General features: G+C 38.7%; 9 protein-coding genes across 18 annotated transcripts in view; 4 read left to right on the forward strand and 5 right to left on the reverse strand.

The window, feature by feature from the left end:
* Positions 1-1,516: 1,516 nt before the first annotated feature.
* On the forward strand, positions 1,517-13,845 carry slc26a10 (solute carrier family 26 member 10). Its single transcript, XM_028453450.1, has 18 exons — positions 1,517-1,799; positions 2,995-3,105; positions 3,241-3,398; positions 5,752-5,916; positions 8,117-8,269; positions 8,349-8,431; positions 10,127-10,274; positions 10,358-10,471; positions 10,570-10,647; positions 10,728-10,823; positions 11,621-11,727; positions 11,865-11,934; positions 12,110-12,292; positions 12,379-12,433; positions 12,599-12,687; positions 13,103-13,157; positions 13,246-13,352; positions 13,442-13,845. The coding sequence occupies exons 1-18, from the start codon at positions 1,517-1,519 to the stop codon at positions 13,472-13,474; spliced, it is 2,088 nt and encodes a 695-aa protein (XP_028309251.1). The 3' UTR covers positions 13,475-13,845.
* Positions 13,846-19,214: 5,369 nt separating this feature from the next.
* b4galnt1a (beta-1,4-N-acetyl-galactosaminyl transferase 1a) lies at positions 19,215-38,523 on the reverse strand. Its single transcript, XM_028453350.1, has 11 exons — positions 38,455-38,523; positions 26,679-26,892; positions 26,401-26,583; positions 25,384-25,490; positions 25,259-25,296; positions 24,971-25,151; positions 22,005-22,097; positions 21,751-21,938; positions 21,540-21,680; positions 20,108-20,345; positions 19,215-20,025 (listed from the first exon to the last, which is right to left on the reverse strand). Exons 2-11 carry the CDS (start codon positions 26,888-26,890, stop codon positions 19,814-19,816), a joined length of 1,593 nt encoding a protein of 530 aa, XP_028309151.1. The 5' UTR covers positions 26,891-26,892; positions 38,455-38,523; the 3' UTR covers positions 19,215-19,813.
* A 4,435-nt stretch (positions 38,524-42,958) lies between these two features.
* Positions 42,959-61,697, forward strand: c1galt1la (core 1 synthase, glycoprotein-N-acetylgalactosamine 3-beta-galactosyltransferase 1, like a). 2 transcript variants are annotated; one of them, XM_028454135.1, is made up of 4 exons: positions 42,959-43,097; positions 56,120-56,363; positions 58,012-58,676; positions 60,934-61,697. In XM_028454135.1, the coding sequence occupies exons 2-4, from the start codon at positions 56,153-56,155 to the stop codon at positions 61,264-61,266; spliced, it is 1,209 nt and encodes a 402-aa protein (XP_028309936.1). In that variant the 5' UTR covers positions 42,959-43,097; positions 56,120-56,152; the 3' UTR covers positions 61,267-61,697. The 2 variants fall into 2 exon arrangements, with proteins under 2 accessions (XP_028309936.1, XP_028309935.1); XM_028454134.1 differs by lacking the exon at positions 42,959-43,097 and adding an exon at positions 48,210-48,462.
* A 198-nt stretch (positions 61,698-61,895) lies between these two features.
* tac3a (tachykinin precursor 3a) lies at positions 61,896-63,889 on the reverse strand. 2 transcript variants are annotated; one of them, XM_028453541.1, is made up of 7 exons: positions 63,688-63,889; positions 63,208-63,323; positions 63,006-63,102; positions 62,728-62,763; positions 62,599-62,652; positions 62,411-62,477; positions 61,896-62,247 (listed from the first exon to the last, which is right to left on the reverse strand). In XM_028453541.1, exons 2-7 carry the CDS (start codon positions 63,307-63,309, stop codon positions 62,229-62,231), a joined length of 375 nt encoding a protein of 124 aa, XP_028309342.1. In that variant the 5' UTR covers positions 63,310-63,323; positions 63,688-63,889; the 3' UTR covers positions 61,896-62,228. The 2 variants fall into 2 exon arrangements, with proteins under 2 accessions (XP_028309342.1, XP_028309341.1); XM_028453540.1 differs by having other exon boundaries at positions 63,006-63,105.
* Positions 63,890-95,766: 31,877 nt separating this feature from the next.
* Positions 95,767-198,638, reverse strand: znf385a (zinc finger protein 385A). Of its 7 annotated transcripts, none has more exons than XM_028452037.1 (8): positions 198,542-198,638; positions 141,287-141,438; positions 128,466-128,576; positions 116,448-116,622; positions 108,002-108,349; positions 101,985-102,169; positions 100,788-100,880; positions 95,767-99,662 (listed from the first exon to the last, which is right to left on the reverse strand). In XM_028452037.1, the coding sequence occupies exons 1-8, from the start codon at positions 198,615-198,617 to the stop codon at positions 99,435-99,437; spliced, it is 1,368 nt and encodes a 455-aa protein (XP_028307838.1). In that variant the 5' UTR covers positions 198,618-198,638; the 3' UTR covers positions 95,767-99,434. The 7 variants fall into 7 exon arrangements, with proteins under 7 accessions (XP_028307838.1, XP_028307837.1, XP_028307842.1 ...); XM_028452036.1 differs by having other exon boundaries at positions 95,767-99,683; XM_028452041.1 differs by lacking the exon at positions 198,542-198,638 and adding an exon at positions 198,487-198,505 and having other exon boundaries at positions 95,767-99,683.
* Positions 198,639-202,840: 4,202 nt separating this feature from the next.
* On the forward strand, positions 202,841-208,121 carry birc5b (baculoviral IAP repeat containing 5b). Its single transcript, XM_028452804.1, has 4 exons — positions 202,841-202,966; positions 204,732-204,841; positions 207,828-207,945; positions 208,032-208,121. Exons 1-4 carry the CDS (start codon positions 202,841-202,843, stop codon positions 208,119-208,121), a joined length of 444 nt encoding a protein of 147 aa, XP_028308605.1.
* An 11,165-nt stretch (positions 208,122-219,286) lies between these two features.
* neurod4 (neuronal differentiation 4) lies at positions 219,287-220,345 on the reverse strand. The gene has a single exon (XM_028452053.1). The coding sequence runs from the start codon at positions 220,343-220,345 to the stop codon at positions 219,287-219,289; it is 1,059 nt and encodes a 352-aa protein (XP_028307854.1).
* A 49,207-nt stretch (positions 220,346-269,552) lies between these two features.
* LOC114466544 (myosin light polypeptide 6) lies at positions 269,553-279,076 on the forward strand. Of its 2 annotated transcripts, XM_028452064.1 has the most exons (7): positions 269,553-269,646; positions 270,043-270,070; positions 275,283-275,426; positions 275,502-275,675; positions 275,803-275,880; positions 276,797-276,832; positions 278,648-279,076. In XM_028452064.1, the coding sequence occupies exons 1-6, from the start codon at positions 269,644-269,646 to the stop codon at positions 276,823-276,825; spliced, it is 456 nt and encodes a 151-aa protein (XP_028307865.1). In that variant the 5' UTR covers positions 269,553-269,643; the 3' UTR covers positions 276,826-276,832; positions 278,648-279,076. The 2 variants fall into 2 exon arrangements, with proteins under 2 accessions (XP_028307865.1, XP_028307864.1); XM_028452063.1 differs by lacking the exon at positions 276,797-276,832.
* A 2,656-nt stretch (positions 279,077-281,732) lies between these two features.
* Positions 281,733-288,358, reverse strand: part of c1ql4a (complement component 1, q subcomponent-like 4) — a 17,873-nt gene continuing 11,247 nt past the window's right edge. The window contains exon 3 of the mRNA XM_028452055.1: positions 281,733-282,403. Within this exon, the coding sequence (XP_028307856.1) occupies positions 282,224-282,403 (180 nt within the window). The 3' untranslated portion in view covers positions 281,733-282,223. The remainder of the gene's footprint in view (positions 282,404-288,358) is intronic.

Consider the following 288,358-nt stretch of genomic DNA (forward strand, 5'->3'; position numbering starts at 1 on the left):
TATTATTATTAAACAGAAATAATAATAAAAATATTTGGGGGGTGCAATTTGGCACCCCTCCAACAGATGACGCCCTCAGCGGCCGCCTGTGTTGCCTGTCGGGAAGACCGGCCCTGCGTGATTTCATTTTAATATTACAAATTTTTGGCAATACCAGATAAAACATTTTTCTTCTGAATTCGTTTTTGATTAATCATATCTGTTATACTGTGTTATGAGTAGTCAGAATTAGTGCACAAAGCGACAAGATGCACCAGCTCAGATATTTATATAGTGCATTTCCTTTAGCTAGATTTACGTTTGAGAAAGTGAAAGTATAGAATACAGTTTTGATTTTGTAAGGTTTTTTACTTTAACAATTTTTTAAATCTAATTTTAATCAGTCATTTAAGTTTTTCTTTTTTTTTAATCAATTAGTAAACATTTCAGGCTACCTCATTCCAATTCTAGGGGACCTCACATGGGGTCACGACCCTAAGGTTGAAAAACACAGCCCTACAGTGAACTGTCTTTTTTTTTATTTATTTTATTGTTCTTATTTATTTGTATTTATTTGTATTGATTTGTATTGATTTGTATTTCTTCTTCTTCTTCTTCTTCTTCTTCTTCTTCTTCTTCTTCTTCTTCTTCTTCTTCTTCTTCTTCTTCTTCTTCTTCTTCTTCTTCTTCTTCTTCTTCTTCTTCTTCTTCTTCTTCATCTTCTTCTTCTTCTTCTTCTTATTATTATTATTAAGTTTATACACAAGATGTTTACTGTATGCAAGGGAACCGTGGCAAGATTTATTACCAAAAAAAAAAAAAAAATGTGGTGGGTGAAAATAACTAGTAACTTTTACTTTGAGTACTATTTAAAGGCACACACTGGATTTAAGAGTTGACCCATATTTCGTATTATTATTATCAATTGATTTTTTAAATCAGTTTTATTTCTATTTATTGTTTTTTTGTTTTTTTAATGTGTTTTTTTATTTTTATTAATTGTTTTATACTCATTTAGTGGTGTAGCTCATTTGCATTGTTTTGGTTTTATTGTTTTTGTGATCTCATGTGCAGCACTTTGGAAAGGTTTTGTTGTTTAAATGTGCTGTATAAATAAAGTGGATTGGATTGGACATACGTTTTTCAAATTCTAAATTGTGAGTTTCCCCCTAAATAAAGTCTTCAAAATGTCGAGAAGTTGAATTAAAGAGACATTATTTTGTCTGGTGATCAGGGGGAAGCCTTAGGCATTAGGACCCTGAGGGTTTCCTCTGAGTAGCACACCTTAGGCTGGACATAGATAAGAACAAAGTAGTTTGATACTGTAACAAAAAGGTCAGGCAGGGAGAGATGTCATTGGCTGAGAGGAGGCTGACAGGAAAGTGCCCTGGCCTCAGAGGTCAGGCCGCAGCCTGCCTTATATATATCTATAAACATAGATATGTATATATATATGTGTGTTGTAATGGGCTGCTGTCTGTTTAAACAGCTGCTCCTGTAGGTTTCCATCGGCGTCAGTCATCTTTAAGTGACCGAGATGAGCGCGTCGGTGGCGGTGTACAGGAACATCTACACCGAGGACCGTTTCAAGCAGGCGTTCGGCTCAGAGGACGGTAGCACCAGTAACAGCAGTGGTGGCACTGGTGTGAGGCTGAGGGAGAAGCTGGTGCTGAGGTGTAGCTGCTCACGGAGAGCCTGTGTCCACCTGTTGAAGGAGAAAGTCCCTGTTCTGAGCTGGCTGCCCACATACAGGCTCAAGAAATGGATCCTCGGAGACACCGTGGCTGGACTCACCGTAGGAATCCTTCACATCCCACAGGGTGAGCCACCACTGGTGATGATAGAACATCTGATTTACTTTCCAGGATTCAAACTCACAAAAGGTTTAATACATATGAGATGGAGTTACTACTTAGTAAAGTTAATTACTGCTGATAAAGTTTTTGTATTAATGCTTATTTTCACTGAAACATTGTGACAAATGTGTTTAAGTGTTGCACATTGGGTGTATGGTTTTTGGTATATAATATAATATAATATAATATAATATAATATAATATAATATAATATAACATAATATAATGAAACAATTGCATAAATCAGTGTTGCATGTACATCTCAGATGGAAAATAACCATAAAAAGTGACGACTAAATGCCTAAATTATTTGTCAAAAGTTTTTCATTCTTTAAAATAAATAAATAAATAAATAAATAAATGAGTTAAATAGCATTTAACAAACACTTCTTACCCACAGTTGGTAAAAAGATAAAGACTTCGTAAAAAAACAAAACAGAATATATATGTTGCCTATATACATAAATAGTTTTTGTTACACTGACTCTTGTTGACTTCTTTTATTACTGATTAAACTACCAGTATTTAAAAACAGAATTTATTGTAATCAGTGTTAGTATGTCTTTATTAAGTAAAATTGCTATTGAATACTGATATATAGAAATTAATTATTATTATTGTTATTATTTATTATAATTAATAGAAATAATAATATTAATGATAAATTACTATTTATCAGCATTAACTGGCAATGTTTACTTAATAACTGCACACTAACACTGATAACAATAAATTCTGTTTTATGTACTAGTGTTTTAATCAAAAAGAAGTATCAACAAATATGTATACTATTAACACTGCTCCATGAGATGGATGGATGAGATGGATTACATTTTTGATAGTGAAAAACATTATCATTAGTATAAATTTAATCTAAAAATAAAAACCAAAAATGTAAACTTTTACCTCTGCATTTCCTTTTGCTGTGTTAAATGCCTTGCTCAAGAGCCCATAGTGAGAATGATGACACTCTCCAGCATAATTTCTGTAATCTCAAGGAAAAAAATGTCTCTTTTCACTAAATTATTTTTATCTTGTTGTGTTTAGTTTTACTACAGATTATATAAAGCCTATATTGTCCCTTTATTCCCATTCAAACTTCTGTGAAATAACTCAATACATATTTTATGTTCTAATATATATTTCATCTGTTAAACAGGGATGGCATTTGCCCTTCTTACATCTGTGGCTCCTATATTTGGCCTGTACACCTCCTTCTTCCCTGTTGTCCTCTACATGATTTTTGGCACAGGTCGCCATGTGTCTACAGGTAAGAAAAGACTGCATTCACTCAGATTTACCACGAAGATGGAGAAAAAAAAGTTTGCCACCTATATACAATAAATCAGGGAAATGATTATGCAGCTTGATTTGTGCCATCATTAATACGTCGTGTAATCCTCAGGTACCTTTGCTGTGGTGAGTCTGATGACTGGCTCTGTGGTGGAGCAGTTGGTTCCAGTTCCTCTGGAGCTGAACTCCAGTTCATCTGAAGCTGCTGACTTTGAGGCACAGAGAATAGGGGTGGCCTCTGCTGTAGCACTTCTCTCTGGACTTATTATGGTAAAGAGTTTTGATATATCATACTCAAGTAGAAGTACTGCTACTTGATTGAAATTGTACTCAAATACAAGTTTAAGTAAGTCATACATAAAATACTCAAGTATAAGTAAAAAGTAGCTCAATTAAAGGCACACTGTGTAACTTTTGGCCCAGTGTGTGCGGGGCGTTGTCCGACACCGGGCGGAAGGCGGGTCAGCGGAGGGGGCCGAGTTTCGGTAGCATCTTTTAGCCTCCGGAGAAGCAGTTTTAAACTTTTTGCTTGCCTCGGTCATGACCAGGAGTCGAACAGGCGCAAAAATACTAGCAAAAGCCTTACCCCAATGAGTATATCCGAGCCTGTGGTCACGTGACTGCCTTAAAGTGATACTTTTCTCCAGGCATTCTCCAGGTCACATGACCTGGCCAAAGACGGTCCGTCTCTCCAAACTTACATAGGCGGTATATCAAGAGGGAAGCCTCGCTCAGATCATTGATACTGTCAAGCGCTGCATATTAGCCTGAGGATTCATTTAAAATAACTCGTATGGGTCAACTCTTTAGGTCACAAAGTCCAGTGTGTGCCTTTGAATAGTATTCAAAGTAAAAGTTACTAGTTATTTTCAACCACCACATAATAAATCTTGCCATGGTTCCCTTGCATACAGTAAACTTCTTGTGTATAAACCTAACAATAATAATAATAATAATTATTATTATTATATAGCATTTTATTATAGACACTCATAGGAAGAGACAAGATTTTGCACAATTAGAACTTAATTTATTTTCTACAAAGGCATTGGTATAAAATAAAAAGTTTGTCAAAATGTACAATTCAAAATACAATGAGACCAATGAATTAAATTCAAAATAAAAAGAATGCTTAGGCAAGATAAATAATGATACAAATACAGAAATGTGCAAATATAATACAGATATATAAAGCTTTGATTGTTGTATATGTCTGTATTATATGTGCACATTTTTATTATTTTTATTAACACTTTATAATAATTATCCGTTATAAGTAGTTGATAGATCATTAATAAAGTGTTAGTTAATGAGTTATAATTTGCTATTGCAAACTATTGTGCATGTAAAAATTGAGTTAATATATATTAAGTTATTAGCTTATACATGTTATTAGGACATTATTTTAAAGTTGCAACTATTCCTCAATTATTAACTGTTAATAAATGAGGAATAGTTGCAACTTTAGAATAACATCCCAATAACGTATATAAAGCTTTAACTGATAGTTAACAAGTCAATATTATTATTAATAGCTTATTCATCATCCATTACTAATTTATAAGGCACAGTTATAAATCATTAGCAATCTGTTAGCAAATGTATAACGAACAGTTTATTAATGATCTATTGACTACTTATAACAGATAGTTATTATAAAGTGTTAACATTCTTTTTTTTAAATAAAATAACACCAATTAATTCATTTCAAAATTTAAGAAGTAATCTAAGTATAGTTACATGTATGAACTCTAAAACAGTGCCTTGCCAAACGTGCCTGGTAGAAACCCCAACCTTAACATAGAATGTGCCTTAGACTTGAATGGCACGACTAAGAACACATGAATTATGTTCATTGTGCCTTCATAAACGTTTATGAGGAAACCATGAAATAAAAAAAAATATTACAAAAATAGTAATTGACTCAGTAACGGTTGGGTGTAGAAATGTAACAAATTACTTTACTTCTTTTAAAACATACTTAAAGCTGCTATTTGGAGTTTCTGAGAAAGGTCTCGATGTCCCGCCCTAAACAGCTTCACTTCCTCCCACTGCCTCTCCCAATCTACCAGAAGCCACGACTCCACTTTTCTGCACGCACATCGTGGAACATAATAAGGTTGCATTGATATAGATCTATGGGTCAGATAAGAGCCAAAATCATATTTACCTGTTTGCTGTTGTGACGCGTGGCCTTGTTTCCGTCCACAGTTCCACTTTCACTTTGATTGACAGTCTCAAAAACACAAAGTCGAAGCCTATTGGCTGTGTGATCATTTTCATTTGTATAGGGGTCTATAGGACGAAGGAGGGACTTATATACATTAATGTGTATGAATGACCACCGGCAGTAGACCATTGTAAAAGACTAGTTAAGTATTTTTTCGCATTTCAGAAGAATCATACACAAATATAGATTTATCAGTAACTCTGCGGATATCAGCTTTAAGTACAAGTAAAATGACTGATTTAGAAAGTACACATAAAAGCAACTCAATTACAGTAATGTGAGTACTTGTATTCCATTACTTTCACCTCTGTTTTCACAATGTAACATCCTCTTCTTATGTGGTTGATGATCTTATAATCATACTTTAATATTGTTGCTCATGTGACTCTGCAGCTCTGCATGTTTGGGCTTCAGCTGGGCTTCCTCTCCACGTATCTCTCTGAGCCCATTGTGAAGGCTTTCACCAGTGCTGCAGCCTTCCATGTCACAGTCTCACAGCTGCAAAGCATGCTGGGACTCAGGCTCCCTCGCCACACTGGGACATTTTCTCTCTTCAAGGTAAGCAGTGTGATAAGTATTTTTTTTTTAAAAAAAAGCATCATATATTGTGTCACATTTCAGTTATGTTCAGATATACCAAACAGGGTTGGGGTCAATTATAATTGTAATTGTAAAATATCTTGCTGTTGTAATCATAATTGAATTCAAATTGAGTTCAGATAATTGACTGTGATTGTAATTGGTGTGGAAATTTCATTAAACGCAAAACTGGGAACCATGTTACAGTTCTATGGTTTACACATACGTAGTTAACAGTAAGACTTTTCACACTCTGGAACTGCACATGCGTGACCTGGGAGGTCACAGGTCGAGAGGGATATAAACGTAAACAAGCTCGTTCACTCTGTTGATATTTACAACCTAAGAGCGTTTGTAATTTTATTCCAGAGATCTTTAGTGTTTTAATAGTGTTTATATTATCAATATTACACATATTCAGACTCGAGGAGGGACCAGCGCTTTCCGCTAAAGCCACTTTACGCCGATCCTAGCACTTTTAAAAAAACGATGGGAGCAGCTGCAGCAGTATGGAAGCTAGGGCAGTCCCCTCGCTTCCACACAGGTGACCCCGGGTGCACTAAAACACCAACTACCTGGGTCTCCTGCGGGTGGAATTCAGACTCACACTTTTGATTGTAATGGGTTTTTTTCTGTTTACCTTTATTATTGTTAGTTTATTTTATTTTTTTTGTTTTAACAACTGTAAAGTGTCTTTGAGATTTTTATCTTTTAGCTTATGAATAAAATATATAATTTTTATTGATGGGACAAGCAAGATTTCCGAGTGTGAAAAGCACTATATGAGTTCTTATTTTGAATGGGTTAATTTACGAGGTACACCATTCACTAACCAGGTCCATGATTATTTTTTTAAACTATTATTTTAGTTCAATTTACAAATTTGAGAAAAATCACCTCAATCTCTGTCAGACTCGTTGTCAGCCAAGGAGAGTTTATGTCTCTTGACCATTGAACTCACGCGCAAGAACGGAACGAGAGCGAGTGTTCTTAGAGTGTGAAAAGGCTTAATAATAAAATATGTTCCATATCAACTTTTCCCACTACCTGTGCGTTCTCTTGAGGTTAATTTTACCATTTAAAGAAAACATTTAAATGGAGCGGTATACTGACAAAAAAAAAGGCTCAGACACCCTCACCAAAGACATTAATACCAATATTTTCATGGGTAAGGAAGCCTAGCAAGGTAACCAAGCAATGAAAAACAAATTAGACGATAGATAAGATATTTAGTGTATTTTACAGCTGATTTTAGACATGGATGAAAACTGACCTGTTGTCATAAGAGATGCTAACAGCAAGCTAACACACGAGGGGGCAGGGTTCCCGCAGATCCTTAAAAAGTCTTAGAAGGCATTAAATTCATGAATCTAAAAATAAGGGCTTAATTGTCATTAAAATGAATTTGCAATTAGTCTCATGTTTCAAAATAAATGGTAACATTTGTTTTTTTTCTTTTATATACATATTATTTACGGTAACATCATGCATTCAGGACAGTGGAAACAACTACAAAACAGTGACTCTGTTGCAGCGGGACGTCCTGCTTTTAGCGACTGTTAACAACATGGGGAAATGTAAATTTATACAAAATTGTCTGTCCAACGAAGATTTTACTTAATAGCTCTTCTTAATAGTTTTTATTCTTTTTATAATTTTGTTCTTTCATAGATTTCTGGCTATTTTTGTAGTCCTCTTGTGTATTTTGAGTGATTCTGATGATTTGCGTCTGTTTTTCTTGTGTATTTTACTGTCATTTTGTGTGTTTACTTTGGGGGCCGCCAGTTGCACGTCTGCACTAGACACTGTAAAAAATGTACCCTAACCCTATGTAATATATGTGGCATTTTTTGTCCCTAAATGTTGTATTACTGTGAAGTCGGTCTTAATTATGATTTCAAATGGCATTGAAAAGTCTTCAAAAACCCTGTCAGGAACCCTGGGCGGTCATGTTTTATGGGTTCATTTATTTCAGGCTCAATAATTGTGATTAATTGAATTTGAACTTTAGTAATTGACAATGTAATTGTAATCGACTTCTATGGGAAAAATTATAATTGGAAAAAATGTCAGTCATTGTAATCGTAATTGAGTTGTAATTGAACATGGACAATTGAGGAAGGTAATTGTAATTGAAAAATGTAATTGACCCCTGATACCAAATGATTTCTGTACTCAGACTTTAGCTTCGGTCATGGAGAACTTGCCTCACACCAACATGGCTGAGCTGCTGATGTCTTTGGTGTGTTTGGCGGTCCTGGTCCCGGTTAAGGAGATCAACATGAGGTACCGACATCGCCTACGGACGCCAATTCCTGTGGAGATCCTGACAGTAAGTCAGAGAGGTTTTATTAATGTTAAATGTATTAATTCCACTCTTGTTAATGTCCATTTTTGATTCATCTCTCCAGGTGATCATTGCTACAGTTGTAGCTTACGCAACCTCGCTGAACTCTGCTTACGACATTGAGATAGTTGGTCATATTCCTGCTGGGTAATTTTTTTTATTTACTGATAGAAAAATAAATCGTTGTGTACGGCCCGAGGTCAGTGTATGTTTCTGTTCAGAAAAGGAAATCAAAAAACAAAGAATGATTGTTGATTTGATTTTAGTTTATAAATTCAAGGCATATTTCTTTATTTGAATCAAGAAGGGATAAACAAACATTTAAAAATCATTTGACTCAAAATTTTTGTTTCAAAAACCAAAAACAGAAATACCAGAGGACAAAAACAAAAAAAAAAAACGCCCGTTTTTCATTATGGTGAGACCGGAAGTCATTCCTTTCAAAATAAGAGCACATATGAAGATGCTGCTGTTTTTCTGGTGATTTCTGCAGATGACAAGCCCTGTTTTGCCAATTCAAAAAATGATTTTGGAGTACAGTTTCAAAGCAGGGAAAATATAGAGATAATTCATTTATTTTGGCACCAGAAAAACAGCATAATGCTAATTTTTGTTTTTGTCCTCTGGTTTTTAAGTTTTTTTTGATTTTCGAAACGAAAATGAATTGTTTATCCCTTCTTGACCCTGATAGAGAAAATACTGTGTACCCTTTGTTTTTTGGTTATTCCGTATTAAAACCAAATCAAAATAACAAATAAACAGTGTGGTTATTTTGTTTTACTGACTTAAAACCAAAACAGAAATACAGAAATATCAAAAACCAGACAAGTAGCGTTTTTTTGTTTTAAAATTAAATCTTCTGTTTGTGTGATATTTGGATATTTGGGGGAAACTAGGGTGAGAGCTTCTTGTTTTAAGGTCACCACACAGAGCGACCCACAGACGGACTTTTACTCTGCTGCATTTGATAAAAATGATCTTGTCTCATGTTGTCCACCTCACACCGATGGCAAAGAGGCGTAATTTGTGTGTCGATGACGTTTCGTTTAAGAGTTATTGATGCTGGGAGTCCGAGTCTGTGAATATCTGCCAAATAAATTGGTGATTATCGACTGACGCTGGTGTGAGGAACAATGGATGTTAAAACTTCTACGAATTGACACTTTTTCAAAAAGAATTACAGCTTTTTTAAGGACAGTAAAGATATATTTTTTGCACGTTATAATACCGTAAGCCACTAACGGCAGCCATCAACACAGACGGAAGTTGATCACAAGAAATGAGGAGCAACAGTCGATTCATTACACCACCTCTGGTTCCTTTAATCACATATCATGTGCATGTTTTACGTAACATCCATTTTTTGTTTTGATTTATTTATGTATTAAGAACGTTTGAATTCACCAGTTCATCAGTCATGTGATTTATGCGTTGCTCCTTTTTTTGTCCAGGAGTAAAAGTCTGCCCCCGTCTGTGGGTCCCCTCTGTGTGGTGAGCTTAAAACATGAAGCGCTCGTCCATAGTTTCCCGACACAACAAGATTTAATTTTAAAACAAAAAAAAAACAAAAATGCTGCTCTTCTGGATTTTGATTTTTCTGTTTTGGTTTTAAGTCAGTAAAACAAAATAACCACACTGTTTATTTGTTATTTTGCTTTGGTTTTAAAATGGAATAACCAAAGAACGAAGGGTACACGAATTAAGACATTTGAAATCAAAAATGTTTTTTTAGTTTTTTGCTTTCCTTTTCTGAATGGGAAATTCAATGACCAAATCATACACTGACCGGCCCGACCAGTTTATTGACCAATTGCTTCTCTTTTTTTCCTCTTCCATTCTCAGATTTCCAAAGCCAAAGATGCCTGCCATTCACACATTCCCTGACATCGCTGGAGACACAATTGCCATAACATTTGTTGGTTATGCCGTGTCAGTCTCACTGGCAATGATTTACGCTGATAAACATGGTTATTCCATACACCCCAATCAGGTAAACACAGTAAGATAATAGTCGCTTTTCTGTTGAATGGATGTGTGCGTTTACTTTTTCCTTTTAAATGTATCCCATTCCAGGAGCTGCTTGCTCATGGAATCTCCAACACAGTTTCCTCCTTTTTTACATGTTTTCCCAGTTCAGCCACTCTCGCCACCACTAACATACTGGAGAGTGCTGGAGGATACACTCAGGTAAGAAAGTACAAGCGTATATATTCTCCCAAAAATGATTTATTTTTTTTTCTCTATCCATCGGCTCACGGCTGTGCATTGTTTGTGTATTCCTGTAGCTTTCTGGTTTGTTCACCACTTTGGTTGTCCTGATTGTCCTGCTGCTCATTGGTCCACTGTTCTACTTCCTGCCAAAGGTACGCACATAAACTTGTATGCTACTTAGTGCTTAAAAAAAAAAGACAAAGTACATTTTTTTATTTTTATTTTTTTTCAGGCAGTCCTGGCGTGCATCAATGTCACCAGCCTGCGACAAATGTTCCTGCAGTTTAAGGATTTACCTGAGCTGTGGAGAATCAGCAGGATAGACTTTGTAAGGCCATTTGATTCTAATGTCTCATATGAATAAGATTATAGACTGAATTGAACTATTTTTCAACATGTAAACACACCAAACACACAAAAATATAAATAAACAATAAAATCAGTTTTCTCTTCATGATTCTGGGATTTTTACATGTCAAGTAAGTTTAGGATAGCATAGATGGGTCAAGGATTTCATTGCATGATATTTCATAAAATGGGCATCATCTGGCAAGGTTTGCATGAATATTATGATGGAAATTAAAATACAAATACATACACTGGACTATAACTAAAATAGGGCAGAAAATAAATACATTTAAATAGATAGTTAGATAGTAACTTATTTTCTTACTAAATTACAAAATTAATTCAGTAACATTTAAAAAAAAGAAAATGTTATTCTGTTATTCAAAGTGAGTGCATATATATTAAGTTACTACATAATTGGTATCATTTTATGCATTTAAAACCTTTTTTAACTTAAAGAAATACGGTAGTCAACCATTCAAGTTCACTTGTTATTTTTTACTGTCAGTATATGGTGGGAACCACTGAGAGTGGGGACAAAAACAACAAAAACTTATCGGAGCGCTTATATTGGAGTTTTTAGGTGCAGTCCGATAAAATCCGATATTCGTTTTCTGGCTGATATTGGACCGATATCAATATCGGATCGGGAAACCCTTTAAAAGAAATGCAGTTAGACGGAATAATTACATGTAGGTGTCACGACATTGATCCAAATACAAGATAAACAGAATATGATTCTTTTATCTTACAGCATCTTTTTCTGTGTGTGTGTAGTTGGTTTGGATGGTAACATGGCTGTCTGTGGTCGTACTTAACGTGGACCTCGGCCTGGCCATCGGGGTGGTTTTTTCCATGATGACCGTCATCTGCCGCACACAAAGGTACACCTCATATTTACTCTGCTCAAATATTAGTGGAAGCAGTAAGATAATTCAATATTGCTTGTAGAAGATATAACTTTAAAGTCATAATATTTATAGTGTGTACATCATGTATCATACTTTGCTCTCATCCACAGGGCTGGCTGTTCAGTCCTGGGCCAAGCCAACAATACAGAAATTTACAGGCCGGTGGAGAAGCACAGCAAGGTGATCTATAGTCACTGTATATATATATATATATATATATATACACATATTTAACATAAATAGAAACTGTTTTGTATCTTCGGCCTCATTTACAATGCGCCTCGGGGTTTTTTCCCATCCTATTAATTTCGGAGATTTCCTAGATTAAAGAGACATCCGTCTGGATTTATTTCAGTGCTATGAAGTGCCAGGAGTGAAGATTCTGACTTACAACGGGCCAATTTATTACGGAAACCGTAGCTTCTTCAGGGAGGAAATGAGCAGGCTGTTGGGCCTGACACCAGAAAATATACGAAGCAGAGAGAAGGCCAGGAAAGCTCTGGAGAAACGGGAAAGAGAGACCACCGTCAACACTGTGGTATGTGTTGATAATTTTGGAAACAAACAAATCAGATGTTAATTTAACCCAGTATGAATAAAATCTCACACTATTGTGTTTTCTAGGAAAGAGGCATTGCCAACACATCCTTTTCTTCTGAACATGAAATCTTTAAATCAGGCGAGTAAAGGTGTATAAAGCCAGCATTGATTGTTCATTGTTACCATGTACAGCTTTGTGTACTACAGTGTCATTCAAAAAAATAGACTTTTTTCCTTTTTAAATGCTATTGCAGTGCAAATAATTTTGAGTAAAGTGGGGATTTTTCTTTTTTTCCATCTGCAGAAACATCTGAGAGTGACATCCAGGCAGTGTTAATCGATTGCAGCAGTGTGATCTTTGTGGATGTTGCCGGAGCAAGACTTTTTATAAAAGTAAAATCACTTGAACAAAAAACAAAAACAAGTTTTGTTTTGTTCTGCCGCTACAAATATATATATATATATATATATATATATATATATATATTTGTATCAATCAAACAAAAATGTATTCAAACATAAATCACAATTTAAAAATATATTCCAAGACTGAAACAGGCAGAAGTATATGCCCAACATAAATTACAACATTCAAGTTACCTTTTCCAGTAATACACTCAAAAGAAATGCAAGCATTCGACAAGTACATTAGAGTTGCCTTTTTTCAAATAATGCAATTTTTTTTAATATATTTATACATGTTTCTTTTTCTTTTCTTTTCTATACTAATTTTAACAAAAAACAAATGTATTTCTACTGCTTCACATAACTTTTCATATTTTGACATTTTCTTTTTTTTCTCTCACAGATTTGCACTGAATGCCAGAAAATCGGAGTTCATGTTTATTTATCAAACTGTAACGGTGAGATCTGTGTGTTTAAATAGCTTCTAATTACAATTGTTTTCAATGCAGATTTGTTTTGGGTAAACTCTCGTCCTGCTTCTTACAGAGAACGTCCTAAAGATCCTCACATCTAGTGGTCTAATGAACTACATGAACCCTCAACATATTTTTGTCACTGTCCATGATGCTGTGGTGTTTATTCAACAGCAGAAGGTAAAAGTCTGTCTTTCATTACAATTGTTTATGGGATTGTTTGGAATAAAGATGCTCTCATTTTGTTTTGTGGCTTTTTTTTTTTTTAGGAAAAACCTCCAGAAAACACAGTTTGGGTTTGAGCCGCGACGACACTGGCGAGCCATGGTGCATTCAACCTTCAGGTCTACACTGTGCCTTATAGCTATTCATTTATAAATGTTATCTCTGTTTTCTTTGTCCTTTTCGACTCAGTGCTGCACTTAAAGCTGCAGGAGATAATATTTTTTTAATCCGATAAAGACATTGGCCTCATTGATCATTTAGTTAAAAAAATATGCAAAAAGTTGAAATTGCTGCTTGAAAGTTTGTTTTGAGCTCCACTATAAACACTCGATTTATTAACATACTTTAAAAAGGTCTGTGCATTGCATTGTGGGACTTGGAATCCCATAGACGGATGCATAGAAGTTGTTACTTTGTTCTTCCTCTGCCAAAGTGACTTCCCAACATATTTCAGGTGTTTTCACAGACTGAAAACTAGAGATGTCCTGCTCCAGCACTTCTATCCATAGGTGACTGTGGTTCACACTCCAACAAAGTAACCTACTGATGCTGACTATGGTTCTCTGTTTGAGTAACATCACCTGATCAAGCCTTTTCCAACAATCCACATTACAAAATAAGTTATAAAAGTGTGTATGATTCATGCTGATATTGTATCGGATCGATATCGGTATCGGTGGATACGTAAGGATGCAATATCGGTATCATATCATCGGGACATCCCTATTTTAAAACAATGGTGGATGTTTTTTTTTAGGATTTACACGGAAACATCTGAATCCAGTCGAAATTGAATGTATCGTAGATTAGTGAAGAAACGCGTATGAGTACAATACTATGCAAAACAGATGAACAGTAACAATGTCAATATATTTAGATTTTTTTTTTTTAAACACTAATATTTATTTAGTTACCATCTGCCAAAAATATTCCGTTTTGAGAAACTCCCATAGAGATGGTTGCTCTCGTCTTTTTTGTTGTATATAAGTCTCATTTTGTTGTGTATATATATATAAAATGGTATTTGCTTGAAATATTTACTTCTGTTATATATATATATATTATGAAAATCTGCAACACTGTAAAATCCTTCCTTTTGTGTAGGAATTTTTAACATTCTACAGATCAATTGTGTTTGTATTTGGTATTTTGTACAACCTGTGGCGGCTTTGGCAATAAATAAAATCAGAGCTACAATAAGCAAATGTAAAAATTCACTTTTAGAGGCATTTGTGTAAGATTTATAATACAACATGAACTCATAGTTGTTAAATGTGGCTCGTAAAGAATGTGTCAATGTCATGATCTGAACAGGGAAGAAGAAAAGTCTTTGTATTTGGGTAATTGTAAGGTTTTAACATATAATATGCACACATTTAAAGTAATCTATTATCACTGGTTTATTTAATAATCTTAACACTGAAAAACAAATTATTTATTGGTACGATTTATATTTCAAGTACCATGACCTGATAAAACAGTAGCGTGAGTTCAAAAACAGGACACACACAAAAAAAATCTGTAATTATTGCCTTTCTTGATGTTAGATGGCCAGGTTATTATTTTTACTCTGCATATTTCAAAGAGGCCTCTAGACACCGTGCCCTTTGGGTTTTCTCTTTTAAAGCTCAAGGAGTGTTTCGCTAATTGGAAAGAAGTAGTCCACTTCAATTAGAACATTATACACACGGCTCTGGCCAAATGTTTATTATGCCAGATTATTACCACCAAGTGGACTAACATAAGCAACAAACACACACAACTTATTCAAAACGTGTCTATTATTAAAGTGTTGAGTTACAAAATGAAGCCTAAACTAAATGGTGGTGATGAAAGAAAAAAAATGAAGGGATAAAAAGTAGGGTTTCTGAACATGTTGAGTGTTATACATGCTTTAAAAAAAAAAAAGTAGGCCTCATTATCAATGCTCTTCTAATATGGCCTGCAGACTAAATATAGTAACATCTTTTGGAAGTTAATAAAATCAATAAAATTCTATTTTGGTGTATAATAATTTTAATGAATGCCTGAATTTAGCCTTTTCTTCCAGAAGATGTGAGGCACAGACAGACGTAATTAATCATCTCAAATTCCCAAGTGGTTATAATAGATTTTGTAAGACAAATTTACAAAACCAATAATGTCAATATTATTTTTTTTAGTCAACAATTCATTTATATATTTAAACATGATCATACAGGACTCAAAAAGATAATAAATTGATCATAATTGAGCTAATTTTGTAGCAAAGTTAGCAAATATGTTTGGAGTTGTAGTTATAGAGTTTGCAGTATTTCGGATTTGTGTAAAGTTAGTAGTTGGTGATTTTTCTCCATCTTTAAAAACACAACGTGTTTGTGGTTTAGAGTCTCCCTCCTGTGGTCATAGTGAGGATGTACACGTGGCCGGAAGCTGCGTCACGAAGACCTGGACAGGATCAAAGGACTCGTGCTAAAAAAAAAAAAAAAAAACTCGTGCCTCGTGCTAATACCTTATTTCTTAAAACAAATAAAAAAGTGACATTCCTGCAATTTCATGTTAGGAAAAATCATCATAGGAGGCCAATTGAAATGAGTTTGAAAATAAAATATCTAGAGCAAAATATTAAGTGATATTGTTACAATCCTCTGATCCCAGTAATTATACTGAAAACTAATTCATTCATTCATTGTGGCTAACGGAAAAAAAAAAATATGAAGGCAAAAATTAGCTTTATAGCCTAAAAAAAGGCATGTGTTTAAAAAATAAAAAATACATGCCTTTGTTTTATATCTTTTGTTTAAAATACAGTAAATCACAGTTTATAAATCACTCCTACCTCTGAGTATCTCTGTGCTTCCAGCTGTTTTTATTCCCAATTATTTACACTAAAGATGCTACCTTGTGTCTATTGTTTTTATTTTTGATGAATAAGGAGTAAAATGATTTTTTAAAGCAAAAAGCTGGTAGTAATATGTATTATATACATAGCCCTCTGTTTTTAAATGTCTTTAGACCTAAATATCTTCAAAGCAATTGAATTCAAGTTAACAAATTCATATGATCACACAGGCTGAGGTAAAAACTAAAGGAAACAGAGAACCTTTGTTGAAGTAAGTTAACTACATGAACATCTTTTTGAAATTGTGCCTCAAATATGAACATTTAACATATTGTCACATATTTCTGCTTCCTCATTCAACAAACAATAAACAGACATGTCTTAGTTGCCTTTACAGGGGGGTTATTGGTCAGTTACCAGATTTTGTGAACTCAAGCTAAAAAACAAAATCCTGGTTTGCGTTCCATCCAACAGTACATCTGATGATATCAGTGAGAAACTGATCAAAGCATGTATCAAGACAAAGTGTATCATTTTTACTCCAAAAGCTTCCCTTCGAGAAGAATTCCCTCAACAACAAATGTGGCTTTATTCATTTCTATACATTCAACAGAATGATTCTCCGAGGATATATTTTCCTGGGCTTGTGAGCTTGAGTACTTTCTATTTCAAATTTGTTGCGATATGTCGAAGCCGGGCCTGGCTGTACATCAACTTCCCCTTCTGGTAACACACCCTGATTAAACAACAACAAAACGTGCGGCGTCTGCAGTGATGCAGAGTCTGCACCAGTCCGTCATTGTAAAGAGGGAGCTGAGCCAAAAAGCAAAGCTCTCGATTTACAGGTCGGTCTACGTTCCAACCCTCACCTATGGTCATGAACTTTGGGTCATGACCGAAAGAACAAGATCACGGGTACAAGCGGCCGAAATGAGTTTCCTCCGTAGGGTGGCTGGGCTCTCCCTTAGAGATAGGGTGAGAAGCTCAGTCATTCGGGAGGGGCTCAAAGTAGAGTCGCTGCTCCTCCGCATCGAGAAGAGCCAGATGAGGTGGCTCGGGCACCTAATTAGGATGCCCCCTGAACGCCTCCCTAGTGAGGCGTTCAGGGCACGTCCCTCCGGAAGGAGGCCCCCGGGGAAGACCCAGGACACGCTGGAGAGACTATGTCTCTCGGCTGGCCTGGGAACGTCTCGGGGTCCCCCCGGAAGAGCTGGAGGAAGTGGCCGGGGAGAGGGAAGTCTGGGCCTCCCTACTGAGGATGCTGCCCCCGCGACCCGGAAACGGCTAAGCGGGAGAAGATGGATGGATGGAAAACGGTTTTTCCAATGTCCCTTTTACAGCTATTACCAGTAACAAGAATGCTATAGTGGTCAGCTATTTTCTTTAGGTCCTCTTTCTTACATGAGTTGATGAACCCTGCGCTGGGTGTTTTAAAAAACTCTGATAAGGAAGCCAGCATTAAATCACTAAAACCACAACAGAACTACTAACCTTTACTGCTTTAAATGCACTTGGGCTAGTGTTTCCTATGACAGAGAGCCTCCCTCTGACAGGAGAACTAGTTAACTCAACCCTCTCTTCGTGTGGGGTACTTATGTACTTTAGCCCATCAGCTCGGGAAAGCAACCGGGGGGTGGGGTGTCAGGGCCATGACAGGGTTAACCCAATGGGAATGGGCACTGGGGGTGTGCTGTGCATTGCCATGTATCTGACGATAAGATACGATTCACGATTTCCATGTCACAATACAATATATCCCGATACTAAACACTACGATGTAGATTGCGATATACATTTTTAAATGAAATAAATAATAGAAACATATATTTGACCTTTTTGTCTGCTTTTAATATCATTCCATCTTTTGTTGACTTTGCCATCACATTGTGTCCCTCCTCCTTATATTCCCATTTGTTTGTGTTGAAATGACCAGACTTTGTTTGCTGTTTGGAAACCTTTATTTTCTCCAGTTTTTAGTTGGAGGTACTTCACAAAGGAAAACTATCTCAATAAACAGATTTAAAAAAAATATAAAAAGCACAGATTTATAAAAACTTTACCTTAACAATGACAACATTTTAAATCCCTGATGTTATTAAAAAGTAACTACACACCAAACCAACTTTTTTCTGCTGAATACCTTATGTATTTGGGTATTAAGTAGTGCTGTTGATTGATCCTAGTCCTACTCTTTACATTCTCATAAAAGTATTTTAATTTTGCGTATTTAGCTGTGAAATGTTTGTTATATGGCCACGAAGGGTTGAACACCGGCTATTACAACTGAATTTTGCCATAGGCTGAAACAGATTCTTTAAGGTTCCCCTGCGTCATCACTTTCACTGTTGGTCCCGCCCCTCCTATAAAAGCTGAGAGAAGGGAGGAGGGTTTCCTCCAATCACAGCCCTGTGAAGTGTAATGGTGCCTGTGTCCCTGCGGTGATGTTTTTCACTTTTATAAAGACAAGATTCTGGTCTAATCAAGTCTGTCTCTGCGTGTGCGCGGATGTGTGTGTTTATCGCTGTGAGTGTGAGACGGTGGGAGAGAGCAGACCTACAGGCGCATGCGCACTAATAGCGTAGTAAATATTTACACGTATACGTACAGTTTTTGCTACCTTATATTTTCCTATTATGATAAACCGTTATTCTGACCCTAACCGGAAACCTGACCCTAACCCTGACCTTTTTTCAACATGACGGACACGCATGCGCAGTTTGCCAGGTACGCGTGCCCATTGTCTACTGTAGGAAACTTTCATGGTGGGTTTATTCTATACACCGGCCCTGGTATTACCATCTTTTCCTGTGCACAGCACTGTGGGTAGCCAGAGTGGGCGTGTCTTACTGCTGCAGCAGTAACTCTCATAATCAAGGCATTTTTTGAATTTCCCTCCGAGTGTCTGGTCAGCAGAAGGCAGGGGTGTACTTGTTCTTTAAGCACACTAGTGCAAAGTTGCGTGCCGGTTCACATTTTCATCTCAAATGTTTGAAAGCAATATGAATGGATATTTCCATTAATTATTTGCTATATTGCTGTATTGATGTATAAGGCCTGCTTACAATAATTGAAACACAAGTTTCACCTGCACATTGCTCATTCAAATATTTATAAATAAGTCGACAAATTTTTCTTTTCTTAATTTATTTTTTACAATAAATAAAAACAATATGTTTGAGGAGACATTTATGGTCATTTAATGTTAAATAGAACAGATTGGCCCCACAGTCCTAAAAAAGAGGGTGGAAAATGGATGGTTGGATAATCCAGACCGGTCACTCTTTATTTGCTAAATCTATGATGAATGCTCACTTGCCATATTATGGTCATATGCGACCCTAACTAGAGTATGTTTAGTTTTATCATGTGTCATCATTATTGTAGATCAAATTATGTTTTTTTTGAACAAACTTGTAATTTGTTCACCATGTCCCTACTATTCAAACATGTCTGCTGATCTATTTAAATCCCTTTTTAAGTATTTTTTAGGAAGTGCCAGTTTTTAAACACATGATGTCACACAAACATTCAGAACAAAGCATTCTAATCTGTAAACAACAAGGCCAATTTTACTTCATAAGTTAGAGTCTCAGTTTTAATTACTGGTCATACACTTAAATCTGTTCTTGAAGTAGAAGATCTCGTTAAATATGTTGCTGTCTGTTTTGGAAGATGTGTAGCGGAATTTCTCGTAGTTCTTCTGCATGTCTGTTTTAGTCCAGGGAAGTTGGATCTTTGAGGCGTGACTTACAATGACATCACTGCAGGAGCCAATGTGGAGGGATCCCAAAGCATCAATAAAAAACTCTGTATCATCAAAGAGAAAAGAACATTTAGGTTTTTCTGATTTGTTCTTCAGACAATCAGTGGTGAGTAATTAATGACTGACCCAAATGGCCTTTCCGTGCCAGGCGGGGGTCAAAGCCGATCTGTTGGACTTTGTCTGTGCGAACCATGAAGAAGTTGATGACAGCATCAGCCACCACACAGTTGGGATAATCCTTGATTACATGGTGATATCCTAGCCTGATGTTTAAACAGTCGCCATCATCGCCTCCTTCCTCCACGGAAATGGTGTGACGAAAGGTTGCAGTGTAGCCAGTCACCTCTCTCACTGCGCCACCAACCTTAGAGTCACCAAGGAAAATAATGCACATTCCATTGATAAACCTATGGTCACAGTATATACTGTAAAAGCACAATGGAACACATTTATCAACCTTAGGTGAAAACAGGTGCAAATCTGAGTGCACATTGTGTCGTACGACAGGACCAACGTGTGATTTATGAAATATTCCTATTTGACCAATCCCAGTGTACCAATGACTGAACGTTCTTGCCTATTTGCAAATACTGATGTTTGCGTGTATTTCGTCAAACGCACGTCATATGTTTAGATCAACGTACAAACAATTGATTGATGAGGGCCATTGAGTGTATATCTCATAATAGAATGTGGAAGAGAAGAGCTTTAAAGTAATTAAATAATACATGTACAATAGGTGGCGATATACACCTATTCAAGTTGGTTGTAATACCCAATAACCAAGAAAGAAGAAAGATAAATCTATGAATGTTAATGTGGTTCCTTTCTCAGGGAATCAGATACAAGAAGGATTCTGTGAATGTTTTGGGGAAACATCAGCATTTTTTGTGAGTGCAGTCATGAAGGCCTTGATATGCTGAACCATTAATAATGCTTTATACTGTAACAAAGACCCTCCACCTAACTTTATATACTTAACACAATGTAGCCGGTCAATAACCAGTGGCCACTACCAGAATCTGAGTACTTCTCTTAACCACCAGAGAAACCATAACTCTTCTGCTGTAGACTCCATTCAGTAATGGGCGTATGCATCTTATCCAATATAATGATATAAAAACATATACTAAAATATTCCTACACACCCTGTTACTTACTGAGTAACTAAATCCCAAACCCACTTTTTTCTGCTGAATACATATGTATTTGGATATTAAGTAGTGCTGTTTATTAATCCTAATCCCACTCTTGACATTTTAGTAAAAGCATTTTAATTTTGCACATTAGTTGTATAATGTCCGAGTCACTGGCCACTAAGGGTTGAATGCCGGCTATTACAATTTAATTTTCCTTGCGTCATCACTTTCACTGTTGGCCCCGCCCCTCCTATAAGAGGAGGGAGGAGGGTTTCCTCCAATCACAGCCCTCAGTGAGCATTGAAGTCACTGTAGCGGTGATGATTTTGACTCTGTGCTCCTATAAAGAACAGATTCGGGTCTAACCTGACGGTTCATCAAGCTCTGTGTTGTACTGCCTTCTAAAAATGACATCCTACCAGATCCAGAGTTGTCTTCTCTAAAATGTCAACCATCTTCTCCAACTTTGTGTTGGAGGTGAAGATGAAATCATCATCCACCCACAGCACATACTTGGTGGTCACTTGAGAAACTGCCAGGTTTCTCCCTGCAAACCAACCCTAAGGGAAAGAAAAAGAAAACATTTAGAAAAAGGATTAGAGAATGCATATATACAAGTTTTAGGACCACCTTTCCAAATGGCATGATGTAATGTTCAATGTAGGGTCCAGTCACAGGCTGGGGGTGTTCGTTATCATCAGCTATCACGATGGTGACAGTAGGGTAGAACTGACGGACACTGTCAATAAGATCTTTGAGCTTGTCATAGCGCAGGAAGGTTTTTGTGGCGATGGTAACCAGAGCAGTGATATTGTACTCTAAGAAGAGACGGGAGGTATTTAGACACAGTAACTATCTACAGATTACAAAGAAATCTCACAGACCTTGTTGGGGTCCAGAGTTGTGAAGTTTTGGAATCATTTTATGTCCAACGTTGATGATGAAAAAAGATGTGTGACCTTTGGTTGCAAACTCAACTGCAGATGGAGATAAACACAGTAAAGGTTTTGGGATGAGAACACATACAGTATGTCTAAGGTGGCTTAACACCGAATGCGACTCCAGCTATTCTGGCGACTGTAGATTACATTCAAAATCAATGTAAATGACGCAATGTCAAGTGAACTCCCTGCAAGCGACACGACTCACACAATTACAGCAACTCAATTACAAAACTCAATTTTAAGTTTTTGAATTGACTTTCGAGTGACGTGTCGCAAAATTCAACTGGCAATGAGTTTCTCCCTACGTCACTGGACAAACATGGAGGAAAGAGCAAAGGTGAAACTAATGGATTGTAAGTACTCACGTTACTGTAATTGAGTTGCTTTTATGAGTATTTGTACTTTTTTGAGTATATTTCTGAATCAGTAATTTTTCGATTTGATTAGCAATTTTTGTATTTAATACATTTAATACATTACATTGCCCCACATTAGGACAAAACACATTCATCTACTTTCAGAAATATTTGGTTTTATGTGGACAGCGCCTTCTGCAGGAATCACAAAGCGTCTGTATAAACACATTAGGATCTGCTTTATGGAAACTCAGACCTTTTATCTGTTCCAGCTGAACCTGAGATCGCTAGGCACCACCATTCTGATTGGTGAACGTCACTCAAACGCCAGAGACAGAAGAAAAAAACCTCGCCTCTTGAGGTTGCGTTATTGCAGTATTCAAAACCTAGATTGAGATTCGATATCGATAATCCACAGTGAAGATGGAAGAAAGAGGGAGAAGCTATGCTTGACTGCTGGACTAAGTTGAGCAGGGACGGTGCTACACTGGGGCTAGGCGGTGCTGTAGCCACGTCAAGAATTTGTGTGGCCCCAGTTATTTAATGTTTAAAAATGTTATTATTAATTTATTGAGTTCAACAATGTTAAAAAGTTTCAGAGTAGCCGTTCTGTTCCAATCCAATCCCTACTTGTACCCCATTCAATGGGAAACTACAATGTGTGTGTGTGTGTGTGTGTGCGCGTGCGCGGAGGAGTCTTTTTCGCGCATCATTTTAGGGTTCACTAGCAGTCCAATGCAATGAATCATTTTGGAATTAAGAAAAGAAGGGAAGACCAAGAGCCCATCTCCCAGGGAGCCTCTACAAACTTTTAAGCATTTTTTTCACGCTGCCCGTCACCCCGCGCTTCATGTGAGCAGTTTTTCCTGCATGCGGCGTTAAAACATGCCTGAGAAACTGAAAGCTATACCCTCGACTCAGCAATCTTTCCTGCCTGTCCAAACACGCAGAAACAACAACAGACACATCATTCTCCTACTATATAAAGCAACTAGGATGAGTAAGTTTTGCATTTTGGATTTATTGTCTGATTATTGGCAGGCGCAAGAGTAACTGTCAGGTGTTGAATAGGTCACTTTTGCACGTTAACTTTTTTCATTGCCATTGCCTTGTGGTCACTTGCATTATGCTAAACTAATTTGTGAAATATTCTTTGACCAAATTTAGTTAAAACTACATTTATATCTAACATGCTGTGTTGCACAGTTTCTTTCATTGAAGAGAAAATGAGATACTCCTTATAAAAGTAATAGTATTAAAACATATACATTTTAAGAAACCCCACATATCAATCCTGCACCCCCTTCGCACCAAGAGAGAGAGAAAATCCTGGCGCCGTGCCTGGGGTTGAGTGAGCTCCCAATGCAGCTGCAGGTACACCTGTGTTCTCCACACACCTGTCAGCAATTATCCCTCCTTGGGAGATGTACCAATGTTGACCACCAGATGCCGCCATTTGAGCAACATGGTAGAATTCTCAACATTATTATTTTTTGTTTTAAAATGATCAACGGAAATTGTGAAACGACAAAAAAAAAAATGAAATGAACAGACAACAATCGAATGTATCACACCATAGCCGACCAATCAGATGAAACGTAATGCACCATGACAAAACAGCATTGGATGCCAGTTATTTTCTCAGTTTTAGAGTTCATAAATTTAGCTACACTATATAACAGAACCTTTTGAATTCAATTCATTTGTGTTGAATTTTGTGTTATTTTCAGTAAAAAAAAAAAAAAAAAAAGTTGTACATTTTGACAAACCTTTTATTTTATACAGATGCCTTTGTGGAATAAAAATTAAGTTCCAATCGTGCAAGATTTCTTCATTGCTTTTTAAGTTTATACATGAGATGTTTACTGTATGCAAGGGAACCGTGGCAAGATTTATTACCAAAAATAAACATGAGGGAATGAAAGCTAGTAACTTTAAGTAGTTACCAGTTGCTTTCATTTACTAGAGTACTATATAATTGAGCTACTTTTTACTTGTACTTGAGTATTTTATGTATGACTCACTTGTACTTGAGTACAATTTAAATCAAGTAAAAGTACTTCTTAAGAAGGATATATCAGTACTCTTTACACCTCTATAGTGAAAGAGTCATTGTGGCTGTATGCGCCTGTGCACCTTTTAACCGGGATAGCAAAAATATTAAATAAAATGTTTCTGGATTTTGTACAACAAGTATAGTGCTGAAAATGTGGATCAGATATGTTTTATGTGAAAATGAAATTTGAGATGGGAAAGGGCTTTGAAATTGGCAGGGTAGATGAAGTAATGAAGTGGGCAAAAAGCGCACCACAGGCGATTTAAGCAACGATAGTCACTGAAGTCGGGTTCAGTGGGAACGCACCTTAGCTACAGTGCCAGGACTCTGCTTGAATTGATCATCTATGTGTTTTAATTAGGTTTGCATCACTTTTTAGTCTTTTTACTAAAGGATTTTTGACATGAATGTATTTTACAGCAAATTAAATACGTTAAATGATCCCTTTTTCAAGCTACTATACCTTTCAATAAGTTTGAATAATAAAACTGCACCTGTATCAGCCGTCTTTGGATGAAACACGGTGTTGGTGTAGGTGACGAACTGCAGCTGCCTGTTCAGTGCAGACAGAGAAGGACTTGACAGTATCATGTGCTGCTTTCCTGCTCCTGTGAGAGTGACTCTGCTCACTGTCGCAGCAACATCAAACACTCCGAGTGTTGCCTTCAAAAAAACCTATTTCACATTTTTGGGAAGAAAAACACCCCAAAGAATTTGGGGTAATTTGTAAGGTGTGAAAACTGCAATGCATTAAAACTGCAATGCATTAAAAAAGTTATTACTGTATGATCTGGTTTTGCTTCCTCTTTGAGACCCAAACCTTTAAAAAGACGATACATATATATACTAAATATTATTGTGTAAAGCTATAAAACATGGGGCGTTAATGAAAGAATGTTGGTGTTACCTGGAATGAGGATGGTTTTCAAAGGTTGTACTTTCACTCCCTGAGTGGGATACTGAAGAGGACTCATGGCCTCAGCTACCAAAAGCACATCCGCAGCACTGTAGGACCTTTGCAAATACATTAACCACATTACAGAGACAAATAGAACAAACACTTGTATGATTCAAATTCTTAGACCAAAAGAAACATATTATAATACTTTCTACATGATTTCCTATGACTTGCCTGAAGTTAAAGTTTATTTTCCTGTAGGAACAGGAATGAAAAAATAATTTTATTATATTTAATAATTCATTTTAATATGAAGCTTGTACAGAACCCCTGATGTAAGAATATTTGTTTTCTTATTTGATGAGTTTTAAATGCTCACGCTAAAGTTCTACGTCTTGAGCGCGTAAATACATAAAGTAAGTTACCTGGAAGTGATGCCGGTGTTGCACCAAAACTTGTAACCAATCAGATTTATTGACCACAAGGAGCAAATTTTCACCAAGTTAATATAATATGCACATTTTCAACATCAGTTCTGAACAAAACCAGCATGGATTCTGTGTAACTTACTCATATGAGTATTTAGGGGCTCAGATAATACTATAATAATCAAAGTAAAGCTTTTTCCTCCCAAGGTTGTGTTCATTTAATATGATTTTACGTTGCACAACATGTGCTCCTAAAGGTTAAAAGAACCTCCAATTGTGACAAAGGTCAAGGACAGCAGCATCAACACACAGGCTTATTTAATTGAAGCTTTTCAATACATTCTGCTGTCAGTTCAAAGTAATGTCACGCTCTTAATGTGTTAGGTTAGCTGTTTGAACGACATTTGACCAAACAAGCTGCTGATTTTTTTTTCCATCACCAAACCGCTAGTGTCAAAGGCCGGTCATTACTTCTCACATCTCTCTGATAACCTTAACATACAGTAATCATTCAAACACTCCTATCCTATGTCTCTTTCACTCTTTCAACACAGGGATGTTAAACGTATGTCACTGATTGGATTTTTTTTTTTTTTACCTCTGCTGAAACTTGCTGTACTCTTGAGCTCTGTGATGCTTTACGCCTTCAGGGTCAGATTGAAACTCTAAGAAAGCCTGATCAAGGTTGTGAGCCCAAACACGTGGGAAGAGCAAGTTGGAGAACGGTAGCTGAATTTTTTTCTCGTCCGCGTGACACACGCATGTTGGTTGATCCAAGCGACTGCAGCAGAATCAACACAGTGTGAGCAGATGAGAATGAAAAATATACATTTTGATCAGATTTTGACAAAACGCTTTGATTGATAAATTACAAACCTTGCAACATCCTCCTTTATGTTATATGGAATCTTTTCAACAGAGTTATTAGCGCCAGTGCTCCTGATCAGAAGCTTCTTGATGGGATTGCTCAGTCTTGCACGCACGTCTACTGGTTTGCTTGTTCCAGGGCTCCAAGAGTGAAATATGCAGGCCAGCAAAATTCCAAAGACCAAAATCAATCCAAAAATTTTCCTCCCGGCTCTATGCATCTCTAGAAAAGGAAAATTACAGCAATGTCAACACAAGAGACAATGAAATGGCTCGAGGGCCAATCAAGAAAGGTAAGGCAAATTTATTTGTATAGCGCATTTTATACACAAGGCAACTCAATGTGCTTTAAATGATCAGAAAGTGCAACAGAAAACATTCAACAGCTTAAAATGTATAAGAATCCATCTTTGCGACACTCACCATACCAAAAAAATAAAAAATAACAATATTGGTGAATTGGAAACATAAACCATTGGCAAAATTTCATCTGAGAATTTCTTTCCATGGAAACGATGTCTGCTCTCAGAAAATGCTTTGAGGAGTATTGGACTCCTTTTTGCATTAAATCTAAATGTTTTAGTCTGATGATCTTACCTGCAAGCGACTGCCAGCACCACTCTTTAGACTAGAGAATAATATATATATATATATATATATATAAAATAAAATTCATAAGAACATCATTTAAAATAATCAGTAAAATCATTTAAAATCATCAACGACATGACCAAAAATCTCCCTTTCAATAATACGCGGTAGAGAAAGAAAGAGAAAATTCATTATATAATCCCTCTTTCTCCCTCCAAACATCCGTCTTACTCACTAAACCTGTCAAAACACAGTTAAAATCCCGGCTGTTTACACAAGCATTCAACTACATCATCTCCTCCACTCTTACTGCTTCCTGTAAAAACTGGCTTATTATCGTTATATCAAATATTAAAAAAAAGATTAGATTTGTAAATCTTAATATACTATAGGTCTTAAGATTTTTTAAGATAAAGAGGCTGGAGGCACTGACTACAATCTCCTGGCCATTGACCTCAGAGCTCCAGTTTGGATGAAGATGGCTTTGCCCTAAGGTTGAGTCAAACCTAGAGGGGAGACGGTATCCCTTCTTCTTTCTTGTTTCTAAATAAATGCAGTGGTCTAAAATAATTTCAATTCTTCCCTGTCACGGGTCCACTGGTGTTTCTATATCACAGTTTCACTTCTCTTGTTATCCCTTTAGACCTGGAGGTGTTCCAGAAAGGTGGTTCAACAAACTCTAAGTCTATCCATAAACTCTGAGATAATAAACGGGAAAATTCTGAGTAACCGGTTCCATTACAGCTCGTATGAAGTGGGTTAATCAACTCTCTGAGTATGTAAACTTGAGTTACTCACAAGAGGAAAAAGTAACACTGTCAAAGCTGCCAAGGTGTTAATCATACGTAAGATCCTATCAAATATGTTCCAATAAATGGTTAAAAATGTTGTTCATTTAGGGTCAATCCGACAGGAGAAAAGCACCCTTGGCGGCAGCTAAAATGAAATATAAAAACATCATTCAGAAATGTAATGCATATTTAAGTCATCATCTCACCACAATTGGATTTTGATTTGACTTGTTAAATTGTTGTATCATATTGAAAAATAATAATAAAGATAAGTCCTTAATGCGTCCCACAAGGGGAAATTAGCATTTCAGTTACAACCCCGTCCAAGAAACATGAAAAAAGACAATCACACATCCACAATCATACAGTATAACATGGGGGGACAGGAGCGAAGAGAACTGTGGGTTGCCACTAAGACTTATCTTAAAAGAGAAGTGGGAAAAATATGAGGCAAGAAGAGCGAAATAGGCAGATCCAACACTGTGCTTGATTTGGGAAAAAAACCTCGGCACAAACAGTGGTCAGGGAGAAGGGAACTCGACAGGTGGAGGATTGCAGTGGGGAGGGAGAGGGGATGGGGGTCAAGAAGGTAAAACGTGATCCCTTTCACTTTATTCTGTACTGATTCAGCCCAGGCGTAGATGACATGAGATGACCTTGGTAGATTAGAGTTCAGAAACAAAGGTGGTGGTGTGGGGGGACGGAGCTTCAGTCAACACAACATCGTGGTGAATAGATAACCTAGCCTTGACGGCTGACTGTGAGGGAGCCGAATGTAAATAGGGATTTGTTTTTTGGCCGGCAGCACAATTTTTCCATGCAGCCTTTAGTTTGTCTCTCAGCAGTAAATCTAATATGGTGGCCTTGACCCAAGTGCTGGGCAATCAACTTCTCCAAGCTAGATTCCAACCCACGTAGACAACTCAAAGTAGCATCCTGCTTACTTCTGAGTAGAGTGTATATGTGTATTCCTTTAAAATGACATCATTTTTTAAAAAAAAGTAGAGCATTCTAATTATCTGAGCCTCAACATTGATCGGATTTGGAATGAACGGACAATCCATAACTGACTGGTGTTCAAGTGGGCGGAGCCAGTTGGAAACACAGGATTTCTTGTTTGAACATAAACCACTTTCTGGAATACTTCCTGGTGCTTTCTTTTGCAGTTCACCATGTTGCCGAAACAATCAAGGCAGTTTTGAGAAAACCACAAGATTTATTTTATTAGACAGATTAACACTAGAAGTCCCAGGGATTTCTATATCCCCCCAGAAGTCCCAGAGCAGGGTCAAATGAACTCTAGGACCAAACTGACGACTCTGATGGCTACAATTTGCATCTATTCATTTGTAAATGAATCACCTGAGAAATCAGCAGGGGGGAGAGCCTGACTCTAACAATGGAAGTCTGGAATGTTAGGGGGAAGTGCCCTGGAAGCTAAAGTCACAATGCCCCGTTTATTAACTCGTTCTGCTTGATGCTGGGGGAGAACAAACACAGACTACAAACATTGAAAGAAACAGAGTCACCTCTTCCAACACACCTGATTCAAATGATTATCAGGCTTCTGCAGAGCTGGATGATCATTTGAATAAGGTGTGCTGATTAGTGGCCCTCGAGGACCGGAATTGGACACCCCTGGAATACCCTGTTGTCATGCAGCCTTTTGTGCTGTGGGGAATAAATAGCTGGCTGCTTCCACCTGCTGACACTCCACACTTATTCTACTCAAAATGCAGAGAAGATTTACCACTCAAGAAGCGTTGGAATTGATCCTGAACAACGCAAACCCTTGTGACTCAGATGGAGAGGACATAAACCTTCAGCCAAATTTGGATTCGGACTCTGAGCTGTCTTCAGGTTAGATTTCCCAAACATCCTATTTTCATTTCCTGACTTTATTTTTATTTATAACCGAAGAAAAGAATAATTTGAATTTGTTCACATTGCAGATGACGAGACTGCTCCACATCTGGAAAAGAGAGCTCGGTTGGAGAGTGAGCCCACAGAGACGGCGAAAGAGGGCACAGTGTGGCATGAAGAACATGTGGGTACAATTCTCCGTTTCACTCCAATGGAACCGTACGCTGCAGATGGAGAGCCAACAGCAAAGGCCAGAAGAAGAATCAGGAGTCGCCTTCAGAGCTTCCTCTGTTACATTACTGTTGGCATGCTCCGTCCCATTCAAGAATGGACTATTCAGCATGCACGGCAAACGGAGCAGACGGACTGGTTCATGATCCTCCATGAACTAATGGCATTTATTTCTGTTATTATTTTGAGGGGGGTGACCAAGGTTCCATCTCTGCGTGACAGCTGGTCAGCATGCCTGGGAAACCCACTTATCACTGGAATTATGTCACGAAACCGTTTCCAAGACATCATGCGTCACCTACGATTTGATGACATGTTTACGCGCAGTGAGCGAGTGCAGACAGATAAGTTTGCTGCAATTTCGGATGTGTGGGGATCGTTTGTTACCAACTGCATCACATGCTACAACCCTGGTCGACACATCACAATTGATGAACAGCTTTTCCCATCGAAGACTCGCTGCTGTTTCCTGCAGTACATTGCAACAAAACCCGACAAATTTGGCATAAAGTTTTGGGTGGCTTGTGATTTGAAAACAAAGTACATCTGCAATGTCCTCCCATATCTTGGAAAGGACCCCAGTCGTCCCAGTGAGGAGAGACTTTCTGAGAGTGTGGTGATGAAGCTGATGGAACCATTTATGGACAAAGGCAGGACTGTCACCACGGACAATTTCTTTACATCACTGACACTTGCACGACGACTGCTCAGCCGGAAAACCACCATCCTCGGGACAGTCAACAAGATTCGCCGGGAAATTCCTCAGTCAACTAGAAAGATGGACCACAAGGAATTCACCACTCAGGTATGTTGTTGGTCTTTTTATTCCATCAACACCTCTGAGTGTGTCATTGTGTTTAAAACCGCTATAATAACAACAATTTCTTCTTTTATAGGTGTTTTCCACCACTGGTGCCACGCTGACGGTGTATGCGCCCAAACGAAAAAAGACCGTCTACATTCTCAGCAGCATGCACAGCGTGGTTGAGACTGAGGAAACCATCAAAAGGAAGCCAAACACCATCACCCAATACAACACCACAAAGTGCGGAGTGGATGTGATGGACCAGATGGTGCGGGAGTACAGTGTGCGCACAGGAACACGGCGATGGCCAGTCGCCGTGTTCTACAACATGATCGACATGGCGGCACTCAATGCACATCTGCTTTATCAAGCATGCACCGGGGTGCAGGAGAGACGGGTGGACTTCCTGGTTCAGCTAGCAAGAGAGTTGGCTAACTCTCATGTGAGTGAAAAGAAGGCACTCAAAGAGCAACTGCGCCAACAACAACCGCCTACACCTGGCCCTGGGAAAAGGGCTAAGTGTCAGATCAACCATTGCTGCAAGAGCAATCGCGCAACTGTGCGATGTGTTCATTGCCACAAATACACATGTGGCAAATGTAGGAGAGAGATACCGTGGCAGTGCCAAGTATGTCACGAGTCTCAATAAGAGGATGAAGGAGATTCTTCTAAATATGTGCACAGTTGCTTTGTTATTATCATTATTTTTTTTTTTTTACACAAATAAAAACCATTGAAAACAAATCACAGTTGTTCTTTTGCACATTTCTCACACCACACTGTCATTAAAAATAAATAATTTTTGTGTTCTCTTTGGGTCAAATGACACCTCTCTGGGTTTTATAGGTAAAAAGTTCATTTGACACCTCTGTGGGACTTCTAGTGTTAATGGTGCTTTTACAATACACTAACCCTGCATCACATTACCAGGGTTGGGTGAACCAAGACACACGAAGAGACATGTTTAAACAGGTTTGGAATTTAGCCAGCATTCATAATTAAAACAGCCACGCTCTAGGTTTAGGAAGGTTAGGTGGAGGGCGTTGGAAGTAGAGGAAGTTAAAAACTGCAAACAATGTAAGCTATGCTGAAGAGGTTAAGAAAGTCCACGGACAAAGAGGAGAGGAAAAAAGTAAGAAAAGTGAAAACCAACCAGAGAAAGAAAAAGTTACATTGACAAAAAGCTTATATAATCTGTCTTAATTTGTATGAATCAGGTTAAAGTTTAAACAAAAGATGAAAAAATTAAGATAATTGTGAAAGGTGCCATAAACCCTTACAAAAAAGAAGTCTATTTAAGTGTGTTTAGAGTATACTTGTTTTAAACTAACAATTAAAAAGTATACTTTCAGTTTACATTTTATGTACTTATCAGAGATACACTTAAAAGTGCATCACTTTAGTATATACAAGTATATTTACTTCACACTTGACTTCAAGCTTTTGATATACTTAGTACAAGTATTTAAATTACCTTTAAGTATATTCAGCTTTTTTGTATGTGATTTTTTACCTTTAGTAAAAAAAAACCCAAAAAGCACAGGTCTATTAGTATGATAGTTAAGTCTACGTGAAATAAAGTCAAAAGTATATTGCAGTGTATATTATAATAAAAAGTATTCATATAAATGAAAGTGGGTTAGATTCTATTATACTGATTCAAGTATAGTATTAATATATCTATAAGTTTACTTGCAGTATGAAATAAAGCTTTTGGTAAACTAAAATTGGGCCAATTTAGTCCCAAGACGTAAGGATGCACCAATCGATCGATGCCGATTTCCCTTATTTTGGGGGATCGGTGATCAGCCGATCCTTGCATATGAAACCAATCTTTTCTACCTCCGCAAAGGTCATAAAGTCGGTCATAAAGTCAGCCACTGTCCTCTTTTGCTGTGAGATGATTGACAGACACGCCCACCAGCATGTGTGCATGTGCCTGCATGCGCATGCCTCTGCTACACAGAATAACAACAACAGTCACGGAGGCACGGTTAGCTTAGCATGTTGGCTGTAATACACAAAAAAAGAGAGCAAAGGATTGCAATTTGTTATCCTTGTAACGTGGAAACAAGTCCTGGTGGAGCTGCAAACATAACGTTACCTTATTCATCATAATAAACCACCACACCATTGAGTACGCAGCATTTGAAGCTAGAAATCAAGCTAATGCTAAAGCTAAGCTAACGGAGTTTGACGTATGAAAATGTTACACATGACACACTTTACTGTTTTTGTAGAATAATTTGACCTTTAGGCGCTTTTATCTTTTTTCACATTTAAATATCCGCAAAGCTGCTGCATTTCAACATTTTTTATTTTTGCTCGACAAGGAAAACCTAAAACTTAGGACACTTTATTGGTGGTTAAAAATGTTTTGTTAGTTGGTCCTGTAGATTATAATTTTATCATCAACCCCAAACCCTGTGATTTTCTTTATTTGTAAAACAAAATACTGCTGTACACTTGATTTTTGGCAAAGAGCTGAAAACAGGTCAGCAATTGGACCCGTTGGACACGTTTAATTTGTTTTTAAAATGTGAAGAATAAAAGACTAAAGGAAGTGATGTAATTTAGTATTTTGGACAGCAATGTTCTAAACTTTTAATTTATATTTGAGATAACTACCTCATGTGCAGTCAAAACAACACGTTTGTATCGTTTCCCTGGTATTGTTCAATGTTTTACAATAAAATAAGATTGGAATATTCAAGGTGTATGAATATCGGCCCAAATCAGAATCAGCAAGTCAGGCTTTTAAAAAAATCAGTGATCGGCCAGAAAATTGCACTCGGTGCACCCCTACCAAGAAGTATTGAAATAGTACATTTTTAAGTATACTTGGTACCTAAAAGTGTCATCAGCAAAATATACTTAAACTTTACTTAAGTATACTTAGTCACTTTTGGGTAAGGGACATTTTTGAGCATGAAAGAAATATCATAGGAAAAGGTGAATAAAAAGTTAGATGTGGGCAGCAAAACTGACAGCCCAGTAGAGAGGACATGGCTTTGGCAAACTTAGTGAATACAAAAAAAAATGACTTAGGAAAGCAAAACTGTAAAAGAGCTACAGAAACATAAAAGTTCACTCGTGACAAATCTATTGCTAAACAGGAAGAGAAGCTAAAATGTGCACGTGTGGTGGAAGAGAACAATGAATTGTGTCTGTTCTATAAACCACCGGAGCATGACACTGTGCCAAAGTACTTACCCCAGAACATCTCATTTCTACTTAATCTAAATCTCACAACAAAACCACGTGCGTAAGCAGAAAGACAAAACTGACATAATCCAGACAGTAAGATTAACACTAAAAAGACAGTTTGAGCAAAATACATGAATCTAAATTGTTAACAAATAAAAATAATTATATTTTAAATAGTAAACTTAATACACATTTAACAACTCATATACACCTAATGAGTCAAATAAAGCAGACACAATAAATCCCTAAATGATATATATTTGTAATAATAATAACATTTCTACCTAAATAAATGCAATTTGCTGTTCTATACATTACGTGTTGCTCAAGTTAAGTGCTTGACAATGTCATAGTCTTCTCCTTTTTCTATTGAAGTGTAATATTGCTAGGCGATCAGCCTGCGAGCTAAACATTGGATAGATACTCTCTGGGTACTAGATACAGTAAAATCAACACATGCACTGTGAGCATTTAAACACACTGCCAGACTGAAATCCACTTTTTTGACTCAAATTATAGGCTGTGATTAACTTACATACATTTTCTGGCAGGCACAGTGAGGCAGGCTGAAATAATTTGTATCCCCCTGATAACATGTTCTGGTCGACAGTTTTGTATCACCATTTGTCTGTGTTGAGCATTTCTGAATAAATGCTATGAATTTATGATGATCAACAGAGGATGAATTAAAAAAAATACACCAATGTCTAAAGATAAGATACCCTGTGGAAAGGAAAGTGAGTTACAGCAACATCTATTGTGCTGCAGTAAGTTCAGTAAGTTATTTATTTAGGTCGAAATGTTATTATTATTATTATTATTATTATTATTATTATTATTATTATTATTATTATTATTATTATTATTAATATTATATCATTTAGGGGTCTATTGTGTCTGCTTTATTTGATTTTTTTTTAGGTATATATGAGTTGTTTAATGTGTATTAAGTTTAATATTTAAAATATCATTATTTTTATTTGTTAACAATTTAGATTTTGTGTATTTTGCTCAAACCGTCTTTTTATCTTACAGTCTGGATAATATCAGTTTTGTCTCTCTGCTTACGTACATGGTTTTGTTGTTAGATTTAGATTAAGTTGAAATGAGATGTTCTGAAAATAACGTTTAATTATTGTATGTTAAAAAAGAAACCATAAATAATAATCCATCTTTGACAATCAAAGCATGATCTTAACAATCCACATTTAGTTTTAATAATAAGCTAAACTGATAGCTAAAGGGGTCCAACGGGTCCAAACACGGAATTGTAGCTCCGCCCTTCGTGCACACTCACGCTGCAGGGGTTACAGATTCTGTCGGGTGTATAAATACTTTGGCATGACGCCGACACCCAAAAAGCAACAATGCTTGCACAAGTATTTGCTAAATTAAACAGTTCAAGCACCATCAGTAAAAAGTGTGAGAAACCACTATCAAATAAAAGGAGGAAATATTGGAGAGCTATGAAGTAAATAATATCAACTTACCCCACTAAGGAAACACGACAGCTCAGGTAAAATATGCAACACACCTGTCTGGAATCAGCGCTGATGACCTGCAACAGGTTTGTCTACCTGAGTAGTATTTCCTGTTGTCTCTCTCTCTAGCCATCGAGCATACCTCAACTAACCGGTATATCTTTCTCTTTCCTTCCAGAGCTTCTCAAACTCCTGCACCTCACTGCCAGCCACTGCACCTCAGCTCCAGCTTCCCAAGGATTTTCTACACTGCTTCACCTGGGATCTTCATCTGTGCTCTCCTGCCATAAACTGGCCTATTTGTACGGTCGCTGTACGGACAACCCCCGGTGCTAGCGAAGTACACGTACGTAGCGTCTTTGGGTTAGGGTTAGGGTTAGATTTAGCCTTAGGTTTAGAGTTAGGGTTAGGTTATAACCCAATATCGCAACAATTTTTGGGGGTTAGGGTTAGGTTTTGGGTAAGATTTAGTCTTAGTCACATGACCTAAACTGACCAATGACTGACATATCTCGTGAGCTAAACTGGCCAAATAGGGGCGCTGCGTACGGATAGAATGTCAGTATATTGATACGGCAACCGTACGGATAGCCACTGCCTTATAAAAACTAGCACCTAGGTAGTTAGCATAGATCAGGGGTCACCAACACGGTGCCCGTGGGCACCAGGTAGCCCTCATGGACCATGTGAGGTTCCTTCAGGAGCTCTACTCACCAATGAGCTCCATCTAAAATCCAATTTACTTTCTTGGATTCAAACTCACAAAGATAAATGCATATGAGAGATGCAGTTTGTAGTTAATAAAGTTAAATACTGTTAATAAATGTTTATTTTCACTGAAACATTGTGACAAATGTTTTGAAGTCTTCCAGATTTGGTGTATGGGTTGTGGTGTGTTATATATAATATGATATATTTTAAAAATAAACGCAAGGTGGATTTTTGTAAAATCTGACATATTTGTTACATTTTACAATATTGTTATGTTATACAATTAGTTCAAAGTTGTTTGTTAGTGGCTTGGAAAAAAGGAAGATGATAATTTTCTATGAAATGTAATGAAAATAAAACACTTGCATAAATTAGGAGAAATAAAGTGTTGCATGTTGAAACTCAAACATTCCCTACCTTTTTAACGTTACTGCTATAGCCTTCCTTATTACCTTTCCCTAAAATTCAAGTGAACATATGGCATTTAATAAGTGCTTTTCTACCTGGTAGCCCTTCGGACTATACAGTACTTACGAAGTAGCTCACAGTTTCAGAAAGGTTGGTGGCCCCTGGCATAGATAGATTTTATAGTATAGACTGGGCATGTCTTAACGGCTGCAGGAGCTTGACAGCTAAGTAGGGCATTTAAAAAAATTCCTCCCTTATTGGCACTTTAGTAAAAACAGGTTTAGTTAGTCTTTATGTCTGGAAAGAGAAGTTAGAAAGGCACAGGCCTAACCTAATTTGGTCGCAGTCATTTTTTTTTAACATAGAAAAGGCTTATGAGAAAGAGTGTTTTGATTGAGTTAAAGAAGATGGAGATTATTTGATGTGTGAATAATACATTTTTATCAGAACTCAAGTCAGAAAGAGGAAGAGTGCATCTGAAAAGAGGGAAGAAGAGAATGGTACGACACAAGGATCACCCTATGCCCGTTTCATATTCTATTCTACTGATGTGTTAGTCAGTTAGAGTCAGGGTTGGGCTTATCTTTGTACGATGATGATAGGGCAAAATGGGAAATGGGCCATAATCTTGAACATGTTATGATTAAAATGCAAGACAGTATAAATAAGAAATGGGGGTTTACAGATTCTGTAGATAAAGAGAAAAGAAGAGAGAAAAAGCTGAAATCACTTGCTCACTTTTATAGTATGCTTGTAAATTGTAATGAGTTACAGAGTCCATTGCTAAATCCCTCACACACTACAGTAACATGCATGGCTAACTGTAGTCCCGGGGCCTATGGGTATGTTTAACACATCTCTAGACACTTTTATAAAGTTTTACCCTAAAGGGGTTTTTATCATCAACTTCAAATAATATTTATAACATAGAAACTAGGAGGTAAAGCCACTTTCTGCACAATCTTCATTTGCATGTCCACTACGTTTTTGCATATATTTGTTTATTATCTTTGAGCACAATGACGGTTGAGGCAGCAGATTCCACATATATGTTTTTGCAAAAAAAAGAGCAAAAAACTAACCTTCTTATCAGCAGATTGATGCCTGTACTGTGAGTCATATGCTATGTGCTGGTCCTGACCTGCACTGATACTGAACAACATAAAGTAGAGCAAACTGTTGCATTTTGTGGGTCTGATTTCCGTGAACATGAAATTCAGGAAGTGTCATGTTAAGATGTGATTAAATTGGTTAAACTGAATGCATTGGCACTGCATTAGGGTTTGCAAAAAATGTAAAGTATGCTACACACACTTAAATTCCTAATGCTAAAATAAAGGTACAAATATTTCACTAGTCCTTCATTGAACAATTTCTCACATTTAGTAACTTAGGGGGGAAAAAATTTTCTCTTATCACATTTAGGTAGGTTATCTTAAATTATTCTTCAAACAAAAATAGTCTATTTCAAGTGTATTTTAGTCCAATAAAAACTTCACTTAAGGTGTTTGCACATGCCTTAGTTGCAAAACAGCTCTCTTGAGCAAATATTTGTCAAGAAGAACCAGGACCAAGAAACAAGTGGCGTCAGTTGCCAAATTATCTCTGTAAAAGACGGAAGTGAGACTAATGACCGTGTTACTTACTGTGGATGTTTCCTTTCAAAGTATCTCCGGAAATCTGTGTTTGAGTCTCACCTGCAGCACAGTGTGAGCTCAGGCTGCCAGCAGCAGCAGCAGCAGCAGCAGCAGCAGCCTTCTCATTGAACCCACACACAGCAGTGAGCTTTACACTGGCAGCACACAGGCGGGGGTGGACTTTAGAATAAAAGGCAAGGCTCAAAGATGTAATCATTTTTTATCTATTTTTTTCACCTCGAGCCTTTCAGGCCTAAAACAAACAAACCATTGGGTGAGAAAGTAAACAAAATCCTGACAGCTGACTAACTAACAGACAAATGAACGTATATTTTCAGGTACTTTATAATAAAAAAAGATCCATTAATGGCAACAAACGCCTGGCACTTCCTCAATACGCAGCAAATGTATTTGTATAGAGCATTGGTCACCAACCTTTCTGAAACTGTGAGCTACTTCTATAGGTACTGTATAGTCTGAAGGGACACCAGTTAGAAAAACACTTCTTAAATACTACATTTTCACTGCATGTTTCACGGTAAGATCATAAGGAAGGCTAGCAGTAACTTAAAAAGATAAGAAATGTTGAGGTTTCCTTGCATTTTTTTCAAAAAAAAAAATATCATATTCAGTATAACATAGCACTGACCAGAGACCAGATCTGCCACACTTAAAAAAAAAATAGCATAATGTTTCTCCAGATAAATTCAAACAAAACAGAAACTCTGATCATTGCTCCTGATAAAAACATCCCTCTAATTAAACCAGCCTCAGAAACCTTGGGGTTGTTTTTGATCAGTCCATGTCTTTGGAGGGACATTGTCGTCAATTGACTAAAAACTGTTTTTACCACCTGAGAAATATCTCTAAAGTGAGGCATCTTTTATCAAAATCAGGACTGGAACTGGTCATACACGCATTTATATCATCTCGTATTGACTATTGTAATTCTGTTTTTACTTGTTTTAATAAGTCTTGACTTGGACTTGACTTGATTTTATATAGCGCTTTATCACCACACTGAAGCAGTCTCAAAGCGCTTTACATATCAGCTCATTCACCCATTCACTCTCACATTCACACACCAGTAGGACAGGACTGCCTTGCAAGGCGCTAGTCGACCACTGGGAGCAACTTAGGGTTCAGTGTCTTGCCCAAGGACACTTCGACACATAGTCAGGTACTGGGATCGAACCCCCAACCTCTCGATCAGAAGACGACCCACTACCACCTGAGCCACGGTTGACCCTAAACAGACTCCAGATCGTTCAGAACGCTGCTGCCAGACTTTTAACTGGTGCTTCTAGAACATCCCACATCACCCCCATTCTTGCTACTCTGCACTGGCTTCCAGTTAAGTTTCGCATAGAATATAAAATATTAGTTCTCACGTTCCGAGCATTACATGGTCAGGCCCCTAAATATATCTCGGACTTGTTGTGCTCCTACTCATCAGGGCGATGCCTTCGGTCTTCAGGTCAGGGACTCCTAAAGACCCCAAAAACTAAATTTAAAACCAGAGGAGACCTGGCGTTCCAGGCTGTAGCTCCCAGACTCTGGAATAACCTGCACCAGTCTCTCAGGGAGCACAACTGTGTGGACACTTTTAAAAAACTGCTGAAGACTACACTTTACAGAAAAGCTTTTAGTTACTGGATTTTAATTTTTAATCGTCCTTTAATGTTGCTGTTCTTATGATATTTATGCACTGTTGTTTTATTATTCTATTGTGTTGCACTTGTACTCTTACCACAACTCTGTACAGCACTTTGTGATTTTATCTGCAAAAAGCGCTTTATAAATAAACTACTTACTTACTTACTTACTTACTTACTTTCAGTGAAATTAAACATTTAAAGATGGTTAATTTAATACTAACACTTAATCACGAGCAGCAATATTTAACACTAGTATGTAACTACATCTGTCATATGTATTTATCACATGGTCCATGCGGGCTACCTGGGGTCCGTGGGCACAGTGTTGTTGACGCCTGGCATAGAGCATTTCATATACAAGGCAATTCAATGTGTTACGGTGAAATTTACGGTTACCTCGTCTTTGACTTGAAAACACACTCTGTGGTGATAAATGATGAAGACCAGACAGGAGAGATGATGAAGTAATAAAAAATGATTTAATCTAAACTAAATAAAAAGGTACAAAGCGGGATAGACAAAGAAGTGGTCTCCTCTGGCCAGAGGAGAGGCGCGAAGAAGGGCCCAAATGTTCCTTTCACACACATTTATACCCCACTGTCCCACCTCCCCCCTTCCACAGACAGCAAAGAAGAGACCAGGGGGGGGGGGGGGTCAGTCTGCCGGAGGTGACACCTCCGATGTCGGGGTGAAAGTTAGATGTGTGTGTGTGTGTGTGTGGGTGTGTGAGTGAGTGTGTGTGTATGTGATGTCTGGGGTGGGTTTGGACGTGCTCTGGCCTTCGAGATTAAACTGAGGCCAACTGACATTCCTTTAGAGAAGCTGTATTATGGGAGTATGGGCCCACTGACTTTGCAGGAAGAGGAAAAGACATCAGACAGGCGTGGAAAGTTACAAATTGGGGTATTAAGTTGAATGAGTTCAAAAAACAAATATATGAGTATACATAATTAATCAATTTTGCCACCACAAATGCACTTCACATGATTAAAAAGGGCAGCAGAAAACATTAACTAAACAATAATGTGCTAAAAAATCTCCCTCTCAGTCATACACAATAGAGAAAAATAGTGCCTTTAATTTGGATATTAAAACGGTTGACAAGGGATGCTGACTTCAGCTCTTCTGGCACTTTGTTCCTCTTCTTTGCAGCATAACAACTAAAAGAAGCATCACCATGTTTGCTGTGAACGCTGGGCTCCACTATCTGACCTGTGTCTATAGTCTATTCTGAGGCTGACTGGGAGCCAGTGTAAAGATTTTAAAACATGGAGTAAAGAGATCTGACCTCTTTGTTCTGGTTAAGACCTGAGCTGCAGCCAACGATTATTTACTCACAAGTGTTTCATCTATCTATAATGCAAGAAAGGTCAGTGTGTGTGTGTGTGTTCGTGGAGCGAATATCTCCCCAACGCAGTGTCTGATCGACCTGAAATTTTTTTCAACGGCTTGGGCATACCTCGAGTGTGAACTACCGTTATTTTTTGGAGTAATTTGGACAGAGCTGAGAGGGCATGGGGGTGGGTTCTCCAGTGATTGGATAACAACATTGGGACATAGGGATGACTGTAAAGATGATTGTAAAGATGTTAATGAAGAACTAGGTCCTGAACAGATGACTGTCTTTATTGGTTTGATTACTTCTACCCATTACAGTGCAATTAACAATGCTGTCATTTTCTCTGTATACACTGAAACTCCCTCACTGATCCTTTTTGCTGTGTTGTAACTAAATTCCAGAATGACTAATGCTTCTCCTACTCTACCTGCTGTGCTTTTTGATGCATCTGTGTATATCTGTGTATAACTGTACATAACTTAGATAATTATCCATATATTATCCAAGGTGTTTTTGTTGTTTCTTTGGTTTAATAATGTCCAGTCTACCTTGCCCTCTGGCAATAGCCAAGAGGGATTTGGAGATAAGGGAACTATTGGGCTCACTTTTAGTTGATCTAATTTGAACCTAATGTCTGCTCAATTGCGCACGTGTTTATGTTTGTTGTAATAATAATAATAATAATAATACATAAGTTTTATATACTGCTTTTTAAAAAAAACTCAAAGACGCTTTACAATATTGAAACAAACAAAAAATGGGAGTGCTATTGTAGGTTGTAGGCGAGCTGAAACATGTGAGTTTTGAGCAGTTTTTTGTAGATGGTCAGCGAGTCCGAGTTTCTAATGGGGATGGGGAGTGAGTTCCAGAGGGTTGGGGCAGCAATGCTGAAGGCTCGGTCCCCCTGTGTTCGATGCTTTGATTTAGTGATGGGTTTCAGAAGGTTTAAGTCGGCAGAGTGGAGGGGCGGTGGTGCTGTAGGTAGGGTCGGAGGTCTGTGAGGTACGTAGGGGCTAGGTTATTGAGGGCTTTGTAGATGGTGAGCAGGACTTTGTAATGAATGTGCTAGTGTATGGGGAGCCAGTGTAACTGTTGGAGGACTGGGGTGATGTGGTGTCTGGAGCGGGTGTGGGTGAAGTGACGGGCAGCGGAGTTTTGAACATATTGCAGTTTTTGTAAATCAAAGGAAGGGAGACCATACAGGAGGCTATTGCAGTAGTCGAGTCTTGATGTAATAAATGTATGGATGAGAGTTTTAGCTGCAGATGTGGAGAGGGTGGGCGGAGTCCAGCAATGTTACGGAGGTGGAAAAATGCAGTTTGGGTAATATGACGGATGTGGGGCTTAAATATGAGTGTGGGGTCAAAAAAAGAAACCAATATTATGGATCTGGGAAGAGGTGGTAACTGTATGGCCATTTACAGAGAGTGTGAAATCCTGAGAGGAGGGATTTAGTACCAATGACAATGATTTCCAATTTACTGCAGTTGAGTTTAAGGAAGTTGGCGTTCATCCAAGATTTTATTGCAGAAAGGCAGTTTGTGATGGTGGATACTGTGGGAGGAGTGATGGATCCGGGTAGAGTTGTGTGTCGCCTGTGTAACTGTGGAATTGTAGTGTTTATGAATGATAAGTCCAAGGGGAAGCATGTACAGAGGAAACAGAAGGGGACCAAGTATCGAGCCTTGAGGGACTCTGGTTGACAGGTATGTTGTGAGAAGTGCAGTTGTTGATGGATAGGAATTGGGATCTATTAGTGAAGTAGCAGGTGAACGAGGAGAGAGCTGAGACAGAGATGCCAAGGTGCTGTAGGAGTTGGAGAAGGATGGAGTGGTCGATGGTGTCAAAGGCGGCTGAGAGGTCGAGTAGGAGGAGAATGGAGAGGGAACCAGAGTCGGAGGCAAGCAGGAGGTTGTTTGTTACTTTGAGTAGTGTGGTTTCAGTGGAGTGATGAGTCCGGAATCCAGACTTCGTAGAGCTGATTGGAGAGGAGGTGATGTTGTAGTTGAGAGAAGACCGAGCGTTCCAAGATTTTCGACAGGAGAGGAAGATTGGAGATGGGGCGAAAGCTGTTGGGGTTGTCAGGATCCAGGCCAGGTTTTTTGAGTATTGGTGTGATGGCGGAAACTTTGAAGGAGGAGGGAACTGTTCCAGAGGTGAGAGAGGAGTTGATGATGTCCATGATGAGTGGGCTGAGGCAGGGCTTGACCAGTGCAGATGGAATGGGGTCGAGTGGGCAGGTTGTGAGGTGGATTTTGTTGAAGTGGTTGGTGAGATCAGTTTCTGTAATGACTGATAGGGAGGGGAGGGTGGTGTGGAATGGAAGGGATGAGTCGGATTCACTTTGTTAGTTTTGGGAGTGTCACTGGGCGGGCACAATTACTTAGAGGTGATTTTATTCAGGTGGCTAGCAACAGGTGGTGGTTGAACATTGGAGTGGATGGGCCAGATGTCCCTTTGTTGCCACACCCTGGTGACTGCACTGGGACCACATTGGAAAGCACACGGTGGCACGTCAGGAGATGTTGTTAAGTGTTTATCTTCTGTCGAAAGATTACAAGCTCAGTCCCACATGTTAATCAGTTGTTTGTGAGCCTAATCAATCATGCTATCGACCTTAGTCCACAGTTGTCACAACTACTGCATTCAGAAGTTAGCAATTTACTTTAATTTTTGACTCCATCCTAGTTTATATTATATCTGCACAGATTAATAGGTGGATGGACGCAAGCATGAACTCAGACACGATTATTCCTTTGTGGAATACAGACAAGTTGCTTTAACAGGGTATATGCAGGAATTCTGAGGTTCATTTCAATACCTTTTTAAGACTATTTTTTAGAAGCCTTTCAAAAAAAATTGAAGACCTCATCACCACTTTAAGCTGCTGTTAGCAACACATCTTTAACAGTTGTAGTTTGCAATTTAACAGAAATCAGGTAAGCTGAGAAGAAATCAATCTCGAAAGAATAAATTAAACTAAAGGCAGGTTTATTGACATTCCACTCAGGTCACAACAAGTAACAACAGTTATTCGAGACCAACTGGCAGAAAACAAGAACTTATTACAACATGATCAAAATTTGGGACAAGGTGCTTGAGATTGTGTGATTTGCTTCCAATCAGCTTCTCTGTGTCCATCAGCTCTTTGAACTTTTCTTTGTGCCTTTGGCGCAAGGTGTTGGATTTGGTGAAAAGTTGAGCCATTAATGACCCAGATTTTCTTTCTGCCTGCCTTTGAATTCGGGCATCTGAAGTCAGAGAACTTGCACTTTCCCATTTTTGTTTTCCTCTCATCTGTTTTCGCGCCAGAACATACACTGTCACGTGACATTGCACCTGTACGCGTGCGGCCAAAGGCAGTGCAGCTCCAAGTACGCGACCAAGTAAAAGCTTAAATACTAGGGATGTAACGATTCACTCAACTCCCGATACGATTCGATTCACGATACTGGGTTCACGATACGATTCTCTCTCGATTTATTTTACAAAATGGGAATGTAGACAATTTTTTTTTTGGGAAAAAAATAGAAAATACTGTATTATTTTCCTTTTATATTTCATTGTCAAAAGAATCCCTTGATAAACTATTCAAAACAATGCAATTTAACTAAAAATAAATCTTGAATGAAATAAATAAAGGAATAATAGAAATGAAAATGAAGCCTATTAATTTAAATTCTGGTTCTATAATAAACAATGCAAAACTGCATAATAGTTCTTTTTCTTTTTAAAAGTGCAACTGAAAATGTATTTTGTGCCTTAACAATTGGGCTTAAAAAAAAAACCGTGATTACACTGATTTACGTCATATTTGTTTGTACCAGCAGAGGGCGCTGGTAACACAGTGGTCGGTTGGCATGCAGAAATTCTTGCAGTGAAGAAGAGAAGCTATGCTAGCAGACAGAGCTAATAGAAAAACGTGACTTTTACAAATACTCAAGTAATATTACAGATATTCTTTCGGTGCTAAAGGGGCAATGAATCATTTATTAACATATTTAAGAGTAGAAGGCGGCCAGAAAGAAAGTATTAGCAGACTCCGCCCACCGCCTACACTTGTACACTTGCCCTCTGCTGGTTAAAAAAAGTACTGCGATTCAATTTTCAGAAAATCGATATCAACCGTGATACCTATGAATCGATTTTTAACTGCCTTACGATTAATCGTTACATCCCTATTAAATACCAAAAAAAAATGTAATAAATCCTATAATTATGAGCAGGAGGGTAAAACTAACCTAGGCGACACCCTGTTTAACATTAACATGTCCCGTCTCTGAAATGTTTGAACTTCTACATCGCAACCACCTTATCTGTGTAATAAAAGAGCCTTATCTGGGTTTCAGTTGGACATGGACATATGATGCCTTATCCAGGGCTGGAAAGAGTACAGAAAAAATCTACTCAAGTAAAAGTACTGTTTCTTTGATTAAAGTTTACTGAAAGTAAAAGTAAAGTTACTGGTGTAAAAATCTACTCATGTAAAAGTAAAAAGTAGCTCACTTAAAATGTATTCAGAGTAAACATTACTTAGTTTTTGTTTTTTTTTGGATGGGGGGCATCTCTAATGCAATAAAAAAAATAAAAAGGCGTGTATACAGATCAATCTAGGTTCTCTTTTCATTATTATAATTTACTACAGAACACCATTTCAAAATAACGTGCATGAGCGCAAGACATAAATGTCAATTTGATGAGGTAAGTGCTTGTGTCAATACATCCAATGTGTCAGAACACCCAGTAAATCACCTCTGAAAACAAAAAATGCATACAGTATGTTATATAAAGTCTATAAAACATTCTAGGTGGAATGAGCCGAAGGAGGAAAAAATGATACTGACGCTCCAGGGTGACATGCGCACGCCTACAAATACAGTTTTATATTGATAATAATAAATGTAATTAAAATCACGTGATCATTGCGCAAAACTGCTGATGAATTAGCTATAACACCTGTAGCTGTTTTAAAAAGAAACGTGCACACAATGCTTAAAGACGCACAGTGGCTTATCTGGCACTGGTGGAGGACGAGGTGCACGGATGACCAGAGTCGGCGCCAGGCCGTATTAAATGGGGGGGCATTAAGAAAACTTTGGGGGGCACAAAAACGCTTCACTCTAAACGCTAAATAAACACAGCAACAAAAACAAAGTTAGCTCACTAACATACCTCTGACGAAGTGGTTGCTGCCACGGGCATCAGCAGACTCTGTTCCTCCCGACCGCAGAGGTAGGTTTAAAATCCACTTTTTACGACGTTGTTCTGTGAGCTTTTTACATTTCTCACCTTTGTGAACGACAATCTTCAGTACTCTATAAAATCTCTTTTCCTTTTCTCAGTTAGAACGACAGGAGCAGCCGTAAACTCCACAAAACATGGGCATTTTGATTATTTCAGACGGCAGATTCTCAAGTTTCCTGCGCTCTATCAGAATTTAGCTTTCTCGCTTTGTCGCGATGCAACAATGTGAGTGCTGTCACATGAATCAACAGAGCAGGCCATAGACATAGACACACTGATCCTTAAAACAGCTCTAGGGCTCGTTCAATAGCACAAATGTAACAGACTCCCATCCGCGTGCGGGATTTATTTTACTCTGTAACGGAATCTATTTCAAATGTAAGAAAGTACTGTTACTTGAAATAAAAATTACTTAAGTAAAAGTCAATTTACAGATTTTAAAAAATACTCAAAAAAGTAGAAGTACACAAAAAAGCTACTCAATTACAGTAATGAGAGTAATTTGTTACTTTCCACTCCTGGCCTTACGTACTCTCAGAGGCGTTGCAGATATCAGTGACACAACTTGAAACCCCCCGGACACATTACAGTGATATGTCGGGAACCTCCCTAATGGGGCCCCACTATTACCGGTCCCTGCATCAACGTGTTGTTGTTATCAAACACACCGTAAAAATGAAGCAGACATATCCCACAGGGCTCATGAAAAGAAGAAAAAAAAAGAAGAGGATGAAAATAAAAAACGTGATAGTGGTAAGCGAGAATGTGTAAGATATGTGTGTTACATTATAAAAAAGTTAGTCCCAGGAACTTTGTCCCAAACTCTCAGTCATCCACCCAGCACCAGAAAAGTTAACTGCACATTCAAGTCTGTGTAAAGTGAATTCAGCCATTTACTTCTAAACACATTCATAAAGTGTGTTTATATGTATATATTAATCATTCAAATTTGACAGTGTGGTTAACGGCAAACTTCTGTGGTATGACAAACTTAGAGCACATATTTATTCTTACTTTACACCAATTTTAACAGCTTTATGTTAAGAAGTAGTCCAGCTTTGCTTACACATCATAAGTCTTGTTGCCAATGGCTGTGTACTGTACATACTGTACATTTATAGCCACACAATAAGTTAATCATTTGCTGCCAATGATATTTTCTCCCAGAATAAAGTATTTGTTGTCAAATGGTAAAACTGATACATCCATAAATGTTCTTTATTTTTTTCATTTGTTAATTTTACACTGTCTCTTTCACTCTCTTTGCTCTAGTGGACAAATGACAACATTTATTCCTATTTGCACTTTACTGACATAAACCTTTGCCAGTGAGTGTGAGTCAAACCTTTGTTATGCTGACATCTAGCGACCAGAAATCACATAACAATTTATTTTTATTTTTATTTTTATTTTTTTTTATTTTTTAACTTTGTCTGTTCGCATCTGTTAGTGTGTCGTTTTGTTTTTCGGTAAATATTACAAGCGCAGCTTATATTGTTTAATTAATACGACTCTTGGTACTCATTACATTACAACGTGTGAAAAACAGCTTCCGTAAACGTCACAGGCCGCTGGCCAATGGCTGTCCGTCTTTTCAGTCCTTAGCGCTGGTCCTTCTTTGATGAAGGTAGAATCGCGCTGTGTCTGTTTTCCTTGTGTTGGTTTGGTCTTGACTCTGATTTATGGACCGGAACTGTCCGTGGCAGAGTCGTGTACGAGCCGGACTGGTGTGTGACCTCTTGTCCGACAGGTGAACTCATGTTTTCAGGGACTGCTCAGCTGGTCTGAGGGGCTTTAGACATGCTGACGAATGACTGAACCCCTAAGGTAACACACACACACACACACACACACTCAACCTTTATACACACACCTGTGGACTCCTGGCTTTATTTGTGTATCTTTAGCAGCCTGTCATGTGTGCTACGCCGTCTACGTGTACGTGTAACGGAACCAGTCGTTGGTATAAATACAGCAGGAGCCACTAACGTAACTAAAGGCTAGAACATTAACCTCTGGACTGGGTTCAGGGTCTTTAACCGAGCAATGAAAACATTAGTTCTTGGTTTGCTATGAGTCACTTACACCATGTCTTTTTAAGTGTTGTGAACAACAAACCAAGTAACAAACAACGGCAGAACTAATACATTATATCTGTTGCAGAATAAGATGCTAAAAGAAGCTAAGTTTGTCCTCCTTCTATACCTAAAACTAGAGTTGGCTAACGGTGTTGTATTAAATAATAGTCTATTATTGTTCAATGTGAGTGAAACAATTCAATGGTATTGTTACAGGATTGTTACTATATTGTCATACATGTTGTGTTAATGGCACTTAACACTAGCATGCCCAAGGTTTTCTTACTCCTGTTGCCCTGCCCAGAGGCCGCCAAATGACACTCATTTGCAACTCAGTGGGGCCACCTCTCTTATGTAAATAAAGCCTTTCGATCGGAATGTGCAGCTGGGCAGTGACAAACTTTGGGGGTTGGTGTAAATGATGGCCAGTGTTGAGAAACCAGTTTCTCCCAGGTAGATGTTTGTTAATCCAAATAACATTATATGGAATTATTGGATAAGAATGGCCAAATTAATATGAGCCATGTGTGTTTTGATCAATTAATAAACCACAATAAATAAAATTAGAAAAAGAAAAACAGTAATAAAGCAACCAAGCTCCTGTTTCCTACTCCTGTATTTTCACTATTTACCTTTATTGTTTTTGTGCTTATAAATCAAATGTATTGTTGCTATTTATGGTAAAGCAAGATTTCCGAGAGTGAAAAGGACTGTTTGAGTTCTCACTTTAAAAAGGTAAATTCACGAGGTCCACCATTCACTAACCAGGTCCATGAATTATTTTATTAAGCTATTATTTTACAAATTTGAAGAAAGTGCACAAGATGCACAAAGAATCAATGCTTCAACAGGGAAAAACAATCTCAATCTCTGTTTACACCATCAGTTATGCTGACATTATCCCTCTTAACCTTTGACCCAATGCGGAAGTACTGAACCATAGTGAAAGTTTGAAAAGGCTTATCACCTCAAGGTGAAAAAATAGCCAACTCAGGGCAGATATTTCACTGACTCTGGCGACTGAGAAGCAAGGATGTCAAAAGTTTACAGCTCTCAGCAGGCTTTGGAGATGATCCTAAATGACGCCAACCCCTGTGACTCCGATGGAGAAGAAATATCCCTTCAGCTGAGTTCTGACTCTGAAATTTCTTCCGGTAAGATTTTCTAAACATCCTTTTTTTTGTTTGCTGATTATGGCAGTTGTGTTTTTAATGTTTCATTAATCACATCTCAAAAATATGATCACCCTATACATGAGGAGGATTCGCCACCTTCAGAAAAGAGAGGTCGCTTGGAGACACACGAGTGGCTGACAGAGAGGGCAAAAGACGGCACAGTGTGGCGTGAAGAACAGGTCGGAAGGCCTCTCCATCACAGCCCAATTGAAGGTCACGTCACAGATGGAGAGCCAACTGCTTTGGCCAGAAGAAAGGTGACGAGTCGCTTACAGAGTTTCTTCTGCTTCATAACTCTGGAAATGCTTCGGACCATTCAGGAGTGGACTGTCCAGCATGCACTCCAGACACAACATGAGAACTGGTTCATGGCCATACCTAAACTAATGGCGTTCATTGCCATCCTGCTTCTGTGGGGGATTGTCCGCCTTCCATCGCTGCATGACGCATGGTCAGCAAAACTGGGACCGCCCCTGATCAACAGGATTATGGCTCGAAACCGTTTCAAGGACATCATACAGCATCTACGCTTCGACGACAAGGACACACGCGGTGAACGAGTTGCGACTGACCGATTTGCTGCAATCTCTGACGTTTGGGGGTCTTTTGTTGCCAACTGCATCACTTCGTACAACCCAGGCAGGCACATCACCATAGATGAGCAACTTTTTCCAACTAAGACTCGCTGCTGTTTCTTGCAATACATTGCAACGAAGCCGGACAAGTTTGGTATCAAGTTCTGTGTGGCATGTGACCTTAAATCCAAGTATGTGTGCAAAATCATCCCATATCTTGGCAAAGACCCCAGTCGTCCACCTGGGGAGAGATTGTCTGAAAATGTGGTGATGAAGCTTATGGAACCGTTTATGGACAAAGGAAGAACTGTTACAACCGACAATTTTTTCACTTCATTGTCACTAGCACGTCGACTGCACAGCCGGAAGACCACCCTCCTTGGCACAGTCAATAAGATTCGCCGGTAGCTTCCAGATTCAGCTAAAAAGAATTTGGCCCGTGAGGAATTCAGCACACAAGTGTTTTCAACCTCTGGTGCCACACTGACTGTTTATGTGCCCAAACGAAAGAAGACTGTCTGCCTCCTCAGTAGCGTGCACAGCGTGGTGGAGACTGAGGCTACTCGGAAAAAAAAGCCGAACACAGTCACCGACTACAACAGCATGAAATGCGGTGTGGATGTCATGGACCAGATGGTTCGAAAGTACACTGTGCGTTCAGGAACACGGCGTTGGCCAGTCGCTGTGTTTTACAACATGATTGACATTGCAGCGCTGAACGCACATGTGCTTTATCAGGCATGCACTGGGGTCAAGGGGAGAAGGGTGGACTTCTTGCTGGAGCTTGCAAATGAGCTTGCCCAGTCTCATATGGCAGCCAAGGAGGTGAATGAGCAAAACCTTCAGCAACAACCACCCACACGTGATGTGGGGAAAAGGGCATTGTGCCAGTTGAAGTGTTGCTGCAGGAAAAACCGTGCCACCAAGCGTTGTATGTATTGTGACAAGTTTGCATGTGGCAAATGCATAAAGGAGGTGTGGCAGTGCCAGAATTGTTCACAAAATCTCTATTAAATAAATTTCACCAAGAATGCAAACAAACTGTTGCCGTCTCACTATTACTACCTACTACTTTCTGTTGCAAAAGTTGAAATATAAGTTGCAACCTCTATGTAGCTGCTGTATGGGAAACACAAAGGAGATTACAAAAGGTCTTTGTGTCCTGGAACCTACCTAGCCACCCCCCCCACCCTAGCTGAGGGGGGAGTAGTGGCCTCAGTAACATAACAATGGTCACAAGCTGAGTTGTTCACACCCGCCATCTGACACCAGCTTGGACATTAAAGGTATAGGTGTCAAATGACACCACTCTGGTCATGCTAGTGTTAAATAGCAGAATAACTGTACATCTGGTCTTGTTTGTTCTGGGTCAGTGGTTCCCAAACAAGGGTACCTGTACCCCAAAGAGTACATGAGCACATTACAGGGGGTACACGGAAAGATTTAGGACATAGTTTAAAAATAACTGTGAAATGTTCCTAGTTCCTTTTTTAGGCTATTTTGTTGTTGTTGTTGTTGAAAAATCATCACAAACTAACAGTACTTGTGCTCAATAAAATACTATATTTTCTTGTAATTTGTTGAAACAGGATTATTTTAGACACAAGTAGGGGTTTAGGAGAGCCCATTGTTCCACACATCAAAAAGTCATTAAAATTTTGGAGCGCGGGTACACGTGATTTGACAAAAATGTAAAGGGGGTACACTGGACAAAAAAAGATTGGGAACCACCGTTCTCGGTCTCTGTTGTGTCCTTTGGAGCAGTGGTTCTCAAGCTATGACTGGGGGTCCTTGAATCATAGCTTGAGGACACCCATGGACAATTATTATTCAATAAAACATTGAGCATGTGGACACCGGAAAAGGTCGCTTTAAAGAAATATCTATGGGGGGTCTAAAAAATACTAGAATATAGTGACAAAGTCGTTAAGTTGGAAACAGTTTTGAGCCTTTTTAAAGTGTGGTTCTCACTTATCACCTTAAAGGAGCTTAGGGCAGGATCAACAAATAAGACTCCATAGTGACATGATGGCTGTTTGGGTTACTGCAGTATGGTAACTTAGCCGTTTTAATTATCTATAATTACATTTTGACATGTTGTAATTAGGGTTGTCCCGATCCGATAATGATATCGGATATTGGTCCGATATCAGTCAGAAAATGAATATTGGATTTTATTGGACTGCAACTAAAATCTCTGATATAAGTGCTCCGATAAGTTTTTGTTGTTTTTGTCCCCACCCTCAGTTGTTCCCACCATATACTAACAGTAAAAAATAACTGAAGTGAACTTGAATTGTTGACTATTGTTCTATGTTTGAGTAACATCACATGATCAAGCCTTGTCTAACCTTCCACACTACAAAATAAGTAATAAAAGTATGTATGATTCTTGCTGATATCGTATCGGATCAATATTGGTATCGGCCAATACGCAAGGCTGCAATATCGGTAGTGTATCGGAAGTCAAAAAGTTGCATCGGGACATCCCGAGTTGTAATTCGAAGGGGACGGGGACATATCCGAAATGCATACATTATGTAATGAGGCCCAAAAAAGCCAACGACTGAGAAGGAGGAGGAGCTAAGGAGTGAGAAAGGTGCAGGAAGGGTTTTATGCTGAGACGGCGTCTCTGCCTTTGTGAATGTTTAATGTGGTGAAAAGAGTCAGAGTTATTGCAGAGCGGTAACGCCGACATACAGTACTTGTTCATACAGATGCCTGTTGCATCGATACTGACATTTCCCTGATCCACAGACGTCTGTCTCTAAATGTCTCTGTAGAAAGTCGGTCAGTAGTCCTTGTTAGGTCGACACTGGGGACGTTAATGGTGCACAGTTCTGTCTGACTGCACACAACTGTGTACGATTTATGACCATTCAATGACAAACAATTTCCATTTGATTTTTTTAATAACTTGCTTCATCCTTGCTTTCCTTCTTCAGTTAGCGGTAACACCAGTGATTGGCATTTGTTGAATATTTATAGGTTAGACGTGGCTAATTTTGAAATCAACCACTGGCTGAACAGTATGACCCCACCCCCACATATTTTAATGAATGTACTGATATCTGACCCCTCCCACATATCAGATTAAATGTTAAAACGGCTTGCTGGCAACATTTATTTGGATATGTCCCACATATCCAGAATGCAATTGTTGATATCTGAAATAGAAAAATAAATTTTCACTAGTTGCAATTGTTTTTTAACATGTGGAAGTTGAATTGTAGATATCTATAATTGTTATTCTTACCTGTGAAAAAGGGATTACAGATAAATAAGTTTTAACTAGTCAAAATGTAATTACTACATGTGAAAATGTATTTGTATCATGTCAAAATTGTTTTCCAGATATCTAAAATTAACATTTCGACATGTCAAAAATTATTTTTGACATGTCGAAATGTAATTCCCACTAGTGAAAACTAAAATTGCAACTAGTAATCCGTACTGAATAAATGTTAAAACAGCTTTCCATAACTGCAGCATCAGTCGAGCTGGCACGCAATTGCATGTGAACTCTTCATAGCTTTGCATAGGGATGTAACAATTAATCGTAAGGCAGTTAAAAATCGATTCACAGGTATCACGGTTCATATCGATACCCTGAAAATTGAATTGCAGTACTTTTTTTAAACAGCTTGTCCAGAAGCGTAGGTGGCGGACGGAATCTCCTACTACTCTTTCTGGCCGCTTACTACTCTTTAACATGTTCATAAATGATTCCTTACCCCTTTAGCACTGAAATAAATATCTGTAATATTACATGAATATCTGTAAATGTCAGGTTTTTCTATTAGCTCTGTGTGCTAGTGCGTAACATCTCTTCTTCACTGCAAGAATATCTGCATGCCAACCGACCACTGGGTTACCAGCGCCCTCTGCTGGTCCAAACAAATACCTGATGTAAATACAGTTAAATGCCTGTTTTTTTTTTAAGTCCAATTGTTAAGGCACAAAATACATTTTCAGTTGCACTTTTAACAAGAAAAAGAACTATTATGCAGTTTTGCATTGTTTACAATAGAACCAGAATTTAAATGAATAGGCTTCTTCTTCATTTGTATTATTCCTTTATTTATTTCCTTCAAGATTTATTTTTAGTTAAATTGCATTGTTTTGAATAGTTTATCATGGGATTCTTTTGACAATGAAAAATAAAACAAAAATAGTACAGTATTTTCTAAAGGAATATTTTTCAGTCATCATTTGACTACAGTCCCATTTTGTAAAATAAATTGTGAGAGAATCGTATCGTGAACCCAGTATCGTGAATCGAATCATATCGGGAGTTGAGTGAATCGTTACATCCCTAGCTGTGCAGCTTATGCTGTGTCACGTTTATTTATTTGCTCACTGTTCACGTGACTGTTTACTGCAAGACTTCTGCGCATGCCTCTGCGGAAGTAAAAACAGTAGTTTGGTAGAGGACGTGCATTTAGCATCATTTGATGTCACGTCTGGGAAATTTGGGCCCAGAATTGCAGTACTGTATGTGTGTGGGCTCATTCTCTTTGATTTTTAATGCTTCATCGCTCATTAGCATTAAAATTTAAAAGGCTGTTTATTTTTCACAAGTCCTGCCTTATGCTCCTTTAAATTAGAGTCTTTCTTTAACTGGCTGTAAATTGATCTGTTGATGTTTGATGGGCAATCAACTAATATTAATATTCAATAACTAGTTTTATATGTAAGAGCGTTTTAGATGTTGTTTTGGAGGTTATCCAGCTGTGTTCATGAGATTAAGTGCTTGTTTTATGTGTATGTGGCCCCTGGGCTTAAAATCTATAAAAGACACACCCGGAAGTCTGCTCTGACTGTAATTACCAAAATGTTTTGTAGTTTATGTAAAATAAATTTAATGCTAAAATATAATGATAATAATCACTTTCTTATCAACTCCTGATTCATAGTTAAAGCCTTCCTCACATAAATAAATAGATGAATGAAATCCAGAAAAGTAAAAGAAATACCTAATAATTGATTAATTTAATAATTAGATGGCAAATAAAGCTTAATAATCCACATTAATGTACAGAAAAATGACTTAGTTGTGGAATGTTTTGTCAGATCATTGAAGTCCAGTTTGCTGGTTCGTTTTGTGCTTACATGTTACCATCGTTGGTATGAGAGAAACTGTATAATTGTGTCATCTTTGGACATACAGTAGTGTTTCAGTTGTAAAAGGGGTTAGGCAAAATAAGTCTAGACTTCAGCTTAAACCCCTTTCGGTCAGGCATCATTTAGCGGTTGACATTCTTAATGTATACATATTTTTTTTTTTTCCTGTCGTGTAATGTGTGGGATTTTTGAATGACCTTAGATCTGGATGTTCACAATGATCGAAGAAATAAACTAACTAAACTAACTAACTAACTAACTGGTAAAACATTGAGTAAAAAATAAATAAATGTGGGTGACATCCTTTATTATATATATATATTTTTTTTTTCTTTTTCAAATCAAACAAAACAATTCATAAAAGGCTTCTTTTTTACTTTTTGTGGGATGATGAAATAGTTAAACTCTGTATTATGTGCTTTTGTTTGCCGTTGTTTTCTGACAAACACTAATGTGTTTACTGAAATGATTTTTGTGTGATATTATAATGAGTGTGATGATGTGTGATTCTAATGTGTTGTGCCTCATGTAGATACTGTTGGTGGGACTCCACAGCGCTGAAGGCATGAGGAGCCCCAGCTCCAGATGGGCCTTTCTTCTGGGCCTCTTGGCGGGGGCTGGCAGCATGTACTTCTTCCTGCACCAGGTGTGGTTTGAAAGGAGCTTCCCTGTGCTGTCAGGAGCTCAGGAAAAAGCCGCCACAGGAGGGGTGAGACCAACCACCTGGAGGAAGAAGGGGGCTGCGCTTGTCAACCTGCTTCACCCTCGTCATGCAGGTGATTTAAAGCTCCATCACATCAGGCTTTACAGACAGATGAAAAAGATGCTGTGATTATTAGGAGTGTGAAAAAAAAAAAATCGATTTCACGTTATATAAAAATTTTTTGGCTGCCAATTTTAAATCGATTAAAAAAAAAATATATATATATATATATATATATATATTTTTTTTTTTTTGCGCTTCATTTTTCTCATACTTTTCAGCTCAGTGTATTAAGTGACATAGATCACATATGCAATATGCATGAGCAGGCAATTTATTTTCTTATGATCTGTTCAGATCAGTGTTCAAACTGACACAATAGGATACATTTTTACTTATTTTTGTGCATTGTCAGTAGGGCAGGGCGATTTTGCCATAAAAAAATTCTCCGATTTTTTTAAAGAAAAATTTGAGTTTCGATTTCATTTTTTATTTTTTTTTCAATACACTTAAAAAAGGCTGCAGACATCAGATATATTGTCAAAAGTCCAACTTTACTACTGTGATTGTCCTCAAGAGTTAAAATCCATAGAACAATCCCAAAATAAGTAAATGAGGCTCTGCCATTCAACAATTTCAAGCTTTAACCCAGGTTTACTCAAAAGTGCAACAGCTACTTCACAGTAGCTTAAATTTTCAGATTAAGAAATCAGATAACTACATATTTTATAACTTATAACATTACAATTAAAAAAATAATAAACTTCCCTTATCACTTCAGCATAGTGCAAATAAAACATTAAACATGCCTGTGGCATATATAGCGTACTCAAAGGGCAAACAAATGTCCGGTTCATACCGGTATATATTTTTGTTATGATATAAATTTTTAATATACTGCCATGCTGGTGTATTTGATTACACAACTTTTGGAACTCTATGCTGCGCCGCGTTTCAGACCGGACTCTTTTCAACGTTACACTTCTAAATAGGAAGGTAACCAGTAGCGCTCTGGTGTTAGTTACGGTGTAAATCATACGTATAAATGGATAAGAAAGACACACTTGAAATCTCTGAAGCTGCATGTGAGCGCGTGTGCGTGCGCATGCCTCTGCTACAGGAGAACAACACTCAAGGACACGGAGGCATAGTTAGCTTAGCATGTCGGCAGTAATACACAAAAAAAGACAGCAAAGAATTGCAATTTTGTAAATTCCTATAATGCGGAAATAAGTCCTAGTGGAGCTGCAAACAAAACGCTAATTTATTCACCATAAGAAACCACCATACCACTGAGTATGCAGCATTTAAAGCTAGAAATCAAGATAGTGCTAAAGCTAAGCTAGCGTGGCAAAGAGCCATTGGGCTGCTGTTGCAAACTTGTATTACTACTAGTGTGGAATTTTTCTACAATATTCACTCATCATGACAGTAAAATAGAGCATCATAAGTCAATCTACTGCAGTAATTCCTCTCTCAACCATTAGAAAATGCTGTGAACACTTGATTATGCATGAAAAAAAATACCGTCAAATATTGTGAAACATTTTTGGTCATACCGCCCAGCCCTGGTATACAGTCTATGTGATTCTAGTTTTATTATATACTATATTAGGCTATGTGATGCTAGTTTTATTATATGCTATATTAGGCTATGTGATGCTAGTTTTATTATACGGTATACCAGGCTATGTGATGGTTGTTGTACTGTGTCCCTATAGATGAAGACAGCCGGTTGGCGGATGTGTTGTACCAGAAGGTGCGTATTCTGTGCTGGGTGATGACAGGGCCGTATAACCTGCAGACCAAGGCCAGTCATGTCAAAGCCACCTGGAGTCGACACTGCAACGTAGTGGTCTTCATGAGTTCTGAGGAAGACCCAGATTTTCCCGCAGTGGGACTAGACACCAAAGAGGGCCGCGATCAGCTTTACTGGAAGACCATCCGTGCCTTCCACTATGTCTTTGAGCACCATTTGGAGGAAGCGGACTGGTTCTTGAAGGCGGACGATGACACCTTTGTGGTGGTGGATAACCTACGATGGCTTCTCTCCAACCACAGCCCAGCGGATCCCGTTTACTTTGGTAAACGCTTTAAGCCCTACGCTAAGCAGGGTTACATGAGTGGGGGAGCTGGTTATGTGCTGAGCAAAGAGGCCCTCAAGAGGTTTGTGGAGGGGTTTCGAACCAAGGCTTGCACTCACACCACGCCTGTGGAGGACCTTGCAATGGGCCAGTGTTTGGAGACCATGGGTGTTCTTGCTATGGATTCTAGAGATACTTTGCACCGAGAAACTTTCCACCCTTTTGTACCAGAACATCATCTCACTGGCAAGTTCCCTAAAAGCTTCTGGTACTGGAGCTATTGCTACTACCCCATTGTTGAGGTAAGTACTTTATCTTTTGGTTTATTTGGTTTAGAGTTCAATGCTGTGAAAATTACTCATTATAATCACAGTAAAGTCACAGCACTGCCTGTTTGCTTCACGGGTGGTACTGACATAAAGCAGATGTCCATGGTGCGGATTAACCTCATTAGATCAGGTGAAGTAAGGTTAGGTCTATGCTGGGGAGACACTGCACGTATATCTTTTAACATGATTAGCGTTGATCAGCCTTCAAGTGACGTCAGTCTTTTATTCTGAAAAATAGCATCCAAACCTATCATCTACTTCACAGTGAGATGTGTTTGGCCCCCTGGATGAATTTCACACAATAGAAATGCTGCCTTAATTGACTTTCCAGTGGACTGATAACTAAATAATTGATGATGCAAGTTTGAAATTACACACCTTAGTGCTGTTGAAATAAAAGGAGTTCATTTTAAAGTAGATGATTGCAGCGTTGACACTGCCCTGGAAACAAAAGCAAGAAAATTGCTCAATTTGTTTTGGATGGTGCAACTAATTTTACTGCAATGTGCCAATTACAATAATAAAAGATGATATGGAGCTGCTCTGTTTGAAAGGGCAACTAAAAAACACTTGTGCTTTTGAATTGTTGTCTCATTTACATAGACACAAAGAAATTAATAGATAAGATTTAAAAAAGATGTATATATATATATATATATATATATATATATGTAAATCAAAGGATCTGATTACATTTTTGACACTTCATTCACAAACAAATGCAACACAAAGAAAATCGGGAAAGGAAAAAAGTGAAAATGACACTAATATAGGACATAGAAAAGAAGATAAAAACAACAAAGCTATGGAGGACGAGGAGTGCCACAATTAAATAAATAAATACACCGTTCATTAACTGTCATTAATTAATTGTCAATTAATTAAATCCATTTTACATTTCATTTTCATTCCGAAAAGTATGAAGTATAAATATTTCACTATTTATTTATGTATTTATTTCATGATCTGGTGTTGCAGCACTGAATAAATTATATTTATCTGTCAAACCCACTCGTCAAAGTCTGTGTGGGCGGGGTTAACATCAGTCCGGTCAAATCCATTGCTTTGGTCTTCACTCTTTCCAATCATGGCGGCTACGACAATGGAGGATGTGTATGAACTTTCCAGGGAGTTGGTGAGAGATTTTAGACCTCGCTGAGACTGTAGAAGCAGGAATATAGAACAAAACCAAGGTACACATTGTATCAGCACCAGACCATGAAATAAATGAACAAATATTGAAATATTTATATTTCACACTTTTCAGAATTAAATTGAAGTTTAAAATAAATGTATTTATTTAATTTATGACACATTTAATTAACTGTTGGTACATTTATTTAATTATTGACACTTTTAATTGACTAATGAACAGTATGTTTGTTTTTTTTAAATTAATTGTGGCACTCCTCGTCCTCCATACAAAGCTGAAATTACATTTAAATATGATCACAAGTTTCTTTCTGTAAATAATTAACTTACTTTTGTTAAGAGGTTTTTATGTTTCAGGTTATTGGCACCGTTTTTTTTTTTCAGTGTTCTTTGCCAATATTTGCAATCTTATAAGAAATATATTTAGAATTTAGACACATATTTTATATGCTGTGCATCAGACATAGACAACTGGCTGCCCAGGGGCCACATGTGGACCTCGGTCTAATTTTTTGCGGCTTCCAAAACAAATCCCTAAAAACTTTGTTTTAAGAAGTTGGAAGGACTATAAAGCCCAAACAAAAAACTTCCCAAACGCACAAATTTACAGCAAATTGCACAAAGTACACAAAATACACCAAAAATTCCTAAAATACATAAAATGACAACAAAGACAGAGACAATAACCACTTAAATAAACGAAATGACTCCAGGCTGAAATCATCTTGGTTAGGTGAAGCTCGCTAACGGAGATAAATTCAGGATATACAAATAAATACAAATAAAATGTATTATTATTATATAATTATCTAGCTTCGTAGTACAGGCCCTTAAAGACTAAAAACTGCTGACAAATGTTGATAATGTGGCCCTCAGATCAGATACAATCACATTATTGTGGCCCCGCTGTGATAGAGTTGCCCATCCTCGTTGTACATGCTTCAAATCCATCACATCAGTGATGCAGCATGGTTTTATGGTCATCCTCCTCTAATAATACATTTCTTTTCCTATACAGTCCCATCGTTGCAGACCATTGTGAATGTGACTGAAAGGTTTTATTTCCTCTGCTCCTCAGGGTCCACAGTGCTGCTCAGATCTTGCCGTATCGTTCCATTATGTGTCGCCCGACCTGATGTACACACTGGAGTACTACACCTACCATCTGAGGGCGTACGGCTACGCCCCACGCTACCAGCCCTCCTCACGCCACCATCTTAACATCAGCTCGCTCTCACAAAAGGCAGTGACGGTCAGAACTGAAACAGTGCAACAGGTGAAGACACCTGCTGCTCCTCCTACCAGTGGAAACCAAACCAAAGAGGAAAAGCTGCCAGAGAAGGAGGACGAGCATCTACTGTGGCGCCTCACCCATAACATGACTGCTGTTACTCACAGTAAACATCGCTGAGTTCAGCTGATCTTATTTTAATAACAGTCTGTTTAATCTACGTTCTAATTAGACCATACATTACTTTATCAGTACTTTTCTCCCAGTGTGGCACAGTTTAAAATGAGTTTTAGTGGCAGCTATGAATGATGGACATTTTTTTAACCCGCGACACTTGAATTATTATCCTTTACCATTTGGATTATTCAAAGATTAAAAATTGTCAAAGTATTATGTTGAAGAATATTATTATTGTGATGATTTCATTGTCTAAAAATTAACTGCACTGGATTAATGTCGAAAATACAAGTATTGCCACTTTTGTGGCCTGTAGATGTTTGCTGATTTAAAAAGTTCACATTTTATTTCCTCTAATTCTTCTGTTTCAAAGTGCTATTTTAATTCAATGTTGTGGTTGCTACTATAAATTAAAAAAAAAAAAAAAAAACTTTTCTCAGCATTCGTTTCTTATTGCTTTTCTCTTTTTTTGCCAGCAGAAATGTTTTCAATTCACCAATAATATGAGAAACTGTCAGGTAAATTATAGCAGATGCACTGGTGTAAAGGTCTGTCTGTGTATATTTGGTTCTGAAATCTGTTGAATGGCACTGCAGCCTCTCATCAACACGTAATGCAAAACTCAGACAAAATGTCCAACAACAGTTTTAATCAAGTGTTCTCTTCTCCAACAGAACCCAGTCTCACAAATCCACAACAATTAATGGAAAGCGTGTTTGAATGAATAAATTGTCAAAATGTTATTAATTTGGAACTTTAAAGACAACGAACATGTCATACAGAGAAGAGATGTAAAAGTTAATATATATATAGGCTTCATCTTGTGAGACAAATAAAATCTGCTTTGCTTATCATTTTTTCACTTAGGCCGACTCGCACGTGTCTCTTGAGTCCTTTTCCATCTCACTCGGGCGTGTCAGTCGTGTTCTTGGTGATTTCCTGAAAAGCTATATAAGTGTAAATTCCTACAGCCCCTGAAGTAGCCTGCAGATACGAGAAAGATGCACAATGCAATATATTAATACCATAGAGAAATGTCTAAACATCTTCATCTGTTTGCACAAATAAAAACATTTCACTGGCTGATTGAGTTTTGATGAGGAACATGTTATATTGTCATATTGAAAATTGGAGGCACTTGTCTTACCGCAGCCTGCATTTGTTGAGGAAAATGCCTCTCCTCTCTGGATTGTCTCTCCTCCAGGGGCCATTACCTGTGACAGCCAAAATATATATATGTGTGTGTGTGTGTGTGATGTAAAACATTGATGCAATCAATGAAAGCCACTGAGAACTACTTAGCAAAAAGCTCAAGTTAAACATCATTAAACTTACCAGACTCTGAGTTTCTCCTTCCCAGTAGGCCAACAAAGATGTCATGCATTTCCCCTGTTAAGAGGAAGAGAAATATTCTCATTTTGATGTTTGTAAATCATCCTTTAAACAGACATTTGCTGCTCTTACTCTTTTGTGGCGTTGCTTCTTCTTCATTGTCTGGTTCTGAATGGAAAAAAACAAATCTCTAACCAACTGATATTTTAACAACTTGAAATGATAATATCAATAAAATGTGATATTTAATTCATTCATTAAAATCGATTTTAAAAATAATAATTTGAAAATATACAATTTAAATCAATATTTTTTCGTTGAAAAAACAAAAAGAAAGACTATTTTAAAAAATGAACTAAAATTGGTGTCGATGTTTGATTGAATATATATGAGATGGGTCTGTTTCTTACCAGCGTTTCTCCTGCCCATCAGACCCACGAAGCTGTCATAATCCAAATCGCTGTATCTCTTGGAAATGCTCCGCTTGTACTTGTCCGAGCCGATGTTCTGCTGCAACAAAAGGAGAGGATTTTTTTTTTTTTTTTTTTTTTTTAATTTTTTTTATTTATTTTTATGATTATTTTCTCAGTTAGCGCGCAATGACAGCTGTACCTCTGAAGTTGATCTGCGCGTTCTGTGTTCATCGCATCCACCCAGGCTGTGATGAAGTTTCACGATGAGTAACAAAGTCATCAGTAGCAATCCTCCTCTCATTTTCTCAACAACACCTACATGTGCAAAGATCAGATATTTAGCTACAGTTATTGGACAGTGTGACAAACACAATGAGGAGCAAAGCATTTCTGAACCAATTGGACCTGTTGCGCGCGTCGGTGCGTAAAAGCGCACAGACTGTGGTTTATGAGAAAATAAATATAATCAAAAATGATATTTAGACAAGTGCTGTTTTGTTTCTCTCGACAAAATATGTTTCAATAAATACAAAATGAATGTTAGAAATGAGAAATAAAATAAAACAACTTATTTCTCAGTGCGCAAAATAGCCAAAGCGAGCAGCAGAAGATTAAAAAGCTGTTCAAAATAAAAAGCTGGGGGGAAAAGTCATTTCCAAACAATATTCAGTGTCTTTACCTTATCGCGTTTTAGCAGATTTGATGAACTGGTCAGATGCGCGCGCCTTGGTGCGGAGTGTTCTGGGTAGATCCTGGAGTGAGATCAAGCTTGGACAACTGACGCGTGTCCCTCGCCGGGGTAATAAATAACAGCTGGATACCTGCGTAACGCCAATCAGCAGCTGGAGCGTAGGTGGGCATTAGATCGTATATCACGTTGCACTGGGGGCTACGTAGCCATATTTATCACTGATGTCTTGTTGTTACCTCCCACCATACACGCAACATGCAGGATGTGTGACGGATGCATGGACACATTGTCGACGCCTGCAAATGATCTTCTGGAGAATTCCTCTAGAAGTTCAAATAAAATTCATTTAAAAAAAAAAAAACATGAAAATTGATCTGTGTGTGTTTAATGCAGTGGTTCCCAAACAGGGGTACGCATACCCCTATAGGGGTACAGGAGCACATTGCAGAGAGTACTCGAAAAGATTTAACAATTAATTAAAAATAATCAACAAATGTGCCTAGTTCCTTTTTTTAGGCTATTTTTTTGGACAAATTCAAAACCAACTAACTGTACTGTTGCTCAATAAAATACTATATTTTCATGTTGTTTATTGAAACAGGATTATTTTATGTTGTAGAGGCCATTTTATCACACTTCGGAGATGATAATTTGCCACATTTTACATAGGAGACCGTATTTACTTACACTGAACAAAAATTTAAACGCAACACTTTTGTTTTTGCTCCCATTTTTCATGAGCTGAACTCAAAGATCCAAAACATTTTCTATACACGCATGTCAGGGACCGAGGGTCCAAGTAGGAACACACCAAAGCAATTCAAGGTTACGGCTTTTATTTAGCCAAAAAATAATGTTAACAGAAGGCACAAACTGAACTCCAACTGAACATGACACAACCCAACAGACCTACCAAATGACACACAGGGGGAACATTTAAGCTGGCTGATCAGACCAAACATGAAGAGGGTGACTAGACAGACACATTACAGACATAATTAGATACATAAATTGGTAAGTAAATTAGCTAAATCTAAATAAGCAAATAAGATTTGGCAAGTAAAACACATTGACAAATAATATTAGCAAATTTTGTATAAACTGTAAATAATAAACTTAAATTGACATTCCAGATCTCCCCTCATGTCCTGCCATGATTCAGGCCATAGGGGTGGAGCCTGGAAGTTAGACCCTGGAGCTGAATGAGTGACAGCTGTCCCGTGTGTAGGCGGGGTCAGCCCTCACATACCCCCCCTCTTCAAAATCTTCACTGTGGCTGCGGGAGAGGTAGTCGGCTGTGTGGTTCTCTTTTCCGGGGATGTGCCGGACAACAAATCGGAAGGGCTGCATGGCTATGTACCATCTTGTGATCCTTCAATTGGTGTCCTGCATCTTTTCTAGCCACTGCAGGGCCTTGTGGTCTGTCTGCAAGATGAACTGCCTTCCCAGGAGGTAATATTTGAAGGAGTCCAGCGCCCATTTGATGGCCAGAGCTTCCTTTTCAATAGTTGCATATCTCACCTCCCGGGGGAACAGCTTGCGGCTGATATACGCAACTGGGTGTTGGTCTTCAGTCGGTCATTGCAGCAGCACAGCTCCAATGCCCCGAGCTGATGCATCTGTTTGCAAAACAAAGTCTTTGTCAAAATCTGGGCAGTGCAATACAGGATCTTTACTTAATGCTTGTTGAAGGTCCTTGAAAGCTGCAATTCTCTCCTCCGTCCACTTCAGCTGGTTAGGTTGCCGAGAGCCCGTCATGTCGGTCAGCAGCGCAGCTCTGGCAGAGAAGTGCGGTATAAACCGATGGTAAAATCCAGCCATTCCTAGGAAGGACCTCAACTGCTTCCTGGTTTGTGGCAAAGGACATGCTGAAATTGCTTCAATTTTGTGAACTTGTGGGTTTGATTACCCCACCTCCAATCACAAAGCCAAGGTACTGCGTCTCAGTCTGAGCCAGAGAGCACTTTGCTGGGTTTATTTTGAGTCCAGCTGCCCGTAGAGCCCCCAGAATATTAGCCAGATGCTCCACATGTTCCTCCCAGGTTGTACTGAAAATCACAATGTCATCGAGATAAGCACAGGCATAATCCGAGTGACCACACAGTACCTGGTCCATCAATCGTTGGAAGTTAGCGGGGGCGCCATGGAGACCAAATGGGAGTACTGTGAACTCCAACAATCCCCATGGTGTGCGGAAGGTGGTCAACTCCTGTGACTGCTGAGAGAGGGGAACCTGCCAATAACCTTTGCAGAGATCAATAGTGGTCAGGAATTTGGCCTTCCTCAATCGTCCAATCAGGTCATCGACTCGGGGGGTTGGATAACAGTCAAATTTTGATATTGAGTTCAGTCGTTGAGTTCAGTCGAGTTAAGTCGATACAAAATCTGATAGTCCCATCCTTCTTAGGTACCAGCACCACAGGGTTACACCATTCGCTTTTGGATGGCTGAATGATTGCCAAGGATAGCATGAGATCCACTTCTTTCTTCAATGCCACCAGGAGGCGCTCAGGTATCCTGTAACTTTTACGCTTAATTGGTGCATCAGGTTTCAACACAATGGAATGCTCCACCATATTTGTTCGACCAGGATATTCAGAAAATATAGTGTCATCAATAAGAGGCTTTACCTGGGCCTGTTGTTCTTCAGTGAGGTGAGCTATATCCAAGTGGGAACTTGCAATTGAAGGCAGGTATTGATCATCCACTTCCTCATCTTCCTCCACCCTCTGGATCAGCATCACCTCTGCCATTTTCTCCTCTCTGGAAAACCACTCTTTGAGAAGGTTAACATGAAGGATTTTTTTAGAACAATTACGGCCAGTCATATAGACCTCATATGTAGTAGGACCCATTTTTCTTGTGATTTCATAGGGCCCTTGCCACTTTGCCAGGAGTTTGCTGTCACTGATAGGCAACATGACCAATAAATGTTTCCAGGCTCAAAGTTTCTGTGGCGCGCTTTGTGATTGTACCACACTTTTTGGTCATGTTGTGCCGCCTTCATGCCTTCAAAGACCTATTTCTCACAAACATTGTCCACAAATGTGTCTAAATCTGTGTCAGTGAGCACTTCTCCTTTGCAGAGATAATCCATACCACCTCACAGGTGTGGCATATCAAGATGCTGATTAGACAGCATGATTATTGCACAGGTGTGCCTCAGGGTGGCCACAATAAAAGGCCACTCTAAAAATGTTTGATGTTGCAAGAGGGAGCGTGCAATTGGCATGCTGACTGCAGGAATGTCCACCAGAGCTGTTGCCCATGAATTTAATGTTTATTTCTCTACCATAAGCCTTCTCCAAAGCCGTTTCAGAGAATCTGGCAGTATATCCAAGCAGCCTCACAACTGTAGACCACGTGTAACCACATCAGCCCAGGACCTCCACATCCAGCATGTTCACCTCCATGATCGTCTGTGACCAGCCACCTGGACAGCTGCTGCAACAATCGGTTTGCATAACCAAATCATTTCTGCACAAACTGTCAGAAACCGTCCCAGGGAAGCTCATCCGCATGCTCCTCATCCTCATTGGAGTCTCGACCTGACCGCAGTTCATTGTCGTAACCGACTTGAGTGGGCAAATGTTCACAATCGATGGCATCTGGCACGTGGGGGGGTGTTCTCTTTATGGATGAATCCCAGTTTTCACTGTTCAAGGCAGATGGCAGACAGCGTGTGTGGCGTTGTGTGGGTGAGCGGTTTGCTGACGTCAACGTTGTGGATGGAGTGGCCCATGGTGGCGTTGGGGTTATGGTATGGGCAGGCGTATGTTATGGACAACAAACACAGGTGCATTTTATTCATGGCATTTTTGAATGCACAGAGATGCCATGACGAGATCCTAAGGCCCATTGTTGTGCCATTCATCCGCAACCATCACGTTGCAGCACGATAATGCACGGCCCCATGTTGTAAGGATCTGTACACAAGTCCTGGAAGCTGAAAACATCCCAGTTCTTGAATGGCCAGCATACTCACTGGACATGTCACCCATTGAGAATGTTGGGGATGCTCTGGATCGGCGTATATGACAGCGTGTTCCAGTTCCTTCCAATATTCATCAACTTGGCACAGCCATGGAAGAGGAATGGACCAACATTCCACAGGCCATAATCAACAACCTGATCAACTCTATGGTAAGGAGATGTGTTGCACTGCATGATGCAAATTGTGGTCACACCAGATACTGACACCAAAGCTGCACATTTCAGGGTGGCCTTTCATTGTGGCCAACCCTGAGGCACACCTGTGCAATAATCATGCTGTCTAATCAGCATCTTGATATGCCACACCCGTGAGGAGGGATGGATTATCTCTGCAAAGGTGCTCACTGACACAGATTTAGACACATTTGTGAGCAATATTTGAGAGAAATAGGTCTTTTGTGTATAAAATGTTTCAGATCTTTGAGTTCAGCTCATGAAAAATGGGAGTAAAAACAAAAGTGTTGCATATATATTTTTGTTCAGCATATATTGAACTAATTACAAAAAAAGTTGTAGAGTAAGCCTCAAGGAAACCAATGCTTGAGACAGTTTGGGCTTTAGGAGAGTCTGCTGTTCCACAAATGAAAAAGCATATGACATTTTGGAGAGGGTACTTATGATATGAAAGGGGTACACATGATTTGACAAAAATGCAAAGGCAGTATATGGGCGATACTGACAAAAACTATCATTGTACAGTACTGATTCTCAAATACAAAAAAAAAACACAAGTGACTTTCCACATCCTTTGTTAAGCGGCTCTGGCAGGGGATGAGACATGTTGTTGCAGCAATTATCCAGACAGACACTTTGCTGCTTGTATCATTGAACAAAAATATACCCGATCCATATCGATAAGTATATAATGAATACCTTTAACATTCTAAGAAGTTCATAAAAAGTAAAGTTTTCTTCATCAGTAGATGCTATCAAAGCCAGCTCCACTGCTTCAACCAAGCCTTTTTTGTTGTTGCTATTACACAAGCAATTGCACGTGGTTAGTCTGTCCATTCAGAATGCAAATAAGCATGAATATTTCAATAAAGTTTGAGATCAGAGCTTTCAAAACACAAAAGGATGTGATGCAGAACATTTACAATAGATATGAGGATGTGACACCAAAACAAGGCATTGAGTCCATTCAACCAAAAAAAAAAAAAAAAAAAAAAAAAGGTTCACAGCTGGGTTTTGGCAGCCTCTTCCCCTTTCCATATTTGTCCTGTGCCTGTGTGCAGTGGTGGGGGGTTTGCTGAGTGCAGGGGTTCGGGATGGGAGATCTGACTGAAGCGGGAAGTCATTAATTGCATTTTTACATAATTGATGAGTGCTTTTTAAGTAATCAAAGCAAATCCTGGTTTCAGAGAAACAAAGAGCACAGGGACATATTGCCAGGGGCTGTTTACCCACAACATGCCACTGCATGCGTGCCAATCATTCTAATGTAATGAATGTGTGCTGAAGGGCTGTGAGAGACTGCTATACATCACAGGTGATCACATGCCCTGTGGTTTGCTGAACATCATGAGATGAATGGATGATGTCCATCCCAGGTGTCTCATTTTGAGGTTAGATTATGCACATAGTCCCCTTAAAGCTGAGGACTATGGAAAGCTGTTTGAGCATACATTTCCAGTCAGGGTTGAACAATTCATCCATTAGCTGGGTGAATCAATTTATATTCCTACGATCCAACTACATAGATCTGTGCTCGGCAAGTTGGCCTTCCGGATGACATTAATCGATCTAAAATTGTTTAAAGAGGTAATCAATCGATTGTATCGATACAAGGAAATAAATATATAAATGTCATACATCCCTTTAGCCTCATTCAGAGGCCAAAGTTGGAAAAGTTCTGTTTCCTCCCTCCCTTCCTTGTTATTCCACATTTTGTAAATGTAGCTCAATAAAATAGTACTCAAAGTAAAAGTTACTTTTACCCCCACGTTTGTTTTTGTTAATAAATCTTGCCACGGTTTCCTTGAATACAGTAAACATCTCATGTATAGACTTATAAAGGAGAGACCAAATCTTGCATAATTGGACCTTCATTTATTTTCCACAAAGGTATACAATGATAAATATTATAATTTTTTCAATAAAATAACACCAATGAATTAAATTCAAATTGAAGAAATTCTCAAGCTCTAAGTATAGCTACATTTATGAATTCAACAACGGAGAAAATGACCTCCATTCAATGCTGTTTTCGCGCAGTGTTTAATCTGATTGGTCGACTATGATGTGATGCATTTGATTATTGTCTGGTCATTTCATTTTTTGTAGTTTCACAAAGTCCGTTGATAAGTTGAAAAAAAAAAAAAAAAAAAAAAAAAAATTACTCAGCAACGGTTGGGTGTAGAAATGTAACAATTTACTTTACTTCTTTAAAATATACTTGAGTACAAGTAAATTTACTGATTTAGAAATATACTCAAAAAAGTACAAGTTCCCATAAAAGCAACTCAATTACAGTAATGTGAGTACTTGTAATCCATTACTTTCCCCTCTGTAAATTTGATATCAGTGATATCAACCTTTGCAAAGCTCTAGTGCTCATAGTCCGAGTACATGTACTCCATTTTGGCCCACTAGTGCACGAGTACACTTAACTGGTGCAGTAAAAAGTGGAAAGCAAAGCCAGACTTGCCAATCAAAACATTGCAACCAATTATAATAATAAGTCGTCTTAAAAAATGTCTCTAGTAAAAACACATAGCTGTACTAGTACTACTAGTAACACAAAATTGACTACTCGTAGAGCATTTTGCTTAACTAGCAAAGTCTACTCGTGGACTAGTGCACCCAAAACCTTTAATAGTGAAACAGATTTTTAGTTAACTCGTACTACTAGTACACTCAAACTCTCACTAGTAGCACTGGTACTGGTAGTACGTGTTTAACTGCAATTTTTTTTTTTTTTTTGTTTTGTACATTGGTGTAAATTCAAAATATTGCAGAACACCTCAGTTATGTGGATACTTCAAAAACATCCTAATGTCATTAAATGTAATAAAAAGTTAATGAAGGATGCATGGCTCCATCTGAGTATCTAGTTTGGATGTTTGTCTGACATTTATTGTCCATTAGAGTAGGTTGTCTAAATGTCATCAAGTTTTAATACCTTTATTTTACTACAACATATAAAATCTTATAGGATAAACCATTAAAATTGAGAAACATATTAAAAGAGAGAAAATATCTTTAAAAGAAAAACACAAAGTACACATCCCCATCAGCCATTACATCACACTTTTGCTAACAAAAAAGTAGTCCTTGACTGCTGCAAAATATGCTTAACATTAAAAAGGTTAGCTTAGCATCATCTTAGTTTATTATTTTTTATGTATTTATTATTTATGAATATTATTATTATTAGTAATATTTTGTGTTTGTTGTTCAGTTCAAATGTTCAAAATGTTTAATAATAAAAAAAATGAAATAATAAAAGTTATACACACATTACAGCTGCTGATTCTAAAGCTATTTCTGCTTTGGTAAATGAAGCTTTCCAAACACAGTATTGTTTCACAGTGGGATCACTGCTGTCTGAAATCACTGCCAGTTTTAGGGGAGGAGCTACAGGGACAAACTGGGTAGCAATGGGCACCTCGGGAAGTTTATTGCCAACTCAGGTGCCACCATGGATAATAAACTATTAACAATGCACCTCCACTCTTGAAACTAGGGAGCCAACAAAAATAATGGTGACCACGAATTAGCGATAATGTGGTCATGAAATAGGTATAATGTGCGCATGAAAGCCATACCTGCTGGTAAAACAAGCTGGTTCTAAATATTATGTTTCCTTGCAATGCCAGGCTGTTCAGAATAGCTTTGTAGCTCATTGCCAGCTTATAATTACATTTAATCTTAATATTTCCTGTCCATTGTTTAGCTTTAGCACCTCTACTGTCCAGGGAATTTTATTAATAGTATTGATTGAATTACAATTTCATGCACACTTCTTATGGTCAGCTAATGGCAACAATAAAATGTTTTGTTTGAAACAAATATTGACTCTAATGGTTTGAATGTTTCAATATTATTAGACTAGATTGAGAAAATCATATTAACAGTAACCTATAGCAACCTTACAGTTATAGAACTTCCTCTTTATTATAAGCAGTCAGTGAAAAATATGTGGAATTCAATAATTGGATATTTAAACTGTAAGCAGCCTACACTAAAATCACTTTTTTTCTGCTGAATACATATATGATTAGGTCCTAATAAATGTAGTTTATTGATCCTAGTCCCACTCTTCATATTTTAGTCAAAGTATTTAAATGTAGTCTTTTTAGTTGTAAAATGTCAGAGTGACTGCCCTCTTGAACGCCTGCTATTGCAGTTTAATTTAGCTATTGGCTGAGATTAGATCAGTGACATCACTAACCGTCACTGTTGGCCCCGCCCCTCCTATAAAAGATGGGAGGAGGGACTAGGTTTCCTCCTCTCACAGCTCTCAGTGAGCATTGATTGACAGCTTCATGTGGAAATGTGCAGCGCTGTGGGGGCGGGGCTGCTGTGACTGGGCGTGTCTTAAATGATCAGAAATTTTCTGGACACTGAAATGCTGTGAACATTCCTACATTATAATACAGCCTAAATCAAAGCATAAATGAGTATCTGAAGCACATTTTTTAATTTAATATACTTACAGTTCATCTACAAGTCAACACATTGCATATTCACTGTTAATTTCACATTGCTTGTCTTCAAAGGAGCATAGGGCAGAATTTGTGAAAAAATAAACATAGTCTTTTAATGCTAATAGTTGATGAAACGCGAAAACCTAAATTTTCTAAAAGAAATGACCTATTTACGTTTGTTTTAGTGGTAAGCACCAATTGTTAATGTCAACATCAGATCAGCGCACTGGTAACAAGCAAAAGTGAAACACAAACAGGGGCGCGGTGCACACAAGAGACCCATCGGATCTATTTACATATTCCATGTATCAAAGATAAGGATAATACATGTTATTGTGCAGAAAAAAGAACGTAATTTGAAATGTATTTGTGGAAAGCCCCTTGAGATGAAACATCTCGTTTTTGAGGGGGACCAGGAACATTTCAATGGTTCTGCTCTACTGTCCCTCCACCTGATGACTGCAGTTACGCAAACCACCGTGGTGTCACTATGGAGTCTGATTTCTAGATCCTACCCTATGCTCCTTTAAAGGTATTGTGGCCGATGTTATTTTGGCTTCAACTTCTGGGTGGATCATCAAGATGATTGGTCCTCCTAGCTGTCAATCATTCTAATGCTATGTTTACGTAAGGCCGTTGTTCGTGCTCGTGCCCGGTGCGTACCGGGGTCCTTTGAAAATGAATTTTCACTTACCGGTGGCGAGTCCGACATAGTGGGAAAAGTGTAAATCTTCTTTTGAAAGGTAAGATTGTATGACCAATGCTGACTCAACTTGTAAACAGAGCTGTGCACGAGGAAAACTGGGCTCGTGCACGCTCTCTCGCACATGTAGGCGTTCCCTCTTGAGCAGGTAGAGTGTTGCGCATGTGCAGAGGACGTTTCTTTTCTAAACTAGGGGAAAATCATCCTCTATACCTTTAAGTTAGACATTTACATTTTATTTTCATAACATATTTTATGTTATATATCTATATCTTTCATATTTCTCATGCTGACTCATGTGGTTCTCTGGTATGCACTAATGACTTATTATACAGATTTGTTGCAGACTTTACATCCTTTTACACTTTTTTGAAAGGAGTGTCTATTTGTGGTGCTTGTGCTTGGCTGATTTTCATGGTGACTAAAGTGGTTCCTTCCCCCGTGGTAGACGCTAAAATCTCAGTTATAAATCTTACAGAATGTATAACTGTGCCCCATCCTGTTCCTCTTAAGAAGGTAAACTCTTTGTCCCATTTCCCAAGGAATTTACACAATTTTTTTTTTGCCGGAACGTCTTCTTACATCCATCCATCTCTCTTCTTATTTGTTTCCAGGTTTATTCGAGCTGTCGCCACTAATCTAACCTAATCTTGCGTGAAGTGCCACCCACTTCAGGTGGCAGTACTCGTGAGGCTAGTGACAGCTTTCAGGTTAGAGAGGCAGAAGAATGTTATTTTATTTATTAATCTTTGAATTATTATTGCATTCAAATATGAGATATTTACAGGAGGATACTAATCAGGGTGGGTGATGAGGAAAAAGGGGTAAAATATGAGAGTTTCCCGGCCTTGAGTTTGACACCGAACGCTCTGAAAGCACATTATAGATAGTAAGTTGTTTGTTTTGTTTTGTTACATTAATTCAGGTTGTACATTTATGATCCCTGATAGACGATGACCCAGTCACCACTTATTACTGAACTCTTTAGTAACTCTCACGTTGTGTGGATGCAGGTTGTTGTCTAAGCAGCATAAGTACAGTTACAGTTACACTGATACTCTGATCCCCTCACCCGCCTTTAAGGAGCTGCCAATCACTGTGTGTGAACACCATTACACACAGTTGATCAAACATCATTGGCTATCCCTGCTGGTCGCCGTTGCTTGTGGCGACACAAAGACAAAAATAAGCATATCTGGATGATCCGCAGTAGATCATAACACACACTTGTCAGTAATTGAGTTAATGGGCTCAGATATAAAGGGAAAGAAGTGAACCTCGAGTTCTACTTTAAACTTGTCCTTGGGGCCATGCAAATTGATTTGATGGACGCAGTTTTTTTTTTTTTTTCACTCCCACAACTCCCGGATCTTTGACTTGAGAGGTCCTGATGAGTCACTTCCATCTAAATGTTAATTTGAAAGGCTGCTTCTTTTAAAAATGTCACAAACAGTGACACGCTTTGACGTGGATTTGCATAAGAGCTCCTTGTGTTTGGGAATCTGAGAGGGAACCACGGCTTCCTAAACCAAAACACATCCCATTACCTTTAGTTTTTCTCAACATTGTTTTTTCGGGGTTTTTTTTTTTCTTTGCGTATTTTCTCCTGATGCATCAGGGAAAGAGACAACAAACTCTGGGCTCAATGTCAGAAAATGAGACCCTTTGCAGCCTTGTATCCTCTCCAAACTCCTCCTTTTTCAGATTGGCAAACTTTTTGGTCCGTCTTCAAACAATATGAAGTATTTTCATCCAATTGTATAGTGTATAGCCTACTCTCAAAGACAGCAGTTGCAATCACTGTCTGTCACACCGTGTTCTGCTCTCCACTGAGCTGAGTTGAGATGAGGGATGCATTCATTTGCTTGAGTTGCAAAATATGTTTGATGCTCTGAAGTTTGAAGCTCGTTTTATGGTCAAACCTTTTATAATCTACACATTATTTGACTTCATTTTGGATATGAAATGTATTTGTATGTTGTATGTTTTAATGCTTCAGGCATGTTGTTGAATTATTTCTCACACTAGTTAATCTGGTAATTGATTAATATTCAAAAAGCTTTTTGTAAACAGATAAACGTAAGTAAGTACGTAAGTACTGTAATTGAGTTGCTTTTATAGGAACTTGTGTATTTATAAATCAGTAATTTCACTTGTACTGTATTTAAGTACGTTTTAAAATAAGTAAAGTAATTTATTACATTTTGACACCCAACCTTTATTGAATAAATGATTGATTTTTCTTAATTATTTTTTCATTTCCGTTTCATGGTTTTTTTCATAAACTTAGAGCCTGAAAATTATTTTTTAATTGTGAATTGAATTCATTGATATCATTTTTCTTTTTCTTTTTTTTCAATTGTATATTTTGACAAACCTTTTGCTTTATTAAATAAATGAAGTTCCAATTGTTCAAGATTTGGTCTCTTCCTTTTTAAGTTTTTACATGAGATGTTTACTGTACGCAAGGGAACCGTGGCAAGATTTATTACCAAAAATAAAAATGGGGGGTGAAAGTAACTAGTAACTTTTGACTTTGAGTGCTATTTAATTGAGCTACTTTTTACTTATACTTGAATATTTTATGTATGACTGACTTGTACTTGTACTACAAATTAAATCAAGTAAAAGTATTTCTACTTGAGTATATCAGTACTGTATTGGAGGTACTGAACCCTCCAAAATGAAACGAAAAACCAAAAAGATGTATCTTTTCATTCAAAATGCTTTATAAGTTATTATGTAAAATTAAGCTTGAACTTTGTAGTTGTCTTTTATCTTTTAATAAACTAGTTTATCATGGAAATGAATTTTTTTTTTTTTACTGTGTCTTGAGTCTCTGCCGAACCTCTAAGACTGACTCAACAAATCAAACCCATGTTAAGAACCACAGAGTTGGATCTAATTAGACGACCAGAGCTTTTATTATGTGGGGACCAAAGGGAGGTGATAATGCAACACAGATAGGAAAACAATTAACCAACAACGGTGAGTTACGTTCAGAAACCAATCATCACAAAGAAATGTGACATTTTAAAGAATCTCGTCTTCTCTCCAAAATGAACCATCATCACTTTAGGGTGTGAGTGTTGTAAAGTCAGCTTTCATAAGGGACTGACTGTTGGTCACGCAAACAGCAAATTTAAAGCAGCAACTTGGAACTAAGACGTGAAGGAGAGGCAGATTATATGACAGTCGTAAACACCCAAAAGGTCAAAGCTTTTAGCTGAGCTGAACGGAGCTGTTTGAATCCAGAGTGATATGCAATTTATATGTCAATTTTGATGTTTATTATTCACTCCTGGTCTTTTGTGCTTCAGCTGCAGTTTGTCACACTGACCTCATTGCTGCTCAACTCAAGCTTGTCTTAGCGTCCCGAGAACAAAAACTGAGTACCAGGGTTGGGCTCAATCATAATTATAGTCACGTGATTGATAATTACAATTATGGCATAATTATAATTTTAAAAATCTGTTACTGATGTATTTGTAATTAAACTGTAATCGAGTTCAGGAAATTTACTTTGTAATTGTAATTGGCATAAAAATTCTATGAAAAATTGTCAATTATAATTTCACGCAAAACTGAAAAATGTTACAGTTCTACACGTATGTAGTTAACAATTATTCAAATACGTTTTGTATCAAGCTTTCCCACATTTTATTATAAAATAAAATAAAATGAGGTGTATACTGACACATAAAAGGCTCAGATACTAACACCAAAAATATTAAAACCTATATTTTCATTGATTAGGAAGATAACTTTTATTACATTATTTATTTCAGACGCAGTAATTGTGATTAATTGTAATTGAACTTTAGTAATTGAGAACGTAATTGACTTTCTGAGGATAAAAAATAATTTAATTGTAATTGGGAAAAATACTGGTCACTGTAATTGAGTTGTAATTAAACATTGATAATTGAAAATGTAATTGTAATTGACCCCAGCCCTGCAGAGTACGTTGTGGGAATGTTGATGGTCCATTACATTAGTGCAAGATTGAAAGATAAAGTAAAATATAATTACTTTAGTTGATGTTAATGACTGGTATTACAGTGCTTAGCTTAGTCCATAGACTATATGTGACATCTCTCAGATGTTGACTTCATTTTGTCAGCGAGCTGATAAAATAGTGTCAAGTTGACTTATATCCTCAAAGGATGCGGTGCGTTAGGTGGCTATGATGAACTGTGAAATCCCAGTCAAAATGTGCATTATTTAGTCTGCGATGCATTTCGAATCCTCAATATGAAGAAAAAAAATCTGTATTTCTGCTTTCTTCCTGTCGCGCTCCTGCATTGCATCTCTGTGAGCGTCCCAAATCTCTGTGGACTTATTCATGACAGATTGAATATTTAAACAAATATAGCATTTTTTTTTTTTTTTAGTATTTATTGTCATGGAAATATTTGAGCATACACTATATGTCTGATGGAATGAAGTCAAAATAGACCAAAGTATATTTTGTGGATTTTATTCCAGAGCTCTGGCATGGAAAATGGGTACAGATGAAAAGATCATGTAGGGTTGGGGGGGAAGGAAAAGTGGCAACCATACAGTAACATCATACTGTATATCTCTTATAGGCTGGAAAAGACAACATGATCAGAAAGACTGTTAATTGGCTTATCACACTGAAGAGGGGAAGGGAATATGTTTTTCCCAGCTCAGGACACACTTTGTTATGAGATTATCTGTGTGCTGACACTAAGGGTGTACTCACACTGGCAACCAGGGCCGTTCCTAACCAGCTCTGTGCATGTGTGAAACCATGGGGGGCCATTGTCTGGCCTGCGTAGGTGTGAACTGCACCGCAGTGGGGGGGTAACGGCCCGATGGTCCTGCTGGAAGAGGTGGTCCAAACACCGTGCCAGACTGACACGGTGTTTGGACCACCTCTTCTGATACCGCTATCCGCAATGATAGCGGTGTCAGAAGTGCTCGTTAGCCGATGAAAAGTTCAGAGTTGGCGTTACCTGATATATTATATATATATATATATATATATGGTGTATATATATATATATATATATATATATATATATATATATATATAATATTAGATATATATAGATACACATATATATATATATACATATATATATATATATATATATATATATACTATATACACCACATATATATTTATTACAACACATATATATATATATATATATATATATATAGTAGATAGTGTGTATATATATTATTTAATATATAGATATATATATTATATATATATATATAGATATATATATATATATATATATCTAGATATAGTAGTATATATATATCTATATATAGATACACCATATATATGTATATATATATATAGATATTATATATATATATATATATACCACATATATATGTATATATATATATATAGATATATAGTATATATATATATATATATATATGAACAACACCACAGAGAACTCATGGAGGAAGAGGACAACATGACCGTCAGGACTTCTCTTTGTTCAGCCGAGTAACGGAGTGTAGCAGCTCATCATCAGGTCCGGGTATTTCCGAGGGTATAAATATACATATAAACAAATATTACTGGTATATTAACCCATATAAACCAGAAAATATGGAAATAGGACATTTTACTGCTGCAAATGTGTAACATATTACTGGTATTTTGTGGACAGGACACATGTGGTTGGCTATTATATAACCCAGAAAAAAATGGAAATTGGACATTGTACTGCTGCTAATGTATAAATAATATAAATATATATATATATATATATGGTGTTTCAGTGTTCTGGGACACATACTCACAAACTCTGTAGAATAAAAACAAACACAGTGTCTTGGGGAGCAAAGTGTAGTGTATTAATTTATTCATCTAAATGTAACCAAAAACAGAACATCACAAATACAAGCCCAAATAAATGAAATGTCTGAAAAGGTAATAATTTTCCAAACAAAAATCAATAAGCCAGAAATAAAGTGCAACCTTTTGCAAAATGTAACATGAGCCTTAAAAACAAAACATTTAAACATTGGAAGTACAAGGATGGGAATATTATGACAGCAGAACCTGGAACAAGACTGCAAATTGTTGCAACTATTTATTTATTTTTAATCTTATTTTAATTCTCTTCTTAGGTCGTGTCGTGTTAATGCACATGTGGCAATACCAATTATCAGTATGTGGAGTTCCTGTCTACATGTGTCCTGTTCTCAAAATACCAGTAATATGTTACACATTTGCAGCCGTAAAATGTCCCATTTCTATATTTTTTGGTTTATATGGGTTAATATACCAGTAATGTGTTTATATGCATGTTTATACCCTCAAAATTACCATGGAATTTTGGGTTTTACTCGGACCCCTCATCATCACGTCTCTGCAGAAGAAGACCCTCCGCTGCACCTCAGCACTTTAACAACTCACTAATTTCATAATTTAAATAAACTATTTCTACCTTTGATTTTCTGTTTACATGTCGTTTGCTTTGTATTTAATAAAATGGTTTCTCCAACAGTTGGTTAAATCTACACATTTATACTGTATATACATACAGGATGATGTGTAACAATAATCAGTAAAATTAGCTGTAAACACATTTTGTAGAACTAAATATAAGGTTATGCTGTGAACAGAAAGAAAGGAAGACGAGCCAGATAATTCTAAACTTTAGAATATAATACAATCATAACTTTTAATCATAAATATGACTCTTCTCAAAACAACAAACTTTGATATCTTTGTCACACAATATCTAAGCTTCCAGTGAATAATTTACAAAAAAAAAAAAAACTTTTTTTTATTTGTAAATTATTCACTGGAAGCTTCTCTGGTGGCATGTGCAGTGGTTGTTATTATTATTGTATGAAGCCAACATTACTGCAGCTCTGCACATAATTGTTGTCCTGTTAAAGTATTTTTATACAAAGACTTAAAAACAATCTGAAATTAGTGCTGACTCATGTAAATCACCATTATTATGCATTATAACAATCTGTTCCTTGAGTCTCTAAATTATTGAAACAATTAAAAACATCTCCTAAAAAATAAAATTACAGAAAATTAAATAATCATTTAATATACATTTCAATAAATAAGTGCATCCCATGTTGACTCTGAGCTTTATTCTGTCTGTTGTCTGTAGAAGTGATGGGTCTAAGACCAGATGATGGAAACTAGGATCAGCTCATGGTTTTAATGTCCAGGGAGGGGCGTGGCCACTCTGCTTGGACTTAAAGAAGAAGAAATAAAAGAAGAGTTAGATAATGTCATGTTCATCAAAAGGAAAACTGAAAGTGATGGAGATAAATATGATCAGATGGACACACACACACACAGAGTTTAAACAAACACACAAATAATCTGTCCTAAATTGTCTCACACATTAAAAGCATCTATTTACACTTATATTAATGTACACAAAGACTAGCTCCACAAAATCAGAACGACATTTATTGATCCAGAAATTAAACTGATCTTACCTTTATAGGTTCAGTTTCCTCCTTTGTTTTCAAATCCATTTGAACCTCCATTCATGGTGTTTTTATCGTCAGAGAGAGTCTTTCATTTTTAATAAATCCACCGTTATTTGGTCTGTTTTAATCTCTTTCTTTCTCACTCACTTGGTTCTCTATGTTCCTTGTGTTGATTTCGTCAAAACAAAGCGGCATCTTTAATGTTTCCGTTACGTGTGAGTAAAATTACCGCAATGTACCGACACTGGCTGTAAAGAGCAACTTCTTATCTTTCATAAACTGGTGGAATTTCTCCGATAGAACAAATATGAGCAGAGTTCATTTAAATTAACGTGATGCGTTCAGGGGCCCTGGGAAACCCAGTCCGTGAAAAGAGCACGTGTCTGGGTAAATCTTGGTTTATAGTTACCCTACGCAACAGAAAATATGAAATTAACAGAATGTACTGTCAACAACAAACCCGGAGTCGCTTAATGGTGACGTAACGCCATACGTGTGTCATAAATTAACGTGATGATGTGTTTCTCTGTGGGAACCGAGTTGAGCTGGTGATCACGTCCGTTCTACCGTGTCAGAAAAGGGACGGGGGGAGGGGGATTCAGTTGGAACGGTCCCAGTTGCCAGTGTGAGTACACCCTAAGGGGGAATCTCTGTGGGAACAAGACATGTTTTGCCAACTTGTCTGAGAGAGAGACATAACACGTAAAGGAGAAATATATACATATAAGTATCTATATTGACATCTTATGAGCTCAGAATTATAATGTGCATATCATTCTACCATTACAATACACACACACAGAGAAATACGCAAACGCCAAACAAAATGCACATGTTTTATTCAGAAGTGATGTGACAGACACCCATGGGAGGATGCAGGAAATTTCCCAGGACAGTGCCAGATATAATATAGGCAGCATTGATCTCATTTCTATAGCAATTACCGCTGTCATTTCCTCAGAGGGTTGAATTAGCCCCTTTGTTTCAAATTGGTTAATGTGGTCAGCGGCCATTTTAATGCTGCATGAGGGTGATTTCCAAGACAATAAAAGACTTGGCTTTGATTGGCCTGCGGCGTTTTTCACACCACTTTGTCATATTTCACAGGAGACTGAGTCAATACAACACATTATTCATGGTGGACTTAAAGGAACTAAAATTATCAATTGAATTACCTTCAAGAAACAGCTGTTATTACTTTTATGGAATATTTAATGGTTCAGTTCTGACTAAAAAAACAAAACAAACAACAGTTAATGACTACGGTACAGACAAATTTTCATTCACAAAATATGAGATGTTTTCAAAGCTGCTTTAATCGCTTTTATCGATGAATTTAATAACTAATGTAATACACTTTGGTAAGACTTTTTCATTTGTGCCATCGGTAATTACACACAAACAAAGCAATAAAAGAAAGAGTAAAATCAATAAGATGTGACTGTTTTGCTTTTTCGAATTTAACAACATGCTTTCCATCTCACAGACATTACCAAAGAAATATTGAATAGGAATAAATTAAGTAACTTAATGAAAAAAACATATGAAACCTTTTCATTGGAGATAAGCCAGGACCATTAAAGCTACAAATATTGTATACAAGCCCAATGAAAAGCAGGTACAAAGTAACATATACCCAGGTACAGTTTAAAGCTTATTTTACTGTCACCAATAAAGAATGCAGTAAATACATTAAAAAAAAAAAAAAAAGGTTTGGATAGGTTGTTTTTTCTATGTTTAGGGGGAAAACCACAACCTGCAATCTGTCTCATGTGTCCTCCTACTAACACCAATGGCCTGTCTGCCATATATTTATAAATATATATATGTATGTTAGGGGTGGGACGATACACTCTCACAATGTGATACGATCAATAGGATATGTTTGGAAAGTAGAAAAAAATAAATGATAAATGGCAGTTGGAAAATAACCAAATTGAGTTAACTCTGGGCTGACTTACATTACCTTTTCAACCCCACCCCTGCAATATTTATTTGAGATATCACAATATTTATTTATTATATTGCAATATTTAAGAAATTTCAATATTTAAGGTATTGCATTATTTATTGAATAAATCACAAAATGTATTCAAGATATTGTAATATTTAATATATCACTATATTTATTTAGGATATCACAATATTCAGTCAATATATCACAATATTTATTTAATATATCACAATATGTATTTAATATATCACAATATGTGTTTATATCGCAATATTTATTTAATATATCACAGTGTTTATTTAATATATTGCAACATTGATTAATACAACGCATTATTTATTTCAAATATCACAATATGTATTCAATATATCACAAAATATATCTAATATATTGCAAAATGTATTTGATATATAACAATATTTTGTAGCATTACAGCATTGTATCAGATATATACAGTTTACACAATAAGATTCAAACTATCATTTGATAGTAGTTTATTAGTTTATCTGCTCATTAGTTTATTAATGATGCTTTTGTAAGGAAGCGTCACAAATCTCCCATTAAGTCAATATTTCTATATCGCCCAAACCAATGGAACTGGGAACCCAAACCAGGGTTTTTGCAGTGGCTGATTTTGACAATATACCATATATGGCTTTGCAATAATAAAGTAAAAATGTACATGACTTGTTCTCTACAGGGAATGTCTGCTTATGGCTACTTCATGAGTAATTGCAAGAAGTCACAGATGTAACTGTCCGCACACACACACGCACACACACACACACAGGTGACTGATGGCTAGGGGCTCCTCTTGCTATTGACAAGCACCATCCATAACAGGCAGGCAGAGGTTAGTAAAGTGATTACATTCATAAGCTGCAATGTCCCGGTAAACACAGCTGGCCCCACGTCTTAAAGGCTAGACATGAAGGAAAAGCACTCAAACCATGTAGAAATATTGATTGTGTTCTAGATTTGTTCCACAAGGAGCGTGTCGTGACACGGCAGATGGAATACGGCTTTATTCCACCTCATCTAGCGGATGTCAGAGAATGGACACACGTGATAAGGGCTGATAAGATACTGGCAGCAGGAAAATGATGGTCCATTGTGAGCACGGGCCCAGCGTTTTAAACTCGTTATGCATCACTATCTCCATCATCGCATGCGTTTATAATTCATCACAAACATGGGTGAAGTCTTTAATGTGATTTTTATCTGTCAGGAACACACATGTGCACCTGATGCTGTGATTGTTATTACTCTGAATGATCTCGTGAGAAGATAGCAGGTAGATGTGGCAGTAGGCAAAAACAACACTGATAGCAGTTGATTATAATGGTACTTTTGTGAAACCAATAGAAATAAGTGAGCATTTTTAGGTAGCTTTGAAATGTGTGTATATGTATTGATTTCAATGATAATGTTATATTTTACTATGAGGTATTCAGCGTAGTTTGTAAATTGTTTTTGATTAACTAAACTCACTCAATGATCCCCTCTAACACTAACACTTTTACTATTCCTCCACGAAGGAGGACAGTCAAAGTGTTTACGTCAAAAGTACATAATAAAATAATAATAATGTTTTTTTTTTTTAACAAAATTTCAACCAAAGATAGACCTTACACCATAGAAGATTCCAGATCCACATTAACATGCATTTTCCAGATTAGTATGACATATGAAGAAAATTCGCTATGTGCCATGATTGGCAAAATTTTTAAAATGAAGTTGTATATATGACCGATCTTTATGAACATTGCCTAAATTATGTTGTGTTGGATGCTTAATTATCCCACCAAGTTTTATCGAGATTGGGTTGGAATTACGCATTTGTGACTTTTAAATGGGGCACCATGTCGATACTTTATCGTTATGAATAAGTTATACATTTCCTTCAAACATCACAATTTCTACAGGGATCAGGAAATGGACTAATAAAGACTTTATTTATATCCTCTGTGATAAACAGTTCCTGTTCCCCTTATGTAAGATTTTCTGTTTTAACCAATTCCTATCTAAATGATGTTCTATGATACCTTCATATTGTTGCGTGAGATCTTGATTTTGATCAAAGGAAACATTGACTCGTGTGTCAGAGGACAAGGACCTAATTAGTGTGTGGCTGAATGACAACAGTATTTCCTTCCTAATTCAACGTGGCATCGTATCTTTCACATTAGGTCCGATCATTAAAACTCCAGCGTCACCATTTCTCCCACTCAGCCCGACTATTGTTTTCATCACCACAAGATCCTGAGATGCTTGGGGGTTCTCTTTCATCCATTATGAGAAAACATGATTGGGAGGACATCTGTGAGACTTTGAGCCTTTTGGCTAACAGAAACAGCAAGGAGTCACAAGTACAAGAATAGCAGAACGTGGGTGTGTCATACACACATTATCCACCATCGGAAGGATTTGGGATTTATTCATTTGCAATTTGAGAGATGAAAACTACCTGCTGACTCAAATGTTATTAGTGAAACACCTACTTGCTTACTCACGTGCCTAAATAAAGGCTTTTCACTCAATTTCATCTGTGATTTGAATGTAAATCAGTTATTAGCAGAAGCTGTGGTGTAGTGGTTACCAAGAAGGACCTTGGTTGGACACTTTAGTCATTTCTGTGGAGTTGCCTAAGCCTGAGGTTGGGGCCAGGAAAGAAACTTAAGCTAAGCCACCTCAAAATGAGGAAAAGAAAAATAAGGTTAACTAAACAGAGGGTTCCCTATTAATGAATGCCCAGGTAAGCCCCACAATGAACACAGAGAGATGGTACTGTACAATAGTAACAACCTTTATTTAGAGGTATAAATATAAAATTTGAAGTGTTTATAGTTCCGGACCTCAGACAAATCTGACTATTGTTCCAGCACTTCCTGTGCACATGCTTAGTTCCCTCACTGCTGGACCTTAGAATCCCACTTCTGACATTTTTTTTCCCTTCATTTTAACATATTTAACACGGCAAATTCCACCTTTAAAAATACATATACGAAAAAAAAAAATGGACGTTTTAGGGTATTTCCTGGGTTAGGGTTAGGTTTGTTGTTTATGGGACTCGATGAAACCCCCCCCGAACAGTCCTTGGACCATTCAGTTTGGAATAGGGAATCAAAGGCAAGTCACGGGCCGGCGCATGTCGTCTCGCACCCCACGAAACTGTGCACATTCATCAGAAAAGTATGTGGACATGTTAGGGATAGGGATAGAGTTAGGGTTAGGGCTAAAATAAACTGACGAAACTACAGCTAGAAGGACACAGGTGGGGACAGGGACAGGTCAGGCATTCTGCTTCCTGCGCCTGCGGACGCATGCGCACAGGAAGTGCCGGAACTATAGTCAGGTTTGTCTGAGGTGTGGGTCCGGACCAATAGCAACAGCCTATAAAATGAATTTATCATTATTTCTAATTGCTTTATAAAACCACAACACAAACACTGGCCCCAAAAAGAAACACAAAACTAGAGAGCATAACTCAGGCATAAAAGTGAGAGTATAACATGATAGCAGTGGCAAAGCTGTATCAGAAATTAATTAATTATCTTTAATAGTAAACGTTCACTGCTATATTATGTTAGCTTTTAAAAGGTTACCTGGGCTCACTCTGTTCCAGCACCACAGAACTCTCAGAGTATCTCTTAAACAGAATTTAACCCTTACCCTAAAACAGAGGCCAACGTTAATGTTTCTCATAATAAAACAGACATTCCAATTAGTGATGATCTATTCTGAAATGTGCTGAGTCTACAAAGCGTGTCGAGTGATGGGGGGGGCGTTTCCGCAAAGCGTGCATTGAGGCTTGCTTCGAATGATGACGAGTGAGGCCTCGTTACCCGGCTGTACCATGTGACTGCTTTGGGAAGTGGTTCAGAGTTTAATTTATCTAGAGAAATATATTATTTATTTATTTATATATTTTTTGTAATTCATAGCCATTCCCAAGAGCCTATTTTTTTTAATAAATCCCACACTATAGGATAGAGCTGCCTGTAATTAGACATGTGGCCAGTAGGGGGTTGTATGAGCATATAAAGCTTCAAGAAATGAACCATTAAGTAAAAGTTATCTCTGTAGTTTTCATCTTTGAAAGTCGGCACTGAGCTAGGATAGCATTAGCCGCTAATCACATCGGCTTTTTTTTACTGGTGGTTTATGTTTATGAGAGGAGAAAAAGGTGCGCAGCTCCCCGCTTCAGCAGGCAGGGAAACTCATTTCCCCCTCCCATTTTTTTGCTCCCCTTGTGAGCTCCGCCTACTATACATATTCATTAGAGGGAAACGCGCTAAATGGATTGAGGGTGCATTGCGACGCGCAGCAGCCACACGCTCCTGATTTCCTGGGGTTTGAAAGCATTATTAGGGCGTGGAGTGACGTTTGCACATGTTTTAATACCCCTAAACCTTTCGTGAATCCAAAGTCCTTACCAGTGTACAGAACAATAACCTCAATGTCCCAATTCTAAATGTCGCACTATAAACACATATGAAAAACAATATGCGGTAGGTGGTTAGCACGGTAAAGAGAGGTTGTGTGAGATTTGATTCAGGGGAGGGACTTTTGCTGATTAACCACAGGTGTAGCACACTGTGATTAATCACAGCTGCTATATATGTCTTGCAGGGGAGCTTAGAACACTGCAAAAAGTATGTGTGTGCTGAACTCCATCAGAACCCTTATAGACATCAAGTCCTGTTACACAATACAAAGGATCTACCATGTGAAATTAGGTTTATTTAACATCTCATTTATTTTCATGAAATGTATATATTGGGAATCACGGAAAATATCAAGACTTATAGAGTGTCTATTTAGAGTGTCCATGTATTATTCATGTGTGTTCAGCGGACTTGCAGTATGAATAGTATGAGTCAATGTTTAATTAAAGTTTACAGACAAACTGAGGGTCATTTCTCTTTTATCAGCAAGATTTTAAATGTAGAATTAGATGGTGTTAAAAACACAAGATGTCAAAAATGGGGAGAAACACTTTAAAGGTTCTGGGCAAAGGAGGAGATCAAAGAACTATGAATGCTGTTAGGGTTTCACCTATTGAATGACCTCACAGTGTATGCACCAAAGGTGGAAGCGACAGTGCTGTGACGTCACTCAAACATCCACCAGTCACATCCAGGGATTGCTGATCAGAGTGCTGGGGTAATGTACTGTGAAAACACTATAAAAATGTCCTCCTACAACAGCTTCTAGTTATTCTGATTTATCTCAAACAGCTCTTGGAATAAATCACAGTATTCAAGTGTTTTGGTGACAAAAGGCTATTGTGTTGTGTTTTAAATCATTCAAATGTATTAACCAACTTTCATCTTCCTTCCGTCGTTGTCATGCAAACAGAGTAGACTTCTGTTTCTTGAAAACATATTTTCAAATAAGGACACAGAATCAAGTTTACCACATCCTGTAATGTAGGAAAGTTCTTTCATGAAAGAGTGCCAGAGACCTGTATGAATAACCCCAGTGAGCCATTCTCTAATATGGAATGTGTTTGACTGGACACAGTGTTAAAGTGCTTTGCAGAGAGAGAGACATTATTACATTCATGAGCCAGAACTAGGTTCAAGGCTAACATCTAAAAATCCTCAGAAAACATGTTTTTTGACATTATCCTTCGTTCAAAGAATATTATCAGAAGTAGAGTGTCTTTGTATGAGTCTGAGTGGCAGTTTGATTTATGTGTGAATAGTTGAGTGTCCTTCTAAAGACCTAAGACATCAGTCAAAGGAGGGATTCCTCATTCTTACCTCCTCCGTCAATGCTTATGTGTCTCTGGAGGGTTTCAGATGAATGTCACTCAGGCAAATATTGAGGGTCTGAGTTTTAGTGGGCAGCTCGTCGTCTCCCACCATACTGGCCACGTTTACATGTGAGCTTTAATTCTCCTTTAATTCAGAATAAAAGTTAAATCTTCTTTAAACTGACCAAACACTTAAAGGTAGGGTAGGCGATTTTCAAAAGCTAGCATGGTTTTGAATGTAGCCTCCCTAATGGCTCCACCTTTACCCCCCTCCCCTTTGTGCTCCGTCTCACTCACATGCATGCGCACAGCTGCTGTAGAAGCAGACCTGAGCTCATCACTTATATTGTGTAGAAACTTTGTTGTCTCATGTCTCATTCAGCAGTGAGTGAGCAATAAACTTTACCATCATATATGTTTTAACTTTCGGTTAAGCGGTGACGCGCTTTCAGTGTGAGCTCATGCATGCGATTGGGTTGAGACCGAGCAGGGAGACAGGGAGGCCTGATTGGTTAAAAAAAAGAAACGGTTAGTTTTTTTTCATTGGTCGAAGTTATTACTGGTTTACAGCTGCTACAGTTGACATATTTTTTTTGCTCCTTTTTCGGAGTAAATAAGATCTTAATTTCTGTCAGGACATCAAGGCAATTTCAACCAAAAACTCAAAAAGTGTATCTGAAGGAAATTGCCTACTTTAGCTTTAATTCTGAATGCAAATGTAAATCCAAATTAAACTTAAATTTGAATTAGGTGGCTGGTTTATTTGAATTCTGAATTAAATAATTCCGCTATGTTTTAAACTTTTGATTCTGCTTTAAGGTAATTCCGGTAATTCTGCGCATGTTCGGCCAATCACAATGGCGACATAATTCAAGATGGCGGACCGGACTAGAACCGAGACTATTTATTTAATAAAAGCCTTCAAAGACATGGATATAATTAAAAGAGTGGATGGATGGAAGCAGAAACATGAAGACATTCATTTGGATATATTACACACACACACAGGAACGTCGACAAATGGAACAGGCTTCATCGGACGGGTGATACTAAAACCTGGAGACAAGGTAAATAATACAGCTGAAAACAAAAGGTTTGTTTTGTGTTAATTTCCCCGATAGGTGTGAAAAGTCACGTTCGCCCCCTGTCCAATTAGAACCCTTCCCAACCCACAGACCTAAAGCGAAACTGAATAAAGCCAAATTAACCTGTTTTCCATATAAACCTCAATTCAGAATTACAATTTCCACGTAAACATGAAGTAGAACACTTTAATTCCGAATAATTTCATTTGTAATAACTAATTCCAAATTAAAACACATCACTGTAACATCTTAATGAAAGTCAATGGGCATTTTTTGTTTTTGACACTGACAGACACTCCTGTAGTAAGTCTTCTAAATTAGAGATTGGTGGTTAAATTCCAACCTTAAATCCATCCCTGTGGATGACTAGCGTCTTGCGCCATGTGAATGTCAGTGCGAATGATAATCTAAAGCACTTTGGAGGAACATAAAGTTGCAATAAAAGTGCAATATAAACTGAGTAACAGGTTTACCGCCCGTGCAGCTACAATAAACGGGTGGATACGATCTAGTGACGTATGCCAAGGTTTAACAACAGCAAATTCAAACACTCAACACGCTAAGTGTTTAAAAAAAAGAGCAAACACTTCAGTTGATCTCAACACAAATTGTCAACAAGTCAAAAAAAGAGTGTTTTAAGCTCTAAATGGGTTTGTGGGAACAAAAGTGTGACAGGTCTATAGTGAGGTACAGAAAGGCACAACAGGTTTTAAATGGACTAAAAACTAGTAGATGTATATGTCAGTCTTTTGTGTCGTGTGTGTCATGCTGTTGAACACGCTGTACTTTTCTATACGAACAGAAGTAGAATATTCAGTCTTTCTTTGAGAACTTCTTGACAAAGGAGTGTGAATGTATGAAACTTCAGGACACTGTGTTTACTGCACGCTGTGAGAACAAATATGTGCTACTCTAAAGTTTGTGGCTTTTTCTCTTTCCTCATTTATGCACATGAAATGACTTTGGTTTCCAAGAGGAAGGAAGAGAGGAAAAATATATTGCTTTAAAACAGAACAAAAGCTCAGCTTTGTTTATTTCTCTTACAGATCTTTGAATTACAAAAAAAAGTCTTCTCCTTTTTGGTTGAATATTAGAATGGTAGACATAGAGGACTGAAAATATGCCCTCTCATCTCAGGTGCAGACCTCCATTTGGAGGAAAGTGCAGCTACGTATCTCTGCCTCTTCAGATTCCATTTAAGGACCCCTGCCTGCCCATCTGGCCATGCTATTGGCAGTTTTGGCACATCTCGATACACAGAGCTCTCAAGGAAAAGAGCTGCTGGTTCTACCTCTATAGCCTTCTAGTGCACAACTAGCCAATGTCATTTTGATGTGGGTATTTTCAACTGCTGCACGCCATGCCGACATGTATCTAATAGCCCATCTCTAGGCAGTGAAACAAAGGTTTTTCCAATCACACCAGTTGCTTCGTGCTCCCTAAAATGAGTGGACACCATCCAAGTACACAGTAGTGTTGTACTCAAGACCACATTGTCCGAGAGCAAGACTTTCATGAGACCTAATTGCACCAAAACCAAGACAAGACCAAGACTTTTGGGGTTCAAGACCAAGTCAAGACTAAGACCGAGGCCAAAAAATCAATTTCAAAAACCATGACAAGGTTGAACAGTTACAGAACATTCTCTCTTTATTTTTAGTTTCTTTTAAATACATTTGACAGCAAAAAAGCATGAATCAACTGTATTAAGTTCTTCTCATTATCACATTAATAAAGTTGACGAATAGCAGAAATCAGTGCTGTTCTTGACTGGTCTTGATGAGAAATCCCTAATGTTGACACTCCAAGACAAAATGCTTTACAAAAATGCTTTCGAGTCCGAGACAACATAAAGACCTTTACTTTAAAATGTGGTCTCGAGACCAAGACCAGTCTCGAGTACTACAAAACCAGTATACAGCTACAAAATAGGGAAACAAGGCACTCCAAAATTGAGAAAATCTAAACGAGAGAGGATTTTTTTTTTCCATTTATTTTTTAATTTTTTTTAATTTTGGAGTGCCTGGTTTCCCCATACTTTTGACAAATTCCTTCCCCCTGTTTTCCCAAGAGCATCCAAACCTGCTATTCTTAAACACTTTGGGCAGTCATCCCTTGCCTTTGTTCTTCACTAGTATACAGCTGCTGATGTTTCATTAACATGGTTTGTGATCATTTAAGACTCTTGCGGTTCTTTTTTTTCAGTGAGCCTGTGCATAGATGTGACACAGCACCCCATCTAGTGGCCCATCTGAGTACTGAGCATGATTTATTCTAAAGTGTAGGAATTCTTTAAAACTTTCCATTCGACTCACATGTTTCTGTTCAGTGTCGCAGGGGTTTGCTGGTATCTATCTCCAGGAGTATGTTTTCCCCAGGGCTTGAACCCAGGACCTTCTGGCAGTGAGGCAGTGCTAACTACCAGGCTACACCTTGATGCTCGAAAAATGTCTGATGTAAACAACAAGCTGGTTGTCTTACACAGGAATTCAGCATATGTTCCAACTTGACAATGTTGCTTTTCATCAGGAAGTACAATACAGCGCCAGCCCCACTCACTGCACTGTACAGCTGCTGCTCACCAAGTCAATTAGGCTGCTCCATGGCAGCTGCGATTGATGACTATTTGCTAAAGTTACTGGATCGGGCCGATAAAACATGCTTAAACTTCCTGAAAAAAGAAAACCAAGATAAAAAACACTTTGAAGGAATTGTTTGAACTATTTGAATATTGGCTTGGTGATGCACAAACTATTCCGCCACTAACTCTACATTGGAGTTTGTGGGGTGCCCTGAAAATGTCTGTCATACTCAAACATTGTATAAGCTGCAATTAGAGCGGAGCAATATGGACCAAAATTCATATTTTCTCCTTTAAAAAGGCAATAAACACATAGGCCTACCCATACGCGGCGTTTGAGGGGGTTGGAGGTGGGGGGGAGCGTCAAAAGTTTTCATTACACTTTTTCCAAATTCATTCGAAAAAATACAATTCTTAATATAATGCACATAATATAGGCTACAAATATGTTAAGTGCCATAAAACACAATGACTGTATGTTAATAAATGTGCCTGTGTGGCATTTTGCATCAGCAAATTTAACCCAGAGTTGTCTTTCTGGTCAGACTTCATTTGACATAAAATGATCAAGATTTGTGTCGTATATCACCATTGTGAGAAAATATATTGAGAGATGAGTTTTGGTCCATATCGCCCAGCTCTAGTAGGAATGCTCACAGCATTTCAATGTCAGCATAGGCCTACCACATTCTAATCACCAAATTGTATTTAGTAAGTGGTTGATAAGTAACTATTTTAGATTTCCTGTACAACTGTCAAAATATAAGGGATACTGGAGCTTGGTTGGGGTGGTGGGTCAGCCAAATGTTATTGTATTAAAGCCACACAGCGGACTTTGTGACCTAAAAAGTTGATGCATATGAGTTATTTTAATGATTCCTCAGGCCAATATACAGCGCTTGACAGTATCAATGCTCCGAGTGGGGCTTCCCTCTTGAAATACCGACTATGTAAGTTTGGAAAAGACTGACCGTCTTTGGCCAGGTCATGTGACCTGGAGAATGCCTTTCACTTTCCAGCAGTCACGTGACCACAGGCTCTGATATACTCATGGAGCTAATGCTTTGCTAGTATTTTTCACTAAGTGGTGCTTTTTGGTCACTTCATCACTTTATCGCTATGAACAGGGAACTGTGTGTGTGTGCGTGTGTGTGTGTGTGTGTGTTTGTGTGTGTAGAAGCGGTGACCAGTGTTTGGAATAACAGCGATTAAAATAACGGCGTTAGGTAGTGGCTTTTTTTTTCAGTAACGGAGTAATCTAACTAATTACTTTTTACGCCGTTACAACGCCGTTAACGTTAATGAACATTAAATGCGGTGCGTTACATGCATTGATTGAATAAACTGTTATCCAAAGCACCCCTGGCTTCTTACGCAGCTGTAGTGAGGAGGTGGGTTAAAAACAAGGTGAGCGATTATGATTGGCTAAGGCGGCGTCATCTCTCATGGTAGCCAATCAGAGCCAGTGTTTTTACACACGTGCCAGCACACACACACAACCACTACAGATTTGATGAAGCAGCAGAGATGGCGAGCGCGGAGCAGTCCGATGGAAAGTTGGCATTTTTAAGGCGGCGATAAAAACACTACTTTAAATTAATTGTTGTCAAAGGCAAGAATGTGTATGTGAAGTGTTCATTATATCCAGGAGTGAAGGCTTTGTCCACATCAGTTGTAAGCAACTCGAATTTAATGAAGCACCTCACAACGACACACGCATCTAAAATCTGAATTCTTTGACATATAGCAACTTTTTTTTTTTTTTTTTTACAGTAACGCAAATAGTTTCTTTCCTTTGTAATGAGTTACTTTTATTCTAGAGTAATTCAATTACTAACTCAGTTAACTAATTACTTTTTTAAAAGTAACGTTCCCAACACTGGCGGTGACAGAGGAGAGAGAAAGAGGTCTGATCACTTCTTTTTCTTCTTCTCCGGCCGTATGTTTACAGCACTAACCATAGACAGCTCCTGTTTTTACGGTTTAAATAATCAGCTTAAGGAGTTACTAAAGGATGAGTTCACCCAGAATGTAGGCTTATTCAAGAAGTTAACCGCTTTAATTTTGCCCCGATAGATTGAGGAAGTGTAGCACAGCCCTCCGCAGCAGCCGTCTGCACTGTAGCGGGAGGGAGCAGGAAGGGGCTGCTGCCGCGGCTCTACAGACAGTGAAGATGTGAAAGTTGTCGCTTTAAGTCAGATTCCTACTTACATAAACCTTAACCATAAACCATTACTTTTTTTTAATGGTGAATCAATGATCTCTCTTCAACCAACAGGTCAACTACTGTCTGCATACACAATCAAAAAGACAAGGGAGGCTGGCTTGCGACGGTGCAGCGGCACTTGTGGCCACTAGGGGCGCTTGGTGTGAAAGTTACAGGTCTAGTGCCCCTAGTGGCCAAAAGTTACACAGTGTTGCTTTAATGATTTGTTTGCATTAAAATCACTTTATGCTGTAAAATAATTTTAATTATTTTACTGTAGGCTACATAAGGCTCAAACACAGTAAATTTGTAATGCTACGTAAGTGAAATAAATACACTATTTCCACCTATCTTGTGTCATCACTCATAACTGAGGGAGTTATCCCCCCTGTGCCTCCAACTACAGTCAGTGGTTCACACAGTCCTGGAGTCTGTGTCATGGTGCCTCTGCAATGTAAGAGTCTGAGTGCTTAGAGCCAGTGCTGAGTGGAGTTAGTGTGAGAGACAGACAGGGAAGAAGTGACTAAAGCGTAAACTCTCAAAACTAGTATTTTAGCGTAAAACAAGCTTAAAAATTGTTCAATAATTCCATCTGGCATCGCGTTTTTTGTATCACAACATTTTATATAACAATTTTATAAACTTAATTTTACATTTAACTTGCAATAATAACAAATTCAACTAGAATGTTTGCAATTCCTGAAGAAAATGCAAGTGAGGATGCATTAGCTTAGCATTAGTACTAATTTGCATTAGCATTAGTATTAGCTAGCATTTTATTAATTAGCTTTAGTATTAGCATTAATTTGCATTAGCATTAGCTTTTGCATTATCTAGCACTAGCATAGCATTAGATTTAGCTAGCATTAGCTGAGTGTTAGCATTAGTTTAGCAATAGCACTAACCTAGCAATAGCATTAGCCTAGCATTAGCACTAACCTAGCATTAGCATTAACACTAACCTAGCATTAGCTAAGCATTAACCTAGCAAGAACTGAACAATAGCAATAAGGTTGAAATGGGTTGAAAAAGTTGAAATGGGTTGAATTTTGTTGCCTCCTACACCTTCACTAATTAATTAACAAGCTATAATGCTGTTACACAAGACTGCAATCTACTGTATGTAATGATTTATATACGTTTATGTACTGTTATATATTTATGTTCTGAGTTCATGATACGATACGAAACTTTTGGAAAGGAAAAATGACCCCAAAAACAAAAAAAAAGAAGTCAGAAAAGTAACCATGCTTTTATTTGACTTTAACTCTGGACATACTGTACTTACCCTGGGTTTGACCTTTTCAACTCAAGAGGAATATAGAAAATAAATCAAAACAATCTGGTGTAGATATGAATTAATTCAACTCCATCTCTCACGTTACCACTTATACCCTTGGCAATCCATCTTGTGATGTTTTGATACACGTGATATCTTGTCTTACAATATCGTCCCCCCTTTATTGTTTAGAAATTTGTATTTATTCTTTTTTTTTGTTATTTTTCAAAACTATAAAGTAGATGAACCCTGAAATGTACCTGAACTGAGCTGGAATTAATGTATTGATATTGAAAAATATTAATAAATAAATGTAATTTGGTGCTTTGGATGTTGTCGTTGTGTAACTTGTTTTGTGCATCAGAAGTAACCAAGAAAAACTCTACAGACAGACTTATTGAATGATTTATTGACATTTACTTTTTTCCCACCATGGTTTCTCTTGATACCAATAGTAGTTACCATAAAGTTTCTTTTTTTTATTTAAATTACATTTATAATGTTTTACTCACATACACATTTATTGTTTAATCTTCTTATTGCAATAAACGAGAGCGGCCAGAATGAGTCAGGTATTGCTACAGTTCGCCATACAAACTCCTTGTCCCTCTGATGATGAAATCCAAAAATAACTTTATTGGCAAGGAAAGAAATTACACCACAGCCCCTCCATCTCTCTCTCTGGTCAGATAGAGACTGAGGGCAGAATAAGGCTAAGGCTAAAGGCCTACACACAGCTAACATGTAATACCTGCTTGAAACATAGGAATCTAACACTTATTTCCCACGTGTGAATAATGAGGATGACTCTTGAATGAATGACCACCTCATGAACATATCAAAGACAATATGAACATATCTGTGGTGCTACTTTTACTAACTTACTAGGAATACAGTTGCAGTACTTTTATTAGTTTGGGTTATGGATGCTGACTCTGAGGTGCTTCATCGGTCTTCCCAAACAAACGTGTGCAGTTTTTTTTTTTTTTTTTTTTTAGTCTCCTTGACTTTTAGGCCACTTTAGAGCTCCAGGTTGCCTCAAACTCTGATTGGTGGAAAGTGAGGAAGGGAGAAGATGCCACACACACACACACATAGAAGAATACATATTGTTACACACATCGACAGGAAGAAAGCACCGACCCTGGAATAGTTTCTCACTCACAAAATGAACTTGTTCAGAAACATAAAGAGCACAGTGGTGGATGCTGACTCAAAGGCCAAGCTTTTCTTTAAGTAATGGCATTATTAGTGTTCCTCTAAAGTTTTACTTACACTGAAAAAAAAACAACAACCCAGAAACTGAATAGCAATGCACCCCAAACAAAAGCCTTTTGAACAGATCCAGATTAAATCCCCTGTTGTTTTTTTTTTTTTTAGTGTTGTACCCTGTTACCCAAGCAGAGATACCATGAAAAAGGCCCTTTAATATGAAGGGTCGGTCCCTTTGCACTGCCACAACGTCTCTATCTGTCAGCACTCAAACACTTGGAGGACTCGAGCTACACATGGAAGAACAGAAAAGTCTGTAGGCTGGCGCGCTCGCTTCCTAAGTACACGGCTTCAGACAACATGTCACGACGATAACAAGTCACTCTGATAAAAATTGCTCATTGCATTGCAATATTTCCACAAAGGTAAGACATTAAAACTCATTGCTTCTCAATGAAAAAGGACAGTGTCAGTTTCAAGCTCTCAGACGACATAGGTTTGCTTTATGTATCCTGTGTACTGCCTTGACCAGTCATTGCTTAGCATGTGTTAGTCCAGGGGTGTCAAACTCATTTTAGTTCAGGGGCCAAATACAGACTGGTTTAATCTGAAGTGGGCCACAAACTTTTGGCAGAGAAAACAAGTAATTTTAACCTTAACGTGCCCCAGTTTGCACATCTACGAAAAAATTTATATGTAAAATATGTGAGGCACCAACAATATCCAAGCAATTAATGACAGATATCACTCGCTGCAAGTTCTTTACTGTAAATTGCCTTGATTATTTGATAATTTTTTTAATTTAATTTAGGACAATTTTCTGGAGTAATTTGAGGAAAATGGCAGGATTTTGGTAAAATTTTGATTTAAAAAAAAAAATACTGCCATAATGTGATAATCATGGGAAAACTGTGACCACTGTGAATATTGCTGAGTTTCATTGCAATCATGTATTTGAAGGAACTGAGATATCTACAACTGAATATGTTGGAAATTTACACAATGATTCATGGATTCTCTGTCATTTTTTTATTTCTCCTGCAAGGCCAAATTGGATGTTCTATAGAGCCGGATTTGGCCCCCGGGCCTTGAGTTTGACATATGTGTTAGTTTGTCTGTCACTTATCCACCACATTCCTGGAGGCGCTACTTTGTTTGTGACTATAAACATCACTTTCTGTGTGAAAAAGAGTGCGGTTAATAACAACTTGTTTAATTTTCATACATTTTTATTCTCTTTTGGAGAAAGAAGTTGCCCCCATAATCTGGAAGAAGGAGCCCCAGGATTACAGTGGATAACATGTGCTGTCCATATGTCCACCCCTTTTCTTCATTTCCTATTCTGCCTTTCAAATCTTCCCTATAAAAACACTTCTATTGTATTTTCTGTTGTATTTCACTCCTTTTGTGTGTGATACAAATGCAAAACAACAGTCTGAAACAAACATAACAAAGTGCTCACCAGTCTTTGTAAAAGCAAACAAATCATGGTGTGTTTCATGGCTTTCATTAAAGAACAGGAAGTATCATTGGTTGCCTTGGGCTAGACGTCGGTTCCCGCTTCTGGCGGCTCCTCTCTGGTTCACACTTGGTTGTCATTCCAGCTCAAGATCATTTCTCCACAAAAAAAAAATCTATTTGGCTTTCATCTTCCTCTAATTTGTGTGGTATTTCTTCAGCATCATGGCTTCTGGCATGAACTGTGACTCACACAGCACTCGTAATGTCGTAAATAAACCTTTGGATGAAGAGAGGAGTGAGAAGACGTGGCAGGAGTGGGAGAAGTTAACCCAGGAGTGCAGAGGATCCATACAATAAGAGGAAGTCTACATAAACAAGATGAAAGCATCCATACAGGTCACACCTACACAGTGAGTCTCTGGATGAAGCTCGCAGAGATGTGACGTCGGCTCATCTTTCTCCGAGGAGAATTACTGGACATTTAAAAGATTGGGATCATGTGTTGAAAACCGATGTGTTACAGCTGTGTAGAATGAATCCATGTGTGATTTCTGCTGCTTCTCCCAACCCCACATCTTTTTAAAGCTCCGTCTTGACTGTTATGGAGGTTGGCAGTTGTGCCCTGTAGCATTTTTTTGTTGGTTTGGTCTATTTTTGAAACCGATTTGTTGAGGCCTGTGCGTCTACATGTTGCCTGTGGTCAACCCCACTGACCCGTGCCAGCCCCTCCTCTCACTTCTCCAACAGAAGTGCAATCCCAATGGTCCCTTTTTTTTTTGCTCCTCCCCCTGAGCCCAGCGGACGTGTCACAGCCACAGTCATGTTGTACCTACTGAGTACCAAGTGTCACAAAGAGGTGTTGACCTCCAAGCACAGCATGCACAGCACTGCCATGGCTAACAGCTGGAAGTCGCTAACCTACTGACTTGACATTATTGTCTTTGTTTTTGAGATGCATAGGATGAGAGTAACACAATGAACCATAATGACAAGAGAAATTCAACCTGTCGGAGAATGCCTTTGCAACGCTACGTGGGGTTTAACACTTAAGATCTGTATGTTTCTTTTGGAGCTACGTCCATGACTGGGCCACTGTGCAAGAGGAGAGAGAAATGTACAAGGGAATTAAATGCATAATGAATGTCCTTCCTCTGCTAATCTCCTCTGTCTTTAGAACTGAGGGAGAAGGAACGGACAGTTTTAGGTAAAAGGAAAGAGAGGGACAGTTTTTGTTCTCCGCTCCGACGCTCATTTTCCTTTTCTCCGTCTGTTCGATGATTAGATGATTTCCCCTCTTTTCTGTTTGTCGTTGATCATGTTTGTGGCTTCACAGTGTGCTTTGGGAGTGGGTGTTCCTGACTGGCTGAAGTCAGGTCACGGTGATGTGTCAGTAAGGAGAGAAGAGGATGGGCCCGTGAGTGGTGCGGATGGGCCCGGGGGCGGGTCTCAGGATGGCGTGACTCAGAGGTGGACCCTGCAGGAGGTGATGGTGTGGATGAGGCGCAGGAGCAGCAGCGCGCAGAGCGAGCTGGTTTGAAGACGCCGCCGCGGCCATTGCTGCAGCGACTGCCAGCGGGCTGGGCAGAAGCCCCGCGCCCAAAGCTTTGGTGAGATCCTTGGAGAAGGACAAAGTAGACTAAAAATATATAAAAGATGGAAAAGGCACAAGAAGGAAGTGGAAAGGGAGAGAGAACATTTGAATTATTAGCCACAGAAGGTCTCCAGATGAACAGAAGCAGTCTTTTGATCCAACACTTTGGAGAGGTTTGAGCTAATTTCATATTGTTCTAGAAGGACAAACACAGCTTTTATCTGAATAAAATCATGTTGTTTTTTTATCATAGGCGGAGTTTGAGATTCTTGCCAGGGGGGACAAAAGAAAAAAAACAATGTTAATTTATTAGTACACTGCTCGTCGGAAGTATGTATGTGGGTGCTTAAGTAGAGTTTGAAGGTTGGATGTGTGAGACTTGAGAGCTTTGCTAGTATCAGTGTGAGCGCGGCTGCTCAGACGGCCGTCCCCCCTCTCCGATCTAACCCTCCGTCCGGTGTAACTTGTGTTGATTCTGCTGTTATTTCAAAATACAATGAAAATAAACATTTTGCATCACCAAATAAGTCCAAAATAACGGATGCACACACTCGGGCTACGTGGAAGCTGTTTAAAAAGTTTCAGGTTGAACAGACACCGCGTCGAGGAGAAATTCGCTCCACAAACACACACTCACGCACGCACGCACGCAAAACTTCCTTACTTTTATAGAGATATAGACCATCTTGAGATTCATGCCAATCACAATGTGTGTAACATATACAATAATGCAAAAATGATTAGTAACATAATTGATAATGTTGACAATAAAAATTTGCGTCGATGCGTTATTTAATGTTGTAAATTCATGATAAAATCAGGGTGGCGGCCACATCCTATGCTTCATTTTTGCTGCAGTACCATACATGAACTGCTGGTCGCAGCGTCGCTTCACCATTTACATTGTGAAGAAGAATTGCGCAACAGAAGAAGAACCAACCTAAAGTCTCAAAAGTTTGGGACCATTTCACTGAAAACTTGTACAGTCACTGTGATTTATGGCACTTAAAATATATGAACATTACGTATTGTACATTTTATTAAGAATTGTTTTGTTTATTTCTAACTCCGCGTATGGTTCCAACACATACTAGGTAGAGACAGTGTTCACTGTGATCACTGTGCATCTGATCAGAACAGAAAGCTTACCGTGAGATCAGCACCCCTGTGCTTCTTGTGTCGGCTGAGCAGAGGGTTAGGCTTGCCTGCCATGCCGTCCCGGTGCCTTCGACTTGATATGTGCTAGAAACAAAAAATTACAGGAGCATAACCTTAACATGTTTCCTTCAACAATATACTATTTTTATCTTCAGTAAAGCATCTACTTACATTAGAAAGTTTGTTGCTCCGTGCAATACGTCAATTCTATCAATAAAGGGTCATTCTGTGTGGAGTTTGCATGTTCTCCCTGTGTTTGTCTGTGCTTCCCTTCACACCATCCAAACATGAATGCTGTGAACATTAGTTTTCCCCCAAATGTCGCAGCGGCTTGGAGTCAAAACTCCACTGATGTTTGATTCGGTGTGTCATTATTTATTTATTTTTATTCTCTTTCTGTTTCTATTTGAACTCTTATTCCATCTGTGAGCTCTAAATGATCACACCGGTCTTTGACAAATTTTGATTTTATTAAAATAAACTACTTTGATATCTAATTCATTAAAAAGCTAAAAAATGTTTTATCTGTTTTCTTTTTAAATTTTTTTTATTTATGAGGATTATTAAATGTTTGTCTTAAAATTTCTTATCAGGTATATTATTAATGGTATTTGTAATTTGATTATATTGTAGTTGATGGACCCCAGGAAGACTTGCTGGTTACTAAGGTACCAGATAATGGGGATCCTTAATATAAACTAGGGGTGTCCCAATCCGATATTGATATCGGATATTGGTCCGATATCAGCCAGAAAACATATACAAAACAAACCAAATATCAGATTTTATCGGACTGCATCTAAAATCGCCGATAAAAGTGACGGTAGAAAATAACTGAAGTGAACTTGAATTGTTGACTATTGTTCTCTGTTTGAGTAACATCACGTGATCAAGCCTTTTCTAACATTCTACACTACAAAATAAGTAATAAAAGTATGTATGTTTTGTGCTGACATTGTATCGTATCGTATCGTATCGTTATTGGTATCGGCTAATATTCAAAGCGGCAATATCGTATCGGAAGTGAAAAAGTTGTACCGAGATATCCCGAATAAAAGCATGAAAAAAACATTAATTACTAATGGATATATAAATTATACATTTGAACATGAAGTCAAGTTTCTAACGTTAATCTTCATTGTATCACATTCAGGATTAAAATGATTATGGGATGTATTCTCCTCCCACCTGTTTGAGTTGCAGTTCAGAGTTGACCCGCACGTTGCAGATCTCACAGTGGAAGGTTCGTTCCTGAGTGTTGGGGTCCACTGGCCCCCCGCCCTGCTCTCCAATGGGCTTGGGGCCCAGGCGAGGATATGCCTTGATGGGCCCCAGCCCACTTCGCGCCTCTAGTATTGTTTTGTGTTTAGTACCTGCAGCACACACACAAACGACAGGTCAACAATGCTATTAAACAAGATGGAATTACATTTAAATGTCAACATAGATTGGAGTGCAAAATATTACTGTTATTTTTAACAAACTTAGTCACTGTTTTTTTTTTTTCTTTTTTTTCTCACAGCTTTCACAAATTTGACACATTTTCGATCATCGAGAAAATGAACTTTACAATATTCAACAGTAATATCACAACAAATTACTGTATTATAACTTTACAGGCTTCAACTGTAATAATCACAATACTGTAAGTAAAAATTTAGACTACAACAGCTGTAGTCACATTGTATTTTACTGTGAAACATGTCCAATACATTACTGTAAAAAATGTATACTAGATCAGGGATTCTCAACTGGTCTCACCCTGGGACCCACATTTTGCCACGGCCATTAAATCGTGACCCACTTTTTATTTATTTTTTTTATTTAGAATTCGACAAACCAAAGTCAGTATTATAAATAAAGTTTTTTTTAAACATAAATCCAAATATTTTTCTGTGCAACATGTGCCTGTCCAAGTCCATTTTGAGAGACATTAAGTATTTATTTATTTTTGACCAGCTGTTTCCGACCCACCCAGTACAGATCCGCGACCCACTTTTGGGTCCTGACCCACCAGTTGAGAATCATTGTACTAGATTACTGTAAAAAAAAAATACTTTGAAAATAATGCAACTAGTAACCAAGTTATACTGTAAATTCAGAGTATTTTATTTTTTACAGTGTATGAATTGACAATTATTTTCCGGCACTACAACAATTAATTTTTTTGTTTTAATTTTTTATCATTTTCCAGTATGTTTTAGAAGCCAAGCTCAGTAATTTATAAAATAAAATAAAATATGGCAACAGCAAAAAAACAACAAAAACAAAACAATACAGAAATTACCCATTGAAATTATATTATTTTCCCCAAACTCTGGCAATGACAAGGACAAATCCATGTGGTTCTGCTCTCAGCATACATGTAGTGCTGAGCTTTGAACAGAAGAGGGCAGCAGAGACACTCACAGCACTGTGGATTTCATATTGATGAGCAACCACAGTTATTTTATCTCTGCATATTGTAAGAACATAATACATTCTAATCAATGTGGAGCCTTTGATTTTTTATACTGGAGCTAAACATGTCATTTTTTTTAGGACAAAAATGATTGGGGTACGGTTAAAAAACGAAATATTTCAAACTCTGTCCAGCTTCAGATAACATTTACACTGAAACAGGACTCAGAGACAGGATACGCCTTAGACTTGGAGGAAAATAAAAGCCTAACGTGTTTTTGGAAAGAAAGGAAACCAGAACATTGAAAGAAAAACTAAACAAAACATGCACAACCAAGTCCTCATATTTACCAGACCATTACATCGACAAATTAGGGGATTTGTTACACTGAACGATTACTAATGTATTGCATTCTTAAACGCTGAGTGGATCAGCTTTAAAAGTGTTCTTGCTGACGGCTGTGTTCATGCTGGATCACATTATTTCTTGTGAAGACTGATGATTTTGTACTATTATTTGAAAAAAGAAAGAAAGCACAACACATCTTGTTCTTGTCTTGTGGACAAATAAAAAAAAAAAAAACAACGCCTCTCTTCTCTACACGACTCAAATGCCACATCTCTCAGGGAGCAGCGGCGAGGCATCAATCTGTCTTTGGCTCAGAGAGACAAATTCGAGCCTCCCTCTAAAGCCCTTTGAACAGAGTTAAGGTTACAGGGGAGGAGAAAAGCATCAGGGTGAGATCAAGCTGCAGGCGGCTCTGAAAGAAAGAAGCTGGGATGACAGGGTTTTTGCTTGTATTAAAAAATGTGCTCTTGGGGGTCTCTGTTGAATTTCAGATTAACAATGGACCCCACAATGGATGTTCTTTACGTAAAAGTGACTCAGTGACTAAACCAACATCTAAGCAGACATCCTTCAGAAAATGACTTGTTTTTTTTTTCTCTGTTGCGTCTCTTTGCATTACTCGACCACGCGCCCTCTCAGTGGCTGTATGACATATGCTTTTATTTTTGAACCCTGCTAACATGCTCGGTTTGAACTCCGAGGATGAGAGTGAGGGTGATTACTTCCAGATTGTTTTCCTTCATCTCGTTTCAGCTGTTTCACCTTTCAATCATCCAGGAGTTGAACTCCAGAGCCAACAAGCTGCCTGCGGGCTGCGACCCCGAATGATCACGGTTGAGAAACACTAAATGACATTGTGTGTGCGTTCTTTTATTTTGGTACTGTGTGTAAGCAGAGGCAGCACAGATGTATTAGTAGGCCACTTCAGAAAAAAAATGATCACGACAGGGGATAAAAGGACTATTTAATCATGTACTGAATATGTTTAGCTAGTAGCTAAATGATCAGTAGCTAGCTTTACTGGAGCAGGGCTGGGATCGATTGTAATTGTAATTGCATAATTGATAATTAATTGCAATTATGGCAAAAATTATAACTGTAATTTCTTTCATCTGCTGCTGTCGTAATCGTAGTGAAATTGTAATTCAGTTCAGATAATTGACTTTGTAATTGTAATTGCCATGACAATTCTATAACAAGTGTCAATTATAATTCAACGCAAAACTGGAGAACCATGTTACAGTCCTATATGTACAGTTCTACACATATGAAGTTAACAATTATTATTTCACACATTTTACCATTTAAAAATATTCAAATCTATATTTTCATTGATTAAGAATCCTAACAAGGTAACCAATAGATAGGAAATAAATTAGATGATAGATATTTGTTTTAAGTGTATTTTACAGCTGATTTAGGACCCGTCATCATAAGAGACCAGCATTTTTTCCAATTACTACTAAATTGAAATGACTTTTTATCCTCAGAGAGTTAATTATAATTATGTTCTCAATTACTAAAGTTCAATTACAGTTAATACTGAAATAAATAACATCATACAAGTTAACCTTCCTCTTGTGTTAGCTTTTTGTTACCATCTCTTATCTTAAAACGTGTCCTAAATCAGCTGTGAAATACACAAAAAACAAATATCTATCATCTATTTTTTTTTCCATATCTATTGGTTTCCTTGTTTGGCTTCCTAATCAATGAAAATATAGCTTTTAATATTTTTGGTGTGGGTGTCGGAGCCTTTTTTTAAATGGCAAAATGTGTCAAAGCTTGAAATGAAACATATTTTAATAATTGTATACATATATATGTGTAGAACTGTAACACAGTTCCCTAGTTTAGCGTTAAATTATATTTGATAATTTTTATAGAATTTTCATGGCAAATACAATTACAAAGTAATGATCTAAACTCAATTACAATGTCAACATATATATTAATAAATATATATACCACTGCAATTATAAATATGCCATAATTGTAATTAATTATCAATTACGCAAATGACAACTATAATTGACCCTAACCCTGTACTAGAGTATAGTTTAGTTACCTTGGTCACTGTGACTTTGGACTCATTCATGTGCAAAACAAAGCCTAAACTTCAAACTCTCTGAGGACAGAGTCAAAGTCCTGCAGATACAAACTCTCCTCACAGGGATCAAGGTCACGGACGGAGCAGAATAATAAAGGGCAGAAAGGATTAAAGCTGGCAGCGAGCACCTCAGGGTGTTTTCGAACCCAGAGGAAGTGTTGTCATGTGTGAAAGCCGTCTGACAGAATGTGTAAGCTGCAATTGTACTGAGTTCACCCATAAAGCAGCCATTTATTCCCGTCCATTCCTTTGCTTTAATCCCTGCTGCAATGGTTGGTATGCTTAAATCACCCACCTCAGCAAATCTTTGAAATATAAGGCATCAGGGAACAGGAATCACTTTTTTTTTTTTAGCATGCAGGTATTGAAGCCTTGTGAAGGAGAGCTCAGTAACAGAATATACAGATCAGTTAACAGGTGATCAGGGAACTCCTTCATCTGACTGTAAACCACAGCTTGTGCACTTTCCATGCACTTTGCTCATACACAATACATGACGTGCAGATCTTAAAGGGCCCATGATACGCTGAATTAACTTTTCTGTGCTTTAAACATCATAAAGTGCCATTAGGGCGTCATACACATGTTCACAGTGTTTTTTTATTGATTCCCTCAATCGTAAGTTAGAGGGTGATTTGCTCCTTTCTTACTGCAGGGTGAGCCCAAACACCTCGCTCCAATTTGATGACGCGTTCCCACTTTGATGACGAATTTGACGCGGCACTGAGCTGGAGAAGCCACGCCTCCAGGAAGCTCTCTGCCGTGATTGACAAGTAAACAGACACGCCCACAAAGGTGAGCATTTCAGCGTCCTTCGCGCAGTGCTATGTATGTACCACCGAATGCCCCGCCCCCACGCTCTGTCTCATGTTGATAAAGCAGCATGAGCTCAGCTACGGAGTGGGTGGGAGGAGGGTGGGCCGTCCTCTGGCCCTACGTGAAGTCAGTGTCCCGTCTATAGACATGCCCACTCATGAATATGCATAAGTAGTAAATCAGCCTGTTTGTGTAGAGTTGATCAGAATGTGACTTTTCAGAGGCTAAAACTCTGGAAAACAGACAAGTTTGGGAAAATAAACCTCAAATATTATATTTTTGGGGTTCTTCGAATAAATGGAAATGGGTGAAAAATAGCATGACATGGAACCTTTAAAGATATTTAATATCCATTTAGTGGAAAGCCACTAATAATATATCAATTATGAGTAAAGCGAAAGTGAGTCTGAGTATAAATTTACAACAACTATCGTACCCCGCAAAGGCTGTTTTTAAAAGGCTTTACCTATTTGTTCATAATAATCTATCATTATTGATATATTTCATTGTTATTCTCGAAATTTCAATTCTGATGACGACATTTCGACTTTTTTCTTGATTTGCAAAAAAAATTTCTCCATCAAAATTGGCCCTAATCAGCCATATTACAGTATTGGATTACGTCAAAGTATTAAACATTAATATATATATATATATATTGTATCTTTTATTTGGAATGGACAAAATATCAAGACATCATCTGCATAAACAAATACAAGTGACCATCGAGTTTTGTGACTTTTAGTCCAAAAAGCAAGCAACGCCATCCAGCTGAGGGAGTCCGGATATAACGTTCAATCCCAGAACAAGGGTCAGATTTCTCCTGTTCTGTGGTGGACCCACCCTCCTCTGATGAATCAAACTTGACAGGAATTTGATTTGACTAGTTTCAATGGAGAAAAATAAAAACAAAAACAAAAACGATCATCCCTGTAAAACCCGTGCCAGGAAGCTACCTAGAATAACGGGCTGGGTGGGGCTCGCGAGTGCACTTCACGGAAATTCAGATACAACACAATAAATGAAAGAACAATGTACAGAAGAAAAAGAAGAAGAAAAAAAAACAAAGGAAGGGGGGGGGGGAAAGAATTTTAAGTTTAAAGTAGACTTTATGCCATGTAAGATTCCATTAACTTGGGGATCCGAATCAATATGATTACTGGTTCTGGATCAGATAAAAAAATAAAAAGTAAAAAAAAATTCCTATCTCTCATTATTGGCGAAATGACAAAACATAATATCTTGGTTTGAAATTGACCAATCTTTAGGAAATTTGACTCATTTCTGTCAAATTGGTTCCTCAATTACCTCCACCAAGTTTCATTTAAAATAAATTTCATTGTGATTTTGGAGGAAAAAAAGTGCCCACTGAGGATATCTGTCATAGAGGAGATTTTGAGCTTTGCAGAGGGTTGTGCTCTTTCAGTGCTTGTTGTGGTATATATATCTATATATATATATATTTCTATTTTTTGTTTTTGTTTGAAGTTTTGAAGTTATTTAAACAGTCAGGGACATCAAACTACCCACCTTTGTTGTGAGCCTCCAGCTGTGACAATGAGTTGACCGCCACCTTGCACAAAGAGCAGTAGAGCAGCTTCTTGGCTTTATCCTCCTCCGTCTCTGTGGCAGAGGGGTTGCTAGGGGTCAAAGTGCCAACGGCTCCTGAACCTGGAGGTCCAGAACCGCACTGCTCTGAGTTAGTGCTGCCAGGGCCGCAGCCAGGGGAGCAGGAGGTCGGGGGAATTAACGGAGGTGTGACGGTGGGAAGGACAGGCGCGGGAGAGTCCATTGGTGGAGTCGGAGGGGTCTGAAGAGGGGGAAGCGGCCCCGGGGCCAGCAAGGGCCCGTTTAACTGTGACAGAGGCTGTGTTTCGTCTGCAGAAAAAGAGAGAGAAACAACAAAGAAACCAAATAAGTTCTTTTTCAAGCTCAATGTGTTTCACAGCAGACGTTGATACTGTATGTGTTAAATGTGTAAAACTGCAGCCTAACCACATCACTGTTGAACCATTGATCACCCACGGCGACACAAAGGGACCTGTTTTCTCTAATGTAAACCATAATTGGCCACAAAGAGTGACTTAATTTAAACTACACACAAAGTGGATGAGAAGAGGAAAACCGTTCAGCCTTTCATTGGCATGTGTTTAATAAGATCCAAGGCTTTCAGAAGCTTTTAAGCTGATCTTTCTCTGATGTGGTCTTTTTTTTTTAATTGACACTTTTCCGAAACAGGAAACAGATACTGATTAGACTTCTCATTGCACACCTGTTGTTTTTGGCTTCGAGTTTAAAGCAGTAATGGAAGTTTTGTTGCTAAGTTCAATCCAAACCAAACAAATATACTGTATTTACGGAGGTTTTCACTACAGCCCCTGCTCACATCTCTCTGGCATCTTCTCTCTCATGTCTTCGGATAGTCGAAATGCACTTTTTCACAAACGGCCCCAATCGGACACTCCCATACATCAGGGACTTTGGTTTTCCTAAACCAAACCAGTGAGGAGTGGTGGCTGAGAAAAAGACCACCTAAATTTGGGTGTGGTATAAATAAAGCTGAACATCAGCAGGGACTCGTAGGCCTTTCTCCAAACTCCACAGGATGCAGCGCCGGAGTCATGCCACAGAAAAGTCTCACTGGATTATAGTGTTAAAGGGATAACGTGCAGGATATATTTAAGGCTTCCACGTGAATTTGGGGTTTTGTTTTGTTGTTTTTTTTATCACAGGAAGCTCACTGTCACACTTGCACAGAGGTGTAATGAGTCCTGATATATCCATATATATAAGTACTGTTACTTGATTGAAATTCTACTCAAGTACAAGTAAGTCATACATAAAATACTAAAGTACAAGTAAAAAGTAGCTCAATGAAGTAGTACTCAAAGTAAAAGTTACTAGTTACTTTCAGCCCCTGCGTTTATTTTTGGTGATAAAACGTACCACGGTTCCCTTGCATACAGTAAACATCTCATGTGTAAACTTAAAAAGAAAGAGCAACTTTATTTATTTTCCACAAAGGCATCTGTATAAAATAATAGGTTTGTCAAAATGTACAATTATTTTCATATGTAAAGTTGAATTCACGCAGACAAGTTCTTTTCAGGAAATTGTATCTTCTGACATGTTTCAACTGTCAACTGCCAGTCTTCCTCAGAAGTGACAATAAATCACCTCTGAGGAAGACTGGAGATAACATTTCTTGAAAAAAACTTGTTTGAATAAATGAAATCTTAACAAACTGTATATTTCAAAAAAGACAAAATGCACTAATTATTACAACTATATATATATATATATATATATATATATATATATATGTATATATATATGTGTATGTAAAGGCAGGCGTACACTGTGCAATCTTTGGCCCATTTTGAGCCGATTTTTGACTCGTGCGTCTATTTTTGGGATCGGGCCGTGTCTCTGCTAAATCATGTGTCGTGCATCGTGTAGTATACATGGGGTCACGAGAAGCGATTAACACCTCACGACCAGCTTCCGATCAGCAATTGTTTGGTCGTAAGGAAATCAAATATGTTTCAAATCCAGTCGCTCCTTGTGAGGGTACCACACTGTTGAAGCAGAGCCACGGACAGGTGTCATGTACTGAGTTCGCATCGTACCGAGATTGTATATGCACATATACAGTGTGAGCATGCGCACACATGCACACTACCGGAAAATGAATTTTTGCAAAGAAAATTAACAATTAATTTTTGTTTATTTTTGTTTTCAAAGTGAATGGACACGTGTTGTATTTGTTTATTTATTGGACTGGGTTAGGGTTAGGGTTATAATCTCAGTACGGAGGTAAACTCAGTACGTGACATAGGCTTATTTCAAACTCTCACACTGCGCATGCGCGAACACAGTAGGACCGTTGTAGAATTGACGGATCGTACTGCTCACATCTGTCCAGCCAGTTCCTGGTCCATCACATCACCGCCTTTTCTTTTTCTGAAGTATTTTTGCAGAGATTTGAGAGTGTCTCTCCACTTCTGGGTTCTTCTTCTTCTGTTTTAATGGCGACGCTTCAGAGTTCTTCTTTTCCGGAAACAAGACCTCGACGTGTCGTGTTTGAACGTACAGTGTGAAAAGTCAGATTGTGTCAGAGTGTCGGTCCGTACAGTGTGAAAACATGAATCGTGAGTTGCGAACATTCGAGCTCTGCAATTGAGTCTCACAACTTGAGCTGGAGCTGAGTGAAAAAAATCACACAGTGTATCCCAACCTTAAGTATAGCTACATTTATGCATTCAATGGTGGTTTGGCACGATGCAAAAAAATACTAATAATAATTCACTCAGTAACGGATGGGTGTAGAAATGTAACAAATGACTTTAATTTTTTCAAAACTTATTTAAGTACAAGTGGAATTACTGATTTAGAAGTATACTCAAAAAAGTACAAGTACCCTTAAAAGCAACTCAATCACCTCTGCACTTGCAAATGTGGATTTTATGGTTCACTATAACCAAATCTGTTGCATCATCATCTTTTACATTTCAATCAATTGATCTAAAACTATAATACTTCTCCTGAGTTGAGATTTCAGCATTGTTAACAACGAGGAGCATGGAACACAACCTTTTTTTTCTGTAACGCTGACTGACAAAAGTTGAATAAAGCAGATCATGTTCAGAAAAGCACCCCCACACAGGCACGAACACGTGACTCTCCATGTATAAGAAACAAATCTGTCCTCAACATGCCACATATGGTTTGAGTTTCCATGGAGTGGGATGGGGCAGAGGTGTTGGACCACATTGTAATGTTGGTTTTCATGATCCACGCTGGCTGAAAGGTTTGCTTTTATGAAACCATCTCAAACTCAGGCTACAACACAGTGAATGACTTTTTCACTCATCACTCTATAACAAATCCTGCTTTGGGCTTGTTTCTGAGCTCCCCATGAGTACAATATTTCTCTCTTCATCTCAACAAGTCAATTTTTTACTGTCTCAAATAAGAACCACAATAGATTTATTCTACTTTCTGAAAGTAGTTTGGACACAAGTTGCAATTGACTGGACGTGTTTTTTCTTTTCCTTGCCCTGACAATGTGAAGCCGGATCCTTCAAAACCAGACCTTGTCCTGGGTGTCAGCGATAGATGAGCCAGTTGACTGTCTCGGCTCCTTTTCAATCTCATCGTCCAGCAGAGGAGGGTATTGTGCATGAGGAGAGGTCAGCAAAGGGAAATAACTCAGTCCAGATGTTTTCTATGTCTCTATTGCCCTAATCTACTTCAGGATATTAAAGCTCTGTCTAGAATGTGTGTCCATGTTTGAAAAACAATGGAATTTTTGATGATAAAAGGAACTCTGATTTCCTAAATTGCAATGTTTTATAAAGATAATTACCTATTAATGGGGCTATAGCTTATCAATGAAGATTATTTTTATGAATAAAATTTGAAAAAAAAAAATCAGAATCCACATGTAATTAAAAAAAAAAAAAAACACACACACAACTGGATATTTATTATACTAATGAGTTGAGTGCAGGCCGCAAGGCAACACATCTGCTGGAGGGGCGCCAAATTGAATCCCCCCTAAAAAAAAACAATAAAACATATAATAATAATTTGTTTTATTGTTTTTATACTTTTTATTGCACTGTTTTACATTGCTTTTGGATTTTGCACCATTGTTGTACCCTCAGGATATTTGCACTATACCTGAAGGTGTTATATATGTCTAATAATAATAATAATAATAATAATAATAATAATAATGCATTTAGCACTTTTTTTTGACTCAAAGCCACTTTACAGAATACAGAAAAATAAAGAAATAACAATAAAAGTAAAATAAATTATGCATCTGTATGTCTTGTGCACACACTGTGTTTTTATTTTTAAACTTTATATGCATTCAGTTTTTATTATATTGTTTTTTATTTGTGTGTGGGGACATAGTCCACTCCTGCCCAGGGCACCATAAGCCCTGGTTGAATGTATGTGCCAGATGATGCGTTATGTCAGGTACATTTGTTGTTGTGTTGCAGGTAGGTGTGCACAACTTGTTGGAGGCAAAGACTTTATTTTATTATAGTGTGTTCGGCAGGGCACCGTCTGCCACCAGTGCCACCATCATGCCCATCGTTAATGTTTAACAAGCTACGAAACCCAATACTGGTCCTACTGATCAGAGCCACATCCATTATGCATTTTGGTGCCTTTTCCCAGTCTAGCTTATGTCCCAGTTCTGTCCTAACGCACAGCGGGTATATAAAAACACACTCTCCCACTAACACACACCGTATATTGCATTCCTGTTATTTCAGACTTGTTTTATAAAAGTGTTGGCTCTGGGTGCAAAAACAAAAGCAAATTCCAAGAAAATGTCCTCTGACTCCAAGACCAACAGGATGAAAAAGCCCTTCAGAGCGTTGTGTAACGTGAAACCACAGTCACCTCCTAACCAGTGCAACCCAAGCCTTCACATTAAAGAGAGTCATCTGTTTAATTGACCTTGGGTAGATATGTGTGTGCGTCTGACAGCTAGTGTGGATAAGAGCATGCTCTATCATGGTGGCTTTAAGCAGCCCCTTCATTACACTGGGAGTGTCAGGCAGTTTCTGTTCTGTGCAACAGCTGCCTCTCAAATGCCCAAAGGTCTTGGCGAACCCTCAACTCGTCAAAGTTCAAATCCCCCAAAGCTAAGGACCTCCGCTTTTGGGGCATCGCTAACCACAAATCCTTGGAGGGCCATAAAATTGATGATCTGTGCTGTGAGGTTAAAAAAACCATTGCATTCCAACATTCATAAACCATTCGATAGCACTTTCACCTTCAGCAAGGTCGTCATATGTCAGGTTTATGGTCATCACTGCAGTAACAAACTATAAAAGTTAAGGTCATAACAATGAAAAATAATTTGACCATTATGATAGAATAACCTACGCTTTCAGCAGAATCGGCAATAATGTAATATGGCATGAAACGGAAAGAAAAGTTAAACTATCTGTTCGAAGGAAACTAGCCTGAAGTCAAAAACAAATATTTCTCTGTTACTCACACTGTGGGAAACCATCTTCCCACAATCTTGGGTGCCTGTATCTGCCGCATCGTGCGTGTGCTTATTATGTTTCTTGTCCAATGCGACCTCTAGTTATTATCAGTGTAACTTCACCAAAGTGAGCTGCTTTAACCACTGGGTCGTAGCAGATGAAACAAACCCCCCCCCCCCACACACACACACACACACACACACACACTAAGGCACACAGTCATACACACTATAACCACCCAGTAAATTGAAAAAAATGGACAAAGAACTCATATCAATGACCAAAAAAAAGCGTAAATGGAAAAAGACATTCTTTCACATGTTGCTACTTTGGGATTGGGCTGATGGAGGGCCTGTTTTGGTTCCTTGTGAGTATAAAGGTCATCACAGGAAGTCTCACAGAGGGAGTTTTTCCTTAAATATCCCACGAGGGCGAGAGTATATTTAAAACCCTGCTTATCATAGTTCTCAGACACTAAAAAAAAATCATGGTTTTTCATAATAGCAAAATATAGGAGAGTAATTATAGTCATTTTCTATCAATCAGCCGCTTTACTCTACTTCCTCCCCTCAATTACAAAACGTCTAGTTACCAGCACCAGAAGATGGACAGTTTATTTAATTCCTGACCTTTGGTCACAGAACATAAGTGCAGACCTAATTATGAAAGAGAGTGGAACCTGTTGTTGTCTGATGTCTCATCAATGGATAAATAACACATGAACTATAAACTATTTCACATTAGTCAGATCATTAGTTCCCCCATGGAGCTTTTAGTTGTTGGCTTGGATTCTGGTCCGTAACAGTCTTCCAGGGTGACATCATCTTTATTTTTCCTCAGTCAGCCTCACCCTCAGCAACAAGCTTGTTTTTATTTCAATAATTTATGAAATAGAGTTGGTAGCACTATACTTGAAGTTGTATACATAGGGCTGTCATGAAGCTGTCATTAAGTGTCATTCACTAAATTATGACACATTTGGAGCTACAGTATGTTGGCATTTTTTGGGTTAGGTGGAGGGATCTAGTGGGGTTAGGTAGGGTGGGGTAGGGTTGGGGTCTGCAACCTTTATTCTAAAAGGAACCATTTAACCTCATCTCACCTGAATTAAAGTCCTCCTGGAGCCAAAAAAATACCTTCTCAATGAAGACAATACAGTGTATTAAATTATATACAGTTAAAATTATATATAAAAATGGAAACTTAAAAAGAGTTTAAAATAAATTAAGTTTATATGAACACAATGTTATATATATATATATATATATATATAAGATGTATTTGAAAGGCTACCAAACGTAACTTGAATTTGACACATGGTCATGTGATCAACACATGCTAATTGCTAATTTCTTGCCTCACATAAAGCATGCATATTTAACCGGCACATTGGTGGTTAAATGAATCTGTTCCCACACAATTAAAATCTCTATTTTCTTCCAGAATAGTGTTTTTGTTGGTTTAGTTCTCGTACCAGGGATTTAAAACTTAAGGTTAGCCACAGGTGCAGGAAAGTTGATGTTCTGTAGATGTTGCAGGAGGTGACGTAGGAAGGTGCTGAGTCATTGCACAACATGATTTATTTTAGGTTAACAAATTGTTATATCTTGATTTTATTTGTCATTAATCATTAATAGCCTCTGTAAAAAAAATAACTATTTATTTCAATAGTTTTTTTTAAAGCTATAGGGAGCCATGGCAAAGGAGTCAAAGAGCCACATGAGGCTCCAGAGCTGCATGTTGCAGAAACCTGGGTTAGGGGTTATGGTTAGGTAGGGTTAGGCTTAAGGTTAAGGTTAGGGGTTAAGTTAACAAAGGGTTAGGGTAACGAACACCACTTAATGACAGCCTTCATGACACCTTATTCCTGCTAATGACAGGCGTAATGTTTGCCTTTGTGTATAAAACTTCAAGTAAAGTATTACCATAGAGTTTTAAGATGTAAAAGGAACTTAAATTAAACAATTTAGGCCTCATATATTTGCTTTGTTATCCAACAACATGCTACTGTCGTCTGTACATAATTCAAACTGCAGCTCAATCTAAAACAAGCCACTAAAACACCCACAATGCCCTGCGCTGTACATGACTTCCTCTGTTTAGGATTCTGAATGGTACATTTAGATTTTGAACTGCATGGAAACCACACCAGTGTTCACCTGCAACCAAACTGAGTTCACTGGTTTAGTGTGCACCAATAGCATGAGCTTTTACACTGGCACTGACAAAAGGGACTCAAAACAGTGCTTGATATTAACATTTTAGTAAAACCTATACTTATAATGTCATTTTATTATCAGCAGATAGCAATGAATATGTCATATTTTAAAGGTCACCCAGTGTAAGATGTTGGTGTAAAATATATAAACTAACTTCAGCGGGAAATGAGAGTCAGATTTAGGGTGACCCTGCCTCACTTCAGTCATATGATCATGAAGCATTTTCATCAATTATTTTCTGGCTGTATTCAGACCAATAGACTCACTGCTTTGAAGTGAAGGCTTGATTTGATGTCGTCACATGGGGTGGAGAGTGGGTGCAGGCGGGGGGGAACAAATTGAATAAACTGCCTCCAACTTTTAGCAGATCAAACAAACAAACTATTTAGTTTCTAGTTTTAGTTTTGATTTGACCCATAATATATGAAACTTTACAAACTGGAGGCACAGAGGTGTTTTGTTTAGTTGTCATTTGAAGTCAGAGATTACGTTTTTATCCTCTTGCTGAAGTTTGCAGTATTTATGTATCAATTTATGCATATCTTTGACAGCGTTTACCGCCAAAAGTTAAACCAATCACATACACAAAGTTGTGATTTCAAAAGAACGCCAACATACTCCTGAGCGCTGAGATCAGACACCTTTGTTATTTCTGCATAATTTGCATTTAATTTCCCTGCAGAAGTCTCTGAACACCTTGAATGGATGGATAGATTATTGTTGGTTCTGCCGTCTCACCTGCTTTGATGGGCTCACTGTCTAAAGCCAGGCCAGGGCCCCCAGGCGGGGACGGTGAGGAGGTGGGGGGCAGGGTTTGAGACTTTTCCCCGTCGTGAGATCGATTCTTAGAAGTTTCGATGCCTTTGACTCGCCGGGCATGGCGGTTCCCTTTGTAATGAGCTTCAGCTTGACTCTAAAGAACAACAGAAAACGAAGTTATGACGACAGTTACAACAACAGGGTAAACCAGGCATGGCCAACTGGTGGCCCGGGGGCCTCATACGGCCCTCGTTCTAATTCTGTGAGGCCCCCGCAAGACAAATCCGCCAAACATTTTATTTCAAGAAATTGGAAGTAATATGAAGCCCAACATAATACATAAAATAACAAAATGCACAGAATGTCAACAAAAATACGCAAAGCAACAACAAAAACACAAAAAAGATTCCAAAATGATAATACACACAAAAGGACATCAGACTAAACTCACAAAACAATGATACATATACAAAATGACAGTAAAGAAACACACAATGCTAACACAATAAATACTACTCCAAAATGACAATAAACAAAATGCAAACATAACAAACAAGAAATAAAACAACAAAAACACATGAAATTCCCAAAATGACAGAGAGATACACAAACTTACTCCAAAATGACCAAAAAACTCAACAAAACCCTTTGTTCCTTCCTGTGTTAATGCTCACATTGGTCGTTATTCTTAATACTGACATGAACGTTGATAACGTGGCCCTCGGATCAGACAATCACATTTTTGTGGCCCCACTGTGATAACACTATGAGGCTGTGTTACCTCATATAATGACAGTACTGACAGGCCGCAGTATGCAGGGTAACAGATAGCTAGCGTACATGTGCGATAACATTAGAATAAAATGATTAAATGACATACAAGTGAGACAAAGGCCCGTGTCCTCTCATCCCAACCAATGGTGCATCATTGTTTCAAACAAAAGCAACTATTTTTGGCTCATCATTTTGTCAGCATTGGATATAACCACTGTTTAGTGGTTGTTACATTCATCTTCACACTGCACAGAGACTCTGACAGCACTTGGCTACAGCTCTCATAACACAGTCATACTAACCAACCTGCCAGAGGGAGTTGAACTTAGGGTCAGGTAGAGGCTACGTCTGCCTGGAGGCAATCCCTGATGCTGACCTCCTCTACTAAAACATCCATGCATTGTTCCTGTATACATATTAGTCAGATCGCCACCACATAAATACTGTCATCACTTTCAGCTGCTCACCAGCCTGAGTCAGGCTTCTTTATGTCTCTGACTTAATTCCTTTTCTATGGGAGGTCAAACCTAAAAATACATTCAGGAGACAGTGAAATCCCTGTCTGTAGCATCTCAAAGTGAAGATATAATGGGGATCCACATAATGAGTCTGGAGTTCTCCACAGATTGAAAATGAACCTGAATTCCTGCAAAGAAAAATGATGCAGAGATCTATTACAGGAGCTTGTGTTGCTAATCTCCCGATGAAACACTAACTTCCATCTAATGTGTTTGTTCAGTGAGTAAACAACAGAGGTGAATCATTTGTTATGAGACTACTGGGACATCGGGCAAGTTGTTCTCCAGTCTCTGTGTGTCTGCACAGAGGTATGCAAGTCAAGGACAGTATGCTGGGTGAGGGTTGCTATACTGAGCTGTCGCCAGATGTCTGGATTCAAAATATAGTAACAATACAAGAAACCCATCCATTAATGTACTCACACATGTCCGAACAAACAAAGTTATCTAAGGAGTTTTGTTTACCTACTTACTCATTCTATTGGATCTCAGTGCTGACTTTGACACTGTAGATCATACAATTTGGTTGCACAGACTGCAAATATGGGTTGGACTAAATGGAAAAGTAATCCAATGATTTAAGTCCTACTTGGTGGAGCAAAGTCATTTTGTAAGCATTGGAAACTTTGAATCTGACAGATTATTATGTTCTGTGGGGTTCCTCAGGGCTCTGTTTTTGGACCCCTTCTGTTCAGCCTTTTTATGCTTCCTCTAGGACAATTTTTACAGAACTGTAAGGTTGATTATCAGAACTACGCCGATGACACACAACTATATCTATCACTGAACCCTGATGACTTTGGTCCCATAGAGGTGTTGTGTGACTGTTTAGAAAAAGTAAACTGCTGGATGAGTAAAAACTTCCTTCATCTAAACCATGACAAGATGGAGGTGATCGTCTTTGGTAACAAGGAAAAGAGGACTGCTTCCAGCGAGTATCTTGAGTCTCGATCTTTAAAAGCTAAAGGCCAAGTCAAAAACCTTGGGGTTCTGATTGACTCAGATGTGACATTCAGCAGTCAGATCAAATCTTAAACAGCCTTCTACCACCTAAAGAACATCTCCAGAGTGAAAGCTTTAATGACTCAGAAAGATCAGGAGAAACTGGTCAGTATCCAATGTGAACATTTTTTCTCTACTGCGTATGATTGAGAGGGAGATTTTTGGTCACGTTGTTGTTGATGTAATGTGTTTGTTGATGATTTTAAATGTTTTTACTGATGATTTTAAATGTTTTTTGCCTACTTTAATATTCTTATAGATTTTAAGCTGTTGAATGTTTTCTGTTGCACTTTTTGATCATGTAAAACAGTTGCCTTGTATATGAAGTGCGCTATACATTTGCCTTGCCTTGCCTTCGGAGAAAGGTTAAATTGAGGGAACCTGTTGTAATTTTCATTTAGTCCTAGTTTTAGTGTTCAGAAGATACTTTATAGTACATACAAAATGATGTTTCTCGTGTAAAACCTTAAAATTGCTGACTAAAATATTCCAACATGCTCCATGATTAACTTTACACATGGATATTATTGTCATCTGTTAACTTTTTTATATAACCATGTTTTCTCTTTTCATACTAACTTGCCCCAGCCTCGAAATTATACATTTTTTTTTAAAATTTGGATCTCCATTAGCTCATTCTAGAGCCTTTGCTACTCTTCCTGGAGGCCACACCCAATACCATTGTCTTGTTAGTGCAGTATACTATTACATATAACACCACAGAGCGACACAGATAACATCTAAAACAATTCACAACAATTTACGAAACAAAAACAACATTCATACAGTAGGACCTGCATGTAGTTCTGATTAACAATTCATCCAACATTTAGCCTTTAACATCAGATAATCAGTTATAAAGCAATATTACAATTTATGAATATACATTTACAGTTATTCATCAATATGCATACATTTAAAAATCATATAAAGCTAATCAAACTTACCCTAATTAATTGTATTCAGTAGCCTTGATTATACATCAGCAGACACCAGGAGCTGTTATGTTTCAGTAGTTTTTTTAAAATCTAAATTTGTTATTTGCTTGAATAATTTGTCCTGGAAGAGCATTTCATGTCACCATGGCCCTGTACATTACAGTACTTTTCATTGTATTTGTCTTTCCTTTAGGTAGAGCAAATCTAACTTCCATAGCATGCCTTTTATATGCATGTTTATCAGAGCTAAAAGACAGTCATTTATATAAAACCCTTGGCTCAACAAGTAATGAGGCAACAAATCTGTTCTTTACCTTTAACCTTGCAAGACAGTAATGCATTTGATTAATACTGGTTTGATATGGACTACGCAGTAGACATCGTGCTGCCTTATTCTGCGCAAATTTGATTTTTATCACATTTGAAAAAAACATGATTGTCCTCAACATTATTTATTTATTTCAACAAAGATCATACATTTTTATGTATATTTGACTTGAGTCTTCATCTAGTTTTAATCAGTAGATAAAAAATGATGACGTGTTTCAAGCAACCCTTAGCTCAGAGATATCAAACTCATTTTAGTTCAGGGGCCAAATACAGAGCAATTTGATTTAACGTGGACCACAATTTGGGTCTATAGGTTAGGAAAATGGGTAATTTTAACACTAATGAGCCCTATTTTGCACTTCCAGGTATAAATGACATGTAAAGTATGTACGGCACCGACACAATCAAAGCATTAAGTGACAGATATCTATCCATGCACAATCTACATTTACATTACCTTGATTTTGTGACCAATTTTTATCTAATTTGGCAACATTTTATGGAACATTTAGTCAAAAACTACAGGATTTTGGATAAAATGAGAGTTCTTTCAACAATCAGCATTGGTAAACTGTGAGCCATGCAAATTTGTGTATGCAATGATCAAATTAACGGACAGAACTTTTAAGTTAATCATGATGTGTACAGTTGTATATGTTTTTTGTACCAAGATGTGATTCCTGTTACATTGAGGTTTGTGTTTTAATTATAGTGTTTCTGTTTTCAATATTTTCCTTCTCAGTCCCTCTGTGGGGCTTTGACATTTTTCTATGGCTAACGAGATTGAACAAACAAATCCATCAAGGGAGCAGTAATGACGACTGTTTCTATGTAACTGGATTACATTTAGTCGACAGGGGGACACTGCTTTGATGTGTGGCACGACAGCTGCCACAGATGCTGAGATACTTGAAAAGTTTAGGACGTCACTTTCACCACAGGCTCATGTGTGGTGATGGACTGGCTTGGTTAAGTTGGCAGGGGATGAGTAATATCACCAGGCCCATGTTGTATGTTTTCTTTATCTATGTGCTTCATGGAACATAAAGGATTTGAACTAGTTCTGTAAACCATAGCTGTTGGGGTCACTAAGTCAGACGCTAAATAGTTTTCTTCTAATTCACAGCAACACTCCAATCTGTAACTGAACATTGTCACTACGGTCTTAAAGAGACGGCACTGGTAAAGCCGGCAGATCAAGGTGAGAGAAGAGCGGGGGAAAGGAGAGGTGGAGGGGGTGGGGGCTGCTGAGAGAGATCTCGTGGATGAAGGAGGGAATGTTGGGGGATTGAAAGGAATATGACAGTGTGTGGCAAAAGAACTCCAGAGGCTTTCTTAATATCTACCACCAAGCCAAATGGATTAACTGCCAAGCAACCGGCTGTCAATATGAGATCTAAGATAGAAAGGATAGAAAGACTTTTAAAAGAAAGGTCGCAAGTGCCGCAAGTAGAGAAGTGCCCAAATAACACTCCAAAGCAGGGGTGTTCAAACTCATCTTAGTTCAGTGGCCAAATGGGCTATATGCACAGTGAGACGTGACAAATTTTCGGTTGAAAATAAGACCGATTACGGAAAGTATCTCGTGGAATAGTTTAAAGAAAATGTGCCAGATATTAGAAAAATTTAGAGTTCTTTTAACAATTTGATAATAAAAATGACTGCTGTCTTGTAACATAACTGGAAAACTGAGCTATTTTTATTTCGAGGGGCTGATATATCAACAACTAAATAAGTTCTTAATTAACAAAATGTTTCAGGTTTGTTTCTATAATTTTTACGTTGTCGAGTGGGCCGAATTTCTTGTTCTAAAGGGCTGGATTTTGCCCCCAGTACCTTGAGTTTCACACGTGCTCCAAAGAGTTAAAATCCCACAAGGTTTAGCTGTTATCCACAGGATCATCTGACACTTTATATTAGTCCAGTCACCTTACGTGCACAATCTCTGCAATGTAAAATGGTTAATGTATCACTCCTGCAAGTGCTGAGTGATGAGGTTTTATTTAAGGTGAGGAAAAAATACGAGATAAGGAATAAAGCAACGTTGAAACTGACTACATTAGCAAAACCCCCACGCCACAGAAATGTGACAAGAAAATCTAAAAGCTTTTCTATGGGCACATTTCTGTCAGTAGGCGAAAGAAAAAATCTGCACCCCATCATCATGTGTGCCAGCATCCCACTATGTAAAAGGCTTAAACTGATTCAAGTGCTTTCCAACATGATCATCATTCTGAGGGATGGGCTGCAGCATTTAGGCTTCACAACCGTGCAGCTGGAGCTTCAACATGGTGGCAAAAGAGGAAAAAAAGTGGAACGGGAAACAAGCTGAAAGCTAAGTGAAGAAGGTCAAAAAGAAGCAGAGAGCTGAAGAAAATACAAAAAAAAAAAAGGAATGATGCACATCAGTGCACGGCTGCTGTTAATGCAGCTGTGACGTTGGTCAATGCAGCGCGGCTGAGCCTGTGATGTCAATAATGCAGCATGCCACCAAGGTTATTCTGCATAAGTCACCATTTAGCACCTCGTAGCACCACAAAATGCAGAGACAAACCCTCCCCCACATCTTTTTTGTCCAGTCCAGTCCAAGTCTCCTCTTCACCACTTTCCCAAGATGCACTGGGGCTGTCAGAGCCAGACACTAATCCATGCCCTTGAATAAAGCATCTTATAATAAGTAGTGGCAGCCAATTTTAGGCATTTCCACACTGTAAATAATGCAGCACGAGAGTTAGAGAGAGCGATGGTGGCAGAGAGAGAGAGAGAGAGAGAGAGAGAGAGAGAGAGAGAGATTTTATTCTATTTTATCATCACAAATGTAGGTATTTTTTTTAATATTTATTATTTTTTGTGTACATTGTCCTATGTCACACTTGCTTTGGAAATGTAAACTTGTTTCTCATGCTTGAATTGAGTTTGAATTGAAATTGAGAGAGAGAGAGGGGGGGAGGGTGTTGGTGGTGGGGCGGTGGTGGGGGGGATCAAACAGGACAAAGGCATGATGGAAAAATGACGTGTGAAATGAGTATGGCAGGTAGTAGAGCCTTAAAGACAAATGCTCTGATCGTGACATTACATCCAGGGCTCCGCTCCAACTGCTTTCTTTGACCTTAACGACCCAATCAGCTCACGGATGATAGACAGTGTCAACATCAAGGGCAGAGATCAAAGTCAGCTAAAGCAGAAAGAGCAGCACAGAATCCTTCAAACCACTTCTCTCTGTTTTGTTTTACTCCATAAAAAAAATTACTCATCCTAATAATAATAAAAATAATAACAATAATCCTATATAAATGGTTGGACAATAATGTTAAAAACGGCAAACACAGGGATAACATACACATATACGTACAAATATAAAACATGGTAAATGTGACTCAAGCACACATCTTTGCAAGCAATACTGACAAAAACCAGATGTGAACAAATGCAAGATAATAAATCTAAAGATAAAGTTGTTTGGCAATTGAAATGAGCAGAAAATGTATGCTAACCCACGTCATTAAAAATATCAAGCTAAAGGATTAGATTTGTGTGTGTGTGAGAGAGAAAGAGTGAGGGACACAATCGCACAACAAATGTCATTATTTGAATGAATAATACATGTAAACAGTAGTAATTTATCAAACTGGTGGGAACCAAGAAAATGTAGAAAACGTGAAAAAAAGTAATGAAAGTTAATAATCCAATTGAATCCGAATTTGTATCCAATCCTAAAACTCAACACTGTCAGGATGTGGTGTAGGCAAGCTAGAGGGTGAATGAGGACCCAAAAACAGACAAGAAGGCAGCAGGAAGAAGTAGCATTTCAATAACAAGTCTGTACCTATTCCAGAAAAAATCATATGCGAACAAACTACAAATGAAAGTTATTAAACTATGAACCAAAACAAAACGGAATCCAGGGGAAAGGGACACAGATTAACAAGAAGGAAAAAGTATCACAGCATAATGCAACAGCACTCACTCTGTTTAAACACTCCCTAAGTAGTGGAAGGAGGTAATCAAGGAATTAGGTACACCTGTGTGAAGACAGGAGGAAAACCATTATCGACTCCTACTGGCTTTTTCAATCACAAAGATAATAGCAGGACAAGGCTGTTGTACACACACAGGAACCCAGAACCACAGATATTAACCAAACTTAAAGCTAAGAACAACAGTATCAACACCTTACCAAACAAATTTTAAAAAAATTACAAAAGCGTGATAAACAGAAACAAATACAGTAACAACCCAACCAATAAAGGACACACTTACATAGACTGATATAGAAATGATTTCACCACGTGAGCAACCCAACATTTAACTGAAACATAAACAGAACAGATCTCAACATAAATATGTGAAATAAGCCCAAAACACGCCCATTGATCACAGATAAGGACAAACTTGTAGGATCCAAATACACAGGCAATGAGGCTGTGGTGCTACACAACACGTCACCAAATGTTTATTTTCCCAAAGAGAAGTCCTTCGAGTGAGTTCTTTAACTCATTAATGTCCTAACTTTATCTAGCAGAGTCCATCTCAAATAAAGAGGCCACTATTTGTGCTCCAGCTGTCGGACTTTGAGTTTCCAAATGTATAAACATCTCTGTGCAACTGTTTCCTGTCTCCTGTGAGTTTATACAGCTGACAACTCTGTGAAGAAAACTTTGCATTCCAGCTTTCTGAGTATACGGATCTATACTCGAGATAGATATGCATTTGTGAATATAAGGTATTTTAGAAGTTATTACAGCTTGGCTATGGTGTAAATACTTTTGCTTTAATCAGTGTGTCATACGTCACATATGTCTGTTGCCTGTGGGCATGATGTGCCATTAAACTGCAGTTATGAGATCATATAAACTGCACCATATGGACTAGCTTTGCTGAAGCTGCTCCAATTGATCAAAAGCTCTTTGCAGACAGAAAAATTCAGACTTTTAACACGACGACAAAACATGTTCATATTCACGTACTGCTTACTGATGAAGCATCAGTGGTGCTTTTTGCTATTGGTGTGCTCTAAGAAAAAAAAAAAAGATGAACAGAATCTAAACTGAAAAAGCACAACGCAAAACAATAATATATCATCCTTTGTGTCAATGCTCACTTTTTGGTCATAAAAATAAAAGCCAGTGATTATTTTTTGTAGGCCCTGAGGGAGATCCTTTTAAAGTGAAGAAAACCAGGCATGAATGAATAAATAACGTGCCGGTTCCTGAAGGAGACCCAAACACATCATCATTCCTTTTTTATAAAGGAAAACTGATCATTGAAATGACTGTAATGCTGTTGCACATTCATTTGCTACTATTTAAGATTTCTCTCTGCAGGGTTGTTATGTTTGAACACAAGTCAAACAGTTTAGGTGACAACATCAACAAGAGAGTAAAATCATTTAACCTAGAGAGTGAAATGATTAAAAAACTAACAATAAGTGCAGCTACATGGTACTGTTTGCAGTGTTTGGAATAACGGCGTTAGGTAACTGCGTTTGTTATTCAGTAACGGGGTAATCAAAGTTTTTACGCCGTTACAACACCGTTAACGTTGCTGAACGTTAAATGCGGTGTGTTACATGCATTGATTGAATAAACTGTTATCCGAAAGCATCCCCGGCTTCAGAGGCGGGTTAAAAGCAAGGTGAGCAATTATGATTGGCTATAAGGCGGCGTCATGTTTCATGGTAGCCAATCAGAGCCAGTGTTTTTACACATGTGCCAGCACACGCGACACACACACACACACACACACACACACACACACCTCTGCCAAGCCCCAAATACCCTCTTCCAGATAAGCACAGTTAACTGGATTACGGAACCATGATCATTCACACTTTAAAGGGCTGTTAAGAAATTTCTATCCACATTAATCATGATGAAAAGAGCAATTTGATCCAAATGAATCTCCATGGGTAGAATAAGAAACCATAACTGAAATTTCATAAAGAACAGAGATATGAATTTTTGAAATTTCACTAAAGTTGAGAGATTTTTAGATCCAGAATCTGTGTATTGATCTAGATCAGTGGTTCTCAAACCCCCTTCTTATTTCTGAATCCAAGTACCCCCTTTGTCCGACTACAACATTTTGCTTAGAAAACTATTCAAAAACAACTATAGAGCATAATGATGGAATGAACTAGCGTTAACACACACATTTTAAAGAATGTCATTTTGTAACTAAGTGGTAAGAAACACTATATAGCAGAGGCGTAGACTCGAGTTACATGACTCAAGTCACAAATTGGATGACTTTAAACTTGACTTGACAAAATAACGAAGGACTTCAACTCGGCTTAGACTTGAAAACAAATGACTTGTGACTTAACTTGGACTTTAGCCAGTAGGCTTGGGAAGACTTGACTTCCTGCCCTTCCATGACAGAATATTTTATAAAATGCAATTATTATAAATGAGGAATACTGTAAGTCTGCTCAAACCTCTGCTGGACGGCATTCTGACTTTGACTGACAGGTCCACCTTTAAACAAACTGACAGCCAATCAGGAAGCAGCTGAAAACATCAAGCTCGGCAGAGATGTGGACGCACTAGCAGAGAAAATGATTCCAAGAGTGATAACCTTTGGATTTAAAGATTATACCATCATTAATAGTTGATTCGGAAAAATTATACCTGGTTCTTCTTCCCAGTATGATTATTACTCTGTAAGTAACTCATTGTTTATATCAGTTAGATGAACTTGTTCTGTAAAATTGCACTAGCTGTGATACATTATGTACTCTTGACTTGTTAAGACTTGTAAATTAAAGTTAAGGACTTTTGACTTGACTTGGACTTGAATGGCCTTGATTTGGGACTTGACCATACCTGTCAAGTATCCCGTTTTGGCCGGGAAACTCCCGTATTTTACCCCTCTTTCCCGCTATCTTCCCGTATTAGTATTTTCCCGTAAATATACCGTATTTTAATGTAATCATTATTAAAAGATGTCTTACTAAACTGAATGCCATCACTAGCCTCACGAGAACTGCCACCCGAAATGGCCTGAGTGGCAGTTCTCGCGAGATTAGTGCTGACAGCGGCACCAAACCCGGAAACAACTCAGAAGAGAGATGATGAATGAAGACGTTCCAGCGAAAAAAAACAAAGAACTCGTTTAAATACGTTGTAAAATGGGACACAGAGTTTATCTTCTTAAAGAGCAGCAGGATGGGACACAGTTACACGTTCTGTTAGATTAATAACTTGAGATTTTAGCGTCTACCACAGCGGAAGGAACCACGCAAGTCACCATGAAAAACCAGCCAATCACAAGCGCCACAAATATACACTGCTTTAAAAAAGTGTTAAAGGATGTAAAGTCTGTAATAAATGTGTCTAATAAGTCATTCGTGAATACCAGAGAACCACATGAGTGAGCATGAGAAATTAAAAGGAAATATGTAATGAAAATAAAATGTTAATGTCTAACTTAAAGACAAGCAACGCGAAATAACAGTAAATATGCAACGTGTTGACTTGTATATAAACTGTAAGTATATTAAATAAAAAATAAAATACAAAATACTAGTTTTAGGAGTCGCTGCTTTTACTTCTCAGAACAACATGTGAAGCTCATCTGTTTGTTAATAAATGTTCCCGTGTAGCATTATGCATCAGCAAATTTAACCCAGAATTGTCTTACTGGTCAGACTTTATTTGATAAAATGATCTAGATTTATATCATATATCACCTTTTTGAGAAGATATGTTGATATATGAGTTTTGGTCCATACCACCCAGCCCTAGTAGGAATGTTCACAGCATTTCAATGTTAATAAAGGGCGACCTACCAGATTATAATCACATAATTGTATTGAGTAAGTGGTTGACAAGTGGCTATTTTAGATTTCTTGTACACGTATCTTAAAATATAAGGGATATTGGAGCTTGGTTGGGCGGGTGGGACGACTCATAGTGGGCGCTGGAAAATTTCCCCTATTTTCAAATCCAAAACTTGACAGGTATGGACTTGACTCAGGACTTTAGTGACATGACTTCAGACTTACTTGAGTCTCTAGAAGCATTGACTTGTTCTCACCTCTGCTATATAGTGCAGTGGTTCCCAACCTTTTTTGGATCGTGACCCCATTTTGATGTCAAGAATTTCTGGCGACCCTAAAGACAGTTTTTTTTCTCTATAAGTAGTTTTTGATAATGTTTGAGCTCAGATATATATATATATATATATATATATATATATATATATATATATATATATATTTACTGCATTTTAGTTGAACTAGAGTGAAAGTATAGAAATACAATTATTCAAGATTGTTTGTTGTTTTAATGAAAAAAAATATAATAATTCAAAAATCTCTTAATTTTTCAGAAATTTCAGGGGATCCCAACCCCATGGTTGCGATGGTGTACGCTGTATGGTCTGTCTTTGGTTACATTTCTGTTATGTTTGCGTTGGAACATGATTTTCTGTACCTCTGAGTTGAAGCGGATCTGACAGACGTTACAAGAGATGACCGGTCGTTTAGTCTTGACCAGAGGAACCCCAAAGGTGTGGTTGAGTACAGCTTTCTGCACCGGGTCCATCTGTTAAAAACAAAAAAAAGCAGCAAAAGAGAAAGAGAGAAATCAAGATATTAATGTTGGTCTTTGCAGGACAAAAGACGTAAAGCTGTTAAAAAATAAAAATCTGTATTAGATGCACACACATAATAATATAATGATCATCCTTTTGTCATTTGTTATAAATAGTGGGTAAATGTGTTCACTCCATGCTTCTGTGACTATAAGTCACCTGTTACATTGCCAGTCTCATCCCAGCCCTGATCATGTCACAGCTACATGCTTCTCATGTGCTAATTGTTTCAGCTGGGATGTCCATCATGTGTGTTGTCAAGTACATGGTATAAATTTAACTCACTTAGCATATCGCTGGCTGAGCCCTCCATATAATTTTAGTCTCAGACATAAAAGTCAGCCTCTATGGCTCTAAAGGGGATCTGTATACATTATTTATCTGCGTTATTTGCTGTTAGTTGACATTAGCATTAGTTTGGACTCTGTTACAGGTTTCCACCTCTGTCAGTTGCTTGGCATTTGTTTGATCCTTAATCAAGTAACTTCTTTTGAAAGAGATGAGGTAAAGTGTCTTGGCCTGACTTAGAAAACCGCCATTAAAATGTTCCAGAAATCCATTCAACAGCTATAGTGAGCCTGTCAGTTTGGACAGTGTGTTCATGTTTGTTCCAATATTTAATTTGGCAAATCACCAAGTTTCAAGTATTTTTAACCCTGAGAAGTGGGCTAATGATGATTAAAAGAACACAAATCTTAAGAAAAGATTGTTACATTTTTTGAGTGAAGCTCATTGCCTGGCAACTCCAAAAAAACAAAGTCAATGTGGGGGAGATGTGGAAGGGAGTGCTGAGCCTTTGCTTTGTAACAGGACAGAGCAGAAACACACCATCTGGATCAGTGAATGGGAGAGAAAAGAAGGAATGATGAATTGGTGCACATTAGGAAAGTGGAAGAAACTGGAAAGCCCCCAGAAAAACACACACACACACACACACACACACACACACACACACAAAGAGGGGGCTGGTGAAGGTGGATGGAGGCCCTTGCTGGACACCCTCACGCCACACATTCTTATCTTTTTTGTCTCTCTTTACTCTGCTCTACGTTCCATAACTGGCACTGTTGCTTTGCTTAGAAACACTCTGAAGGTTGCTCTGCTACAACTGGTTTGTTTTTTGTTTTTTAGATGGATGAGGTGAAGGAGATGGGATCTTGGTTTAGCGGAAATGCAGAGGAGTGAGTTTTTTTTTGGTTTTTCTTTTAAAATGTCTGTATAACCTTGTAAAATGTGTTCACTGTACTTGCAACACAGGCACAGTAAGTCAGCTGTTATTCCAAAATGTTTGCCAAATGTTTCTTTATCCGAAATTTCTTCATTCCAATGTTCTGCTTATGCCCACCATGTGACCTGTTACTACCCTGAACTGTTCCTGGTGGAGCTAATGCACACATGAAAGATGGCCTTCTACCGAGCCAGGCGGTGCAGTACTGAGGGTGTGGATGAGCGGTGATCCATCCAGTGGATTCAGCTGTTAAAAACACAGTCCAGCTGCCAACAAGTCTCTGAGGCGGGTCACATACATGGCCTCTAATCCAAGAGCAGTCTGAAAGATGTTGTCATGTAATAAGAGCTGAGTGCTACGAAGGAGAACCTTTTCCAAAACATACTCAAATGACTCCGTTTAATGAAATGTATTTTTTTTTTTTTTTTTTTTTTTTTTTTATCACTATAAAACACAATTGAGTAAAATTGGTGTTGACAGATAGATTATAGCTTTAAGTCCATATGAAGGTCTGGTAACACTTTACTTGAAGTTTTATACATCAAGGCTGACATTATGCTGTCATTATTATAACATGACACCTGTCATTAGCATTAATAAGGTGTCATGAAGGCTGTCATTAAGTGTCGTTCGTTAACCTAACCTTGACCCTAACCCTACCTGATCCCTTACTACCCTTACCTAACCCAAAAAATGCCAACATAGCTCCAAAGGTGTCATAATTTAGCAAAAAAAAAACACTTAATGACTGCCTTCATGACAATGTATTCATGCTAATGACAGATAATTACAGTGTAATGTCAGCCTTTTGTATAAAACTTCAAGTAAAGTGTTACCAAAGCTTTTTAATGGGTGATTTTAGGAAGATGTAAGCAAACCAACCGCTCCATCAAGCCAAAGCTACAAGAAAAGTCAAGCCTTCACTCAACGACTGCAAAACATCAGAAACCACAACGTTTCCCTACATCTGTAGGTTTGGTTTGTGCACACCAGGTGTTTTCTTTACTTCTTTATACTCATTTCTGTGTCCAATTAATTCCCTAGTACGGTTCATCTCCATCACTGAAGAATGCTCTGCTCCGCGGCTCACAGAGGGGCTGTCCTGGCAGTCACAGCGAGATCCTCTCTGTGCCAGATACTGTATAAACAGCCTTTGAAGAGTAAATTTGTTGCTCCTTCAGAGCGGTGTGGTGCCCAGCTTAAGATGCACACACAAAGTTGGAAACATGAAACTGAAAAATCTGAGATCAAGAACTCACCTTCCTCTCCTCTGTGTCTGGAGAAGCTTGCAGCTGCATTGGTTCTCTTGTGTGTGTGAAGCTGGTTAAAGTTTGGGCTTGGGTCTCAGAGTGCTGTGCACTTTCCTCACTCATTCAGTCTGCTGTTGGGCTGTCACAGTCGAACACTGAAGTTTTCTCTGAAACAGGCTCGTGCCAAGTAATGCCTGGTAAATTCTTTTATTTTTTCATCTCTCGCTCCCTTTGCTGCACTTTGAAACGCTGCAAGTCAAGCCTTTGCTGAACCCCAACTTTCAACACATGACCTAACAAGTGCCGCTTTCTTTTGTTGCCTCTCCTCGGATACTTTCTCTCCGTCTCTGCTTCATGCTTCCATGTGGTGCTTTCCACCCTTTGGGTTTCCTCCTCCCTCCCTCCCTCCCTCCCTCTTTCTCCCTCTCTCTCTTTTTTCTATCTCTCTGTCAGTCTCTCGTTTTCCTCCTGCATAGCTGATCTGTCCAGATGCAGCCAGTATTCTGTTTCCAACTGTCCTCTTGCTTGACTCCCCCTCTTTCTTCAGCATAACATCCAATAAACACAAACCCACTTGTGTCCAAGTGAAATAAAGTTTTAGATAATTTGCGTACAATGGGTTGATGCTATATTGAAACTATTTGCAAAACAGTGAAAAAGCCAGACATCATGACTTAGACAACATGGAGCTGGATATTATACTGTACTACTATTGAGGTCTGCTCTGTGACCCAATGGTTTGCATTAATATGTGTTTAGTCTGGGTGGGGCGGCTTGGTTTCCCCAACAGTCCAAAAATACTCTGGGTTGGTTTGAGTCTCTGAAGCAGTGGTTCTCAAACTTTTTTGGCTCAAGTACCCCCTTTCTCTTATTTCTGAATCCAAGTACCCCCTTTGTCCGACTACAATATTTTGCATTGAAAACGATTTTTAAAACAACTATAGAGCATAATGATGGAACAAATTAGTGATTTTAAAGAATCTCATTTTGGAAATAAGTGAAAAGAAACAGTATCTAGTGCAGTGGTGTGACCCCATTTTCATATCAAGAATTTCTGGCGAGTCCAAAGACATTTGTTTTTTTTTTTTTCGAGAATGATTTTTTGAGTTTGAGCTCAGATATTTCTTTTACTGCATTTTAGTTTAACTAGATTCATATTTCACAAAGTAAAAGTATGGAAATACAGTTGTTTAAGATTGAGTGTTGTTTTGATTTAAAAAAACAAAACAAAAACAAAAAATTCAAATAATTCAAAAATTTGAAAAACACTGATTTGTTTCGATAGATTTTTATCATCTGTGGTCATCTCACGCCTGGGTTGGGACCAAAACTGACACTTTATTTGTTCATTTTCCACTCTCTCCTCTCAAGTACCCCTTGTATTGCCATTGTGAGACACTGCTCTAAAGGACTGATTTGGAGTGTTTAATTCTCTGTCTGAGTGATTCCTAACAGTGACATAACAGTGTAACAGTTGTTATGGCAGTTTTTATATTTATTATAATATCGTCAAATGTGTGTTCATGTGTACAATTTGTCATGTTTTAATACATGATGACTGCATTACTCTTTGCACTTTTGAACAGCTGAGTCATGTTAGATTAAACAGTACAGATCGTATTGTACTCAGTGTAACACAGAGTCTCTGCTGAAGGCCATACACACGAACACACACACCATCATGGATAGATAAGAGTGACGCCCAATCTTCCTCATAATATACACGTCTTCATCATCCTCAAATGTTTCCACTGTTGGGCATCTGACTCCCTCCTTCTCCTCACCTCAGGTTGGAACTTTTTCTGTTATCTGTATAAAAGCTTAAGCTGTGAAACTGTTAGTTAGAGTGGGTCTTGCCTTTTTGCTCTGCCACGAGCCTTTTGCCTTTCATTCTTTCAGGATGGAAGCTTCTTTTTCACTGCTTTTTTATTTAATTTTATAATAAACCTTTTTTATAAAATCATCAATGCCTCGCCTGGACTCCATCATTCAACCAGAGCAATAAATCATGTCTCCAATTGAGGTCAACCACAAATTTGCCGTGACACAGTGATTCCTCCCTGTAATTCCTTGTCTCATGTACCCCTTCAGTATTATTCTCACACCATGAGCCGCCCCTTGTTTCGTGAGATGCTTTCTGGTGATCCCAACAGTAGATTAGATTAATATGAGCGTCAGTCATGTAAGCGCATTAACACCACACTTAGATTTCATAACAAGAGTCTGGAGTAAAAAAATAACTTAAAGCTACTAACCCTGATCATTTTTAATTAGATAAAATAATAGCGTAGGCCTCATAGATTAATGAATGGAACATTGTTTACTCCAGAAAAAGGTCAAAAAAGCTATAAAAAGTTTGTATGTTGACATTTTCAAGCATTCTTGTTTTTCTTAGCCAGACAAGGAGGACATGGACTTACTTATTACACCATTTTTGTTCTACTTCCTTCCTGGTATTCCCCATGATATCAGAATGAAGAAAAAACACTTCTATGCATCTGTCTCCGAGACACCACATCCCACAATAATGTCAACACACGGAGTGTTTCTTGGAGGTGTTTCTTTTTGGAATAAATTACGTTTGGATGTTTGATTCACTGCAGAATAAGAGGAATACACTGTGATTTTATAGTATATTCATCCTTGAACTGATGTTTTTGTTATTTAAGGGTTTTTTTTCTTTATTTTTTTCTTTTTTACTGTGTGTCGCTGGAGTCAGTTTTTCATTTTGATTTATCCAATAGGAAACTTTTGTCCGAGTGGAGAAATTAATAATCAGTTAATATTTATGCCTCTACCAATATGCTCCGTTTCCTAAGATTGGTAATCACGGCTGTTCAGAATATGCAGTAATAGTATAAATGCATGACCATGAATAAACACATGAATCACTGTATTTATTTTAATCTGCAACATGCCACTAGGAAAGTAAAATACACATTTTTGATGGCCATACATGCGCTCATTTTGATGACTGCAGGGTGAGTAGCAAAATCACATTTAGCACTGGTAAAATGATGACGTCGCTAAACCAATATTAGAAAGAACAAAAGAGTGCAGACATGCACAGACTGTAGAAGGACAAGCTGTTGCAGAAGCAACTCCTGCTTCATCACTGTCTTACAGGCACGTAGAGCGAGAGTGACGGGTGGAGGACAAAGCACATCAGTACTCTGCTAAAGCTGGCGAGGGCTGTGCCTCTGTTATAGATCTAATCACCTCCAAGGTGAAGAAGTCCTTAGTCTTAATGACTCTGTAGGCTTGGCACAGAACACTTATTCGCACTGAAAATTGAGTGTGGTTTGCATAAGCACACTTGAGTGTTATTGTTGCTATGGTGCCGAGTCTTTATAAGAACTTTTACTGTAAATCTACAACAAATCTTACAATAAATCTGCAAGATAAAATTAAGATGAAGGGTTGATCCCTCCCGTCAGACACACGCATATGTTTACATTCAATTTTGTCTTAGATTTTGGTTAAAACGTAATAAAAATGCATCCTCGATGCTGTAAATGTAATGTATAATTCCACCACTTCGATGTCTGCTAGGTTTAACCAACCATAAAAAGCAGCGATCATTACAAATGCAGGCTCTGATATTTAATTTGTTACTCAGGGTTCTTCTGAATAAATTTACCAACTGCGTAACACTAAATTAAACATTAAAAAATATTTGGGAGAGCTCAGGGAAACAATTTCCTTCCCAAGTAAAACATCAAGACACATTATATATTCCAGCAACCAAAGCCGTTTTTGCTTTTTTCCCTTGTGTTAAATGTCTACTGTATATGCAGATAGGGTGCTTCACTTCAGGCATCAAATGGTCTTCTTCTAGACATTTACAATAAATATCAGTAGTATCAGGGGGAGGGTTCATAGTTAGTCATATGCAGCAGAAACATCCAGTTGTGTCTGTTTGGGAGGTTTCAGAAAACATCTATAAGGTCACCATGTCCTCCAGGCCTTTCCTATGGCCCCATCTCCTGGCCACAGAGCTGTAAAACACAGCCCACCGTGCTTTGCCCCTCAGCAGTAGCAGCTATTAACATTCACAGTGTCCCTGAGGACCTTTAGACATAGTTAACACACCTACAAAGAGGATGGGGAGAGGATGAGGAGAGGAGGGAGACTATAGCGGCAGACTGAGTAAACAAGAACAAGGAAGAAATCCAGATCACTGTACAGATGAGACTGCAAAAACAAAAAAACAGTGGAAGAGAAGTGGAAGGTGGAAGGATTCAAAGCTCTCAGAGATTCTTATGATTCCTGATCACAGGATGTGAAACAGTTTGATGGTTAAGGTAAATTATTGGAGTCATAATGCACCAGAACAGTTGTGGCTGGACATATAACTCACCTCCACCAGTATATATTTGGAGTCATTTTATGTAATTTTCTCTCGTTTTATTTGTTTTTTTGTGTGATGTCAATTATTTGTTTGTTAGTAACATTTTTTACATTTATTTTCTCGGCCTCACAAAAGTATGCCTATGGCTGCGATCTGGCCATGTCCATAGATGCTGGTAACTTAGTTACTTACACTGAGTAACAAGTTACTCTAATACATAGATTCCCAAAGCTGCGTACGCAAAATGTCATAGGGGCACGTGAATAGAAATGAAAAAACAGCACAATAACATTGGAAACTAGAATACAAATCGACTAAAAGTGGTTCAGTGCATCCTCTCAACCTCATCCTTCTCATTCAAGTTGTAGCGTGTTGTATTTCACAGTTTCAGGGTGATGCATATGTTGTTTTACTGCTGTATGTAATTAATTAAATAAGGCTAACAAGTGATAATTCTGAACAAGATGTTTTCTTGTGTGCTTACAGTATATTAGTATTTTTTATTATTATATACCGTATCATTCCTCAACAGGATATGTAAAATTCAGAAGCAAATTGCCCTGTAGGGCTACATTGTATATGAAATGACAATGTTATGTTTTTTTAAGTGAAGCAGAAGGTACATGGTTTCAGGTTACATGTCTGAAGGGCTACGAGGGGCTGTGAACAATGTGGGATCCACTGTGACAACCCCAAATAGGTGGAGTTGTTTGTGTTCGTGTTCTGCCTCTTCTCTGTCTCCCATTAAGGGCCTGATTGGGCATTATAGGTCTCAGGTGTGAGGGGGCGGGGTTACCATTATAAATCCAGTGAAGGCCATCAGCTTGGTTGCTGCTCTTTGTGTTCTTTTGGGTTCTGCTTTGTCATTTAGTTGTTGTTTGCATTAAATGAATGCTAAATAAACACTATTACCCCTCTTCACCATGTTTTGTCATGAGCATGAGTCAGTTGTGACATCAGTAACAAGTAATCTAACGCACTACTGTTTCCAAACCAGTAATAAGATTAAAGTTACTTATTTAAATCACTCTGAGTTACTATTTGTGTCATTTTCCTCATGTATGTGTCAAGTCACATCTTAGCATGAGGATAACTCACTTGTTACAAACTCAGACAAAATCTGACAGATACAGGTACAGATTTTTTTTTTTTTTTTTTTTTTTCAAGTATTTACATTAAGTCTTTATAATTTTTTTTATAAAAACATGTATTTTCAGGTCATAGTTTGTCAGGAGATACATTGTTGAAGTTACTGTTAAAATGTACTTCCAATATTGGCGAAATGATTGTTATTTGTATGTTGAGGCGGTGGTGCAGGGTGTTGTCGGCAGCTGTTGAATGGAACTAAAAAAGTAACTTGTGTTCTGTTTTGTTACGTTGACAATTTCAGTGCCAAAAGGAAGAAGAAAACCATCCAAAAATGCCATAAATAACCTGAAGCAACAAAGACATTCTTTGTTCTGTACCTGTGCTTAAAAAAGAAGCAGGATGAAGTTTAATTCCTGCCCCTTATTCATAATTAACTTAACTTTCTGTACCTGTTTTTCCAGTGTAGTATATTAAAACACATTATCATTAATTCTAATGTCACTATCATTGTTTTCTGTAACATCATTATTGTTTTTTTTTTATATATATATCATAAATAGCAAGTTGTAGTAGAATATAATTTTCATTAATATTCACATTATTACATCGTCATTCCATTGTCACAATTATTACTTAAATACTATCACTATTAATTCAAATCATATACAATAAAGTGATATTACACAACTTAACTTAGTTACTTTTATAATAAAGTAATCAGTAAAGTAACTAAGTTACATTTTAAAGAAATAGTCAATAATCAATAGTCAGATTACTTTTCATCAATAATTGGTTTAGCATCACCATCATCTGGGTTCTCACATAACTTTAAGACTTTATACACGTTTATTGTAGAAATCAAATCCTTTGGGTCTATCAACTGTAAGGACTGTAACTGTATTCATATTAAATGTGTTTTAACGCAGCTGAATCCAGAGGAAATGGGGAGCCATGTTTTGCTGAGTTGGTGAATTTATAAATGTCTCCACGGCTTAATCCAACTGATAAGATGCTCATCAGAGCCTCAGGATGGAGAACCGAGGCAGGAAGTTCCCTCTCAGTAAAAAGATCACATCAAACAAACTGCAATGTTTGAAGTACACAACTCAGAGGTGCTTTTAAAACTGCTTTTTCAACCGGAGGGCTTTGATTTTAAGGAAAAGAGACGAACGTTTGTGTCGTCTTGGGAGTGTGCTTTTCTAATGCACTTCGCAGACCAGCGTGTCTGCATTTCCAAGCAGATGTAGCAGTTAAACTTTACAAACTGGGACACACTTTGAAGCCGTCAACCGCATGTGAAATGAGATTTCACACATTTTAAAAAAGGTCACAGAGTGTGAAAGAACAAGGGAGGCTAAAATGTTTTCCTTCAATTCCGCTAAGGTTGAGTCTAAATGCAAACAAACATAGTGTTATGGCCGTTTGAGGTTAAGTCACTAACATACGTCAAGGTGGAGGCCACTGAGTATAGGAAAGGCAGCGGCTATCGGTACGGTTGTCGTATCAAGCTACCAACATTCTAACTGTATGCAGCGCCCCTCATTGGCCAGTTTAGGTTGCGTGACTAAGACTAAACCTAACCCTAAACCTAACCTTAAACCTAACCCTAATGCTGCATTCACACCGGACGCGTCACAAAATGTCCGTACGTCCAGATTACATACAAAGTCAATGGATGGTCGCGTCCCAGATGCAAAATCTGTCCTGTGCGGCGGTGCGGTCCGATCCGCACGTCAAGAGCGTTGGCTGTGCGAGCGTGCTCCCGATTTTACCCACATCCGCAAGAGTTGAAATAATTAAACTCCTGCGACTGTTTCGCATGACAAAAGCCAATCAGAGTCTTTGTTGATGATGACGTCAGCCCGGTTATAAAGGCCGCAGTCGCAGGACTTCAATATTTTTAACTCTTGCAAATGTGCGGATGTGCTGATATGTGTAAAATCGGGAGCGCGCTCGCACGGCCAACGCTCTTGACGTGCGGATCGAACCGCACCGCCGCACAGGAAAGATCTCCACTTCTCTTCACTCTGTACACTAACGACTGCAGGAGGAGCACCACCTGCATCTAGTATTCAGATGACACTGTGGTGCAGGGACAAGTGTCTAGATCTAAAAATGTATCTAACACCAAAGAAATGGTCATTTACTTCCACCATGGTCATTCCACCACACCCCCACTCACAGTCAACAATGAAATATTCAAAAAGATCAGCTCATATAAATATCTCGGCTCCATAATTGACCATCAACTTACATTTCAACTCAACACTGAACACATTTTTTTAAAATGTCAACAGCGTCAATTTTTTCTCCCTAAGCTCCGCAAACTTCAGGATCGCCAATCCATTCTTACTGTTTTCTATAAATATTTCATTGAATCCATCCTCACATTCAATATCACTGCTTGGTTTGGTTCACTCATTCTCACTCACCGCAACTCTGTAAATAAAATCATCAAAATCAGCAGCAAAATCATTGGTCAGGAACAGCAGTCACTCACTACCATCTACAACACCAGAGTCCTGAGTAAAGGCACCCAGATCTCCACTGATCCCTCACACACCCAGCACCCTCTCTACACTCTGCTGCCTTCAGGGCGCAGGTACAGGTCGCCCCCACTGAGGACAAAGAGGGCCAGCTCCAGCTTCCTCCCCACCTCCATCCGCCTGTTAAACGGCTGATTGCAACACAAAATCTGTAGCTGAGGACTATTATTTTTGACCTATTTGGTTTTTTTTTTATCTATTATTGTTTTTTAATCTATTTATTAGGGAACTGATGAATGTCAGAATTTTAATGTGTGAATGGATTTGTGCTGTGTTTTATTGTGTCTGCACTGGCACTTTCTCTGCAAACAAAGTTCCTAATGGATGAATTAAGTTTATTTGATTTGATTCACAAAAAGCACATAAACTTGAAACACATTTCAATTAGTTGAGCTGGGCAATATGGACCAAAACTGATCTCTCAATATTTTTTCTCAAAATGGCAATATGTGATATAAATCTGATATAAATGCAACATTTTACACAGGTACATTTATTATCAAACAGCAGAACAATATGTCTTATATGTGGCATATTTAGGGCAGGGGTACTCAACCTTGGGGTCAGGATCTAATTTGCGGTCACGAGACACTGGGAGGGGGTCGTTCGATGCCTTCAAGAAACAGAATATTTTTTTAACAACTTGAACCCATTTTTGCTTACTTTTACCCTTTTTCTGCAACTACACCAAACTTACCACATGTTGAATTTATTTCTTGTCATATTTTTGCTAGTTTTAATGTATTTTTGCGACATTACTTCCATTTCTGCCATTTCTCCATCAAATTTAAATCCCTTTCCTGCATATTTTTTTCCACTTTCAAGACATTTTCAGCAGTTTAAAACCCTTTTCACTATACATTTCCCACCGAATGTCACATATGTTGACCCATTATTGTCACTTTTAACCTCTTTTCATAATTTTTCATGCTGATTTTTGCCAATTTAACCATATTTATTATTTGTCATGCCCATTATGCAAGTTTAACCAAATTGACCCCACCCCCAATTTCAGCCACTTTTAAGCCAATATTGACAATTTGAAAACCTTTTGCCACTTTTGTTTTGTACATTTTTGCCCACTCAATTTGCAACTTTTAACCAATTTCTGTGTTTTTTTAAAATCCCATTTCACCACCTTTTCCAACATTTTTGGTCACTTTCAACCCATTTTATTTCTGATTAAAACAAGGATTTACATATTTTGGATGATTTAATGGCGCAAACAACAATAATAAACTTCATTTATTTTAGTGCTCACGGGCTGAAAAGGTTGAGAACCACTTGTTTAGGGGAAGGTCTGTGATAGGACACACTCAGCAATCAATCTAACTGTGCTTTTCATGCTGTTCTGAGAAGTAGCCAAAGCAGCAACTCCTAAAATGATGATTTTAATACAAAATAAGCTATAAAAAAAAAAAAAAAATGTCACTATAGGCAATTTTAAAAATATAATGTAATATATCGCCACAATAGACATCTCGATATATCTTGAATCTAGATATATTGCCCAGGCCTAGATAGAAGGTGGGCTGTTAGCATTATGCATGTTTCAAGGTGCTGATCATAAACTCTAAATCTTCAAGATCTAATCAATGAAGGCTCCACTGCACAACTTCATGGACTGAAAGAATAGACTTTGTCCACCTGCGCGTTTCCACTACCCTTGGAAATGTGCAAAATCTCAATATCGCAATAAAAACTGGTAAAGGATACACCTGAATTTTGAAAAAGCACTCAATATCGCTAAAATGTTTTTACGCTTTCATGAGGAGGAATTTCAACCATTTCGATATTGAAATGTGTCGCAAAAGCGCTATGGAAACACTTTTTCCGTAAATACACGTCACAGAACGTGAAGTACATGGTCACATGACGTGAGTTATCTGGTCACATGACGCGGTACATGTAAACAGAAGAGAAGACCGCGCATTTCTTAGCATTATACGTAAAAATCACTACTGCGACGTTAGATGTGAAACAACAAAGGAATACAAAGTGTTATAATGAGGTTCTGAGCGTTCGTCTTTATGCAGCGAAATGTCGCGGGATGATATTTCACGGGAGTTACAAGGCTCCTGCCCAAAACAAAGTTCAATGGAAACAAGTTCACAGCGCAATTATACTTCGTCGACATCACTTTTATTTTGCGAAAATCTGTAATGGAAACCCAGCTTCCGTCTGCGTCAGCTCTCACCGTGTTGAAGTTGTGGAAGAGGCTCATGCTGTGTGGGGGAGGGGCTGTTTCCATGGGGAACTGCAGGAAGGGCTTCATGTCCAGGTGAGGCTGGATCATCGTGGGGGTTCGTAGGAACGTTGGCACTGCCGTCCCCGCCCGATTGATGCCTCCTGCACACAGGAAAACAAACAGAAAGGTTTACATCTTAATACAACACATATATGTCCTTGTGTTGACATTATAATTTATCACTTCATTAAAATGAAAATGATTCAAAGAATACAAAGTACGATTAAATAGACTGGTCCTTGTTATGACTGTGATTCAAAAACTGGTGATTGATGTCTTACCAGGCACAGTGAGCTGTAATTGTTCAGCAAAAGCAATTATTTTTCTACAAAAAGACCAATTCAATGTGACACTAGTGGAGACCACGAGGCTTCCAAACTGTGACAGAAGAGGCTGCATTTGTGCTGATAAAGACGCACCAATGATCGCTGTCGACAGACGTCCTGGTTTTTCTGACAAGTTGACAACAGTTGAGAAGACAGGAGCGCCAAAGTGTGGCGTTGCTATGGATGAAAAAATGTTGTGATACGGAGGATTTTCATTATCCGCAACATTCACATCAAATGAAGCAGGAATTTCATGTAAGGAGAAAGAAGAGCACAGGATGGATGGGGATTCCTCTCATCCGCCTGCCAACTGGCTCTCCTCGACTGGGAATCATCTGCAGCTTGACGATAATGAGCTGCTTTTCAACCTGTAGCGTCATGTTGTCTGGACGTGAGCCCTGCAGGTGGATCACTTGATCAATTATGACATGAATGAGATATAAATTGCTCTATCCCAAACTTATATGCAAAATATAGCTTGTTCTGACAAAGGTTATATTTAACCCACATATGTCAAACTCAAGGCCCAGGGGCTGAGTCTGGCCCTTTAGATCATCCAATTTGGCCCGCAGGAGAAAGAAAAAACATGAATTATTGTTTAAATTACCAATTAATTCAGTTGGAGATTTCTCAGCACTTCTAAATACATAAATTCAATTCAAATCCACAGCATATTTAGGATTGCAATTTCCTCATGCTTTTACCAAATTCAATACATAAAGTCAATTTCATTCTGAAGTTGTTCAAAGAACTCAATTTTCCTGAAATTATTCCACATAATTTCCCCAAATCAAATAAAAAAATTGTCTCAAAATCTAAAAAATTAAAAGAGAAAATCACGCAGCGACTGATATCCATCACTTATTGCCTGAATATTGTCGGCGCCTTACATGCTTTATGCATCATTTATACAATGTGTAAAGTGCAAACTTGGGGGAAATTAATGCTAAAATTGCTCATTTTTCCGCCTAAAGTCTGAGGCAAAATTAATATCAAACTTGTATTTGGCTAAACCTCATTTTGATTCAACTAAAATGAGGTTGACATCCCTGATTTAACCCTTTCAAAATGAAACACATTTACACATTAAAAACTTGTTTTTAATTAATCTAACACGTGCAGCAGTCCTGCTGATGATAGAGGGCTCTTATTCTCTCAGTTTTCCCAGTTGCCTTCGCTTCCTGTCTCCTTTATCCTCCCTTGCCTCCGTTCTAACCTCTGTCAAGGATGATAGCAACGGGGCCCACACAGCAAAACTCAGAAAGCTCTTAGATTAAGCCTCTTAATATCCGCAACTGGATTTTTGTGGCTTTCAAATTCCTCTGAGACTTAAAGCTCTGCAGCTGTCTTTTTTTTTTTTTTTATTCGGGGGTTGGGGGTGGGGCACACACGTCAGTTCTATGAGCTACTTTCTCGGTGCCCTTCACTTCTACCTGCGTTACATTTCCACCAATAACTGCACACTACACTTTCACATGCTAATTTTGGCATCTCTTCAAAGCGATGTATTATTACCCAGCTTTAAGCCGGCTGAATGTAATCTGAAAAAGAAACATGATTGCTGCCTGGAAAAAAGAAATAATGTAATCAGATGGAGCAGGAGAACACAGCACGGGAGGGTTAGAGAGAGGTTGACTTTGTCAAACTCCAGCGAAAGTGAAGTCTCAGCTGAAGCTCAGCTGCCTTGTGCTGCGCATCTGTAGGCCTCGGAGGGAAGAGAAATGCCTCATTACGTCTACTTAGGCATTACAACCTTCTTCACTGAGCAAAACCACAAACAGAACCATGCAAGTGGTTATGATTTTATGTTTACGCCACGTGTCCTTACACAGTGGGAAGATTCCTGCAGGTGTTGATCTGCAGCTCTTAACATGCACATTTTAAACATGTTCCTTTATTTGTTTAATGTCCTATTTTACACAGAAAAACAGATCTCAGTAACACTTTACTTGACGATTTAACACATAAAGGCTGACCTTACGCTGTCATTCTTATGACATGACAGCTGTCATTAGCATAAATAAGGTGTCATGAGGGTTGACATTAAGTGTCGTTTATTACTTTAACTCTAACCCTACCCAACCCCACTAGATCCCTCCACCTGACCCAAAAAATGCCAACATAGCTCCAAAGGTGTCACAATTGACACCTTATTCATGCTAATGTCAAATAAAGTGTTACTCAAATCTCAATGTGCATGTTTATCCATAAAAAACAAAAGCGGCTGTAGGTTTTTTTTTATTTTTTTATGTAACTCCTCCTAAATGTTACTTATTGTCCTCCACCTTTTTTCCCATGACAGAAGAAAGCAGCTTATACTCTCAGGCTGTGCCGTGCTTTAAAACAGGTGATACAGTGCTCCTTGAATGCATCTGTCACAACGCTATGCAACCCCGTAATACATTACCCCCTATTTGTGCATCTTTGTGCGAGCGGGAGTGCAAACGTGTTATGCTTAAATGAAGAGACATTCCATGAGCTGTGAGGTGTTTGCAGCAGCTTGTTGCTGGCCGTAGGTCAGGCAGTGTCTGACAGGTAGAGGCAAAGGTTGACTGACCAGAGAACTCTGTGTGTGTGTGTGTGTGTGTGTGTGTGTGTGTGTGTGTGTGTGTGTGTGTGTGTGTGTGTGTGTGTGTGTGTGTGTGTGTGTGTGTGTGTGTGTGTGTGTGTGTGTGTGTGTGTGTGTGTGTGTGTGTGTGTGTGTGTGTGTGTGTGTGTGTGTTGTGCGTGTGCATAAATCAGAGTGCAGCGGCAGGGTATAATTACCCCATTAGTTTAATCTCTCTATGGGGATTTTCTTTGTGTGTAAATCAAACAAATTGCTGCTGCTGCACAAGTGCGACACAATATGACCCATGCACACATTTTAGTGCAAACGGTTCTGCTGCGAGTGAGAGCAGGTTTTACCTGCCACTCATGTGCATTAGGGAAAGCCTTATGGTTGAGTCGGAGCTTGAGGAATAATAAATTGTAGCATAATGCACAAACATGCTTGCAGTGCATGTAACGACACAATAAACACATAAACCTGAACCTAAGTCTGGCAGTTTAATGAGGAATTAACTCTGGTTTATTTTGGTAACCAAAAATAAACCAGAGTTGCAAAAAGGCAGAACCAACCAATAATTATTTTAATTCTGTTGAATGTTTTATGACTCAGCATAAATTGGCTCCAGCACAGCCGATTTAAGCTAATCACACAAAAACAACATATCCCAGTGTTAGCATGAAGAAAGAACTAAAAATATTGTTGACACTGTTCAATTCCCATTCTGTGTGTGCAGTAAAAGCTTGATCTATGTGAATGTGTCAAATTGACAGATAGGCAGCCTGGAAGTACTGGGAACACTTGGTGATTTGGATGCAGTTAAACCCGTTGACACGTCAGGAATCCCAGCAGGCTCTGGGAGGTCGTAATCAAGGCTCTTTAACAGCTCACAAAACACTGACAGAAAGCTTTATACTGCAGCCAGTGGAAGATGTGTGGTTCAGTCTTTGTATGGGCCAGTTGTGTACCTAGATTAGGATCCTGATTGCTCACAGGTTCAGTGTATTCAGCCCTGACGGAAAAAGAAAGTGCATGCTGATAATATTCCCTAAATGAGTGTGCACAAGCAACCAATACATGTGTTTTATACCGTCCACACAAACTCAAAAGAAAGAGTGAAGGCAAGAGCAGGTGAGATTGGAGAGGTCATGAAAATGATGGTTTCAAATGGAAAAGAAGTCAACAACTGATTGTGTTATCAGACCTCATTCATCAGCAAGTTTGCCCCGTAATTAATGTACTTTTCTGTCTTCACTTGGGAAAGGTATACATGCACACAATAAGGGAGCTTTCACACCGGTTTAGTCCCGGACTCGGTCCGAATGGGCGGAGGACAGGTGATCATTTTATCATATTATTTTGGCTTGGTTTGTGTTCAGAGAGCAACTTGTGATCTGCTCCAAACAGCCTATGGTGCAGTTGCATGAGCAAACCACTTGAGGGAGCTGTTACTTCTCTCAGCAGAAAAACAGAAACCTGAAGAAGAGTCTCTCAACAATGGGTCAAAGCGAGCACTTAAGTGTGTGCAGAAATTTCTGCCTTCTCCATTTGTTCTTTCGAAACATTCAACAATGGAGCAGCAACAAGTGGCTGTGCTTTTGGTGGTTTTAAAGGCCTGTTTTGCGCCGTCGCTGGCTCTCTTGACCACCCACAATGCTGTGCGCTCTGTCATCGCCGATATTTCGTGTTTTTAGTCCGCTAGTGTTCACGGTGCTCCTAATCGCATTGGCTTTGATTGGAAACTCTCCGAGACCGGCAGAAACAATTTGCCTGCTTGATCCGCTCTAGACTTTGAGTCAGACGATCCAAGCAAACACATCTTAGAGCATTTTAAATGGATGAAGGATCCGTCGGTGTGAAATGAACCTTAAAGTCACAAGTTTGAATTGGCACCAGCTGATAAGAAATACCAGCTTAGCACCAGCCCACAAAGTAACAGTTATTTTGCATCAAAGCGAGCACTTAAGAGTGCACAGAAATGTCTGCCTCCTCCGTTTGTTCTTTCAAAACATTCAACAATAGATCAGCAACAAGTTGTTGTGCTTTTGTTGGTTTTAAAGCCCTGTTTTGCGCCACTGCCAGTTGTTCCTGACCACCCACACAATGCCGTGCGCTCCTAATCGCTCTAGGCTTTGATTGGAAACACTCCGAGACTGGCAGAAACTCTCTAGAATTCGTCTGTTTGATCCACTCTAGACTTAGTTTGTGTCTATCTATCCTAGAAAACAAATCCTAGAGCATTTTTAACCGCTCTAGGATCCGTCATTGTGAATGCACCCTAACATTCCTATTTCTCAGTTTTTATTTGCATTTGCAGGAGTACAACGGCGTCACATAGAGTTTGATTCTGACCATAGCTGGAGACCTGTTTGCTTCTCAGAAGGATGAACGCCACTGGGTGTTTTCCTCGCTTATGCTGCAGGACAAAAAGCTGTTTCTTGAATCAAGGCTAAGCTGGTCTTTCTATGCCTTGTGATTATCTAACAGGCTGTGTAGGCTGTGCTCACCCTTCTCCCTTCTTCTCCATGGGCCTTGGGTGCATTCAAGAGAAAACAATGGGACCTGGTACTTGGCACAGATGTGTCAGGCCTGTTGGCACTGCAGGCAGGGAGAAGGAGGTGGCAACAGTGAATCTGCCAACTTCACTTTCTGCTGCTCTATGAAGCAGGCACCTGTCCTCTTCAAGGCCCGAAGGAATGACGGTATGTTTACTTTGTAGCTACTGCTGCTGAAAGGTTTGATGTTTAACGGCTAACAAAAGGTAATGAGATTCAGAATGATTGAAATGATGTGTGAAACAGCTTTAGCTTTAGTAAAAACATTTGCTTCATGCACCTTGTGAGTGCTGGATTAAGATTTCATACAAGCTGGCAATAAACCCTCAGAACAGATTGAGTGACTGTGTGAATCAGTGATAGTGTTAAGAAACAAAATGGGGACACTGATCCTCCAAACAGGTAAATCTCTCTGCACACAAACCAAACTCAATCTATAATTATCGCACAACTCTTTAAAGATGCATAAAAAAGGAAATTATAAGACTATAAAGAAGTGCAAAACATTCTAAACCTCTTGTTACAGTGCAAGCCTGTTGAAATACATAAACAACACCCGAGTAAACAGGCAGTTTTAATGGCACAAAAAGAAGGGACGATACCAGCAGGTTGCACTTCTGTCTAGTTTTTAGTTATGGTTTATTAATGTGTATGAAGAGCCTCCCTTGAAATCTCTCCTCTGTCTAAAACCAGGGGTTTTGCACCATCCATCCACCTTTCCTGACGTTTCTGCAAGTTTGGAAGTGGTTTAAACCTGTTCGTAGTCTTGCCTGTAAACGAGTTAATCGCTGGATGCAAACATATTGTTGGCCTGGGATGCATCCAAAAAAGAAGATGGGAGAGATTTATGTGACTAATCTGTCTGGTTGTTGGAATAGTGTCCAATAGATCATTTAAACCCATTTCAATGTAACAAGCAAAATGTAATCTATATAAGGTTGCTTCAAGAACAAGGACAAGGCCCCAATGGCCCAGAGGTGCCAGGCTAGTAGTGTGTCCTAGTGATGCACAATATTATCAGCACATTATCGGTATCTGCCGTAGAATTAAGTAGTAGATAATAAGAGGCTTTGCTTCCCTGAACAACCCATAGACATTATATACATCACCCGTGAAGAGGCGTGACTAAGCGCCGCCATTTTCTGTGTGTGGAGCAGACTGCAGTAATGCATGGTAAATCAACGGGTCTAAGAGGCACTGAACAATCTCTAAATAGAATAATTCACAGAATTTACCGATTTCCGAACGATTTAACTTTTTTTCCTCTGACAGAAAAAATATTGTAAAAATGCTGTATTTACAACTCGAATACTTCATTTTTTGGTATAAAAACGATTGCAATTATTAAGTATGTCATGTTTTACAAAACGCAAGTTGAAATATTTTTCCGAAATTTCCACAAGGAATGAATACAGTGTATCAATTTCAGCTTTGACATATGTCTGCATTTGCCAGCGGGCCAACACGACAAAGTCTGTAGAATAATGTTGTACTGTAGTTCCACAACAAACTATAGATGTTATCTGCAATTAGAATTACATGTGGGGGAAAAAATATCGGTATCAGTTATCGGCCAATTGCGTTGTAAACTATTGGTATATCGCATATCGACGATCCAATATCATGCATCCCGAGTGGGCCTGGAACTTATGACTAATGCACAATTTTAGTACTGGGGATGAAACAGAATGTTATTATGATAGTAATTGTGTGATTTGCATTTTTTCATTTGCTAATTCTAAACGGCTGTTTCGGTAAGGTACATTTTCTTTTTTTTTTTTAACAATCTCTTTGTGTCCTTGCTCACTTTGATCTCTTTTAGAGGGAAATTTGGCGTGTAAACAGCTGTGTCCAGATCTAAAGAAATAATAATAATGATTGCCTTAGAGGCAGCAGGATAAAAACTGCAGGTAAGGAGAAAAACATTTGCTCCTTACTCACTCAAACATTACTCACTCAGTATTTTCTACCAGTTTTCAGCACAACAGGAGTCTTTTTGCATCTTAATCACATGACAAAACAATCAAAGGAGATAACTGCCTCAACCAAAAGCAATGCACAAAATACACAAGAAAATTCCGTGTCACCTTAACCTATTCCGAACTACTCTAATCGAATAACCTACTCAGGAAGTCACTTTCACCTCAGAACACATGCAGAAAGGTAATGCAGTCAGACCTTTGAAAGGCAACACAACCCTGACTCACATGACCAACAGCTGTATCCATCACGAGGTAGGTGTCTGTTTCAAACTGACCTCTGGATGCTAGCTCACGCACACACACAATCAAATTCTCATAAAGCCAAGGACAACGTTTCGTATCTCACCTCAAAATGTGGCAACTTCTAATACGGTGCTTGATTCAGTCACAGGTAGGGATAGAGTCTATTAAGGAAAGCAGTGCACCAAATGCCACCTCAATGTCAAGCAATCAAATTGTTCCATAACCATTGCAGAATCAAGATTTAGGTGAACGCAATAGTATAATACTGAGTTCCTGTGTAAACAATTCACATTAAGGTCCTAAACTTTCCTCCACAAATGATTATAAAACTCTATAAAGAATGCATTTTTCTATCACATCTAATCCTTCACTTCTTACGTTATCGCAATATGCTAATATCTAATATTCCTGAAGGTTAATAACACACACACACGCAGAAGTTGATGGAGATAAAAATCTGTTTGATTTGCTGCCTGGATCTGCTGGAGTCATGCTACGCTTTAATGGGAGGATTACGCAGGCGAAAGCAGGGAGAAATGAAGCTTGTTTCATTGGCACTAAATGAGAGTCTGCTCCCTTGTGTGTGTGCATGTGTGTATAAAGAGATACAGTGGTTGATCATAGCTTCAACCTGCAAAGTGTGAAACATTAGTCGGAACCTGCCTCAGTCTATTACACAAAATCCAATCTGTGCACGCACTGACATACAAGCAGTATCTCTTTCAAACACACATGCATGATATGAACTAAATAGCGAAAAGCTTCACAGAAGTCCTTATGTTTTTGCAGTCCGTTGTTGTCAGTGCATTTGTGTGCACATTTTTTTTGTGTATTGCCAGAGGGATGAACGTTCTTCTCTTAATTGTAGGCTTCTATAATGTAGTCCAACCTACCACTTTGTGGAGCAGTCATTTTACTTTCAGCTCCAACGTTAAACTTCTGGTAAAACACAGGCTGCAACACATATAATGCAACACTAAGTACCTGCTATTAAACAAATAGAAATTTTAAATGAATAAAAGGTCATATATCATCAAAGCGACTTCTTAAAGACTTCATGCTTCAGACGGATAGCTTACGCTCATGATTAAATGTACAAATAAAAGGTAAGGTTGGAGTGAAGCTCTATCATTTTAAATGAACCCCAAAAAATGGCAAGATCAAAAGATAGATCAGTAAATCAAAAACAATTCTGCTAAACTGAGACCACACAAAAAGGAAAACACCACGCATTAGTTAGCTCATCTCTAAACCTTCCATCTTTCTGGAATGGGAATATTGTGTTTAATGCCAGTCTGGGTGGGATTTAATAACACCCTAGTGAGATAATATGACAGTGGCAGGCTTTAAAAAAAAGCCCACCAGAAGTTTCAACCTTGATCTCTCTTAAGTAGCTGAATCGAGGCTGGGAGGATTTAATTGCCAGTCTGTCTCACTGGTAGATAGCAGAGATGACTGGGAAGACTTAAAAAAATAGTGACTTGTATGTAGTGTTCATTTTGTTACCTAAAAATCATTGTCATACTTTTTGGCTACCACATCATGTAAATTAAAAAAAATTACATGTGAACAAAAACTATATTAAAACATATTGATATTTCTATTAAAGCTGCAGTATGTAGAATCGTGAATGGGCACAACTGTGGAGCTTTTAGCAACTGTTTCCTCAATAAAGACTAGTAACAAATGTAGGGACTTTATCTTGTGTTATTGGAGAGTTTTCTGATGTTTTTGAGACATGAGTACATGAATCACTTGCTGCCGTGAGGACATTAACTAGAGGCTCACAGCCTCTGTCTCCTGATCCAAGCTGCAGAGCAGAGCAGACAGACAGACACTCCACGTCCAGACTGAAAATGAATTGCTCACGTTCCCTCCATCTTGAATATGCTTCTCTTAGGTTTACAAGCGATTTATCCAGTGCTTTATCACACAATATGTGGGGCAGACTGAGCACGATCCGCTTTCAGTCCGCCCCACATACCGAGTCAGAGGGACCTCCGCGGAATCTGTTCCGCCCGGACACGTTTAAGCGTTTAGATCGTTGCTTCTCCACATCAGTCTTCCTTTTTCCACTTGCTTTGCCGTGAAACCGCTGTGATTTACGCCGCAATAGAGACGTCTGCTGGAAGTCTTTTACTTTTACTATCGATGGCACGTGAGTGCACATTGCTTTCAGTCCAGCAGCCAATAGTAACACCCAAAACAGCTGATGGAACACTCTGTAGAAAGATCACTGATTGGCTGAAATCCAACATCAGACTCCTGGATTTAAAGTCTAAATATAAAGCCAAGAGAAGGAGAAGAGATTCAATGTCCACTCAGAACACTTTGGATTACAATATTCTCAAAGATGCTTATGGATTTTTGAGCAAATAATACCAAAAGGAGGTAAGCTGATTGTGTTTGCAGACTTAAGATGACTCGTGTAGTCTTAATCATAGATCATATTAAATCTGTCTGAGTGTATTTATAAACATTAATAGTATCCCATTACAGTCTGATAAATGGGAATTGAAACTTCAGAAAATGCAGAAAATCTATAGACTATAACTGAAATAATACTGATGACTAAATTTTGACTAAAACTAAGTTGCATTTTAGTCAGATATCAGATATTAATATTATTGGACGGCAGTAGCTCAGTCCGTAGGGACATGGGTTGGTGTGGGCCAAAAATACGGACGTTGTTCTGGTAGCTGGAGAGGTGCTCGGGCACTTCTCGAGCACTGCAGAGATGCCCTTGAGCAAGGCACCGAACCCTAACACTGCTCTGGTGCGCTCCATTCATAGTAAAAGCAGCCCCACTCTGACATCTCTCCCTTAATGCATGTCCTAAAGTGTTTGTGCATGCGTGTGAGTCAGGCCTGTGTGTGAGAAGCATTTCCCTAAAATAACACAGTGTAAAAACCTGAATTTCCCCCTGGGATTAATAAAGTATTTCAAAAATTTTAATAGCTAACACTGGTTGGAATACTTATGTCAATGTAGTCATGGCTGACAACCAACAACCCCATAATGCACTGTGTTCAGAGTCGTCTGGCATGCATCCAAGTGCCAGCGCACGTGCTAGCAGCACGGAGGCAGATGCACACGCCTTTAATCCATCTGATAAATCTCCTGCTGGCTCCACGTCGACCAGCGACTGAACTTTTGGAAGCTTTTGGCTTTTGTGACTTGTGGGTTGAGGGAGTGTGCGCGGGTAAAATACACAAACAGAGCCGGGCGCTCGATGACATGCATGTACATGCACATAGATGAGGTGTGCTGATTCAAGAGTCTTAACAGGTTTACATCTCCATTCATGTTCTAAAAAATCAAAATTACGCATCAGCTTTGCAAAGTCAGACTTTTGGACTGTGGAAAATGTCCCTTTTTCCACATTGTCTCTGTGTTACATGTCGTTCCTGGGGCAGTAAAGGTGGACTGGTGAAATTGTGCATCTTTATTACCACCCACATGGTATATGGTATGCGTAGTCCCACCTTAATTCAATGACAGCACTGATAATGCGGATGCTTTGGAGAAGTAGCCCTGTGCAAGGGTTCATGTTACAACTTGTCCCAGCCCATTCAGGACAGGATTATTAGGCTTAATGAAAATATGCCTGAATTGGCTGGAGACTCATTAAATGCCTGCACGTCTGTATTTATCTCTATAGCACCTAGAGTGATAACAGCGTACCATGTAATTAGCTTTGAAAAATAGCACGGGAGGAAAACAATTTTGCTCTGCAATTGTGCAGCTTGTGTGTTTTGTGATGACAGTGAATGTTTTTGTGCTGTTATGAGGTCAATGATGACAGGCAAATAGCTGTCAGGGTTAATGGGAGGGGGCGGCGGCGGTGGCTGTTGATAACGGCGAGAAAACAAAGTCATGCAGCTGAACGCGGGAAGAAACGGGAGATTAAACACTGCAGCGCCACTACGCTCACAAGAGAGGTGAACAAATACTGCACGCGCCATTTCTGCATTCGTAATCCACATGATGTTATGCAGAGCCATTTTGACATTCTAGTCACGTTTAGTTTTTTAACTCAATTGTCTATATTTGTAATTAACTGAAATTAACATGCATGGCAACTTCCAGACAGCTTTTTAGAGCTCACTGAGTCCTTTTAGTTTTTAATGACAAGGTACCACTGTGTGCCTGATATAAGTGGGATAGATTCCTACAAGACAGAGCTGGTATTTAAAAAAAACTAAAAAAAACATTATCAAACATGACAGAAAAAAGGCTTGTGGCTGCTGATTTATAGCCCTAATATACTAAAGCCTATAGTTTTTCAAAAAAGTCATTACAAACACAAACCTGAAAGTACATTATCTAACAAAACTTACTGAAATATGCTTCTTATCTTACCATAATATTTGATACTCTAAAACATGGCTTTATAATAAAGGTGTTGGTTTGATTCTATACATTTTTGGCTCTAAATTAAGTTGGGACTTTTAGATTCTGAAATTTCACTTTTTTTTTTTTTTTTCATGTGTTGTCTTTAGGAATGAAATTACAGCCTTGACATGTTCTCGATGTAAATGTCTGCATATTAGTGGTGATACGATTCACTATTTGCATGTCGCAATACGGTATATTACGATACTAAACAATACGATATACACTGCAATACCAAATTCCTCCTTCATAAGTAGAAAATGGTTTTATGGTTGATTTATTTCATTATTTTTAAACTCACCACAACAAGTAAATGGTAACAAACTGTAATTCAAGTACCAATATCGAAAACAAGTGATATGTTCATCAAACTGTCAAATTAAATTTAAAATTTTTTCCAAAAAGTTTAACTTTTGCTTCGACAACAGATTCTGATTCTGTTAAGTGCTTAAATTATTTTAAAAAAGAAGTAATCACATACATCTCTGAGAGTGCCCAGTATGTTTTATGAGAATACAGTGCAATCAACGTCCACGCTAAAATGCATTGAGGAGAGAGGTAGTTTAACATCGTCTGATGTGGTTCACTGACAACTAGTGCGTTCACATGCAATGCATATGTTAGTGTAATTAAATAGTTTTTTCCTTAAAAAACATGATTAAAAACATTGTTATTGAATTTTTTTGGAAAAATACGATAATCGCATACATTTTTTTCTTACACCCTTACTGCGTATGTCGTCAAAATCTTTTTGCAACAAAGAAAGACAAAAATAAACAACACAAGTCAATAGAAATTCATTGTTTGTTTAAGGTTGAAGTATTGTTTTCATGTAGGACATTACCACACTGACCACAATGTATTTGCAACAAATGGAATATCTTTATACTCTCTCTAAAAAAAAGAAAAAAGCAGACCCTGTACAGGTAATATATGAGTCAGCGCCTTTGTTGGAATGCAACAAAGAGAAATACTGAATTGTCACAGGGACATGCAAAAAGGTGCAGTCATCAAAAAAAAGGGACAAAAAGAGGACAAGGTGATGCTGTTCATCAGCTGAAGAAGCACACGGTCTACGCCCTCTGTCCACTTGTCCTGGTTATATATACTTTATACTTATACACATAGCCCCCTCCCAGCCCCCCCTAAACGCACAGTTTTCCCCAATCTCTTTCCTTCTATTGTTGGAGGCAGCAGTCACACACCCAGGTGGAACAATGGACTGTGACTTTATTCCCATGCACCTCCCACAGACCAGTGCCCTCAGGTATGAAATACTATCACTCACTAACAAACAGGTGGATCAGCCCAAATACTGGAGGAGGGAACAAAGGCTCCAGATTCTCCCTGAGATAAGCCCCCCATACCCAGAGGGGAAAAGGAGCCGGAACAAGATGTGATGATAAAGGGCGATGCTTGGGAATAAAAAAAAACCAGAACAAAAACATACAGCTGTGTTTTCTAAAACCATCTGCCTTAATGTACCCCTGCCGCTGTTTGCCAGCCCATTTCATTCACCTCCACTTCCCCAAGGAGGGTGGAGGTTAATAAGATATCAGCCTAATAGACTGGAGGAGGAGCAAACATGTGCCTGGCCACCAATGCTTTCATTTCTGCCCCTGCAGTATTTCACCCATGAATATGGAGCAGTGGAGCACCAACACCTTCGCCTGTCTATCCCTGGGCAGTTCCACCATGGTCCAATCTCTTTAAGTGCTGGGGGTGTTCTTCTCTGTAGTGTCACTTGTCATTGGGGTGGTCACCAAATAAATCAGCACCCATCACCTCTAATGAACTGCTTTAGCGCTTGTTCAGGAAAACGAAATGGAATTTTTATATTTTAAACCAAGATCAAAAATCTAAAACGGCTTTGAGGAAGTTTGACAACACCCAGAGACACACACTGTGCCTTATTATAAACGAAGAAAATCCTCCTTGAACCAAACCTGAGCCCATTTGTCAAAGTAGAGGACAACACTGACTCATACCTGTGATATAACATTGTAGAGATCCTTTGGCCATGTTTTCCTCACATTCAGCATTTTTCTTCTCAATGATAGAGTGAAGTGTCTTTTTGCACACACGCACACGTGCACGTTCTTAAACAAGTGCGCCCTGAATGAGAAACCAGATTGGCCTTTGAAACACAGTTCAAATCAGCGTTTTAATTAGAGTAATGTGGATATCAAACTGTGATCATGGTGCAATATGTTACCATGAAAGAGGAAATACATCAGAGGCTCACCTCTTTAAAAACCATTCGCAGTTCCCTGAGAGAATCATTTTTAATTTGGGTTTTCAATAATAATCTGGGCATTTCTAACTGAACTGGCCAGCAGTAAATAATATGGACATTATTATTTAAATGCTAAAAAAATCTGATTATAAAAACGTAATGAAAAAAAAAAAACACAATGTAAATACTCATCATTGGACGACTGGTTTAGTCTACTCTAAAATGTTTAAACCAAACAGATACACATTGCACCAATTACATTAGTAAGCAAGCTTCTGACTGTTGGTAAAATATTTATGGAGCATTTTGTACCCCCAAAGCATTTGCATGAAAGTAAAAGACAGAAATGTTGATTTTTTTCCAGCTGCAGAATTGGACTTAAAGAAAGGTCAGTGTTTCTCTGTTATACACTTGGCATTTCCTTGTATACAAATCCAAACCAAATGGTCTTAAGATGCAGATTTACATTTAAAATAAACCCAGTGTAACTGTAATGTGCAAAAAAAGGAAACATTCAACTTTAGGCAACTAAACCCATGAACAAACCCATCACGTATGCACTTGTTTGTGTGACATTTCCCATTAACGCATGGTTTTTAATCTGCCTTAATGTCATTGGTTAGATTAACTCAGGCTGATTAATATTTATATTAACACTTCAAACTCACCTTTGACACTTTTTAAACCATATACTGTATATACTGTATTGTACTAGCCTTTGTTACTGTGTCACATTGTCTGTGACCAGGTATCAGACAAATCAAATAAACAGGTATCCACAAAAACCTATGATAAGGAATAACGGGGTTTGTGAGGAAAAAAAATATTTAATTATGACTTTATCATCTGCTACTATAACTTTCAGGCATTATATTAAGGGTGCTTTCACCTCGGTTTAGTCCTGGACTCGGTCTAAATTTGCGGAGGACAGCTGGTAATTTTATCACCTTGGTTTGGTTCGGTTTGCATTCACAGCGGAACTTCTGATTTGCTCCAAAGAACCTCTGGTGCAGTTGCATGAGCTAACAACTTGAGGGCGCTGTTACTGGAGTAGAGACTTATCTAGGCACCAAAACAGAAACCTGAAGAAGAGGCTCTCAACAATGGGTCAAAGCAACATTTGGGACATACTGAGTGGCCAGAGGCTTCTGCCTTCTCTGTTTGTTCTTTTACAACATTCAACAATGGAACAGCAACAAGTTGCCATGTTTTTGATGGTTTTAAAGGCCTGGCTCTCTTAATCACCCACAATCCCGTGCGCTCTACGTCATCGCTCACGGCGCTCCTAATCGCATAGGCTTCGATTGGAAAAGCTCAGAGACCGACAGAAACAAAAGCTCTAGAATTCACCTGTTTGATCCGCTCTCAACTTCGTCTGCATGTTACTGTTCACACACTATCTGAGAAAACCCGTCCTATGCAAATCCTCAACGAATCCTAGAGCGTTTTAAAACCATCAGTGTGTATGTACCTTTTAAAGGCAGGCATACACTGTGCGATTTTTGGCCCATTTTGAGCCGATTTTTGACTCGTGCGACTATTTTGTGGGATCATGCGAGTCTCTGCTAGATCGAGTGTCGTGCATCGTGTAGTATACATGGGGTCACGAGAAGCGACTAACAGTTCACGACCAGCTCCCGATCAGCAATCGTCGGTCGTAAGGATTTCAAACATGTTTAAAATCCAGTCTCACAGTTGTAGCAGTGCCACGGACCGACTTACCGTAAACGCTCACACTGCGCATGCGCAAACATCGTAGGACCGCTGTAAAATTGATGGACTGTTGTGCCCACATCTGTCCAGCCAGTTCCTGGTCCATCACGTCGCCGTCTTTTCTTTTTTAAAGCTATTTTTTCTGAGATTTGCAAGTCTCTCCACTTCCTGGGTTTTTTTCTTCGTCTGTTTTAACGGCGACGCTTCAGTGTTCTTCTTCTTCTTCTTCTAATTTGTACGTTGAATTTCTGGAAACAAGTGAGCAGTCATATCGTATCAGCGTGTCGGTCTGTACAGTGTGAGAATGTGCATCGTGAGCTGCGCGCATTCGGGCTCTGCGTCTGAGTCGCACAGTTTGAGCTGGAGCTGAGTGCCACGATTGAAAAAATCGCAGAGTGTATCCCAGGCTTTAGTCACAAGTTTTAATTGGCACCAGCTGATCAGTCATACCAGCTAAGTGCCGGCCCACAAAATACCATTAATTTTGCATCAATGATAGATGTTTTCTTCTTCGTGAAGACGGTCGCATTTTTCTTCTCCCTCTCTCCTCCCTATCTGCCCTTGCTGCCAGCTGCCTGCTTGTTTTGTCTGCTGCTATTAGGAGACTCTCTCCGTATTCACCCAAACCCGAAACTATAGAATTGGTCAGCTGGTCAATTAGTGCTGTTTATAAAAAAATTTCATTGAAAAGACCAGGCCGAGGTGAGCCTGCGTGCCTTGATGGAACGTTTCCAGCCGGATACACGACGGATTCCTGTGCCCCGTCCCTTACTCCCCGCCCCCGACCCACGTCCATCCCCCACCTGCCCACATGCTATGTTTTGTTTTGTGACTGTGTGTTATCTTATCTGTGTTTTTGTGGCTGAGAGGTTTTTCCTGGTTCTGTAGTTTGTTTCTCCTTTTGGGAATTCAGTTCATAATCTGCTTTTTCCTTCATCTCTCCTTATGTCGTTTTCCTATTTTCATCTAAATACAGGGCGTCTCCAATGCCCTAGGTGACCCATAGTTTCCTTGTTCTTGTCTCCCATGTTATTTATTACTATACTCCATGTTCTCTTTAGACGGGATGATACTGAAATTTGTGTAAAGCACTTTGTGGTTTTTTTACCTGTAAAAAACGCTCTATAAATTACTTACGTTAAGGTAAAGACACATTTTGGTAACATGAGTAAATGGCAAACTCACTCTGCAGCACATTTTGTAAGGATGAAAGAGAGAGAGAGAGAGGAAAAGAGAGAGAGAGAGAGAGAGCGCACAGAGGGCAAAGAAGCGTGATAGGACAAAGTGCTGACTTGACATAACCTCTTGTTCTCTCTGGATGATTCAGGTGGTGCACACCCTGACACACCTAGCCTGTCCTTCACCGCCCTCCTTACTCACGTTCATCCCCACCCATGCTCCCACTCTGCAGCTTAAAGAGTGCTGAAAATTGGGAAACACCAAGAAGGTAGAAAAGGACACTCTGCGGTCAAGGAGAGTTTTTGCAGCGAGAGAAGAGGCGGAGCTGCTGCTTTTCTTTCCACCTCCGGCTTCATTGTTATTATGATTTATTTTTTAATGAGCAGCGCTGGCCTCTCCTCTGCCGTACAAAACGCCCTGATTGAATCTGGCGTTCCATTAGTATGTTAAAGAGGCCGCGCTTCATCTGAGCCGTTGACTGACAGTGGGTATCATCTTGGTAATTGCTCCACATACTGGACTCGGAGCTGGCCTGGGGAAGTGGGAGGGAGGGAGACTGTGGGGAGAGGGCTGAGGAAAGATAAGAATGGAGGGCTTAGGATTTAAAAGTGGGGTTTCTTGGCAAAGGTAGTAAATTAACGGATCCAGCGAGATCTCCACATGAATTTGGTGGAGTGCTGACTTAAAAGTGGAAGAGCCTGAATTTAGTTGAAATAGGTTTTAATGTTGAGCTACACCTACAGGGGTCACCTTCCTTATCCAAACACACGCCAGATTTAAAAGTTGTCTTGTTTGCCACTCTAAAGTTAAACACATACGTTCTGATGTAACAGCGAGACTACAGCCCACCTTGAATCCCAGTGCCTTCATACCAAATGTTTTTCGTTCCTCCCTCTCTCTATTCTTAATGCTCACTCTATTCTCTCCAAATCTCTCTCATCTACTTCCTCTTTACTGCATCACTGAGCAGCTCTCCCCCACCACTTTTATTGCTATTCTCCTCCACTGTTCCTCTTCCTCTCGCTCTATCTCTCCGTCCCTCTACTCCTCCGCAGTAAAATGGTCACTGAGTGGTGGTGAAGAGCTTCAGAAAAGATTGGTATGCTAACTCCACATGCTATGCATCCAAAGTACTCGCTTTCCTCACACACACACACACACACACACAACTCTCACCAACTCCATATGAACGTCTGTGCGTCATTTCCCTTTTGCTCGGCTGTGACAGTGTGACATGCACACAGTCCCATAGCATAATCAGCATTAGGGATTAATATTGGAAGACAGCCCAGCTGTACTCTGGTGAATGAGAGTGCACATGTGTGTTTGTATGAGTGAGAATGTGCTGTGCCAGCACATTCACCAGCCTAAGAAAGGACAATGAAAGACATCCAGTTTGTATAAAAAAAAATGTCCCTAATCTGCACATCACCAACAGGGAACGTTCATTGCTGTCAAAATTGGTTTTACAGTAATATTGGTATAATCTGCTACAATGTCAACAGGATGTCAGAACGTATTCAGTGTGAAAAGAAAAAAAAAAAAAAAACTCCATTGTTTACACTAGTGCACACCTTATCAACATTGATTTGATCAAAAATATGATATAAAGCTTGTTTAAATCTGTGCTTTTCTTTCGTCCAATCCATTTTGTCACAGTTCTAAAACAAACCAGCATCTTATTTAACTTCTAACTTACTATTTCTAGCGTACATAACACAAGAATATGTAGTTCTGTTCTAGCTGTTTTTTGTTTGTTTTGTTTTTGGACAGGCTGTGTATAAGTCCCTAATTATTTTATTTACAAGGCACAGATACAAAATTCTAGCTTTTATTTCTATTGGGGTAATTGCTTGTTTGGATTTTGATAAGGTCAAGTCTCAGTCGGAAAATTATTGAGCTGAAAATGTCAGTTAAATCAGGCATCATTAGGCAGGAAATCAAAACACAACATAGAGAGAGGAAGAACATAAGCTATTGTCAGATCAACTGTAAAGAACATAATGGTCTTAGAAACCCCTTTACAAAAGGTCCAGAAAACCCAAAGTAAGAGTAGATGAGTCAACAATAAGAATAATAGAAATCTTGGTTAATAGAGCTAGGTTTATGCCTGAGTTTGCTAGAAAAACATCTAAATAATGGCCTGTGGGCCGCTGCAGGTACCACATCCAGACAAAGCACAACTTGTCCCTGAATGATAGAGAGAAAAAACCATGGAGAGGGGAAGGCCCTGTTTATAAGCATACCACTTCACCAGTGAAGCATGCAGGTTGTTAGTGGTGTGGATATGTACGCTTGAAAAGAAAACTAATAAATATTCGTTAATGTCTACAAAGGAAAAGATTGCTGATAAAAGCAGCAAGATGAATGTGGAAGGGTTGCCATAAATACTGGGTGATCATCTTCAACAAATGCTTTCCAACTGAAAGAATGGACTTAGCAGTGCAGATGGACAGTGACCTGAAGCGTACCTTGAAATCAAAAAAAGGGCAGGCAAGGAAGTGAAGTGTTCTGAAATGGCTTAAGTCAATCACCTGACCTGAATCTAGTAGAGCATGTATTTCCTCTGCTGAGGGTTAAACTGAAGGGAACATTCTCCAAGAGCACGCAGAAACTACAGACAGCTGCCGTAGAGGTCTGGCTCAGCATCCAGGGGAACCAACCCTTCTGAATAGTGATGTGATCGGTTTAAGACATCCAATTTCAAATTGAAAGAGAAAAACCCAATTTCACTAACCCCCAATTTCCACTGGAATGTGTAACTGCTGTGTATTTGCAACAGCGCTGATACGTTTCCATTCTAGTCAATGTGTCAATTTCCACAGGATGCGTTTGTGGTCTGTCACTGCTGCGTAATTACTCCATCAGTTCCGAGCCCTCCACAACAGATACGCAGACCTTCTATTTTTGCTGGACACCAGAGCAACAACGCATACATTCCGCAAAAATAAGCTTGTGTGGGACAGGAAGTAGTGCACACGTGGTTTATTTTCAAAGTAGAATACTCCATGTCCAATGTAGATTGTATTTCCATCCGTTTTCCGACTCACGTCTCTACAGGTACTAGTTGGGGGTACACCCTGGACAGGGAGGCAAGGGATTATTTTTCACATATAAATATTGCACTTATTCATGGTTAAATCACAATAATCTCCTCAAAAGCGGAAGATCTACTGGGCAGGACCGAGTTGATTTCCTTCTGCTCCTCTCAAAGGACTCAATGAACTGTTTGTATAGCTTTGTGGTTCTCTTTGTATTTACTACAACTCACTATATGGCGCGATTTTGATGAGTTAGCGAGATCTCCGGAGTCCTTGCTGCAACAGGTGGGGATTGACGGACAGCGGATTACACACTGCAGTTACACAGCAGAGATGTTACGGAGCAGTTACGCATGCAGTGGAAATCTGGTGCACGAAAATGCAAGGGAGGAAGCATAAGATGAACCCCTTGGAGTCAGTATCACCCTTCGGAGTCAGTATTGTTTATACAATAAACTACATATTACTATGCTATAAACAATATTTATACCAAAAGTACACAAAATGACAACGGAAATACACAAAAATATACAAAAAGGCTTCAAAAACACACAAAATGACATATATTACAGAAAAATACTCCAAACGACAGCAAAAACATGAAAATGACTAAAAAGTACACAAAATTCTATATTTATATACCAAAAATATATAAAATGACAACAGAAACGCACAAAACTACACCAAAAAAAGACACAAAAATACACAAAATGACTCAAGAATCACATTACAATGGCAACAAAAAACAATAAATATACAAAACATGAACAAAAACACAACAGAAAGATACAAAAATACACATAATGACTCCAAAAAACATACATTACATAAAAATACACCAAACAAAAAAAATAACAAACACATTTATCATGCGCATGTCCTATAGAATTAAACCAGGGAAATACACACTATTTTAATTTGCACCCGCAAATATTAACCTTTATAACACTACAGAGTACAGAGTATGTACACCTCTTTGTACATCCAACCTTCAAACACATACTCATTTGGCCATAATTGACAACTCTACTTAAGCTCCTCCCACTATATGAATACATACTTCCAATGGGCACTGTACTAGTAATAAAAATGATGTCCACAAAAGACAAGCTGAGGTTACACATTATTCTTTTGACACATATTCATTTATTATCAGTACCAACCAGATATCATTCATTCCTAACAAAAGCTGTTTGATTGATACAGTTATGCTATGATGCACACAATGCCTCAACTTTAATCAGATATGTCCATCACTTATTATCATTCCTGTGGTTTTAAAAAAAAAAAAAAGAATTGCTGAGTCTATACTGCAACTGTAGACATCCTGAACTCTACGCACTCTGCAACAGAGACACGCAGTCGCGCACATACATGCATCACAGTCCTCTTGTGCGCTCCAGGCATTCTCTGCTCCACCAGCACAACATAAATTCCCAACACACTAAACACATTTCACACGAGAGCTGAAGAGCTTTAACAAGAACTGCTGACCTGCATTATTTATCAGCGTGTACGCGAAGGGACACAACAACAGTTTTCAATCATTAGCAATCAGTGTTATTGACGCACACTGTTAATAGTTAGATTTCTGTATTTGTTTGAGTTGTGTGTGGGCACTGACTGACTACAGCAGCCACTTGTTACTAGTCTAAGAGCTGCCGTTTCCGTATACAGTGTTTTATTCAAATGATTACTGCGTGCATTTTTAAAGTGTTAAGATCCATCACGTTAACATTCCCTCACATATGCACTCCTTCCCAATCAATGTAGCCATATCAGTGGTGAGCAATTACCCGATAGTACTCCCTCGCTCCACTTGAAGAAAAAAAAAAAAAAGCAAACGAGGAAACAAATCTAATGCAATGAATAATAATGTGCTCCCTAAAGCAACTGCAGACATGTGTACGGTACAATACATTCATACACCTTTGCTTTCAAGCATTTGTGTGTTTTGTTGGTCCTGGTAAAAAAATGGGGGACAATGAGCATATGCTGATGGACTGCTTGGTGCAACGTTCCAAAAGCCAAATTACATTATCTTTATTAATGTTGCATCACCATATCCAAGGCTGCTGAGGAAATTCTGGTTTTACCAAAGCTTCAAATGAACTAAGCATATGAGCAGGTATTTGTTCATGTTTTATATTTGAAGCATAAACTGCTCACGCATAGCAATGCCATGATCCATTCAGTGGCAGTGATGTAGCATGAATGTGCTCTACATGCTTGAACTTGTTACCGAGCTATTTTTTCTGTGGCAGATGTGATGGTACGGTGGCGACGACAACAGATGCACCAAGTAGCTTCCCGTTTACCCACCACGTGCTGCACGCCCACTCTCTTCACCCCCACATCTCTCTCCTTCCTGTCGTCTCAGACTGCGGCAGTGTAGGGCAGTGAGATGGAAAATATAGTGATTGTTTCTGACAAAAAAATATAGGGGCTCAGCGTGAGGGGGGGTGGGTGCTAAAAGAGAGGCGGAGCATGAGAAGGAGACGCAGAGGGAATGGAGAGTGGAGGAGGGAGACAAAGCATTAGTGCAGAGCATTCCTGAGGTCACTTTGTGACCAGCAGCTACAAGGGAGGCAGTTGATTAAGGGCTCCAGTGCAAACTTTAGCTTCTCTCGCTAGTCCTCAGTAAGGAGGAATAGAGAAAGTGAGCAAAGGCGAGGAAGGGGGGGTGGGGGGAGGACGCTGGGCTGTACCATCAAGAGTCTCACCTTGTTCTGCACCATGCACACACAGCACACCAGCTGTCATCCTGCTGCTTTCTCTTTCTTCATCATTGCCAATGGGGACATACATCATTCATGAGCACAGACTTATTTGGCTGCGTCACCTTTCTACTAAACTATCAATATTCCTTTCCGGGCTCTGACTTTTTATCTTTACTTACAGCAGGAGGCTCTGGACAGCTGTTCTGCCTCTGAATGCATGAGCTCTTCTAAACATTTGACCTAACAACCTAAAGCTGTTTCATTATCAACTGTATATTCTGATGTGATATAAAGGGACATCAATTAAGGAAATACAACTGTGTGCATGTGTTGCAGCCTGGATGCACTGCACAGCAGGCAGCCTGTGAGGCAGACTGCTGCTGTGAAGGTCACCCTCTACAGCTATGGATTACACAGGCACACAGCAAGGCAGAATATGATACTGCCCTTGAGGGGACGAATGAGTGGCTAAAAATGAGACCCATCGAACCAATACTAATATTTATATTTGTTAGTAATTTTTAATATTCAGTAGCCAGTTTATAACAAAAAGTATGAAAAGAAAAAACACTGATCGTGATATTCTTTAGTCCTGCTGTAAGATTTAAAACTACTCAGTGGCCCGTTAAATTAAACTGATCAGACATTATACATAGATGTCATGGAATACTTGAAATATAATCATCATATAATCATGGTAAAGAGGGCATGATGGAGCATATTGTATATCAAATAACTACAGTAAGTGCATCCGGACCATTAAATAATGCTACCTTGCAGTATAAAAGGTTATAAGTTATGTGTTAAGGTTTGGATGTTCTTAGAGCTTAGATTATAGGTGGGGAAAATTAGCCATTTCTACAAAAATGTGCCAGAGTTTATATAAAGTATATAAGACAAGGACAATCCAAGCAATAAGTGGCAGGATCTTCACTCAAATTTCTTTGATTTGACAAATTTGTATTTGATTTGGGGAAATTTTGTGGAATTATTTGTGGTAAAATGCAGTAATTAAAAATAAGCAAATAAATAAAATAAATCAGAGATATTTTCACAATTCACATTTAACAATTATTGCCATCATGTGAAATGAGCACAAAAATGTGCGCTTTTAAATATTGTATAATATCTTTTTTATATATATATATATATATATATATATATATATATATATATATATATATATATATATATATATATATATATATATATTCTATTTATTTAGAAATGTCGATAATCAGTAAGTACTGTTCATGACATTTTCATCTTATTTTTATTTTTTCATATACATACACACACACACAGTGAAGTTAACAACCACCCACCCATCCCACCCTCCTGGAGGACTCTCACCTAGACTAGCATACAGGGAATACAACATCTAACACTTGCATATCAAACAAATGTAGAATACATGAAGGTGAGAAAATTAATACAGAATAATAAAAAAAAAAAATTATAATAATATCATCCCCATGTTGTTATTGAGTGGACATACTGTGGCTTGCACAAAGACGAAAACAGGAGTTGCTGCTATGGTTGTATTAGGAAGAACTTTAAGTCTATCCAAATATGTCAACAATGGGTCCCAGATGGAGAATAATTTATCTCTAGAAACTCTGAGTGAGTATTTTATCTTTTTCCAACTGTATGAACTGCATGAGGTCACTTAACCACAAAGACACTCTCGGCGTTTTTTTGGATTTTCAATGTAGAAGTAGAAGTACAGTATTCTCCTACTTTGTAGGTCGCTATTGTAGAATTTCATTGAATTTATTGTTTTTAGAGGGACTGAGTTATCTACAACTGAATCATTTGGTAACTCACACAAAGATTCAGGTTTTTTTCTGTCATTTTTTATTTCTCCCGCGGCACAAATTTCATGCACTAAAGGGCTGCATTTGGCCCTCAGACCTTGAGTTTAACACGTGTCTTACAGCAAGCATGGGCTTTAAGGGGGTATTCCCTGCTTAGTTATGAATGGCATCCTGTACTTATTGAGAAAGTTGCAATGCATCGTTGACTTGCTGTTGAGTACGACCATAAATGGAAACTAAGATATATTATATAATTATTTATATATATTATATAAGTAAGATGTCTTACTTTAGATTGTGCTTGTCTTTTTCCTTTGATTGTACGGCCAAAAACAATTGTTATTAATGCACAAGCACAGGCTCATGCATGCGTTGTTTGCGTTGTGAGAGTTTGTCAAGTGATGTTTTAGATGTACAAGAGATGAGGGGAAGGTTTTTACAAGTTCTTTGAACTTCTTCCTGCTCCTTTTGAGCGCAATTGTTTTAGTTTTATTATGTAAAAAAAGTTTGTAATATGCTGCTCCAATGAATAAATAAATGTTGTTGTCAAAGTCGGTACATTGCATGTGCCTGTGTTTGTCCCTGTATGTCAGCCTTCAAATTGGCCAGGAATCAATTATTTCATTACTTTAAAAAAAAAAAAAAATGTGTTAAAAAACAAAGTGCCTAAGATCCTCAAAGATTAAATCTGTATTACCATATGGGTGTGAGCAATACAATGGTAGGTTGAGGAACTCAACAGGCTCATCCGCAAAGGTCGGTGACGTTGCGGGGATTAAACTGGACTCTCTGACAGTGGTGACAGAGAGGAGGAGGAGCCTGTCCAAGGTGAAGGCCATCTTGGTCATTGAGTCCCACCCACGGTGCTCCACAGAACGCCACAGGAAATCATTCCTGCCTGTGGCGATCAAACTTAACAATGCATCACTGTAACTTGTAACTCGTCAGCTTTAATTGTAAACATCTGTAGTAATAAGAGTATTATTATTATTTTACTGTTGTATATATCTGCGGTAGTAATAGTATTATTATTATTATTACTTTATTTGTCTTTTACCACGGTAATGTGTGCACTGCTACAGTTATGTGCGCACTGGTATTTTGGTCCTTATTTGGTTAAAGGTCAACTGTCTTTAACTTAATTATGTACATTTTCTTTTTCCTCTATTTAGTTCTCTCTTTTTTGTGTTTGTTCTTTATTTGAAGTAATTCTTGATCATTATTACCATTATCTTACTTTTTACTACGGTAATGTGTGCTCTGGTATTTGGTCCATATTTGGTTAAAAGGTCTTTTACTTCACTGTGTACATTTTCTTTCTTCTTCTCTTCTCTTCTTCTTGTTTGATGTTTGTTCTTTTATTTGAAGTGTTTCTTGAGCGTCTGTAATGCAAACAAATTCTCGCAGGGATAAATAAAGTATTTGTGATTCTGATTCTGAAAAAGGTGCAGGAAACATCTGTAAAATAAAATGATTTAATGGTGTTTGACAAGTAATGTTGAAGTTTGTTTCCTATCAGATGAGGAGGACATTCACAATAGCCTATAAGCCTTTTGGTCATAGTGTTATGATTGGTAAATAGTATTAAGGGAAAATCCCATGTTGGGACAGCCACGTTCTCAAGAATAAGCAGAAAAGACAGAAAAGGCGACTATAAATGAAATGAATACAATGAATGCAGGGCCAACAAAAGCAAAAGGGCACCGGAGGTCTCTCTCTGGAGAATAATCCTCTAATGAAGATTTGTGGCAGTGGCTGGCGGGTTATTATTGGCCCACCATAGTGACAAAAAAACCCATCTTCTGTGCAACAGCAAATACAATCCTTCACATTTACGCAAGCCATCACAGGCACAAATGAGAATATTTAGGGCACGGGAAGAAATGCGCTACTGCTACAGTGTTGATAACCACAACGAGCTTAAAATGGTCCCCAACAACATGTTTTAGATGTGAAGATTATCATGTGAAGATGCTCATTTAATGCTCTTACCCCTCTGTCGTCTTACTGGGCCACTCGCATCCACAGACTATGCAAATTTATGAAAATCCTTGTTTCCGTGCATTTCCTCTGACCCCATTTTTTTACGTTGCATCATTGCTGCTGTGAACCATAAAAACAGCCTGTTTCTAGCACTCAGTGGTAGTTGTGGTTTGTGTTCATAATGGGTAACTCAAAATGTCAAGTGCTCTTTTGCACTGGTTTTATTTCACAATAATTGCACAACAATGAGATAGATACCCGTGTTAACATTTATGTACATTTGTGGAATGTAATTTGTTATGTGCAATATCCTTGGAGTTATTCATTTTTATTCTCGTACATAACATTGTTTTTTATTGTATTTATTTTGTGTTTTACTTCAGTATTATTACTATGGTGTTTTTATTATCTATTTGTTCTACCACCTTTCCTTCATCATTATGACTGTGGTATGAAAGTGTGTATGTCTGTAAATGTGTCTAAAGCCTGTCATTGCCCAATCTCGTTAGATCTCGGACACTAAGCAGGTCTGGGCCTGGTTAGTAGTTGGATGGGAGACCACTAAGAATTCCAGGTGGGGGACAGTCACTCCAGTGGTATCTGTCATTGTGTCCTTGGGCAAGACACTTCACCCACATTGCCTAGTATGAATGTAGTGTGTGAGTGAGTGTTGGTGGTGGTCAGAGGGGCCGATGGCGCACTATGGCAGCCTCACTTCCGTTAGTCTGCGCCAGGGCAGCTGTGGCTACAATAGTAGCTTACCACCACTAAGTGTGGAGTGAAAGAACAATGCCTTAATTCTGTAAAACGCTTTGAGTGTCTATGGTAAAGCGCTATATAAAATCCAATGCATTGTTATCATTATTCTCAGGGATAAATAAAGCTATCGGAATCTGATATTGCTAATCCATGTTGCCATGAAAAACTAACCAATCAAATCACCCAAAAGCCCACCTGCGGTTATATAAAGTCTCAAACAAACAAAGATGAATGATTCTACCAAATTACCCCTGTGTCCCTTACAGCCCATTAATCTGCACCGTCATACACCCAGTCCTGCAGTTCCTCCTCCCCCAGCTCCCCCTAGGCAGGGGCACGAGGCTGCGTTCAGGTCTTGGCAGTGTGTCTCCCTCCTTCCTTCGTTTTAACTGAGAGGTAGAGCCCCTGGTTCAGGGACAAACTTGTTTCGAGACAGGTGTGCATACCAGACGCCATTCGCTAAGCCCTGAGCCACAGAGATCCCATAACTACCTGCTAGTGAGGCTTCCTCCGTCTCTGCTCACAAACTAATTCTGTTTTGAGAAACTTTGTGTTTGCTATGTCTGCAGTGGGCAGGATACCATAGATAAACTGACTTGATTTGAAACTATTGTAACATTTTCTTTAAAATAAGTACATCTCTCTGCATCATTATCAACAAGAGCATTTAGAGAATCAAAAACATCCATCCATGTTTAGAGGTACTGTAGCTACAGTACCTTCCAGATCAGCTTAGCTTACCAAATTTCATTCAAATCCATTAAGAAAATGTTCAGATATCCTGCAAACAAACATCCACATTAACAAACAGACTTACATTACCTCCTTGGAGGAGGTAAGAAAGTGCGCTGTGGAAATGCATTGGAAGAGTTAGTTGGCAGGCGGATGTATTGGGGAGGAGATTTAGGCTATTTTGAGCTGTTCGTGTAACATTAAGGATTAAAACCAAGCTTAAGGCTTCCTGGAAGATCAAGATGGGGAATTCATTCAGTCTGTGAAGGAGTAAAACAAGACCTGTTTAGATGCATGAGGTCACATAGTGAGGAAATGTCCTTGTGGCTATAAGTAAAGTTCAGACACAGCTGTGGGATGACATTCCCAACTCGGTGTCAGATGTTGGTGCTTCCATTTCCTGATCAGTCAGAGGATACAGAGAAATTTGAGATGAATAATGTCTTTTTCTGTGTTGACAAGCTGAGACCTAAAATTACACCTCTTATCTACTTTTCTCTGCTCTCACTCCTCTATTCTCTATTGACCTAACATTCCTACACTTCTACATTAAATCTTTACGTTTTGCCGTGGCTACAGACTCCCTCCAAGCTGCTGTCTCACCAACTATGCCCCAAAGAACTGACCTTGCTGCAGCTCAAGGAGAATTGATTTGTCTTTTGGTCTTTGTGTGAAACTCTATCTCGATAGCTCTCAGAGGAATTTCCTTTTTCCTCCACAGCGTAGGGCGAAGCTAATTCTCTTTCATGAAGACACTTTTCACTCCATGTTATTTGTCTGCCTTCCTCTTTCTCGCCCCCCTCCTCTTTCACTCTTGTTCTCCTCTGAGCTCACAGAAATAGAGCAAGCATGATTAATGCAACATCCATCGCAGTCAAACGTTAGTTTTGCTCAAGCTTGTTTTGCTTGTCGAAAGGAAAATTGCCTTTTATGCACCTTCCAACAACTTTCATCAAATGGTAAAATGCAACAATTTGACTCTGTGTGTGATCTGAAGAACTGGTAAATGAAGGCACACTACCTGGCAAATACATTCATTACCTCTACCATTGATTACCTCCCTTTGCAGGACTACAGTATGTCACAAGTAATGAATTAATTTTGACAAAGACTTAAATCATGGAATATTCTATGGAAGCCCGTTTCCGCCACTAAAAAAACAAAAAATCACCAAGGAAAGTCATAATTATGAGTTAGAAAGTCATAATTATGAGATAGAAAGTCATAATTATGAGAAAGAAAGTCATAATTATGAGAAAGAAAGTCATAATTATGAGATAGAAAGTCATAATTATGAGATAGGAAGTCATAATTATGAGAAACAAAGTTCTAATTATGAGATATAAACATTTTTGGTACATCCATCTGTACCCACGGCACTGACCAGAAATCTCCATTTGTTGTTCAATAAACTGAGCTACTTCAGCCACATCAGTTTTATCCTTTCGACGCCAGAGTCTCTTTTTGCTTAGTATCTTTTCAAGGTTGGGTTTACTCAGCATATTTCTATGTGAATTTGCAAGCAAACAAAGTATTTCATCATTTGGAAAGCCCAGTCTAAAGTAGTCTTTGATAGTCTTATCAGCCATGTCTGTGTCAGCTCACGAACAAGCTGCTATAAATGTGTTTAAGTATCTCATAATTATGACTTTCTATCTCATAATTATGACTTTACTAACTCATAATTATGACTTTCTTTCTCATAATTATGACTTTCTATCTCATAATTATGACTTTCTTTCTCATAATTATGACTTTCTATCTCATAATTATGACTTTGTTTCCCATAATTATGACTTTCTATCTCATAATTATGACTTTCTATCTCATAATTATGACTTTCTATCTCATAATTATCGCTTTTCTATCTCATAATTATGACTTTCTATCTCATAATTATGACTTTCTATCTCATAATTATGACTTTCTTTCTCATAATTATGACTTTCTATCTCATAATTATGACTTTCTATCTCATAATTATGACTTTTCTATCTCATAATTATGACTTTCTTTCTCATAATTATGACTTTCTATCTGGCGGAAACGGGCTTCCATAAGATTCTTTTACATTTTGGAAGAGATTCAGTAGATTATACTTATTCTGGATCCATTTAAAAAAAACAAAAAACAAAAACACTATTACACATTGATGGAAAAAATTCAAAAACTCACATTGGTTTTTAATTGACTGATGTTCATGAAATTTGAGTCCGTTATGTTGGGTTGGTTTAATTATCCCACCAAGTTTCATCCGAATCGGATTTGGATTGCAGATTTCATCGCGACTTTTTGAAAAAAAAAATGGGGGTACACATACGTTCGGATCTACTGTGTCTTCTATCTATCTATCTCACAAGCCTTTAAAGTGTAAATGATTATGGTACCATGATCAGGATCACTGATCCAAATAACAGATAATAAGAGATCTGGAGCTTGGCGAAGGTAGTGTAATTATGGGCCCCTAAAAACATCAAAACCACACATCCAGTCAAGTCTACCCTTAACCAAAGATGTGGATTCATTCTATTACACAATGCACTTGCACATGTAAAATATAAAGTCATTCGTTAATTATTCTTCTGTACCCACTAGCTACTGTACAAGATTGCAGAGTCTACTGGGGTCTAACACAGCTGGCAAATTAGATTTATTTGAATATAGCTTGATAAATAGCAAATACACTCAAATTAAAATTTGAAAACCGATGAACAGAATTTCCATGAGCAGAATGAATGCCAGAATGCAGATGCAAACTTAGAGCTTCAGGTTGTCAGACTACCACCACCACAAATGCTTGACATGACTTTCATTCTGACAGATGACTGTGGTCTACCCAACAAAACTAAACATGCCTATTCATTTGAAGGAAATCTGAGCTTGTCATTTCATTGGCCCAGTGATGGACTGGCAATTTCTCCAGGGTGTACCATGTCTAGCGCTTATATTAGGTAAATAGTTAATGGAACATCAATCGAACATTGAATGTGTGTTCAAAACAGACATTAGGAAAGAAGATGTCAATAAATAATGTAATAATCTAGGGGAACAAGGGCATTGTATTTTCCCACTGAGGCATACAAAACATTTCGGAGGGTTCCAGGTGTCTTTAACCTGGCTGCCTTTGTGAATGCACTAATATGACACCATAATCACACACAGGTGCATTTTTGCGCCTCACAGAGCAGCAGCGGGTTTTAGCTGGTGGCAGGTGCATGTCCTACTAAAAAAACCACTTCATAGAGGTGTGTTCATATGTTGCGGTGAACTCTAGTTAATTCCCAGCGCTGGCTGTGAGATACAGAAAATTATCTAATTGGTCTAAATCCCCAAAATAATGCTATGCGTCATTCTTCAGTTTTTGAAAGACACCATCAGAGTAAACCCTGTGGAGCGCACACCTCTACCTCCCTCCCCAGTGTGTGATCAACCACACACACACACACACACACACACACAGACAGGTGCTCTCAGAGACACAATGGGTAGCCGTTCCCACCAGTCCAATAACAGGCCTATTAATTAGAGTCTCTTACAGACAGTATTGACAGCCTGCTGACACGCATTCGCTCCAGCATAAACAAAAGGAGCAGAAGAGAAGAGCAACATAGGATGAAGAGGAAGGGAAAACACATTCTGTGATGACTTTTTGACTGAAGAACGACATGATGGCGCCTAGGGCTGGGCAGTATACCGGTTCATACCGAATACCGGTACATATTTTCGTTATGATATGAATTTTTAATATACCGGCGCACCGGTGTATTTGATTACACAACTTTCAAAAAGCTGCATGTGCCTGCGTGCGCATGCCTCTGCTACAGGAAAACAACACTCACGGAGACGAAGGCACGGTTAGCTTAGCATGTCGTCAGTTTGGCAGTAATACACAAAAAAAGAGGGCAAATGATCGGAATTTGTAATTCCTATAATACGGAAATAAGTCCTGGTGGAGCTGCAAACAAAACGCTAATTTATTCACCATAAGAAACCATCACACCAATGAGTATGCAGCATTTAAAGCTAGAAATCAAGCTAATGCTAAAGCTAAGCTAGTGCGGCAAAGAGCCATTGCTGTTGCAAACTTGTATTACTACTAGTGTGGAAATATTCTACAATATTCACTCATCATGACAGTAAAATAGACCATCCTAAGTCAATCTACTGCAGTAATTCCTCTCTCAACCAGTAGAAAATGCATTCGAATTTTGAAAAATACCATGATCTACATTTTTGGTCATACCGTTCAGCCCTAACGGAGCCCAACAATGATACTTGGTTGGTACAATGGAGTAAGAGTCTAAGTATTTTAAGACAAAGGTTCACTTTGGCACAGGTGGACCTTTTTTAATACATGATCTGAAAGGGCCAAAAGTTGAGAATCGGAACAATAAAGGATTTTCCAAAGGTAAACTATATACACTATAGGGCCTCCAATTATTCCTTGATCATGGAAAAAAATGACACGGCCCCAACGTGACATGAAAAGCCTCACATGCATGTTTTAGGATAATATTCTGCATTTACACAACATTTTTCCATACATAATCCTGTTGGGTATGTGTTATGATGAGACAAGTAATCATGTCATCCCGTGATTTTGAAAACGAATGCAGAGCTTCATCTAAATTGTGTTTTTTAATGTGTTGTGATGAACAAATGGTTCAGATTATGATGACTAAATTCAAATTTGTAAAGACACTGGTACAGATTTAGCTATTGTTGGATTAGGCTACGTTCATACTTTTTACAAGATCAGATACAGATCGCATATCGGCCAAAAAAAAAATGGTTTTGGGTCGCAATTAGTGGTACAACAAATAATAAAACTCACGGTTCGGATCGTATCACGTTTTGAGTCACGGATCGGTTTTTGGGTCAGCAGAAAAAGAAGAAAAAGACAAGAGAAATAACTTTGCTCTCCATTTACTGTATTTTGTTGAACACAGTGCAAAATTTTTCAGCTCATTAAATACAAACATCATTTAACTTGAGGTGTCAATCCAATGTTTAAATAACATTTAGGCAAAATAAACATGGAGAGTGAATGAAAAACTAACCTATGCCCACATCATCAAAAAAGAATGAAAGACGGAAAAGAAAGCACATCTGAGTTTATCATTTCAAATTCTTACAATAGTCAAGGAAGGCCATCCGGACTAGAGCCGATATTTATTTAATAAGTGCCTTAAAAGATATGGCTGGATGAAGGCTAGGGATGTAACGATTAATCGTAAGGCAGTTAAAATCGATTCATAGGTACCACGGTTCACATCGATGCTCTGAAAATTGAATCGCAGTAGTTTTTTTAAACATATATTAATCCTTCCAGAAGCGGATGTGACGGGCGGAATCTGCTACTATTTTCTTTCTGGCCGCCATTTGCCATTAAACATGCTCATAAATGATTCTTTACCCCTTTAGCACCGAAAGACAATCTGTAATATTACGTGAATATCTGTAAAAGTCACGTTTTTCTATTAGCTCTGTCTGCTAGCATAGCTTCTCTTCTTCACTGGTGGAATAACTGCATGCCAACCGACTACTGGGTTACCAGCGCCCTCTGCTGGTCTAAACAAATATCTGACGTAAAAACAGTAAAATTACTGTTTTTTTTTTTTTGTTTTTTTAAAAGTTCAATTGTTAAGGCACAAAATAAATTTTCAGTTGCACTTTTAAAAAGAAAAAGAACTATTATGCAGTTTTGAATTGTTTACTATAGAACCAGAATTTAAATTAAAAGGTTTCTTCTTCATTTGTATTATTCCTTTATTTATTTCATTCAAGTTTTATTTTTAGTTAAATTGCATTGTTTTGAACAGTTTATCAAGGGATTCTTTTGACAATGAAAAATAAAAGGAAAATAGTATAGTATTTTCCCCAAAAAAATAAAGGAATATTTTTCAGTCATTTGTCAACATTCCCATTTTGCAAAATAAATCGTGAGAAAATCGTATCGGGAGTTGAGTGAATCGTTACATCCCTAATGAAGGCATAAACATAACGACATTCACAGACTTATTACGCACACACGCACGCACGCGCACAGAGCTGTTTCTTTCTCCCTCTCTCTCTCCCTCCCTGTGTGTGTGTCTCTCTTCAACTCTCACGCAATCACACACAGACACACGACCAGGAACGCGAACCACACATGCGCGGGTATGCTCGCTCTCAGTCACGCGTGCGCACAAACACCCACGGACACACGGAGTTATGCGCACACACGGACGTCGCAAACAAAACAGGCTTCATCGAGGCACTAATGATGCGCGGATCATTATAAAACCTTTTTTTTTTTTTTTTTTTAAGCAAACCAATCCATGGACCACGTGCGTGCCGAACAGTAGACAGAGATCCGTGCGGATTACGGATCAATGATGATTCGTTGCACCACTAGTCACAATTGCCTCCAGTCTGAACGTAGCCTTAGTTGAACTGGTGTTCACGGCTTCGCAATGAGCAGGGTTTCATGCAAAAAGTGCCTTTCGCACAAAATGTGAGGGTGATTGTTGACAGTAATGTAAGGTTTCACAAATAATGATATGGGACCATAGCACGCAATGCCACATTTTATTTATTTTTTTCCTGTTCATGTGGCCGTGGGCCTAGAAGTGTGGCTAACATCGCTCACGTGACGTAATCACGTGATTTCAGCGTAACCCTCCCATTTTAGAAACATAGTTGACTCTGTTAACTCTATTTAGCATGATTGGTACGATTAAAGGAAGTTTAATAGCCAGTAAAGCCATATAAACAGGGAAAGTTGATGAAGAGGAAACAAAACGAAAGTGTAAAGAGATGCGGAGAAGTTTATACCCTGAAACGGAATTTGTTAAATTTTGAAATGGAAAATCAGAGGCCCTAGCTATTGTTTTTGATTGCAGTTGGTTATTATACCTGACATAACAAAGTTGAATGCCAGTGCTTTACTTGCTGGAAACACTAGATCCTAAAACTATAGCCCTGCTAAAGTTCTGTGGTTTCAGCTTATCTGATGTCTTTCAGCTTAGATTTATAATAAAGTGGCAAAACTATGCTGTGCATGTTAAATATCTGGCCTAACTAGAAGGTATAATTATTATGTCACTTTGAAAAAAACAGAGAGCACAGCAGAGCAGTGAGGGGTAAAATGAAAGAGAAAAAAAAAAAAAAAAAACTGCTGATCTACACAAAGACCCTGCATCCCGTATCCCTTTGAGTTGACCTCTGCAACCAGGTGAGTGTGTGCAGGCTGTAAGGGGGCGGAGGGGGGCGTAGAGAACTGAGTGAATGAAATGAGCGATAGCTATGCAGACAGGTCAGCAGAGAGGGGGTCTTTATGAAGACAGATGAGGCTGGAGTGGACTCACAAAGACAAAGAGACGGATGAACTGCATTGCCCTGAGCTCGGGAGGTCAGCTCTGACTCAAACAACGTGACACACTTCACCAGGGCAAAAGCTCCCCTAAAAATCAGAGGCATCAAAGTGCATTTTCTCAGATGTAGTGACAGTCGTAGTGTGAGCTATAGCAGCATTTTAGTTGGTATTCAGTCGACACTAAGGACATCTCTTAGCTGAAAGGATGTTTCAAATAGCACGTTCTCATCAACAAAAGCCTTTTCACCTTGACGTTGATTGTGTAATTTATCTTTCATATGTGTAAACATGCACAACACTCAATGCTCAAACAGTATCATCAGCAGCAGCACGAACTTGCAGATTCCATGTTAGACAGGCAGCAATTCTGACAGCCCAGGCTCTGTATAAAGCACCGTGTACGGCACAAGCGCCCATATCTAAGCCATTATCAGCCATGGGACTGCCATCATTATTAAAGCAGCCAAACACCTCGGTCAGGGCCCCACATCGCTCATGAAGCTAGTTAACATCACCCCATGAATAAAGCGTGAAGGACAAGGCAGCATTCATAAAGGTTATTCGCTTCAAGGTCATTCACAACAAAGAATGGGAAAACACTAATGGCTTTGCAGACTCAGTCGTTGCAGCATGCAGTCTACAAAAACAGGCCCAACGTGATTTTTCTAACCACTTTAAGATGATGATATCGTCAGTGGTTTGTTATCACAGAATAACAGACTTATGACAGGAAACAAATCTGAAAATTTGCTGATTGAAGCTTGCGATCATCTGGCGACAGAACTGTAAAGGTCATTGCAATGACATTACCCTTCTCAAAGCCAAAAGGGAAGAAATGTCAAATCACTCAGTAGACGCATCATCATGCAAATAGGGTAAATTGGTAGCAGCTGGAAAATCAAAAAATTTTGGACAGAAAAATTGGATGATGCTTATCTGAGAAAACACATCTAGGTTTGCTCGCCTTTCGATATAAATGGAAAAAACGTAAGCAGATGACGAGATACTGTGCATTACTGCAGTTTAAACACCCTACAGTCTGCAGTCGATGCAGTTAACATTGAAAACATTTATTGTCTTTTAGAAACAGAGTGATACATTCCTCAATTTATTACTTTTATGGTAATTTTAGTACCTGATACATCATACAGAATGATTTCAAAAGCACGGTCATAAATTTACAAAGCAAGGAAAGCACTCGAGTGAATTTGTGTGAAGCTGTGGTTAATAGGAGAAGCTGGTGGCAACATGTCCGAACCAAATATAATTCACGAGAACTACTACCACCTGCAACCACATCAAGACAGTACTTGTCTGCTACATGATGCTCAAGTCGGCTAAGGTTTCGCTTGTGACCAGCTGCTAAAGTTAGACGTGTAGACAATTAACCACATACTTTTTCAAAGATCACTTTAAGAGAGAGAGATTGTATCTATCCGTCATACCTTTCATGACTGGTTCAAAGCATCTTGTTCAAAGAGATACACACAAGACTTTCACACCTCACTTCAGACGACATGACTCCCTATAATCATTAAAGATGTTGGCTTGAAAAACATGCCTGCTGGGAAAGCAAAGGAGCAGATCAGCTCCTGAATGAGTCCGGGCATGCGTTAAAGCAAAGTGGGCTCCCACGCGTGCAAACACACACACACACACCCGCACTCACACAAATTGGAATACTTCTCAACACTTTCACATGCAGTCAAGTACTGTCTTGCTTACTCCACGCTCGTCTTGTTTTTTTTTTTTCTTCTTTTCCAAAGATCGGCACAACCATGGACTGGTTCAGTTACTGCACATGTTGTCAAGCCTCATCTTTTGGTACACGCTTAACATATAGAGCGCATGAGACCATGCAAGGTTTCCCTCTATCTCAGACATGGCCACTATGAGACCTGAATACTAAAGAAGAAAGCCCCAGCTGACTCTGAACCAAACAACAATGTTCAAAGCTTAGGGATAAGCAAGCCTACAAGCATCAGACATTACCTTATTTCAAAGCTGACGTCTATAATTTCCCACCTATGGAATTAGCGACAGATATGTAGAGAGAACAGTATATTGTATATTCTGCTTTTGATGTAAGTTTAGAAGAAAACTAATCTTTGTCATTGCATCTCTTTGAATAAATGAGCCTGGTCACGTGACAAAACATCCCATAATAATAGAGTCAAGTTCGAAACACGTTGACCTTCCTGTCAGCACTTACACCTGCTATAATAAAGGCTCATCATCTGTGTAATCACAAGCACTAACTGTAAATTAAAAGTCCTGTATTGATTGATGTGTCTGGAGTGCAAAGTTACCAGGCAGTGCAAACCGTTCATAATAATCTCATTAGGACGGACACATCTAAGTATTAGAGATTCAAATTTGAATGACCTTTTCAAAATCTAATGCATCAAAATACAAAAACTCACCCAGAATCATGTTGCGTGCTGCCTTTGGCTGACACGTGTTTCCTCAGCCTGCCTCTCCTCCTTTCTTCAACAGACAAACGAGTCCAAATTGTCTTTACAGAGTTCCTCTCCAACCTCCAGCAGGAGGCAATTCAGAAAGGCAGCGCTAGATGTGAGAATAGACTGCTGCTGCTGCTGCTGCTGCACATGCCGTCCTCTGCGCCTGCCCTCTCCAGGTGGAAAACTGTGTGTGTGTGATAGAGACACACTCTGTGTATATATGTGTGGGTTGGAGGGGGTCCAGTGTTTCTGCAGTGGTTGCTCAGGTAAGCCTGAAGGTGGATAGGAGGAAAGGAGAGCAATAGAGTGGAGGGGGAGTCTAAAGTGTGACAGCCAATCACAGGGGGAGGCGACAGAGCCAAGATCGTCTTCTTCTTCTTCTTCTTCTTCTTCTTCTCCTCCTTCTTCTCCAAAGCAGCCTGAAGGAATTACAGTGATCTTCAACAAACAGCTGACGGGCACTTTCTCCTGATCTGTCCTGTGACTCTTCAAATGAAGGATCTTCAGCATACTGTGATGTCAGCACCTGATTTGATGTTTCTCTGTAAAACACAGACTCCCTCTGCTACCCTGGCTTTCTCTCTCTTCCTCACTGCTCCTTCTTTTTGGGGTTGGGTATAACCTAAAGGCACCTTACATGCCTCTGTTGCGATTGGTGGCAGGCTTGGCCAATGAGAACAGCTGCCGACACTTGTCATCATGCAGAGTGGAAGTCATGAAGGGAAAACAGTGCTTGACTGATTAAGCCTTTTTCTCAAATGACTGTTTCTCCTTTTCCTTCTCCAGATTCTCCAGGCATATCCTTCACACTGACAGCCCGGTTGTCACATCTCTTTACCGTATCGGTTTTCCGTTACCCCTCCCCCTCTGTCTGTCCTTTGACTCCATGTGTTATGGACCTTACAGAGGATTAACCTTTCATCAGCACAGATTCGTCCTCCCCTTGTTTTCCTCCCTCCTTCTCCTAACCTGCCGATACAAGGTTATGCATTTGTTCTGCTTCTGAATTGTTGTCACAGATAGAATTTAAAGTGAAGGGAGGCTGTTGCATTTTAAGCGGCGACACCAAATACAAAGCGACAGAACGGAGGAAGCAAGAGAAGGCGGGGTGGAGATTAAACTAAACTCTAACTGACAGAAGGATGAAGATATGTGGAATGACGTGAAAACACAACCACGAGGATGGATTATGAAGACTAAGGAAGACATGTAGGACACTGCACAATGACAAACTGGGGACCATTGAATGGCACTCTACAGGGAGCTTCCAATGGTCCCCCCTACCTCCAAACCAGTGTTGATTTAGTGATAGTCATAGTCTTTTGACTGAAATTCAACTTAGTTTTAGTCCAAATTTAGTCATCGGGACATTAAGATTTAACTTGATTGACATTTGTTACAGATATAGTGGACTAAAATATAAAGAATAAGAGTTAATGCATTTTCAAAAGATTCAATACCATTTTTCAACCTGAATTGGGGGTTGTAATAATGCTTGTAAATCTACACAGATTTGATGTGACCAATGCGCAAGACAGTGTTGTAGATATGTAGGACTCGTGACGAGACTCAGATTTGTTCGCTGACGACTCAGACATGGACTCCAGCTCTGGCTGCATTAGGACTCTGAGAACTCAAGCTTATTTAATCAAAAAATACTTAGTTCATTTATTTTTTATTTCTCATTTCTTCTCGTACAAGGTCTTAATAACATCAGTTTTCAGGTTACATCTGGCATGTGTGTTTACCTGCATTCACGTTGGTTTACCTGCGTGCACGTTTATGTTTTGTCTTTGTTCAGTGCATGATGAAATGTTGAAGAAGGTGATGCGGGTTATGCGTATTTTGCTTTTAAAGATTTTAACCCTAACCCTAAAGACTGAAGAAAAGGTCAGGATGTTGAGTTTTAAACAACATCTGACCAGGATGCACCCAGAGAATTGAGTAGATGCCGTGGCTCATGCTACTTTGATTGTTGATAACGCTGTCATAAGCTAGCTGCTTAATGACAACAACGACAGGCTCAAAAGTTACTCAAACAATGGTTGCACAACGTTTGGTTAGAATGTGATATGTTTTAACGTCACAAACATCCTTAAACACAAAAGTTACGTGAGGGGTGTGCATTACCATGATTTACCATGAATGACAATACGATTTGCGATTTGCATGTCACAATACAATATAGACCTATATCAATGAGACCCGATGTGACCTTGTTATGTTACGCGATGTACGTTCAGAAAAGTAGAGGCGTGGCTTCTGGTAGATTGGGAGAGGCAGTCGGAGGAAGTGAGGCTGTTTGGGGGGGACATCGAGAAGTTTCTCAGAAACTCTGGATATCAGCTTTAAATTCTTAAGTTCTTTTAAAAAAACATTCATTTATAAGTATGTTTTATGAAACTAAAGGAACCAATTTCCAAGCTAAAATGCAGTGAGGAGCGAGGTTGTTTAACAAGGTCTTACTGACACCTAGTGACAGGGAGTTTACATGCTGCTATGCATACGTTAGCACAGTTTGAATAAAATTTTGTTAAAAAACACGATTAAAAAAATTGATTCAGACAATTTCTGGATCGATACGATAATTGCGCGGTGAAATATTGCAATATATCGTCAAATGTTTTTTTCTTACACCCTTACGTGACATTACATGAATAAATTCTGACTGCAGGTGTGTTCTGCATGTAAAGAATATTCCTGTAAATTGGGGGAAGTGTGACATATGGTAATTCGGGTGAAAAGGACTTGACTCAGACTGTCGAACACTGAGGACTCGAGACTCGACCCAAACTCGAGTTATTGCGCCTCGACAACACTGGTCTAAGACGACATGTTCACATGAGTTCTAATTAGGGGTGTGAAAAAAATTGATTCCACAATATATCGCAAATTTTTGGGTGCTGATTTAAAATTGATTTTTTTTTTTTATCAATTTAAATTTTTTTTTATATATATATTTTTTCTACAATCAATATTTTTCTTATTGTATTTTCCACATTTTTGTGGAAGTGTGTTTTCTACTGCTGGAGACATTGTCACTTCTCAGTGGAGCAGCCTAAATACTGGGCATGTTGACCAGCTCCTGTTCCCTCATAAAAACCTTGAAAATTGTGCCACTTCCGCACCTCCACTCCTGTAGATGGCGCCGTAGATATAATGATAATAAATAGGATGTTTTGAAGCAAATAGTTTTGACTCAATTTGTTCTCTGAATGATCAATATCTTCTGATGAACATGTACAGCAACTTCATTTTTCATCTCTACGTTTAATTTTGATATTAACTGGGTAGAATATCGCAATATATTGTGATAATATCGTATAGTGACCCAAGTATCGTGAGACATATCGAATTGCAAATTGCCAATACTCACCCCTAGCTCTAATGTGACAAAATTTGTTTCCTTTTTTATTAGTCAACAAAAATTCCCATATATTTAGATATAGTTTATGTTCACATGACTTTTATTGAAATTATTTATACTTTAATAAACTCCACTTTAAAAAAAGTATTTAAAATGTATTAGACAACAACTATGATGAAAATATTTAGTCAATAAAATGATACTGCTCCACACCAAGAAAACACTTCAGAATTGTTTGCAGTCATGTTTGAGTACCAGTCTCTCCTCATCCCATGTGAAGAGGAGTCAGACGAACGCTAAAGAGAATCACTTTGAAAATCACACAGCCACAATGTTACTGAGAAGCTTGACGCTTTAGAGAAGGCTTAACAAAGCTGACAAAAAATTAATCCCCTTGGGTGGGCATGCTTGCAAACACACAGATATGAATACGTGAGCCTTGGGCTACAGAGAATGCTGCCCCATGTATTGCCTCTTACTGTCCTCTTCATTCTCCTTTTCTTTTTCGTTTTTCTTTTCTTTTCTTTTTTTTATCTCTACCCCCTTACCACCCTTCTCCCCGCTTTCAGGCTGAGGCTGTGAGTCACTGGGTGTTGAAGTGAATACTAAGAGGCCTGGCTGACACCTTCAATACCACTCTGCACAGTGGCTCCACTGCACACGCTCTTAGTGACTATATGTAAACACTGGCTGACTTGCAGGACACAAAACGCCAACGCAGAATTTCTCACGGGTCGCAAATTTGGGTCAAACGGAGGGAACAAAACTTGCTGACGTAGTCAAACACATGCTGGCTGAAAAGCAAGATATTACACCGAGGCAACCGTTCAAAACAAAAACATCTGCGTGCACAATATAAAAGAACTATAAAGTTTAATCACAGAGGAAGAATCAGAGTGACGAGTAAAGAAAACTGAGACAGTGGGTTAGAATCAAACACACGTTACAGTATATTAAATATTTCCCTTTGAAGGGGCGACATTGCCAGCCAGGACAACTGGTATATCATTATAGCTGTGCTTGCAAGTCATTCCATGAGGTATTTCTCCATGTGTTTGTGTGTCAGCAAAAGATCTGAGGTAGAGTTTCCTCATTAGTTGTGTTGGTATCAATAATTTAGCACAAGTGTTTGTTGCCGTTCAATGGTCCGAGTGCTAATGTGCTGTCGGGCCAACGGGGACCCGGGCCTCAGCGCCACTTTAATGGATGTCATGATGAGAGGGTGAAATAAGAGCGTGGATATCCAGTGTCATCTATAGGCAAAGAGGAGGACGCAGGACAATACAGACGGATGGAGTGAGGAGACACATGAAATCTAGACACGTATGACAAAAGAGAAATAATATGGAAAAACTGAAAAGATGATGCCCCTGCAGCCATTCACCTTTAGATTATCAATTTGAGATGGTGGTTGTTATTGTGGAAAATCACAATGGGACTCCTAATATTAGAAGGTCACAAGAGATTGTTATGTGTGAGTAATAAACCAAATTAGTTCAAGTTTCATTACTGAACAACTTCTCTAGTTTGTGTGTCAGCTGAGTAAAACTGGCCTCATGTTTCATGTTGATTTGATTGCTGTTATATGCACATTTTAAATGTGCCTATAACAGCAACTCTGGTTGTTAATAATTGATTCATCTGTGTTAATACAGGGTTGTGAGCTGTCAAACTAATTATTTTTTCCTTTGATATGTTAGAAGTCAGACGTGTTTGTTTTACAAAATATTTAACAGCTTTTAAAACGAGGAGGAATTTAATCTAAACAAAAATGCAAGTACTGGTATAATTATTACAACAGCCATATTACAGTAAGACTCAAAAGAAGGAAAGGGGTTTCAATTTTAGCCTGGCAGTCAGCAGGTCAGTACTTCACTCTGCAATGATCACTCACCATAGCTTATGTGCATAGTTTGAATATTTGTGAACGTGGTCATCAACTGGGAGATACTGGGATTAACGGTCGGCCTGTCCAAAGAAAGCTCTATTGCCCCAAACTTTTAAACATGATGAAATTTGGACGGATGAATGGATTGATCCCTTCTCACGATAAATCTATGGAAGATCGCATTCCTGTACCATCAAGGAAGAGACTTCTCATGTCATAAACATAATAAAGTCCCACAGCTGTACATGTTAGACTTCATGAAAAGGACTGGTCCAGTTACGTTTCATTTGTTATTGTGCACCCAATGCCCACATGTGGGTGAGGACCAAACTGTAGTGTAGTGAATTAAAAAGTTGACTAAAGCACGAGTAACAAAAAAAACAAAAACGTTTGGCCTTGTTAGGCAGTGGTTAAGTGTGTAACTTAGAGGTCCCATATCATGCTATTTTTCACCCATCTCCATTTGTTCTAAGAATCCCAAAAACACAGTATTTGAGATTTATTTCCCCAAACTCGCCTGTTTTCCAGAGTTTTAGCCTCTGAAAAGTCACTTTCTGATCAACTCTACACAAAAAGGCTGATTTGCGGCCTACTTATGCATATTCATGAGTGGGCGTGTCTATAGACGGGACACTGACATCCTCCTCCCACCCACTCCGTGCCCGAGCTCATGTTGCTTTATAAACATGAGACAGAGCGTGGGGGCGGGACGTTCGCCGTTACATACATAGACTGTAGAAAATACATACATAGCACTGCGCAAAGGACGCTAAAATGCTCACCTTCGTGGGCGTGTCTGTTTACGTGTCAAACACGGCAGAGAGCTTCCTGAAGGCGCGGCTTCTCCAGCTCAGTGCCGCTTCAAAAATTTGTCATTAAAGTGGGAACCTGTCATCAAATTGGAGTGAGGTGTTAGTGCTCGCCCTGCAGTAAGAAAGGAGCAAATCACCCTCTAACTAACGATTGAGGGAATCAATTAAAAAAAACACTTTTATGATGTTTAAAGCACAGAAAAGTCGATTTAGCTTAACATGGGCCTTTTAAATTAGATCAGAATGTTTTAAAAACTACAATTTATGTCGTGGAGAGTCTTTCCCAAAGGTTCCTCCCTTAAAAATAAATTGAAAACCTTATTAGTGTCAATGTTGTGACATTTCTTTGAATTAAAAAATGTTTAAATGCAGAAAAAGATACCAAACATGTAGTAACTTAGTATATACGCACTCACTTTGATTTGTTTCTTATTTCTTTTAATGTGGCATACTAAATTACTTCTGTAATTGTTATTCAAAGTGTCACAATATCATCTGGTGCAACTGTCTGGCCACGACTGCTGTTTTGAAAAAATCTTTAAAATTACTCTTTCTCTGCCCTATTTTAGTTATATTACAGTCCTGTATAAGATTTCAAAGTTTTTATATTTTTATGTCCATCATAATATTCATGCAAATCTTGCCGGATGATGCCAATTTTATAAAATATCGTGCGGTGAAATATGTCATTGATCCATTTATAAATGACTTCTACATGTAATAATCTTAGAGCTCACAGGGAATTTAATCGAGGTAGGTGTGTGTTCAGTGTGGGTCGGGATGTATTCAGAGCATTAGTAATCAATATTCATTAGGGATGTAAGGATACATCCTAAATTTCATCACCCAGCGGCCAACAGAGGGGTTAAAAATTGATGCAAACGGGAGAGGATTAAGGGTGTAACAATTCATCCATTAGATCGATGAATCGATTTTTATTCCTACGATCCAATTACATCAACCTGTGCTCTGCAAGTTGGCCTTAATAATTACTGTAACATTAATCAATCTAAAATCGTTTTAAAAGATAATCGATTGTATAGATACAAGGAAATAACGCATTGGACTTAAGCATGGCAGACTTTATATGGAAGTGTTTTTAAAGCGTTTTTAATAATAAAGACCTTACAGTCGACTCTGTATGCTTTCTGTGACATCACGCATCACGTGCCAATAGAAAATAAAAAATGGAGAAGCTGACAATGGAGAAACTGATCAATCCACCTTTGGGGCCCAGTGTGTGGAAACACTTTGACTTTTGGAGAGATTCTAAAAGAGTCGTTCGCTATGTTGACCATCGACCACCAGACCCTTCTGGCAGTGTTCACTGCAGCAGCACATGTAGCATTAGCTTTTTAGCATTAGCCTCAGGCTTACCATAAAATTTAAATGAAAAGTATCAGGTTTAACCACTCCTCATTTAACCTGAACAGATCTTGGTTGCACGTCATTAGTTGATATGTATAAAAACAAGCAGATGAGTCCCCTTACAATAGGTTGACCAGACGTCCCAATTTACCAGGGACCAGTAGCGGCTGGCCAATAGAGGACGCTAGGGCACCGCCCCACCACTCAGCACATTAGTTTGAGTAAGAAAAATCATTACAAAAAAAAGTAAATAATAAAAATTAATAATTAATTAAAAATACTACAAAACAAAGTTATATCTGTATTTAGACGATCAGAATAAATATTATATAGATAATGATGATGTGTAAAGTTGTTTCGTTCATCTGTGTCTAATTGGTGACGTGTTTCCTCCTTGGGGTGCAAAAATCTTTACCGTCCTCTCCCGTTCAAAGTTTCAAAGCATTCACAGTAACTCCTCTTCAATACGAGTCAATGGAGTGTCTCTGGGCGCAACCTACCGGCGCCCAGAGACACTCTGTGCCTGTGCAGAGTTGAATGCAACCAGATCATTTACACAACACCCCCTCCCGCCATGGGAAGGGCTGACGTCACAGTCGTCCATCATAAAAAGTGGCTTTGACAGGTGAAGCTGTGGGACGTTAGAAGGAGAAGCAAAATGAAGAAATGAAATAATTATGCTTTCCCTGCCTACCTGCTGACTCAGCATGGAAAAAGACAGGTAGAACCCATTTAAAGCACTTTTCAGAGAAGGCAAAGAAACATGAACAAACTAGGAACAAACTACATTTGATGATTTCAAATCTTTAATATGTCTATATTTTGTAAACTAGGTCTTGAAATATATTTTGTCAGGTCTTAAATTATGTATATTCATTTACCACTTCCTTTTCCACCCCCATTTGTATTTAAAAACTAATTAAAACTAAAAAAAAAAAAAAAAAAAAAATAGATAAAATCTGAAAAACAAAATAAAAAAACAAAACAAATTAAATTTCAAGAAGTATTATAACCCTGACACACACCCACTCATTCTATTGTATATACAAGAGTTTCTCAAATTAATAGTAATAAATCTATTCATGAGGCACTAAACACTGTTTCTTTCCACTTATTTACAAAATGAGATTTTTTTGGTGTTATCATTCATTCATTCCATCATTATGATCTATAGTTGTTTTTTTTTACAGTATTCCTAGCAAAATGTTGTAGTTGGACATAAGGAGGTACTTAGATTCAGAAATGAGAGAAAGGGGTACTTGAGCCAAAAAACATTTTAATAACCACTGGTATAAACTGCATTTGTTCCTGCTTGTTTGTGGGTTCTGTGGAAATAAATGTGGTTAGTTTGCAAGCAGTTCTGTTACTGCAATTTTCCTTATTTAATTGTTCAAAGCTACACAAACCCTGTTTTTGGTGTATATATTTTTTAGAGTTGTAGCCCCCCTGGACAAAAATCCACCAGCTGCCACTGCCCGAGACAGTCCTGTTACGTCCGAGTTACGTCCCGTGTCCGGTCGATTTCCCACAAACCATTGATTTGTCCTGGTTTTTCACAAGCTTGGTCCCGTTTGCCCCGTTTATTAAGAAATGTTTTTTTTTAATTATTCAAAACAATTTTATGTTAACTTGAAATGTTGCTCTTTTTTTGACTGATGGCCATTAACATTTTTGTTCAGCCGTTTGATATAACACATTTCATCCAAAAGTAAGAACATTTTTTATTTATGCAACCTTTTTTCTTTACAAATAAAACCATATGCAAATATTTTCTTTTGAAAATCTGTTGTCTTCTATGGTAAAAATGACTGAGTTTACCTCCATACTGAGATTATAACCCTAACATAATCCAATAAACAAATAAAACACGTGTCCGTTCACTTTGAAAACAAAAATGAATTAGTATTTTTTTTTTTTTTTTTTTTAACAAAAAAAATAATTTTTTGGTAATGCGCATGTGCGCGCAAATACAATCTTAGTACGATGCGCACTCAGTACATGACACCGATTTTTTTATTTGAAAAATCTGGTCACCCTACCTTACAAAAAACATCATAAAATAATGAATCCTTACCTGTACTGTCCAGTATCCAGGTATTTCTTTCACTCACATTGGGTGAATTATTGTTTTTACTCAAAAGTTACTGAATCGATTTCAAATCACTGAATCATTTTGGATTGAATTGTTCTAAATGAACTAATAATGTCCTTGAATCGAAACGGCAACAAGGAATCGTGATCCGAATCAAAGCGTCGCTAAAATGAATCACTACAGCCCTAGCAATAGCACAATAAATCCATATGCCAGCTATATTTTGTACTTGCTGTTGCAACTTAGTGTTTTCTTCTTAAATCAAACAGGTTTTACTGCAGTAGCATCTCTCTGAAGGAGTTTATTTAGCCAATTACCTGCTGAAGGTGTCAGTTCCAGAGAGAAGAACCTCACAATTCTTTAAAGTGTCTTAACCCTCATCAGGCTCTTGGAAAGCAGGCGTGATATCGTGATGATGAATATAATATGTATGTGCTGCCTCCTAATGGCGCTATTCTGCAAGCACAAGATCAAACTCTAGTGTCAAAACAGCAGGGTCAGTGCACCATGTAAGATGAGCCAATGTAAACTAAGAGGCTGATCTGTTCCCAGGGCTGTGTCACACACACACAAACACACACGCACACACATACACACAGGGGTAAATAAGGGGATCCACCGCACAGGAAACTGGTTACTGTATCAATGACGTAACAAACTGAACCTAATACCCAAGCAGAAAACTATTTATATCCTTGGCTCGCTACATGGATAAAACTGCAGAAGACTGCTTTTTTTTTTTAAATTAATATTAGGATTAAAGCTTATGACAAATTAACTATTATAATGTCATCATTATTATTATTGTGTTAATATAACCATTGTCTTAGTCTCTATTACTTTTACTTTGTTACTTTTACTTTTAAATCATGTACTGTATGTATATTTTGTTACTGTTACTTTTCACATTGTTAACATTTTTACTTGGAGCCACTGTAACTAAAGTAATTTCCCCCTGAGAACATTAAGTATTTCTGATTCTGATTCCAAAGACGTTGAAGTTAAATGAGCATTTAAATAGGGGCGTGACGATACACTGGGTTCATGATACGCTGCCATAGACCAGGAGTGTCAAACTTATTTTAGTTCAGGGGCCAAATACGGATCTTCACTCAAATTTCCCTGGTTCGGGGAATTTTATGGAGTAGTTTGAGGAAAATTGCAAGATTTTAGATAAATCAAGAGTTCTTTCAACAATTTGAGATTAAAAACGACGTGATGAAAGAACTGGAAAGCTGAGCTCTGCAAATTTTGTGAGTTTAATAGATTTTTTTTATTTTTATTTGGAAGTGCTGAGATAACTGAATTAGTTTGTAGTTTACAAAATGTCTCATGCTTTGTTTTTCTTTCATCTTTACTTCCAAATATGATGCTCTAATGCAGAGGGAGGCAACTTTTATCACATCGGGGCCACAAAAACATTTTTGTTTGATTGGAGGGCCACATGATCAACATTCATGTCAGTATTTAGAATAATGAGCAATCTGAGCATTAATACAGAAAGCAACAAAGAGTTTTTAGGTCATTTTTTGGTTTATTGTTGTCTTGCTCATTGTGAGGCATTTTGTGAATTTCTGTAGTCCTTTTTTGAGTATTTTTCCTGTAAAATATAGGTTTTTTGGAGTCATGTTGTGTATTTGTGCTGCCATTTTTCCATTTTTTGGAGTACTTTTTGTGTATTTCTGTTGTCGTTTTGCTTGTTTGCTAGTACTGTGGGTTTGCAGAGTCCTGTTTCATGTTTTTTTGCATTTTTCTCTACTTTTGTTGTAATTTTCAGTAATTTTGTATATTTTTCTGAGTGATTTGTGTATTACTGTTGTCCTTCTGTTCATTTTTGTAGTAGTTATGTGGGTTTTTGGAGTGTTTTTCTCTTGTCTTTTACTGTATTTTCCTGCAATGTTGTGATTATTTGTATTTTTAATGTGTTCTCGCTCTTGTTTTGTGTATTTTTCTGTCATGTTGTACATTTACTTTGGGAGCCACACAAAATTAGTCCAAGGGGCGCATGTGGCATACGATAATGGGCTTGTGATAACGATATGATATACTACTGTTCTCCCCTTTGAAATTGCCCCTTGGGGACAAAGTGATTTCAAATTAGTCGACGATAAATCTTGTGACGTTTTAATCTTCTCACTCGAAATTATGTCCCACATTTAGTGATACGTTATGAGTTTTCAAGTCTGCACAGTATTTTCATTTCCAAGTTAAAACCATTGAATTTCTCGTTATTTTTACAGTTGATAAAATGCTTTGCGCCACTTGGGCTGATATTGCAAAACTATGCAATGCCATTTCCCCCAGCAGGGGAAACAGTAAATCTACCCTGGTGCTTTTTGTCAGGTGGTGGAAGTAACTCACTTTCACAGCTCAGAAACAGAGTCCAGCTCCACACTTCATTAGATCATATATTCTGCTCATATTTCCTACAACCTTTGTACACCTACAGGCGCTTTGTGACAGCTCATGTGGATTGTTTTGCTTATTTCCCACTGTTAGAGTGAAAATAGGAAGTTAACACCCACCCACATCGTATATTATCCTATGTCTTCTGGCACTGTGGTGGGGAATTCAGAGGGCGACTCTAAAGGTCAAAGGTGAGTTAGTCAGGCATGCTTCAGGGATCAGTACACCAGAGCGTTACCGACCACCAGTAACCACCAAGCTGTGAAATGTTTGCCAGCTCAAAACAATCCCCTCTCTATGACACTTGAAGTGCTTTGCGTGGACCCCACACTATCACAGAACGCGCATAAAAAAGGACCGCTCTGTATGATCACATGACCTCTGCTTTCCCTTGAGCTGGCCTGAGCCTGCAGGTCTGACTGTCATATCACTTTGACACTGTGAGGGATACGCATCACACTATGTTTAGAATATCGATCAGTGGATGTGTGCAGGAAATGTAGCCTGAAGGACAGCGTGTTTTAAACATTCATCGCAAAACAGCAAATCTTTTTAGTAGACCCAGTAGGGGGATGGATGGATGGATGGATGGATGGATGGATGGATAGATGGATGGATGAGTTATGCTAATATGGATGGAGTACGAGGATAGAAACGTTGCATTTCATAAGAAGAGATAAAAAATTCCAATCCATGGATGCATTTTTAAATTGAGTCTCTAAATTGCATGTAGGTACTTTTTTCCTGCTATAAGCCTGGCTCCTAGGGCTGTGTGTGTGTGTGTGTGTGTGTGTGTGTGTGTGTGTGTGTGTGTGTGTGTGTGTGTGTGTGTGTGTGTGTGTGTGTGTGTGTGTGTGTGTGTGTGTGTGTGTGTGTGTGTGTGTGTGTGTGTGTGTGTTAGCAAGATAACTTGAAAAGTTATGAACGGATTTTGATGAAATTTTCAGGAAAATTGATAATTGGGACAAGGAATAGTTGATTAAATCTTGGTGATGTTGTGGTTACCAAAATACACTATGTATATATACCGTTCTTTTTTCCCATCCACACTGTGGAACTTTTTGTTGATGATGTCATAGGTTTTCTCAGAGTCAAGAGCTCAAAACAGGTAGTCATGGTAACACAGCTCGATGTTGACATGTAGTCAGGGTAATCCTGAGTTTACCATGTCTCCGAGTGTTTTTCTTGTTTTACATATGTTTTATTTTCTAAATAAAACAAACTTGCACGATTTCGGACATCTACAAATAATAAAGCGCCACACATCGTGTTATTAATATAAATTTTGTTTAATCCACGTGCATGCAAGCTTCTCCGCCCCGCCCCTCTTAAAGCTAAAGCTAAAGCTAGCCTAGCCTGCAGGCCAACACGGGGGAAAAGCTGTTGGTACAGTTCCTGAAACATGGCAGGAGAAACGCAGCAAAAACGCTTGGTGAACAAACAACACAAGTCAAATTCTCTGATATGGAATCACTTTTGCTTTGATGATGAAAAAAGTGTTTTGTTTTGTGCAAATGTGAACATATTTGATTTCAGTGTTTGAAGGATTTTATTTATGTTTAAAGATTATATTTTACATTGTTTAGTACAAAAAAATAAAAAAAAAGTTTTTGGTTGACAAATCATCTTTTGATTTTAGATTATGACTAAAATGTGTATTATTCTTTCTATAATCGAGCAGCCCAACTGGCACCATTTGAAAACTTCACTAGATTTTGTGTGAGGTAGGGTTTGATTATTATTGCCAGCAAATGTAAGCAAGCATCAACCTGTTTTTTTCTTCTTCCCTTAACCAGCACATCAATCATCAGCTTTGGCAGTTAGATGGGATATGTTGCAAAGTCTTGTGATCCTGACTTGAATCAATAAACATAGAATTTAGAGGGAGGATACCATGTATAAAAATCATTGTTAATCTATAAAGAATTTGCCTTTTCTAGGAATAAGTCATTTGCAATGGCAAAGACAGAATTTCTCTACAGTGTAGACTACAACTGCTGACTCTGGGACAATATTAAAACATACTTTTATCAGAGAGCCTTCCCTTATTTTAAGTAACTTCTAACTTGATTTTATATTTCTGTTTCTTAAACTGTTTTAATCTTTGACCAAAACTATATATTTTATTTTCTAATGCACTATAGCGGCATTTGGGAAACAATTTGTATCATGTGTTTTGAAAAGTTCTGGTATTATTATTATTATTATTATTATTATTATTATTATTATTATTATTATTATTATTATTATTAGTGGTAGTAGTAGTCTTATTATTAGTAGTATTATTATTATTACACTTAATGCTACAACTGGGATTTTAAACCAGGTTTCTCCTGCCTGAGGCATACAATTAGGGAGCCATTACTTCAATGGTTTTATTATTACTGCATTGTAATATTTGTACACTTACAATCATTTTTGGTTTATATGTCAAATTAATTTTGTGCTGTTTTTCTTAGGTTTTTATTAAGAAAAAATAAATATTAGGGACATTTTCCTTCCAATAAATAGATTATTCTTTGCCATTTGAATGCTGGAATGTTTCATCTTTACAATATTTCTGGCCGTTTCCTACTTTTTAAAAATGGAGAAAAATAAACCAAAGTAATGACATAATTAAAATTTAAAACATGTAAGATACAAAAGCACAGTTTAATTTAAAAAACAATAGACATTATTGGGTAACAAATTAGAGGTGGGACGATCCAATGAGTTCACAATACGATACAAAAAAACGATAATGGGTTTGTGATAACGATGCTATAGGAAGGAAAAAAGACAAGATTTTAGTTGGGAAAAAATATGAATTGATTTTTGAAGATTTTAAGGAGTGGCCTGACGATTCTCCAATACAAACAAGCCTGTAGATTTGTGGGATTAGGTTTGGACCGCATTGATACCGTTAATAAATTAATTAGCTAGCTGATGACATCATCACTGTATGTTCCGAAATGGGTGGGGCGTGGGGGTGGGCTCTCTAGTGATTGGATTAGATAGAACATTGGAACATAGGGATGACATTATCACTGCAGAGGTAGGACTGATGACATCATCACTATGTTCCAAAATGGGTGTCTACAGTGATGATGTCATCAGTTCTACCTCTACAGTGATGATGTCAGAATTCTACAGAAATTCGTAGCTGTACGTGAAACTAAATGTGTAAGCCCCCTATTGAGTCATTTTGCTATTCACATGTGCAGTTCCCCCAAAATATCCAATTTTTCTTTGGTCCTAATATGCGTCAAATTTCCATGAGTTTTTGAACGTGTTTAGGCCCTCAAAAATGCCATCACGTTTTTGTAAGAATAAAAAAAAAATATTAATAATAAAAACGAGGAGCATTACAATAGGGTCCTACGCACCGTTGTTCCTCAGGCCCTAATTATCTGAGCTCAATTACAATTCAATTACGATTACAACGGCGACAGATTTTTAAAATTACAATTACAGCATAATTATAATCGTATAATCGTAGTCATTTATAATTGTAAATAATTATAAATGACATTTACCCCATACAAATACCCTGCCTGTGATAACAAAGAAATAAAAGTTTCATTTGCCTGTATGTGTGTACACTGGTGGGCTAGTCTGTCCTCGCCTACAGAGTTCGGGAATGTTGATGTTGACTGTCACCCTCTCGCACATCCCTGACATTTTTACACCATCTCCACAGGACACACCATCCCTCTTTCTGCCCAAAACACAACTCACACATTCATTGTTGATGCTTGTTGGAACTTAACCAAGATAATTTCCTTCATTCGGCTCGGTACAGAAACATTCCTTGCTGTTATTACACAGCAAGCTCAAAAACACAGTAATTTAAAGTAATCACCTCCCCTCCTGATCACAGCCTATCTAAAAAAATCGCAGACATTCCCCAGCTGACAGTGAAATTACGCCTGCAACCACATCCCTACTGCAAAATGTAGCCTTTCCTCGGGCACTACTTTGGAAAACAAATCGTTTAGTCTTTAAAAGCGAGGTAAAACACATCAACAGAACCCAAAGCAGACTTTTTATGCTTAATCCTGAAGGAAACACGCACACTCTTATGCATACAAATAAAGACAGAACTTAGTCTGTGCAGTTTGAAACGTTCAGTCTATATGAGCAACAGAAGACAGGTGGAGCTGTCAGGACACATGTCGACTCTGTACAGATTGATGAGCAGCTGAGAGTGGAGATCAGTGGTTTTGAGCTACAGCACAATCCTTCCCACCTTGTAGAATGGTGCTATTTCTAATTTCAGGTTTGTTTGCACAGCCAAACATTTGCTGACATTTATTGGTTACACACAAATCATAATGCAAGGATCACAAATGTCAATAATCTGATCATAAATAGTAGAGATGGTGCAGCAAATGAATCATTTAGTGAATCATTTCTGGTGGAAGAACACAAATAAAGCAGTGTGAGACGTAAATTTCTTACCTGTGCACCACATTGACTAGAATCCTGCTGCTCCTTTTTGAATGAAGTCAAGTCTTGAGTAAAATCTTCTCTTCGCAAAGCAGATTAGGATGAAGAAAGAGCAAAAAAAAAAAAAAAAAAAAAGAAAGGAAGATTGAATTATTTATTGTTGCTGTGTTGTAAATAAGCTTCCAGGAGCAGCAGCATTAACAGTGTCAATGTACAGGACGCGTGTATATGTCGAGGCAGTCTGACACTTTCACCTCCCCTCCACCTTGACATCATATCTCCTCCCTCTCATGCTCACTCACTCGCAGTCCTGTGTGAAAGCAAAACTAGAGCAGGATATTCAAGCAGCTCATCTCTAAACCTTGACAAATGAGTGCAATCGATCTTTAAAACGAGGCCAAAAAGGTCGTCGGATATTAGTGAATGAGAATAAACATGAAAAAAGGACACTTCAAAAAGGTCAGTTTGAGGTACAGTGTACAGAGGAATGTCTCACTTGAAGAAGTGTTGAGAAAAGTTGAGAAAAACTGTGAACACCATGAATACATGGAAAATGCAGCGTGATCACACACATGCAGAAACTCAGAGGAACCTGTCATTCTGCTGCATGCAGCTGCCAACCATACAGTGTTTACCAGAGGTGTAAAGAGTACTGATGTATGCTACTCAAGTAGAAGTACTGTTAGTTGATTGAAATTGTACTCAAGGACAAGTAAATCATACATAAAATACTCAAGGACAAGTAAAAAGTAGCTCAATTAAATAGTACACAAAGTAAAAGTTACCAGTTATTTTCACCCCCCCCATGTTTATTTTTAGTAATAAATATTGTCACGTTTCCCTTACACTCTGGAACTGCACATGCGCGACCTGGGGGTCATAGCATAACAGCATTTGTAATTTTATTCCAGAGATCTTTAGTGTTTTAACAGTGTTTATATTATTAATATTACACATATTCAGACTCAAGGGGGGACCAGGGACTTCCGCTTGAAGCCACTTTCGGCCGATCTGAGCACTTAAAAAGCGATGGGAGCAGCTGCCGCAGTATCGAAGCACTCTACCCGGGAATGATGCACATATCCGAGCACTTTTGTAAAACTGATGAGAGAAGCAGTATTAAAGCGACAGACCTCCTTTGTTTCCACATTCCTTCTCCCAAGCTTTTAACTTGTGATTGTTATGGGTTTTTTTCTGTGTTTACCTGTATATCTTAGCCCAGACTGATGCTGAAAAACTAATCCATGTATTTGCTACATCTAGATTAGATTATTGTAACTCCCTACTGTCAGGATGTCCCAGTATCTCACCATAAAGTTTACAGTTAATACAGAATGCTGCAGCTAGAATATTAACAGGTACTAACAGGAGAGAGCATATTTCTCCAGTGTTGGCGTCCCTTCATTGGCTTCCTGTAAAATCTAAAATAGAGTTTAAAATCCTCCTCTATATCCTCCTATAAAGCTCTACATGATCAAGCTCCTGTATATCTTAGAAACCTGTTAGTGCCCTATCGTCCGGGCAGAACACTCCGCTCTCAGTTTGTTGGTCTTCTGGAAGTTCCTAAATTGTCTAGAAGTAGAACAGGAGGCAGAGCATTCAGCTACCAGGCTCCTCGCCTTTGGAACCAGCTCCCTGTACGGGAGGCTGCTACTCTCTCCACCTTTAAGGCTAAACTCAAAACCTACTTATTTGCTAAAGCGTATACCTTATAATAGCAATAACCTAACCTAAAAATGAGAACTAAAAACTAAGATTATATAGTAGAACACCAACATTATATTCAAACATGATCCACCATCTACACATAGCTCTAATGGGATCCAATGGGATCATGTCCAGTCATACACAGTTGTGCTAGGTTGTAGACAACCCCCCACTTCTGTCCTTTGTTGCATAACCCATCAGACTGCTCACACTGCTTCACACAATTTACACTGATGTCCACCCCATATATTAATACATGTAACCAGTACAAGACAAAACCTCATCAAGACGTTTAACAGTTAACCAAACCACTAGGAACGAGTGTGTCATAGTGTATCTGTTTTTCCTGCAGTCTGTGCCTTCTCCTCACCCTCCGAGGGCTCTGATTTCTGTTTCAGGTGTCTTGATGCTGGAGCTGGCGGTTCCTGATCAATGGTTCATGGCTCAACTACTCTGGGACACTCGGATGTACTATCCTTCTATCCTATTCAGTTTGTGATTCTGTCCACTAACCCAACCAGTCAAAGCGGATGGCTGCCACCTCTGAACATGGTTCCGCTGGAGATTTCTTCCTGTAAAAAAGAGAAAGTTTTTTTCTTCCCACTGTCGCTAAATGCTTGTTCATGTGGATCATGTTGGATTATTTCTTTCTTACTATGGACTTTATATTTTGTTAAGCGCTTTGAGATGACTTTGTAGTCATTTTCACTCTATAAATAAAAGTTGCATTGAAAAAGTTGAATTTATTATTGTTAGTTTCTTTTTTTTGATTTGTCGAATTGTTTCAACAACTGTAAAGTGTCTTGGAGTTTTTGAAAAGCGCCTATAAATAAAATGTATCATTATTATTGATGGGACAAGTGAGATTTCCAAATGTGAAAAGGACAGTATGAGTTCTCTCTTTGAAAAGGTAAATTTACGAGGTAATGGTTGGGTGTAGAAATGTAATGAATTACTTTACTTCTTTTAAAACATACTTAAGTACAAGTAAATTTACTGATTTTGAAATATACTCAAAAAAAAGTGCAAGTACCCATAAAAGCAACTCAATTACGGTACCGTGAGTACTTGTAATCCATTACTTTCACCTCTGATGTTTACTCTGTGCCGTGCCACAGGAGGTGCGTGGAGGTCCAGCTTGGTTCTTATTCGTTCCATGTCCATGCAGAGTTCCGCTGGCGTTGCAGTCTGATACACAAGGAGAATAAAAAGCAAACTGTGCCTGCAGGCACTGTAGTGAGGGATAAGGTTAGGGGCGAGAAAGGGCAGCAGTTTACAGCTGTAAGCACATTTCAGCACCCAGAGGCCTGCGGGGTAGTGTTACCAACGCACACTGCAGATCTGAAATGTTCCAGCACTTCACAGTAATAAACACTGTGGTTAAAGTTACACCATAAAAACTAATGCATTTTTCAACTAGCACTTTCACTATTGTGTCTGTGTTTACTTTGAAATTCCTCACATGTTTTCACGTGAAACCTCTAGCAGAGGAGTGTGAAGTCTGAATAAGACAGTGTGATGGAGGGTACGCCATTTGTCACACATGCATCTGCACATACATATGAAATATTTCCTCCAGTTTTCCACCAATCTCTGAGGAACAGAAGCCGGTTTAGTGTCTCAGGGAACTGCTGGTGCCCAAGACTGTGCACTAGGGGTGTGCATGAATCTGATGACATGATACAATTCACGATTTGTGTGTCACTATATGATATAACCTGATATTAGGGCTGCCCAATTATTCATATTTTAATCGTGATTACGATTTTGGTTGCCACGATTAAATGAACCTGATCGTCAGCAATATTTACATTTCCATTATGAGCTCTGCACTCTGTAATAGTATATTTTTTCAGTAAGGCTTTGGTATATTTTTAATTCTTAGCTTAAATTTTTTTTTCATTTTTTTTTTCATTATAATTGCATTTCAAAGCTTAATTTTGCACTGTAAACTGGACACATATTGTTTGTTTAATGATATGATATGATGAATAATTGATAATGATTATAATCATGATTATACTATTGATTAAAAATAATCATGATTTTAATTTTGGCCATATTCGTGCAACCCTTAATTACAAGTACAATATGGTATGAAATACAATTAATTTAATTTTTTTATTAAAACTTGCAAGAACAAGCAAATGGTAACTCACTGTAATTCTAGTACCAAATATCAAAAACAAGTGGTATGTTTATCAAATTATAAAAATTCCATTTTTCAAAAAAGTTTCACTTTTGCTTCTACAACAGTTCTTAAATTCTTTTCTTTTTTTTTTTTTTTTTAGTAACCACATACATCCATAAAAGTGCCAAGTATGTTTTATGAAAATAAAATGAAATCAACTTCCTCGCTAAAATGCATTGAGGAGTGAGATAGTTTAACAAGGTCTGATGTGGTTCACTGACACCTAGTGACCGGACGTTGTCATGCTATGCATATGTTAGCGCAATTAAACAGTTTTTTGTATAATAAAAAAAAAAAACATTATTAAAAAATTACATTTTTAATTTACCTATTTTTGCGAAACGATACAATAATCCCGCGGTGAAATGAACAATTAATTGCATTTGCGATATTATCGCAATATCATAAAACGCGATTTTCTAATCGCCAAGGCTGCATTTTTTTTAAATTTAATTTATTTATTTTGTTTCTCGTCCTGTCTTGTGCTGTCCTGTAAAGTTCAGAGAGTGTTTAAGAAGTGCAGTCCACATATTTACATGTTTCATGAAACGTGAAGTTAGTTAGATATGTTGAAGAGGTAAAGCCACAGATTTGTTTGCTTTATTGCTGTAATCTGTGCTTTAAAATGTATATTTTATATCTATTTAAAGTTTAAATGAATCCGAAATGGTTTATTATGAAACATATTGATTTATTGCTTGTGTTCATTGAAAAATACATGACAAGAGGGCTTTGAAAAAATAATTGTATAATAGATCACAATCGTTATATTGAAAAAAAAAAAAAAAATTGCAATTAAATTATTTTCCAAAATCGTTCAACCCTACGGAGAAATATTGCTATATGTCACCCGTATCAATTTGGTCTTACACCCTTAATGTGAACTCTAGACAGGAGGTGAGTCTGTAGCAGGACCAACACACACAGAGACAGACCAGACAGACACACACACATTCACACACGTTTATGGACTGTAGGAAGAAACATACACAGATTACACGGAGAAAGCACACAAATGCAGGGAGAACATGCAAACGCCACATTGAAAGTACCCAGGTCTTTACTTTGGGAGTCAAACAAAGTGCTAACCGCTATTACATCACCAGCTTAAACATCTTTGCTTTGTTGCTTTTTAAAGCTTTTATATTCTGATACTTCTATTACTAATTCTTTAACAGTCTCCTTCCCAGTTGTCACAAGCCTCTTGTATTCTGAGCACCCCTCAATCCCTGTTTTATGATCCCTGTGGCCAACACTTCCTGGCTGTATTATTCTGTTTTATTCATCCAATAAAAACTTTAGTATTAGTTGTTATATTCAGTGGAGAGTAAGAATAGTACTAAAAGAAGTGATAGAAACATATGACACATGACAACCCTCACATTGATTTTATGTACACTGTTGTCCATATTTTGAAATTGTTTGCCTTACAGTGTATGTGTTTTTCTGGTGCCACATGGTACAGCACTTTGTCCCCCTCTTTCTGGCTTTTTAAAGTGTTTTATAAATAAAGTTGGATTGAATTGATACATGTTTATGTAGAAATGTTGGAATTTTTTATTTGTTTTTAATTTTTTAAAATTTTTTTCTTTTTTTAATGATGTGAGTGATGATAAAATGTATATACTGCAAATAACTTCTTCCTGCTCCAGTCATTTTAACATTTTTTTTTCTCTTTTTTTTTCAGAGCCGTCAGGAAACAAGCCGTCAGGAAACTTTTTAAAATGAAACTTTACTTTTGAATTAGTCGACTAAATGAATGTGTTGATTTAGTCTTTTAATTTAAAATTTAATTATTAAAAAATATTTAAATCAAAATTTAAAATTAAATTATTAACATTTTTATTATTTAAAATTCAATTTAGAATGTAATTATTTAAAATTTTATCTAGAATTTAATTAAGTCTTGTTTCATGTATGTATTCCTACTGTAAAGAAGCGCTATTGTGTTACACTGTAAAAAAAAAAAACACATTTCTGCAGTATGGGACAAATAAAGGTCTATCTAATCATAAAAGGCCTTTTGTAAAATACAGTGGCATGGTCACACATGAGTGAACTAAGTTTTCCTTATAGGTTCTTAGACCTGTTCTGATATTTGTACCAGAATAATTTAAAAAAAACTATTAAAATATTAAAATTATTATAATAATATTATATAATATTAAGTCATGCCAAAACACTAACAGAATCATGATTTACAAAAGTTAAAAAAAAAAAAAACTGTATTATTTTTTGTTAAAGACTTACCAATACCAGTGATAAAATTACACATTATTTATATATTCATATATGTATTTATTACAGCTCAGCCTTGTATATTTGACTAGGGCTGGGCAATATATCATGACTCAAGATATATCGAGTTTTCTATTTTGCCGATTTAGAAAATTACAATATCGCCTATATCGAGATATATCTATACTTTCTTATTTTGTTTTTATTCATTCAATCACACAGTAGAAATCACATCATACAAGTATTTAATATTATTCATAAAGTACAGTCAAATGTGTCCTTTTTTACAATGTTGAGATATATATTTTATAGCTTATTTTGTATTTAAAAACTTCAAGAAACTAAGATTATGTTTTTAAGGCTTTGAGCCCATTTTTACTTATTTTTTACAATTTTTCTGTCACTCCACCAAACTTGTCATATTTTAATCTATTTTCATCACTTTTTCTTGCCATATTTTTGCTCCTTTTAATGCATTTTTGCTACATTACTCCCATTTTTGCCACTTCTCCCACCAAATTTCAATGCCTTTTCTTCAAGTTATTTACACTTTTAAACATTTTGGGCATTTTTTCCACCTAATGTTGCTTGTTTTAGGAGTCGATGCATTCGCTACTTCTGAGAACAGCGAAAAAAAAGCTAATCCTAACTCAGATCTTCCCCTAAACAATCCACAATACAGAACTCACTCACACGTGCTGTCCCAAAAGTGGCACATATTGTGCAGCAGTTTGTTAATAAATGTGCCTGTTTGGTATTTTTTATCAGCACATTTAACCCAGAATTATCTTTCTGATAGGAGGTTAAAAAATATATATATATATATATATATATATATATATATTTATATATATATAAGCAGAGCTCCATTAGTCTGAAGTGAAAGCACCTGTGAGAGGGTGTGTCTAGGGTGTTTAATGGGCTGTGAACACATGCTGCCCCTGCACTGGCTGACACTATGGCAGCCAGAGATACGCTGACTGCCAGGTTTTTTTCTTTTGACAAAATGTACAGTCATGACTTCCGTGAGCACAGTTTTGTGGATTGGCCTTTCAGAGAAGATTGCAGCTGCACACCTGGCAAGGTATGAGTGACACAGCTGTGGTGGTCAGATGTTGCGCTTATATTGCAAGTTAACATCATATTCTAGCCTTGAGCAGAGATGAGCAACTTTAATGACAGTGAGGCTAAATGTGAGAGTCATGCTATCATCATTTATGTCTGCTTTTGGAATGACTTGTACAGTGCCTGTTGGAAGTATGTTCATGTAGTGGGAGGAGCTTAAGTAGCGTTGTCTATTATGGCCAAATGAGTATGTGTTTGAAGGTTGGATGTACAAAGAGGTGTACATACTCTGTAGTGGTATAAAGGGGTAAATTTGCGGGTGCAAAGTAAAATAGCGTGTGCGATTTACATGGGACATGCGCTTGATGAATGTGTTTTTAACTAATTTTTATATATATATTTTTTGTTTGTATTTTTTTCTGTAATGTGTGTTTATTGGAGTCTTGTGTGTTTTTGTATATTTCTATTGTGTTTTTGTGCATTTTTTTGTATTTTCTTTTATTTATTTATTTTTTGCCATTGTAGTGCGATTCTGTAGTCATTTTGTGTGTTTTTGTCTTTTTTGTGCATTTGTTGTGTATTTTTTTGTATAGATATTTAGTTGTCTATTTTGAGTCATTTTCATATTTTTTGTTTTTCTGTAATGTATGTTTAGTGTACTTTTTGTATAAATATTGTTTAATTTAGTTTTACGTCGTGTATTTTTGCATCTTTCAGTTGTTTTTATTGCCATTGTAGGAGTCATTTTGTGTATTTTTTTTTTTTTTAGTGTGCCTGCCTTTCCATACATTTTTGCAGTTTTGTGTGTTGAATTGTGTAATTTTTTTTTTTTCATTTTGTGTTTTTGGAGATGTAATTGTATGTCCTTGGAGTCATTTTGCTGGGTTTAGTTCATCCTGTGTATTTTTGTAGTATTTTTAATTATATATATATTTTTTTTGTTAAATCATGTGTGTATATCTTTGCTGTTTGAGTCCAGGGTTTTTTTTGTTTTTTTATGAAGCATTTAGCAAATTTTTGTTGACGTCTTGTGTATTTGTTGTCCCTTTGTGTGTTCACTTTAGGGGGGCAGGAGCAGCACAAAATAAGTCAGAGGGGTCCCTGGGTGTCCATTTTCCCATGTGTGACATTTTTGAAACAACTTTAAATCTTTAACAACTGAGTTAGATTTAGAGTAAACTTTAACGTCTCAGTTCTGACAAAATAATTGTTTACATGTTGTTTTTGTATAGATAATTAAGTAAAATTTAGTAAAGTCAAATACTTATTTAACTGGTATTGGTAGTCATAACTTAAGTTGTCGACTTAACTCTCCCCTACCTTAATTATTTTTGTACAAATTTAGGTTTTTTGAGTGTTTTCTTAGTTGGATGAATAGTGTATGGTTAATAAAATCTATGAAAAAAAACAAGTTATTGCCGCAGGGATGTTTGAACGGTGCCTTGTAAATTAGCATTAAGCAAACTGATACAGTAACACGTTAAATGAAAAATATTTACCAATGTTGGTGACAGCGTGTGATTTGAACATAACAGGTGACGGCCATGTTTCATCAGATATCCATAACACTGACGATGTCTCGGTGCCAGCTCTGGTTTGGTCGTGATGAATGAACTGATGACAGTTGCGACACTTGAGTAACACTTGTGCGTATATCCAGCTTATGTTAAGGCTAAATTCCCATTCACTGGTCTCGTAAGATGAAAAGCATCCTCCGTCTATGTTGTGCTTGTTGAATTCTATGAATGAGCTTCATTGTGTTTTCGTTGGGGTGGTTTTTGCAGATGGCCGAGGCTGGGTTTGTCCACTGCCCCAGTGACAATGAACCAGATGTTGCATGCTGTTTCTTCTGTCTGATTGAGCTGGAGGGTTGGGAGCCAGATGATGATCCTCGGTAATAAAAGATGTCGATTAATGAGTCATTTCCCCTTTGGGTTGTTCTAAACGTAATGCTCGTTTTAGAAAGTGTAGACGGATTTTATTTTGTTGGTCTGCATCTGGGTTGGGGTCAATTATAATTGTAATTGAAAACATCTGTTGTTCAGATAATTGACTTTGACAAATTTGATATAATTTCAATGCCAATTACAATTTCATTAAATGCAAAACTGTGGAACCATGTTGCAGTTCTATGGCTTACACATACATAGTTAAAATTACTAAAATATGTTTCATATCAACTTTTCCTACTACCTGTCAGTTCTCCTCAGAATCCTTTTACCATTTAAAAAAATAATAAAAGGATATACAGACAAAGGACATCCTATTTTGACGTATGCACACTAAATTAGGTGCATGCGCGCACGGGCGCGATGCAGAACAAACGGAAAACTGCATTTTAATGGCATCGACACACGATTGAAACACTTTAGTTTTTGTATAAAAACAATACAATGCCATCGTGTTGCATTCTTGAGTGCACAAATAAGAGTACCAACAATCCAGGACTTAAATTTGACAACATACCCCGGCTGGTGAACACCCTTTTCAGAAGAATAGACAAGACTTATGGCTGCGTGCTATCAAACAGAGGCTGACAGATGACATGATGTATCTCACACGCAGAGAAAGCGAGCGAGCGCTGAAACATTGCGGATAAAGTAAAAAATCAGTTGGTTTATGATCGAAATAAACAGCATAAACTTCTCAAATACCCACATTACGTTTGTTCAGAAGCGAACGTGTCAACGTAATCGCTGCTGACAGAGCGCTAGCTCAGTCAGGATCCAGTGAAAAGTGACCATAAAAAGCTGTAAATCAACTGATATGCAGACGTGGGACAGTGAGGAGGTGACTTAATGTAGAGATGGAAACTCATCTGTTGAAACTGATCAGAATACACGGAAACCTTCGTTAACAGGAGTAATGCAGCCCACCTACCTGCCCGTTCATAACAAGTAGTTATAGGCATCTAGAGACTTAATGCTTTTAGGTTTTCTTTTGTATATACACTGGGTTTTTCTATCACATGTATAAATGTCTGGCCATTGAAGATCGGACCAGGAGCGCACGTCGGATGACCATTTGTTTTTGGGAATGCTGCATGGGTCCCACAATCGTTCACCTGTACTTAAAGTGAGTTTCCTTAAAGGAGACACATCATGCTTTTAAATCCTTCCTTTTTTACATATAAATCATACAGTTGTGGTCTATATAAAGCGGAACTGCAATGCTTGGGTCTGATGTGCTTCTGAGAGCAACTCGTTTTGGTGCGGTCTCTTTAAATGCAAATGAGACACTTCATACCCCGCCCCCTCTCCAGGTTGCAGAGGTGACACTCGGTTCAACTCCACCCTGTTCGGCCATTTTTGTAGTTTGATAGAAGAAATACGATGATGTGGAAGTGCAGAAACTTTTTATTTACAAAATGTCAACAACGGAAGACTTGTCCATCCAGCCTTACATGTTCGAGCCAGAGTCGGACCCGGCGGAGCGAAATGAAAATGATGATGAACAACGTCTTCATATGGATGTTAACAAGTGAGGTAACACAAGCGCCGAGCTAACGTCACGAAATGCATTTTAATACAATCTTTTCGGAGACAAAAACGGCAAAATGAAATGACTAATGAAAACTTTAGACTTAAATTAAATCACGTAGGCCATATCATCAAGGATCTAAAACGAGCACACAGCGCTAACATATGAAGACGGTGCAACTGCTAATGCTAACAAAACAATGACGGGGACGTCTTATCACACTTTTTACCGAAGTGCTCTGTTCATCGTCTCCAAAGATAGAAGGAATTGACCCCTCAATCAGACAAAGTCTTTCGGCAAATCCTTCTTTATACTGGCAGATGTTGCTGAAGCAGTCATCCTTTAAGTGCTGCGCGTACACAAAAATGACCTTACCCACAGATGTGGGTACATTTCCGTGAAAAATAAGCTTCAGCTTGGACTACAAAGTAAAAGCGAGAAATAAAAATGGCGGATTGCTCGACGTGTTGGGCCTGGAGTCGATGTCCTAATTTGGCAGTTCCGCAGCAAATACTGCAACATTATTGTTCAAAAAACGTAATAGAGAATAGAAAAATCGAAACAGATTCAAAAATATGACCAAAACGGAATATAAAGATATCAACGGCGCACCTGAAGAGACTAATTTGAACTTTTCTGTACTTCTAAACACTCTAAATATAAAACAAAATGCATTTAAGGGCTAAAAAAGTGGATTCAGCATGATATGTCCCCTTTAAATAAGCGGCCTCGCCCATAGGTGACAATATTTCTACATACTTCAAACTATTTTTGAGCCTTAACAGCGGTTCATTCATTGCCATCTTTCGAGCGTCACCTATATAAACAACTGATAGTGAATATAAAAAACTGATATGTGACACTGGACGCACATGGTTTCTGCACAGAGCATGCGCACGCACCTTGGTCACGTCTCATGTTTGTCCACATTGAAATCCATCTATATTATCATGGATAAGGAAGCCTAAGGTAACCAAGAGATGACAAACAAATTAGATGAGATTATTATTATTTATTTTTTAGTGCATTTTACATTTGCTGTAAGACATGGTTCAAAGTGACCCATTTAAGAGCTAACACAAGAAGAAGTTTACATTTTATGGGCTTATTTATTTTGAGACTCAGTAATTGTGATTATTTGTAATTGAGAACATAAATTACTTTCGGGGGGGGGGTAATTGTAATTAGACAAAATGGCAGTCACCATAATCGTAATGTAGTTGTAATCAAACAGATAGTTGAAGATGTAATAAAATAATGTAATTGACCCCAACCCTGGCCTGCAATGTTTTGCCTTGGAAATATCATTGCCTGGAATAAGGGGTCCCTTTTGTGCATTTGTTTTATTGATGACTGATTTTGGCATGTCTTCAAATTGATATCCAAATGCTCTGGCTCAGGTTTGAACATGTGAAACGCTCTCCAGACTGTGGCTTCTTATCCATGACTAAAGAGTTTACGGAACTAACCGTGGCTGAGTTCTATTGCTTGGAGAAAGAGAGGCTAAAGGTTTTTTTGGTAAGTATATTTCTTCCAACGGTGTGTGAACTGGTGATTGGTCTTAAATATTTACACCCTGCATTTTTTTTTTTTTTTTCTTCTAGAGAAAAGTTCATCATAATAAAATGGCAGCCCTGAAGGATGATATGTACATAATCCTTGAGAACCTCAGATCTCAGTTAGACTTTAATTAAATATCAATTTCATTTTTTAAAAAACTGAGAATTGAGTTTTTGGCAGAAACCAAAGATGTATCTAAAAATAAAAGAAACCTAATTTTACACTTGGCTTGAAGTACTGAATTTCACCACAAGATGTTGCTGTTTCATTAAGCTCTTCTCTTTACTGCAGATCTCACAATTCTGGGAACTCTTGAGCTCCCTGCAAACAATCTCCAATGCCAAATTAAATAAAAAGGTGCTCATTGACTAAGTTTACAATGTGGGTTATGTTTTCTTTTTTCCTGAACGTGCCACCTTCCCTACAAGCCCCCTTTTCAAACCTTGACCCTGGACAGATGGCCTGAAGCCCCTCCTTTTCAATACCAACTGTTGCCCCACAAACATCTGTTACATATAGGGGGACGGTCTGCACTCAAAGGGCTCGTCAGGACACTTGTCTCACCCTGAGGAACAAGAGTAAGCTCGAGGTTTTAGGAAATGCTCACACAGAGGATGGAAATTAAGTTTGTGCGCATTCGACACTTGAGACTCTACCGCAGGGGCGTTGAACTCATTTTAGTTCAGGGGCCAGATATGAAGCAGTTTGAGCTTGGTGAGCCGCAGATTTTATGCAGGAAAATTAGTAATTTCAACGTCATTATGCTTACAATTTTACATATACATAAAATACAACATGTTAGAAACTGGCAATAAGTGACAGATATATGGATCTTTTCTCGATTTTTGTTCCAAGTTCTATTTAAATAGGGGAAATATGTCAATTTGAGGAAAATGAAAATTTTTTTGAAGGAATTGAGTTTGTTTTTTTGGTTTTTTTAAAAAGTTTAACATAAAAAATGAATTCACGCAATATAACCACTGGGAAAACTGAGCCCCGGCAAATATTGAATTTCATTTACACAATGATTCATGTTTTGTCTTCAGGCCGGATTGGCCCCTGGGCCATGAGTTTGACACGTGCTACAGTATGGCATCTTACGACTCATTGTCTTGCACTTGCAGAGAAAATATAAACATGATTTATTTTAGTTCTTTGTAGTTGAGTGGAAATTCTGTATTTTGCTTTTGTCCTTGTCGCAGGATGTCTCTTGGTTGAGGAAGGCTTTGTGCCATTCAGGTTAGTTTGCATGCAGGCACTATGCCTGGGATTTCTTTAAATTCTCTAGTTTTTCTCCTGCAGTCCAGGTGCTGTAAATATGACCTGAACACCTTCCATGCAAAGTTTGCTATATATATTAGGGCTGGGACTTTATTGTGTTAATCAACATGAATTAATTATAGAAAAATGAAGCACTAAAAATAAGTGAATCACCTCATTTCATGAGTTGCCAGTATACCATAATATTATGCAGACCATAAGAGGCTGTAGAAGTTGTTTCGTGAGCATTAATGCTAAACATGTAGCAGCTAGCACGGACAACGTTCCATGCTCTGTGCAGAAAGTGTTGCCAGTCCACACTCAAGATGACGGGGTTCAAAGCCAAAATGAATATGTTCAGGACTGACAAATGGACAAACTCACTGGTTAAATGATTGTAGAAGACATTCGACCAATCTCGATGATAGATGATGTGGGGCTAGAAGCGGTGCTACAGATGGCAACGTTTGACCGGACTTATGAACTGAAGGAAGCTATGCAGAGATAATTTCAAACTAAATTCATCAGTTGATTCAGAATACTTTATCTCCAAAGGGCATTTCAGTTCAGGTCTACTTATTTCATGCCACAGATATTCTAACAATTTTGGACATTCACTTTTCTAGAATGTACGGTATTAAGTGCTCTTTTTTATTATTTTAATACACATTTGTTAAAGATTACAAAAATCTGGAAAAGCATGTTAAGTTTGTGCTTTGTGAACAATGCAATCATATTCTTTATTCATATTGCACATTATGTTAACAATTAGTCATGAAAATAAACACAATCTATTTGTTTAAGCTTGTTTTCATTGATTCAGTCATATACCAAAATCCATTTAATTTGAAAAAAACGTTGCTTCTCGTGTCAAATATTATACGATTAATTGAGTCCTACCACTAATATATAATATATAGAAACGTAGCATGAGATTGCATGATCCTGGTGCACACATCTTGGCAGATAATTCTCAAACAATTAAAGCAGCGGCTATCCGTACGGTTGCCGTATTAATATACCTACATTCTATACGTACGCAGCACCCCTATTTGGCCAGTATAGGTCCCGTGACTAAGAATAAACTTCACCCTAAACCTAACTCTAACCCTAAAAATTGTTGCAATATTGGGTTATAACCTAACCCTAAACCTAATCCTTACTCTAACACGTGTACTTTGGTAACCGTACCAATATCACCAGGGGTTGTCCCGTATAGCAAACGCATAAATAGACACTTTCAACATTTAATGTCCTCACATACTGGAGTTCTATCTGGTTAATCAATAAATATCCAAGCCTGCAGTGTTTTCTTTTAATCAGCTAATAGGTTATAAATGATCATATTGAAGCTCTGAGTGAAAATGAAAGCATGTAGGTGTACATGAACTATAAAAATGTGCATACGATCAACAATGTGACCACTTTGGTGGATAGTGGCATCAACACATGATTAATTTAAGGTGTGCTTTAAATATGGACTCACTCGTGTGCGCTCTGTTGTGGATCCACAATAACTGGGATGGTGGGCTCAGGTGTGCCCTGGCCCCCACCTGTAGCAGACACGCTCCGAGAGTCTCTTTCCTTTTGCCCTTCACCTTCAAATTAGACTTTTCTTTCTTCACCTCGGCCACTATTGGCTTGGTAGCCCTGGCACTACTTACGGCCGTAATGACTGCTGTCACTAACTTTCTTTTCATTTATTAGTGATGCCACTACACATAACTGCCAAATATGCAATGGACTCTTTTCTTCTACTTGTACTCTATGTTGAAATTCCTTTTCCTTGCCTTATTTTGTCATGATGGAGCATAAAAGGCCATTGATCAGCAGGCTCATTTTGTTGCAAAAACCATTCATGAGGTCCTTTGCATTGACCATTTTCAGTTTTTTTTTTTTTTTTTGCCTGAAATTAGTTCCACACTTTTACTACGAAGCTATGCATCGACGAAGCATATGCATACACTGCAGTTGAGGGAATGTGGCTAAATAAAGAATGTTCATATTCTCTGCTTAATTGTAAAAGAGGGTTGGTTGGAAGGACAGGATTAATAGAAGTCTATCCCTACCCCAACCCTCCTCTGTTCTGGATTAACGTCTAATGTAACACTCTAGCCACTGAGCCCAGATCAACTGCTTAATTCTCTTTTATCTGCTCATTGCAGAGCAATTTCAAGAGAATTTTTTTCTTCAAACAAACGTATAATACTGCAACAAAGGTGATGTAACATTTCATTTAAAACTGTAGGAGGATAGAGATGTTTTTTTTTCTTTATCTAAGACTGAACAATGTTCAGTTCAATTCGTTGTCTACATTAAAGCTAACAAGTTTATTAAAAATTTTGGACATCTATACTAAACCTCTCAGCTTATTCCTGATTAAATGTTTGCTCAGGTGGGGGCTGGTGCATTGCACATACAAATCATGTTTATAGTAATTGCTAATGTAACTCTAATCAGGGTTTTTACTCGCGTCTCGTGTCAATCTACTTCTATGTGGTCCAGAAAACGAACAAAGAATGGTGCTGCGTGACTCCCTCTGACCAGCACAGATGTGATGGATGGGTTTATCCGTGGGAATGACAGAAAACCGTTTGGATTTTATTGGATCATAATTGTTGCAGAGGTCTGGCCCTATGGCTGTGTTTTTTTTTTGTTTTTTTTTTAGATAATTAATCTGTATAAACCTATAAACTGATTTCAAAATTGAGTAATTACGAAAGCAGTTTTTTGTTGTTGTTGTTGTTGCTGTACAAATTTGGTTCCTTTCAGGTCTAATTAACAGACTGTGGTGTGGCTTTGCACCAATGAGCTGGACGTCACTTTTCTAATTGAGTTTTTGCTAAACAAACTGTAAGCAGCAGATGGACAAATGGACAGATGTTCCCAACAGAAACTTTACAACCCGAGCTTTCCATCAGAACCCATCTGTTGCTCTTGAAACTGGTCCCTCCCTCTTCTCTCTTTAAAAAGCATCTCCAACCCAACCTGCTCCTCAGCATCCATCATTTAAAACCTTCTCTTCACCGATGCCACAAGCCTTGCACTAACCTTAATGAATGACATCAACGTACGTTTTCAAAATTAACTGAATTTATCCTTAACTTTTTAATTTATCCTTAAATAAACTTTTTTAAACTCGGAGGTGGTAAATATTCAGAGGTTTTAAGCTTCCCCTCCTTTCACTTAAATTAAAGCGAATGAATGCAGCTTTCAAATTGTGTGACACAGTCAAGTTCATGCATGGATCATTGTGAATTAGCTAATAAAGACAATGTAATTATTTTTTTTCCACATCAAATGAAACATTACGAAAAAAAATAAATAAAATGCTCCACCTTCTTTCCCATATCAGGCAGCAGCACTTATACAACACCACCACTACCCTCCTACCTTGGCTGTTTTGTGTGCCCTCTTGCAAAGAGACCTCCATCTGTCCCCACACTCAGCCCATTGTGATGTTCCTAAACCCAGCAACTTTCACAATGCAGTGGGCGTGCAGACAGGCGAGGCAGGGGGGCAGCCAGGGTAAACACGACAGCATCCAGATCTCATTAGATGCTCTTTAACTCCTACACCCAAATTCTCTGAGAGAGCTATGGGAGGGGAAGGTCCGGCCCACTTTCCAATGCACACAATGTCACCTTTCACATCCATGTCCATAGAAAATTAACCTGCAGCCTTCTGCTCTAATCAACTACTTTTTTCCCACTAGAACATGAAATGCAACTCTCCAGTATTTTTATACATCACTGATAGCAATAATGGTCCACTGGTAGGGACTTTTTTCCTTCTTTCCACAGATCTAATCAGCAATAATTATGAATTATTATGGGCAACCATAAGAAACAAAAAAATAATTGTTTTTGTTTGTATATTTTTAATAACTTTGATTTAGCAGTAAACTGTAAATATATATATATATATATAAGGTAAACAAATAATGACAAGTGCTCCGATCAGGAGGAAAACCTGTAGGGTAATGGAGGAATCAAACTAAAATAACAGTCAAATTTCATAAAAATCGCTCAATTTCGAATCAAGATATGTTTGAAATTTCACCGATTATGAAAGATGGGTATTTTTCAAACTGGTAACTACTATATTTATTCAGATATTCTATGGCGTAAGCTGTCTATCTTTGGTTAAATCTTTATCAAAATGTGTTATGGACTTTTTGTCATATTGTAACAAACAAACATGGAACATGGGGAAAATATTACCTCCTTTGCAGAGGCAATGAATGATTATAAATGCCCTCTCCTCCTCTGAGACTGTGAAGAAAATAAATACAAGCAATAACATGTTTGAGTTTTTTTGTTATTGTGCTTGGGGTGTGGAAATCAGGGTTTGGAGAGGATGTCCCAGGTGACTTATAGTGTTCTGGTTTGAAAAATCAAAAGACAAGATTAAAAAAAAATAATAATCGGCATATGTTTATACATATGCAAAAATTGTTATCTGCATTTGACCCATCCCTGAGGAGTGGTGGGCAGCCACAATGTGGTGCCCGGGGAGCAGTTGGGGGTTGAGGGACTTGCTCAACATCTCACAGTGATGGCTCAGGTGAAATTCGAACCGGTGACCCTCTGATTACAAGGCCACCACGGCCCCAAAAAAAATGTCTCTCCTTCATGCCGGATGATAGCCTCACCATAGATCAGATTTGTTCCACATATTGTCTGCAAAAAAGTGCCATCTTCCTTAAAAACTTTTAAGAAACTCCATACCAGCATCCACTCCACAGGTTTTGATTAGCTTAGCACATAGCGGCACTGGCTGAGCAAGGCAAAGGTTTATGCTATCAGATGAAGTTAACAGTTCAACTCATCTTATTGTATATTGACCATATATTCATTTTTGAAAAGAGGATGGAAAACATGACGTTTACTTGTAACAAAAATAGTAGTTGAGTAGTTATCGTTATACCTTTATGAGGTTGATACATAACCCTTTATTACGTATAAAAAAATCTTAGATACCTGCAAATCTCTCAATCATTGAGGCATTAATAGAAATATTGACTCCTAGAAATTCAAACAAACAAAAACTCAAAGCTTATTGAACACATCAATAAACAAGGCTGCAGACACGCCCACATCCAAGCAGAGCTCCTAAGATTGATTGTAGCATGAAAAGATGCAAGATAATTTATATATTGTAATTTTATAGTGCATCACTATCAAAAGAAAAACATATAGACCAACATGGCGTGGTTAAAAAAGTGGTTTATTAAATGTGATTAATATGAAGTAAAGACTGGCTTGAAAAAAGCAAAATTAGATGTAAAAAAACATTTTACCTCAACTTTCTTCCCCAGAAGTTTCTCCTCCCACTGCCACCCTCTCTAAACCTCTATGGAGGTTTTATCATCCAGGAGGATGTCCCTGTGGACATTTTTTGCTTGTGTTCTTCTTGAACCAGTGTTTGACACACTCGTAAAACAAAACAGCCCCTGAACTAAAGTGGGTTTGACAGCCCTGTTTTAAGGCTTGGTCCTGTCTTATTGGAATAATATCAAAGTAATGAATCTTCCATTATCACTCGAGTTATCATACATCCTATAGCTGACAGTAAAAGTTACACAAAATCTTTATAAATCCTTTTTTTCTAAACTTTTTTTTCCCCTAATGTAAACCTTTAAGATACATTTATCCAAAATCCTCTTTTTGAAGGTGGGATGCTGGATTTTCCATCTTCCATTGTGTTCCACCGTCTTTGCCAACATGCCTCTCTCCTTCCATCTCTTTGGGTTTTCTTTCACCAGCTGCTCCTTTATGTCTGGGGTATCCCCATTTCAGGGTGCGCCACCTCTCAACCTGGGCACCCATATTCTAACTCACCCCACAGAGCCAACTGTGTGTGTGTCTGTGTGTGAGGCCCAAGGGGAGGAGGAGATCACTGTGTTTGCCACAGCTTAAAGGCAGAGGGATTATGGGCACACAGACACTGATTAAAGCCTTCCAGCCTCCTATGGCTCCATTAATACAATCTTAATCACAATGCTTTATCCCTCCATCTAGTTCCAGTGGATCAGGACTTTTTTTTTTTTTTTTTGTGTGTGTTAGCCACTCATGTTTGGTAGGTGGATTAACTGGGCTGGACACGAAAACTAAAATAGAATTGTGGACTATGAGAGAAAAATTTAAAGGAAATCTCAGATATGTCTATTATTGTTCAAACTTTGTTTTATTTTGTGATGTAGATGTATCTGTTTACTTGTTTGTTTATTTCCCTCCACCAAAATATTGAATTGTGACTTGAAATCTCTTCATAAATGCATAATGGGTGTAAATCATTGTGTGCTGCAGTGTCCTATTTGTGAGGGTTGAAATCAAACATCAGAAAGGATTTGGCTACATATTGTTTAATGCTTTTCCAGTCTATATGGCATTTCAGATCATGTGTTTTATTTTATTATTAGCACAATCAGCTCCGGTCACAGGTTTCCTTGATGCTTGATTTTACAGATTTCCAGTGTATGATTTTCCTCTTCCCGTCCCTTTTCCTATTCTTTTTTTCTTTCTAGGTTTCCTGGCATTAAAGCTTAAAGTTCCTGATCTGTGGTTTGTGGTTAAAAAAAAAAGAGAATATACTCAGAGGTTATTTTTCTATATCAGAATCAGAAATGTTTTTTTTAGCCAAGTACAGTTTAAAAACAGTACAAGGAATTTGACTTGATCATTGGTGCGAAGAACAGAAAAAGAACAAAAAAACAAACTAAAAACAATAATAATTAAAGCTGCAAGCAGCGTTGAACAGGCCCTCACAACCACACACATGGAACACACCTCAACGTGCGCCACGTTGAGGTGTGTTGCATGTCGGGGTGTGGCAGAAATTTTAAAGTGTTGAGACGGTGCTGACCATTTTCAAGGATTATATCACAAACCTTCCTGCAATGTGCTGTGCAATTATAATGCCTATGATTTCCTTTTACCAATAGGCGGCACTATGACTATAAATGACGGTTGGGTTAAACCATGACCAATTTTTTTTGGCAAACTCTTAATAACTACCATAAGCTTCGCACTCGCTCGCGCACCACGCTATCCCCCTATGCTGTGAAAAGTTCCTGGTGAGAACCCTGTGGTGGTATAGTGTGGTAGAAAGAAATCGCAGTACTTACCCAGATCAGGGAAATCCTCAGTGTACTGAAGTAATAGTTCTTCAGTACACTGAATAATTCTGACATCATCACTCTCTACAGTGATGATGTCAGAATTCAGCAGAATTTCATAGATGTTCCACAGTGACGATGTCATCAGTCCAAACTGGTAGCCAATACAATTTTCAAGGGGGCGCTATTGAGTCATTTTGCCATTCACATGTGCAATTCCCCCAAAATATCAAATTTTTCGCCAGTCCTAATATGCGTACAAATTTTCATGAATTTTTGAATGTGTTTAGGCCCTCAAAAATGTGATCATTTCCTCTATAAGAAAAATATTAATAAAAACAAGGTGCATTACAATAGAGTCCTATGCACCGCTGTGCTTGGGCCCTAATAATAACTAAAAACAACTTTATTTACTATAAGTGCCACAAGATGACTTGGTCATTATTGATGCCATATAAATTGAACTGAATTGAAAGAACAGTGATTGGCACCTGTATTACAAAGAAAAAATACACTATACTTGTTTATAGAGAGAATCAGTTTTCACGTTAAAGATAATAATCAGTTTCATACCATAAAAGCCTTTGGATTGTCCTGTAATATTGACTGTAAAAATCAAGGGCCATGCACCATATCCCCCCTCTGTCCACTCAAAAGTCAGTTCCTGCAGATGACGTCCTGATAGTTAGACACTGGAGGGCAATTGAAATGTCCCTCCCCCCCACAAAAAGCTGCTTTTTGAGGGCCAAAACAGAAAAGACACAAAGGGGTGTGTGTGTGTGTGCAACAGCTAACAACTTTCTCACAGGCAGACAGTCTGCTTATGAGTGAAGCTATGTGTCATTCCCGTGCCAAGGCTGACACACAAGAGCAGGGAGGACAAACTTATGAATGAGGAGCAAGGACCTCATTCACCTCTGCTGCCCTTTCCTCCTCTTTCCTCTCCATATTTTTTTTCCACCGCACCCAAACTCACCCTCGCCCATTCCCTCTTCCTCTCTCTCCCTATTTTCCCCAAAATTGCCCCAGCTGTCCATCAGCCCCCTGTAGCTCTCTCAGCTGTCTCCCCCTAAAAGGAGAAGCTGAACAACAATACAGGTCACAGGTCAAGAGAAAGAACAGGCTGCGTTCACAATAGGCCAGTGGCGCCCAATAAAACAATCGTTCCCTTTTCTACCCCTGCCTTTATCTGCTACTGCACGGACTGAAAAAGACAAACCATTGGAGAGGTGGCTGAAAAGTGGGGAAGTCCTCTTGGACAACAGCCTCTAGAGCACCTTAGCTTTTTTTTCTCAATGGACTAAGAGACCACGAGGAAAAAACACTTGTAAACACCAGCTCTTGTTCAAACCACTCTATCACCCTGTTCTTTGTTTATTTCAAGAGTGTTAATGTTCCTCAACATCATCATTACCATCAACACTGATACTTTGCACATTAGTTCAGTGATATAGATACAAAAAAAACAGTCAGCTAATTGAAATTAAATATATATATATATATATATATATATATATAATTATTTAAGAAATCATTCATTTGATTAATCATTATATCACTTTTTTTATTTTAAGCCTAATTTTACAAAGTTACAACAACATCTCTACTATTTATGTTTGTATTTATATTTATGCTGTGTTTATAATGACACTAAACACAAATGTCTGAATTTAATGCTTTCATTGTTTTTGTCCCACAATGTTTTAGCGTGAGCTTGATGGGAAAATGGGACACATGGAGCAAAAAACAAGCAGTTGAGCCACAGAAGGGGCTCCGTGACACAGTCACCTGTTCCACGGGGCTGTTTTCCCATGGCCCACAACTGCCCCATGCATCCTCACCCAACAGAAAAGTCAGAATACTGCACTTTGTGCACTTGCAATAATGTGCACAATGTGCAGCTCTTATGGGTTTTTTTTAAAGATGCTTTAGAATTGGCCTAAATAGTTTGCATAATGTGTCTCTTGTATTATTGTGATATACTTTGTGACATTATTTTAATGCTATAGCATTTCTTATACGATCAGTTTGTAGGTGAAGTATACAATAAATTATCAGAATTTACGCTTTTATGCTATTAAGTATTTAAAAGGACATGTAGTTGAATGTCCAACCTCAAAGCACTAGTAAAATAAAAAGTTTTAAAATAAAAAAAAAAAAAAATTTTCCTGATTAATATTTGTGTATATATATGTATATATCCCAAGAAAAAACACAATGCACACATTATTAATCTGGAAATATCATATAATATAAGAATATTTATTTAAGTGCGAAACAGCAAAATATTAACAGCAGTGTGACACAAAATGGACATGTACCTGAAAGAGCTCAAATAAATAAATTAAATACAGTACTTCTACCATTGACTGGCATGAATCCAAAGACAACAAAGAAACAAAAACTGTGCTGAGAAAAAAATACAAAACGGACATAATCAAAATAAATATTAAATATGACTATAAATAAATGCTTTGCTTTCCTTAAACTGAGAAAGACATTGGCTGTAGGTTTTAGTGCACGGACAATATTTTTTAAATTGTTTTTTTTTTGGAGAAGAGCTGATCTTATAATGATCCAATTTATTGTTCAAACTCTGGCGATTTGAGCAATACTAGCCATTGATTCACTATAGGGAATTTTCTTACGGAAGTTTCAATCTTTAGCAACTCTGTGACAATTTGTTCTGAGACAAAAGTAAATCAACACAACCTCTGACAGTAAAATAAATAGAACAAAATAATGGGTGCATGTTTAAATCAGGTAGATGTTGGGTTCAGGAGTCTCTTTTACTCTGAGTATTCAGTGCTTTCCCAGAGAGCTACATTGAAACATAAATGCACATTTCATCTTTATACAGTCTGTACCATTTTTACACAATCAGGACACTTCCTCATCATTTAAGCTGTTAACTTGCAGTCAGATGTTGCTCATTTGAGAAGTGACTAAATGAGACGGAGAGAAGGAGTCAAAGGCAACATCCAGAGGCAGCTCAAAACGAGAGGCTTGGAAAAGTGGGTGAGCCTGAGGACCCCCGGGTAAACCGCCAGGTGTGGAAGTAGGGTAGTGATGGGATGAGAGGTAGTGAGTATGGTGGCCAAGGTGGGATGGGAAGTTCCTCTCTGTCTCATGGGGAGAAGTCTCTTGCTTCAGGGCAAAGTTGCCACTAACGCTGAGAGGAGGGGTGAGGGGCCCGTCATATGGTGGCGTGCCGCTGCTGCACTCGTTGGGAGAGGGGTTATCATATGACGGCCCTTTGAATCCCTTCATGTGAAGAAGGTGGGAGGCTTCCAGGGATCCGTAGGGTGGGCTGGGAAGGCCTGGAGAAGGGTAGCTTAGGGGATGGCCTGCCACCACACCTCCAGCTACCTGGGATCCACATTTGTCCTCCAGCTTATTAACAATCATGGGACTGGGTCCGAGCTGCAAGCAGCCAGACACAAGGTTGCTGGTGGGCTGAGACAGACCTTTGCACAGCATCTCCATGAACCCATGGCTCTCTGGTGACTGACCGTTCTCAAGCACCTCTGACAAAGCCCAAATGTAATTGTGGGCCAGCCGCAGAGTTTCAATCTTTGACAGCTTCTGTGTCTTGGAGTAACAGGGCATGACTCTGCGTAGATTCTCCAGGGCATCGTTTAGACCGTGCATACGAGAACGTTCTCTAGCGTTGGCCTTCATCCGACGAGCCCGAAACCTCTCCTGTCTAGCTTTGGTCATCTTCTTTTTTTTGGGACCTCTTCTTTTTGGAGCTTTTTCTCCATTTGGTCCAATCTCATCATCATCCTCTTCATCTTCTTCCTCCATGTCTTCACTACCCAGCTCTGTGTTGGAGCAGATACGACTGACGGATGTTAAACCATGGGGTCCCCTCATGTCTGGGCTCTCATCACCATCATGTGAACTTCCATCATCCTCCAGCCATGACAGGGAGCTCACCAGATCAGTCACTTCTGCACTGCACGACTTGGTCATCATTTCCAGCTTTAGGAGGAAAACACAAAATGTAATCAAAAACTCAAAATTAAACTCCCAATGCACATGGTGGTGCAAGTTATAACTTAGATTTGTTGATCTCATAATGCAACTACCATTTCAGCACTCTTGAGCGGACAGCTCATCTATCTCACTGATATAAACATTAATAAAACTATGAAATTAAACTGTGTACATGATTTGTGTAAATGTGAGGTTCTGATGTGTATATAGGGAAGTAATTGGAGGTTCGACATAAAGACGCATGGTTCCCTGCTGCTACGCTGTATCCGTTAGACGCCATCAATCTGGGACATGGCAGGATTTACTCAGCAAATAAAGCTCAAAGATTAAATAGACAACATGCAAATCAACAAACATGTGGCCAAGCTTCTTCTCTTTTTTAATGAGAGAACTGCAGTTTTATCATGTAGTAGCTATATGGTATACTCAATTAAAAAAAATGTTGTGTATAAAATATAAATTATGGAATATTAATACATTAAAATGTCGTTATTAAATGTTGTGTGTGAGAAAAACTATAACTAGGACCCTTTGCAAACAACTGGCCTAATTATTCATTGTGCGTTGATGTGTAAAAGTGGGACGAATTACAATAATTTATGAATTTAGAACATTGGGCATGACATAGTCTGGATGACAAATACAAAAGAGTTAGAATGAATGGTGAGCCTATAAAACAGCTATCCTGATTTTCACTGAATATTGATGCATACAAAAAAAAGATAGATGTGTTTTATCAGAGTATAAATTGACTCTAATAAATAAACCTAATTATGTTAATAGTTTTTCATTTTATTCATGTTTTGTTTTGGGGTTTTGTATCTATTGCTTATTTGAGGAAAATATAACAGTATAACTCACCTGTTTGGATCAAGTTCTGCAAAGAAACCAAAAGTAGATGAGTTCAAAACGATGAGTGATATCTGTTGAGGGATGTGTCCAGAGTCTCCCTTTCTTCGTGCATCTGCCACTGGTCCAAGATCCTCCTCTGGCACGAGCACACTTACTTTACGCACTTTAATCACCAATTGGCACCATCGGCCCGCTTTTTTTGCCTTTAACTGAGCTAAACCCCGCCCCCTGTTGCCCCACCCACCACTGGCCCAGCGAAACGCGCGTGGCGAGCTCGTGACCAAAAGTTTCATTGGGCGCGTGTGTATTTTGTGTGTGTCAGAGAGAGAAAAGGAAAAGGGGGGGTCGGGGGGTCGGATGGGGGGACTCGAGCCTTCATGAGAACAGCTCTTTGTCAACACAATGAGGTCGAAACCACTTGGAGTCGCAGTAGCACAATAAAAGCAGAAGTGACAAGTAACGAAGTACAAATACTTTTATTACTGTACTTAAGTAGTTTTTTGTATCTGTACTTTACTTGAGTATTTATTTTTATTTTTTGGCGACTTTTTACTTTTACTCCTTACTTTTAAAAACAAATATCTGTTTTTTTTTACTCACATTTAAAAAAAAATGAGCTCGTTACCTTTTAAGACCTTCGAAGATGACGTCACAACGTAAAATAAATAAATTAAATTAAATTGAAATAAAACCGCTGGAGGAGAAACTTGAATCATTTATTTTACAAATTACATCTACAGTGAGTGCTAAATTCTCCAGGTTCTGATAAAGGGAAACAGATTTCATTCATTTCCATTTCTACAAGTTTATGAAAATAGTAAATGGAAGGGTTAAAACAACTTAAAAGTGACCAAAAATGGTGGAAAAAGTGGTGAAATTTTAAAATTTTAAAAAACATCAGACACCGGTTAAACGTTTCAAATTTGAGTGGCCAAAAACTGATTAAAAAGGGTTCAAAGAGTCAATATTGGAACAATTAGTTTAACCTGGCAAATAATAGGGTTTTATTGAGCAAAAATAATTTACTTACGTAACGGTTGGGTGTAGAAATGAAATGAATTACTTTACTACTTTTAAAATGTACTTAAACACAAGTTAAATTACTGATTTAGAAATATAGTAAAAAAAAAATATACAAGTACCCATAAAAGCAGCTCAATTACAGTAACCCGAGTACTTTTAATCCATTATCCATTTATTAGATTGAAGTAATACCTGTTGCCTGCATCAGTTAGTTAGTGTATGATTACTAAAACAATCAATCAAATCTTTGCTGTTTTGCTCCATTGTGTGTTAATCACACCAATCGATGGTCCAGCCTCCGTCGTCATTAGTCCGTTGGCGTTGGATTAGGAATTTTCCACTTAATTAGACACAGTGTCGGCCTGTTTTTGCTGAGTGAGGGGACGCGTCCTTTGCCATAAGTGACTTTGACAGGCCGATATGCAGAGAGCAGGTGTGGGCCTTGTTCGCTCGCTCATCCAATTGTTTGCTTGGGTTCAATTTGGGCGCCATTCTGTCCCAGAGGACTATAGGATAACCGGATCGATTGGTGCGCTGATGAATACACATGTACTTTTATGATTGGCTTGAAGTCATAATAATTTACAAAACATGTTTTTTTTTGGTTTTGTTTTTTTAATTATTTAATTGAAGGGTGGTTTAATTGCCAAATTCGGGTGTCAAATAGGATTTTCCATGTAGGCCAACCACATAATCATACTGTGTAATCTATGTATAATTGTTATGGATTTCAACTTGGATTGTGACCCTATAGGTCACAGATAGATTATCTTCAAGGCTAGAAAAAAAAATGAAGTCACTGCTTCACTGATGCACCTCTGTAATAAATATGTAATCTCTGCAGAATCCATGATAATGAGCTACCATTTAAAACAGTTTGTTAGAGCAGAGAGGCATCTGAAACATGATTAAAAAAAACTCAACTCCCCGACTTTAAAGAATAAAAGACGTCTTCACGATAAAGGCAAAAAAGTAAAAACTATTGTTTTTTTTTGCAGAATGCTGAAAAAATGTACGTATGGGAAATTAATTTTAACCAAAGTATCCAAGTTTATTCTGAGAGCCACAATCCTGAATGCTTGACATTTTCCAAAATCTTAAACCTTGGAGCTCGAAAACAAAGCAAGGCAGCAGCTTGGAGTTTAATACACTTGTATTTAGCGCAATTATTCCACCATAGTTTTTTTTAAAATTATTATTATTTTGTTTTTCTTAGCAATTAATTTGATATTTTGTCTTGCCGTATAGATATCCTGAACTATAACGTGCATCTTTAATATCTATTTATTTTATTATGTATATTAGAACTAACCTATAAGACATTTATAGCCTCACATACTGTATATCATTGTTTCTAAAAAAAAAAATACATATATATATATATATATATATATATATTTTTTTTTTTTTTAATTTTCTACCATGTGCGATCGTCAAAGTTTAACACTATAAGTCTAATCTTTGGTTTTTGCACCATTTGTGCATATTTTTGTTCTTGCAAAAAAAAGAAGCATTAACACATGTATTTTTTTTTTTTTTTTTATAGTGACGTCACTAGCCCTCCCTAAGGAAGGGTAAACCACTTTATTAGAAGGAGAAACATATTTCAAAAAAGGTGACTGCAGTGTACAACCGTGTGATTGGGGGGGGGGGGGGGGGATACAAGGGAGAAGGAGTTTGGGAGGGTAACAAAAAAGAATAAAAGCAAAGCCATATATCAAATGAAATGTATAAATTCAAATCATCTGTAAGTATTGTGCATAATAGCAATATCAATAAAGCTTCGACTATTTACTTTGACTAATTTGTAGTCATCAACATAACTTTTTAGGTTATGTTGATGACCACATCTGAAAATGGTTCATCATCTACATTACATTGCAACTTTAAACCAAACTCTCCAGCATCGGCCCTGTCTATTTTGATCATTTGGCTCATTTTTTACCATAGGCCTAAATACCACAGCACAATAAACGCACGCTGTCGTGGTGCGTGGCGGGCCGCAGCTCTGTGGGGGGCTTTTGTCCTCACCGGCCATTCACGGCCAGGGGTCTCACGAGTCGCACGTGTCCCCCGCATTGATCCTATTGTGCTAGCTATTGAGCACAGTTGTGACATCACCGGACTTTGGCAACTGCTCCTCAGGCTCGTTTAAAGAGCTGGGTATAAGATACAGTCACGTGTCCAATCAGCAGCAACGCGTAAAAACAGGCACTTATCTCACGATTTATTGGCCACAGTGAGACAGATGGTTGGATATGTGTGTGTGTGTGTGTTTGGTGGGAGGGGCTGGGCTCGCGTCACTCGCTTCACCCCAAGTTAACGTCTCGTGCTGAAACACAGTACCCGCCTCTTTAAAAGCTCTGTTATCCCCAACCATATGGAGGTAGATTTGTCTTTATTATTCAATCAAAAAAAAAAAAAAGTTTCTTCAATACAAAAAAATAATAATAATAACTTAAATAAAAAAACACAATTTCAGTCAAAGTAAAAGTGTTGCAAATATATAAGTGACATCATTTGTTTTGGTTTTTTTTTTTGTTTTGCTTTTGATTTAAGTGATTTCTTTTCTTTTTAGGGGGATTGAATAATAGGCACAAATGTCCCACCCATAATATCTCTGCTTCAACACTTTTTTTGATTGAATAATAAAGACACAAATCTACCTCCATACAACAAGCGCTGCATGGACTCCAGTGCTCACTATTCAAGTCGAGCCATGTACTTTGTGTCTGTTTGTGTGTGGCTATTACATTCGCCCCAAGTTCCCCAGGTACATGCACTTCTACCCCCAACCGCATTTACTGCCGTTACAGTCCCCTGAGTGTGAGCGTGGCCTCCTCACACCTGCAGCCTGGATAGGGAATTGGACCCTCAGTCTCCCACAATCCCCATTGGTTTCCCAAATTACTGAGTGAGTAACGGAAAGGGAATTGTCCTGTTCCCATTCAGGGAGTAACACAGATAGCCAGCCTTCCGTAAGAGGTCACCAAGAGTGCATCTTGTTTAGAGTAACGGTATTAAGTTTCAGAATCAGAACTACTTTAAAAACAACTGGAGGGAATTTCTTTGGTTACAATTGCTCCCAAAGTGAGGACATAATAGCAAACGTAAAACAAGATACACAAATAAAATGTAGACAAAGTCTAAAGCAATGTTCTTATTACTTTAAAAATAGAACATGTAGCAAAAATATATAAAAATATAAGTCTAAGCCTATACAAGTATAAGCAAGCCTTGTCTTTAGACCTGCTTTTTCCCATTCATGGTTGCAGTGGATCCCAGCAGACATAGGGTGTAAGGCAGTGTAAAGCCCCCCTCTATAGGACGCCATTCTATTGCTCGACAGACACAAGTTGGGGCCACCCACAGGACTTGAACCCACGATCTTTGCACTGAGAAGCGGCAATGCTTCTGATCAAACCTACCTAAATAAAATAAAATCATGTTTGGCTCATTTGTATTTAGGAAACAATAGTGTGAAAAGAGTTAGGATGAACAGTAGTTTATAAGCGTGGTTTGTTGGTGGTCCATACAGTAACATGCAATAGCAACAAGCTTTTTAAACCACCCGCATGTCACATAAATATGATTTTTTTTTTTTTGCAATGTCACATCTCCTCGAGTACTTGAGATTTCTGTTTTCAATTGCAGAAAATGCAAGTTTTCTTCATGTCTTGGAGGATATTTGGCATTACATGGGCTGTCATTGTGTAGGTGCTCCTGGGTTAAGTGGTCCTTGGCTCTAAAAACATTGAGCAACCCATGTCAAAAAGTTGAGACTATTTTAAAAGTAATTTAGTTCATGCATGTCTGCAGGAGAAAGCGCGTGTTAGTTTTATGCTCTTCTGTTTGGTGTTTTGTTGCTAATAATTGGGAGTAACCAATAACGCACTCACAAACAAAACTCAAAAATCTCCACCACAAGTGAGTTGTCTCCCCTTCTGTCCCTGGGGACTCGGAGTGGAACGGGAGGGATTGGTGCTGTGGGCTGACAGATGGGTCCTTGTTCCTGTCTTTTTCTTCATTTTCTATCTCCCTCTCCCTCTTTTGCTAAAACACAGACACACTCACTCACACCGAGACTGCACCAATACAATAGGAATTAAAGCTCTACACACATGGTCCCTGGGTCAGCTCCTGAAAGCTGAGACTCTTGTAGTGATCCTAAAAGATGGAGGGAGTGTGGATTTGTGTGTGGGGTTGGCGTGTAGATGAGGGGGCTTACACACATGAAACTGTTGTATTGACGGACAATACAACAAAGTTTGAAATGAGTCAACTACTATTGTGATGCTTATAACACCTTTAAATAATGGTTTTTTTTAAGCTATCACCAGATTTTATTTCGGGGGTTTTGTTTTTATTTTGATTCTGAAATATGTAAATGTGTATCAATACTAAGACACTTCTTTATCATTGATTAACCAAGGCTGATTGCTGATCATATGTGGGAAAATGACAGAACAATGATACTTGCACATACACAAGGGAAAAAATATAAACTTGAGCATCCTGTAAGCTTAATTTTACTGTTGCCCTGTTCTGGTTTGTTTCAAGTCGACATAGTTAATAATTTATAACAATAAAGTGGTGATGGGCGTAATTATCGGCTTACCAGTATATGCCGTAAATTGCAATGTTAGTCGACATCTGTATCGGTTTTTCCACCTATATACTAAAGTTGAATAAATAATCTTATTTTGCACAGATGTGTATTTATAGAAAACATCTATTTGGATATCCTATTAAAAGTAGGCCTAACTTGTCATTTGCATGAGTTTTATTTAATGTGAACTAAAATTAGGGGGGGGGGGGGTAGTGGTTGTCTATGTATATAATGGTATTGGTTAATATTGGAAATTCAGTGTTGAACAATATCAGCAAAAAGCTAAAATCAAACATCCCTACAACACAGGCTTGCACTTCAAAATATATAATACAAGTTTAATTTTTTTTCACAAATTTTATCCTAATCTTTTCTATAATAAAGGTTAACATGATTTATGTTACATTAAATAAAAAAAATAATGAGTTAAAATTGGATAATTGATACTTTGTATAAAGCTTACAGCGAGACTAAATCTCAGTCCATATGTTTTGTCTTGAGGAATAGTTTGTCGTGTCTATAAACCTACAGCATCATCAGCTTAGAGGCTCACGGATCACAAAGTGAATTTTGACTAGATAAAGCAGCATTTCATCTTGGTAACATGAGCAGATTGTTTACAGCTTTAATTCTCTTCCTTTAGGCTGTAATGGATTTGGAAAACATTCCAATCCAGCCAAAATGTGGTCACAGAATGGGAATCAGGCCCGAGGGCAATTCACACTAAGTGGAGAGTGAGCCATTATACAAAGGTGCCTGTGGTTTCATATTCAGGATACTTTACAATCCTCATCCCAGGACATCAACAGTGTTTTTGGGTGTGCTGTTAGGGTGGGTGGGGGTGTGGGGGTGGGGTCCATCTGCCATGCTGCAGGTCCTTGGGGAGATGGGCATATCCCAGGGGTTTTTTGGAAAGAGAGGGTCTGAAAGGATTACACCCAACCACTAATCAACGGCGGTAATCTGTGGGCCGCTGTACAAAATCCCCTTCAATCCAAAAAAATAAAAAATATTTGGGATGAAGAACAAATTCTCATCACACTGTATTATCGAAGTGATGGTGAACAACCTGACTGCTTTGTAAGGAACAAATACAGGTGCTTTGTTTAATTGTACATTTCAGATGTGAAGGTGTGATTGGCAACAAGCCATTGTGTTCCTGTGATCAGGTGCAAGTGTCCCACAAGTGGCCAGGCCTGAATCCCACTGTGACCATTATGCAAATCCAGCAAGAAAACAAGCCTGACACATACGATTTGTCAGAGCGCACATTCTCCGTTTCAATGACAAAAAAAAGGCTTTGCATTTGATGACCAAAGTATCCAAAAAATAAATTGTAATAAAGCATATATTAGATTTTAAACCAATCTGTTTTTTTAATACTATTATTATGAGCCTTGTATCTCTCACAGCTGATTTACAGATGCTATAGATGTGGTTGTCTGTAAGTATAAACCCAAAGACTTTTTCACAGCATGAATCAACCATGCAATGTGCAGCTGCTGAGTTGCTGTCCTGGCAGATTTCCTCATCCTGGATCAAAAGCATAAGGAATCAAGTTGCTTCTCCTTTGACTTTGTCCCTTCCGTATGGTTTAGATGATGAGGCCTGCATGGGGTGGGCTCTGGATCTGGTGGAGTTGGGTTAAAAGCTTTCTATGACTATAGAAACAGCCTAATGATGGTGCCAGTCCTCCAGGGCATAGGGAACTGCAGCATCCTGGCCTATATACACCTCCTCTACCTCCTGCAGAATACCCACTGGCAAGGCAGGCTAAGCTCTCCACCCTCACAGCCTTATTGTTCAGTGGGCCCCGGCACTGTCGATATTAAGCCTGGCTAATGTGATCTGGAGGCAGCTGGAGCAGCCCCAATTATTACCATAACAGAGCCAACAGAGGGGTGTAATATCATTAAAAATAAATCAGGTGGTTGGGAGATTTGTTGTAGCAGGGGGGACTTTGAATAGCATTAGGTGGAAAAACTGTCATAATTTCATTAGTCAGTTGGGGCACCTCAGAGGATCTGCTGAAACATTTTCTTTAAGTTGGACTAATTGAGTTTGCTTTTAAAACACTCCACACAAAGAGGAAGATAGGGGGGTTGGTGATGATAATGTATTCCATGAAGTGTCTAATAGTTTTGGAAATTAATACCAGACACCTGGTAATCATATTAGGTTAACAGGACTATTTCAATTGACCAATTGGCTTCAGCGGGTAGTATCAGAAAAAAGCCATACAGGACACTTTGAAGGTTGTATTCGCCTCTTGCAGGGATTAGAGTTGGAAATGATGACAAAAACGTGAGGCCCTGGTAATCTTCTTAAACCTTTTGACACTGTGCTATGTCTGCTCGGCAGACTCATCAGCAATCAGCTGCAAGCAAAAAAAAACCTATGGCTGACAGTTTCACATCCATAATATATAGGCTACTGTATCACAAGAAACAACCATGGGCTTCACTTTGTATTTTATGATAATGTTATTTTAATTTGACATTAGGAAACTTTGTTCACCTTTAAAGCTGCTAGAAGTGCCGTTGGTCTCCCAGCCAGGGTCCGTTGTTGCTATTGTTTACACGCATTAGGGCTTTGAAACGTTGATTTCAAGGCCCATTGAGTGTGCGATGGATCGTGCCCAAAACGTGCTGACGAGAGGAGCGAGAAGATCATTGGACGAGCAGTCAGAGCGGCGCCAGAAACTCTTCATATGTGCTCAGAAACACAAATTTCATCAATCAACCCTCAATAGATGGATTAGAGTAGTCTAAAACCAGGTTATATTTTAGTTTGTATCAGCTATTCAGACGTAATCCATGTATTTCTTTTTTGTTTTCTTTTCTACATACATTTTGTTCCTATATATTTTCAACTTCTAATCGCTTATAGATAGATAGATAGATAGATAGATAGACCCTATAGTATCACTACATTTATGTATAGATAGTCTGGACATGTATGTATGTTTATATACATATGTAAGTGTTTGTGTACATGTACTGTATGTGTATATGTATGTACTTGTATAACCTGATGCACATGAGTGTGTATATGGATATATGTAAAACCCTGTACGTATCCTTTTCCCCTTTTATAACTCATAACTTAATTGTACTTTTTGTTCTACATATATATATGGTGAAAGCGTTTTTTTTTTTTTGCTCATCACAAATGTTGCTTTTTTTTAAAAAAAAAAATATATATATATATATTGTGTGTACATTGTTCTGTCACACAGTCTTTCGCAATTCAAACTTTCTCATGCCAATAAAGCCGTTTTTTTTTAATTGGATAGATAGATAGATAGATAGATAGATAGATAGATAGATAGATAGATGGCTTAGTTACAGTGCAATACTGCCATCTAGTGTCAATTAATAGGAATTGACCTAATGTGTTTTGGATACATTCTCAATATATCAATGGTGTCAAACTCATATGAGTTCAGGGGCCACATACGAAGCATGGTGATCTGAAGTGGGCCGCAGATTATTGGAAGGATTATTTAAAAAAATTGCAGGAGTTTTGAAAAATGTAGAGTTCTTTTAACAATTTGAGATTAAAAGTGATTGGCATCATGTGATGGGAAAACTAAAGGGGCCACAGCAAAAAATGTGGGGTTTCACTAGAATTATATATTTAGAGGGACAGAGATATTTACAACTGAATTTGTTTGTAATTCACACAATATTAGTCATTTTTACTTTCTCCTGTGGACCAAATCTGGATGCTCTAAGGGCTGCAATTGGGGCCTTGAGTTTGAAACATATGCAATACATGATCATCAACACATTACTATAGTGCACTCCGTCAGAGGATATAGGTCATTTCTCCTCTTAAACCACTAGATGGGCGCAATGATCAAGAAGCAGAAAGTGCCAGTCTTAATGCATTGTTTGTTCGGATCTTTGGTTTCGGCCCTCCGAAAGGGCTAAGCCAGGTTCACACAAATTTCACAACTTGTGTTTGTCTTTGTAGGTTCTTTCATGAACTTTGACTACCGCAGACCACTGTACGCCACAGTGGCAGACCACAGCTGGTTCGCAGTGGACCACAGGTTATAAACCAATGGATCATGTGCTCCTTGGCTTTTTGGTCCTGTATTGGCTTTCATTGTTTGCCCGGGTTCAGATAGTTAAGTTTTTTGGAGCTCTTTGGTTCTTAGTGACAAGACGCCCCTCTGCCTTCAGACTCTTTCCAGTCTCGAGCCGGTTCTTTTTGGAGATCACAGCCATGTTTTCCACATACTAATTCTCTAGCGTTCTGGTGGTTCTTTTTTGTTTGGAACGTAAATGGACTAAATGGTAAATGGACTTGATTTATATAGCACTTTATCACCACACTGAAGCAGTCTCAAAGCGCTTTACATATCAGCTCATTCACCCAATCACTCTCACATTCACACACCAATGGGACAGGACTGCCATGCAGGGCGCTAGTTGACCACTGGGAGCAACTTAGGGTTCAGTGTCTTGCCCAAGGACACTTCGACACATAGTCAGGTACTGGGATCAAACCCCCAACCTCTCGATCCGAAGACGACCCACTACCAACTGAGCCACGGTCGCCCGTGGTGACTGCCTGACGACATCAGCTCCCTCCTTCTTCTTCGGATTAGCAATCATCATTACCAACTATCAACTTTTTTTTTGCTAATAAGATAACACGAGCTGAAATCTCTTGATCGATATAACTTTGAATGTCATCAATGACTAGTATCACATTGTACTAAAGTTTTTAAGGCACAGAGCCTGTGTCAAGCCTGTCTCAAGATGCATGAAAATCATATATGTGTGTCCGTAATAACTTTGTCATGTAAAATATACTGTTTTTAAGTTAATAAAATAAATCTGTATACCATAAATATGACTGTGTTTTACCCAAAGTTCAATGACCTTGAGTTAAGAGCAGAGAGGGAGCGAACTGGCTCACGAGCAACAAACATGTGAGACATTTCTGTTTTTTCTCTAAAAGCTATAAAAATATTTGCCTTGTCTTGCCACTGAGTGAAAAATAGTCAATACTCAATCTCTATATTATGGAGCCTATATCCCAGGTATGGGATATAGGCTCCCTGGAGAGGTTGCAAGTCCATCAGGGTTAAACAATGTCTCAGGCAACAAATTCTTTGTCAAAACCATTGCTCTTGCCCATTTTTATTTTTTTTCTGCATCTGCATTTCTTTCAAGGAGCCCAACTTTCAGGTGCCATGCAAAAAAAAAAAACATGTGTAATTCATGTATGCACGTCTGTAGCACATGCATAATGGTCATAACATATATGCATGTGCTTACAATATAATTTACTTTCAAATGAAGTTATTGATTGGTTGGACGTATGTATATTCATTGTGTCATGGCAAATTTTATATTCATCATCATATCCTCAAATGTATGTTCATGTGTACAATTTGTCATGTTTTAATACATGACGACTCCATTAATCTTTACACTTTTGAACAGCTGAATCATGATTAAACAGTACAGATCGTATTATTCTCAGTGCAGCACAGTCTCTGCCAAGGACATACACTGACGTACACACTTATCAAGACAGATAAAGACTGGAGCCAAACCTTCTCATAACATCTTCATCATCCTCCAACATTGCCACTATGGGCATCTGACTCCCTCCCTTTTGTCTCTCACTGTTGGGACCTTTTCTTATCTGTATAAAAAGCTTAAGCTTTGAAACTGTTGGAGCGGGGCGCGGCACTTCCTTTGGACGTCCGCCTGGACGGACGCTAATTTTGTTTCACTTTGTTCCACTTTGTATTCTTTTATTTAGTTTAGAATAAAATCATTTTTTATTAAATCATCAATGCTTCTCCTGGATTCTATCATTCAACCAGAGCAATGAATCATGTCTCAAATGAGGTCAACCGTAAATTCTGCCGTAACAATTGTTTCGCAGAATGAAACCATGAAGTTATTTAGAGTCTTGGAGGTTTTAGTCACAGTAAAATATTTTACAATTTGATACTTGTTTCTCGAAATGTTGCAACAAAGACTATAGAACAGGGGTCACCAACACGGGGCCCATCGGCACCTGGTAGCCTGCATGGACCATGTGAGGTGCCCTCATTGTTCTAACAGTAACACTAGTAGTTACCAATGAGCTCAATCTAAAATCTGATTTACTTGCCAGGCTTTAAAATAAAAAAAGATTAATAGCGATGATGACAGATATATAGTCAGAGCCTAGGTAGAGTTAAATACTGCTGCATGAGACAAATGTTTTTAAATGTCACAGATTTTGTGTATGGGTTGTGATGATATAAGTTTTGCAAAAAATAACACAATGTGGATGAAAATGAAACATCCCAACAATGTTATTTGCAAAATATTGATAATGATAATAAAAAATAATAATGAATAAATAAATTGGGATCACCACACCAACCTTTCTGAAACTGAGTATTATATATTATTATAATCATATTATGTATAACATACACCAGATCTGCAACACATTTGTCACAATGTTTTTATCAGCAGAATTTCGCTTTACTAAGCACTTACATCTCTCATCTTTGTGAGTTTGAATCCTGGAAAGTAAATCAGATTTTAGATGGAGCTCATTGGTGAGTAGAGCTCCTGGGGACCCCTCACAAGATCGACGTGGGCTACCTGCATGAGGCAGAGAGAAGAGACTAGAATGAGACCAGATACCCATCCATCTATCCATTTTCTGGGTCGCAGGGGTCTGCTAGTGCCAATCTTCAGCTCTCATTGGGCATCAGGTTGGGGTACACCCTGGACAGGGCACCAGTACATCTCATTCATCGAATTAAAAAACTCCATTCAATAGCAGTCATGTTTTTGGATTCTGGGAGGAAACCCGGTTTACCCAGAAAAAACCCATGAAAGCACAAGCAGAACATGCAATCTCCACACAGAAAGGACCCAAGCGTCCACCCCAGGGCTTGAACCAAGGCGGACATGGTAACCACTACGCCACTACGACGGACTGTCGTGCCCACGTCTGTCTAGCCAGTTCCTGGTCTATCACATTGCCGTCTTTTCTGATTTTTGCTGAGATTTGCGAGTGTCTCTCCACTTCTGGGTTTTTCTTCTTTGTCTGTTTTAATGGCGACGCTTCAGTGTTCTTCTTCTTCTAATTTGTAGGTTGCATTTCCGGAAACAAGACCCCAAAGTGTTGTGTATGAACGTACAGTGTGAGCAGTCAGATCGTGTCAGAGTGTCGGTTTGTACAGTGTGAGAACATGAATCGTGAGCTGCGCACATTCGGGCTCTGCGTCTGAGTGCAACGATTGAAAAAATGGCACAGCGCATCCCAGCCTTAAGTTGCAAAGTAATCAAAAAAGATAAGAAAGGTTGGACACCTCCACCAGCTATTTGTGCTGCCTGAGCCAACAGATTTGAACGTTTCCTGTCATTACACCCTAGTGTTGTGGTAGTTGAGACCGGTCTTGGTCTTGGACCAAATTTGAAAGATCTCGGTCTCGTCTCGGACTCTGAAGCATTCTGGCTCGGTCTTGTCTCGGACTCGGGATTTTCCATCGAGACCGTTCGAGACCAGCACTAATTCCTTCTATTTTAAAACTTTTTTATAATGTGATAATAACACGGAGAAGAACGGGATAAAACAATCCTTTATTCATGATTTAATCCACCCCGTATAATGACCACAACCTTCCTTAATGTAACTGAGTGACGTGTGTGACACACTCATTCGTGTGTCTGGCGACGCTGTCAGTTTGGACCGCGGAGCGCAAGGGAGAAATGAACTAATCACTGGTAAAAATCCCAGTAAAACTCCTGAAAACAATCACCAGTAATACATATTATCTCCCTGGTAAAGACAGTAGCTCTAACAACTGGTAAAATGATAAACTGATGATATTACAGCCTGTGAATGCTGGATAGGGGACGCGCTTACTCTGCTTCTGGGTCCTAGTGCCCGCCGACCGGTAAAGCCTGTTCCGTTTACCGTGTTTACTGAAGTCCGTGTGTGTTTAATAAGTCCGTGTGTGTCCGTGTGAAAGTCTGCATGTTTATGCCTCTGTCCATCCACTCTTTTCATTATATCCATGTCTTTTAAGGATTTATTACATAATGTCGGCTGTCGTCCGGGCCGCCGCCATCTTGGTTTATGTCGTCACCAGCGCGTCATCGCCGCAGAGTTGCACTAGCACAGAATGACTCAAATAACTGTAAAGAGGTCTTATATTAGTCTATTTTCTTTTTAAAGTGGTGTTTTTTTGTGGCTTTAGACTCCAATTGCATTTATGTATATAATATATTCCGCACAATATAAACAGGTTCACAATATAATTAATTTTTATAGTTTCTGTTTCCACTGTGTCCAGAATAATAATAATTCTCAACAATAACTATTGATTGACTGTTCCAGGGTTTGAGATTGTTTTATTTAGTTTCACATCTACCTGTAGCTCTTTGTTTTTTCGACTGCTGACAACTTGTTTGTAGTTTTATTTCAGAAAGTTTCACTTTTACAGTTACAGCTGGAAACCTTTGTTAATTGACTATCCTAGTTACATTACAGCAACCAAATTAAACTATATCAGCAAAGTGAATTAACAAAAATGGCCTGTGTAAAGGCTTTTTCAAACTAAAAAAGTATTTTGTAAAATCTGTGACCTGTTGACCTGTACAACTCAAAGAATCAGAATCGAGAATCATTATTTCTTGGCAGAAATGCTTTTAAACACTTGCTGTACATTCAGCTGACATAAAAATCTTGTTTTCAAATATGTAGAATAATTGTGAATTTATTTAATATTTTAGTTAATTTTTTGCAGGCACCTTTTTTGTCCGTCAAATGTATTTAAAATAAACTAAAATTAAAGAGAGAATGTTATTTAACTGTTGAACCTTGCCATAATTTTATTTATTTATAAAAAAAATTTAAATTGAAAAAAAAACGTTTATGGTCTTGGTCTCGGTCTCGGTCTCGGCTTGTCTCGGTCTTGGTCTTGACTTGGTCTCGGCTCCCGAAAGTCTTGGTCTTGTCTTGGTCTCGTCTTGGTCTCTGTGCATTCTGGTCTAGGGCAAGTCTTGGTCTCAGATAGTGTGGCCCTTTGTGGCATCAATTCTTATTTTTCCCCCTAGTTTTTGGGACCTTGCAGGTCCCCGATAATAAATCAATCATAAAATGAAATGTCATTCCCAATTTTTTATCAAATGCAGATCTGATCGTGATGAATCACAGTGGGATAATGGAGGAGCCAACCCAAATTTCATCATATTCCATAAAGATTGTTTAAATAAAATAAAATTTCTCCAATAATGAGCGGGATTTTTCAATTTTTTTTAAACTGATCCAGTATCAGTATATTGATCGATCAATCAATCAATCAATCAATCAATCAATCAATCTTTATTTGTATAGCGCCAAATCATAACCAATGGTATCTCAAGGCACTTTACAGTAGAGCAGTCTTAAGGATGGACTCTTCATTTTATGGATACACACATATGCATATATACGTATATACACATACATATGTATCCCACACCCAACATGGAGGGATCTGGAACCCCTCCAAAATATAATGGAATCTTTCATGGCGTAAACTCTATCTTTGGTTAAGATTCTGTCAAATTTTTTTCAACTAATTTAATTTGAACAAATATTAGCCACACAGATTTATCTATGAAATTTTATGAGAGATAAGCCAGTGTGTGTGTGTGTTTGTGTGTGCGTGTGTGTGTGTGTGTGTGTGTGTTCCCTTGGAATACTGATTGAATTGAGCCGATAGTGTGTTTTTACAAAGAAAGACTGAAATATTGAAAGAAAGACAGAATTAAAAGGCAGAAATATAATGTACATGCTAACACATTACATTGTGTTACAGCAACAGTGTTTACACACATTGGGGAGGTGGGCTTTGGAGTGGCTGGGGAGGTCTTTACACCAGCCAGGGATGACACTGTAGTGCTATCAATGAAGGTCGCTTCTTTGGGTCGATGGTCAGGCACTGGTTAATGAAGTCATTGCATTCATCAGACAGAAAATCAAAGTGAGGTTTTGGTCCTTTGACGAAAGTCCTGAGGTGGAACTTGTCCTTGCTGTAGAGGTCCAACAGCAGTCTGCCTATTTCCCACACTGTGGTTGGCTCTGCGTAATACTCCCTCTGCATAAACAGTTCTGGTGGTGCGAAGGCTAAAGTACCAGCAAATCTCCTGTGGGACGATTCTCTGACAAAATCGCTACAGCCAAAATCAATAATCTTGATTGACAATTTTTGTTCTTTTAAGTAAACCAGGATGTTGTCTGCCTTTATGTCCCGGTGAAAAATCCCATTCTTATGCATTAGCACGACAGCATCTACAAGTTGTTTGAAGATGCACTTAGCCTGGTGCTCTGTGTAGTATACCCCCCTATTGCAGAGTTTACGAATGTCCATTGCACCCACGGGCTGCTCCATAATAATCAGGACTTCATCCTTTAGATCGTACACATCTATTAGGCCTATGACGCTGCAGTTTTCCTCACTGCCATTCCTGAGGCGGCCGGCTGCCTGGGCCATATAGACCACCTCAGATACCTCATCCCAACAATATCCATTCCATATCACCCTCATGTAATCGACTTTGTGAATCGAAATATGTTTTATTGCCACTGGTGTTAAGTCGGAAAGGCGTACTCCGGACATGACGGAACCAAAACTGCCTTTACCGAGCACGTCGAATTCACGATATTTCTGTTTAAAGTCTTTAAATGTGTTTTTAACGTTGACTAAATTGTCAAGCACTACACCTCTCTCTCCCAAGTCATTGGATGGTGTGTTGAAGAAATCAGAGTCGGACCAGTCCAGAGACGACAAGAAAGCTTTGTCTGGTGCTGCTGAATGGATTGGTTCAAGTAAACCCAAGGATTGATTTGAAGATGGAGGGAGTTCATTACCATCCTTAAATTCTATGTTGTTGGGGCACAAGGGCTCAGGTTTCAATTTGAGGGAGAATGGGACGTTGATGTTGGACTCGCAAGTGTCGTACATGCTGCCCTCCATGGCGTTATTCCTTTGAACCTCCAGTCTATGGAAATGAATTGGTGGCCTTCGAATGACTTTGAATATATGTTCTCGATTCCTCTCCTCAAGGTCAATGTTGTTCAAGGAGCATTTGTTCCTTAATGCTTCATCCTCCAGCTCTCCCTCAGCCTTTCTTTTCTTTCTGCCCATGGTTGGAACCAGCTCTCCCTCAGCCTTTCTTTTCTTTCTGCTCATGGTTGGAACCAGCTCTCCCTCAGCCTTTCTTTTCTTTCTGCTCATGGTTGGAACCAGCTCTCCCTCAGCCTTTCTTTTCTTTCTGCCCATGGTTGGAACCAGCTCTCCCTCAGCCTTTCTTTGCTTTCTGCCCATGGTTGGAACCAGCTCTCCCTCAGCCTTTCTTTTCTTTCTGCCCATGGTTGGAACCAGCACTTCCTCAGCCTTCTTCTTCCTACTGCTCGTGGTTTGAACCGGGACTTCCTGTTTCAGTAGGATGGATTTATTTAGGTTCTTTTTACCATTTATGTACTGCAAAAACATGAAAAATCTATCCACTATGAAATTCATTAATTTCAAGGATGTATTCCTGTGCAAAAATTAGTTGAACTGAGCAAAATTTGCTCATTCAATATTGTCTCTGGGTTCACACATCGTGACCTCAAGTGAAACAATGCAGCATCACATGAAAGCATGAATAGCAGAGGTCTACATGCGACAAAAGGTTCCGGTGACATCATCCGTTACATATAATGAAAGTTCTATTTTGCTTCACTGAATTTATTTCTGTCTAAAATACACATCTTATTCAACTTTGTACAATATATACAGGAGTCACCAACCTTTCTGAAACTGCAAGGTACTGCAAAAAATAATCCAAAGGGCTCCTGTCGGCCCGGGTTGTCAGTGGGGGGCTTTGGCCTTTGCGACTCCTGGGTTAGCTGGTGGAAGAGCTTGACTGGGGCTTGGGTCTGGTGTAGCGGGGTTTTTTGGTTCGGGGCTGGGGATCCGGATTGGGGCTGGTTGACATGACCAGGGATGTATTTAGCAATTCTGATGCTTTATTGAGTCCTGCTTATCGATCCGTTTTTTTTTTTTAAATCGATTCCCAAATAGGCTGAAAAAGTACATGAGTACAGAAAAAAATAAAACTGGGTTTATTAAAATAAATATCAGGTTTATTAATATAAATCTTAATTGTTCACCGCTGAGAAAAAACAATACTTAAATGAGTCCTCAATAAACAAATAAACAATACTCAATAAAATGAGTCCACAAGTCAAGTGGCTATTGGCTTAGGATAATAAATTAAATGCATTTTTATCATTATCACACAACATTAGTAAGTAAGTAAGTCAGTAAATGTTATTATATAGCACCTTTCCTAGATAAAAATAACAAAGTGCTTTACAGTAAAAACACAGTGCTTCACAAAACAGAATAAACAGTGATTTACAAAGATACAAGACAGTCCTTCAAAATAAGGAAAAAGAAAATACAATGTTAACACTAAGTTAATAAAAAAGGTTAATTAAAAGCTTGTCTGTATAAAAGTGTCTTTAGCTGCATTTTAACGGAGTCAATGGAGTTAGTGCAGCGTAGAGCCAGCGGCAGAGAGTTGTTTAATTTTACCTGCTGTGCTAGTGCTCGTGCTGGCACTGATGCTGCTAAAGTGAAAACTGGCAGAGACATAAAGTAGCGGAACCATATTCAGTGGAAATCGGGGATTAGTGCGTCAAAGACACGGCATTGCTTGAGTATAATGCCGTGTTGTGTGACCAAATGTTTGGACATATTGGTTGTGTTATTGCATTTCACACACAGATCTGCAGGAATTACAGGTGATGATCCCTGAGGTGTCGTCCTTTTTTCGTGAAATGCAGCAGCTCAGCTCACCTCTGTTCTGCAGCAGCTTGTGTGTGTGAGGGACAGATTTGAGAGTGGGGTACGTTTGTTTACAGTGGCGGCGCAGCCTGGGAGGAATCGACAGCAGAATCGTAAAGGGTTTTTATTAACAATTCCAAAGAATCGTTTGACTAAGAACCCATTTCCAAACAAAACCGGTTAACAATGTGCATCCCTAGACATGACGTTTTGCTGCGGGGCCTTGTCTTTACGAGGGCTTCCTTTGCAGTCACGCTGGGCGAGCAAGCCGAGAATCGGCTTGTGCCCCGTCTTTGGGATAGGCTTCCTGTGCTTCCTGCCATCTATTTGGGAGCTGGCGGTGGTTTGGTGTTTCTGCCGCACTGCCTCGGGTGGGGACAACGGTTTGGGGCCTAACGTCCTCTCATGTCTGGGCGTGGGGGGGATGCTTTACTGGCTGTGTGGCTTTTGGTCCTTGGCTCTCCTGGGCTTCCTTATGTGTGTGTGTTGGAGCGGTTGCTCTTGAGCTTGGGGCAGTGCCTGGGTTCACAATTGTGGCATTTGCACGTACATTGGTCGTGGATACCCTGGCATGCCATAGGCTTTGCAATAAGCTAGTATATTGGCATTAACCATAGATTCATCAATCCCACCTATTAGTTCTAGGTGTAAGCACTAACCCTCTCTCTCTGTTCAATGCCACAATCGTTATACATAAGACAGGTATTGCGTCGCCCTAGTCAATCTCACATTTGTCACCAGACTGGTTGAATAGATTACACCCCACAACACAATGTGCACTATAGTAGCAATAATAAAACTTGTCATAAATAGATTGCATTGCATGTGGTGTTAGCTTTCAATGGCATGTGCATGTGCAGACAAGGTAAAAAAATCAAAAATCAAAAAAAATCAAAATGATAAATCAATCTCAATCAATCTTTTATTTGTATAGCGCCAAATCATAACCAATGGTATCTCAAGACACTTTACAGTAGAGCAGTCTTAAGGACGGACTCTTCATTTTATGGATACACACATATGCATATATACGTATATACACATACATATGTATCCCACACTGTCTTTAGCCCGCGGGACGTTATAACGGTAGGGGTTCTAAAACTGTTTTACTCTAACAAGAATTCCCCCTCTACCTGGTCACCGGTGCTGGCTGCCTATTCTCTATTAACGTTGTCTAATAAAGAAAAGGACTATATGCACTTCCTCCTATTGGAAGTCGAGAAGTCTCACTCTAGTTTTGTGTGGGATTGACCTTAGGACCCATCCAATATGGGTCGAAGCTGGAAACAACTCTTTTTTACAACAGCATGAGGTAGCCCACCCTGGGCACCCTTGTGTGCAGGATGCCAAGGGCGGACGCACTTACCAAAGGCCTAGAGGTGTGTCTCCCAACCAAGTGCCGTCTCAGATGTGGATGTGTGAAGGCGGTTGATTTAATCAAGTAGGCTTCTTAATAGTTGATGGTTTTTTATTATAAGTTTACAAAAATCAAAAGTCAATTAAAAGTTTCAAAGTATCAAAGTCTTAAACTATCAGCCGATAGAAAAGAAAGGGATCTTCATGAGCAACTAGAATGCTCTTTTTAAGAGAAGACCCCGAACACAGAAAATACAGCTGTTTATATAGCCCTAAGCATGGCGTGATAATAATGTCATATTCATGTTCCAACCACTTCAAGCAAAAGTACAAAAGGTCATACATAGGTCAAGGCCCAGATGGCATAACAGATTTTTATATGGTCTTCAGCTTTTTCCACCAAGGGTGGTTTCCACACTGGTTCTTCATCGTTATCTATGGTTAACACATGATACATCACTAGGCGTTGGTTTCCTGTTATGCATCCTGTTATGCTCTAAGTGAGTTGCAGGCTTCCTGTTATTCTCTAAGTGTGACTTATCACACCTCGAGGTGTTAACTCTATTTTTCTGTGGAAAACATGTGGTTATCTTTAGGTCATGACCTCTCAAAAATGCAGCGAACAAGTGTGACATGTCAGAACAGGCAAATAGCTATAATGGTTAAATAAGCATTTCTTTTGCAATGGTGAATGAATGATTAATACACACCATACAACATCCTCCTTATTAAACATGAATCACAAGAAAGGGTATAACAATAAAAAATAAAAAAAAAAAAACATGCAGGTTTACATGAGGATGAAGGGGATGATGGCAGAGGACGACGTTTGAGGATGAGGGTGGGTGTTGCATAGGTAATCTTCGTGTTATCAGCCCCCCCATGGTTGCTGTCAGCCAGAAGATTCCAGAGTAGCCTATCCCAACCACTCTCACTCCTTTCCAACACGTGCCCGATGCTCGCCAGCACCTGAGCCTTCACTTGGTGGGCTTCGACCCTCTCTCACAACTGTCATCACAACCCCCCTGATTTCGGCGAGTGTTATACTGAGAAGGAAAAACGCCCTCTCCAGTCTCTCCAGAGAATCCCCAGCCGGGGTACTCTCCACAATCTCTTCGCCATCTTTGGGGGCCTCCTCCCCCCTACCCTCCTGAAGTGCCTCTGCGCTTTCTCCTAGCACCGTCACCACATCAGCTTCCCGTATCTCCTCCAGCGGAGGGAAGTTGTCAGGAATCTCTTCAGCAGACTCGACACTCACCACTGAGAGGGAGGGGGATTTTCTGGCTTCCCCTCCGGCAAAGAAGGCTTCGCCGGTGTAGTCATCCTTTTCCCACTCCATATCCATGCTTGCTGAAGACAGCGAGTCAGCACGAGGGGGTGACCTTGCCAGATCGATTATCACCTCTGCATATCTTGCTGCCACCCTCTGCTCCACATCCTCACCACCATCCTCCCCAGCCTTTACCTGCTTTGCTTGACTTCCCTCTCTTAACCCTGAGGAACATCCACTCCCCTGGCTGTTATCACTGTCACTCTCATTCTCATTTTTGTCTTCTCCATCGTTACTGACCTTCTTATCCCATCTTTCCAAGATTCCGGTGCCATTAACGGCGCTGTTTTAATATTATGCATCATCGTTTTTCTTTCTAACGTTTCCAATTTAAAATTGCCAAATGTATCTTCATCAATCATCAGGGGATATTCCACAAGATTGTAATCCTCCTCTGTGATTTCATCATAAGACGGGACATTCCATACTGAATATTCATCCAATTTCTGGCATGTTTTATACATCCCAAACTTCACCGGGGTTACCTCCCATCTTTTCCTTAAATACTGGCCATAGGCTCGGTATCGACACTTTATTGAGGCATTCCTTCTTTCTATACCTGACATCATCAAGTATCCTTTATTCTCACTAATACGGCTCTCTTTTACCACAAATCCTTCTCTAGTTGTATTACCGTAAATGTCTTCATAATCATCCCATGTGTAAACCTCCGTGTCATCTTTTACTGCTTCACACAGACTCTCGTACGCTACCCTTGAGAGTTTTTCCATCATTTCCATCAATTTTTTATCACAGCAATACCCTTGATAGGCTTTAAATGTCACCGCACACCCATTAAGTTTCATCACATCCAATTTTGTCACACACTTCTTATTCCTTTCTCCTACTACGTCACTAATCGTAGTTTTCATCGTTACTTCAGGAGAGACCGTTGCATTCACATACCTTCTAGATGATTTGGGTGGATCTTTATCTTGTCGTCTTGTCACATTCGCATATATTAATCCCCACGGAGACTGCGTTTGCGTCTCTGTCATCATTCGTTTCCTTTTGTACGGGAACAGAGAAAGACACTCCGCCATAGCGTATCCTATCTCTTTCCTGAATTCATTCATTCCCCTGTTTACCATTTCTAACTTCACCAGTCTTATTCTTTTACACACTTTTTCTCCCTTATCTGCAAAACTCTCCATTAAAGCTGTATTATTTCTTAGCAACAACTTTTCCCACATTAACTCTCTTAAGCATCTATCTGGTCGTCTTAATCTCGGGTGTCGAATATATTCACTGCAATCAAGCTGTCTAGTCTCTTTTCCCTCATCTTGGCTCTCTTTCAACCTGTCAGTTGGATTTTCAGGGAGAAAGAATTCCCTATCACATTCTCCAACCAAACCTCGTGTGATAGCTAAGAATTCGACTCCCTTCCTTATATACTTTCCTTGGTCAAAAACCTTCTTTCCCCCAGTACTAAAAGGAATGGGTACTTCTATTTCTGCCATAGGTGTATATACATTGCATGATTTGCACTTAACAATTTCTTCTTTAACCACCCGCTTGATGGAACCCGTCTTCTCTAGCTCCATCCAGGTTTTAATTCCAATTGTTATCAGTAAGCTGAGAAGTGCCAGATTGAGGAAGATTATAATAGCCTTACTTGCTATTCCCATTTTAAGTTTTTCTTCCCATCTTTTCTTCCATTCCTTCCTTCTCCTATTTTTCTCAGCTATCTTGTAAGGAGAGAGCCTTCCTCCTCGGATATCCTTGACATAATCTCTTTCCCATAACATATTTCTAGCCTCTCTATCATAATGCCTTTTATTCCACATTCGGTGCAGTCTCTCCATTCCTCCGATGAGTGACCTTTTTTCTCTGTAACGAGAATAGCACCACAATTATTATTTATATTTTCTGATTAAAATTATTAAATTATCTTATGCAATCATTATTGTTTCTATAGTCATGTATTATTATTATCTGTTTGTTATCGTCATTAATTTTTTTTTTTTTTTATAATAGATTTTTTGACGCTACTTTCTATCAGAGTCATCTTCCTTTGGCCCTTCTGTTGCCTTTTCCTTTTTAAAGAAGAGTCTCCTCCGAGACACTTTCTTTTCCCTATCTTCCTCAGCCTCCTCAGGAGCATCTACCCAAGTTTTACTAGGTTCATCATCTACTCCTTTAAGGCCATCATCTTCCGCCTGATTCTTCTTTTTCGTCCACTCCGTTAACCACCTAAGTCTCTTTGTCTTATCTTTTGGTGCCACTCGCATCTCTCTCGATGTTCTAATGACTCCTCCGCTGATCCATGCTTTAGCAGCGACAGCGATAATCTGACTCATATTAAAAGTCCTCTCTATGCACCTTTGCATGAGAATTTCCACAATCAAATGAAGTGTCCCGTATCTTTCTTCTACTTTTCTCTTATCCTTTCTTTTCCCTGTTACATCGGATCCTATCAGAACATCCATCTTCCACTTAATTCCCCGGATCCTTATTGGATCCCCGGCTGGGTTTACACTCCCTGTTGTTATCCAATCCTTCTGTGATGCACTCAGCGTTTGAGGCGTCCATTCCTCAATTTCCCCTTCTTCTTTATTCTCTTGGGAGGCTATCATCATCTCTCCTAGTTTTTCTCCTATATTGGTGATTTCCACCTTATCTTTGGTGAACCTTCGCTTAGTCCTATAAGCTATTGGAACTCTCCACCCATCACACATCTCATTGATCATCTCTGTCTTTCCTACAAAATCAGCAGAAACACCACGTTCCCTCAGTTTTGCCAACATTTTAGGAGGCAATTCTTTTAACTCCTCTATCTCTTTTCTCTCTGTCACGTGCTTCTGTGTCCCCGTTTTCCACGGAGTTATTTTCCCTGTTGACCTCCTATGTCGATATTGCTGGCTCGTTCTATGTGCCAGGAGGGACGCCATTTCTAAGCGCACATCCCTGCACAGGAGAATGTTGCCTCCCTCGCCTGCCATACAGGTGCACGGCCATTCGTGTCTATCTATGCGGCAACACATTATTCTAGCACCGTACACATCCCAGCACCCGGTGCAGAATGAAACTCGGCATGATCCAGCTAGCTCTATCCCCACCAACTTTCCTTCTGGCTGATAGTCATTCTTAATCCTCCTATCCTGCCTTTTTCCCATCCATCTGAGACAGAAAACTTCTTCCATACACAGACAACACCTCCCCGGTTGATACTCTCTTTCCCGAGGCAGAGACCCAGGAGAATGTCCTGGAAACAGTACACGTACGGTTATCATCTCATCCCAGGGAGCAGAGAGTATCACCAATCCCATGGTCATATGGGCCTGGTCCGGTAAGACCTGATAAAACTCATCAGCCTCCGAAGGGTGAAACGCCACCTCCCAAGTAGGGAGAACTGCTTCTTCCACCACTTTGTTAGATGACATGAACTTTGGAGGCCCTGTCGGAATTGTTTCCTGCCTGTCAATCCCTTTTACATCTTTATTCATTAAACCGCCTTTTAATTCGGACCTGCTTGGGGTGATATTTCCCTCCATCCGTGGTATATATTACGTTACCTTCCTGTCGGTCGATTACCCGGAAATCCTCTCCGTTATTTATCCACACCTCGTCTTTTGCCTGTAACACAGGATAATCCTGGGTCAATCTGGTAACTGTTTTGCGATGTTTAGGCTGGCTTAATACTTGGTTGATGTAAAATAGATTGTCATGTCTCCACCAGTCTTTGCCTATCACAGCTATTGCCTCTTTTGCTGATCTAACAGCTCTCTCAGCAACGCCGTTAGTATTAGATTGATACGGAATCGCTAGAACGTGTTCTATTTGAAGATCATACAACAGTTTCTGAAACCTTGACCCAGTGAACATTGTGGCATTATCACTTCTTATTTCTTTTATTGTCATATTCCCCTGCAAATATGACAGCAAGCATTTTTCTGCTTCTTCTTGTGTCTCATGTATTAAGGGAAATATTCTTGTATTTCCTCCTGCATTGTCTGCAATTACCAAGAACTTCTTATATTTTTTCAGTTTAGGTATATGTCCCACATCCATGGATGCCGACACACCCATGACTTCCGTTGATATCGGCTTTTCATTATATTTGATGGGCGGCAGATTTCTTTTCCTTGCGCACTTCTCGCAATTGCTACGAAGCTCGCCAAACATATTCTCCAAATTTTTTAATTCCACTTGCTGATCTTTTAACCAATTTTTTATTCTTTCTGTTCCTGGGTGTAGGAGCATGTCGTGTATTGTCTTTAGGTATTTTTCTCTATCTATCTCGGGTATCTCTATCTTCCCCTTGTCATTTCTCCATGATTCAGGAAACAAGAGAGAAACCCCTCTTATTCCTTTTAATTTCGCTTTATTTTTTCTAGCTTGCACAAGGTCATCCACTTTCTGATTTCCTACATGATCAAAACCACTCTGGCCTGTGTGGCTTTTCACATGCTCAATCCATATTTGCGTTTTTTGTAATAACTGGGCAATAATTATCCAGTGCATTTTATGTCCTAATTCTTTACCTCGGTAATTTTGATAGTCTCTGGCCTTCCAAAACCGTAGGTTGTTTTTTACACCATCCACCACATACCAACTATCTGATACGATTTTCAGCTTCCTTATTTTTTTCTTCTTAGCATACTGCAGTGCATTCACAAGTGCTAAAACCTCAGCTTCCTGTGCCGTGCTACCTTCTCTTCCTGTTTGCTGGTAGATCTGTTTCTCCCTTTTATACACTATAAAACCCCATTTGCCTACCTCATCTTTGTCTGTCATACTCCCATCTGTAAATATGGAATATACTCCATCCCAATCTACCGGTGGTTTTTCTTCTTTAATATCCTCGATTTTTCTTTTATTTTCTCCCAGAGCAAACCGCCATTGTTTATCCTGTAACATCAAAGTCCATTTTCCCCACCTACTTTGATAGGCTTTTGCAAATTCTACTGATCCTTTGTGAATTTCTTTTGTCAGAGGATTTTCTGTCTCTACCACCACTCTCCTGTCTCCAAACATTGCCCTCATTTCTTTATATGCTTTCCATAACAGCAAAAGTTCTTGCTCCACTGTGGCATATTTTAGCTCTGTGTTTGAGAATCGGTGTGAATAGTACATGAAGGGTTTTTCACTTCCTGTCTCTGTTGCCTCTATCCATCCCCCGTCTTCCTGCATCACCGTTTTCAGTGTTACTGGATCTATTCCTGTGACGGGCGATAGTGGTCTTACGGCTTCTTTTACTTGCCTCACTGTTGTCTGGAAAAGTTGTTTTTCTTCTGGGGTTAATTTTCTATTTTTTTCTATTAGCTTCTTTTTTTCTACATCCCATTTTCTTAGGCCCAATTTTATTTCTTCTACTCCTCTGACTAAGCCAGGATACCCAGGAATGGTGGATCTCACCCAACTCATTTTTCCAATAGCTCTTTCCAGATCCTTTACCGTGTGCGGCTTAAGATTATCAAGATAGCCAGGAACCATTTGGATAGATTCACTCCCTATTGTCATACCTAGGTATTTTACAAAGCTCGTCCCTATCTCGCATTTAGGAAGGCCTATTTTCATTCCATTTGTTTTTAGACGGTCTAATACCTCTTCTAGTAATACATAGTGTTCTTCTTCTTCCTCGGTGGAGAAGAAAATATCATCTATATACACCTGTACTGGCAGTCCTGCCAACAGTTTTTCCATTCTTTCTTGGAAGGCATTCGGGGAATTACAAAATCCTTGGGGCAGGCGCGTCCAGCAATATCCCTGATTTTTTATCATAAAACATGTTTTTAGTTGTGACTCCTCTGCCAGTGGTACACTCCAAAATCCATTTGCTAAGTCTATTGTGGTGTTAAACCTTTTTGGTCTGAGGCTCATCATTGTGACTTTTGGGTTTACTATTTGCCTCACATCTTTTGCCGTTAAGTCATTCAACTGTTTTAAATTGTGTACCGCTCTGACTGTTCCATCCTTTTTTGGCACGGCCTGAACAGGCATTAAGCAAGGTGGTTCGTTTACCTTTTTGACAACCCCCAGCTCTTCTAATTCTTGAATTGTTTTCACAAATTCCCGCTCCGCATCACCTAATGGGTATTGGGTTTGTTTTCCTGGCAGGGTTCCTCTAATAACGTATGGCTGAGTTTTCATCATTCCCACGTCATTCTTAAATTTTGCCACCTCTGCTTTCCTCAGTATACTCATTAATCGTTCTTTGTTACCTAATTCAGATTTATCTACCACATCTTGTAGTACCTCTGGAATTACTATTTCTTTCATCCATCTTACTGGATTTTTTTCTAGCCAGTCTATATCTTTGAATGCCAATAGTGCGTGAGGCCCTATTAAAACATCTCTGCCCCTGAATTGCCCTAGAGGCATGGTGCATTCTTTCCCATTTGCCAGTTCCACTAAGGCATATTTATTCGTAGGTTCTATCCATGATTCTAATAGAATTGACATATTTGTTCCTGTGTCCAATGTAACCCCCTGAAGTTCCCCATTTATTTTTAACCACCCTATTATTTCATTTTCAATTATTTCGCACCCTGGGAGCGTTACTCTACTCTGCTCCTTCTCGCTCGATGAGTAGTCTGATAGTCCTTCACCCATTTGATCTTCCAATCCTCCCTCTCTTTCATTAGATTGTCTTTTTCTTCCTTCGTCATTTTCTGAAAATCCTCGTCTGATACCCTGGGACAAGCAGGTGCTCCCTCTTTTATTCCCGAGCTCCTTGGTTTCTGACGCCTCGGAGTCTCCCGGGTACTCTGACCCTCTTGTTGACCCCTCCGCGGAAAATACCCCGGTATATCGGGTCTGGTCTGATTCGGGTTTTCTCTTTTTGGGCCTCCCTCTCTTGGGCTTTGCCTCGGAGGATTTTCTATCTCTCTGTCTCTCTGGTATGTCTGTCGCGGTGCAAAGGAGCTCTGTCTCCTTGGTGTCTGAATTATTTTGGGGCCTCCCATCGTACTCCTCTCTTGTCTGGCTGAAGAGAACTGGCCGTCTATGTTGCGGCCAGAGTTTCGCCCTTCTGGCCGCCGCAACTCGTTTTTTGACTGTTTTTCTTCTCTTTGTTGTTTTCTAATTCCTCTTATTGTATCTATTACTCTTAATTTTTCTTGTCTCTCTGGGTGAGTCATTCTTCTCCATTCCACAGCCACTTCTATTACTCTTGAGTCACCACACTGCATGAGGAACTCTACCTGTTGTGACTCATTTGCCTCGCTGCTTATCATTTGAGCCATAGCATGCAGGATATCTATTTTTCCCTCTTTGAATTGCTTCACTAGTTTATCTGCTAGTTTTCTAACAGGGTCCTGATATGTGTGAGTGGAGTTTCCCTTAGAGAGCATATATAGAGTTATTCCTTTACCTAAGTCAAATTTCTCTCTATTTGCTATTGCTCTTGAGACTGTTGCATCTTTTAGCTGTTTCACTGGGAGCATATCTAACAATCTCACTGCATATTCTCCTGGTGTCTCATTTATCTCTTTATTTGCGGCCATTTTGAGGATTTCAGATAGGCTAAGGACCAGCCCTAAGGGCTCATCCTCTTCTGAGTCTGAGGCTTTGTTAGTTAACATGGATGTTGCCAATTGCAGACTAATGTTGAGCTTTTTCTTATTTTTAGGCTTTTTCTTCTTTTTGGGGTCATGGGATTTCTTTACTTCCTCTTCATCTGACGAGGACTCTTCTTCTTTTCTTTTACTCTTTCTGCCTCTCTCTTGATAAGCAGCAGCCTTCCTATTCCTTTCATTGTCTGCGTCCTCCTCTGACTCCTCATCACTATCCTCTAGGCCTTCATTCCCGCTTGTGTCCGATCTATATGAATGGCTCCTGATGCTGTTTACAACATCACGGTGAGCATTTCTCAGATGATCATATCCACGTGCGAGATAAGCCTTTTTAAAGGATTGTGTCACTCCTGGCCATCTGGCTATCTCTGAAGCACTAGGAGTAAAAGATAATTCTAGCGCATGTTGTTTATCTATGTTTTCCGCATAATACTCTGGAAATTCAGCATCATCATCCCATTCTTGAGATTTAGCATCCCAGTCTGGAATGTGATTAGAGGGGATGAGGCAATGTCCCTTTTTTCCAGCGGGTCTCGGGGAGGATCCATCCCTACATGGCCATTTTGTATTGTCGTACCTTCCCCAGTCAATACTCTTCCCCCGCGCATGTTTGCTTCTCACTGGTTGCTCTAAATTCCCTGTTTCATAATCTGATTTGTAGGGCTCATATATCCTCTTTGGTTTAATTCTATGTGACCCTTGTGGTATCATTGGGGTAGACCGACTTATTGGTGCTGGTTCAAAAACTTCTTCCTCATCTGATTCCTCCAATGCATAGGTCACTCTGGAGGTGGAGGGAGTGGCCTTCTTTGGTCGCGTCTCGGGCGTTAGATAGGCTTTCACCCGGGGTTTCTCCAAGACAGGAGACATGTCTTGTAATTGCCTACCAACCTCCCTCCTTTCTCTATTAGCTGAATTCATTGTTGCTTTTATTTTTTCTATTATTTCCTCAATTCTTTTTCCTGTTTTATCCTCTAATACTACTACGACATTAGAGAGGGTATTTTCCACTCCAGTTATGGTTACCCCTAGCCATATGGCTATTATTTCACAAGCTTTTTTATTCCCTCCTAATTCTTTTGGGAATGTGTGTTGACAGTTAAGATCTATCACCATGCGAGTCTCTTGCCTTCCTATCCTTTTTAATTGATCCAACAATACATTCTGTCTCCTTGGTTGAAGGCAGACGTAGCCTGATATCATATTACTGTTTCGCGGGAGATATCCCCTTATTCCTAATTTCTCCCATTCTCCAGCTATTGCTTCTCCAGCTCTAATCTCAGCCTCTTGATGCTCATGATGAGCTGTTATATTCCTGTAATGTTCCTTATCTTCCTGTTTTATTTTTGTCACCGAGCCTGTTTCATAGTCCCTTACCCAGGTGACATATGAGTATCCCCGTGGCATTTCAAATTTTGCAGTGGTGCTGTTTATTACTTTTATCTGGCCATTATCTGTTGTTAGCCTTAGTTCCTCTTTTTCTGGCAGACTACTTCTTTTCTCTACTGTCATCATTAATTCTTTCTGAGGTGGTGGAGAGTGTGGTGTTTGAAGAATTTCATAGTCCTCATCCTCCTCTTCTGTAGTTATTTCTACTGGACTGTTATTTAATCTTCTGGGAAGGGGAAGGCTTCCCGAGCTTCTATAAGCGTTAATTGTCTTTTCTCTTTCTTCCGCCTCCTTTTCCTGTATTTTTATAATCTGATCATAATGTTTCAACTTGTCCCGTGTGTAGGTCAACTCTTGCTTATATTGATCAACATATTCCTGGAAAGATTGTTTCTGTAACTCTAAATCGAGCTTTCTTTTCTCCTCTGCTGCTCTGTTTGCTATTTCTCCTTTTCTTATTTGTATTTCCTTTTCAGTCTCTAATATTTGTAACTCTCGGTGGTGTTGTTCCTGATTCCTTTCGTCCTTTTCTCGCCTTTCCTTTTCTGCCTTATCGCATCTCAATTTTAATTCTTCCAATTTGTTTGCAAGGAATATCTCTCTTTCTCTGCTCTCATCATTGCTTGGGCCTGCCTTATCTCTATACTGATGATAGGCTGCTGCGGCTCTTTCTTCTAACCACATCGTGTGTGCTTCGCCTGTTTCCTGCCAACCCTCAGCATTCTCTCCGAAAGCCTCTAGTCCCTCGTACTCTTCTTCTTCTTTTTCTGAACTGCTTTCTTCACCATCAGTGATCATTATATACTTGTCACTTAAGCCTCTCTCTCCATCCTCTACCATGGCATCCATTATGCACTCATCTGTGGAGCAAGGGGCTGAAGGGGAGAGAGGCATTATTTGTGTCATTATGCCTTGATACAGCGACTTTCCCGTCTGGGGTCCCTCATACGGGGGTGGTTTGGACAGTTTAATCATGTCCTTGTTGCCATCTCTTTTCACCGTTTTAGGCCTTACACTCCTTTCGGCCGATTTTGATCTTGGTCGTGTCTTCGTCAGTACCTTTAACCCTTCTATTTTATAGCTGAGGTCATCCGCGAGTATTCTTGCTATTTTTGTATGGTGTGTAGACAAGACGGTGTTTGTATCTTGAAATTTCTCTCTGGTTTGCAGGACCCATATAACTCGGCGTCCTGTCCCTTTTTTTATCCATTTCTTCATTGCTTGATATATCATTATTCTAGCCATATTGTCAGGATATCCGAATAGCCCGTCTCCCCACGTGGTGGTTACCACCGTTCTTGTTTCCACCGCGTCGAAGACAGCTGCCAGAGTTTCCTCTAACTCATCCCAACTCAATTTTGGTTCTCTGTCGTAAAAACGGGAATAATACCCATTAACTATTGACACTACCCCATCATTCCTTATTTCATCTTTTTCTATCCTCACTTCGTATGCCGACCTCCTAGGATATTGCCCTGTCCTGGCATCCCTTTGGCTTCTATCCTTATTGACTGATTTAGGCCATCTTCCTGCTACCCATCGTGCTACTCCACCACCATCTTCCCCACGGGGGTTCCTGGGATTTAATATAGTACATCTAGGTCCTGATATTTCTGCCACCAATGAGTCTCCCAGGTTTGCTTTCACTGTTGTAATCACTTCATCGAATTCCACGGCTTCAATCTCTCTATTAGGTACTCTAGTGCCGGTGGAGCCTACTGACATTCCTCCTGTCGACATTCTTCGAGCAGGGGTAAAATAGGAAGGTAACTCTAGTCCCTCCATCATTGTTTTATCTTACGTTCGTGTCACTGTGTTCCCGTAAGCGGAGACTGAGGTATCTCCTTGAGAGAGGTGCTCCAATAGCTTTTTTCCCCTCTTATTTTTCACGCGCGTTGAATAGGCTTACCTTAACCTGATTCTTCTAATAAAAGACACCTTTCCAATTTCGTGTGCGAGGTGTTAGACCTTACACCTCTAATCTCTCTCTCTTTTTCTTTGCACACTTCCAGTCAGGGTGATCAGGCCTGACAGAGTGACAAATACTAAAGAGTTTGAGGCTTCTCCACTACTTTTGTACTGAGTTATCCTTTATTCCTCATAGAGCGATAGCCAATCTATTCACTCTCTTCCCACCGACTAGTGTGGTAGGGCAATGAGACTCTCTTCATATATCTCTCTATTAGGGACACTCCGTAGGTTCTTTAATTAGACTCGGTACTCGTTTTCTTTTCCCGGACTAAAAAGTTTACTTAGTCGAGCCCCACGTTGGGCGCCATGTCTTTAGCCCGCGGGACGTTATAACGGTAGGGGTTCTAAAACTGTTTTACTCTAACAAGAATTCCCCCTCTACCTGGTCACCGGTGCTGGCTGCCTATTCTCTATTAACGTTGTCTAATAAAGAAAAGGACTATATGCACTTCCTCCTATTGGAAGTCGAGAAGTCTCACTCTAGTTTTGTGTGGGATTGACCTTAGGACCCATCCAATATGGGTCGAAGCTGGAAACAACTCTTTTTTACAACAGCATGAGGTAGCCCACCCTGGGCACCCTTGTGTGCAGGATGCCAAGGGCGGACGCACTTACCAAAGGCCTAGAGGTGTGTCTCCCAACCAAGTGCCGTCTCAGATGTGGATGTGTGAAGGCGGTTGATTTAATCAAGTAGGCTTCTTAATAGTTGATGGTTTTTTATTATAAGTTTACAAAAATCAAAAGTCAATTAAAAGTTTCAAAGTATCAAAGTCTTAAACTATCAGCCGATAGAAAAGAAAGGGATCTTCATGAGCAACTAGAATGCTCTTTTTAAGAGAAGACCCCGAACACAGAAAATACAGCTGTTTATATAGCCCTAAGCATGGCGTGATAATAATGTCATATTCATGTTCCAACCACTTCAAGCAAAAGTACAAAAGGTCATACATAGGTCAAGGCCCAGATGGCATAACAGATTTTTATATGGTCTTCAGCTTTTTCCACCAAGGGTGGTTTCCACACTGGTTCTTCATCGTTATCTATGGTTAACACATGATACATCACTAGGCGTTGGTTTCCTGTTATGCATCCTGTTATGCTCTAAGTGAGTTGCAGGCTTCCTGTTATTCTCTAAGTGTGACTTATCACACCTCGAGGTGTTAACTCTATTTTTCTGTGGAAAACATGTGGTTATCTTTAGGTCATGACCTCTCAAAAATGCAGCGAACAAGTGTGACATGTCAGAACAGGCAAATAGCTATAATGGTTAAATAAGCATTTCTTTTGCAATGGTGAATGAATGATTAATACACACCATACAACACACACCCAACATGAATTCATCATGGCTGCAAGGAAAACCTTCTGTTAAGCAGCAGGAACCTGTGTGCTGGCGTCGGGGGGGTGTCTCGTGCCGGTGCGTGGGTCGTCGGGGATTGCCTCCGTGGGGGGGGGGGGGCCCCATTGGCGCCGTTGGTGTGGGGGGGCGGTTCCGGGCTGGGGGTGCTTCGGTACTCTGGCTTGCCGGTCCGTGGCTGGCGGGATGGCCCTGCTTGGCGGTGGATGGCGTCCTCTCTCGTCGGGGGGGCCGGGGCCACCTCCCGGTGGAGAGTGTTGTATCGTGGCGCCGGGTGGGCCTGTGCTGGCCCTGGTGCGGGCATGGGCCTCCCCCCTGCTCGGCCGCTCCCCTTGGTGGCGGGGGTGGCGTTGCTCCGGGCCGGCGGGCGGCGGGGGTCGCCCCCTGGGGTGCCGGGGGATGTTGTTGGTGCCTGGCTGTGCCCGGGGGTGGGGGGTGTCGCCGTGCTCCGCGGGGCCGGCGCGGTCTGGGGGGTGCCGTGGGGGGGGGTCTCCGGCTGTGCTGTTCCGGGGCCCGCAGTGCCACTTGCCCGTCTGCGCCATCTACCCTCTCGCGTGGCCCGCCACGCGGACGGGCCCGGCTCACACTGGACAGGCCTCCTACATGTTCACTTCACCCCACTCCCAGCTGGTCTGGCTCACTCACAAAATGCACCACACACCAATACCCAACCCTTGGGGGGCTGGATGGTGGGGCTGGGGGTGGAGGGGGCCGCCACCTGTGTTACTATGTAGTGGCGTGGGGGCGGCCCTCCCACCTCTAGTTGCCCTACTAATCCCTCCAATTTTAATCGCATCTCAACATGTCACCCCCCGGAGGGTGTATCATCTTTTACACCCTCCGGCCTATTACACCACATACACATAAATCCACAGAGGCTGGAGGGGGAGCACCGCTCCCCTCCATCCCCCTTCTTTTAATTACACCCCATACATTCACCAAACACACACATTCACACAGGGGATCGGGAAGTGCCTCTCCATTGGGGAATGGAGAGGCACCATAAGAGGGTGGTGGGTTGGTACACATATTTGGGCCTCTCCGGTGGGGGCCTGGCCCCTCTGTTGGTGGCTGGGCCACTGCATAGAGCAAAAGCACATCAAGATGGTGCGGTCGGGCGTGGCGGTGGGGGGCTTTGCCGGGGTCTCTCCTTGCGGGGTCTTTCCGGGCTGTGTCGGCCGGGTGGGGCGCGGGGGTGCCTCTCCCCCTTGGGTGTGGCTTGGTGCTTGCTTTGTCTCCTGGTGGCCTTGGGGGCGGGCCCCGCGGTGTGCGGGCCCGGGGCGGCCTGCCTCGCCGGTTTGGGGGGTGGGTGTGCTGGGGGGGTGCTGGTGTCCTCGCCGGGGTTGGGGCGGGGTTGCTTGGCGCCTCGGGGTGATGCTGTTTACTGGGGGGCGGCGCTAGCTGTTCCGGTGGTGGAGGTTGCTGTCGGCCGCCTGGTGGGTCTATCCTGCCGTTTGCGGACTGGTGGGTGGGTCCGGGGCATCTTTGGCTGGGGGCTGCTGTCCCGCACTTGATGTGTGCCGTTGGGGTGCCTCCGTCCCCGCGGTGGGGATCGCCGGTTGCTCGCGGGCCGGCGGGGGGCGCTGCTCCGTGGCTGGCGCTGTCCGGGGGGCGGCGGGCCCTGGGCTGCTGGCCGTGGGCTGTCCGGGGCTGTGCGGTCCTGCTGGGCCGTGGCCGGGTCCCGGGCGGGGGTGGGGGATGCGTCCCGGGGGGCTTGGCCCGGGGGCTTGCCCTTGGGGGGTCCTGGTCCCGGGGGGTGCTCCTGGGGCCCGGGGTGCTTGGCCTGCTGGCCGGGCCGGTCCTGGCGGGGGTCTTTCGGGGCGGGTGGCGCGTGCCGCGCCCTTGCGTACCTACTGGTGCGGCCCCTGCTTGGGCAGTGCCCCGTGAGGTAGGGTGTCGGGGGCCGGAATAGGGGGCCACATCCCGGCGGGGCGGTCTGGCTTGGCCCTTGGAGGGGGCCCTGGCTTTAAAAAAAAAAAAAAAGAACTGAAGCTCGTGGCGCGGGCGGCATCAGTGAAGGGTGATCTGGGGCGCCGTGGGGGGCTAGGTTGGGGTGCCTGGGGGCCGGCGGGGAGACTCCCAGCGGCCCCCTGGTGCCTTATGCGGCTTGGGGTGTGGTCGTCCTCCCTGGGCGGGCTGCTCCTGGTGCTGCATCCGTTCCGGGTCCTTCTGGCCTGGGGTCGGGCCCCTGCTGGCTCTGGGCTCGCCGGCGGGTGCCCACTGGCTGCCTGTTCGGCGCGGTTCTGGTCGTCTGCTGGGTGTGGGCTTCGGCTCCTCCGCTGGGGCCTCGGGCAGGGAGTTCTCTGGGCCCTCCCCTCGGGGGGTTAGGCGCGGGGGTGGGGTGGGGGGGTGGGGGGGTCGATGGGGTGGGGGGTCTGGGGGTTGGGGGTGGGATCGGTGGCGTGGTGCGCTGGGTCCTTGGCTCCTTGGGGCTTTCTCGGGTGTGTATGGGGGGGCGATGGCTGCCTCTCGGCTTGGGATCTTGGGGGCGTTCGGGGGACTGCTTGGCCGTGGGGTGGTCGCCGGGGGCCCTTAGGCTGCCTGCTCTTGCTGCTGGCCTGACTGCTTCTTCGGGCCCGGGGGCGGCTCTTGGGTTTTGCAGTGGCGGTACTTGGAAATACATTTGTCATGGATGCACTGGCCTTGGGCTGTGGGATAACACTCATACTGGGCTCAACCTTAGACACGTTGTTCCCAAATACCTGTTTTATGGAATTTCCACTCACCTCTTCCTCTGTTCACAGCCACCACCATTATTCCTAAACCACACACTGGTCACCAAACTGGCTTGACAACACAACAATAAACACAATATACACAACCACAATTTCACATCGCATCACTTAAAACTATTCCTCACCCATTCCATATCCTATCTTGTATCCCTCTTCCCTGCTAACTTCCCCACCCCCCTCCAACCCCTCACCTTGGTGTAACACTGCCCTCTCTTTTTTACATCCTCCCTTTAATAAAGTATTTCTTACCCTTCCCTAGGGAGGGCTGGTGACGGTCACAATTATGCAATGAAATAAATAAATTTATTTAATTGCAATAATAAAATATGCATTGCTGTCAAAAGATTGCACTTCTTGTAGTGTTAACCTTCGAAAGCATGTGCAGACAAGGTAAAAAAAAAAGAAAAAAAAATTAAAAAAAAAAAAAAAAAAAAAAAGCAGCAGGAACCTTGAGTGGATCCCATTCCTTTGATGAACAGCCATCCACGTTATGCTGTGTTGGGTGTGTGCAGAGAAAAGGGTGGAGACAGAGCCGCTGAGACTCTGTAACTCCACACTGAGGATCCCACGGACCTGCAAGACAAAAGCCAGAAGGAGTACAGGAGCAAACACACAAGGGAAGAAGCAGACATAGAGGGAGTGTTAGAGAGAGGAATGGGACCCTCTCCCGTCCCTCTCTAACCTAAATGACCTCTCTCTTAACGCCCTCTCCAACCTCTCTCCAACCGAGCATGCCAGACCCCCCGGCAGTCTATGCCTATTGCATCTTAACTATGAGCTATGAGCTGGTTCCTAACTAAAAGCTTTACCAAAGAGGAATGTTTTGAGCCTAACCTTAAAGGTAGAGAGGGTGTCTGCCCCCCGAACCGTGGTTGGTAGATGGTTCCAGAGAAGTGGGGCCTGATAACTGAAAGCTCTTCCTCCTATACTACTTCTAGAGACAAATGGAACAATGAGTAGTCCAGCATTTTGAGAGCGTAGTGTTCTGGGGGGATTGTATGGCACTACAAGCTCCTTGAGATAGACTGGTGCCTGTCCATTTAGGGCTTTATAAGTGAGAAGAAGAATCTTGAATTCTATTCTATATTTTATGGGAAACCAATGCAGAGAGGCTAATACAGGAGTAATGTGATCTCTTCTCCTAGTTTTAGTCAGTACACGTGCTGCAGCATTTTGAACCAGCTGAAGTGTCTTAAGCGACTTGCTCGGGCAGCCTGCTAAAAGAGAATTACAATAATCCAGTCTAGAGGTAACAAAAGCATGGACTAGCTTTTCGGCGTCGCTCTGAGACAGGATAGGTCTGATTTTAGCAATGTTACGGAGGTGAAAGAAGGCAGTTCTTGAAGTTTGTTTTATGTGAGAGTTGAAGGATAAATCCTGATCAAATAGAACCCCAAGGTTTCTAACAGTTGTGCATCGTGCCAGAGTAATGCCATCTAGGGCAGTTAGGCTAGCATTGGTTTCTCTAAGGTGTCGTGGGCCCAGTACAATGACCTCAGTCTTGTCCGAATTAAGAAGAAGAAAATTTTGGTCCATCCAGGCCCTACTGTCCTTTAGACAGGCCTCACGTTTAGATAGCTGATTTGTCTCACCTGGCTTCATTGATACATACAGTTGGGTATCATCAGCATAGCAGTGAAAGTTAACAGAGTATTTTCTCATAACATTACCAAGGGGGAGCATATAGATGCAGAGGAGGATTGGACCTAGCACAGAGCCCTGAGGAACCCCGTAGCTTACTTTAGTGTACACAGAAAACGTATTATTCACGTGTACAAACTGGTACCTATCAGACAGGTAGGACTTAAACCAGTTTAGGGCAGTCCCTGTGATTCCAAGTAATTCCTCTAATCTCTCTAGTAGAATATAGTGATCTATAGTGTCAAAAGCTGCACTAAGATCTAATAAGACCAGCACTGAGAGTCGTCCTTCATCTGAAGCCCAGAGTAGATCATTAGTTACTGTACTTTAACTAAAGCAGTCTCTGTGCTGTGTTGAGCTCTAAAGCCTGACTGGAAATCCTCGAACAGCCTGTTGTTCTGAAGGAAGTCACAGAGCTGAGCCGCCACAACTTTCTCAAGAATCTTTGAAATAAAAGGAAGATTAGATATAGGCCTGTAGTTTGCTAAAGTGCTGGAATCAAGAGTAGGTTTTTTGAGAAGGGGTTTGATTACAGCTACTTTAAAGGACTGTGGCACGTAGCCTATTGATAGGGATATATTTATTGTCTCCAACAAAGATGGGCAGAGGGAGATATGAACTAATCACCAGTAAAAATCCCAGTAAAACTCCAGAAAACAATCACCATGAATAAATATTATCTCACTGGTAAAGACAGTAGCTCTAATAACTGGTAAAATGATAAACTGATGATATTACAGCCTGTGAAGGCTGGATAGGGGACGCACTTACTCTGCTTCTGGGTCCTAGTGCCAGCCGACCGGTAAAGCCTGTTCCGTTTACCGTGTTTACTGAGGTCCGTGTGTGTTTAATAAGTCCGTGTGAAAGTCTGCATGTTTATCATGTAAGAGTGTCCATCCACTCTTTTCATTATATCCATGTCTTTTAAGGCTTTATTACATAATGTCGGCTGTAGTCTGGGCCGCCGCCATCTTGGATTATGTCGTCACCAGTGCGTCATCACCGCAGAGTTGCACAAGCCAGAATGAGTCAAATAACTGTAAAGAGGTCTTATATTAGTCTATTTTCTTTTTAAAGTGGTGTTTTTTTTGTGGCTTTAGACTCCAATTACATTTATGTATATAATATGTTCCCCACAATATAAACAGGTTCACAGTATAATTATTTTTTATAGTTTCTGTTTCCACTGTATCCAGAATAATAATAATAATTCTCAACAATAACTATTGATTAATTTATTACATGACTGTTCCAGGGTTTGAGTTTGTTTTATTTAGTTTCACATCTACCTGTAGCTCTATGTTTTTTACACTGCTGACAACTTGTTTGTAGCTTTATTTCAGAACGTTTCACTTTTACAGTTACAGTTGGAAACCTTTGTTAATTGAATATCCTAGTTATATTACAGTAACCAAATTAAACTATATCAACTAAGTTAATTAATAAAAATGGCCTGTGTAAAGGCTTTTTTCAAACAAAAAAAATATTTTGTGAAATCTGTGACCTGTTGACCTGCACACGACATGGAGGACTCTTTGCCAGCAACTTTAGATTTGATTCTGTGTCGCCCGCTCTGGCCCCTGGGATGCACCTCACGATGCCCGCTGACTTCGCTAGCTTCACGTTTCTCACTATGGAGTCGCCAATTATCAGAGTTTGTTCCCCGGTGAGTGTGTTGTCCTCGCGGAGGGGGGAGAACCTGTTTGAGACGTGAACATGGTGGTGTCCCGAGCGGCTTTTTGACCTTCGACTATGCTTACAACGGACAGTAACCCAGTCATTGCTGGCCGGGGGAGAAGCTAAGCTAGAGCTAGCGCTAGCACGGTCCGCACCGGCTAGGTCCTGCTTGCTAGCTTCAGGTTTGGTACCAGGGGTGCGGAACCGCTTCTCCAGATTGTTGATCCTCGCCTCCATATCTAACAGTACGCTACACTTTATGCAACTACCATTGTCCCTAAAGGAGGACGAGGAGTAACTAAACATCTGACACACCGGGCAGGAGAGCGGAGGAGAGGAGAGAGAAGCCATAGGTGCTAAATTTAAGCTAAGCTAAGGACAAAAAGGAAGTTTAAAGGAGATTACAATGCCTCTAAGAGGCGAGGTTGCTTTTTACTTAACCTTCGTACGTTAAACTGTATGGTAAAAAATTTAAACAAGTGTTTTCAAGGCTAGAATATCAATGACAAGAAGTTTGATTAACGTTAGCAGAACACAGTAGTAGAGCGCTGCAAGCAGCGGTAGAGCGTAAACAGGAAATGATCGATACGTCACCAAGTCCGACATTTTTTAATATTTTTCAAAAATTCATTTTGCATTAAACACACACACACGTTGCTAACCCCTGCTATAAATGTAGTTTATACATTCAGTGTCATTACTAACCCTCATATTGTGTTTTTTTAGTGATACAAAATATTTCTTAGTGACATTTCGGTTTCAAAACGGAGCGGAAAGAGGATTCTACAAACTGCAGCTTTAAGGAAAACAGGTAAATACACAAGAGGACTGTGCTTTATTCAGTGTGTTAGTGTCCAATTCAGGGGTCACTAACATAAGGCTTGTGGGCACCTGGTAGCCCGCATGGACCATGTGAGGTCCCCTAATTGTTCTAAAAGTAGCACTAGTCACCAATGAGCTTTGTCTAAAATCTGATTTACTTGCCAGGCTTCAAACTCACAAAGATAAATATAGATAATGACAGATGGAGCCTTGGTAGAGTTCAATACTGCTGCACTTGACAAGTTGTACTAAATTAACCATCTTTAAATGTTTTTTTGTTCTTCAGTGAAACACTGTGGCAAATGTTTTTATTGGTGTCATAAATTTGTTGTGTGGGTTCATATAAGACAGGTTAAAAAAAACACAAAGTAGAATTTTAAAAATATTGCATAATTGTTAAATTGTGCAAATGTTACTTGTTTCATGATTAGTTAAAAGTTGTTAGTTAGTGGCTAGTGAAATAGGAACATGTTGATTTTCTATTGAATGTAAAGAAAATGAAGCAGTTGCATGAAATTGGAGAAATTAAATGAATTGCATCTTTAAACCTAAATATTTCCTATACCGTTTTAAGTTACTGCTAGTCTTTACCCATTGTCATTCTCTCAAATTAAAGTGAAAGTAGGAACATTTTGTATTTAAAAGTTGCTTTTCAAACTGGTTCCCCTTTGGATAATTCAGTATCCTTTAAAGCAGCTATTCTCAACTAGTGGGTGTTGGGACCCAAAAGTGGGTCGCGGGCATAGACCAAATGCTAGATGTCTCGTTCGTGCTGTTGGCCATCTTGTCCCAGTCAGCTCGCTCACCCATAATTCTGTGTAGTAGCGGTGCATGTACTTTTTAAATAACAATAACCTGCTCAATTTTTATCAATCTTCAAACAGTTTAGTTTTGTTATAAAGGTCAGAGGTGTCATTATAACACTGCACTTATGGATAATTATATTACACTCTCGGTCAATAGTTTTGGATGACCTACTTATTTCCCCATTGGACTTCAGATACACACACACACACACACACACGTTATTAATATGTCAAATCAATATATGAGCTACTAAAACTCAACGTACAGAATGGCAACAGGAGACATGTATACTTTTATTATAGGAATATTACTATGGTAATATGATGAAATTATTTTAATTTGTACATGTTTAGTTTAAACAAGTAATAATTCAAAATATTATCTGTAATATTTTATAAGTGGGACATTTATTTGCAACAAAAAATAGGTACAAAATTTCCCTTTACAGATACATACTTCCACTATGTAACTAACGATTATCCTAAATGTAGTCATGGCATTGTAATATCTTACATGTGAAAGGTGATGCTCTGGTTCTAACAGAATGCTGATTAGGGCTTCCGTAGGCTTCTGGAATCATCACTTCAATCTTCACTCAGCAATTTGCTAAAGGAATCATAACGTAAGATGTTTTAAACAAACTTTTTTAACAAGTTACATCAGGTGGTCTCAGCCTTACACAACAATGCTGCATGATTAAGTCGTTTTTTTGAAGAAAAAGCTGCAATTTTACCATATGAAAACATTAAGAATTGTAGCAGCATTAATAACGTTTGTAAGAGAGCCTACCATATGCACATCCGTCAAGATTTTAGCAAGATAAAAGTATTTACGATCAGCAAATCTCTCACCTTCCCCCTGGTTCCACAGACTCTGTCAGAGAGCTGCCCGGGTCAAGATGGCCACCGGTGAATCCGCCGTAAGGCATCTAGCGTTTCTATATATCTATGGTCGCGCACCTGTACTGAGGGGCTTGTGGACAGCTGGTCAAAAATAAATAAATACTTAATAATTCTCATGTTGGACTTGTATTTTATTTTGAACGAAGCTTTTCTTTTGACAGACATGCTGTAAAATGCATGTTGCACAGGAAAATATATAGATTTATGTTTTTAAAAAGATTATACATGTGTTTTCAACAGCTAGTTTTGAAAAGTTAAATGTGGTTGGTTGAATTCTAAAAATAAAAGTTGCGATTTATTGCCGGTAGCAAAATGTGGGTCCCAGGGTGACACCAGTTGAGAACCCCTGTTTGATTTTGATATTGCAGTTTCAGAAACGATGGTGACCCCTGCTGTAGAACATCAGAGCAGCAAAAAAAATAAAGGACCTTTTGATGGACAATTAACATTAGTTCATAAGTTTTGTCCTTTTTTTCTAAACCATGTGCTGTTTTTTAGAAATAGGATATGAGAAGAAATGAGATGTTTTGTTGTATAGTAATGCTATGACTTTCAGTTATCACAATTGGACAACAAAACACAAAATAACACACAAATAATGCACTTGGATATAGCTGCTTCTGTATGTTTATATTATGATATAGGTTTTGTCCTTAATCTCTGCCTCGTTTTTCTGTTAGTTCTTGAAGATCGTCATCAACCTCATCATCATTCCCTACCTCCCACTTTATGTGTCCTTGGTTGGCACACTTTACTTATATCATGCTTGATATCTCTTCTCAACAGTCTTGCTATATTCGTCAGCCCCGAACACAGATCCCACAGCAGGAATGGCTGATAAAAGAGAACCCAGCTTGAAGAAATCACCTTCACCAGTGCTTGTAAATCCAAAACTGACCCAAGAACAGAAGTCCAGGATGCTGCTTCATTCAGAGTTACCATTTGACCCAAGTACTCTCGAGGTAAGTTTAATAAGAGGTAAGGATTACAGGAAGCATTTGATTAAAAAATAAAAATAAAAAACAAGATTAAGTGTGGGACACAAATTAGGACTGATATTGTGTCTACTAAGTCTTTTGCTTTGCTCTTTAAACATTTTAACCAACATTTGTGTGTTGTTATACAAAAATAAAGCACTGGGTGATTCCTAGTTGACATTTAAAAAAAAATGTTTTTAATAGTTGTTATAGCACTGAGGCTAATTATACAGCATGTCAGCATCAGTGGGGAATAGAGTCAATCTAAGCTCCAGTAAAGAAATGGGACACTGAAATATTGGCTGTCTGTCAGTCAGTCAGTGACCTCCTTCAGGACCAACAACCTTTTTTTTTTTTTTTACCACAGTAAGAAGGTCTCTTTTTTATTTTATTTTATTTTATTTTATTTTATTTTATTTTATTTTATTTTTATTTCGTTTCTTGTCAATGGGTTACTCTAATAAGATAAGACTTTAGATATTTATTTTACAATGACAATTCATGAATGTAACGTCAGTTCTTTGATGAGTAAAATAATAAAACATTCTATGACTAAAATACTGGAATCAAATCCTAAAAAAGGATAAATATAAAAAAAGTTTTATTATTATTAATATTATTATTATTACTGTCATAGTATAATGTATTATTATTTTTTAACTATTTTGACAATAATGTGGATCAACTATTCTGTAAGACAGGGCATGCTTAAGATTGCATGTCTGTATGCTATACTTTAAACATGTTGGGGTATTTTTAATACTGAGCACAAGTAGGCTATTGTGAAGTTTACATCAAAGCCTGGTTCTGCTACAGCTTCACTGTCTTCATGAACTTTCCTGCATTGCCTGAGCTGCATGTTTGGTGTTGTTGTTTCTTGGTTATTGGCATGTTACATGTTTCATGGAGCGAGGCTGCTCTTTTTATCCTAACAAGTTATATGGGACAAGTTCACCCTTATGTGCTCCTCATGTTCTGTTCACAGCCCCAGGTCCTCTGGTTCAAAAGAACCCACCTTCACTTGACTCAAATTCAAATTAACCAGTTTAATTGAATTCAACAGCAAATTTGTCTCTGCAGAAACATGTAATTCATCTTAAATTGTATGTGAATACCTGCATTTCCCTCTTTACATGGGAGAAAGAGAGTATTTACTCAGATGACGCTATTCGTGACCTTATCAAATGAAATGTTCTAAATTACTAAAGTTAAATTACAACTAATCACAATTACTAAGCCTGAAATAAATAACCTAACAAAAATTAACCTTTCTCTTGTGTTGGTTTTCTGTTAGCATCTCTTATGATAACTGGTCTTAAATCAGCTGAAAAATACACTAAAAACGAATATATATCATCTAATTTATTTCCTATCTATTGGTTACCTTGTTAAATTTCCTAATCAACTAAAATATTTTTAGTGTGGAAATCTGAGCCTTTTTTATGACAGTAAAATGTTGCAAAGCTTGATAAGGAACTGTAACATGGAGCCCCAGTTTAGCGTTAAATTATAATTTACATTTTTTATAGAATTTTCATGGCAATTACAATTACAAAGTCAACTATCTGAACTCAGTTACAATTTAATTACGATTACGACAGCAAAAGATTTTTTAAATCACAAACAATTATGCCATAATTGTAATTAATTATCATTTATGTGATTACAATTATTATTGACCTCAACCCTGGTACAATCACTCATTCAATTACAGAAGCACATGTAGTACAGTATATGCAATTCCACAAACTGTGCAACTCTTCAGTTTTACTTTCATTTATCTATTTGTTTTTGCACCACCACCCTATACGCTACCCTCTGGGTTACATCTGACAATATGACCGCAGTATAAATATATCTATGTCTAAGCGGACCACAGGAACTAAATTGCTCTTTGTGGATAAATAAAACTATCTAAATCTGATTATTATTATTTTATTTTATATTTTACACCTGCAGTGCACAATACAGTCCTTTGGTAGGTAGAACTGACACCTCTGCCTCTTACTTTCTATGGATGGTGATGCAGGGTGTCCGGGTTTTAAAAAAACACTTTTCCGCTACCATGCACTGTTTGAAAGGGCTCTATGAATAAATTGCTTTCTTCTAATTGGAAATTGCACGTTTTTGTTCTTGCAAGGGCTCAAAATGTGTGGAAGCTCATTTTGAGTGTCTCTAATGGAATAAAAGGAATGCATTTAAATGAGTGTGGCATGGCTCGTTGAAGACAAATTACATTAAAAGTTAAAGCTAAATTGCTAAGATGACCAAAACACCAAGAATATGTGACTACACTGGGTAAAAGGCTACTTACCTTACTTTTCCTCTAGATCCAGAGCTGCTTGTCAACACATGTACGTGATAGGAAAACTCAAATGAGCGGACCCAGATAGCACGCATAAGTCTCGCCGATGTCGGCCTCAGATTGTTACTTAGAATTAAAGAATGTATTATTTATTTTGGGTCATTTGTGTCCATACAGCTTCATATTAGTGCTGTAATAATACAATAATCCACTGTTGATCAACTGCTATAAAACAACCATAAATGATGTGCATATAAAGCACAAAACAGCTGCTCCAAAATTAAAACAGTAATTTTTCAGCCTTTGCACAGTAATGTAAAGTAAGCTGTGCATATTCCAGGTGCACATTCTGCTGTTGAAAATGCTTATGAAAATAAATGTGGAAAAACTAATTCACTGCATTTTTCTCAGCTACACAATGCTAAACATATCAGGCTAATGAGCTGCTGTTAGCAGTGACTCAGCAGTAGCGACAGGCTACTTATTTATAACAACATACCGTGCAATAGTTTGGCTGACCTGTCCCTGGATAACCCTCACAGTCCGTTAAAATCCAGTCGCAGCGTTAGCTTAGCTTCACTGATGCATCTTTTGGAGACCAAAAAAATGATTCGCCATGATTGGCGAACGTGATGCAAACAGAAACACGCTGACAATGCTTCTTCTTCTCCTGTTTTACCATGTTTGGCACAGCATCCCGCAAAAATATGTAGCGCCACTGTAAACAGGAAGTACACTGCAGCTAGCAAAGTAACGGACAAACACACCGTATTGTAATGGTAACGGCGTTATTTCTTTAGAAATATATTGCGTTACAGTACTAGTTACTGTCAAAAGTGAGGTTGGGGCGGTAACGATTTAAGTAAATACTCTACTATGGATATGGAGATATTTATACTAATTGAATGATTCGAGCTAAATAAAGGTTAATATAAGCTGTAGAGAGGCCGCGCTGAGCATCTTTAATCCATCGTCCAAACATTGGCCAAACGCAGGGCAAACGCTCTCCATAATACGTCTCGCCGATGCAACTTCATTCATCGAGATGTATGTGTGCTATCTGGGGATGCACTGATTATGTAACAAAAAGGCAGTGGATACGTGAATGAAAAGGTTTGCAGGTATGAGCAGAATGTAAAGCATGTATGTCTTCCTTAAGCTAATATTAATTGTCTGCAGTCCTTCAACCCACTTATTGTGGCACATAGTTGTGGGCTCTGCTGCTGCCCAAACCAGCTCACATTGGCATTGCATTTACGGTACTTACTCAGTCATTTCTTGAGGCAATTTAATGACTTAATTCAACCATATTTGAATGGTTTACGTTTTGGTGCGTTTTTTTTTTTGAGGAAGTCCGAGTATCTTACTACACATGAACATGCAATCTTCTCACTGAAAGGTCAGAGGTCTACCCTGAAGTCGAGCCTTCCTATTCTGTGAGATAGTAGTAGATAACCAGTGTCACTTCTTTTTTTTCCAAAATGGACCCACCAGTTGTTAGTGATTTATGTTTATAAGATTATTTAGGGGTGTGATGCAAGTGAGATTATTTTAGATTGGCATGAATTGGGTTCACCCACTGTATGCTCAGAATTAGTCAAATAATAGCATGGTTATTTTTCAAATTGATTTTTTTCCTTTCGAGAAGTATCATCCCGTAACATTATCGTGAACCCAGTATCGCATATCGTCTCGTCTCGTGAACTTTGGATATCGTGAAACTCGTACTGGGCAATATAGACCAAAATTCATATCTCAATATTTTGTTCTCAAAATGACAATACACTATATAAATCTCGATAATTTTATGTCAAATGAAGTTTGACCAGAAAGACAATTCTGGGTTAAATTTGATGATCCAAATGCCACACAAGCACATTTATTAACAAACAGCTGCACAATATGTGCCACTTTAGTCTTTTTCTCCGATAGGGGACAGCACGTGTGAGTGAGTTCTGGAGTGTGGCTTGTTTAGGAAAAGGCAGGGATCAAACACACTTGGGAATTCATCAAATTGTGCTTTTTCATGCTGTTCAGAAGTAGTGAAAGCAGCGACTCCTAAAACAAGTATTTTAAAACAAAATAAGTTGTAAAAATATACATATTGATATAGGCGATATTGAAATTTTTGATATTCTCAAAATAGAAAACTCGATATATATTGAATATCGATATATCACTCATGATTTTTGTTTTTACCATGAGTAACATGTACAAGCAGAGGTGACAAGTAACAAAGTGCAAATACTTCCAGTTTTTTTCCTGATATCTGCACTTTACTTGAGTATTTATTTTTTTGCCGACTTTTTCGTTTACTCCTTAGTTTTTAAAACAAATATCTGTACTTTCTACTCCTTACATTTTAAAAATCAGATTATTACTTTTAAGATCTTTGAAGATGTTTTTTCTTAAAATATTTTATTAACACATTCTATCTATAATGAGTGCTAAATTATCCAGGTGTTCATAAAAAGGAACAGATTTAATTTATTTCCATGTACCAGTTTTCTACAAATTATTTAAATGTTAAGTCAAAGCTGCTTTGGGTTTAATTGAGCATTTGCACTTTATTTTTCTTTACATTTTATTTATCATGAGTGCTAAATTCTCCAGGTGTTCAAAGTTAAATGTTTCCATGTACCAGTATTCTACAAGTTCTTATATACATATATATATATATATATATATGGAATTTGCTGGTTTAAAAACCCTGTCTTATTATTGAAGGGACATTTGTTTTACTTTTTACTTTTTTTACTCAAGTAAGGGAGAAGCTTCAATACTTTTACTTTTACCAGAGTCATTTTTTATTGAAGTATCTGTACTTTTTCTTGAGTATTGAATATTAGTACTTTTGCCACCTCTTTGTACAAATGACTCATAAAATAATAACATTTTAAAACAGACCCTAAACACAAACTTATCATCTTGTCATTTACATCAAAACATAACATTTCCCTATAGGAACTCAAACCATAGCTTGAGTTTTTGTTTCTATATATGGAGCGTGGCTGTTTTACGTGGAGTTTTACGTCCTTTACGTCATGACGCACATTTCTCAGAGTTTCACACGCGGCCCCTCCTTTCAGAGCAGACCCAGTCCTCGTCCTGTCGTTTCTGCGGTCACACCTCAGCCCTCACAGCCATGGTAGGTTTTTGGCGTTTTCTCCTCATATTAACAATCTTAACTGCAGCTAAATACTCGCGGTTAAGTTTAAAATAAAGACATTTCGCTTGTGCGGCGGTGTTAACAAAGAAAACTTGAAGCTTGTGGATTCTCGCTGTGTAGGCGGAAGTGGAACTTTTGAGAAGCTAACGTTAGCGACAAAACATGGGCTCGGTAATCGTAGTAATTAGTTCATTAAAGCAAACCGGTGTGTTTAATTTGTCACCGGGAATGTAAAAGAGTGGATATAGATGTCCTCTGAGGAGGAAAAAAAGCACATTTGAACACATAGAAAGCTGCAGTGACTCTGACCGAAGTTTAAACATGTCTCAGTTGAACGAACCATGTTCATGAATGGCTGGTTTGTTTTTCTAACAGTCTGACTTCACGGACGATCAAGTCATCGGTGAGTGTTGCCGTGTACTTTTGACTTTTTTTCCACGGTGTTGCATTGCTTTTGCTTGCCTATTTCCTCCTGCCTGTCATTATGACACTTTGCCCTGTTTCTCCACTGTCGCCCTGTTGTGCATTCACCTCTCACTATAGGGACTTTCTGTTACCTTTTCTTTACGGTTTCCTGCTTTTTTTTCCTCCCTCCAACCTGGAACTGCCTGCCTTTTCCAGATTGAATTTAACCTGGATCAAATTTATGGTAAGTCTGGAAAGGGGCACTCCTTGCACAAAAACGATAGTTATCTCTGCCTGTTTAGGGTGTGATCTGCATGTCTGGAGAACAAACCAGTTGTTAGCGTGAATGGTTGCTTGCCATTGTTCTTTAGGACATTAAACCAATTGAAGCATTACCCATTGACTTGTGACACTCTTTGTTTGTGTTAATCTGTTACCTTTCCGTATTATGGAAGTGTCTTTATCTGTTCAGCTGAACATTAGCCATCAGTTGTTTGTTTACTTCTCATGTTACTTGTTGACTACCCCATGTGCCCATTTTAGGAGCGTGGTTAAGCAGTGAATGGTTTTTGTCTGGGGATTGTTTTTGTATGACCATCATTGACATAATAGGCTATAGCTGCTCTCACTCTCCTCCTCCATTTCCTCCACTTCTCTCATACCAAATAAGGTGCTGGGAAAAGTACTCACAAGCCAGAAGGGATGAGGCACATTCCTTAGAACAGGGGGGGAAAAAACTAAGCACAACAAAGCCAGAGCTTTTTTTTTTTTGGGTGTGAAATTTGTTAGAACATCAATAAGCGTGTTGGTTGGACATAATTCAATCCTGCAAGTCCCTCCTTGTCAGTAGGTAATAGTTGATGAGGGTTTCTCTTGTTAATGTTGATGAAACAGTAGTTCTGAATGCGAGGACATCAAAAAGCTTAGGTAATCTTAGGCTGATTGGCTTTTCATCAGAAGTGTTAAATATTGATGTGCAGAGTTGGCAGCTGGCAGTGGTGTCAGATAACACTCTTCAAAGCATTCAGAAGCAAATACTGTACAGCAAAACCCTCCAGCCAGGTACGAGTCATTGAAAGCACCATCCAATTCTGATGCTTGATTCTTTTTTTAGTCCTCATCAGCTTTTAAATTAAAACTTCAGGACACCGATTATTTCAATTAATTCATTGTGTTTTTTTTTTTGTGTTTTTGTTTTTTCTCATAGTGGACCAAGATAGAAGCAGCTCTATTAAGAATAAAGTTTTCACCTTTTATTTTAAACCTGTAGAATGAAATAGGTCTGTTTTGTTGATTTCACCAATTCCAAGTGTTGAGTACAAAAAGTCTAAACAATTTAAATCAACATCTCGTTTATTTCATAATTTTGGGACAACAAATGGGAAGCAAATGGAAAGAAGCCATGACATTTAGGGAAACGCCAAAATAAATTATTATGCAAACTACCATTGCATTTATGGCTTGGAAGTAGGGCCGCACGATTTTGACAAAAAAATCCTAATTGCGATTTTTCTGACAGTTTTTACGATTCGATTTACGATTTATGAAATTATAAATTTAAATGCATATGCCTTTTATTTTTCCCAAATTCCGTGTTTTCCACATTAATTTTTTTAATTCCGTTTGTTTAGAAATATTAATAAATTTTCCTCATGTGAGGAAACAAAACAAAAACTAATAAATAAAAACACCCATAATTAAACAAAAATGTATGTCAAAAATAGAAATGTAATGAGTGAGATACAATTAAAAGGTATGTATAAGTTGTACTGACATAATGTTGTTCTGCACCTTTTTAATTATTCATGTATGAAAGTAGCATTAATGTCCCCCAATTCCCCCTCAGCGATCAGTGGTTTACTTAATCTGAGCAATTGTAAGCAATTTATCAAACTGGTTTCAATTACAATTGACATCAAACAAAAAGGCTGACAAATTATTTCAGTCACACACAGTCTTTTTACTTTGTTTAACTAAAGTGGTGTAGCGTTAGCAACACTTCCTACATAACAAGGCAGCAGATCAGTCTTGTAATTTCCATTTGTTATTGAGGTAGTACATTCATGTTAATAAAATCATACTTTAAACAGTGTTTTGAATGTCTCATTTCACACAGTTTGCACAATCATATCCTTTACAAGATAAAACATTACTGCTTTGGTTACAGTAGGCCTGGGTGCTATGGACCAATATTCATATTGCTATATTTTTCCTCAAAATGGCTATAGGCGATATAAACTCCATTTATTACTAAGAAAAACAATGGGTCAAAGTCAGTGGATAAAAATGCCACAAAGACCCTTATTAATCACTTGCAGCACAATATCAATATTTTGTCACTTTTGATTTCATTAAGGCTGAAATGTGTGATTACATTCTGTAGTGTTGCTTTTTTGAGGGAAGCTCTGAGTTGCCGAAAGTAGTTTTTAAAGTAAATCACATTCAGGACACTGTCCCTTTAAGAATGTGTAAACAGCCCCGTGAACTGCAACAGCAGAGCTTTATCGCTCTGCTATTCCGGAGCGACAGAGGATTAGTTACAGAAGAGAAATACATGCAGTGTTTTCTCAAACGTCTCTCAGTGCTTCAACACTCAGAACTGATGGAGTTTAACAGGACAGACAGACATCTGCACTGAGCCTCTGACAGACAGCCGCCAACACAGTGGAAGCAGCACAGCTAACTCGCTTAATAATTCTTCGGTGTCTGTAATGCTGACGTGCTGACTAGCGCATGTGTGATTTGGCAGAGAAAAAAAAAATTGTATTTGCTGTGTATGGACCACAGACATATGACGCAGACACGGCACCGCTGGGGTTCAAATGTGCACTACAGACACTTCTATGATCTTTCTCTGTTAATGTTGATTGAGGGGAAACTGAGACAAGCTTGTATGCAGTGCATACAACAAGCTTGTTAAATTTCCATCCGCCATGGACACTCCCACCCTCTATAAGAGGGAGGGCGGATGTACAGTTCCTCATTCAAACACCCCTTCTGTCTCTCATGTACATCTCGCATTCTTAACTGCTAAACTGTCCACAGGCGGGTTCATTCAGGGTTTCTAGGTGCTGGTAAGTATAACCGCATTGCGAGGACCACAACAGGCTTGGTAAGTGCTGCTCCTTCACAGGTAAGTGAAATTCAGAGCTCCGGCTGTCGGCTCTCCTCCAACGTTGTCGCTTCGGCTCATGGCGTCTGTTAGCCGCTCCAAGGTCTGCACCGACAGGCCCAGACCTCCTGGACATCACCACTTGAAGCCTCTGGGCTTGTGTGTGCTGTCCTTCACTGCCACAAAGCGTGAAAACCCCAAGCCTCAGCTGCGGCTGACTGCTCCTTCCAACATTGGCCTGCAGCGGCCTCTCACTCCGGTACGACCCCGGTGACAGCCTCGCTGCTAGCTCTGTGCCACAGTGCCGAAGCTCACGGACCCCAGCATATCTGCTGCTGTCCCAGACCACGGCTCTCAATGCCCTCTGGGCTCCTGTACGCGTAGTTCTCTCTCCCGAGCCTTCACCACCATGTAAGGCCCGATTCCAGTCCCGTACCACGGTACCCGAGCTCCCGAAATCCAGCGATTCAGCTGCTGTTCAAAAAGAGTCAACGCTGTCCTCGACGTCTTGGACATCCGGTTCACGTTGTCTTGCATCCCTGCTAGCACCTGGGTTAGTCGCCACGTGGTAGCATAAAAGCTAATCCACCTGGTTTTCCTGCCTGCGTCAAGCAGCGATGGAAACCGAGGCTCCTCTCCTCCTCCCCCTCCTCTTTCAGTGGAAAGATGTGAGGAGATGTAGAGCCTCGGACTGCTCAGAATGCCGACGGTGGAGCCGTTCACCAGCTCCACCTGTTACACTTTCACACGCGCATCCATGGGCTCCTGACGGCCCATCCTCAGACAATCAGAAGAGGACATTTTTCTCAGGAAGTTCAGCTCACGCCCCCCTCTTCATATCCACAAGCACGCATCCACACACATTCAAATAGAGATGGTGTACTTTGCTCAAGCACCCCGACCAAAGACCAGGGGCGCAGCATGTGGAAACAAAATTCTCTATTATGAGCAGCGTGGTAACAGTGCCTGCAGTCTCCAATTGGCGGAAGGCCTCTACCTTCTCCGGGTTGAATGCTGCGGAGCTCCCGTTTCCACGCTGTCCCCGGAAACGAGTGGTATTGCACGCTCGTTCCTGGGGGTATGGCTTTGCTCCACTGGCAGAGGGCGCCGCCATGACGGGGTTTGCTCCTCTGCTGTTGCTGCCGACAGAGGGCTCCACTGCCTTCCGGTTGGGCCTTCTGGCAGTGTGCTGTCACCTCAAGAGGGCACTGTTACACCACAAATGGTTTCTCTGGCCACTGGCAGCTTGTCTCCGGGAGAGGGCGCTACCGTATCACGGCCAGTGCCTCCCAGCTTGAATAAGCCGGAGCGCTTATCCACCCTCTCCGTTAGGAGAGAGAAATGGGCAGCAATCGCAGCCCCACCATGGGTGCTGCGGATGATAGTGAAGGGTTACAGGCTGCAGTTTACGGCTGTCCCTCCCCGTTTTGCCGGTGTAAATATATACCCAGGCCCAGGGAGACCCGGCCCGTGTATTAGAGGAGAAGATTGGCTCTCTGCTGAGCAGAGGAGCAATCTCTATCATTCCACTCACACTGTCCCAGAGCAGTTTTTACTCAGGTATTTTCATATTACTCATTGAACCAGGGTTATTTACATAAACTAAAGATTTTAATATTTTTGGTGTGGATGTCTGGGCCTTTTTTGAGTCAGTATACCCCTTTTTTTTTAAATGATAAATTGTGGGAAAGTTTGATATGAAGCATATTTTAATGTTCACTTACATATGTGTAGAACTGTAACATGGTTCCCCAGTTTTACGTTAAATTATAATTGACAATTTTTATAGAATTCTCATGACAATTACAAAGTCAATTATCCGCACTCAATTACAAATTAATGATAATTCAAGCAGCAGCAGATTTTTAAAAATATAATTACGCCATAATTGCAATTATCAATTGTGCAATTAGTTAATTTTAATTGATCCCAACCCTGCTCTAATGCACTCCTGCTTTTCCAATTTCTTCTCTTGAGCGTGACTCCTGTTTTCTTTCTTTTCTTCAAATTCTGACATTGTATCACTAATGTATACATGTCTGCTTGTTTTAAGTGATATATCCTTTCTAACATCACACATTTTGAATGTCCCCTGCAGAGTATAAGGAGGCGTTCTTGCTGTTTGACAGAGCAGGCAATGGAACAATCACTTACAACTTGTGTGGGGAGGTCATGAGAGCCCTTGGTCAGAACCCCACTAATGGCGAGGTGCTCAAAGTCCTGGGCAATCCAAAGGCCGAGGGTATATCTCACTAACATGGCATCATATATTTCTCCAACCTAAACCTACAAACTGGATGTTCCTTTCTTCTTCCAGAGATGAACTTCAAAACACTAGATTTTGAGCAGTTCCTCCCAATGTTCCAGGCCATCACTAAGAATAAGGACCAGGGCTCCATGGAGGATTTTGTGGAAGGACTGCGTGTCTTTGATAAGGAGGGCAACGGCACAGTAATGGGGGCAGAGCTTCGTCACGTCCTCACCACTCTTGGCAAGTTCCTTTTTGTTATTCTTTAAGATTGTCCATGGTTGGGTTTGGTGTTCACACCATCTACATGTGACAGGAAGTAAAACCTTTGTTTAGTGGTTCATTGTGTATTTTGTATTTGATCACACAGGTGAGAAAATGTCAGAGGAGGAAGTGGAGACACTCTTGGCAGGTCATGAAGATGCAAACGGATTGATCAATTACGAAGGTGAGCTCAGAAAATAAAGATTGAACGCTAACTGTTGTGGTCATTGAACAAAAATGTTTTTGGTGTTGTTGTTTAAATGTGTGTTTTAAAAACATTTAGACTTCAAAAAGTAAAAATATTCACTTTCTTAAATCTGTATGTGAAATTTTGTCATTGCAAACACTAAAAAATCTGCATCTAGTATTACTGTGGTGTGATGAGATGAGTCTCATCTACCAAGCACCTAAAATATCACTGTCCAAATCTAACAACAATGAGCTTAATATTTTTCTTACAGTTGACAAATTACTGTATACAATAAAATTAACTAACTCATTAGCTATGTGTGATGCTCACGTCTCTTTAAGGTAGGATGCTAATAATATATTGGATGCTAATAATATATTGGTTATTCTGCAGCTCTGAGAATATTTACTGAGTTTTCTACTGAAAGGATCTGTGCATAAGCAGCTGTTTTCCTACTGGCTGAATAAAGCACTCTTGAAACTTTAAATTACTTTTCCTAATATTGGTTTTACATGATTCAATAAAAGATGCACCTTTTGTACAAGGCAACAATTTCCCTACATCTTTCTTTGTTTCTACAGCCTTTCTCTCTTTAGATCCAGAAAACTCATCAATTCTGCACATTACATTGCAATACATTGGTCAGTTTTTTGCTCATGTGCAAATTTTCAGTAAAACAAGCCTTGGGTTCAACTGTTTTGCTTCAATAATTACTGCTGTGTTCTGTTGTCTTTCTGTCACCAAAGTCATAGAAAACATGAAAACCTATCTACATATTCATGTCTATTCTGGATCTAAATAGAGAACTGCTTATTTGTGGCTAAAGGCCTTCATGGATTCACTGACTTTTTCTACTGACCCATTATAAATGCACTGTGCTGACGGTGTATTCACTGTTTTTCCTCCACAGTCTTTGTTCGCCACGTCATGCAATCCTGAGGGGCCGGTACGGGTTGTGTATTCTGTTAGGTGGCACTACCAGGTCTTTTCTGCTCATCAGTTATCAGATATTCCAGATTGAGTGGCCATCCCAACACTAGTAGTTGTAGTTCCTTGGTTTATACGAGCAGGCACGTCCTCCACGGTGTGGACCTGTTCATGTGTACAGGAAAGCCTGGTGGTGTCCATCACGCGTAGTTTAAGACATGAATCCAGTGGTTGCGTCCTGCTGCTCTGCCTCTTTCTGCCTTGGCCGCTGGCTGTAGCATGCCCCTCTGCATGTGTCAGTGACTGCCCTCAGTTTATGTGACAGTACGCTGGACACACAGGCAGGAGACTGGTCTATTTCAGAACAAGCCTGGTGGCTATTGTGAATGTGTTAACCTGATGAGGTGGATGGTAAATGCTTTTATCACCGGAGATATGTAAAGGTTTGTTTTGTTTTTAAACCTGCTGTGGTTTTTCAGCATTATTTTAAAGGCACCGACTTGGTTCCGATGTGCCTCCATCAGGGTTGGGGTCAATTACAGTATTTGGTTACAATTACGTATTAATTTATCCATGTTCAATTACAATTCAGTTATGATTAGAGTGACCAGCATTTTTTCAATTACAATGAAATTACAATTATTTTTTTTATCCTCAGACAATTATGTTAATTAATAAAATTCAATTACAATTCATCACAATTACTTAACCTGAAATAATAAGTTATTCTTCCTCTTGTGTTAGCTTTCTGTTAGCATCGCTTATGAAAACGGGTTCTAAATCAGTTGTAAAATACGCTAAAACCAAATATCTGTCATCTAATTTATTTCATATTTTTTGGTCACCTTGTTAGGCTTCCTAATCAATGAAAATATAGTTTCAAAAATATGAGGCACTCAGAGAGACTGTAGTTAAAAAGCCTTTCTTCAATTAGGGCTTTTTAATCAACATGTTTCAGCCCAACAGGCGTTCATCAGGGCAGAAACTCTAAGTTGGATCCCAGAACTGAAGAGCACCAGGGAGACTTTCTAACACAAGACACTCCATGCAACAGTTTTTTGACTGAATGAAAATATAGGTTTTGATTTTTTGGTAGGATTTTTTGTCAGTAAACCCCTCTATTTAAAAAATAATAAATGGTAAAATATGGCAAAGCTTGATATGAAACATATTTGAATAATTAACTACATATGTGTAGAACCGTACATAGAACTGTAACATTGTTCTCCAGTTTTGCGGTAAATTATAATAGACAATGTTAATAGCATTTTCATGACAATTACAAAGTCAATTATGTGAACTCAATTACAATTACGACAGCAACACATTTTAAAAATCACAATTATAATTATGTCATAATTGTAATTAATGATCCATTATGTGATTATAATTGACCCCAACCCTAGCCTCTTGGTTACATGTATGCATCGTATAGCCACCAACTTTGAGAGTGGACCAGTTTTCTTTTCTACTAACCAGAGTATTGCAATAAGTTGCTTTTTATGTTTTGTTTTTTTAGCTGACTGCCCACTGACTGGACTGTAGTTCCCCTATCTCCCATTAATGCTGCTTCTCAGCTAGAGGAAAGATACAGCAAGGATGGCTTCTTTAACCAGTTCTGGGATAGTACAGGGCCAATTGCTTTGGCTGAAAAAAAGTTCCTAATCCTCCATTAACTCTACTTTGCTCTGTGCATTTAGCACAGAGTCAGCAATCTGCTTCCAAATGCAGCATGAGATAAGAAGGAGGCTTGTTTCTTTGTGCTACAGATGGAGTAGGTCTCAGCTGAGATTAACACCTAAATCTCACCACTTTTCTTTTTCTTTTTTTGCAGAACTGGTCAGAATGGTTATGAACGGGTGAAGACCAGAACGACCCCACCCACTCTATTCAAATGTACCTGTTTTTGCATTTATCTTCTACATTCCCCCAACATCGAAATATTTCCCACATTTAATTTAAGAAGTGCCTTTTACATTCCCCCTAATTAGAGACCATAGCCAGCCCTGGTTGTGGTGCTCGGCTGTATTCATGCATTTGACCAAGTCTTAAAGCATTTAGGACCATGAATCCTTATGGACATGCTGTAACTGCTTAAGTGTGCTGTCATTATTCCGTCATATGGTAAGACTATGTATTACACAAGAAGTGCTGTTAGCTATATCATCAGGATGAAACAAAAACATTTCACAATATTTCATAAGTTTTCTACTTCACCCCTATTTAGATAAAACACTTCAATAAAGATTTTTACTTTAAACTTGGTGGTTTCATGAGTAAATTTGTCCTTTTCATAGAAAAATTCAGATTATTGTGCCGTCCTGCCACATGAGGGCGATGTAGCTTCTTGTTCCTGCCAGATTAATTTAATTGTCATTGAAATAAATGTTTTTGCATTGTCATTTTGAAAGTTGTATGTATTAATTTGAAATGTGATGTTTGTCACAGCACAAAATATAATTTAACTGAGGTCTCTTTATGTACATTTTATTAATGTAATATTAATCCATATCCTCCTACTCAGACTTTAATAAACAGTTAAAACATCCATTCATACATTGTCCTACATGACACCAAATCACTTACTATTTTGTTCAATATTTTCATTTGTCTTTCGATATTAATATTTGTAAACTTTGTTTATACAGTAGTTTTACCACTTATATCAAAGATTAATTGTGAATTTTTTTCCTCATGATTTTATAAGTATTAGCCTTTGTTTTAAATAGTTTATTAAATGGGGTCGAGCTCTTGTACCAGCCCTTTGCATCTTAAATGTTGTTTTTATATGTGCTAAATAAATACATACAATTAAGTGTTAGATCATGTCAGATTTCATAAAGATTCTCAATCAAAAGAGAAGATGACGAAGCAGTTCTGAGCAGAAGAATGATCAGTGGCTTTCTGACCTTTTCTACATTTTCCTGCAGTCCCAAAATGTCCCCTCATTAGACACCACACATTGAAGTGGGGGGAGGTTCAGGAGGGTGTCATAGTCCACTGCTGAATAGGTTGTTCACTAATTACTCAATGTGTGTGTGTGTGGTCGATGAAAGTCAAGGTTATTGATTATTTTAATCCTCCTATTTGTGAGTCTGTGATCCTCGTGGCACTGCGTTCGACAGAGGAATGGCTAATGGTTCTCAGCCCAGCCTGTCTCTCTCTCTCACACACACACACCAACCACCCTATCCAATTAACTTTCATCTGGAATGTTCAGGGTAGAGAGCCAGAGGCTGGCCTGGCCTGGCCACGGTGTGTTTCCCCCTGCTGCCATTTCTCCTCCTACTGAGGAGGAAAACATCCACCAAGTCCATCATCCACCTTACAATGTTCACCTCTGCTCTGAATACTTCACAGGTTCTCAACATGTGGGTTATGGCCCCATTTTTAGTTGATTGCTGCCTTTTGCCTGGGTCAAAAAATTTAAAATATGTTATGCTTTTATTTTTGGAGGCGATTTATTTACAGAGGTGGCTAAAGTACTCGTCACTCAAGTAGAAGTACATATACTTAAATACAAAATGAGTGGTAAAAGTTTTGAAGTTGCACCCTTGAGTAAAAGTAAAAAGTACATCCTAAATGTATTCAAGTAAAACTAATGTCCCGTCAATAACACAGGGGGTTTAAACCAGAAAATTCCAGATATTTTATTTTTTTTAAGAACTTGTAGAATACTGATTCATGGAAACAAGTTAAATCTATTTCCTTTGAACACCTGGAGAGTTTAGCACTAATAAATAAAATGTATCAAGAAAAAAAGAAGTGCAAATGCTCAATAAAACCCCATTATTTGCCAGTTTAAACTAATTGTTCCAATACTGACACTTTGAACCCTTTTTACCACTTTTTCTGTCCATTTTTGGCCACTCTAATTTGCAACTTTTAACCAGTATCAGATTAAAAAGTGACAAGGAAGAAAAGTTGTCTTTGGAGATCAATATATTCTATGAAGAATTAAACGACTTTTTTATTTTTATTTTTTATTTCATATTTACCGAGATCAAAATCTTTAAACTTTAAATCTCTTTATAATTATAATTTGTGTTTTATTTGTGCAATATTTCCAATAACCTTTCTGAATGATCATATTAAGAAATTGTTCCTTTTTATTGCAACATAGCATGACGTTTATGATCAGATTTATAGACTTGTATAAACACTATATACCCATAAAACCTCAATAATTGCTGGGTGTAATCCAGTTTCAATTTGTTACTGGGTTTTACAACAAATAATCCCAGATCCAGCCTAATAAATCATGTTGTTGTGCACTAGAATATTTTTTGCTTCGTTTGTGCAATGAATTCTAACATTGCTTCTTTTTAAATATCAGTGCTTTGCTGGGGTTTTGTGGATCCTGGGTGTATTATAGCCTCGGCTCAATACAGCTGTATTAATGTTTGTTTCTTTGGGACTATTGGAAATCCATTCTGTCGCTGCAGGCAGTGTCTGTGGTCAGCTTCCATCGCAGTTGTCCCAGCCAAGCAAATGGTCATTAAAACATCAAACTTTCGGGTTAATAAACCAAAACATCACGTAGGAAAACACACACACGGTACATGTAGTTGTTTTAATTGCTCTTACTTATTCAGCAGCTCAATCATAACACCAAACTCCCATCTCTCCCAACATTTCTTCTTTTTTACACTGTGATACTTTGAGAAGATCTTTATAAATCAAAGTACTAACTCTAATGTATTTTCAGCATGTCTGTTAAGTATTATACAACATTGAATGTAAGTCAGACACCGGCATGTTCTTATGTTCTCTAATTACAGCATAAACATCCTTTCCTTTACACGCAGTAATGCACCCATCCAAACTTTATTACACACAACTGCCACTCATGATGAAATATGTTGTGTTATGTTGCTTTATTTTTACCGTCCTGCAGCATGGCGACGACAGGAGGGGCAAGTTCTTTGTGATCAATGCTGCACAATAATGAGCTGCAAGTTCATTGAATAGAGTCGTCTCTACACTGATCAGTAGGAAAATAAATAACAACCAAGATTATACATGTTTATTTGGCCTCATGTTCGTTATTGGCACTTTACACCATTATTTGGCATACGGTGTTGGTCTGATAATGAGGAGTACATTTGTTTGATATTTCAGGCTCACGGAGTAGGGCTGGTATTTTTAAAAAAAAAAAATTTTTTAATCTATTGCACAAACATCTTTTAAAATCTGTATTTGCTCATAAGGAAGTACTCATGATAGTCAGACGATAACCTATGATACCTATTTAACATGTTTTTAATTTCCACTCAGCTTATCTGCTGGTATACTAAAATTACTGTGTGTGTGTGTGTTTTGCATTTTCTTGTATGCAGACATACTATATACAGTATGTGTCAGAATGCTTTTCCCAACCATTCCTTGCTTGGTGATGACTGAATGGCCGTCAGTCTGGATAGATGAGGAAGCCGGAGAATGTGCTGTATTTGTTTGTGTTTCCTCCATGAACTTTTCCTCCATCGAGCTGCACACACACCTCATCACCGACATCCAAATGCAAGATCACACTGTTGGAGGCATAGTCGTAATTCTGATCAGCATCCTGAGCAATGGCGCTCGCTCTTACCTGTCACCAACAGAGGACATGCACATTGACAATGAGAATGGAGACAAAGATACACAGGCATTTAGGCATTACGGTCACATAGCAGCAGACCTAAAGGAAGAATAGAGGAAGAAAGTGCTACAGCCTGCCATCTTCAATTATTTTCTAATCATCTGCTACGTATCACATGTTGATATTTGAATCTATACTTTGATTTCCCCTTTTCTTTCTTTCTCTTTGGCATGAAGATATGTTCAAACAAAAAAAAAAAAACTCAAAAAAGTAAAGTAATAATAACTAAAATATTTGCATTTCCTGAAGAAAATACTAGTGATCAAGGATGCAGGGCCTGGCCCGTGTCATTGAACAGTAACCTGTGTTGTGCTAGTTACTGAAAAAAGTAACTAGTTACCATTTCTAGTTACTTCATTAACCAAGCAACTCAGTTACTATTTTGATTACTTGCACCGAAAAGTAATGCATTACTGGAAAACGTAACTTTTGAGTTACTTAGAATTAAAGAATGTATTATTTATTTTGAGTCATTTGTGTCCATACAGCTTCATATTAGTGCTGTAATAATACAATAATCCACTGTTGATCAACTGCTATAAAACAACCATAAATGATGTGCATATAAAGCACAAAACAGCTGCTCCAAAATTAAAACAGTAATTTTTCAGCCTTAGCACAGTAATGTAAAGTAAGCTGTGCATATTCCAGGTGCACATTCTGCTGTTGAAAATGCTTATGAAAATAAATGTGGAAAAACAAAATTCACAGCATTTTTCTCAGCTACACAATGCTAAACATATCAGGCTAATGAGCTGCTGTTAGCAGTGACTCAGCAGCAGCAACAGGCTTCTTATTTACAACAACATACCGTCCAATAGTTTGGCTGACCTGTCCCTGGATAACAGTCACAGTCCGTTAAAATCCAGCCGCAGCGTTAGCTTAGCTTCACTGATACATCTTTTGGAGACAAAAATAATGTGCGTATTTCTACTCTGAGAAGCTCGTCCTGTTCTCGCATTGATTCGCCATGATTGGCGCACGTGATGTAAACAGAAATACGCTGACAATGCTTCTTCTTCTACTGTTTTATCGTGTTTGGCACAGCATCCGGCAAAAATATGTAGCGCCACTGTAAACAGGAAGTACACTGCAGCTAGCAAAGTAACGGACAAACGCACCATATTGTAACAGTAACGGTGTTATTTTTTTAGAAATATATCGCGTTACAGTACTAGTTACTGTCAAAAGTGACTTTGTTACCGCCCAACACTGACAGTAACTGTTCAGCCTAACTAGCCTAACATTACTATTAGGCTAGTATTAGCTAGCATTAGCATTAGTCTAGTATTACACTAGCATTAGCATTAGCTAACATCACCACTAGCCTAGCATTAGCATTAGCTAGCATTAGCATTAGCCATCAGACAGCTGAACATGTTAAAGTTTGAAATTCATTGAAGAATGGCTGAGCAACTGAAGTTCAAAGTTGAAGCTGTTAAGATGCATTCAGTGTCAGAGTCATGGTTGGGGGGGCATTCGCGGGCAGTGCCTCCCCCACCTCCAACCTCACTCTTCCCACTACAGGGGGAGCTTTTTATTAATCAAAGATATCTGATTGGCTATCGCAACTGACTGTGTCCATTCACTGACAGTGGACAGGAGTCTGATCCATAGATATAACATGCTGTGGTGTAATTGTTTTACATTTGGGCTGTTGAACGTACCCTAGAGCTGTTGTTAGGATCAGCCAATAGAATGTGTATATGTCTATGGCCTGCTCTTTTGATTCACGTGACATCACTCACATTGCTGCATCGCGACAAAGCGAGAGCGAAAAACTCTGATGGAGAGCAGCAAGTGAAGCTTGAGAATGTGTCGTCTGAAATAATCAAAATGTCCATGTTTTGTGTAGTTTACGGCTGCTCCAATCGTTCCAACTGAGAAAAGGAAAACAGATTTTATTGCGTTCCAAAGATTGTCGTTCACAAAGGTGAGAAATTTAAAAAGCTCACAGAACAACACCGTATTTTGTGACCGCCTGGTGCCGACTCTGGCTGCATCCTCACTAATAATTAAAAAGTCGATATTGAAAACTACTTTCGACGTGGATTCACAAAGAGTGAAATTGTAGTTGTTTTGGAGGAATCTCAAAACATCAAAATCAGCCTCCGTTCCCTGGAGAGAAAACTAGAAGAACCAACTGTGAAGGAGACAAAATAAGATGGATGCAGCTCAAGTTTAAGCCTTTATAGACCGTCAGTTGCAAACGTCTGGCAGGCAGCACTGTTACAGATGGATGCACCAAAAATGTTGGATGGCCAGGATAATTATTACGGACAGAAAAATTGTGCATCAACTGATTATAGCATGTATAAAAACATAATTCATAGTATTTCACTACATTGTCTTGCACAAGTACACTTAACCCTCATAAAGCTCACTTTTAGTTTCTCATGGGATGTTAAAACATCTACACATGTTCAGTGAGAGTCAGTGTTTCAAAAACAGCCTGTGAATGTGAGCATGCACCTCGTTCGTATCTCATAATTGTAAGATAGTATCTCATAATTATGAGTTTGTTATGAGATAATATATCATTTCTTTAAAATTATTACTATTTTACTTTTAATAGTTTTTTTTTATTTTTTTAGTTTTTTTTATCGGCGGAAATGGGCTTTCATTGAAAACACTCCAAATGGAATTTCTTTCTTAATTAAAAAAAACAAAAAAACCAAATAACATCCAAGCTCTTCTTTTTTCTTCTGCCAATAAGGTTTTTTGACTAATTTTGGCCTTAAACAATGTCTTAATGTGTTGCAGCCCTGAACAAAATAATGCTAATAATATAAACAATTTCTAGAGCATCTATAGGAAAATGGGATCGTGAAAGAATCCAGATAAAATTCCCTGCCCTGTAAACCCTGTTTTTTTTTTTTTTTCCACACAAACCCTTTGCCCCTCCAATATTCATTGATTAATAAATACAGCCATCAGGGGAGCCCTTCATGACTCCGACATCACCTCTAATTTGGGTTGAACAAGTAAATGAGATTGGGTTCTTTGACCTTAAATTTAACAAGTGTGACACCCATTGATTCATTGTTGGGGGAAAAGGACCAAGTTCTGATTAGTTGTGGAGTCCCTGGAGACAACAGGTGGTCTGTGGGGAAGTAGCACCACTATCCAGATCAGCTATTGACCTGCTGCTTCTACGGCTAAAACAAGTCAATATTCATAGTATTGAGTAGTGACGCCTAGCTTTCACATTTGCTTCCTGTGTGTGAGTTTGGTCTAATTGACCCAGGATTTGTAGATCTGTACTTGTTAGTTAACCTATTTAATAGGATCTACTATAGTATGGACAAAAATGCACGATTAGATAAACATGAAACATATTGACGCAATATTTCATTTTTCAAAGCATGTAAAAACATGCAGATATTATTTTGTATTGGTATGATATACATCAGGGTTGGGGTCAATATATGTTTTTCAATTGTGTAATTGATAATTAATCACAATTATGGTGTAAATATAACTGTAATTTAAATTTTACAAATCTGTTGCTGTAGTAATCATAATTCATTTGTAATTTAGTTTAGATTAATGACTTTGTAATTGTAATTGCCATGAAAATTCCATGAAAATTGTCAATTATAATTTAACGTTAAACTGGGGAACCATGTTACAGTTCTATATGTACAGTTCTACACATATGTGTTTAACAATTCTTCAAATGTGTTTCATAACTGTAACTGTAATTGACTTTCTGAGGATAAAAAAAAATTGTAATTTAATTGTAATTGAACTTTAGTAATTGAAACCGTAACTGTAATTGACTTTCTGAGGATAAAAAAAATTGTAATTTAATTGTAATTGAACTTTAGTAATTGAAACCGTAACTGTAATTGACTTTCTGAGGACAAAAAATATTGTCATTTATGTGTAATTGGAAAAATGCTGGTCACTGTAATTGTAATTGAACAAGGGGTAATTGAAAATGTAATTGTAACTGAAAAATGTCATTGACCTCAACCCTGATATACATTTTTTTTTTTTTTTTTTAAAGCCATAATTTCTGATATCTTGATTGTTTTCACAAAGGCACAAAGCTGCAGCATGGAATGACCTGCTAAGTAGGATGTGTCAGTAATTCTGGTGCAGCAGCTCAAATCATCAGACACATGTCAGCTATCAGTGGCCTTGTGTCTGGTTCGGTGTCCATCTTTGGTGGGAGCACTCAATCTATGTCAGCAGCCAGACAAGCTGCCCACATCTCCATGACAGCCACACAATATGATCTGCAACTCAACTACCATCATGTCATTCCTGTCACTGGGGTCTGGGGTCCCTTTCTCCCCAATGAGCAGGCATCAATTTGAAAACCGTCATTCGCAGAGCAGTCAAGCTGAATCACTATGTATATATCTATCTATATTAATATAGAGTGGTGTTGTGGTATTGCATGGAAGGTTGTATTCCTCTTGTCGCAAGCAAGTGTTTTTTTTTTCTACATAGGTCTCAACTGCTGCCAGAAAATGCTAATATTCTTGAAAACATCTAAACTGTTTAGATTGTTCTTGTTTTAAGTTTTCAAAGGCTTGTTATATGCAAATTTCATGCACATATAATATTTGTTTGAAGAATGTCATAATAGTGACGTGAATTATTATTTTTTTTTTTTTTTTTTTTTTTTTTTCCTTTTTTTTTTTTTACTCCGCTCTTATACTGTGTTGCTGCAAATGTGAATTCCTCCTCTGGGTATTTATTAATAAAGGTGTATTCTATTCAATTCAATTCAATTCTATTCTACAATTTGGTTTTAATTTCAGCCTGGCATAAATTGTCAGTCTCTGTTTTTGCGATTTATTTGCAGTGGCACTTTATGCACTTTAAATAAGAAAAATTGCACCTATTTAAGCTATTATTTTTATTTTTTTATTTTTTTAATATTACGTTTTCAGTAGAAATTATTGATTTGAAATTGTTATATTCAGAGTAAAGAAAATAAAAGCATGGATATTTTTTCAACTGCAATGTTAGCAACAATAGACATAGACATACAGTATATGTATGTTAGTTGACGTTTGCAGGAACATTGCGTTTTGCTGCTCCTGGCTCTGCTATTGTAGCTTCCAAGCAGAAAACAAAGAAAACCTCAAACTTAACTTCTTTTTTTTTTTAAAGCTGTTCTTGTTTTTGTTTGCGCCTTTCTTTTCACAGGGAGTTCTTCCTATAACATTATCAATATCTACAGGAAAAAGGTGGCTAGAGGTGTTATTAAATGAAATCAATCTAACGGGATAGCTTCTTTCAAACACGTGATATATGAAATGGTACTTCAGGTGATGTTTTTGCGCTTCAAGGAATAACACACAAAAAAAAAAAAAAAAAACCACAATTATTGTTGATACCAGACAGAGCAGCATGATGGACGGGCTGGGATTAAGAAGGGAAGATGGCAGAGGAGACAAATACAGATGGAGGACAGACACTGATCCCTGTAAACCCAGGAAGCATACATCGCTGATCCTGGAGTTGGAAGGGTTGTGAGCCGCGAGGCAGGGGCCCCCAGGGTTTGCCTGTGGCTGTTGCTGTCTGCCTGCTTCTTTCATTATTGGGCTTCTAGTAAACACGGCTCAGAGCAGAGGGCCACAGGCGAGAAAGGAGGAGGGGGAGCAGGAGGAGGAGGAGGAGGAAGGGAGAAATGGTGTGAGGAACATCTGTGGTGTCTTTTTCTATACAAGCAAAGACACAACACACAGGACATGGAGAGGAGATGGAGCAAAAGATGGCGGGCAAAACAAAAACCATATAGTTAAAGGCGTAGAGTAGGGTTGGGTATCACCAGATACCTCGCGATACAATACTGTCACGATATTTTTTTTTAACGATAATATCACGATTCTGCGATCATCGATTTATTGCGAGAAATTTCATCCACAATACATTACGATATCT

Source organism: Gouania willdenowi, chromosome 7 (assembly GCF_900634775.1).
Source record: "Gouania willdenowi chromosome 7, fGouWil2.1, whole genome shotgun sequence".
Taxonomy (NCBI): Eukaryota; Metazoa; Chordata; class Actinopteri; order Blenniiformes; family Gobiesocidae; genus Gouania; species Gouania willdenowi.

What these genes read in the sequence shown, in the direction of transcription:
- slc26a10 (XM_028453450.1), top strand. Translation starts at nt 1,517, where the DNA reads ATGAGCGCGTCGGTGGCGGTGTACAGGAACATCTACACCGAGGACCGT. An exon ending in GTTGGTCATATTCCTGCTGG is followed by an intron (nt 8,432 to 10,126) that starts GTAATTTTTTTT and finishes TTCCATTCTCAG; the next exon opens with ATTTCCAAAGCCAAAGATGC. An exon ending in GAATCAGCAGGATAGACTTT is followed by an intron (nt 10,824 to 11,620) that starts GTAAGGCCATTT and finishes GTGTGTGTGTAG; the next exon opens with TTGGTTTGGATGGTAACATG.
- b4galnt1a (XM_028453350.1), bottom strand. Translation starts at nt 26,890, where the DNA reads ATGCATAGAGCCGGGAGGAAAATTTTTGGATTGATTTTGGTCTTTGGA. An exon ending in ATAAAGGAGGATGTTGCAAG is followed by an intron (nt 26,584 to 26,678) that starts GTTTGTAATTTA and finishes ATTCTGCTGCAG; the next exon opens with TCGCTTGGATCAACCAACAT. An exon ending in CAACTCTGGACCCCAACAAG is followed by an intron (nt 21,939 to 22,004) that starts GTCTGTGAGATT and finishes GTCTCTTCTTAG; the next exon opens with AGTACAATATCACTGCTCTG.
- c1galt1la (XM_028454135.1), top strand. Translation starts at nt 56,153, where the DNA reads ATGAGGAGCCCCAGCTCCAGATGGGCCTTTCTTCTGGGCCTCTTGGCG. An exon ending in GCTTCACCCTCGTCATGCAG is followed by an intron (nt 56,364 to 58,011) that starts GTGATTTAAAGC and finishes GTGTCCCTATAG; the next exon opens with ATGAAGACAGCCGGTTGGCG. An exon ending in GCTACTACCCCATTGTTGAG is followed by an intron (nt 58,677 to 60,933) that starts GTAAGTACTTTA and finishes TCTGCTCCTCAG; the next exon opens with GGTCCACAGTGCTGCTCAGA.
- tac3a (XM_028453540.1), bottom strand. Translation starts at nt 63,309, where the DNA reads ATGAGAGGAGGATTGCTACTGATGACTTTGTTACTCATCGTGAAACTT. An exon ending in AGAAGCAACGCCACAAAAGA is followed by an intron (nt 62,653 to 62,727) that starts GTAAGAGCAGCA and finishes TCCTCTTAACAG; the next exon opens with GGGAAATGCATGACATCTTT. An exon ending in AAGGAGAAACTCAGAGTCTG is followed by an intron (nt 62,478 to 62,598) that starts GTAAGTTTAATG and finishes TGGCTGTCACAG; the next exon opens with GTAATGGCCCCTGGAGGAGA.
- znf385a (XM_028452036.1), bottom strand. Translation starts at nt 198,617, where the DNA reads ATGGACATGGAACGAATAAGAACCAAGCTGGACCTCCACGCACCTCCT. An exon ending in GCACAGAGTAAACATCAGAG is followed by an intron (nt 141,439 to 198,541) that starts GTGAAAGTAATG and finishes TCCTGTGTGCAG; the next exon opens with GAGGCATCAATCGGGCGGGG. An exon ending in AGATCCGCTTCAACTCAGAG is followed by an intron (nt 116,623 to 128,465) that starts GTACAGAAAATC and finishes GTTGTTCTTTAG; the next exon opens with AGTCAAGCTGAAGCTCATTA.
- birc5b (XM_028452804.1), top strand. Translation starts at nt 202,841, where the DNA reads ATGGCAGCCAGAGATACGCTGACTGCCAGGTTTTTTTCTTTTGACAAA. An exon ending in GAGCCAGATGATGATCCTCG is followed by an intron (nt 204,842 to 207,827) that starts GTAATAAAAGAT and finishes GCTCTGGCTCAG; the next exon opens with GTTTGAACATGTGAAACGCT. An exon ending in AGAGGCTAAAGGTTTTTTTG is followed by an intron (nt 207,946 to 208,031) that starts GTAAGTATATTT and finishes TTTTTCTTCTAG; the next exon opens with AGAAAAGTTCATCATAATAA.
- neurod4 (XM_028452053.1), bottom strand. Translation starts at nt 220,345, where the DNA reads ATGATGACCAAGTCGTGCAGTGCAGAAGTGACTGATCTGGTGAGCTCC.
- LOC114466544 (XM_028452064.1), top strand. An exon ending in GGGCAATCCAAAGGCCGAGG is followed by an intron (nt 275,427 to 275,501) that starts GTATATCTCACT and finishes TTCTTCTTCCAG; the next exon opens with AGATGAACTTCAAAACACTA. An exon ending in CGGATTGATCAATTACGAAG is followed by an intron (nt 275,881 to 276,796) that starts GTGAGCTCAGAA and finishes TTTCCTCCACAG; the next exon opens with TCTTTGTTCGCCACGTCATG.